The sequence below is a fragment of the Coccinella septempunctata genome, chromosome 7 (assembly GCF_907165205.1).
Source record: "Coccinella septempunctata chromosome 7, icCocSept1.1, whole genome shotgun sequence".
NCBI classification, from domain to species: Eukaryota; Metazoa; Arthropoda; class Insecta; order Coleoptera; family Coccinellidae; genus Coccinella; species Coccinella septempunctata.
The window spans coordinates 30,542,593-30,830,950 of NC_058195.1; the positions used below are offsets into that span (position 1 = coordinate 30,542,593).

Genomic DNA, 288,358 nt, shown 5'->3' on the forward strand with positions numbered 1-288,358 from the left:
CACAAGGTGTCCCACGACGAATAAGACAGGGAATATCTAGGAACTGGATAGTAGTAGAGAATTACATATTGTAATATTGGTGTTGTGAATTAAAGCAGTTCTTGATATCATGTTACCCAATGAGCTTTGGAATTTCCATGTTGCTTCCCAGAAAACGATTCCATAAAATTATAACATTTCGTGATCTAAAACGATCAATTTGAGAACTACAGGCACTTCTATACCGGGTAGCCCACCCAGGAAGTAAATGAAGATATTTTGAAAATTCTTTCATGTGGTGTGTGTAGGTTGTCCCAAAGCACAATTTAAAATTATCGTCATAATTACAGGGTGTTCGAAAACAAAGATATAGACCAAAGTAGCCCTTGTTTAAATGTAACACCCTATATTTGACCTCAAAAATGGAATGGTAAGCTCAAGTTATGATGAGTTTCTTCATATTACATTATACCTTAGAAGCACCCTTTACGAGATAATGGCGAAAAGTCGAAAATATGGAGTTTTTTTTAATAGCAATTAATGAAGAAACTTGTTAAGCCAGCGATACAGACAGAATATTTTCGAGTAGACAAGTAAGCTACTCCTACATATAAAAGAAAATTTCAACTCTGGAAATTCTGGAATATACAGAGTGATCATAATTAATTCTCAAACATCAACTACAAATAATCGTCGAGAACTTTCTTATTTCAAATGGCACACCCACACCCGATATTTCTACAGGGTGTTTCATGAGTCGTTGGCCATAGCCTAATGGTGAATGTAGGTCATCCAGGTCTTTCAGAAAAATTGCTTGTTTTGTATCCTAAGGCTATTAGTTTCGGGGATACGGGGTGATTCATGAATATCGGCCTAAATTTGCGATAGCCATAACTCTGGACGGCAAGGTCCGATTTTGATCAAACACTATGGGTTTGTTCACTTCAGAAAGTTATTCCAAACAGTTTATGGAATATTAATATTTTCAGGGCAGTACTCAGAATATCGTGATTTTTCATTCAAGCCCCAAAATGTATATTTTTTACATACCTCACAGAAATTTCGTTATTGCCCTGATAAACTACATAATTTATTTTAAGAAATCTGATATTCACTTTGCATGGCACACTTGTCACAAGGGAATAGGAGCAGGACGAATTCATATTTTATGTCATTTTTTCGAAATGCGGTCCTGTTTTTATTCCTTCGGTAATAGTATTTATTGCCCTTTGACGTGATTCTGTATTATTTCAATTCTTCTTCATTTTAAAACCCCAGCACATACTGAGTGTTCGTAAAAAAGTGTTTAAAAGTATGCAAAGTCGAGCTGTAAATTTTTTTGAAATTACATATTGAATTTATATACAAATGATGTGAACCATCTTGGAAAATATAATCCGTGAGTATATCTGCTTCATAAAACACATAAAATTTATTCTTCAACAATGAAAAAGTACTATCATAAGAGATGTTCAAAATGGAGTTCTTCCATCTCGAAACATTTTCTAGCTCTTAAAATCAGATTATTTATTGCTCTTCTTATCATATCGGGATTTTGTTTAACTTCTGCACAGCCTTCTTCTATCCTATGCAGCAAATGCTCCCGTGAAGTTAGAAGTGTTTGTCACTTTTTCACGCACACTCAGTAGGAACTGAGGGTTTAAATGAAAAAGAGTTGAACAGAATTTAAAAAAATTTTAATTATCGACCGAAGACAAAGTATAATATCACCAAAGGAATAATAACAGGACCGCATTTCGAATAAATGACATGAAACATGAATTCTTTCGGTTCATTTCATTGTTGTTTTATGAAAAAAAAATAAAAAAGTTTTTCGGAAGAATAAATTTTAATAGTTATGTGTGTTATGAAGTAAATACACTTACGGATTACATTTTTCAAGAAGGTTTACATCATTTCTATCTAAATTCAATATGTCATTTCAAAAGAATTCACATCTCGACTTGACATACTTTTAAACACTTTTTTACGAACACTCAGTATGTGCTGAGGGTTTAAAATGAAGAAGATTTGAACAGAATTTAAAATAATTCAGAATCTCGGCAAAGGACAATGAAAATTATCACCGAAGTAATAAAAACAGGACCGAAAAAATAAAATATAAATATGAATTCGACCGTTTCCTATTCCCTTGTAACAAGTGTGCCATGCAAAGTGAAAACTGAATTCCTTAGAATGGGTTATGTAGTTTTTCATGGTCATAACTAAATTTCTGTAAGGGATGTGAAAAATATGGATTTTGGAGCTTGAATGAAAAATCAGGATATTCTGAGTACTGCCCTGAAAATATTAATATTCTATAAACCCTTTGGAAGATCTTTCTGAAGTGAACAAACCCAGAATATTTGATCGAAATTGGACCTTGCATTCCAGAGTTATGGCTATCGCAAATTTAAGCCAATGTTCATGAATCACCCCGTATCTTCGAAACTAATAGCCTTAGGATACAAAACATGCAAGTTTCCTGAAAGGCCTGGATGACCTGCATTCACCATTGAGCTATGACCAACGACTCATGAAACACCCTGTGTATATCGTTGAACGTAAAAATGAATTTCGAAACTATTTTCATAAAATGTTACTACCTCTGAACGTGATAGTTTCTGAACAATTTTCGATTTTTAATTCAAAACAAATAAACTATTTTCGCATTATCTTGTAAACGGTCCTTCTAAGGTACACAAAAAGTGATCTGAAGAGAATTATCATAATTTGAGCTTGCCATTTCATTTTTGAGTTCAAATACAGAGTGCTACATTAAAAAAAGTGCAACTTTGGTCTGTATCTTTGTTCTCGAAGACCCTGTATATATCCCTGTATATGGCAATAATTTTAAATTGTGGTTTTGAACACCCTATACACACCACAAGAAAAGATTTTCAAAATATCTTTATTTACTCCCTCAAAATGAGCGCCGCGTCTGGGTTGGGCCACCCGGTATAACTTTGAAGGTTTTTTGACTACGTTTTCCATATGAATAATTGTTGAAATATTGTCTTGTTTTACTCATCACCGCGAAAATTTAGGACTGTTCTAATAATGCAGGGTGGCCCTAAATTTTAATAATTTGGTAAATGCCCATTTCAAACGTTTGTCCTAATCTTCTTGAACAAAGTATATTCAAGTATCTACCTGTAGATATCGATTTAAATTTGAATCTGGGACGATTCTCCATTTTCTGAAACTTTTCAGGGTTTTCACTCAAAATCTCCGAAACGAAATGAAAAAAAATCGAAATATCGGATTTGCTCTTATACATAATTATAATTTTAAAGTTCCTTTTTTCAGGTCATTGTCAGGCAACAATTTTTTTGCATAATTAACTCCTGACAAATAAGTGCAAGAATTTACGGTTATTTCAACTTTTTTTATTGATTTTGTTTCAGAGATTGGGAGTGAGAACCTTAAAAAGTTTCAGAAAATATCTACCTGTAGTTTTTAAATTCGTTCGTTTTAGACCGCACGTACTGGATTGTTAAAATCGTGTACTCAGAAGGAACATAGAAATGCTAAAATGAACATTTTGTCCCCTTATTGATTTTGAATATGATGTCACGTGACTGACAACAAAAGACTCAAATAACCATAATATCAGAAAGAGCTGCACCACTTGCACCTTATTGAAAAATTGTATTCAAAATTATTCCGCTATTTATATGAAGCCAGAGTTCAAGAGAAGAGTTCATTCGATTTATAAATCTGACATCTCTTGTTATATTTTTTTTAAAACTGTCCCTCCAGAGGAACAAATGAATATATAATATACATATTGAAAACCGATGTCACTATAGAGGGACAAACAGAGTCCTAGTTAGTTTGAAACCCCAAAACTACAATTCTCTTCTACTCTCGATTTTTGCAATATTCCCTACCTTCACCGTCGTGGGACACCCTGTATATTTGTTTACTGTTTTCGTCTGAACGTAACTAAAACACATGACTCTTATTTCATAGATATCAATAAGGTGCGGAAAGAAATTGAAAAATGAAGGAATTTTTTCGAAAACTATGAATGATACTTCATTTCTGAATGATAAAAATTGCACAGAATTTATATTTCGAAAAGCATCCCGAAAGGAATCACTCCAGCAGAAAATTGTTCATTGGGTTGAAAAATAATTTACGAAATATCGGTTCTTCCGGTAGAACAGAACATTATTGGAGTTATCTATGCTTCGAATTCGATACTTTGATTTTTTTGCATCAAATTCTATGCACATCGAATAGAATCATCCTTTGAAATTCGGAAACTACAGTAGAATCTAAACAGTGTGAACTTTTCGAAAGCGTCAAAGTGTCAATTTGTTCTGATATTACTCATTTCTATTGAAAAGAACTCGGAAACGTGCCATTTGTGGCTCTTCTAGTAAAGGTGAATACTAGACTAGTTTTCGAGAGCCCATCATTGGTCAACGAATTTGGGACAGCCTGTACTTTTGTCGGCTGCATGAAAACATTCCATGCCATCTGGAAAAGATTTGAACACGTGCTTCAATCGACCATGCGATCGATACACACTACGCAGCTGTAAAATTCTCAACGTTGCCGCTGCTATCCAGAAATCATGTTTTATCGGACAGCAACCTTGGCATTAACTTATTACTGCAGTAAATATAATCTCAATCGCATATTGAGATCATTTACAAATTTGAAACTTTGCTTTGTAGTTCAAAATCTGAAAGAAGAAACAATGGTGATTTAGTCATTTAAAAACAAATCTACTCGCGAGATTGAACCGTTTTATTTTGATAAGATTATTGATGCGTTGTCTGTATAAGAAATGAGAATATTTCTTTAAATGTCTTTGGAACAAAATCGATAGCACATTTCACAAAAAACAAGTTTTAGAAAATCAAAAAAAATGCTAGGCCAAGTTCACAAACAGGGTGTTACTAAACTGAACGTACAAACGAAAAGGGGAGATTCCTTAAGTGAGTTTAAGAAAAAAAAGTCCCATAAACATGGGGTCGCAAACTTTTCGTATTCGAGATACGGAGTGTTGAAGTTTGAATTTTTTTCAAGTTTTTTTCTCATAGTATATACACTTCACAAGATATTCAACTGAAATTTGGCATAGATATTACATTTTAGAGTTCTCACCACGTGACATGGCAATTTCGATAGAAGATCTACAGGGTGATATTTTTTCTGGAACACTGCCACCTGTTCTTCTGCAGAATTTTTTTTTGGTGAGCAACTGTTAATTTGAAAAAATGTAAAAAGAAGCTTTGTTCTTATACTAAACTTTTCGGTCTCTTGTAGTTTTGTCGTATCTACCAACGATTTCGAGAAAAAAAATTTTGAACGATTCTCTCGAAATCCTCGTGAAAATCCAAATTATGATGGGAATTTGGTAAGCTGTGGTGAATGAATTCAGTGTCAGTTTTTATGGAAATTTTCCTTATCTGTAGCGATGATTCATAAAGATTCCATAAACTCGTATAATCAACACAAACTTCAACACTCTGTATCTCGAAAACGAAACGTTTGCGACCCCATGTTTATGGGACTTTTTTTCTTAAACTCACTCCCCTTTTCGTTTGTACGTTCAATTTAGGAACACCCTGTATATCCATGACGGCTTATTTCATCATATTGTTTGAAGCAACACGCAACGCTTTTTTCAATCGAGAATGTGCTTGAATTGTAAGGTACGTTCGGAAGTTCTGGAAAAAAGTGGTGGTTAGCAAGATGCAACATATATCGATCAAATTCTATCAGCCATTATTCGAAGTTTCATGAAAAAATCACCTTAGAAGGCTGTTAGGAAACTGAGGTTACAATGCACGGCTGAAATAACAATTCGTTGTAATTTCATTTATAAATTTATAGATAGCAAAAAAATAAGTACCCAAGTAAAACTGAGCGTATGTGTTGTTTCCACATACAACTTTATATCGAAATGTGTTAAAAAAATTGGGTAGCACAAAACTTCGAAAAAAATTATTTCAATATGGTTCTATTTCCACTTGAACCATCAACATATTTATATTCTCCTAGTTCCTGGATCCCAACAAACGAGTCAGTATTTGGGACCAATTTATTATTATCATAGACTTACTTCCATTAGTTTTTCAATAAAATTGGGATCCAGTATTTCGGAGAATAAAGAATAGTTGATGTTTTTATGAAAAAACTCTGAAAGGACAATTTGGAGAAGACAATCTGATTGTTTTTCAATTTCCTGCTATCTCATCAATGAACATTTAGATCTGATTCAAGTCAAAAAGTTACATGCGAAAATCGAAAAACCTTTGTAGTGCTTGTTTTTTCTAGTCTACTCATTTTTCCTGATCTTTCCAATTGCTTTAATAAAATTTCGAAATGTTGATATATATGGTTTTGTTTCGACTCGAAACCTACTCATTAATTTCTTTACAGTCGAACTGGGAATAGGACGTTATTATTTTGTAGACTCAACTGTGGACAAAGAATTTACGGACCAAATATTAGGAAAATATCTATGGTGGTCCATAAGTTATGATTAATTAAATGAATGGGGAAAATCAATAAATAAGAAAGGACGATGGACCTATAAAATTAGGTTATTTAGAAAAACCAAGGTCCACGGTGCTATTTAGTCTGTTCCAATGCGCGATCCTCAATGAATCGTCCTGTATATTCTGCATTTCTGAATCAATTCAATGATAATTTCCTGTAAAATTTGATATCACTAGATCTGTAGAGTTCATACGAAATCAGCATCTACGTCTTCCGATGCGGTAGGGTTCTCATCTGTGTGACCATAAACTCTGTGATCCGGGGTTACTTGGGGATATCTCCAGTTCCAGATTTCTCGTTTACAGTGTTTACGCAGAGTTTGTTCATACAAACTCGTTGATTAATGTTTGTTTTGAGCAAGAAGTATGTCGATCGAACAGTAAAATTTAAAAGGATTTCATCATGATACAAAATACTGTTGTATTTTTTTTTATTTTTACATATAAAGTGACATCTTTTTAAAACTTGAGCAGCGATCGAAGCGAATGCTTTTGCCAGCTGGATGCTGGATACACAAATAATGATTGCATTTTTGAAATAATAGAACCCTGACGAAAAACCAAGTATGACTAAGTTTTTGGCATTTTTCACGGAAATTCCGAGGTTTCTAAGAAATAATGATGAGACGACTGAATATCTGGCTTTCAGATTTACGTATAACGACATTAATTATATAACTTTTTGAATAGTGGACGGACCGACCTCCTTTTTATGGCACGGGTAAACCAGTATCCAATATCTGAACATTTCAATTCCATTTATTTTCACAAAACAAATGAAAAATATGGTATCTCGGTTATATAGTTTGCCTTTCTGAATGACCTCAATCATAATTTTCTGTACAATGGGATCCATGTGCTTCATTTCGAATTCAGAAGTTGTATCTAGAAACCCCTGAACCTGTTCGTCGCATTCGTGATTGTTGACATCTGTCAATGCAAAAAATTCGATATCTCGGAAGATGAACATAACATTAATTTCAAATTCGACAGTGATTCAAGAAATCCAAGCAGAAATAACTTCTCTTTACAGTATCAACTTTGGGGCCGCGCGTTGACACCTGTTTTATGTAAAAAATTTGATAGCTCAAAAAAACTGGGATTCATTTCAAATACGAGAATGACATCACGAAACACCGATAGAAACAACTGCCTTCCTTCAGTATAAAAATGGAGGGCCGATAATTGATACCTGTCAATGTTTAAAATTCGATATTTCAAAAAATGAACATGATATTCATTTCAAATTCAGAAGTTATATCAAGAAACAGCAGAGAAAAATTCGGTTCACTGCATTCACTTAGAAGTCGAGGTTATCCCTTGTAAAAGTTACAATATGGAAATCACAAAAGCTGATATGGGATTATCATAATGAAATTTTGAATGTGGCTTGGATAAGCCCAATGGCCCAGATTTCCAGAAGACACAAAAAACTCAGAGGACATCAGAAATCCAATAGAAGATTATACTTTATCGCTCTTCAAGAATCTTGGAACAGCGATAACAAGGTTAGAGGAAATCGCGATCCACTGAAAAACAATACAGCAGAGCCCTTGAAGAAACTTTTCAGATCTACATAAAATCCAGGGAAAATCTAAGAACCTCAATAGTGCAGCGCCGGGAATAAATTTTTCAGAGTCTGGGATGCCCTCCAAAAAAAATTGAAAAAACAACAATTATTATTATCATTACATCCATAATATTATATACCGGTAGGTATATACAGAAAAAACTTTTCACAAAATTGAAAAAAACGACCATTTTTAGGTACCATTACATCCATAATAGTATATACCGGTATATACAGAATAAACTTCTGGCCAATATCTTTGTGGACCATGTAGAATCTCTGATTCGTATACACTTTCTCTTCCAGAAGATAGCAACAGAAAATCACTATACAAAACAATTTGTCTATGACATCTTAGCCACTGTAATGAAGAAAAAACTTCTTAAGAAGATATATCCACATACTTCTGTCAAGACGACATACATAGCCGTCCCCTACTATTCCAACCTCAACAGCAAACTACAATCATTACTAAAGGGCTTCAACTTAAATCTTGTTAATACTTCACATGGGACACTAGAAAGAGTACTTACCAATAATAAACCCAAAAAAGACAAAACCCAAAAAAGCGGAATATATAAAATAACTTGCGGTAACTGCCCTGCTTTCTATATCGGTATGACAACTAGAGCTTCAAAGGTCAGATTCAACGAACATATCAAGAATAGACCTGCTTCGGCTATGGGTAACCATCTATTCGAGAGCAAACACTCTACTTCTCTCGATAAACTAACTTTGCTTCATCAGCATAGTGATTTCCATAAGTTAACACTCCTGGAACAACTGGAAATTCTGAAATGCAAGAACGACGAATATCTCCTCAATAATATTAAAGATTTCCCGACGGTCAATCTATTCAAGATGATTCACCCTCCTGCTATATAATCTTTTCCACCTGCCTCCATATACGCGTTCATGTGTACGTGTATACATAAAACCAAGAAGAAGAATTGAAAACTGTCGAGGTGTTTTTCTTAGGGAATTAGAGATTATACTGACTTAACCTAGAACATCCAAAAGGGTAGAAAACGAATAGTCAAAGGAAAACTTTAATTTTATATTACATCTAATGTCCTTTTATTGTACATGTTTCATTGACGGTGAGTTTGTGTTATATTGCTTCGTGTCTATCAGAGAATATTAATGTGAACAAAACACTTGTGAAATTTTACGTTATTTGACGTCTTGTTAACTGTATTATCTATGTATTATTTATATTTCAGCTGACCTGATGATGGCCTAGTGCCGAAATCGATAGTCTAAGTATATGATTATAAAAACAAGTGTGTCTTCCTTTACCAATTAATTAATGATTCTCTATAGACTTTTACTTGGCTGAAAATCCGAATTAACCGTGATCTAACCATTCCCCGCTGTATAGAGTGCTTTCCGTTACCGTAGGGTGGAGGGTGGCATTTGGGTTCCATAAGGACGTTGGGCCCCCTTACTTTTCCGATACTTGAATATTTTACCGTTTTGTCCCGATTTCCAACCGTTTGAATTATAAGTTATAGGTTAGATATTCGCCAAATGACAGAACTGTGATGAAGTTACTCATTGCTCATGCGCACATGGCAATAATGGAAGGATTAAAGCGTGGTCTTTACTTTTCTTCCCTCGCTCGCATCTTTATGTTTGACACATGGGCTCGACTGATTTTGTGATGCTGCCACGTAGATACATACATAAAATCTGAATTTCACTCATTGCCACCGTTTACATATTTTATGTGGACGTAATAAGCGAAGACCAAGAAAAAATATGGTTCGGGTCACGGAATGAAGACCTCAGACTCATATCAAATGTGTCGCTTTGATGTCTATATTTTTGTGTGGTACCATGATGGTTTTTCTCATTGTGGTTGTACCTTCTTGTAATTTATCGAGGATTTTCTTCAACAGAGAATATCACAATTTTATTTACTATTCTGATGCTAACTTTCCCCTTCTTTCAGTTCTGTTGTATGATAGGTTATTATTTGTTTGCGTTTTCTAGGATCTTTTATACTTCTATTCAATTCATTCTTATAATAATTATTTGATTGCTACTTCCATAATTTTCACAGTTTTCTGTTAATATTTGGATATTATATCATATTATTGGCTTATATTCAATTGTTCTTGTCAACCTATTAAATTTTATTCGATGATATTTTTATCATAGCAATTGTTTATCTGTAATGTTGTTTATAAAGGGTTTCAAATCCACTTATGAAATGTCTCATTTACGAAGGCGCTGAACAAACATTCAGTGAGAAATAGTTTGGTTGCTAATTCGAATTGACAATTTCACATAACTGACAATTATTTACAATATTTGCCAATTCAAATAGTCATGCACTTCCGTACCTTCCAAGTGTATCAACAATTCATTTTTATTGTGTAAAGCTTACTAGCTAGGTACTTTAGGTAGAATGCACTGTTCAGTTGCATGCCGAATAATTTCTGCCATTTTCTCGCCAAAATTCTGTAGAGAATTCTCCAGAGAATTTTCGACTGTTACAAACGGGCTTTAAAGATAGAAAACTGTGTATGATAAAATAATTTATTTCAATAAATAGGTTCAATAAATAATTTCATGTATGCATTTTTCTCATTCACCAAGCGTAGTTTACACCAAGTCCGGAAAACGTCATGTGGGAAACTTCCACAGATGGTGAGTAAGCTATGGCGGTTTTGGCAACCACTTGATGAGGAGCAGCATATGTTGCAATTGAGGGAGAGTGAGTGTAAGTGGCTACTGGAGCAGCATGTGCGTAAGTGGCTACTGGGGCAACATGTGCGTAAGTGGCGACTGGAGCAGCATGAGCTACAGCGTAAACAGGAGTGGCGTCGTTGGTCACTCTAGTGTCATATTTGCGTACGCTGGAGAAGGCACTGTCGAGAGCTTTGCTGTAGGTGGAGATGGCAGCATTGCCTCCAAGAGATCTGTAGACGTTGTGTTGGCTGGTTGCGATAGCTGGATCGTGAATGGCCACAGGAGCAGCATGAGCTACAGCTAAGGTAGGCTGAGAGATGTAAGCATGACTAACTGCTGTGGCTGGAGAGGCAGCTGGGATAAGTCCAGCGTTTGCGTAAGCCAGAGCGGCGCACAGGACAACAAGCTGAAATAGTTACATTTTATGAGATCGGTATCTTGAAGATTGTTGAATTATTTTATTATGTTGTATTTTGAATAGAATGTTTTCTGATAACATCGATTCAACAATCATTTCTTAGGTCAAGTTGTAATGTGAAGAAATGTTTTTATTCAAATTTAAATTGCATGTTCGAATTGACACACATGTGATAAGAATTCATTTTGTAATGAATGCCGGAAATACAGCGAATTATGCCATTTCGGAATATAAAAGGAACAAACAAGCTTTCGTTACGTCGGCACAAAGGAAACCATATTTTCTTTCACTTTACGTTAATTCAGGAAAAATTAAGCAAAACAGGAAATTTAAGATACATCTCGCTCTCAAAAATCGTGAATAACGTTCGATAGCGCATCTACTAGGAATATTATACAAAAAGCAGATCGAAAGTATTCCTTCATTTGGAGTCTTTCCACCAAAATTCTGAATTTTTGAAAACCTCCACTATCTCGAAAACAAAGGGACTTGTTATTGAATATTAAATATATTTTTCTGGACCGTTTGTACTATAATATCCATTCATTACTACACACCCTGTATATGCCTGGTAATGTCTATATGTTTGTTTTCGCACTTACAATATTTATTTGCATCTGTTGTGATTCAGTTCTCATTATTATACAGGGTGGCGATTTGAAAACGAAACAGACGAGATTACAGACGAAATAAATTTTTTCGATAGAAATGCTCGGACAGGTCGATTTCTGTTTCGAGGGGAACAACTTAAGATGTAGGTTACGGACGCATAGCGCTTCAACCCTTGCTACTACAACCCTCACCCCCAATTTTTGGATAGGGGAGATGGGGTGAGTGATACCTCATTTGAAAGGTATTTTCATACTGATTTCAGCACAGTAATTGTTTTTTCATTTTATGCATTAGTTCTCGAAATATTCTTAACTAAGTATTTGAAAATGAAGTGGTGTTTTTATGGCACTCGTAGTGTTTTTTTGTGAAAAATCGACATTTTGAGCTTCAAAACAACCATGACTGTGGCTTCCTTCCTCCAATCCACTGACATAGAAATCTTTAATCAAGATGTCGAACAAACAAAGCGTATTGCGAAGGAGCTCAATCTTGCTGAAACTCAATCTAAATTATCTTCGATATAATTTGCAGTATTTCCAATAACATGCGGTAACACTTGATAAACAGAAATCTCCAAAAAGTCCAAATACGTACATATCTCTAATCAGATTACCAGGTAAGAAAATCAAATCATTAATGATGCCACAGAAATATTCCAGTCCCAATTCGTGAAACGATTTCCGACTTAATTATGAAGTGTTTTCTCAGTTGGCTTCAATCATGTTTTCATTTTGTTGATTATTGAATTCATATCTTTTTCGAAAAAATGAGAATCGATAATTTTTTACTTATTACGAACAGATCATTGAGTTGGCTTACTGGTTCTTTGACATGTGAATTATTCTTAGTTTTGAATCGAGACTTGTATGTGTTCTAATTCATTGTTCGACATGATTCATTCAATTGCACAGCGGGTGGAAATAATTTCACTTTTTTTTGCAAACAATCAATGTGCGAATAGAACCGCAGAATTCTTCAATCAACGACATTTAGATAGACATGTTAATCTTGATTAAAGATTTCTATGTCAGTGGATTGGAGGGAGGAAGCTACAGTCATGGTTGTTTTGAAGCTCAAAATGTCGATTTTTCACAAAAAAACAATACAAGTGCCATGAAAACACCACTTCATTTTCAAATACTTAGTTAAGAATATTTCGAGAACTAATGCATAAAATGAAAAAACAATTACTGTGCTGAAATCAGTATGAAAATACCTTTCAAATGAGGTATCACTCACCCCATCTTCCCTATTCAAAAATTGGGGGTGAGGGTTGTAGTAGCAAGGGTTGAAGCGCTATGCGTCCGTAACCTACATCTTAAGTTGTCCCCCTCGAAAGAGAAATCGACCTGTCCGAGCATTTCAATCGAAAAAAATTATTTCGTCTGTAATCTCGTCTGTTTCGTTTTCAAATGGCCATCATGTATATAATTATTTATATGCTCTTGATCAGTTTCATGGAATCACTAAAGTATAACACCTGATAAGACGTACTTATAAATTCAAACTTGTAGAAATTGTTCAATATTCTCTGACAATTTAGTGTTATACTAATTCATAATATAGCTAGATTTGGAATACATAAGATTCTAAAAAGAAATATTTTCATACTCACTTTGAAAGCCATTGTGTTAATTGTGTTTATGAGTCGAATTTTGTCGATCAACTGATACCTCTGTTGAATTTTTGGTGATTTTTATAGTCGGTGCGGTATGACACAGTATAGCCCAGGTGTGGTCTACTTTCTGCACGTTGCGAAGGTCTGGGTCGAAGCCGCATGATTATTGCAGTAGGTATGTAAATTGCGGGAGATGAATTAGCGCGCCTATAGTCGCGAAGTTGAGATCATACGCAACGGGGTAATAAGAATTATATAACGTGCGTTCAAGAAAATTCGTAGTCCAGTAGGTTTTGGAATTTTGAAGATTGATGTAATGCGACTGAACGTTTGCGTCATCTTCACATCTTCTGAAAATATAAACAATAATGGCATTAACCTTAATATCGTAGTGTTATATGAAAATGCTCTTTTTTGGAGATAGTTACTAGTAGATTTCTCACAATATGCGAAAAGCGTTTCGTTTAGTCAGATCACAAGAATAAAAACAATCGACCGAAATTGAAAGTTTTTATAAAAATCTTGAATGAATCCAGTATTTATTTTTTTTGTTGCTCACAATTATGTAAAAGTGATCTATATTTTTCAGTATTATGAAAATATCACAGGAGGAATCTCAATATGTTCAATCTCCTATAAATCTTGAAGTTATGCGGTCAATACGTAATGAAAATCCACAACTAAACTAAAGGAACTCTCCTAACACTTCCCACAGCTTCTGACATACTCGAAACATTATCGAAAATAAAAATATCATTGTAAATTTGATGAATTTTCATCAATGATTCTAGTCCAGATATTTCAAATATTGAATTCAGCAAATGAGGCCTTAGGAGAAAATCACACATTGTGAGATAACACGATCACGGTGGAAATTTAAGTTCGGTATCAGGGCTATAATGAGCCAATCCTCAGAAACATTGCTTGAATTAGCTGAGATTTCTACAAATGTTAGGAATAACTATTGGAAAACTTATCAAAATCCAATTAAGACATAGTAATTTATTTTTCACAACATTCTGCTGTTAAAGTTCAACTGAAGAAAATGGATCCCATAAATTGCCTCTGAATTGTTGTTTATGCTATAGGGGTAGGTAATCAACCTTTAAAATTTTCTGTCAGCATGTCAGTATTCATGGAAATACATTCATATCTTTTTTCTCAAAATCCTGTGGCATATTTCAACCAATACTCCAGCTAGTTGAGATGAAACCCGAACAGAGATTCGTGGAGCTTGTGTCATCATATTATCATCATTGGTAAATAACTCTGGGGTTGTCTTCTTGGGTCGGATTTTTGTTTGAACATGCCTTTTCCACAGAAAGCGTCAACACAACGAAAAACAGTACATTGGAAAGATTCATAATATTCTACAACAACATTGGGAAACTCTATGAAGTCGCTGTAACATTTATTCCACTCTCCTACCTAATTTTGAAGTATGATTCGATAGTAAATGTTTTTTACACGTCCGTAAGGACCATCTTTATAATTTTCTGCTCCACAACGATATACATTTGCCAGCACACATGGAAAATAGCACAAGTTGAGAGTTAGGTTTAGACACGAAATATTGACGTTCAAAATTCCATGGCCTACTTGACGACGATATTTTTTTAATGTACGTTATATACAGGATGTCCCACAGTGAATGGTCTATTAGACGTTGATAGAGAACTCATCATAACTCAACATAATTATGCTGTCTACTTCATTCATTCCATTTTAAGTGGGGAAGTTTTCATAGCGATTCTCGTTCCAAAACTATTGAACATGCAAGCCGGCAAAACTTAGCAAGTTAGTTTTTCAGCCATAAAATCATAGTATTTCTAAAATTCAATATAGCTTCGGAAACGAATATTTGTCAAATATTACTGTTCGACTTCTTTAATCGTAAAATATCTAGTCATGTCGAATACCACTAGAGATGAAATTTAAGCAGGTAAATTTTCATTTCTAATGGTAATATATGATATGCGAATTTGCTTCGACTAAGAGCTTTCTACATGAAATGTTTTCAGACCTACGCAGCTTCTTATACCTGAAACAGCCTACTTCTTTCCTATTTCAAATGTAATAATGATAATAAATGTTCTTTACTGAATAAAGATCCAAAAGGCCATCGACCGAGGTTCTTTAGCCTGGTTATAAATGAGAACCTATTGATTATTCTACAAAAAATATTTTGGTAAACAATTGTATAATAATATCTCACAAAAAAACAAACAGTAATTTTGAAGCTATTCATGTAGCGTTTGGATAATCTCCCACATGGTGTTCAGAGGATGTTTTCTGTGTGGTCTTGTTTTTCCGTTCCTAGGTTCCTATTGGTGCAAAATTCTCTTAAGATTTGTATGTTCACTTTTCTCTGTGAAAATTTAGTCGACAGATCGTTCAGGCGTTGGTTAATTGGTTTGATCAGGGTTTTTTTCGTACAGGAGCTTGTTGGGGGATTGCAGAGTTCATACCTTGGATGCCTCATTTTAGTAATGGCTCGGAGAGAGGTGGTTTCTGCGGTCTGGAGAATGTTCTTGGTGTTTGTCTTTTTGTAGATTTATTCCCGGTAACAACAATGAATGTAACAACAGCAATGAATGAATGGATTAGCTCTGCTAGGGTTCTGTAGGTAGTCTCTGTCGGGTCCGTGAAGTTAGCGAAAAGTTGAAAGCTCTAATTCTGAAACTATGTTAAATATTTAGTGCTTAATTAGTGCCTATTAGTGCCGTATAAATCTTTGACAGCACCATTGTAGTTTTTGAGAAATTGATAATTCAAGTTCTTGGTGCTGACTTCACGCTCAGCACCAACATTTTCAAATCACCATGAAATTATTATACTAATATTTAGTGCTTAATTAGTGCCTATTACTGCTTTTGGAAGCAATGCAAAAAAATTAACGGTTTTCAAAATATCACAGATTATTTCCTTTGGTGCTGACTTCACGCCCAGCACCAACATATTGGAATTTCGTGAAAATTTTTGTTGCAATAATTAGTGCTTAATTAGTGCATATTAGTGCTTTTAAAACGGATGCGATGTCATTTTTGGTTTTACAGTAATTGCCTGATGCTTTTCGAACTAGTGTGAAGTTAGCGAAAAGTTGGAAGCACTAATTCTGAAATCATGTCAAATATTTAGTGCTTCATTAGTGCAAATTAGTGCCGTATAAATCTTTGACAGCACCCTTGTAGTTTTTGAGTTACACGAAAAAATCTGTTTTGATACCGCGTAGCCATCTATGGAGCGGTATGCGAGTCATTCTCTGCAATAGATTCGTCGTCAGTGAGTCATTTTATTATCACCTAAAGCGGCTCACACATATACGACTTGGGGCGCCAATCTTGATATCGAAGAATAATTGTACTATTGATTTAAGGGGACACAAAACTATTTTCTGAATTATTCAAATAATGTTTATATGAAGTAAAGGTTCTTTTTCTCAGATACTGCCTAAACTCTTTTTTCTTTTGTAATAATAATAATACTTTTCGGGTCATCGAGATGAAAAAAGAATATAGAGTGTATTATATGCTGAAAAAGAATATCAGAAGCACTGTAATATTTTTCAATATGGAAGTACGAAAATTCTAACAGAAAAATGTATAGTGCTATGAAAATAGACATATTATCCCCTATAATGGGGATAATAGTAAAATATATTTTTATGTATATCTAACCAGACATATGAAAATAAAAATGTTTTAATACGTAGGTACATAACGAAACATAATAGCAATATTTTGACAAAAAAACTCTCAAACATAAACGATGCAACAACAAACTCGAAAAAACGCAAAATTTTCAATATGTAATACAACAAAAAATTGATGACGAGAAGGCAGAATCATATATCCATTTGAAAAGCAGTTTACAAAAATTTCAGCTTCATTCAAATAATGAATTTGTATAATTTCATGCTACATATCAATCTTATAATAGGTAATACCTATATATATTCTTCCCATGGACCCTAATATTTTCTCTAAAATTAGCTGTCTCGTAAAATATAAGTTTCATTATGAATGATTAAGATAATTTCCATAAAGATAAATAAATAAATCTTTATATCACAGTCGATAAATGAAGAGTATGCATATTTTTGGAGTTTCGATTAATGTGATAATCGTGAGCTGAGTTTCCTCTTCATTTACTCGTTTGCTTAATATGATCAAGTGTCCTTGAATATTGAAGGTTAAAGATCACGCAAATCAGTTTGTTTTTTCTACTTTTCCGTACCTATCTCGAACACTTCTCTGCAGTTGATATTGATATTGAAGTAATATATCATTACCAACGGAAGAACAAGAAAATGAAGAAAATATTGAATTCCCGGAAAGACTATCTATTTCACCTCTCACCATCTCTTATATTCGTAAGTGAGTAAAATGTTGCGTACTGATCTTAAAATGAGAATATCAAACAGAAACTCCTGTTAATGCTTAGGTATGGTTTTTTCGCATGGTCGCATGGGCAGATAAAACTTTTCACAAAGCTTATTATTTTAACGTCTGTAGATCGACATTGTTCGATATAAGATTACAGAACTCAAGAAAATCCAGATTGACCTGGTGGTCATAACATAATACGATCTTAGACAGACTAGACAAATTCGATACGAATATTTTGTTAAGTCTGTGGAACACTTTAGATTCAATAGATTGGCATTTGCGTCGGATCTCGGCTCTACCCAATCGTAATGTTGAGAACAGCGTTGTCAAACTTCCGAACTCGGTAGAAACGACTGCGCAAAATCGGCAGATTTGGAAATCGGTTAAAGAATAATATTTTCATGAATTTCAATTTCTTGAATAAAACATATAAAAAAGGGAACATATTCTCTGAGAAAGGTCAGGGTAGTAAAGCACATTATTTAATTCCTTAGATCCATACATAGACGAAAATAAACATTTTTGGGGGGGGGACGCCTAAGGGAGGTTTGAGGTGACCTCAGGTAAAGATGTTGAGTGGGGAAGATATACGAAAAATCTAGAAATAGCTAAAAACAACGAAAAACCTCTTACTAATCCCTTTTTCTTTGTAGTTGCCCTTTTTCGTTGTAGAGCCGATATCTGACGCAAATGCCAATCTATTGAATCTTGAATCTAAAGTCTTCCACAGACTTAACAAAATATTCGTATCGAATTTGTCTGGTCTGTCTAAGATCGTATTATATTATGACCACCAAGTCAATCTGGATTTTTTTGAGTTCTGTAATCTTATATCGAACAATGTCGATCTACAAACGTTAAAATAATAAGCTTTGTGAAAAGTTTTATCTGCCCATGCGACCATGCGAAAAAACCATACCTAAGCATTAACAGGAGTTTCTGTTTGATATTCTCATTTTAAGATCAGTACGCAACATTTTACTCACTTCCGAATATAAGAGATGGTGAGAGGTGAAATAGATAGTCTTTCCGGGAATTCAATATTTTCTTCATTTTCTTGTTCTTCCGTTGGTAATGATATATTACTTCAATATCAATATCAACTGCAGAGAAGTGTTCGAGATAGGTACGGAAAAGTAGAAAAAACAAACTGATTTCCTTCTGATGACCTTCAATATTCAAGGACACTTGATCATATTAAGCAAACGAGAAAATGAAGAGGAAACTCAGCTCACGATTATCACATTAATCGAAACTCCAAAAATATACATACTCTTCATTTATCGACTGTGATATAAAGATTTATTGATTTATCTTTATGGAATCGAAATTATCTTAATCATTCATAATGAAACTCATATTTTACGACACAGCTAATTTTAGAGAAAATATTAGGGTCAATGGTCAATGGGAAGAATATATATAGGTATACCTATTAAAAGATTGATATGTAGCATGAAATTACACAAATTCATTATTTGAATGAAGCTGAAATTTTTGTAAACTGCTTTTCAGATGGATATATGATTCTGCCTTCTCGTCATCAATTTTTTGTTGTATTACACATTGAAAATTTTGCGTTTTTTTCGAGTTTGTTGTTGCATCGTTTGTGTTTGAGAATTTTTTTGTCAAAATATTGCTATTATGTTTCGTTATGTACCTACGTATTAAGACCTTTTTATTTTCATATGTCTGGTTAGATATACATAAAAATATATTTTACTATTATCCCAATTATAGGGGATAATATGTATGTCTATTTTCATAGCACTATACATTTTTCTGTTAGAATTTTCGTACTTCCATATTGAAAAATAATACAGTTCTTCTGATATTCTTTTTCAGCATATAATACACTCCATATTCTTTTTTCATCTAGATGACCCGAAAAGTATTATTATTATTACAAAAGAAAAAAGAGTTTAGGCAGTATCTCAGAAAAATAACCTTTACTTCATATAAACATTATTTGAATAATTCAGAAAATAGTTTTGTGTCCCCTTAAATCAATAGTAATTATTCTTCGATATCAAGATTGGCGCCCCAAGTCGTATAGGTATGTGTGAGCCGCTTTAGGTGATAATAAAATGACGCATTAATTAAGCACTAATTATTGCAACAAAAATTTTCACGAAATTCCAATATGTTGGTGCTGGGCGTGAAGTCAGCACCAAAGGAAATAATCTGTGATATTATGAAAACCGTTCATTTTTTTCCATTGGTTCCAAAAGAACTAATAGGCACTAATCAAGCACTAAATATTAGTATAATAATTTCATGGTAATTTGAAAATGTTGGTGCTGGGCGTGAAGTCAGCACCAAGAACTTGAATTATCAATTTCTCAAAAACTACAATGGTGCTGTCAAAGATTTATACGGCACTAATAGGCACTAATTAAGCACTAAATATTTAACATAGTTTCAGAATTAGTGCTTTCAACTTTTCGCTAACTTCACGGACCCGTCTCTGTCTGTGCATTTTTCTTTTCTTCTCTATCATTTTGATGATGTGGTAACTCGTGGACGTAGTACTTCGTTTTTAGTATTGGGCTATTTCCTTTTACTAGCGCTGATAGGGTAGAATTGAACTGGATTACTTTTTCCTTTAATTGGTTCTTCAGCTATCTCATTCAAATAGGTTCCTAATTTTTCATTGACGATATTTATGTTGCACTTCTTCACGTTCTTCTGTGGCTCGATCTCTTCGATCGAATTGTGTAAATCGGGAATGATTTGAATTGCGTCATGCTCCGTTCCGAGATCAGGTGTGTATCTATCTATGCAATTTATATTATTTTTGACGTTGGATGAATATAGAACAAGGTCAGGAGTGGAATCGGGGTTGTTCGCCATTCTGAATATTGGTGGAGTTGTGGCCATTTCAAAGGGTGCATTATTCAAGAAATCCTGAATTTGCTTACTTTTCTTGCGGTCGACCATAGATTATGTTTTATTAATCTATGCGGTCGACGTTCAGATCACCAATTATAATGGAGTATTTGCACAAACAGGCTTTTCTAAATATTGTATCTTCGATTAGCGTATTTGGATGAATGTAGACCAAAAAAATGTGCAGTCTGTCCTGCTGAAACGGAACGGAGAAATGTAAGGTTTCATTCAGTCGGGATGAATTTGAATTAGGCTTCCGCCTCGTTTGTTTTTGTTTAAAACATTTCCATTAAGTTTGATTAAGTTCCAGTTTCTATATTGGGTATTACTATTGTTGTTTGTTTTGGTTTCCACAAAAAGTGCACAGTTTATGTTACGTCTCTCTATGGTGTTGTTTATTAGATATTTTCTTGAGGTATATTCATTAAGGTAAGAGTACATAATTTTAAGAGTCGACATGAACCTGAACGTTATTGCTTCCTTGGATGGGCTGAGAAGGAGAAGGCTTTGATGGACTTTCCAAGTCGAACATTAGCTGGTAAAGTCTACTTCCGGAAAAATGAGCCACTGTGTCAATCGAATATTGTGCACTAACTCGTTTTCTCAGTGTCCGTGAACTTAGCACCCACTTTTTCGAAAATGAAAAAAATTTTGTTTGCATTCGTTAGTAACGCGTTAGTAACTATTTGTAACACCAACATTTTCGTTTGAACCTCAAGGGTATTAGTAGAAAAACACCGCATTCCGCTGGGTGCTAACTTCACGGGCACCCACTGTTCGATTTTTCGCGAAAAATAAAATACACTTGGAAAGTCCATCGTTAGTAACTATTTGTAACACAAAAATTTTTGTTTTTAACCTAACCTATAATGGAAAAATGACTCCCTCAAAATGCGAAGTTAGCACCCACATTTTCGAAAATGAAGATAATTTTTTTTGCATTCGTTCGTAATTCGTTAGTAACTATTTGTAACACAAAAATTTTCGTTTGTACCTCAAAGAAAGTGCTAGAAAAACACCGCATTCCGCTGTGTGCTAAAGTTAGCATCTTGGCTAGTGGGTGCCCGTGAAGTAAGTCACGGGCACCCACTCTTCGATTTTTCTTATTGAACGAAGTACTTCAATATAAATTGAATGTGGAATATGTATCGATACAAATACGAAGATACTCCGAGCACAAACATCGGGTCCCAGACGAAAATTTCCATGAAAAAAAAACTTGAAACGAAACAGAAATTCGTGTCACAAATATGAAGTTACAGATGGAGTTCTTATTTTACAGGAGAAAGAAACTGATTCAGAATTTTCCAAAACGCTAATTTTGCACTTTATGTGGTGCTATTTTGTCAATTGCAGAATAGGTTACTGACGAAAAATTTTGTGTCGAACATTAAGTAACAGGGTACTATCGAAAGCAAAAGCGAAATCTATAAATTTTCAACATATTGGTTCTTACTCACAGTCTTCACTACTTCAGGGTAAAATTTATCCATTAGTGATTGGGTAGAAAAAAATTTTATCCCGCAAATAGTTACTAACGAAGTTCTATTGAGAACAAAACAGAAATATGGAATTTTTGAGAATGAGTGTGTTATCTCCGCATTTTCGGGATGGCATTATCCTATTAAATGTTAGGCTATGAGCAACAATTTTTGTGGTTCAAATAGTTACCAACGATGGACTCTACAACTGAATTTTATTTATTTTTGGGTGCCCGGTGAGTTAGCACCCAGCGTAATACTGTAATTTTCTTTCATTACTTTTGGAATACAAGCGAAAATTTTAGTTTCACAAAAAGTTACTAACAAGTAACTAACGGAAGGAAAAAAAATATCTTCATTTTCGAAAAAGTCTGTGCTCACTTCGCATAGCAAAAAAAAGTAGGTGCTTCGCATTTTGGGGTGTCATTTTCTCATCATAGGTAAGGTTACACACGAAAATTTTTGTGTTACAAATAGTTACTAACGAGTTACGAACAAATGCGAAAAAAATTATCTTCATTTTCGAAAAAGTGGGTGCTAACTTCACGGACACGTTTCCTCAGCTTTGAAATAAGTTCGTCTCTGTTATTGTTATTGATTTTGTTTCATTTGTAGATGTAGGTGTCGATGATTACATCGTGAATTGTTGCAGGGGAGTGTATTTTTGAGTTTCTTTTAAGCTCCACCTCCCTGGATTTCTTATTAAGGGGTTTTATTTGACTGTTGGGAATACCTTCGATTGGTTTGGTTGGTCTACGAGGGCACTTCAGAGACCAAGCACAATGATCTTCGGAACCACACGATGCACACTTTGGCGGTAATTGGCTGTTGCATTTACTGAAATGTTGGGAACCCTCGCATTTGGTACATTTTATAAGGGTTGTGCAGTTGTCACGAGTATGAGTGAACGCTTGGCATCGGGTGCATGGTGGAGATATAGGTGCAGGAGGGTTATTTGGATATACAGGATAATACCTGTGCCTGTCATTCATTCATCAATTTCTCAGATGAGTGAACAAGATGTTATGATACGAATCATCATGATTCGTTTGTAATATCGATGGTCTACACGTATGAGGTGAAGATACTCGCTGATTTCATATTCTATGATATCGTGTTCTACTAACCCTATGACAACACTATATGTAGCTTTTTTGTCTCTAGATGGTGAGTTCGCAAAAGTATGGGAAGGGTGTGTTTCCTTGTAGTTATGAATCTTCTTTTCTGCAACGAGTTTCTTGAGTGTATCCATTATGATATTTTTATTTTTATTAGTTTTTAACAAAAATCCTTGTTTTGTAGTTTGTATAGAATCATCTGAGTCTGGATATTCTACCTCCCACAAATTCGAAAGATCCTTGCGATCAGAGCCGGAACTAGGATTCTGGCGCCTGTGGCGAATTCTCATAATGCGCCCCTAAGAAATTATATTTCTTATGTTGATTTGTATTTATCTTTCATAATTGAATACCTAGCTTTTTTTGCTCGGAAAAATCTTTCCTATTTTAAAGAAATTAATACAAATAAAATCAAAATAAAAGGGATACAATATAACAATAACATGCATTCAAAATGAACTATAATTTGACTTTTCTTGCTTTGGTTTCTGCAAGAATATCAATGATGTCGTGATTCTTTTTCTTTTCTATTGATGTGACTGCTATGCTAAATAAGTCAGCCTTTCCTGTTCAGTTAAAGACCTTAAATAGGTTTTCACTAGTTTCAATTTGTTGAAAGAACGTTAATTAATATGTAGCTGTGGCAGCTGTAGTTACTGATAAAGTCAAGAATATTTTGAGTGGCCACAAATTTGTATGGATCTGAATCGGAACTATTCATGCTTTCTTATTTAGTTCGCCAAGTAGAAAGTCTTGCAAACATATTCCCTCGAGAAAGCTGTCTTCAGCAACTTCTGGCAAAACACTGATTCTTTCTTCAAGTTGCACTGAAATATAGTTCAATACTTGAATGAGGTCCTTCTTCAGCTCATTCTTCTAGTCAAAATTAAATTGTTTTATCATCAGCTTTTCCTCCAGGCTGTTTTATTTTTCTTCTCTTTTCCTCTTCTGTAATCTCTATCTGTGATAATTTACCAGCTCTCCATTTCGAATGATTTCCAGGCTCATATTATATTTTCACTCAATAACTAAGTATATATTATAATAAGAAGAAGTAAAACCCTTAGAAACACAAATGCACGAGCGTTGTCTGAGATAAAAGGCTAGCTATTGTTGTCTATGTTCTGAAGGAAATACTCCCAATCGGCTAAGGTTTTGCGCCTCAATCGGTCTCCGGTAGTTTTTTTGTAAGTAGATCTCATATATCTATTATACCAATATCGATAACACGCGTTCTAGACTACGACAAAAAGTGGCTTAACTTTTCGTTGGGAGGAATCCACTTGTACGCATGCGCGAATTAGAAGTTCGAAAATGACAATCAAGATATTGGTTAGTTTGTTTTCATATTTGACGTTGAATGAATTCGAATGATGATTTATTTCAAATTCTTGTACACATTTTGAGAAGAATTTTATTCGACGCGAAAGTTAATGAATATTGAATTCATCGAGAATTTATCCGTTTTTTTTCAACTTTCAGATAAATCAACGAAAAGAGATCAAACCAAATGAGTGCATCAAAACTATTCACTCAATATTATTATGATTTGTGAAATAATAAGTGCCGAATAGGAATGGTATTGTCTATACTCAGTAAACTCAAGAGTGACATAATAACAATTTCATTTAATATTACTGTTTCATACCAGTTTCAATATTGCGTGTTTGTGTCAACATCATACTTATCTCACCTCCTGAATTTCCCCTCTTGTAAATCTACTCAATACTCAATAAAAAATATTCTTTGGTCAACATTTAATGTAATATGTAGTTATATTTTATTTATAAAAGTACAGAGTGCTCATTAAAAGAGCCATGCTTCAATAGAAGCAATACAATAATCAATTTGGCAATAAGAATATTGCCAGAAGATGAGAAACTTGTAGATACTAGTAACTACAGTTGAGCTTTATATATATAGATGTCGATTTAGATATTTCACTATTTCAGTGCTGAAAAAACAATCATATAAATTGAACTAGAATTATTACCTCAACTCCCAACTGAATTTCAAGACAATAACAGACTTATCTAGATACAATGCAGACAATATACGATAGTGAACAACCTAGAAAAATGTATTCACAGTCCTATACAATTTTGTTGATTCAACATCACTTTTGTAAGTCTCCGCACTCCGCAGGTTTTCTGTGGATTACACATAATATTTCACTTTTGTTATGAATCCGAGCGTCTAGTGTTGCAAAATGATGAAGTTTCAAGAATTTTGACTTCTAGTTATTAGAAATCAACGAAAAAATACAAATTATACTACGTAATGCAAACCTGAGTTTGAACCTGATTCAAACCAATATCAACATATTGATAGGTTAAGGTCGAAAATATTCGAATGGTTGTGAAGTAAAATCATTTCATTCCTGTCAATTCATAAAACCATGTATCAGAAAGAGACAGAACTAATCAGGTATTTTTATTCTTAATATTTCTGCACATGCGCATAAGTCGATTCCGGCCAGGGGCTGGCTTCAATTTTCGAGGTCCCATTATCGATATAGAATATAATAGATATATGGTAGATCTCGACATGGCCTTTGTTATCGCGTTGGTTGTTATGCGACGCCACAGCCGTCTATAGAGACGTTCTTTAGAAGGCTGTGGCGACGCATTCTGTTTTCGGACTGATGGTGTGGACTATATCTTAATAATTTATTATTATTAAGTATTTGGTTATTATTCTCCAGTCCATGCTGTGGAGTACGGACGTTGTTTACAATCCCACCTGTATAGTGTTTGTTTACGTTCACATTAATTTAATTCACACACATATGTATAATGTGTTTTGGCATATTTTAATAATATTATGTTTTGTGTTAAATATTAAATGAAAAATATTCAATTGGGGAGAATACTGTTTTTTTATTATTTTTATTTTGCGCCCCCAGATCGCTAGCGCCCGTGGCGACCGCCTCTCTCGCCACGCCCTCGCTCCGGCTCTGCTTGCGATGCAGAGACTCATCAGTTTTTATGTAGAATAGGTACTTATATTGTTTATTAGTAATTTCTTTAATCTTTGCAGAGTAGTTCCTTTTGTTGTTTAGCTTTGTTGTTGCAATATTATTGTCATGCAGTGTATGAGGAGAAATGTCATGAACATGTGAGTGGGTAATATACAGGGTGGCCATTTGAAAACGAAACAGACGAGATTACAGACGAAATAAATTTTTTCGATAGAAATGCTCGGACAGGTCGATTTCTGTTTCGAGGGGGACAACTTAAGATGTAGGTTAAGGACGCATAGCGCTTCAACCCTTGCTACTACAACCCTCAACCCCAATTTTCGAATAGGGAAGATGGGGTGAGTGATACCTCATTTGAAAGGTATTTTTATACTGATTTCAGCACAGTAATTGTTTTTTCATTTTATGCATTAGTTCTCGAAATATTCTCAACTAAGTATTTGAAAATGAAGTGGTGTTTTCATGGCACTTGTAGTGTTTTTTTGTGGAAAATCGACATTTTGAGCTTCAAAACAACCATGACTGTGGCTTCCTTCCTCCAATCCACTGACATTGATTGTTTGCAAGAAAAAGTGAAATTATTTCCACCCGCTCTGCAATTGAATAAACCATGTCGAACAATGAATTAGAACACATACAAGTCTCGATTCAAAACTAAGAATAATTCACATGTCAAAGAACCAGTAAGCCAACTTAATGATCTGTTCGTAATAAATAAAAAATTATCGATTCTCATTTTTTTGAAAAAGATATGAATTCAATAATCAACAAAATGAAAACATTATTGAAGCCAACTGAGAAAACACTTCATAATTAAGTCGGAAATCGTTTCACGAATTGGGATTGGAATATTTCTGTGGCATCATTAATTATTTGATTTTCTTACCTGGTAATCTGATTAGAGATATGTACGTATTTGTACTTTTTGGAGATTTCTATCGATCAAGTGTTACCGCATGTTATTGGAAATACTGCAAATTATATCGAAGATAATTTAGATTGAGTTTCAGTAAGATTGAGCTCCTTCGCAATACGCTTTGTTTGTTCGACATCTTGATTAAAGATTTCTATGTCAGTGAATTGGTGGAAGGAAGCCACAGTCATGGTTGTTTTGAAGCTCAAAATGTCGATTTTTCACAAAAAAACACTATAAGTGCCATGAAAACACCACTTCATTGTCAAATACTTAGTTAAGAATATTTCGAGAAGTAATGCATAAAATGAAAAACCAATTACTGTGCTGACATCAGTATAAAAATACCTTTCAATTGAGGTATCACTCACCACATCTTCCCTATTCAAAAATTGGGGGTGAGGGTTGTAGTAGCAAGGGTTGTAGCGCTATGCTTCCGTAACCTACATCTTAAGTTGTCCCCCTCGAAACAGAAATCGAATTGATTGCGTCTGTAATCTCGTCTGTTTCGTTTTCAAATGGCCACCCTGTGTATATAAATATATATTCTTTTGATATAGAGCATTACAATCTTTTACAGAAGACAATAATTATATGGAATTCCCCGATGTCATCGAAGATCAATGAGTAATAGAATTCCTTGCAGCTGTTTAATAACTCATGGTTAGACTCACATGTGTTTTGTATATGATAGGAGGTGACATTTGTGGAATTTCTTTTGGAGGTGGAAATAGTTTTTTACTTGGGTTTTGTTGAGTGGGCGAGGTAGGATCTCTGCTCCGCTTCCTTTTGTGACGAACTTTCTTCCACACTCCATTATCCTTAATCTCCATTTCAGAGTATTTTCCCTCACTCGAAGAATTCATCGCACCAAAAAAAAAAAAACCCAATCAATTCAAACAATCAATTACTTATATAAATCGTCGCTTCTTCGATACTGATCATGGCAGATGCTCAACATCGAATTTTCAAATGTATAACTTTGAAATGCTGATTTATTGGCAATTTCAACATTATGTATAGGGTGAGCAAAATTTGTTATCTACTGAAGGGATCTCGAGAACTATAGCAGCTAGAAGAAAACGGACGACACATTCTCCAGCTATTTTTATTGAGTATTCCAAATCTGAAAACAGATCCAGCCTTACGTTCATGGATTTTGAGTTACGAACGATAATAATTGAGAAATTGTCATTTTCAACAAAGCTGAATAACTCGCTTATTTGAACTCATATTCGATATTCGTTGTTACATTTTACAGGCACATTTTTATGAGGAATTCGAATATGAAGGGTACAGGGAAACAACCATCGATGTCAATTTTCCTTACAGCTGAGAAAAACGCGTTTTCAACTTCAAAATCCGTTCATATTATTTGAAATATAACAAATTAAATACTATGGGGAATATCATTCCAACTAAATTATACGTAACTTGTAAAAGTTTGGGTGAGAATAACTCGTAGTTATTGCCAAATATATAATTGAAGTTGAACAATTGAAAAACTGTTTATTCGAAAGAGTACGAAACTTTGTTTTTGTGGGAAAACTAACCATCCAGAATTGTATCCAAGGCACGAGTTAGCAATCTTAGAAGGTAACAGTAGACACAGAGTTTTTTTCGCGGCAATTTAGGGTCTTGTCTATGAGTTACGCGATAAAAAATGCGGGAAAACATGGTTGATCCACTTCACCCCGTTTGACGGTACCACTTTTCATTCTGAATTGAATTGTGTGTCCCTGTATAAAAAGTCGAAGCTTTGTGCATTACTAAAATTCTTATGGAGAAAATTAGTGAAAACGGGAGGTTAAACATTTTTTGATATTTTTTCTTGACTAGATCAATTGAGTATTAAAATCGCATATGGAAGTATAAAAAATAACATTCAAATAAATTTTTTTAGGCCGGATCTGGAAAACAGACAGTTGCGGAGAATAAACTCGACAAATATCATTAAAAAGTATAGGATGGTTCGAAAGATATGGTTAATTGAAGAAATTGAAAAAATTAATCAAACACTCAGTATCTTGATAATGAAAGGAGATATACTGTTTAAATAAAGCTTATTCTGACTCTGCCCTCAGAATTCCGTCCATTTGCCGATGAATCATTTTTTATAGATGTTCTTCAATTATAATTTTTTGATTAATTTGAATAATAGGGTATTTTTGAGGATTTATTTCTACTTCCATAACATCTGTCAGAGAAAACCTCATATTTATTGTGGGTCATTCACATTACATGTTTGTCGTTATGAAGAAAATAATTGTGCAGTTTTTCCTTTTTTTTTGTAGAAGCCCTAAGGTTGGCAAAATAAAGTAGTGTACAGAGTACATTGCAGTTATTAAAGTCGAAATTGTTTTCTAAAAATATCCCATTGGATCGGTTTATTTGAATGGCACAAATTTTGTAAGGTTTTTATGATTTGTTGAAAAAGAATATCATTTCATCAAGCGGATATAAAATTTCTGTAGTATTCGGTTTTCAACATATCATTAAAAATATACAAAATTTTTGTATAGAAACAGAAAACAGGTCGTTACTCAGTTTTTTAAGCCTTTTCAAATTTCCTCTAGAATTTTATCCATCTCATACACCGTGTGATACTCTCACCCGACACGTTAATGTTAATTGAAACTTTTCAGGAAGGGCCTGGAAGATTTGACATTTTTTTCTTGAATTAAGGGAGAATGCGAGTCTGTGAAATTTAGAAAGATTTGTTATATTACCGAAGATATGGGAGCTCATAGTTATAGACTTTTCACATAAATCACGCTATATCTCTGAAACCAATATGCTTATGGAACATTTAAACACTCAATCGTCATTCAGCTTGAGATCCTCTATTTCTACCGAGCCGTTGTTTCTTACGTCGTCAGTTTATTTATGAAAATAACAAATTCAAACTATGATTTTTCATTATCATGGACTGAATAATACCTTTTCAGTAACAAAATATTGACAATATTTTCCATTAACCTCTGGCTGCTTCCTTTTTATCTAAACCAGAGAAAATTTCCCTGAATGATCCCAATCATTCTTATTGCCTTAACATTTAACAGTTTATCATTTCGAAAGATCCCACTTATCCGCCGGTCATAGCGAATTTTTGCTTCACCTTAAAAGCGAACAACCGAGATTGTATTTATTAAGTATATTGAGAACCTATTGGGCGGCACCCAGTCGTCTACCCTGAGGAAAAGTTAATGACCTTACATCGAAGAAGTTATCATTGAATTGCGTATTCTGCTTCTCGTAAAAATTTAACTGAGTCACGTGTAAAAGATATTTGGGGCTAGTCAACCGACTGTTGTGAAGTGAAAAAGTAGATTTAATTTAATTCGAATTGAATGTCTGGACAATAGATTTCTATTCTAATACATCTTAGGACCGGTACTTTGACATGCGAATTACTAAATTTATTCGGCAGATAAGTATTGGTTTTAGAATACATAAAAATGCTATTTTTCACTTTCGAGTAGTGTTATTCATAGAATAAATAATCCCTTCTGATGAATCTGTCGTTGAAACGTACGAATAAGAGTTCATTCTTGTCAAATATAAACATAAATCGAATGTCAGTACGTTATTATTGATTGAATTTTTCAGATTCTTGATGTATGGTTATTCTTTGCTGTTCTGAAATTTTTAAGGGTTTTCACTCCCGGCCTCTGAAACAAAATCAATAAAAAAATTTGAATACTCGATTTGATCCTGCGTAAATTATTGCACTGATTTGCCAGGGGAAAATGAGATGAGAAAACTTGTTACCTGACAATGAACGAAAAATGGAACTCTATGGTAAAACTACGTAAAGTTTCGGAATCTATATTAGACTCCTTCATCAGAGGAATTCTTAAAAATCTTCAGAATTGTAGTTTGTCAATTGATATTTGTCAACACACGGAGAAGTTGATTCATTTAATTTTGAAATTACCGAATGCCAATTCGTTCCTCAGTACATTAATCCAAATACGATCTATTCCTACTGAACAATTTGCCAAATTATTATTTTGATCCAACAAAATACACCTGAACTCTTTAATTTTTCGTTTATAATGATCCGGTTATGCCGTTAAAATTTTAGTGTTATTCCAATCCATTATGTGGTCTCCTCTATAAGAACAAACATGATCTGCAATCTGTGACCTATTAATTTCTCTATCTTCAATGTTATTTTAATTTTCGCGTTTTCTTATTTCTAGAGGACTAGATGTTTCACTTGTATAAGTTGTACCACAAATACAGGGAATGTTGAAAACACAATTTTTTGAGTTTTGTTTTTTATTCAATGATTTAGTTTTTGTGTGTATAGGTCTTCAATCATTTTGTGTTTTGAACACAGTTCTTATGTTGAATTTGGAACCGATTCTTTTCATTTTTTCAGGCCATTACCATATGGAGTCTGATACAGACTTCGAAACGTTACGAAGTTTTACCATAAAGTTCCATTTTCCGTTCATTGTCAGGCAACATTTTTTTCCACCTAATTTGCTCCTGAGAAATTAATGCAAGAATTTGTGCAGGAGCAAATCGATTATTTCAATCTTTTAATTGACTTTGTTTCAGAGACTAGGAGTGAAAACCCTAAAAAGATGCAGAGTAGTTCCAGATTCAATTTTAATCGATATCTATTCCTTGTGTGACTTGCATGAAATATTTCCTTTTAAGTTGGAATTATGACAATTCCTACAATAAAGTGTCTGACCCTACATTAATCAGTGAAAAGTAGTAAACCGTAATTGAAAGTTTTAGCGGCATGACAGACAGGAATTGAATTCTGAAAAAAGTACCACCCGGAGCAGGATTCGAACCTACGAATTCAATTCCTGTCTGTCATGCCGCTAAAACTTTCAATTTCATTATATTTTCAGACAAAAACTATCATCACAGTAGTAAACCGTGTTTTCATAAAAATTTCATCGGTCAAATAACATACTGTGAAATAAAATGTCTGAATCTATGGTGTACTCACTGAATCGATTTTGTTTCATTTTTGTAGAGGATATCGGATCAGTTTAATTTTTTCCACTGTAGGTAGCGCTCTTTCGAATTTGACAGAGCATTGTCAATTAATATCTGAAAATAATTTGAATACTTTCCTACGACTTACGAATATTTTGTATTTAAAAGCGATTATTGGTATGCGAAAATGTATTAGTTTCGAGAAAGGGTGTAGAATATTCATTTATTCAACATGTCGTTCAGTTTTCTGTATGGACAATTGAGGACCCCAATATCAAAGACGGCAATCTCTATTACGCAGAGTAGAGGAAAAATGAAACACCGTCTTCGTCTACTGCTATGGCTCGACTAACTTTATTCTAGAAACTACCACAGTACTACAGCAATTATATATGCAACCGGTATTACACATGTAGTTCACATGACTATTCATAGATGGAGCTACTTATACATTTTGGGCACAAACTCACACTCCCACTTGCACAAAATTAGTGAATTAACATTGTTTTGTAACTCCTAGTTTTTCCAAAAATACATACCTAATGCTTTTTACAATTAACACCTTTTGTCAATATGTCAGCAGGCATATCAGCTGTCTTCAAATATCTTAAATCAATAGATCCATTCAACAAAGTGTCTCTAATGAAGTGATGTCTAACATCAATATGTTTGGATCTCTTATGATGTAATGGATTAATAGCCAATTTCTGAGCGCTTTGATTGTCATTATATAATATAATTGCGATCTTACTATCCTTGGTTAAATGACAAATCAGATTCCGAAGGTATATTGCTTCCTTCGAAGCCTCAGATATTGCCATGTATTCGGCCTCTGAACTACTTAAAGCAACAGTCTTTTGTTTTCGACTTTCCCATGAAATTACTGAACCTGATAATTTAAAAACAAAACCTGTATAAGATTTACGATCCAATTTGTCACTTGCCCAATCAGAGTCAACAAATCCCAATAAAGCATTGTTATCTTCAGTAAATTTCAGTCCATAAGATTTGGTACACTTCAAATATCTTAAAATACGTTTCAAATATTCCCAATGAGTTCTACCAAAACATGTATTAAATTGAGACATATAACTGACTGAATAAGCAATGTCTGGCCTGGTCAACATGACCAGATACATTAAACCTCCAAGCAACTGTTGGTAAGGATAATTTCCATTACATGAATTATCCCTATCTAATTTAATGTTACATTCAATAGGATTTGTAATTTCTTTACAATCTTGCATGTGAAATTTCTTTAACATATGTTCAATATATTGTTCCTGATCAATAAAAATTTCATTCTTCTTATGATCTATAGAAATTCTCATTCCTAAACAATTTCTTATCTGTCCTAAATCCTTTATCTTAAAGTTTTGGCTTAATTCATCTTTAATATTTTCAGTTTCTTTCTCATCGTTAGAAAATATAAAGAAATCGTCTACGTACAAAGCGACAATGGTTCTCAAACTTCCTACAGTCTTGGCAAATAAACAAGGTTCATATGGACATTTTTCATAATTTAACTCATTTAAAACTACTTCAACCTTTGTAAACCACACTCTCGAGGATTGTTTTAGACCATATATAGCTTTGTTCAATCTTAAAACTTTAGTCTTAGACACTAAATCATAAAGACCTTCAGGAATTTGCATAAAGACTCGTTCCTGCAGCTCACCATTCAAGAATGCTGTTGTGACATCTAAGTGATAAATTCTTAACTTCAACTTAACTGATAAAGCAAAAAACATTCTCAATGTTGAATGGCGCACCACTGGAGAAAACGTTTCTTCAAAATCTACTCCATATCTCTGTGTAAAGCCTTTCGCAACTAACCTTGCTCTATATGTTACATTGTTATCACAATTAATTTTCTTCTTGAAAACCCATTTACATTGAACTATACTTCCTATGTTCGGGATATCTGTCAATGTCCAAGCGTCATTTTCTTCAAATGACTGTAACTCTATCTGGATAGCCTTCATCCACAGCTTCCCATCAGGTCCTGATATGGCCTCTTGATAGCTCACTGGGTCTTCAGACATATCTGGCATATCAGTTGTACCTGAAAAATAAGTTACAAAATCTTTCATTAATTTAGGTTTAGGTCTTCTTTGAGATCTTCTTAATTCTGCTTCACCATCTTCCGTTTGGAGCATTTCTTCTTCTAGAATGTAGTCGCTTCCATCATTGTTGTTCGGATATTCTTCTTCTTCATAACTGCAGCTAGTTGTTGATGAAGTAGTTTCGTCCGTCTCACCTTTTTCTTCTCCCACTGAAACGACCAGCTCTTTCTCCTTGGGTTTCTCAAAAATTACAACATCTCTGCTTGTAGTTACTTCTCTGTTCTTTGGATTGAAAACTCTGTAACCTTTTACGTTTTCGCTGTATCCAACTAGTAAATACTCTACGGCCTTTTTGTCCCACTTTAGCCTTCTTTGTTTTGGAATGTGGACCATCACAGTACTACCAAAACATCTCAAGTTGTTTACATCTGGTTTTCTTCCATACCACCTTTCATATGGTGTTGAATTAATTCCTGCAGCTTTCGAGAATTTTTCTATCATCAGTTAGAATAGCTCCATGAGCATCTCTTATAGGAAAGCTAGCTTTTCTGCTTGGACCGTAAATAGTTTTAATAGCTTCGAAAAAACGCCTGTAGTTATGGTTATCGGGGTAAGCTTGTATTTCCCTAGCTTTTTCTTTCCACCAGCTGTCCTTGATTTTTCTTATTTCTTGACGGACCTCGCGTTTTATGTTTATGAAACTTATTTGGGCTGCAACATCGCCAGGCTTGTTAATTGCGGTTTTCATCGCTTTGTGTTTTGCGTCCAAAAGGGGTGCGATATGAGTTTCGCTGTCGGCAAACCAGTCTGGGGATTTTCGGGAGCGTTCTGTGCCCAGTATTTCTTTCGCTGTATTTGTAAGGGATGACTTGAAACGGAGCCAATGAGTCTCAATGTCGTCGTTATAATCCGGTGGTGTTAGGCTATCTTTGACGGCAGCTGTGAATTTGTCCTTTGTAGAAGGGTTTTGTAGTTTGGATATTTGAAGGCGCTCTCTTAGATACTTCGGCTTGCGTTGGTATTTTGGGCGCATTGAGATTTTCATTCTCGAGATTACCAGCCTATGATCAGTCCAGCACTCCAGATCTGCTCTGGGTTTAGTGACCAACACCTCTTTCAGATCTTTCCTTCTCACGATCACATAGTCGAGGGTATGCCAATGCCCTGAGCGCGGGTGGCGCCAGGTCCCCCTTGAATTGGGTCTCGTAATAAAATAGGTGTTCGTTATGCACAGATTGTGTTCTGCACAAAGAGCCAGCAGACGTTCTCCATTAGAATTAATGCTGCCTGTGTCGTGTTTCCCTATTATTCCCGGCCATAGTTCTGAGTCTTGACCTCTGCCCACTCCGGCGTTGAAGTCTCCAAGAAGAATAATTCGTTCCCGTTTTGGGATTTTTCTTAATGTCATCATTATAATCCGGTGGTGTTAAGCTATCTTTGACGGCAGATATGAATCTTTTTTTTGTAGAAGGGTTTTGTAGTTTGGAGATTTGAAGGCGCTCTCTTATATACTTTGGCTTGCGTTGGTATTTTGGGAGCAATGAGATTTTCATTCTCGAGATTTCCAGCCTTATGATCAGTCCAGCATTCCAGATCTGCTCTGGGTTTAGTGACCAACACCTCTTTCAGATCTTTTCTTCTCACGATCACATAGTCGAGAGTATGACAATGCCCTGAGCGCGGGTGGCGCCAGGTATCCCTTGAATTGGGTCTCGTAATAAAATAGATGTTCGTTATACACAGATTGTGTTCTGCACAAAGAGCCAGCAGACGTTCTCCGTTCGAATTGATGCTGTCTGTGCCGTGTTTCCCTATTATTCCCGGTCACAGTTCTGAGTCTTGACATCTGCCCACTCTGGCGTTGAATGTCTCCAAGGAGAATAATTCGTTCCCGTTTTGGGATTTTACTTTATGTAACAACGAGTGTTTCGTAGAAGGTGTCCTTTGAGTTGTCAGCGGAGTTCAAAGTGGGTGTGTATACTGCAATGATGTTCACAAACGATTTATTCGCTGCAGGAAAGCGTAGGGTCATCAAACGTTCTGAGATGTCAACTGGTTTTTCGGTTAGTTTGGCGGCCAGGTCGTTCCTAATGGCAAAGCCTACGCCATGTTGTCTGATTTCGCCTTCCGACAAGCCTTTCCAGAAAAAAGTATACGCTTGTTTCACCAAGCTACCATCGTCCGAAAAGCGTGTCTCGCTTAAGGCAACTATTGCAATATATGTACGTTGCAGTTACTTATCGATAAGGGCAGTACGTCTCTCTGGTCGGTCGGCCCTGGGGTTGTCTAGCAAGGTTCTGATGTTTCATGCTGCAAAAGCTATGTGCTTTTCATTGGTGGTTGTACGATGATTCACTCGCGCAGGCACCCTCCCCCGGAGATCCGAATGTGAGGGTGTTTTACCTCCGGATACAAATTTTGTCTTGTTCGACTGATCCATCTTCTTGTAGGAGCTGCGTTAGAAGGTGCACTGGTAACGTTGTCAGTTCAACTTTGGTTGCGGTTTCGCCTAGATTATCTTGTGGTACAGGTATCCTGAGACGACAAGGTCTAAGTCGTAACTTATGCAACGCAGAGAGCCAGTTCCTGCTCAAGTCGATGTTCAGGCTAGGTAATTGTGGGAAACAGAGTTATACCGCTCATGTTCGGTCGCCAGAGCCTCGTTCGTAAGAACAGGGTGCACCGCGAGTAGGTGAGGTTGGCATTTGAGAGGAGAGGCTATAGAACGCATCCATTCCCCTTACACCCCCATGGACTAGTTACCCCCTTATTGAATTGAAGTTGTGTCTTCAACGCAACTTAGATAAGTCTCGTTTTTAATGGTCGTTTCTCTGAATATTCCAGTTGAAGCAATGCCACACCGTCTGATTGGGATTTCAGTTTTAATTTAGATTTAGAAATATTTTTCAGAATCCTGATTAATGAATTCAAATTCTGTAAAACTGAAATTTCCATCAGTAATCCGCAGTAGTAATCCAAAACAAAGAAAAAGTGTCTTTCTGCATTCAGCGTTGTTTTTTCCGTCCACAAAAACACGCCGAGTTCAGCATAAAACAACGTGGATTGCAGACAACGACAGTTTCTTTCACCGATAAAAAGATAATACCGCCACCGAGAATATTTCTTCTGGGGAGAATTTTCGAGAATACCGAATTTTTTCATGCAATTTTGATCACATGACCTTCCACATGCTGGAAAGTTGATAAATAGGGCCGCACCACCAGACGGTCATTCATTATTCGGTAATTATTCATGATTCGGCGATTGTCTTAATCTTTGTTGGACAGATTTTACATTGTTCAGCTCTTGATTTCGGTATTCCTTATTTAGCTCTTAATTCTCGATAAGTTATTTTTTTTTGTTGCAATCGATTTAGACGTGTGACCGTACCGGAGTGAACCGTAAGTCTTTTCCTGATACCGCATACTTAGTGATTCAAAATTTCATTCTTTTATTTGTTTAATTGTTAATACTTATTGTTTATCCCCCTGTTTAACGCAGACTTCTGTCGTCTGGCTCTCTGGTGAACCAAGACCAATCGATGGAAATCTCGAAGTTCTTCCGTTGGTAATGCTTGGCGTGTACACCCAAAGTTGCCACGGAAAGACCACAGTAGCCTACCCCGTCCTACCCCTGTTGTGTTCCGTTTAGTTTTCTCGTTTACCGCAGATTTTTGTCGCCTGACTCTCTGGTGACGGAAACCAATCGGTCTCGAAGTCTTTCTGCTGGTAATGCTTGGCGTGTACACCTAAGGTTACCACGGACAGACCACGATAAACTACCCCGTTATCCTGTAAATTGTCCCGTTTGTTGAATATTTTCAATTCTGATTGGTCTGTACACTGAAAATCACTGAAAGTGCTCGGAATCAAACCCATCGCTAAATTAACCGATTACAGGGACTTGGATCTTTCTGAGACAACCGGTTGCTGTAAATTTTGTTAAACCCCGTACATTCCTCATTGTCTCAAAAAGAATCAAAGTGACCACTACTGATTTCTTTCTTTCTTCAATACCTGATATTTTGACTGAATATTATTAATTCGAATATTTTTTAATTCATTAATTTCACTATGTTGATTTTGAGTTTCTGATCACCGTGACAGATTGATTGTTGCATTTTTGTTTTCCTTATTTGAACTGGGTCATCAATTTCCTTGACTTGGAAATTATTGTATGGTTCATTGTAATTTAGATTATTGTAATAAATTCGGTTTTAAAGTACTTGTTATCGCTACCACCTTAGATAATCCCGAACTCTGTCTCCGACTATTAGGTACCTGGGTGGTTTTGCTTTTTCTCCCTATTGAAAGAATAGCTGGCGCTCGAGATTAAATCCTTGAAAACCGAACCCGTTAAAATGTGTTTCTCAACACTTGTTGCAAGTTCCCTGTTTTATGTTTTTTTGTTGTATCTACTTTGGAACACCATTGAGAAAATAATGTGTTTCGGCGCACGTTTTGGGCGCTGCTGAATGTCTGACAGACCCCATTTTTTATGAAGGAGAAAAGTAAAATTCCATTTCATTAAAGGAAGGCAGAAATTTCAATTTTATTTGATTCGAATATTCGAGAATAAAACAGGAAATTGGCAGACATTAATTCGGTTGCTAGAAAGAGGCAGACATCCTAAAAGTTTCAAAATACTACCATCTCAGGAAGGCTAAAATTTTGATATTACATCATTTAGAGATTTGAGAGTGACACATGAAATTGGCTGATCAATGTTACGATATTCTTGTTAGTCGTAGATAAAGTATAGTAGTCAACTTGCGGTAATGGTCATGATGAATCACTACAAACGTCATCTGTTTTAGTTATAACCTACATTACCGATCGTTAAATAATATAATATTATTTTCGACTATTTTAAAGAATAAAACTGTCGAATTACCTTTATCCATTGTTATGTCGTTGAAAACACAGTGTTGTAGAACAATCATAATTTGATTCCATATGTGGTGTTTCTGCGATAATACGAGCATCGGTTTGTGATTGGTCAGACAGTGTAGAAATTTTGCGTTAGCGAAAAAGTCCATCTTAAGCCCGTTTGAATCAGCCGAGAATTCTCTAGAGAATTTACTCGAGAATTCATGCGCCGTGAATTCTTTGCCGTTACATACGCACTTTCGGTAGAATTCACTGTTCAGTTGCATACAAAATAATCTCTGCCGTTTTTTTACCAAAATTTGGTATAGAATTCTCCAGAGAATTCGTGGGTGTTACAAACTGGCTTAAGACTACCACAATCTCAGCAAGCAAGTTGGAAGAATTATATCTGCTGACTGTGAAATGTCAATACCCATAAGTAGTTTAGACTTATTTTCAGTCACTCAAGAAACCTCGAGTTCGCAGAATGTTAACGAAAGTGTTCAACCACCAAAATGAATCTTTTCATCGAAAATAAACATTGAAATGCATGAAATTTCGAAAACAAGATCCACTTTTCACGACCACTCAACAAACGGCGATCTTCCGATCGGTGGGATCAAACGACATGACAGTTATGGTCTTTCTGTTGAAAACCAGATTGATGGTGGCTGGTTGGTTCGATTCAGATCGTAAAATCTGTTCATTTTTGGAATTTTATGTGTCTGAATTGAACTCTATTATCATTTTCAGCCTTGATATGAAGGCATTATACTACTTTCTAATTTTGTATCTATTTACTTATTTGCAGAACTGTGGACGCCATGAATTCAACTATAGGATTCATACTTTCTCCTCTGCAGCTCATCATTCTACTTGGTCTTCTAGTGTTTCTGGAGTTCCGTGTAGTTTTGGTAATTAGGGTTGAATTTTTATGCATTCTGTAGAACGATAAGAAAACGATATTGAACTGATAAAATCAATTTAGGTACCGTAAAACGGGGCTACTTGAAAACGGCGAGGTAACTTGAAAATTTCAGTCGTCACTGCTTAAGTCACATGCCACCGGCTTCTTGTGTGAAATTTAAGGTACGTATGAGAGTCGAACGCTTCTACACTTGTCAGTTGGTAGATTAGATGATAAGCGGGAGGTTTGTTGTGCTTGCAGTTAAGAATTGAGCGGACTGTATATTGTTTCGCTGGTTCGGAGGCTGAATTTAGAATAATAATTTAGAGAACCATCAATAAATAAGAAAAATCTTATCTTGAGAGGTTGGGGCTGTTGCTTGGAAAACCCGCAATTCTCCGAAATCCAGCTGGCCAGAGGACGGGAGTCTCGCAAAGAGATCCTTGTACAGAGAGGGGCCCAAATCTCCTATCTGAATGGGGTTATTGATGGTTCTTTCTAGTGCCTTTCTCAAGAAATGGAATCAAACAGTGAAACTTCACTATCAGAAGCACTAAATGTCGTAAAGTACTCGGAAACTGAGTAATTTTTGAAGGAAACGGCAGAACAATAACTTTGAAAATCGCGCAATATTAAAATCAAGAAAACTCGGAAGCAATCTATATTATTCTGATTCTTTTTCATTCCGCTCAACACATGTCGCGTTATCGAGAAGAATTCAAAAATCGTGTATATCATGACATCTGTTGACATATCAAATAAATTAGAAGGATGAAACCATGAAATCCGAAGAAATCCATATTCGGCGTTAACATACCGCCCACCAAATTTATAATTATAAATTTAAGCAATTGATTGAAAGTTACAAAAAAAAACAAAAAAAAAACAATGGATGCTGTGAAATGAAATCCTACAAAAAACACATAGAGAGACAACAAACCTAATTAAAAGGGAAACTATTCGCCTGAAATACCTCCCATTGGCCAACTTAACGGGTACGTATGGACATCCCGGATGTAAACGACATCACCTATTTTAGGGAGGGTGGAACTGGTCCACTTGTGTCTCTGCATTAAAGTGTTCAGATACTGCTTTGACCAAAGTGTCCAAAAGGCTTGTACCATTTGTCTCAGGCGAGTCCATCTGTCACGGACCGTTATTCTCTCTGGCAAGGGAGATTCAGGAGCGGCTAAAAGTTGCGTACCAACCAGAAAATGTCCTGGAGACAGGTAATCACACTCTGATGGGTCATCTGACAAAGGACACAATGGACGGCTATTTAACACCGCCTCGATTTGGCAGAATATGGTACTCTATTCTTCGAAAGTGTAAAGCTCCTTACCTATCATGCGTAAGAGAAGGGATTTCGCGAATTTCAGCCCAGCCTCCCAAATTCCGCCGAAGTTTGGGGCGTAGGGGGGATTGAAACGCCATCTAACCTCCCCTGCAGCAAGAAAGTCCGCAATTTCACTTTGGTGCTGCAATAAGAAGCTATATGCTTCCTTCAGTTGCTTGGCAGCGGCGATAAATTTTCGACCCTGGTCTGAAAGAATTTCAGATGGTAACCCTCGTCTAGCAATGAAACGTGAGAGACAAGCCAGAAAGGCGGAAGCAGTGAGCTCGGAAACAAATTCCAAATGAATTGCTTTGGTTGCTACGCATACAAATAAGGCGAGATATCCTTTTGTGGTTCGAAATTTTCTAAGTTTAGTGTCGCGAACCATGAAGGGACCGGCAAAGTCAACACCGGTAGTGTTGAACGGACTGGAGATGTTGACTCGGGAGGCTGGAAGATCTGCCATAGTTGGCTGGAAAGGGGACGCTCGGAATCTGAAGCAGGTTTTACATTGTCGAATACACTTACGAATTAAGGAGCGAGATGAAAGAATCCAAAATGTTCTCCTTAACAGAGCCTGAACATTGTTGGGTCCAGAATGGAGGGAAGCCAAATGAAAATGTTTACACAGAAGTGTAGACAGAAAACATGATTTAGGAAGCAAAAGTGGATGCCTTGAATCAAACTCCAAGTTAGAAAATTTCAATCTACCGCCCACCCTGAGAAGACCGCGTGAGTCTAAAAAGGGAGCGACAGATTGTAGTTGTTTGGAAGGAGGCTGCTTTTTACAAAGGGACTTCAAGTCCGCAGAAAAATGAACATGTTGAACAATATGAACCAGTGACACCGTGGCATCATTCAACTCATCCACAGTCAGACTTTCTTTCCTCAATACAGAGGAAGTTTTTCTAGAGCGACAATTATGAATAAATCGATTTATCCATCCCATGACTCTACGAAGTAGAAGATAACTGGAAAATTTGGACTCAAACATTTCATAGATTTCAGTGGGCTCTATTTTGTGAGTCACCAGAGCCACTGAAACATTTTTCGTTTCAGGTAAAGTCTCTGAAACTTCAGAAGGACGGAAGGGTCCAGGCCAGTCCATATTGGAATCCATTATCATTGAGAAACCGTTCAATCAAGTTTTCAGATTTTCTTCATTCAAAAAATAATCAGGATAGCAACCCCGGGAAGCTAAGTCAGCTGGATTTTCCAGACCGGGAACATGAGACCAAAGAGCATTCTTTGTGTCTTCTACGATTTGAGTCACTCTGTTGGCGACGAAGGTCTTCAACAAGTGAGGGGGTGTATGGATCCATGACAAAACAATTTGAGAGTCACAGAATAGCCGGACGGTTGAAATTGACGGTATACTCTCTGAAATTCGTTTGACCAACTTGGCCAATAAACAAGCTCCGGACAGTTCAAGACGAGGAATACTCAAGATCTTTAATGGGAGCAACTTTACTTTTGGCTTGCCACAAATGGGAACGACGAAAACCAGTTGATTCAAAACACAAATAGACCACTGCTGCGTAGCCACTTTCGGAGGCATCACAAAATCCGACAATTGAAACGGAATCATAAGCTGAGGGGATGACAAAACGAGGAATTTTTAATTTATTCAAATAAGGTATTGAAGATACAAATTTCAACCAAGTCGTTTCTAAAGAGGGAGGAACAGGAAAATCCCAATCTAATTTAAGCAACCACAACTTTTGAAGTACAGACTTCATGAAGAACGTTATAGGAGACAAGTAACCTAAGGGATCAAAAGTTTTCGCAATGAAGGATAAGATGTTACGCTTTGTACATGGGGAATTGAAAGGTTGGACATGAAAAGTGAATGCATCTATAGAAGGTTCCCAAGATAATCCTAAGATTTTAAGGGATTCGCAGCCATCTGAGAACCGTATAGGACTTTCTCTGTGATCCTCTGGGAGACTAGATAGTAATTCGGGGTGGTTCGTTGACCATTTTCTGAGTTCGTAACTTGCTCTACTCAGCAATTCACGCAACTCATTCCTTAAGAAATCGGCAGTCTCGACATCTTTGGCGCCGCTTATCACGTCGTCAATATATATTTGGTTCGTTATAGCATATGAGGCCAGAGGAAAGCATTCACCCTCATCCTTCACCAACTGTTTCAGCACTCGTTGTGCCAAATACGCTGAAGGAGTCAATCCGTAGGTAACGGTGTTCAGTTCAAACTCTGCGATTGTATCTGAACCAGGAGGACGCCAATAAATATGTTGGAATCGTCTATGCTCAGGAACAATAAGGGTCTGACGATACATTTTTTGTATGTCGGCACATAAAGCAATTGCCTGCAAGCGAAATTCAGAAATAATGTCTTGTATGTCAGATTGCAATTTTGGACCCTTTAGAAGACGCTCATTCAAAGAAATGCCTGTCGAATCTGGATCTGAAGCATTGAATACCACTCTCAATTTTGTTGTGGAACTTGTCTCTTTCATGACAGCGTGATGAGGAATTATGTATGAGGATGTAGAGGAAGTTATAGACATGTGACCAAGATTATGATATTCTGTCATGAAATTTTGATACATGTTGAATTTTTCTGGTTGCTTTAAGAGTCTCTGTTCAAGACGTTTGAATGAAGCGTGTGATCTAGAGCAATTTGATCCGAGGGGTGTTGCATTTGGTATGAAAGGAAGTGCTACTATGTAACGCCCATCTTTGTCCCGAGAGTGGGTACTAAGAAAATGCTCTTCCACCAACTCATCCTGTGGATCGGGCGGGGAACTAGGTGAGACTTCCTCTGTTTCCCAAAACTCTTGGAGGGCTGAACTGATGTCACAATGCACATGTAGAGAGGTGGCAATAGATTCCGAAGTTTCAGAAGACGTGGGACCAACCAGAACCCATCCGAAGATAGCATTGACCGCAGTTGGGTTACCAGGAATAGACTGAATACCATCAATCAAAAGTTGAGGGAGCAAATCGGCTCCAATCAGAAAATCTACTGGAGAAGGTAAGTCGAAATCATCATCCGCCAGTTGCAAATTCGCAGAGGGAGTTCCGAAGGAGGAAGCGGATGCGAAATGTTATCAAGAACGACAGCATGGCCTTTGACCAACCGAGAGGAATGTCGTGAATGTAACGAAACATCAACGGACCCAAATATACGCAAGTTCGATTGACCTAAACCTGAAACAGAACACGTAGAGGGACAAATTTTCAAACCCAAGCAGGAAACACTGGACTTAGTAATGGCAGAAATATGAGAGCCAGGGTCATAAACAGCTCTGAGTATGTGTTTTTGACCTGTAACATCCTCAATTAGGAGACTTATAGTACCAAGAAGAATTGGTGAACTACCAGAAGATGCGATGCATGACACAGACTGAATGGGTTCAGCTTCAGATGAGTCACGACCATGAGGTTACATTAAGTGAATTCTGGGTAGCGGTGGGAGACGCAGTGACAGAAGAGGAGTGTAGAGAGGTATGATGTCTATTTGTTTTACAGTGGCGGCATACAGAACGAGAATTACAGTTTTCTCTACGATGTCGACCTAAACAGTTGAAACAGCGTGAATTTTCTCTGAGATATTTATATTTATCATTCAATGTCATATTCTGATACCGTGAACATTGATGCAAAAAATGCGAACTTTTACACAAGGGGCAAGCGAAAGTTCTACCATCAGAAGGAGAAGAATCTGTAGAGTTCACTAAAAGAACGTTTGAGCCGTGCGATCTTGGTCTCGGAATATTGCTATCAGCGGTTTTAGAAAGTTCCATTATACGAATTTGCTGCGTTACGAACTCAATTAATTGTTTATAGGTGGGAATGCCTTTTGATGGCAACTTATTTTCAAAAGCACGTTTAGTGTTCGAATCTAAGTTATTCAAAGCCAAAGAAAATAACAGAAAATCTGCAAGATCTGGAATTTTTAAAGATTTTATTGAATTCACGGCTGTTTCATGATTATGTAAAAAATCTTTGAGCGATGACAGTGAAGGATGAGAGAGAGACTTGAATTGCAGTAATTTCGAAAAATAAACAGAAGCAAGGCGTCTAGGGTTTTGGTAACGCTGAACTAAAGCATCATACGCTATAGCGTATGCATCATAGCGTATAGCATCATACGTATAGCGTACTACGATATATCGTAGTTATCAGGAATCAACTGAAGGCCACTGATAACAGCTAGAGCTTCACCCTTAAGTGTGGTTTTCAAATATTGAAATTTTTATGTTTTGTCTATCATGGAGTTTTCATGAACCAATTAGTCATATATATAAGGAAATGAATTCTACCCAATTATCTATTTTACCATCGAATGAAGGAAGTGCAATAGTCGGAAGCATCTGTGGTACTGGTGTAGTGCTAGGGGTGGTATCAGATGTGGTCAAAACTGCATTTTGTTTCGCTAAATCACACTGTATACTATGAATGGAGGCTAGTATCTCCTCAAACGAGGCTTGTACTTGAGAGATCTCGATTTTATCCTTCTGAGGCATATTCTCGTTGAGTGCCTCTATTTCATTTTGAACTTCTTCAAATTTGTCAGAATATTTAGGAAGTTGATTGACAAATCTTTAGCAAGATTATCAAAAGAATATGTTTTGCACTTATTAAAAATAGATGTAACGTTCGCGAAAATATTATCCCTCTGAGACAAAAGTTTACTGTGAACTTTCATCAGTTCAGGATCAATCGATTCCGGTTTAGCTTTTGAAGTCATTGTAAATGAACTGAAATTTCCGAAAACTCACGGAAGAAAGTTAAATCTGGCAACGTCAAATGAAAGATTTCCGTTTCACCGGCAACGTCGCAAGGGAATTCAAAATGAAGAATGCTTTGTACAAAAAATCGAAGCTGAATTTGAATATTCGAAATTACAAAATTCGGCACGAGAGGACCATGTTAAGAATTGAGCGGACTGTATATTGTTTCGCTGGTTCGGAGGCTGAATTTAGAATAATAATTTAGAGAACCATATAATAAATAAATAAGAAAAATCTTACCTTGAGAGGTTGGGGCTATTGCTTGGAAAACCCGCAATTCTTCGAAATCCAGCTGGCCAGAGGACGGGAGTCTCGCAAAGAGATCCTTGTACAGAGAGGGGCCCAAATCTCCTATCTGAATGGGGTTATTGATGGTTCTTTCTAGTGCCTTTCTCAAGATATGGAATCAAAGACTGAAACTTCACTATCAGAAGCACTAAATGTCGTAAAGTACTCGGAAACTGAGTAATTTTTGAAGGAAACGGCAGAACAATAACTTTGAAAATCGTGCAATATTAAAATCAAGAAAACTCGGAAGCAATCTATATTATTCTGATTCTTTTTCATTCCGCTCAACACATGTCGCGTTATCGAGAAGAATTCAAAAATCGTGTATATCATGACATCTGTTGACATATCAAATAAATTAGAAGGATGAAACCATGAAATCCGAAGAAATCCATATTCGGCGTTAACAGCTAGCTAATAGTGATTTTGTCCCTTTAAAAAAAAGTAAGTTTTATATATTCTTTATTTATCTATATACTTCCTATTACACAAAGAAACCTATGAGCAATGTAACACAGTCACATTTTTTTTGGAAGAGACTAGCATTCCCTTAGACAATCTAATATCAAAACATAGATAGATAGATAGATAGATACTTTATTGATTCCAAACAATTACAATGAAAGAGGAACAGGTCAAAACAACAACACAATACATTAGGTGAGTACAGGTCTGTGTTTACAGTAGTCCCTGAGCTCAGCAAGATTATAGGGTTCACAATTCATTATGAAAGCATTTAGTGTTTTCTTAAATTTTCTAATACAAGAAATGTACCTGAAAGAGGGAGGAAGGACATTAAATACTGCCATACATTCTACAGATCTTTCTCTCAAAGTTGTTACACGAAAAGGTACATGAAATGCTTCTATTTTCCTTGTGTTATTAACATTCCTAAACTTATCAAAATAATGAGAATGCTTAAAGAAAAAAACTAGTAATTTAAAAATATACAACCCATGGGCTGTTAAAATATTATTTAACCTAAACAAGCCTCTGCAAGAATCTCTATATCCTAGGAATAACATTGTTCTCAAGGCCTTCTTCTGTATAATAAAAATTTCATTCATAAATGATGAACTACCCCAGAAAATTATACCATAGGAGAGAAGAGAATGGAAATTAGCATAGTATACCGATTTCAGATATCTTAAATCGAGTATACCTCTGAGCATGAAGAGAGTATAGCATGCAAAGTTAAGTCTCTGACCAAGCTTATCCGTGTGAGGTCCCCATTTCAGGTGCCTGTCGAGAATGATTCCCAGGAATCGAACCTGATCGTGTACCTCGATTCGACCATCCAAAATATCAATTGACTTGGGATAAGTCTGCCTGGATTTGTCGCTATGGAAAAATAAACATTGTGTCTTATTGATGTTTAGAACCAGATTATGAGCACACAACCATTCCCTTACAATGGTGAGCAGATTAGCTGCCTCATTTATAGTTGATGTGATAATATGAGATTTTATCAGATAATTTATATCATCAGCAAATTTTCTTAATGATATTTGACAGTTCTCTAATTTTGGAAAACTGTTGACGGATCCCGTAACACCAGCCACACCCCGAAACGCCCCCGGCAAGAAATTGATATAGACCATATATCTCGTGTTTAACTAGCCATTGGTGTAGAAATTCATTTTTTATTGTCATTTCAGGGGCTACTTGAAAATGGTGCGATTTTACAAAAGCAAGCCAGGAAGGCGAAAATATCGAGACTATGATAATGAAACTCTTCAGCTCACATTTTTTCAAGCGTTGAATACATCGGCATCGTCGAAAAAAATTAAATAAAGAAACGGCTTCTCCAATACGAAATTTCAAGAAAAGGTCGAATGAAATTTAAAGACTTGATTTAGAATCGTTGTAGTTGTTTTTTTTTTATTTCACCTTTAATATTTTTGCAATCAGGTTGTAAGTTCCTACTTACCACTAAATAAAAAATAATAATAATAATAAATATTTTTTTTTTTGCTATAACTACTGTGCTTTTTATTAAATGAACTACCTACCTAAAGGTTTTATCAACAGTTCAAAAAGGTATTTTGCGGTTCAAGTATTGTGAGTATACTGGCGTTTAAATGCTATTTCCAAACAAATTTCATTTAGCCCCATCATTGGGTTATTTGAAAAATGTCTTTTTCTCCAATATGGGGAGGGCTAGATGTTTTCTGAGTATTACACGTGTTAGACCTTAACCCAAAGTAAGCTAAAATAATTTTAATTTCGATGAACGTATCTTTGTTACAGCGAGGTAGGACCTTAAATTTGGGAAAGTGTATCAAGTAGCCTCTTTTTACGGTACCTCTTTTCTGTTTGTTTTTTGAGAAGAGAACTGTGTGAAAATTTTTCGGATAAAAAAAGAATTATATTCCCTCTTGGAAGGCGTATGGGTGAATATAAGATTTTTTGGGTTTGTGGGTGTTCGAAATCCCATCCTCAATTTTAATTCGATAATAATAATTATATGAACATTTTACGGCTGACCAATAATGGAAAGGAAAGCGATGAAAACTGCCTGACAGGACACATACAAAACGAGACGAGACGAGACGAGAATAATACAGATCACCACTGCCTCGACACTCTGAAACAGAAGTTAACACTGCGACACGCCTGAGGAGATATAAAAGCAATTATAGCAGAAGCTTTTGACTGGTCACTCACATCGCCTAATAAAAAAATTGGATTGAAAAGTTACCATAGAACAATTCTGGACCGAACAATCATCTACAAAACCTTAGTTTAATGCAGATACTAGATAGCTTCTTCTTCTTAATCCGCCGTCTCCACGCGATCCACCTGGCAAGCAGAATTCTTGAAGTTACTGTCCTGAAGACATCCGTCGATGTACACCCGTACCATCTTCTAAGATTTCTCAACCATGAATTTTTCCTCCTTCCCACCGATCTTTTGCCCTGAATTTTGACCTCGATTATCAGTCTTAGGACCTCGTATTTTGCACCTCTCATAACGTCTCCGATATATTGAGTTTTTCTTTTCTTGATTGTACTGAGGAGTTCCAGCTGCTTTCTCATTCGGGCAAGAACTACAGCATTTGTTATTCTCTGTACCCAAGATAGTTTCAACATGCATCTATACAAGCACATCTCAAACGCCTGCAGATTCTTCTCCAAATTTTGATCGAGGGTCCATGCTTCGCATCCATACAATAGTGTGGAGAAAATGTAGCACCTGATCAGCCGAACCCTGAGATGCAAAGTCCTGATCTAGTGGAGAATTTCTTCATCGCAATGAATGCTCTCCTTGCTTGTTCAATACGTGTTCGGATCTCCTTCTTTTTGTCGCACTGATAAAATAATCAATTATGGTTTCGAGATAATTGAAGGTTTTAACCTATTCTACCCTAATTCGATTGATTGATAAGTTGGCATTTACTTCAGTTTTTGCGAACACAAGCAGCTTAGTTTCAAATATATTAATTTGCAGGCCATAGTACTAACTACGTTGTACTATCTTATCGATCATAAACTGTAGATCCTGCATGTTATCTGCAAGTACTACGGTGTCATCCGCATATCTTATGCTATTTATATGGTTTGAAGATAAAAAGTCTGAATGTTTGAAATATGAATCGATGCAGCATGATATGATAACACTATGAACACGCTATCAGGGAACTACACAACTGGAAAACACCTGAACCTGATGATTTACAAAACTTCTGGATCCAAAATCTTTGGATCGGGCATGAAAAATTAACCTCCACAATAAACGATATCATTGAAAATTCTGAGAGAATGCCATCAGCAGATTCAACACATGGCACAGCATACCTATTACCTAAAGTGCAAATGAATAAGAAGGCCCTACCAAATATCGACCAATCACATGCCTTCGAACAAATTAATCATATCGTTCATTTCGAAACGAATTTAAAACCATTGTGAAAAAAAATCAACGCCACGTAACAGCAAGTATGTACCAAACACTAGTGATGCCCAAGTCTCATCTCGTCTCGTCTCGTCTCGCTGATAAGACATAAAGTCTCAACTGGAGTCGCATCTCGAGTTTTGTTTCGAGCGAGAGTCTCGTGAAAGTTTTGTAGTCTTGTGTAATTTTTTACAATTATTTGCCTTTAGAAATATAATTAAAGTAGTGATAATTCTTTCAAATTTGTTGAATAAATAGAGTGCTTCACGACGTTATTGTTATAATATATACAAAAAAATTAAAATTGAAATTTGAAGTACAGGGTGCGCAAAATTGGTGATACCTGCACTACAACTTTTTAACCCAACGAGATAGAGAAAAATGAATGTACCATTCATGTCATCTTTTTTCGAGAAACTAATGATGCCATAAACTGCATTCCTCTATCTTCTTTCGTTTTTGAGTTATAGGCCAAAATTAAAATTTGGACGATTTCAACTTTGGTCATTATCTCCGTTTCTGTTTGTGCTAGGATGTTGAAATAAAGACATAATACAGACACTTTTTTATAGCAATCCAGTGGCGTACTATAATTTTTTCCTACAGGTTTATTAGCTGAGCTATAACATAAAGTTGTGTTTTTTCTCATGAGAACAGTAGTTTAAGATGACTAAGAAAGAATCGCCATTTTTTTTACCGTTTCAGAAATACATCATACATCGCCCTCAGCCTTTCTAAGTCATTTTAAACTACTGTATTCATGAACATCTTTATGTTATAGCTCAGCAAATATACCTGTTGGAAAAATCACAGTACGGCACTGAATTGCTATCAAAAAAGTGTCTGTATAATGTCTTTATTTCAACATCCTAGCTTAAACAGAAACGGAGATAATGACCAAAGTTGAAATTCTCATTTTGACCTGTAAATTGAAAATAAAAAAAGATAGAGTAATGCAGTTGATGGCATCATTAGTTTCTCGAAAAAAGACGACCACAATGTGCCATGCATTTTCCTCTGTCTCGTTGGGTTGAAAAAGTTGGAATTCAGGTATCACCAATTTTGCCCACCCTGTACACAGGTATCGAAGCCTTCTACAGACACAACTACAGTTCAGCTGTATTCGGTTAATTCTAACTATTAATTCTTTGTAATTTATAAACCGTATTACTCATATTAGGTACCATGAAGTGAATTCAAAATTCACTCAGGTTTTTCGTAGGAAAAATTTAAGGAAGCTATTCGAAAAGGACACACCTGATATAATACATCAATATATGAAAGAAACACATTCTTTTCAAATATCAAAATACAGGTTGATTCATTAACATTGGGACATTGCCTAAGGAATAATAATTTGTATCAAAATAATTACATCAAGTAGGCCTCAATGATATATTTCTGGGGAAAAATATCAAAGTTGTTTTTTCCTTTTTTTGCTGATAATTTAAGCGTGTATTACTCTTTGCCACCAAAATCGGCCCAAAGGTACAACTTTGAGAAAGTAATATCATTTTATGTAGGTAGGTACTACATCAAATTTTGTTATAGCGGTCGCCTCATTAATGACTTTTGTTGCTTCAATAAATCACTTTCTAGTTATTTCGATTAGAAAATAGGATTTAAAAATCATCTTCTCATAATATAGGTGATATTGTATGATTACGATAATCTTAACTCTTTAAAAAAAACGCAATTAAAGACTAATTTTTATAGGTGAACTATTTTTATCATGACATTATAATCTATTTTCGTTCAACTTCAACACCCTGTGTGTTTTTCTCACAGCGAAAGTTAATATTCCTTTCATAAGTGCATGTCTCAATAGTTATGAATTACTAGAGGCGAATTTTGGCGCTAGTGGTTAACTATGGTTAGGTTGTAGTTACTTGGGCAACCACATTTTGGCGAAGATAACCATATAACTATGACGTTTTAATGACGTCACACGAAGTCAACCACGTAACCTTCCTCTTGAGTAGGGTTAATGGCGTGGTATGTCATTAAACTCTATGGGAACTATAGAGTTCAATGTGGTATGTATTTCTATCTCCTTTCAATGAGTGAAATAGAATATTGGACCATTGATGTTATGTGAGATTCACAAAGTTTTCTAAGAGATGGATGCTTTAATCAAAGATTAACCTTCCCCTTCGATATAACGTTATTTTTATAAATAAAATCCAATTTCTGTATCAGACAGAAAAGAAATAATAAGGGAACTGGGAAGATGATCCGTTTAATTAATTTTTTCACTCATTAAGCTAAACTGAAAATTTGAATTTGATAATTTTGATTATTCTTTAGCTTCTTAAGCTATGCTGAGGTCTTGGTCGGATTCAGACTTTTTGGATGATTTTTTGCTTTGATAGACTAAGCTATTTGGGATGTATATATACATAGTATATAGGGTCCATATGCTATGTCAAGTAAAAATATGAATTAATAAGTATCTAGACGATCGAATGGAAAAGTATTGTTATGGTTTGAGTTTTCCCAAAATAATATTGTTTCGTTTAATTTAGTTTCGTTTAGTATTAGGAACTAGAAGAAATTTCTGTTAAATTATATTAAATTCAATTATCATAGATGATGTGTTAGGATGGCATGGAGACAAAAAAAAAATAGAGGATTGTCAGTCAGAATATTTTTCAGAAAAGTCACTTATTTTAGTTGAGCAATGAATTTTATTTTCAAGTTGCGATTCCGTTGATTGTAATATAAAATTAATGTATATAATATAACATCGTAACAAAATTGTTACGATCCGTTTTATACTTTTATTTTTTTATTATAAATCAATTTGTAATTCAAATCAACGGAATCGCAACTTATCGAAAATATTTAATTCCCAACTAAAATAAGTGACTTTTTAAAAAAATATTCTGACTGACAATCCTCTATTTTTTTTATGTCTCCATGCCATCCTAACACAGCATCTATGATGATTAAATTTAATATAATTTAACAGAAATTTCTTCTAGTTCCTAATACTAATTGAACAAACTAAACGAAACAATATGATTTTGGGAAAACTCAAACCATAACAAAATCCCCAAAATTAAAATATTCATTCCCCAAATTGACAATTTTGGGAATAAACATTTTAAATTTAACAAAGTGAAATTCCACACACAAAAAATATATCAATTATTAGCCTAAATCTTTTTTCTTGAACTTTTTATGTTTTCTCCATTTTTTTCTCTTTTTTCTCCTTAAATAATTTTCTCCAATCCATTCCACTTTTTCTCTCACTCTTTGGATGACATTCTCTCATTTTCTGTTACTTGTGTAATTCCAATTTCTTATATATGCTCCCTCCTCATCATTGAACCATAACAATGCTCGATCCACCAATTCCTCAACATTCCCAATTAATGGCACCAGTATAGTATATTTTCCTTTCACTTTTCCATTGAAATTCCATTCTTGATCCCCCAACTTGACTATTCCTGACGTAGAATTTTCTTTGTGCATGACTCTTTCTAATGTTTCTTTTTGTATTTCATCATTCTCCTTTATTTCGTTTATGTCATTATCTAGTTGTTCCTGTACCTCTTTTCGAATATAATGCTCTGTAAAATCTAATTCCTCCTGATTTCGTCTGTCTGCTTTTTGTTCCATTGATAACATATTTGTTTCTTTGTTCCCCATTCTCTCTGCACATTCTTTAATTTTTCTTTCTATTTCCGTACCATTTTGACCAAATTTCCCAAATTGTTCATCCAATTTTATGAATTGTTCATCCACTTTGTTGGAATGTTCATCAAATTTCTTGAAAAGTTCAGCAAGTTTCTTAGACTGTTCATCGAATTTCTTGTTCATATCTTCTCTCATCTTCAAAATAAAATCCAGTATAATAGAATTATTGTTTTCTTGTGCTCCAGCTAAACTCTTGTTTCTGGATTCCATATTTTGAGTGGACACACGTTGGTTGCGCCATTTTGTTACGATCCGTTTTATACTTTTATTTTTTTATTATAAATTAATTTGTAATTCCAATCAACTGAATCGCAACTTATCGAAAATATTTAATTCCCAACTAAAATAAGTGACTTTTATAAAATATATTCTGACTGACAATCCTCTATTTTTTTTTATGTCTCCATGCCATCCTAACACAGCATCTATGATAATTAAATTTAATATAATTTAACAGAAATTTCTTCTAGTTCCTAATACTAATTGGACAAACTAAACGAAACAATATTGTTTTGGGAAAACTCAAACCATAACAGTATCTGTGTAGATAATGAAATAATGAATCCTCAATGTAAAATCATTTTTATCTATAACAAACTCACAAATATAAAGGAGTGTAAAAAGAACGGTATTTTGAAAAGCACGGTTACTAATAATTTTCAATAGTACAGATCTTCCTTTAAACGAAAGAAATGGTATTCTCAATTCGTGTCGTTTCAGAGAGTAAAAAATTGAAATGCTTCTCCTTGGCCTTTAAATTTCCACTATCACTACTGCTATAAAAATTGTTGCTGCTCATTATTTGAGAAACATGAAGCTCAAGTTCCCAACTGGTGAAAGATATGTGTGAATTTGAATTCATATTCCATGTCTCTTTCCATATCATTTAGATTATCAGATGTTCATCGATATGGACACATAAACCAATGTTTGCAGGGATAAACAAGTCTTCTATCAATTGGTACTTTCCATGAAAGTATTTATCTTCTCCTTGTTGAAACATATTTTGATATGGTTTCTCTTTCCTTATTCCTCTAACCTCCATTTATAAATTCATTTGGAAATCCATAAATCGAACAAATCAGACAGAACTGCCAGTTGACACCTTCCAATAAATGTCATCAGTAACTATGACGTCACACATAACCATAACCATAGTAAGCTATGGTTACAGCGCCAAAATTCGCCTTTGGTATATGATCATTGAATGCTAACTGGAAATGTTTCTTCAAAAATAATGAGGATGACTGTTCCCAGGATATCGTCAACAATTACAAAAATACTCTCATTAAACCAATTTATTGAAGAATCCGAAACGCGAGATCCCTCCTGGTTAAATCGTTTTATTATTTGTTGAGGCCTGAGCTGTTTCACTTAACGATCTATTCAGTTTCCAGAGTGAACTCAAACATAAATGGAATACCAATGATATTTCCCAGAGATCACTGGCTAGTGTCTTATATAAACACACCCTGAAAGTTTTTACCAAGTGCTAGGTATGTTTATTGCAGAAGAATGAAGAATTTCTGCTCTCTATCATTGTGCTGGAACTTTCTTTGAAAACAACATATATTTTAGTTCTTTTGAAATCTTGTATCTATGGGAAAAAATAGTAAGAAGCGATATGTGTACGAAGAGAATATTTCAAGGTTTTCAAATGCGGGAGCAAAACTTCTTTATTGTTCGAAATATTCACGAGACTACGAGACCACGGCGAGGCTGTCGTTGCAGCCCGAGTGCTGCGTGAGACTGTGATTGTATTTGTCGTCATCATTTCATTTCTTTCAAGCCGATTCTAACAGCCAAGACTAATGAAATTATTTTCTAGCTCCTCAATTTGAAGACCATTCAATAATGAAGAAGTGTAAGGCACTTTATTCATATTGAAATGACAAAATTCCTCAAAAATACTCTATTTGCCTATAGTCCTACCACAGCACATAATTGGTTTATAAACTGTCATTTCCAGGAAGGGAATATGGAATCTGTACTATTATTGATTTTTTGGGGTGCATTCGTTTTCACCATCTGTTGGAAAGGGCAGTGTCTCGAGGATGCGGTAAAATACTTTTTCTTTCCAAAGAGTACATGATACTTACCATATTTTCAGAGTTTATCACTAGAAACAGAGGTTTATGAGTTTCCTTGGTATGATTTGGATAAATCTTCTAGGAGCCTCTTCAAGATATTTTTCAAACAAGTTCAAAAAACAATGAAGCTTAAATCTCCCCCTTTCATCGTTTTGAATATGCAATACTATCATGAGGTTTGGCGATCAACCAAGATTCTTCAAAGTTAATCTGAAGTGGCTTTTTCAGGTCATGAAAGGAACTTACTCATTTTTGATGTATCTGAGACGATTCTGAACCAAAACACATCACAATAATTACAAAACACATGAATATAATGTAAAATGAAATATTTTGGCATGCACGCTTGTTGAGTCTGAATATGAGGAAATATCTGTAACTTTCAAAAATAAAATCAATCAATTCGCAATCATCATTTTTATTTGATGTTTTCACTCAAATTTTGACATTTCTTCAAAATCTTGATTGGATAACATCGACATATTGAATTTTTAATTGTAGTGAGACATTTTTAACAACAGAAATAGTCAATAAAAGCAGCTAAATTACGCACAATAGAATGTACGTAAGTTGATTATTCCGATTTTGTGATAATGAGAGTTATAAAACGTAGAATAAACATTCAAAACCAAACAATTCTAATATGTCTATTTCTGCAACGCCATTGTAACAACCGGTGGACTTTGAGTGGCGATATTTTGAGCGGAATTCAAAGCACTGGCAGGGCGAGTAGCAGCGACCATAGATTAACAAAAATATAGATATAAGGCACGATACAGTAACTCTAAGAATAGAGTGGCGAAAATTGGGAAATTTTGGAATAACAGTGATAAAATCTGTGGCTTATATCCACAGTTAGGTTATGATCTTTCCTAACATAGAGATAACTATAATATTCAGTATTTTAATAAAAAATAATGACAGAATCCTCGAGGTAAAGAATGTCTTGATAAGGTATTAAGTTCTGAATATTAATATAGGTGCAAGCACTGGACAGCAAGTGAATTCTTAAGTATTATAACTGAATTATTGCCAAAACTCAAGAAGCTAAATTAAATAGTCGTGTTTCTAGAATATTCGATAAATGATAATCATGCAAGAAGAAATAAAAAGCAAAAACATGAAATTGATGTATATGTCCTGAAGAGTGTCCAAATATAAATTGAATATCAAGTTCAAAGAATCGGTAGCTTGGCCACTACATGGAAATTCTGGAGCAGACTTTTCAAAAAGATAAGGCTTACTAGAAAAAAAATGGACTTTGAGAATACAAAAATTATCATATTCCTAGGGATCTACTAGCGGATGATTCCAGAGATTCTTGATATTGTTATAGGGTTGTTCATAGAAAAGTTCACAACGGTTGTGAACTGTACAGGGTTGGCAAATTTCGATGTTTTAGTACTACAGCTTTTAAAACAGAGGAGATAGACAAAATCTGATACCCCATTCTCGTTCTCTAAAACTAACAAGAGTAGTAGTCATTTTTGGCCACCTTCTTTTGTTTTAGTGTTATAAGCGAAAATTAGAAAAATGGCGATTTTGTAATTAATTTATATCTTCGCTAATATTCATGATAGAGCTCTGAAATTAAAACATTATAAAGGGCATTTTTTCAAGTAGAATCCAGTGGCGTGCTTCCTTTTTTAGCAGAATTTTTAATTACGAAGCTATGATCCAAAGTTATGATTTTTGAATGGGAACACTAGATTTCTGTGCAGTTTTTTGAAAGCTTAATTTTTACTGATTTCAAAAATATATAACATCATATGGTTTGCATCAATATATGTAAAGAATTTCTTTAATTTGATTGTTATGACTTGAGTCAGTTCATGTCATTAGTAAATACTTGTGTATGTTTTTGTTCTGTGATTTTTATCACCTTGTTCTGTAGAAACTTTCAGACCATGAGAGATTGATGACCTTGTAATTAATAGCATTAAATGTCGTTTCTTTTTTACAGGTAAAATTTTTGTAAATAATGTTATAATACCACATGAATTATGTAAATAATAAAAACAAAAATCTTGTTTACAGAGAAACTCAGTTGTGCTTTTGATCTACAGTGTCAACTCGAAATAGTCTTATATAAATATATAATAGAAAATGGTCAAAAACCTTTCTTCCAATATTTCTATGGTTTCAACTTTTGATGAGCACAGAAAAATGTATCATCGTATGATTACCACAGTTTCTTTCTAGTAGTCCTTTCATTTCTATGCTTCTTACTCAATTTCTTCAAGATTCAAATTTTCTGAAAAAGCATAGAAAGAATGAAATTGCCGGAAGGAGACTGCTCTTGTTATAGGAACCTCTATTTTTCTGTGCTCGTCAGAAATTGAAACCATAGAAATATTGAGAAAAAAGGTTTTTGACCATTTCCTATTATTTTTATTGATACAAAGTTGGAGGTTATAACACAGCCAGAAACCTATATAAAGCTGTTATCGAAAAACGGGACAGCTGTCCATTTGGGAGTAAACTGCAACGTTTTTGATTGGAAAGAAACCATCTCAGATGTAGTGATACCCAAAGGAACATGGGATTTTTCTTTCAAGAATACAAAACGATTCTTGTTAAAGAAATGTAAAACTGGAAATGCTTTGATTAGAGGTGAATTGTATTACCATAACGACTTGCAAACCTTCAAAAGTGTACTAAGAAAAGGAAAAACCCTTCACATGATTGAACCAGTCATCATGAAAAGTGGTCTGAAACAAGTCAATATGTTGAAGCTTGAAGATGTTGACAAACTTCTTGCAAAATACTTTGGGGCTACCTGGAGGTCAATTGAAGAACTAGATTTTTATGCAAAAATCCTTTCTAACTCTACAGTCAGGGAAAGCAGACCAGAAAGAAGAAAACGCATTGCCAGATATGAAAGAATCAGCAGCAGAAGGAGAAACCTGTATTGAAGAAATACCGTCTGTTTTTGTATAATAAATATGTTATTTTAATAAAAATATTTTTGATTACACGTTTTCTTGGAAGTTTTTCAAGTTTATTTATTGATAATAACTTGAAAAACTTCCAAGAAAACGTGTAATCAAAAATATTTTTATTAAAATAACATATTTATTATACAAAAACAGACGGTATTTCTTCAATACAGGTTTCTCCTTCTGCTGCTGATTCTTTCATATCTGGCAATGCGTTTTCTTCTTTCTGGTCTGCTTTCCCTGACTGTAGAGTTAGAAAGGATTTTTGCATAAAAATCTAGTTCTTCAATTGACCTCCAGGTAGCCCCAAAGTATTTTGCAAGAAGTTTGTCAACATCTTCAAGCTTCAACATATTGACTTGTTTCAGACCACTTTTCATGATGACTGGTTCAATCATGTGAAGGGTTTTTCCTTTTCTTAGTACACTTTTGAAGGTTTGCAAGTCGTTATGGTAATACAATTCACCTCTAATCAAAGCATTTCCAGTTTTACATTTCTTTAACAAGAATCGTTTTGTATTCTTGAAAGAAAAATCCCATGTTCCTTTGGGTATCACTACATCTGAGATGGTTTCTTTCCAATCAAAAACGTTGCAGTTTACTCCCAAATGGACAGCTGTCCCGTTTTTCGATAACAGCTTTATATAGGTTTCTGGCTGTGTTATAACCTCCAACTTTGTATCAATAAAAATAATAGGAAATGGTCAAAAACCTTTTTTCTCAATATTTCTATGGTTTCAATTTCTGACGAGCACAGAAAAATAGAGGTTCCTATAACAAGAGCAGTCTCCTTCCGGCAATTTCATTCTTTCTATGCTTTTTCAGAAAATTTGAATCTTGAAGAAATTGAGTAAGAAGCATAGAAATGAAAGGACTACTAGAAAGAAACTGTGGTAATCATACGATGATACATTTTTCTGTGCTCATCAAAAGTTGAAACCATAGAAATATTGGAAGAAAGGTTTTTGACCATTTTCTATTATATATTTATATAAGACTATTTCGAGTTGACACTGTAGATCAAAAGCACAACTGAGTTTCTCTGTAAACAAGATTTTTGTTTTTATTATTTACATAATTCATGTGGTATTATAACATTATTTACAAAAATTTTACCTGTAAAAAAGAAACGACATTTAATGCTATTAATTACAAGGTCATCAATCTCTCATGGTCTGAAAGTTTCTACAGAACAAGGTGATAAAAATCACAGAACAAAAACATACACAAGTATTTACTAATGACATGAACTGACTCAAGTCATAACAATCAAATTAAAGAAATTCTTTACATATATTGATGCAAACCATATGATGTTATATATTTTTGAAATCAGTAAAAATTAAGCTTTCAAAAAACTGCACAGAAATCTAGTGTTCCCATTCAAAAATCATAACTTTGGATCATAGCTTCGTAATTAAAAATTCTGCTAAAAAAGGAAGCACGCCACTGGATTCTACTTGAAAAAATGCCCTTTATAATGTTTTAATTTCAGAGCTCTATCATGAATATTAGCGAAGATATAAATTAATTACAAAATCGCCATTTTTCTAATTTTCGCTTATAACACTAAAACAAAAGAAGGTGGCCAAAAATGACTACTACTCTTGTTAGTTTTAGAGAACGAGAATGGGGTATCAGATTTTGTCTATCTCCTCTGTTTTAAAAGCTGTAGTACTAAAACATCGAAATTTGCCAACCCTGTACAGTTCACAACCGTTGTGAACTTTTCTATGAACAACCCTATAACAATATCAAGAATCTCTGGAATCATCCGCTAGTAGATCCCTAGGAATATGATAATTTTTGTATTCTCAAAGTCCATTTTTTTTCTAGTAAGCCTTATCTTTTTGAAAAGTCTGCTCCAGAATTTCCATGTAGTGGCCAAGCTACCGATTCTTTGAACTTGATATTCAATTTATATTTGGACACTCTTCAGGACATATACATCAATTTCATGTTTTTGCTTTTTATTTCTTCTTGCATGATTATCATTTATCGAATATTCTAGAAACACGACTATTTAATTTAGCTTCTTGAGTTTTGGCAATAATTCAGTTATAATACTTAAGAATTCACTTGCTGTCCAGTGCTTGCACCTATATTAATATTCAGAACTTAATACCTTATCAAGACATTCTTTACCTCGAGGATTCTGTCATTATTTTTTATTAAAATACTGAATATTATAGTTATCTCTATGTTAGGAAAGATCATAACCTAACTGTGGATATAAGCCACAGATTTTATCACTGTTATTCCAAAATTTCCCAATTTTCGCCACTCTATTCTTAGAGTTACTGTATCGTGCCTTATATCTATATTTTTGTTAATCTATGGTCGCTGCTACTCGCCCTGCCAGTGCTTTGAATTCCGCTCAAAATATCGCCACTCAAAGTCCACCGGTTGTTACAATGGCGTTGCAGAAATAGACATATTAGAATTGTTTGGTTTTGAATGTTTATTCTACGTTTTATAACTCTCATTATCACAAAATCGGAATAATCAACTTACGTACATTCTATTGTGCGTAATTTAGCTGCTTTTATTGACTATTTCTGTTGTTAAAAATGTCTCACTACAATTAAAAATTCAATATGTCGATGTTATCCAATCAAGATTTTGAAGAAATGTCAAAATTTGAGTGAAAACATCAAATAAAAATGATGATTGCGAATTGATTGATTTTATTTTTGAAAGTTACAGATATTTCCTCATATTCAGACTCAACAAGCGTGCATGCCAAAATATTTCATTTTACATTATATTCATGTGTTTTGTAATTATTGTGATGTGTTTTGGTTCAGAATCGTCTCAGATACATCAAAAATGAGTAAGTTCCTTTCATGACCTGAAAAAGCCACTTCAGATTAACTTTGAAGAATCTTGGTTGATCGCCAAACCTCATGATAGTATTGCATATTCAAAACGATGAAAGGGGGAGATTTAAGCTTCATTGTTTTTTGAACTTGTTTGAAAAATATCTTGAAGAGGCTCCTAGAAGATTTATCCAAATCATACCAAGGAAACTCATAAACCTCTGTTTCTAGTGATAAACTCTGAAAATATGGTAAGTATCATGTACTCTTTGGAAAGAAAAAGTATTTTACCGCATCCTCGAGACACTGCCCTTTCCAACAGATGGTGAAAACGAATGCACCCCAAAAAATCAATAATAGTACAGATTCCATATTCCCTTCCTGGAAATGACAGTTTATAAACCAATTATGTGCTGTGGTAGGACTATAGGCAAATAGAGTATTTTTGAGGAATTTTGTCATTTCAATATGAATAAAGTGCCTTACACTTCTTCATTATTGAATGGTCTTCAAATTGAGGAGCTAGAAAATAATTTCATTAGTCTTGGCTGTTAGAATCGGCTTGAAAGAAATGAAATGATGACGACAAATACAATCACAGTCTCACGCAGCACTCGGGCTGCAACGACAGCCTCGCCGTGGTCTCGTAGTCTCGTGAATATTTCGAACAATAAAGAAGTTTTGCTCCCGCATTTGAAAACCTTGAAATATTCTCTTCGTACACATATCGCTTCTTACTATTTTTTCCCATAGATACAAGATTTCAAAAGAACTAAAATATATGTTGTTTTCAAAGAAAGTTCCAGCACAATGATAGAGAGCAGAAATTCTTCATTCTTCTGCAATAAACATACCTAGCACTTGGTAAAAACTTTCAGGGTGTGTTTATATAAGACACTAGCCAGTGATCTCTGGGAAATATCATTGGTATTCCATTTATGTTTGAGTTCACTCTGGAAACTGAATAGATCGTTAAGTGAAACAGCTCAGGCCTCAACAAATAATAAAACGATTTAACCAGGAGGGATCTCGCGTTTCGGATTCTTCAATAAATTGGTTTAATGAGAGTATTTTTGTAATTGTTGACGATATCCTGGGAACAGTCATCCTCATTATTTTTGAAGAAACATTTCCAGTTAGCATTCAATGATCATATACCAAAGGCGAATTTTGGCGCTGTAACCATAGCTTACTATGGTTATGGTTATGTGTGACGTCATAGTTACTGATGACATTTATTGGAAGGTGTCAACTGGCAGTTCTGTCTGATTTGTTCGATTTATGGATTTCCAAATGAATTTATAAATGGAGGTTAGAGGAATAAGGAAAGAGAAACCATATCAAAATATGTTTCAACAAGGAGAAGATAAATACTTTCATGGAAAGTACCAATTGATAGAAGACTTGTTTATCCCTGCAAACATTGGTTTATGTGTCCATATCGATGAACATCTGATAATCTAAATGATATGGAAAGAGACATGGAATATGAATTCAAATTCACACATATCTTTCACCAGTTGGGAACTTGAGCTTCATGTTTCTCAAATAATGAGCAGCAACAATTTTTATAGCAGTAGTGATAGTGGAAATTTAAAGGCCAAGGAGAAGCATTTCAATTTTTTACTCTCTGAAACGACACGAATTGAGAATACCATTTCTTTCGTTTAAAGGAAGATCTGTACTATTGAAAATTATTAGTAACCGTGCTTTTCAAAATACCGTTCTTTTTACACTCCTTTATATTTGTGAGTTTGTTATAGATAAAAATGATTTTACATTGAGGATTCATTATTTCATTATCTACACAGATACTGTTATGGTTTGAGTTTTCCCAAAACAATATTGTTTCGTTTAGTTTGTCCAATTAGTATTAGGAACTAGAAGAAATTTCTGTTAAATTATATTAAATTTAATTATCATAGATGCTGTGTTAGGATGGCATGGAGACATAAAAAAAAATAGAGGATTGTCAGTCAGAATATATTTTATAAAAGTCACTTATTTTAGTTGGGAATTAAATATTTTCGATAAGTTGCGATTCAGTTGATTGGAATTACAAATTAATTTATAATAAAAAAATAAAAGTATAAAACGGATCGTAACAAAATGGCGCAACCAACGTGTGTCCACTCAAAATATGGAATCCAGAAACAAGAGTTTAGCTGGAGCACAAGAAAACAATAATTCTATTATACTGGATTTTATTTTGAAGATGAGAGAAGATATGAACAAGAAATTCGATGAACAGTCTAAGAAACTTGCTGAACTTTTCAAGAAATTTGATGAACATTCCAACAAAGTGGATGAACAATTCATAAAATTGGATGAACAATTTGGGAAATTTGGTCAAAATGGTACGGAAATAGAAAGAAAAATTAAAGAATGTGCAGAGAGAATGGGGAACAAAGAAACAAATATGTTATCAATGGAACAAAAAGCAGACAGACGAAATCAGGAGGAATTAGATTTTACAGAGCATTATATTCGAAAAGAGGTACAGGAACAACTAGATAATGACATAAACGAAATAAAGGAGAATGATGAAATACAAAAAGAAACATTAGAAAGAGTCATGCACAAAGAAAATTCTACGTCAGGAATAGTCAAGTTGGGGGATCAAGAATGGAATTTCAATGGAAAAGTGAAAGGAAAATATACTATACTGGTGCCATTAATTGGGAATGTTGAGGAATTGGTGGATCGAGCATTGTTATGGTTCAATGATGAGGAGGGAGCATATATAAGAAATTGGAATTACACAAGTAACAGAAAATGAGAGAATGTCATCCAAAGAGTGAGAGAAAAAGTGGAATGGATTGGAGAAAATTATTTAAGGAGAAAAAAGAGAAAAAAATGGAGAAAACATAAAAAGTTCAAGAAAAAAGATTTAGGCTAATAATTGATATATTTTTTGTGTGTGGAATTTCACTTTGTTAAATTTAAAATGTTTATTCCCAAAATTGTCAATTTGGGGAATGAATATTTTAATTTTGGGGATTTTGTTATGGTTTGAGTTTTCCCAAAATCATATTGTTTCGTTTAGTTTGTTCAATTAGTATTAGGAACTAGAAGAAATTTCTGTTAAATTATATTAAATTTAATCATCATAGATGCTGTGTTAGGATGGCATGGAGACATAAAAAAAATAGAGGATTGTCAGTCAGAATATTTTTTTAAAAAGTCACTTATTTTAGTTGGGAATTAAATATTTTCGATAAGTTGCGATTCCGTTGATTTGAATTACAAATTGATTTATAATAAAAAAATAAAAGTATAAAACGGATCGTAACAATTTTGTTACGATGTTATATTATATACATTAATTTTATATTACAATCAACGGAATCGCAACTTGAAAATAAAATTCATTGCTCAACTAAAATAAGTGACTTTTCTGAAAAATATTCTGACTGACAATCCTCTATTTTTTTTTTGTCTCCATGCCATCCTAACACATCATCTATGATAATTGAATTTAATATAATTTAACAGAAATTTCTTCTAGTTCCTAATACTAAACGAAACTAAATTAAACGAAACAATATTATTTTGGGAAAACTCAAACCATAACAATACTTTTCCATTCGATCGTCTAGATACTTATTAATTCATATTTTTACTTGACATAGCATATGGACCCTATATACTATGTATATATACATCCCAAATAGCTTAGTCTATCAAAGCAAAAAATCATCCAAAAAGTCTGAATCCGACCAAGACCTCAGCATAGCTTAAGAAGCTAAAGAATAATCAAAATTATCAAATTCAAATTTTCAGTTTAGCTTAATGAGTGAAAAAATTAATTAAACGGATCATCTTCCCAGTTCCCTTATTATTTCTTTTCTGTCTGATACAGAAATTGGATTTTATTTATAAAAATAACGTTATATCGAAGGGGAAGGTTAATCTTTGATTAAAGCATCCATCTCTTAGAAAACTTTGTGAATCTCACATAACATCAATGGTCCAATATTCTATTTCACTCATTGAAAGGAGATAGAAATACATACCACATTGAACTCTATAGTTCCCATAGAGTTTAATGACATACCACGCCATTAACCCTACTCAAGAGGAAGGTTACGTGGTTGACTTCGTGTGACGTCATTAAAACGTCATAGTTATATGGTTATCTTCGCCAAAATGTGGTTGCCCAAGTAACTACAACCTAACCATAGTTAACCACTAGCGCCAAAATTCGCCTCTAGTAATTCATAACTATTGAGACATGCACTTATGAAAGGAATATTAACTTTCGCTGTGAGAAAAACACACAGGGTGTTGAAGTTGAACGAAAATAGATTATAATGTCATGATAAAAATAGTTCACCTATAAAAATTAGTCTTTAATTGCGTTTTTTTTAAAGAGTTAAGATTATCGTAATCATACAATATCACCTATATTATGAGAAGATGATTTTTAAATCCTATTTTCTAATCGAAATAACTAGAAAGTGATTTATTGAAGCAACAAAAGTCATTAATGAGGCGACCGCTATAACAAAATTTGATGTAGTACCTACCTACATAAAATGATATTACTTTCTCAAAGTTGTACCTTTGGGCCGATTTTGGTGGCAAAGAGTAATACACGCTTAAATTATCAGCAAAAAAAGGAAAAAACAACTTTGATATTTTTCCCCAGAAATATATCATTGAGGCCTACTTGATGTAATTATTTTGATACAAATTATTATTCCTTAGGCAATGTCCCAATGTTAATGAATCAACCTGTATTTTGATATTTGAAAAGAATGTGTTTCTTTCATATATTGATGTATTATATCAGGTGTGTCCTTTTCGAATAGCTTCCTTAAATTTTTCCTACGAAAAACCTGAGTGAATTTTGAATTCACTTCATGGTACCTAATATGAGTAATACGGTTTATAAATTACAAAGAATTAATAGTTAGAATTAACCGAATACAGCTGAACTGTAGTTGTGTCTGTAGAAGGCTTCGATACCTGTGTACAGGGTGGGCAAAATTGGTGATACCTGAATTCCAACTTTTTCAACCCAACGAGACAGAGGAAAATGCATGGCACATTGTGGTCGTCTTTTTTCGAGAAACTAATGATGCCATCAACTGCATTACTCTATCTTTTTTTATTTTCAATTTACAGGTCAAAATGAGAATTTCAACTTTGGTCATTATCTCCGTTTCTGTTTAAGCTAGGATGTTGAAATAAAGACATTATACAGACACTTTTTTGATAGCAATTCAGTGCCGTACTGTGATTTTTCCAACAGGTATATTTGCTGAGCTATAACATAAAGATGTTCATGAATACAGTAGTTTAAAATGACTTAGAAAGGCTGAGGGCGATGTATGATGTATTTCTGAAACGGTAAAAAAAATGGCGATTCTTTCTTAGTCATCTTAAACTACTGTTCTCATGAGAAAAAACACAACTTTATGTTATAGCTCAGCTAATAAACCTGTAGGAAAAAATTATAGTACGCCACTGGATTGCTATAAAAAAGTGTCTGTATTATGTCTTTATTTCAACATCCTAGCACAAACAGAAACGGAGATAATGACCAAAGTTGAAATCGTCCAAATTTTAATTTTGGCCTATAACTCAAAAACGAAAGAAGATAGAGGAATGCAGTTTATGGCATCATTAGTTTCTCGAAAAAAGATGACATGAATGGTACATTCATTTTTCTCTATCTCGTTGGGTTAAAAAGTTGTAGTGCAGGTATCACCAATTTTGCGCACCCTGTACTTCAAATTTCAATTTTAATTTTTTTGTATATATTATAACAATAACGTCGTGAAGCACTCTATTTATTCAACAAATTTGAAAGAATTATCACTACTTTAATTATATTTCTAAAGGCAAATAATTGTAAAAAATTACACAAGACTACAAAACTTTCACGAGACTCTCGCTCGAAACAAAACTCGAGATGCGACTCCAGTTGAGACTTTATGTCTTATCAGCGAGACGAGACGAGACGAGATGAGACTTGGGCATCACTAGTGTTTGGTACATACTTGCTGTTACGTGGCGTTGATTTTTTTTCACAATGGTTTTAAATTCGTTTCGAAATGAACGATATGATTAATTTGTTCGAAGGCATGTGATTGGTCGATATTTGGTAGGGCCTTCTTATTCATTTGCACTTTAGGTAATAGGTATGCTGTGCCATGTGTTGAATCTGCTGATGGCATTCTCTCAGAATTTTCAATGATATCGTTTATTGTGGAGGTTAATTTTTCATGCCCGATCCAAAGATTTTGGATCCAGAAGTTTTGTAAATCATCAGGTTCAGGTGTTTTCCAGTTGTGTAGTTCCCTGATAGCGTGTTCATAGTGTTATCATATCATGCTGCATCGATTCATATTTCAAACATTCAGACTTTTTATCTTCAAACCATATAAATAGCATAAGATATGCGGATGACACCGTAGTACTTGCAGATAACATGCAGGATCTACAGTTTATGATCGATAAGATAGTACAACGTAGTTAGTACTATGGCCTGCAAATTAATATATTTGAAACTAAGCTGCTTGTGTTCGCAAAAACTGAAGTAAATGCCAACTTATCAATCAATCGAATTAGGGTAGAATAGGTTAAAACCTTCAATTATCTCGAAACCATAATTGATTATTTTATCAGTGCGACAAAAAGAAGGAGATCCGAACACGTATTGAACAAGCAAGGAGAGCATTCATTGCGATGAAGAAATTCTCCACTAGATCAGGACTTTGCATCTCAGGGTTCGGCTGATCAGGTGCTACATTTTCTCCACACTATTGTATGGATGCGAAGCATGGACCCTCGATCAAAATTTGGAGAAGAATCTGCAGGCGTTTGAGATGTGCTTGTATAGATGCATGTTGAAACTATCTTGGGTACAGAGAATAACAAATGCTGTAGTTCTTGCCCGAATGAGAAAGCAGCTGGAACTCCTCAGTACAATCAAGAAAAGAAAAACTCAATATATCGGAGACGTTATGAGAGGTGCAAAATACGAGGTCCTAAGACTGATAATCGAGGTCAAAATTCAGGACAAAAGATCGGTGGGAAGGAGGAAAAATTCATGGTTGAGAAATCTTAGAAGATGGTACGGGTGTACATCGACGGATGTCTTCAGGACAGTAACTTCAAGAATTCTGCTTGCCAGGTGGATCGCGTGGAGACGGCGGATTAAGAAGAAGAAGCTATCTAGTATCTGCATTAAACTAAGGTTTTGTAGATGATTGTTCGGTCCAGAATTGTTCTATGGTAACTTTTCAATCCAATTTTTTTATTAGGCGATGTGAGTGACCAGTCAAAAGCTTCTGCTATAATTGCTTTTATATCTCCTCAGGCGTGTCGCAGTGTTAACTTCTGTTTCAGAGTGTCGAGGCAGTGGTGATCTGTATTATTCTCGTCTCGTCTCGTCTCGTTTTGTATGTGTCCTGTCAGGCAGTTTTCATCGCTTTCCTTTCCATTATTGGTCAGCCGTAAAATGTTCATATAATTATTATTATCGAATTAAAATTGAGGATGGGATTTCGAACACCCACAAACCCAAAAAATCTTATATTCACCCATACGCCTTCCAAGAGGGAATATAATTCTTTTTTTATCCGAAAAATTTTCACACAGTTCTCTTCTCAAAAAACAAACAGAAAAGAGGTACCGTAAAAAGAGGCTACTTGATACACTTTCCCAAATTTAAGGTCCTACCTCGCTGTAACAAAGATACGTTCATCGAAATTAAAATTATTTTAGCTTACTTTGGGTTAAGGTCTAACACGTGTAATACTCAGAAAACATCTAGCCCTCCCCATATTGGAGAAAAAGACATTTTTCAAATAACCCAATGATGGGGCTAAATGAAATTTGTTTGGAAATAGCATTTAAACGCCAGTATACTCACAATACTTGAACCGCAAAATACCTTTTTGAACTGTTGATAAAACCTTTAGGTAGGTAGTTCATTTAATAAAAAGCACAGTAGTTATAGCAAAAAAAAAAATATTTATTATTATTATTATTTTTTATTTAGTGGTAAGTAGGAACTTACAACCTGATTGCAAAAATATTAAAGGTGAAATAAAAAAAAAACAACTACAACGATTCTAAATCAAGTCTTTAAATTTCATTCGACCTTTTCTTGAAATTTCGTATTGGAGAAGCCGTTTCTTTATTTAATTTTTTTCGACGATGCCGATGTATTCAACGCTTGAAAAAATGTGAGCTGAAGAGTTTCATTATCATAGTCTCGATATTTTCGCCTTCCTGGCTTGCTTTTGTAAAATCGCACCATTTTCAAGTAGCCCCTGAAATGACAATAAAAAATGAATTTCTACACCAATGGCTAGTTAAACACGAGATATATGGTCTATATCAATTTCTTGCCGGGGGCGTTTCGGGGTGTGGCTGGTGTTACGGGATCCGTCAACAGTTTTCCAAAATTAGAGAACTGTCAAATATCATTAAGAAAATTTGCTGATGATATAAATTATCTGATAAAATCTCATATTATCACATCAACTATAAATGAGGCAGCTAATCTGCTCACCATTGTAAGGGAATGGTTGTGTGCTCATAATCTGGTTCTAAACATCAATAAGACACAATGTTTATTTTTCCATAGCGACAAATCCAGGCAGACTTATCCCAAGTCAATTGATATTTTGGATGGTCGAATCGAGGTACACGATCAGGTTCGATTCCTGGGAATCATTCTCGACAGGCACCTGAAATGGGGACCTCACACGGATAAGCTTGGTCAGAGACTTAACTTTGCATGCTATACTCTCTTCATGCTCAGAGGTATACTCGATTTAAGATATCTGAAATCGGTATACTATGCTAATTTCCATTCTCTTCTCTCCTATGGTATAATTTTCTGGGGTAGTTCATCATTTATGAATGAAATTTTTATTATACAGAAGAAGGCCTTGAGAACAATGTTATTCCTAGGATATAGAGATTCTTGCAGAGGCTTGTTTAGGTTAAATAATATTTTAACAGCCCATGGGTTGTATATTTTTAAATTACTAGTTTTTTTCTTTAAGCATTCTCATTATTTTGATAAGTTTAGGAATGTTAATAACACAAGGAAAATAGAAGCATTTCATGTACCTTTTCGTGTAACAACTTTGAGAGAAAGATCTGTAGAATGTATGGCAGTATTTAATGTCCTTCCTCCCTCTTTCAGGTACATTTCTTGTATTAGAAAATTTAAGAAAACACTAAATGCTTTCATAATGAATTGTGAACCCTATAATCTTGCTGAGCTCAGGGACTACTGTAAACACAGACCTGTACTCACCTAATGTATTGTGTTGTTGTTTTGACCTGTTCCTCTTTCATTGTAATTGTTTGGAATCAATAAAGTATCTATCTATCTATCTATCTATGTTTTGATATTAGATTGTCTAAGGGAATGCTAGTCTCTTCCAAAAAAAATGTGACTGTGTTACATTGCTCATAGGTTTCTTTGTGTAATAGGAAGTATATAGATAAATAAAGAATATATAAAACTTACTTTTTTTTAAAGGGACAAAATCACTATTAGCTAGCTGTTAACGCCGAATATGGATTTCTTCGGATTTCATGGTTTCATCCTTCTAATTTATTTGATATGTCAACAGATGTCATGATATACACGATTTTTGAATTCTTCTCGATAACGCGACATGTGTTGAGCGGAATGAAAAAGAATCAGAATAATATAGATTGCTTCCGAGTTTTCTTGATTTTAATATTGCACGATTTTCAAAGTTATTGTTCTGCCGTTTCCTTCAAAAATTACTCAGTTTCCGAGTACTTTACGACATTTAGTGCTTCTGATAGTGAAGTTTCAGTCTTTGATTCCATATCTTGAGAAAGGCACTAGAAAGAACCATCAATAACCCCATTCAGATAGGAGATTTGGGCCCCTCTCTGTACAAGGATCTCTTTGCGAGACTCCCGTCCTCTGGCCAGCTGGATTTCGAAGAATTGCGGGTTTTCCAAGCAATAGCCCCAACCTCTCAAGGTAAGATTTTTCTTATTTATTTATTATATGGTTCTCTAAATTATTATTCTAAATTCAGCCTCCGAACCAGCGAAACAATATACAGTCCGCTCAATTCTTAACATGGTCCTCTCGTGCCGAATTTTGTAATTTCGAATATTCAAATTCAGCTTCGATTTTTTGTACAAAGCATTCTTCATTTTGAATTCCCTTGCGACGTTGCCGGTGAAACGGAAATCTTTCATTTGACGTTGCCAGATTTAACTTTCTTCCGTGAGTTTTCGGAAATTTCAGTTCATTTACAATGACTTCAAAAGCTAAACCGGAATCGATTGATCCTGAACTGATGAAAGTTCACAGTAAACTTTTGTCTCAGAGGGATAATATTTTCGCGAACGTTACATCTATTTTTAATAAGTGCAAAACATATTCTTTTGATAATCTTGCTAAAGATTTGTCAATCAACTTCCTAAATATTCTGACAAATTTGAAGAAGTTCAAAATGAAATAGAGGCACTCAACGAGAATATGCCTCAGAAGGATAAAATCGAGATCTCTCAAGTACAAGCCTCGTTTGAGGAGATACTAGCCTCCATTCATAGTATACAGTGTGATTTAGCGAAACAAAATGCAGTTTTGACCACATCTGATACCACCCCTAGCACTACACCAGTACCACAGATGCTTCCGACTATTGCACTTCCTTCATTCGATGGTAAAATAGATAATTGGGTAGAATTCATTTCCTTATATATATGACTAATTGGTTCATGAAAACTCCATGATAGACAAAACATAAAAATTTCAATATTTGAAAACCACACTTAAGGGTGAAGCTCTAGCTGTTATCAGTGGCCTTCAGTTGATTCCTGATAACTACGATATATCGTAGTACGCTATACGTATGATGCTATACGCTATGATGCATACGCTATAGCGTATGATGCTTTAGTTCAGCGTTACCAAAACCCTAGACGCCTTGCTTCTGTTTATTTTTCGAAATTACTGCAATTCAAGTCTCTCTCTCATCCTTCACTGTCATCGCTCAAAGATTTTTTACATAATCATGAAACAGCCGTGAATTCAATAAAATCTTTAAAAATTCCAGATCTTGCAGATTTTCTGTTATTTTCTTTGGCTTTGAATAACTTAGATTCGAACACTAAACGTGCTTTTGAAAATAAGTTGCCATCAAAAGGCATTCCCACCTATAAACAATTAATTGAGTTCGTAACGCAGCAAATTCGTATAATGGAACTTTCTAAAACCGCTGATAGCAATATTCCGAGACCAAGATCGCACGGCTCAAACGTTCTTTTAGTGAACTCTACAGATTCTTCTCCTTCTGATGGTAGAACTTTCGCTTGCCCCTTGTGTAAAAGTTCGCATTTTTTGCATCAATGTTCACGGTATCAGAATATGACATTGAATGATAAATATAAATATCTCAGAGAAAATTCACGCTGTTTCAACTGTTTAGGTCGACATCGTAGAGAAAACTGTAATTCTCGTTCTGTATGCCGCCACTGTAAAACAAATAGACATCATACCTCTCTACACTCCTCTTCTGTCACTGCGTCTCCCACCGCTACCCAGAATTCACTTAATGTAACCTCATGGTCGTGACTCATCTGAAGCTGAACCCATTCAGTCTGTGTCATGCATCGCATCTTCTGGTAGTTCACCAATTCTTCTTGGTACTATAAGTCTCCTAATTGAGGATGTTACAGGTCAAAAACACATACTCAGAGCTGTTTATGACCCTGGCTCTCATATTTCTGCCATTACTAAGTCCAGTGTTTCCTGCTTGGGTTTGAAAATTTGTCCCTCTACGTGTTCTGTTTCAGGTTTAGGTCAATCGAACTTGCGTATATTTGGGTCCGTTGATGTTTCGTTACATTCACGACATTCCTCTCGGTTGGTCAAAGGCCATGCTGTCGTTCTTGATAACATTTCGCATCCGCTTCCTCCTTCGGAACTCCCTCTGCGAATTTGCAACTGGCGGATGATGATTTCGACTTACCTTCTCCAGTAGATTTTCTGATTGGAGCCGATTTGCTCCCTCAACTTTTGATTGATGGTATTCAGTCTATTCCTGGTAACCCAACTGCGGTCAATGCTATCTTCGGATGGGTTCTGGTTGGTCCCACGTCTTCTGAAACTTCGGAATCTATTGCCACCTCTCTACATGTGCATTGTGACATCAGTTCAGCCCTCCAAGAGTTTTGGGAAACAGAGGAAGTCTCACCTAGTTCCCCGCCCGATCCACAGGATGAGTTGGTGGAAGAGCATTTTCTTAGTACCCACTCTCGGGACAAAGATGGGCGTTACATAGTAGCACTTCCTTTCATACCAAATGCAACACCCCTCGGATCAAATTGCTCTAGATCACACGCTTCATTCAAACGTCTTGAACAGAGACTCTTAAAGCAACCAGAAAAATTCAACATGTATCAAAATTTCATGACAGAATATCATAATCTTGGTCACATGTCTATAACTTCCTCTACATCCTCATACATAATTCCTCATCACGCTGTCATGAAAGAGACAAGTTCCACAACAAAATTGAGAGTGGTATTCAATGCTTCAGATCCAGATTCGACAGGCATTTCTTTGAATGAGCGTCTTCTAAAGGGTCCAAAATTGCAATCTGACATACAAGACATTATTTCTGAATTTCGCTTGCAGGCAATTGCTTTATGTGCCGACATACAAAAAATGTATCGTCAGACCCTTATTGTTCCTGAGCATAGACGATTCCAACATATTTATTGGCGTCCTCCTGGTTCAGATACAATCGCAGAGTTTGAACTGAACACCGTTACCTACGGATTGACTCCTTCAGCGTATTTGGCACAACGAGTGCTGAAACAGTTGGTGAAGGATGAGGGTGAATGCTTTCCTCTGGCCTCATATGCTATAACGAACCAAATATATATTGACGACGTGATAAGCGGCGCCAAAGATGTCGAGACTGCCGATTTCTTAAGGAATGAGTTGCGTGAATTGCTGAGTAGAGCAAGCTACGAACTCAGAAAATGGTCAACGAACCACCCCGAATTACTATCTAGTCTCCCAGAGGATCACAGAGAAAGTCCTATACGGTTCTCAGATGGCTGCGAATCCCTTAAAATCTTAGGATTATCTTGGGAACCTTCTATAGATGCATTCACTTTTCATGTCCAACCTTTCAATTCCCCATGTACAAAGCGTAACATCTTATCCTTCATTGCGAAAACTTTTGATCCCTTAGGTTACTTGTCTCCTATAACGTTCTTCATGAAGTCTGTACTTCAAAAGTTGTGGTTGCTTAAATTAGATTGGGATTTTCCTGTTCCTCCCTCTTTAGAAACGACTTGGTTGAAATTTGTATCTTCAATACCTTATTTGAATAAATTAAAAATTCCTCGTTTTGTCATCCCCTCAGCTTATGATTCCGTTTCAATTGTCGGATTTTGTGATGCCTCCGAAAGTGGCTACGCAGCAGTGGTCTATTTGTGTTTTGAATCAACTGGTTTTCGTCGTTCCCATTTGTGGCAAGCCAAAAGTAAAGTTGCTCCCATTAAAGATCTTGAGTATTCCTCGTCTTGAACTGTCCGGAGCTTGTTTATTGGCCAAGTTGGTCAAACGAATTTCAGAGAGTATACCGTCAATTTCAACCGTCCGGCTATTCTGTGACTCTCAAATTGTTTTGTCATGGATCCATACACCCCCTCACTTGTTGAAGACCTTCGTCGCCAACAGAGTGACTCAAATCGTAGAAGACACAAAGAATGCTCTTTGGTCTCATGTTCCCGGTCTGGAAAATCCAGCTGACTTAGCTTCCCGGGGTTGCTATCCTGATTATTTTTTGAATGAAGAAAATCTGAAAACTTGATTGAACGGTTTCTCAATGATAATGGATTCCAATATGGACTGGCCTGGACCCTTCCGTCCTTCTGAAGTTTCAGAGACTTTACCTGAAACGAAAAATGTTTCAGTGGCTCTGGTGACTCACAAAATAGAGCCCACTGAAATCTATGAAATGTTTGAGTCCAAATTTTCCAGTTATCTTCTACTTCGTAGAGTCATGGGATGGATAAATCGATTTATTCATAATTGTCGCTCTAGAAAAACTTCCTCTGTATTGAGGAAAGAAAGTCTGACTGTGGATGAGTTGAATGATGCCACGGTGTCACTGGTTCATATTGTTCAACATGTTCATTTTTCTGCGGACTTGAAGTCCCTTTGTAAAAAGCAGCCTCCTTCCAAACAACTACAATCTGTCGCTCCCTTTTTAGACTCACGCGGTCTTCTCAGGGTGGGCGGTAGATTGAAATTTTCTAACTTGGAGTTTGATTCAAGGCATCCACTTTTGCTTCCTAAATCATGTTTTCTGTCTACACTTCTGTGTAAACATTTTCATTTGGCTTCCCTCCATTCTGGACCCAACAATGTTCAGGCTCTGTTAAGGAGAACATTTTGGATTCTTTCATCTCGCTCCTTAATTCGTAAGTGTATTCGACAATGTAAAACCTGCTTCAGATTCCGAGCGTCCCCTTTCCAGCCAACTATGGCAGATCTTCCAGCCTCCCGAGTCAACATCTCCAGTCCGTTCAACACTACCGGTGTTGACTTTGCCGGTCCCTTCATGGTTCGCGACACTAAACTTAGAAAATTTCGAACCACAAAAGGATATCTCGCCTTATTTGTATGCGTAGCAACCAAAGCAATTCATTTGGAATTTGTTTCCGAGCTCACTGCTTCCGCCTTTCTGGCTTGTCTCTCACGTTTCATTGCTAGACGAGGGTTACCATCTGAAATTCTTTCAGACCAGGGTCGAAAATTTATCGCCGCTGCCAAGCAACTGAAGGAAGCATATAGCTTCTTATTGCAGCACCAAAGTGAAATTGCGGACTTTCTTGCTGCAGGGGAGGTTAGATGGCGTTTCAATCCCCCCTACGCCCCAAACTTCGGCGGAATTTGGGAGGCTGGGCTGAAATTCGCGAAATCCCTTCTCTTACGCATGATAGGTAAGGAGCTTTACACTTTCGAAGAATAGAGTACCATATTCTGCCAAATCGAGGCGGTGTTAAATAGCCGTCCATTGTGTCCTTTGTCAGATGACCCATCAGAGTGTGATTACCTGTCTCCTGGACATTTTCTGGTTGGTACGCAACTTTTAGCCGCTCCTGAATCTCCCTTGCCAGAGAGAATAACGGTCCGTGACAGATGGACTCGCCTGAGACAAATGGTACAAGCCTTTTGGACACTTTGGTCAAAGCAGTATCTGAACACTTTAATGCAGAGACACAAGTGGACCAGTTCCACCCTCCCTAAAATAGGTGATGTCGTTTACATCCGGGATGTCCATACGTACCCGTTAAGTTGGCCAATGGGAGGTATTTCAGGCGAATAGTTTCCCTTTTAATTAGGTTTGTTGTCTCTCTATGTGTTTTTTGTAGGATTTCATTTCACAGCATCCATTGTTTTTTTTTTGTTTTTTTTTGTAACTTTCAATCAATTGCTTAAATTTATAATTATAAATTTGGTGGGCGGTATGTTAACGCCGAATATGGATTTCTTCGGATTTCATGGTTTCATCCTTCTAATTTATTTGATATGTCAACAGATGTCATGATATACACGATTTTTGAATTCTTCTCGATAACGCGACATGTGTTGAGCGGAATGAAAAAGAATCAGAATAATATAGATTGCTTCCGAGTTTTCTTGATTTTAATATTGCGCGATTTTCAAAGTTATTGTTCTGCCGTTTCCTTCAAAAATTACTCAGTTTCCGAGTACTTTACGACATTTAGTGCTTCTGATAGTGAAGTTTCACTGTTTGATTCCATTTCTTGAGAAAGGCACTAGAAAGAACCATCAATAACCCCATTCAGATAGGAGATTTGGGCCCCTCTCTGTACAAGGATCTCTTTGCGAGACTCCCGTCCTCTGGCCAGCTGGATTTCGGAGAATTGCGGGTTTTCCAAGCAACAGCCCCAACCTCTCAAGATAAGATTTTTCTTATTTATTGATGGTTCTCTAAATTATTATTCTAAATTCAGCCTCCGAACCAGCGAAACAATATACAGTCCGCTCAATTCTTAACTGCAAGCACAACAAACCTCCCGCTTATCATCTAATCTACCAACTGACAAGTGTAGAAGCGTTCGACTCTCATACGTACCTTAAATTTCACACAAGAAGCCGGTGGCATGTGACTTAAGCAGTGACGACTGAAATTTTCAAGTTACCTCGCCGTTTTCAAGTAGCCCCGTTTTACGGTACCTAAATTGATTTTATCAGTTCAATATCGTTTTCTTATCGTTCTACAGAATGCATAAAAATTCAACCCTAATTACCAAAACTACACGGAACTCCAGAAACACTAGAAGACCAAGTAGAATGATGAGCTGCAGAGGAGAAAGTATGAATCCTATAGTTGAATTCATGGCGTCCACAGTTCTGCAAATAAGTAAATAGATACAAAATTAGAAAGTAGTATAATGCCTTCATATCAAGGCTGAAAATGATAATAGAGTTCAATTCAGACACATAAAATTCCAAAAATGAACAGATTTTACGATCTGAATCGAACCAACCAGCCACCATCAATCTGGTTTTCAACAGAAAGACCATAACTGTCATGTCGTTTGATCCCACCGATCGGAAGATCGCCGTTTGTTGAGTGGTCGTGAAAAGTGGATCTTGTTTTCGAAATTTCATGCATTTCAATGTTTATTTTCGATGAAAAGATTCATTTTGGTGGTTGAACACTTTCGTTAACATTCTGCGAACTCGAGGTTTCTTGAGTGACTGAAAATAAGTCTAAACTACTTATGGGTATTGACATTTCACAGTCAGCAGATATAATTCTTCCAACTTGCTTGCTGAGATTGTGGTAGTCTTAAGCCAGTTTGTAACACCCACGAATTCTCTGGAGAATTCTATACCAAATTTTGGTAAAAAAACGGCAGAGATTATTTTGTATGCAACTGAACAGTGAATTCTACCGAAAGTGCGTATGTAACGGCAAAGAATTCACGGCGCATGAATTCTCGAGTAAATTCTCTAGAGAATTCTCGGCTGATTCAAACGGGCTTAAGATGGACTTTTTCGCTAACGCAAAATTTCTACACTGTCTGACCAATCACAAACCGATGCTCGTATTATCGCAGAAACACCACATATGGAATCAAATTATGATTGTTCTACAACACTGTGTTTTCAACGACATAACAATGGATAAAGGTAATTCGACAGTTTTATTCTTTAAAATAGTCGAAAATAATATTATATTATTTAACGATCGGTAATGTAGGTTATAACTAAAACAGATGACGTTTGTAGTGATTCATCATGACCATTACCGCAAGTTGACTACTATACTTTATCTACGACTAACAAGAATATCGTAACATTGATCAGCCAATTTCATGTGTCACTCTCAAATCTCTAAATGATGTAATATCAAAATTTTAGCCTTCCTGAGATGGTAGTATTTTGAAACTTTTAGGATGTCTGCCTCTTTCTAGCAACCGAATTAATGTCTGCCAATTTCCTGTTTTATTCTCGAATATTCGAATCAAATAAAATTGAAATTTCTGCCTTCCTTTAATGAAATGGAATTTTACTTTTCTCCTTCATAAAAAATGGGGTCTGTCAGACATTCAGCAGCGCCCAAAACGTGCGCCGAAACACATTATTTTCTCAATGGTGTTCCAAAGTAGATACAACAAAAAAACATAAAACAGGGAACTTGCAACAAGTGTTGAGAAACACATTTTAACGGGTTCGGTTTTCAAGGATTTAATCTCGAGCGCCAGCTATTCTTTCAATAGGGAGAAAAAGCAAAACCACCCAGGTACCTAATAGTCGGAGACAGAGTTCGGGATTATCTAAGGTGGTAGCGATAACAAGTACTTTAAAACCGAATTTATTACAATAATCTAAATTACAATGAACCATACAATAATTTCCAAGTCAAGGAAATTGATGACCCAGTTCAAATAAGGAAAACAAAAATGCAACAATCAATCTGTCACGGTGATCAGAAACTCAAAATCAACATAGTGAAATTAATGAATTAAAAAATATTCGAATTAATAATATTCAGTCAAAATATCAGGTATTGAAGAAAGAAAGAAATCAGTAGTGGTCACTTTGATTCTTTTTGAGACAATGAGGAATGTACGGGGTTTAACAAAATTTACAGCAACCGGTTGTCTCAGAAAGATCCAAGTCCCTGTAATCGGTTAATTTAGCGATGGGTTTGATTCCGAGCACTTTCAGTGATTTTCAGTGTACAGACCAATCAGAATTGAAAATATTCAACAAACGGGACAATTTACAGGATAACGGGGTAGTTTATCGTGGTCTGTCCGTGGTAACCTTAGGTGTACACGCCAAGCATTACCAGCAGAAAGACTTCGAGACCGATTGGTTTCCGTCACCAGAGAGTCAGGCGACAAAAATCTGCGGTAAACGAGAAAACTAAACGGAACACAACAGGGGTAGGACGGGGTAGGCTACTGTGGTCTTTCCGTGGCAACTTTGGGTGTACACGCCAAGCATTACCAACGGAAGAACTTCGAGATTTCCATCGATTGGTCTTGGTTCACCAGAGAGCCAGACGACAGAAGTCTGCGTTAAACAGGGGGATAAACAATAAGTATTAACAATTAAACAAATAAAAGAATGAAATTTTGAATCACTAAGTATGCGGTATCAGGAAAAGACTTACGGTTCACTCCGGTACGGTCACACGTCTAAATCGATTGCAACAAAAAAAAATAACTTATCGAGAATTAAGAGCTAAATAAGGAATACCGAAATCAAGAGCTGAACAATGTAAAATCTGTCCAACAAAGATTAAGACAATCGCCGAATCATGAATAATTACCGAATAATGAATGACCGTCTGGTGGTGCGGCCCTATTTATCAACTTTCCAGCATGTGGAAGGTCATGTGATCAAAATTGCATGAAAAAATTCGGTATTCTCGAAAATTCTCCCCAGAAGAAATATTCTCGGTGGCGGTATTATCTTTTTATCGGTGAAAGAAACTGTCGTTGTCTGCAATCCACGTTGTTTTATGCTGAACTCGGCGTGTTTTTGTGGACGGAAAAAACAACGCTGAATGCAGAAAGACACTTTTTCTTTGTTTTGGATTACTACTGCGGATTACTGATGGAAATTTCAGTTTTACAGAATTTGAATTCATTAATCAGGATTCTGAAAAATATTTCTAAATCTAAATTAAAACTGAAATCCCAATCAGACGGTGTGGCATTGCTTCAACTGGAATATTCAGAGAAACGACCATTAAAAACGAGACTTATCTAAGTTGCGTTGAAGACACAACTTCAATTCAATAAGGGGGTAACTAGTCCATGGGGGTGTAAGGGGAATGGATGCGTTCTATAGCCTCTCCTCTCAAATGCCAACCTCACCTACTCGCGGTGCACCCTGTTCTTACGAACGAGGCTCTGGCGACCGAACATGAGCGGTATAACTCTGTTTCCCACAATTACCTAGCCTGAACATCGACTTGAGCAGGAACTGGCTCTCTGCGTTGCATAAGTTACGACTTAGACCTTGTCGTCTCAGGATACCTGTACCACAAGATAATCTAGGCGAAACCGCAACCAAAGTTGAACTGACAACGTTACCAGTGCACCTTCTAACGCAGCTCCTACAAGAAGATGGATCAGTCGAACAAGACAAAATTTGTATCCGGAGGTAAAACACCCTCACATTCGGATCTCCGGGGGAGGGTGCCTGCGCGAGTGAATCATCGTACAACCACCAATGAAAAGCACATAGCTTTTGCAGCATGAAACATCAGAACCTTGCTAGACAACCCCAGGGCCGACCGACCAGAGAGACGTACTGCCCTTATCGATAAGTAACTGCAACGTACATATATTGCAATAGTTGCCTTAAGCGAGACACGCTTTTCGGACGATGGTAGCTTGGTGAAACAAGCGTATACTTTTTTCTGGAAAGGCTTGTCGGAAGGCGAAATCAGACAACATGGCGTAGGCTTTGCCATTAGGAACGACCTGGCCGCCAAACTAACCGAAAAACCAGTTGACATCTCAGAACGTTTGATGACCCTACGCTTTCCTGCAGCGAATAAATCGTTTGTGAACATCATTGCAGTATACACACCCACTTTGAACTCCGCTGACAACTCAAAGGACACCTTCTACGAAACACTCGTTGTTACATAAAGTAAAATCCCAAAACGGGAACGAATTATTCTCCTTGGAGACATTCAACGCCAGAGTGGGCAGATGTCAAGACTCAGAACTGTGACCGGGAATAATAGGGAAACACGGCACAGACAGCATCAATTCGAACGGAGAACGTCTGCTGGCTCTTTGTGCAGAACACAATCTGTGTATAACGAACATCTATTTTATTACGAGACCCAATTCAAGGGATACCTGGCGCCACCCGCGCTCAGGGCATTGTCATACTCTCGACTATGTGATCGTGAGAAGAAAAGATCTGAAAGAGGTGTTGGTCACTAAACCCAGAGCAGATCTGGAATGCTGGACTGATCATAAGGCTGGAAATCTCGAGAATGAAAATCTCATTGCTCCCAAAATACCAACGCAAGCCAAAGTATATAAGAGAGCGCCTTCAAATCTCCAAACTACAAAACCCTTCTACAAAAAAAAGATTCATATCTGCCGTCAAAGATAGCTTAACACCACCGGATTATAATGATGACATTAAGAAAAATCCCAAAACGGGAACGAATTATTCTTCTTGGAGACTTCAACGCCGGAGTGGGCAGAGGTCAAGACTCAGAACTATGGCCGGGAATAATAGGGAAACACGACACAGGCAGCATTAATTCTAATGGAGAACGTCTGCTGGCTCTTTGTGCAGAACACAATCTGTGCATAACGAACACCTATTTTATTACGAGACCCAATTCAAGGGGGACCTGGCGCCACCCGCGCTCAGGGCATTGGCATACCCTCGACTATGTGATCGTGAGAAGGAAAGATCTGAAAGAGGTGTTGGTCACTAAACCCAGAGCAGATCTGGAGTGCTGGACTGATCATAGGCTGGTAATCTCGAGAATGAAAATCTCAATGCGCCCAAAATACCAACGCAAGCCGAAGTATCTAAGAGAGCGCCTTCAAATATCCAAACTACAAAACCCTTCTACAAAGGACAAATTCACAGCTGCCGTCAAAGATAGCCTAACACCACCGGATTATAACGACGACATTGAGACTCATTGGCTCCGTTTCAAGTCATCCCTTACAAATACAGCGAAAGAAATACTGGGCACAGAACGCTCCCGAAAATCCCCAGACTGGTTTGCCGACAGCGAAACTCATATCGCACCCCTTTTGGACGCAAAACACAAAGCGATGAAAACCGCAATTAACAAGCCTGGCGATGTTGCAGCCCAAATAAGTTTCATAAACATAAAACGCGAGGTCCGTCAAGAAATAAGAAAAATCAAGGACAGCTGGTGGAAAGAAAAAGCTAGGGAAATACAAGTTTACCCCGATAACCATAACTACAGGCGTTTTTTCGAAGCTATTAAAACTATTTACGGTCCAAGCAGAAAAGCTAGCTTTCCTATAAGAGATGCTCATGGAGCTATTCTAACTGATGATAGAAAAATTCTCGAAAGATGGAAGGAGCACTACTCACAGGTCTTGAATCAAAATAACGACTCGGATTTATCCATTTTAGACCTGCTCCCCGCGTATAGTCCGATGACATCGCTTGATGATGAAATCTCAATATCGGAAATCATAAGTGCGATTAAAAATATGAAAAATGATAAGTCACCTGGTCTAGACGGCATTCCGGCGGAGATATTCAAAGCCTTGGATGAGGACATTGTCAATAGTCTCCTAATACTATTCCGCAAGATCTGGGAACAGGGAGATGTGCCACAAGACTTCAGAGACGCTTTAGTTATCAACCTCTATAAGAACAAAGGCGATACGTCGAATTGCAACAATTACAGAGGCATATCGTTGCTTAGCGTGGCCGGTAAAGTTTTCTCGACGATTATGGCTAATCGTCTGGTTCCACTCTTAGAGAAGCTTTTACCTGAATCCCAGTGCGGCTTTCGACCAAATCGAGGTACGGTGGACCTAATTTTCATACTGCGACAGCTACAAGAAAAGGCCCGTGAACAACGATCAAGGATTTATACAGCCTTAATCGATTTAAGCAAGTCATTCGACTCGGTGAATCGGAGAGCGCTATGGAAAATCATGGCACGTCTAGGAGTACCCGAAAAATTCCTAGCAGTGTGTAAAAGCCTTCATACCAACAACACCGCTAGAATACAGCATAATGGCTCTACAACCGACCATTTCTCAACCAACTCTGCAATAAAACAAGGCTGCGTATTAGCGCCTTTACTGTTCAATATTTTCGCCATAGCTGTATCGATAATTGCTGACATGAGCATGCCCGTAAGAGGTGTTGGGATAAGATTCAGATTTGATGGAGGCCTGTTTAACCTGAAGCGCCTCAGAGCAAAAACCCGTACCAAGTTTATCACGGAACTTCAATATGCAGACGACTGTTCACTCATCGCTAGCAGCTCAGAGGATCTACAGATAATGATGGACACCTATAAACATATATACGAAGCTTTAGGCCTCAGACTCAATATTGACAAGACCAAAATCCTGGTGAGTCCTCCAGAAAGCCTTCAAACAGATATCAGCCTGGACAATGAAACTCTAGAACAGGTCGAGCAGTTCAAATACTTGGGAAGCTTCATAAATACTAGGGCTAACCTTGACACGGAAATACACAACCGTATCAATTCGGCATCACGGGCATTCTGGAAGCTGAAGGACAGAGTGTTTCAAAATCACGACCTCAATCTGAAGACCAAGACAGCTGTTTACAGAGCAGTGGTCCTCCCAACGCTTCTTTACGGAAGCGAAAGCTGGACTCCCTACAGGCGACATATTAAACAGCTTGAACAGACGCAGCAACGTCATCTAAGACAGATAATGCACATCAGATGGTTCCATAAAGTTTCGAATGCAGAAGTCTTGCAGCGCGCGAGTTGTACAACAGTTGAGACTCAAGTAACGAGGGCCCGACTCAGATGGAGCGGCCATATTCTGAGGATGCAAGACACAAGACTCCCCAAGATATCTCTATACGGCGAACTCACTGAGGGAGCCCGGAAACCAGGAGGCCAGTATAAGCGGTTTAAGGATACACTACATCAATCCCTAAAATCAGTTAATGCCAATCATAACTGGGAACAACTAGCGTTAGACAGGTCACAGTGGAGGTCTTTGGTACACAGTTATAATGGAGAATCGAGAAGGATACACCGGCGGCCAGATCTGGTTGGTGACTATCCATGCCCTGAGTGTGGAAGGATCTGCAGGTCACGGTTGGGTCTCTTTAGTCACAGGAGGGCACACAGTCGCAACTAGCACTAAGAAATTACAAGTCTGTTCGAATTTTTTGTTTTTTTCTTCTTCTTCTTTTTGTAGATTTATTCCCGGTAACGGGATACAGCAATGAATGAATGAGTATGGCGAATTGGCAGAGGGAGCCCGGAAACCAGGAGGCCAGTATAAGCGGTGTGAGGATACACTACATCAATCCCTAAAATCAATTCATGCCTATCATAACTGGGAACAACTAGCGTTGAACAGGTCACAGTGGAGATCTATGGTGCACACTTATAATGGAGAGTCGAGAAGAATTCAGCGGCGGCCAGATCTGGTTGGTGACTATCCATACCCGGAGTGTGGAAGGACCTGTAGGTTACGGTTGGGTCTCTTCAGTCACAGGAGGGCACACATTCGCAATTAGCCCCAAGAAATTATAAGTCTGTTCTTTTTTTATGTCTTTCTGTAGTTTAATTCCCGCGAACGGGATTCAGCAATGAATGAATGAACTGGTCCATCAAAAAAAAAAAATTATAAATAATTGAAAATTCAAGTCGGTCCAGTGCTCGCTATCACACCCTTGCAGAGTTTTCATCCTAATCAAAACAAAAAAAAGTGGTATCCCGATGTGCTCACACGCCTATTTAGGTAATCGTCTGGTGGGCACTCCTCCCATGAAATGGTACTCTCCGATCCATGATCCCTACTCTGCGTTACGCTCCGTGATCGGCGTCGTCTCTGGACCGATGTGAAGCTGGCACCCCCAAATGCGAATTTTGAAACAACAATTTCAGGGTCGTTTGTCTATCGTAGGTCCATGTTTGCCACCTTTTTTTTCATTTGTCCAGGCACCGTTTTGGAGATATCGGAAAAGAACTTTTTTCGGTTCATTTTCTGAGAAGCACCCCCAAATCGCAAAAACTTATTTTGCATGGTACTGATCGTTTGTCCAACATAAGTTCACGTTTGTCCACCAAATTTTTTCATTTGTCCACCCACAGAACCATAGAAATCAATCTTTGAAAATTTTGGAAAGTGTGAAGTTGGCACCCCCAAATGAAAATTTTCGAACCAAAATTTCAGGACCCTTTGTCCATCGTAGGTCCATGTTTGTTCACCTTTTATTTTCATTTGTCCAGGCACCGTTTGGGAGATATGGAAAAAAAAAGTTGTTTCGGTGCATTTTCTGACCAGCACCCCCAAATTGCAGAGACGTATTTTTTATGGGACCTATAAATCGTTTGTCCAACCTAAGTTCACTTTTGTTCACCCAATTTTTTCATTCGTCCATAGACAGAACAGCAGAAATCCATCAATGCAAATTTTGGAAAGTGTGAAGTTGGCACCCCCAAATGAAAATTTTTAAACCAAAATTTCAGGATCGTCTGTCCATCGTAGGTCCATGTTTGTCCACCTTTTTTTTTTCATTTGTGAAGCCACCGTTCGAAAGATATGGAAACATATGTTTTTTCGGTGCATTTTCTGAGCAGGTCACCCAAATTGCGAAAACGATGGTAAATATCGTTTGTCCAACGTTAGTCCCCTTTTGTCCACCCAATTTTTTTTATTTGTCCACTCACAGAACCACATTCTGAAAGAGCAACTCTCAACTGTTCGAATAATAAATCTGAGAATTTCATCCATCCCGGCGCAACCGTTCCGTCTTGACGAATTTTTAACTGAACCCAGCTTTTTCAGGATTTTTCGAAGGTCAGCTTTCGAGTCCTTCATCTCTTAATAAAAGTAACCATAGATGGAAATGTGATACAAATTTTTGAGGAGCAACTCTACTAGTTGTTTTATCCTCTGAAAGCTCTTTTCGCCACATAACATGATAAACTTGTCGAAAAGAGAATATAATGAATTTTTTTTCAATATTGTTATTGTTATAAGCTTATGGACGAATGAAAATTTTGATTGGATAAACGTGAATCCGCTATGGACCAACGATTAATTCAGTGAAAAATATTCTTTAGCATTTTAGGAATAGTAAAAGAAGAATTTACATCAATCAATTTTTCATCCCAAATTGCGAATGAAGTCTGGATAGAAATGAAAATAAATTCCTGATGTACAAAAATGAACTAGCGAAAAGTAAACGAACCAGAATATTTGGTTCAAAATTTTGTGTTAGTTGTGCAACTTAATAACACTTCCAAAAAATTTTCACGATAGATTTCTATGGTTCTGTAGGTGAAAAAATAAAAAAAATTGGTGGACAAAAGTGGACAAACGTTGGACAAACTATATTTACCATCGTTTTCGCAATTTGGGAGGTCTGCTTAGAAAATGCATTGAAAAAACTCATTTTTCCATATTTCTCAAAGGGTGCCTGGACAAATGAAAAAATTAGGTGGACAAACATGGACTTACGATGAAGAACCGATCCTGAAATTTAGGTTAAAAATTTTCATTTGAAGTACCCACTTCACACTTTCCAAAATTTGCATAGATGAATTTCTATGGTTCTGTGGATGGACAAATGAAAAAATTTGGTGGACAAACGTGGACTTACGTTGGACAAACGATCTGTACCATCCAAAATAAGTTTTTGCGATTTGGGGGTGCAGCTCAGAAAATTAACCGAAAAAAGTTGTTTTCCGATATCTCTAAAACGGTGCCTGGACAAATGAAAAAAAAAGGGTGGACAAACATGGACCTACGATGGATAAACGACCCTGAAATTTTTATTTCAAAATTCGCCTTTGGGGGTGCCAGCTTCACATATGTAGGTGCTTGAGCTCCTTGATCCGATTGTTGGTGGGCATTTGACATAACCTATTCCGTAGCACTGTTCAATACTTGTTGTTTTACTTTTGTGTTCTTTGTATTAAAACGAGATGATGCTTCTTTTTTTTTCGAACCTTACATCCTGATGTCACATTCAATAAGAGAGAATTAAGAAAAGAGAACGGTGTAAGGTGCGAAAAACGGAATAACGGATTATAAAATGAACGTGAATACAAACTTAAATAACGGCGAGAAAATTGAGTGTTCTTGTGAGAGGAGTGCACAAGGGTATACGTTGTGCTGTGTGGAGAAAACAGCGACTGGTTGCAACCAAAGATCCGATGCTGATTAGTAGCCGAGTAGTAGTAAGTGACACTTTTCCCAACTTGCCACCCCCCATAGAATTTTTTCCATCTACTATATGTACCAGCGCATTTCAATTACTCAAATATTTTTGTCGCAAACAGGCACTCTATAACTATGATTTCTGTCGTTGTCGTTGGTTCGGTGGTATCTGTCGGAAACAACGAAACAACGTACTTTTAGTTTGTTGAACTTATTCCAAAATTAGGAAATGAAATCGATGGTAGTATATAACGGGAGTACTCCATATCGATTGTTCTATTTCATATTATCGGTTGGATTTTAGGGCGTAACCATTCACGACTAAATGGGCCGACGAGACATCTTTGACGTAGACCACTGTTCCACTACCTACTGTTCAAACCTTGTGGGACACTGATTCCAGTGAATGATCAACGCCTCGATGTGGCGGTAGGGCCGAGTAACCTCGTGGCCGTCCTGTACGTCTCTCGATCGCGAAAACGGTCGGGGTCGTGCTGGTCGAGTTCCTCGGGGTGAAACTATGTTGATCGCTCAGGGAACTATTTATGCAAATAAATAGCACGGGGATCGCCGAACCCGATGGACCTGGTGGCTCCACCTCGCCACGTTGCACATACCTAGTCACGTTTTAGGGTGGATGGGGAACTTGGCTTAAGCGCCTGGCTCAAAGAGGAGAAAACCTCCATGCTCAAGGTGTAGACAAGTGCCGAAGGGGAAGGCCTTTGCTAGGCAATCGCATGGCCGGAGGGAAATCCGGTACCTAACTTTCTCACCACTGGGCGCCAGGCGCACCCAGTGGGACAAATAGCCCTCCGATGGTACGGGCGCTCTGCCATATTTATTTATTTATTCATAATAAACGGCAGAGCCAGTTTTTCAAGATAATATACAATATTTCACAGTTATTAAGAATAATATTATAAACAAAAAATTTTAAAATCTAGAAAGAAAAAAATATATACAAAAAAACGAACAATGAAAGCTGACAAGTTCAAATAGCCTCAAAATATCTTTTGTGACTAAAAATAGATATCTGAAATAGATCAATTCCAGATGCATTTGCCCTTTTTATCGCTCTTTCAATAGGATTTTTACTGGAGTTAAATTCGACATTAAAGAGTTCTCTATATCTAAGGAATACATTTTTCGCATTCAGCCTTATCTTAGATATAAAGTATTCACAATCAATGTAGTTATCAAGCAGATTATAAACAAACATTATATCAAAATTATTCCTTCTTATAGATAGAGGTTTCATTGATAAAGACTCGTGTAAATGGTCATAGTTCATTGAGGTCTTGGGAATACTCATTTTGTAGGCAACCCATCTTAAAAATTTTCGTTGCAAGCGTTCAATGTTGTTTTTATGTACTTCATAATAGGGTGACCAGACTACAGATGAATATTCCAATATACTTCGGACGTTCGTAAAATAAACAATTTTTAAGGCAGAGATGTTAATGAATCCTAGCATCCTCATTGCTTTCTGAGTTTTAATGAAAATATGTTGAATAAAATTCAGTTGGTGATCGAGGTGTATTCCTAGAGCTTTAACAATTAGGCTTGAGCTCAGTTTGACATTGTTCAGCCTATAATCATACTAGATAGGTGACTTAATTCTAAAAAATCTCATCACACTACATTTATCGATATTGAAATACATTTCATTGTCATATGGTGACATTAATTCGCACCACACCCGTGGAACCAACTATGGAAACAGAACAAAACAAAAAATTAACTAAGGTGGAAACAGGGAAAAGAGCATTAGAACTGGAAAGAGAGATAGAGGAAGAAAGGTGGGAAAGACTTGGAAAAGAATCAATGGCGGTCAGACAAATTCCTAGAAGACAGCCCATTGCAAGATCACCAGAAAGCAAAAAAAGGAAGACCTCGTGTTGAGGATCAGTTGGCATGTCTACTGAAGGTGAGGTTTCGTGTCAACAATAGAAACGCCAGATGAAGACTGCAGAGAGCTCCTCAGGGAGAAGAAGAGAAGAAATTAGAATCCTGCTAAAGCAGTAACTAAAAAACTAGGAATTCAAGTTACCTATAAGGACACAGTTAGAAAAATGATAGAGATAAAAGACACCATAATCAAGGCTACCACCAGATACTCCTCAGGAAAGATTGACACAAATAATATAGGTACAGTCCCTGAGATATCAGATACAGAATACGAAGAAGCTTTAGTAGGAAAAAACTCTGCACCTGGCTATGACAACCTTACAAGAAAAATACTACGTCAACTTACTCCAAGAATACATGAGGAAATAAGGAGAATGTACAATCACTGTCTGAATACCGGATACTTTCCAGTAGAATGGAAAAAGGGCATTATCATATCAGTTCCAAAACACGGCTCAGACCGCAACCAAGTGTCCAGCTACCGACCAATCACTCTTCTGCCAATCATAGGAAAAACATTCGAAAAAATAATTAAAGCACGCCTCGAAAATGCAATTGGACAAAATATACCACCCTCTTTCAGTTTGGATTCAAGAAGAACCACTCCACCATCCATCCATTAGTAGCCTTGATTTCCAACATCCAAACTACAATGAAAAAAAATGGCACAAGTCAGCTGCGATATTCATGGACATCAAAAAAGCATTTGATAGTTTGTGGCATGAGGGTCTTCTGTACAAACTTCAACAATTGAACACTCCAGTTTACCTTCAAAAAATAATTGAAAACTTTTTGAAAGAGAGAAGCTTGATGGTGAAAATCAACAGCCACTTCTCAACGTGTTTTACCCCCCAACAAGGCGTGCCACAAGGGTCTCCACTCTCTCCACTATTATATAATATATATGTATATGATATATGCAAGGTAACAGAAGAACTTGAGAGTTATATCCTTCAGTACGCTGATGACACAGTGGTTATAACACATAACAAAAAGCTGAAAGACACCATGGAAAAACTGCAAGACCTCTGCGACAAAATTGTTGTATGGATGAGTAGGTGGAGACTCTTACCAAACCTCAACAAATCCGAGCTTATTATATTTGGCCACAAATTATCAGACATTTCACCTTCAACAAAGATGATGCAACACAACATAAAACCAGTCCAAAATGCAAAATATCGGGGAATCACAGTGGAGAACAAAGCAAATTTCAAATTGCACTCACACAAAAAAAAGAAGGAAATAATTGCAAGATCTAAGCACTTTCGATCCCTAACCTACAGGAATCGTGGAATAAGCCACAAAACAGCTTCTAGGATATATCAGACCATATGTAGACCAATAGTAGAATATGGACACTTACTATTCAGCAATTGCAGAAGACCTACCCTGAATAACAATGAAGTGGCAGAACGAAGCACTCTTAGAACACTGAGTAAAATACGTCACCCAGAGAACCCACTACACAACCCACCTAACGCCTTACTTTATGAAAAAATTAAGATCGAACCCATTCTCGACAGATTTCAGGCCTTAGGAATGAAATTTGTAAAAAATCCCAACAACCTTAGAATACTCCAGCCAGTTGTTCTACAGAGTCCCCAACAGGAACACAACAGAAAAGATCCAATCAAAACTCTAATAGAGACAATTAAAGATTTCAAATGACAGTCTTTGTCGGCTGTAGTTTATATGTATATAATATGTGAATTTTTTTTTTCACTAAACAGTGTATAATTGTATTAAGGTTCAGAATGAATTGTAATATACAATGAAATGTACATAATACTGGCAGTAAGACGCAAGTCGTTAGCCATTTGCTATAGCAATAAATTTTCTCTCTCTCTCTCTCTCAAAATATAATACCACTAAAAGGTGTTAAAGTAATGCTACAATGTAGAGATGGCGATCGACAGATGAAACTTAACACCATATTAAAAAGAGAAAATGACATCCAACTCAAGGAAATGAAGGGCAGAAAACCAACAATTATAATCACTGGGATAACAAAAGGCTATATTAATGAAGAAATAAAAGAGCAAATAATCAATGAGAATGATGAGATGAAGACAAAATTTGGGAGTACTTTCGAATCAAACACGAAAATACTGCCAAGAAGAACATGTAGGAATGAGTACAAAGAAAACATTAAAGTTGAAACCGACCATAACATTGCGAGACATTTACTAAAGAAAGGATATATTTACATGGACATGATGAGGGTAAGAATAGAAGAAGTAGTGGACGTGGCGTTATGTTTTAATTGCTACAGATATGGACACGTAGAAAAATACTGTCTGGAGAAACCGACATGCCATAAATGCGAAAATCACATAGGTAAAGATTGCAATGCTACAAGAATAGATTGTCCAAATTGCAAAGTAAATATAATGAGATACCAACTGAATGAAGACGACACACTGCGAGAGACAAAATGTGTCCGATATATCTAAGAAAAGTAATAAAAACCAGACAGACAATAGATTATGGCCAAAACAGACTAATATGAAATATAGAATTATACAGATAAACCTAGACAAAGGAAGAGAGGCAGCCCTACTTTTGACTAAGAACATTAAAGAAGATAATATAGACAAAGCATTAATACAAGAACCATATAATAAACACATAGAATATGAATCATATACACACACACGACAATAAATCCAAAACTCAAATTATAACAAGGAAAACACTAACAAATAAAATAACTAGACAAGACCTCACAGATAGAAACACCACAACTGTGGAAATTATGGATAACAAAGTAGCAAAAAATAATGTAATGATAACATCAATATACGATGAACCTGGAGGTCAAGAAAATAAAAGATTGGACGAATTTTATCAAAAAACAAACCACAAAATGCGAAGACACATGCCAGCGGGCGATTTAAATGCTCACAACCAAGCATGGGGAGGAAATAAAACAGACGCACGTGCAGAAAAGCTGATGGACTGGTCAGCATCAAAACATTACGATATACACAACGAAGGCACACAAGGACCAACATTTAGTGGCCCCAGGGGAACGAGCTACATCGATATGACGTTGACAAAAGACATAAAAGTACAAGAGAAGAAAATATTGGAGGACGAAACACTCAGCCTACATAAGTATATAACCTACGAAATTGACACCAACATAGAGAAACGACAAAGAAAGATCAGAACATACGACTTCCTATACACGAACTAGAAAAAATTTGAGAGAAAACTCAAACAGAGATTAAAGAAAGAAAGATGTGAGTCCGAAAACTCGGACGAACTAGAAGGTGAAGCTAAGAAATTACAACAAATGTATCTAAAACACATAAAGAGAAAGGAAACGAGAGAGGAAGGTGGTTGGTGGACAAGCGAATTACAAACTATAAGACAGGAAATGGGAAGGCTGAGACGAATCGCACAGCAAGAGCAAGATATAGATGAAAAAAGGCAAGCATGGGATAGATATAAGTCAATGAGAAACGAATACAAAAAAGTTATAAGAACAACAAAAATGCAACATGTTCAGGACAAAATAAACGAAATGAGCGACCTAGGAATATGGGAAGAGGTATGGAAATTTTTAAACAGGAAACAGAAAGTGCCAGATACAAACATAATGAAAGGTGACGGCACCTATACGACTAACGATAAAGGCAAAGAGACATACCCGTTGGACAAGTACTTTCCACAGGATGATATAACAAATGAAACTGAGGAAATGAGGTACTATAGATGTAAAGAACACACTTATAATGAGACCACAGAAGTGGAAATAAACAAAGATGAAATGGCCAACATATTGAAAGAACTAAGAGTGTTGGGATGTCTGACCAATGTATGTCTGGTGGCAGTCTGAACACTCTAGCCTACCCAGCATACAGAATCTAACTGGTAAAATAAAGAAGTGTTTTCTGGGTTTAAATTCCATAAAGATTGTACCCCAGTCGAAAAAGAAAATTTCAGCACTCTACTCGAAATTAAAAGACCCTATACCAGATTATCTAAAATCAAATGTCATATATGAAATAGAGTGTTAAGACTGCCACCAGACATACATTGGTCAGACATCCCAACACTTGAAACAAAGATTAAAACTACACAAAAGTGATATAAAAAAAAACAACCCTAGATGTGCATTGTCTGTTCACGCCAATCGATATTCACATGCTGCAGACCTAGAAAATGCAAGAATTTTAGACATGAACAACAACTACAGGAAACGATGCATTTTGGAAATGATCCATATAAGAAACAATCAAGAAAATTCAATTAATAAAAAAACGGACACTTAAAACCTAAGTCCAATATATGCCTACTTATTGGAGTACTCCCGTATACCATTTTTTGACGGTCCTGTAGATGGATGAGGTTCTCGTGAAATGTCTTTTGTCGGGTTGAGGTGATTGTTCTGTGCTCTGTGGTTTTTGACGTTTCTAGAAAATTGACTTCATGAGATTTTGACTTTTAACCTAGATTGTGTAATTTAGTGTGACAGAGAAAAAAAAAAGGGGATTTTTGAATAGAAAGAATATTTGACTCCTAAAATTAGAATAGCATAAACTGTTACCATTTTAACCATGATTATTTTGTGTTTGTTTTGACCTCAGATTTCAGTGAGTTTGTGAGATTCATTTTAACATTGTTTTTATTTTTACTGTTATTTGCCATTACAGTTGCCCTGAAGAAGAAACGAAGAGTTTTCGAAAGCTAGGCTATGATTAAAGAGTAAACATCTTTCTTTATTTTATTACTTGGTCGACATCCCTTAACCTATTTTACTATATATATATATATATATATATATATATATATATATATATTTACATCTGGCATACTTTATTGCGTCCTTTCATAAAGCAACCTTATTGCGTCTCCCAGAAATACGCTGCCTAGGTGGAATCTGATCGAAGTATATTAATCTACGCAAAAAATTACGTAGTTTGGTCGTTTCAGATCTCAAATATCTTCATTAATAACGAAGTTGATATACGCACATTATTGCGTCCTTTCATAGTCCTACCATTAGTGCGTCCGGTGTATATTTTGTTTTCATATGCAGAACAATGCTGCGTCCGAATTTTATTCAATCTTTCACCATTAGCATGTTATGGCGTCCAGCGTAGTTGCCACATATGTTCTTGAATCTGGTACAGTAGGATTATTCGAACTCGATGACGTGATCGTATTATAACAATGTGTAATGGGAAACCGGTGGAAATGATGAGATGTTCAATCTTCAGCTTTCTTTAATTGAATTCCCGTATTCATAACAACAATAACAATTTATATCAATTGAGTAAGTTTGCGATTACAGCAAGTGTTGTAATAATAACTATTAATGCAAGGTGTTTGAAATCAATAACAATGATTGGTATTCAGGTAATCAGGTTGATTGCCGAAATTAGATCAATAATACAAAACATCTCTACACCTTCCCTTCCTGAGGAACGATCTTCACTACGGCCACTTATGAAGATCGATCCCTAAGAATGAGAAGATTCTTAACAATTCTGAAATTTAAACTTTTATTCGAAATATCTACTTGAACCCAAAATTACCATAAATTTACATCGGGATAGAATAAGCGAAGATATAAAATTCTTACTGCTAAGTTACATGTTTTCTTACCTACAGGTAGCTACCATCCTACTGGTAATAATCCTAGGTATAAATGAATGAAAATTATTACAAACTACTATACAGATACACTATCTCATATATCTCTTAATTCTATTTTTGTGCACAGTACTGCGTCTTCCATCTTTGTCGACAATTATGCAATTAGGCCCACTTGCAGAGACAACTGTATAGGGACCTTTCCACCAAGGGTCAAATTTTTGTCTGGCTTCATTCGTTATGAGAACAAGGTCTCCTTCTTCAATGTGCAATTGAAAAGCATCTTTATCATGTAACTCCTTACGCTTTATTTTGGCACTTTCAAGATAATTTCTAGCTCTGTTCTGCGCGAATTGTAACCTAAAACGTATTTCTTGGTCATATGCTTCAATACTATAAAGAGGATCTACTCGATTATCACAGAATATATCCGAGCTAAGGTTAGCCCTTCTTGCAAAAACTAACTCATAAGGTGTATAATTGTGATACGTCATTGGGGTTGTATTGTAACAAAATGTAAAATATTTAGTCCACGTATCCCAGTCAGACTGACTTTCATTGATATACATTTTAATGAAATCATTTAAGACCCTATGATTCCTTTCACATCCTCCTATAGTCTGACTGTGATACGCTGTTGAAATTTTGTGTTGTATCTTGAGCAGTTCCGCAAGATTCGAGAAAACTTCATTCTTGTATTCTGTACCCATATCCGTTCTAATTTCTTTCATGGGTCCATATATAAGAATGAAATCCTCTAGGATTGCTTTCGCTACCGTAGGAGCTTCTTTATTGGTTATTGGCGATATGACTACATATTTTGACAATTCGCACTGTATAGTTACCGCATATCGATTTCCTCGCGATGTTTTAGGAAATGGTCCAACGGTATCGATGCATACTATATCGAAAGCATTCTGAGGAGTTGGTGTTATCACGAAGGGTTGATTATGCCTTTTGTTAATTTTATTAATTTGACATTTATGACATTGCCTAGTGTATTGAGCAACATCCCTCGACATTCCTTTCCAATAGTAGAACGATTTTAATTTCTTTAGCAACCGCTTTTGTCCACAATGACCACCATACATAGGATCATTGTGATACTTTTCAACTAATTTTAGTCTTTCTTCTTTATCAACAATTACTATTCGTGGTTCAAGTAAAACTATGCATATGTTTCGTAAAATGTTTTGCCCCACTCTCTTGAATTCATTTATGTTAAATCTCGTAAATATGGGATCATTCACATTCATTCTTAATGTTTTATAATCTCTTTCACCAGCCAACTGATCAAGCTTAGACAATACCTGCTCTAAAGCGAGGTTATCGCCATTAGTGATTGAAATTTTTACATGAGTACTCACTTTTCTCTTATCATATATTAACATATCAATTTCATAATTTTCGAGAGTGCTTTTTCCTATATTTTCAACCTTGAATCTTAAATAGGGCAAGTTCAATGAATCATAATTATTTATTGAATTATAAACTTTTACTTGGTTTGTTATTTGAGCCGCTTCAGCATCTTTTTCGCTTGGTGTATTGTTCGATGACTTCGACCTTGACCTAGTCACCGCAAGAATTTGAGAAGTGTTATGATTAATTTCTTTAAGGTCATCAATGTTTATCCTAGACAATGCGTCTGCACAAACGTTCTGCCTGCCTTTGATATATTCAATTTCAAAGTTGAACTCTTCCAAATCTAATCTCATACGTGTTAATTTAGAACTTGGGTCTTTCATCGAAAACAAATAGACTAACGGTTTATGGTCAGTTTTTATCAAAAATTTTTGTCCATACAAATAGCAACGAAAATGTTTGACAGCCCAATGAATTGCTGTGAGCTCTTTCAGAATCGTCGGTTTATGTGATTCTCCTTTAGTAAAGGCTTTGGATCCGTAAGAAATTGGAAACTCTTGTCCGCCAATAATTTGAGAAAGAACGGCTCTGCATGCTAAATTTGAGCTATCTGTGGTCAAAATGAATTGTTTGGAAAAATCTGGATATTTCAATATTTGTGGGTTGATGAGAGCTTTTTTTAGTTCAACAAAAGAATCTTGACATGATTTGGACCAGATAAATTTACTACCTTTTCTTGTTAATTGATTTAATGGTTGAGTTATTTCCGCAAAACGAGGAATAAACCTTCTATAATAATTGCAAAACGCAACAAATCTTTTAACTTCATCTGCATTAGTTGGAGTTGGATATTTGTTAATTACCTCGAACTTTGAGTCGTCCGGCAGAATGCCTTTGTCTGTAATTTTGTGGCCTAAAAAAGTTACTTCGTTCCTGAAAAAATTGCATTTTTCTGGATTCAACTTTAAATTGAATTTTCTACAAGTTTCAAAAACTTCTTTCAAGTTTTTCAAATGATGATTCTCAGAGCATCCTATTACAATGAGATCGTCCATGTAGAGGAAAGCTTTTTCTGGGGTTAGACCTGCAAAAGCGATTGTCATCATCCTTTGAAAACTATTAGGACTTACAGATAAACCAAAGGGTAGGCGTGTAAACCTATAGGAACCTGATTCCGTACTGAATGAAGTTATGTCACGGGAGTCTACGTCCAGTTCAACTTGATGAAATCCTGAATATAAATCAATAACAGAAAACCATTTTGCTCGACCTAACTGATCCAAAATGTCGTCTATACGTGGAAGAGGAAATTTATCAGCAATTAGTTTTTTATTTACGTTTCGAAAGTCTAAAACAAGCCTTGAGGATTTTTGGCCATTTGGTCCTTTTTTTGGTACTAATAAAATGGGGTTATTGTATTCTGACACTGAAGGTTCTATGATTTTGTGTTGAAGCAACTTTTGCACATGATTTTTAATGTCTTCCTTTTGTGCCATTGGTAGCCTATAATTTTTTGTGTATACTGGTTTCGGATCCGATAATTTTAATTTTTGTTTGTAAAAATTATTTACTGTCAAAATATCATCTTTCAATGCAAAAATATCTGAATAATCTTTACATAAACTAATAACTTCTGATCGAATGAAATCCGGCATTTCCTTATTTAGTTGATTCATTAGTTTTTCATGCCTATCATTATGATCAGCATTAATGTTATAGATGTTGAACTTATCTAGACTTATTACTTCTAGCTGAATGTTTTTCAAAATAACACTTTCGAAAGTAGTGTTCATGATTTTTACCAAACCTTCTCCTGGAGACACGACCGTTCGTGCAATGAAAACTCCTGGTAAAGGTTCTTTATTCAACACTAATACACTTTCCGAAATATTTTTAAGAGATGGTATTTGCCTAATTACTTCACAACGTGGTGGTATATGAATTTGGTTTTCCTCAACTCCGCTTAGAATAGGAATCACAAAGTTCTTATTAAAATATCGAAGATTCAACGTCCACCGACCATAATCTAAATTAGCACTATATTTGATAAGAAAATCCCTGCCTAGAATTCCATCTCCCGGAATTGGAAAGTCGTCGCTTACCACGTGAAAATTATGTCCGATAGTTTGATTATTTTTCACCCATATTTCAGTATTAATAACACCCAAAGATTTTGTCAATCCCTCAGTTACACCTTTGATATCAATTATTTTAGAATTATCAACAGAATTTTGGAACAAAATTTTCCCTACTTTTAATATAGAAACATCAGCCCCGGTATCTACCAACAAAGTGACCTTTTCTCGAGTTATCTTAGTTTCAACGGCTACAAAATTCGAAAGAGATAAATCTAGCTGATAAATATTTATTGCTCTGTCTCCCCCAATCGAACCGGTTGGGGGTCCGATTGGTTTCCCTGGTTTGACAATTCCAAAAATCTGACATTGGCATTAGTTTGTCCGTTACCTCTGCCACTAGGTCTACTATTATTGTCATACCTATTTCCAGCGAATCGATATTGACCTCTCCCGGCATTGAAATTGTGTGAATTTCTGAAACCACGGTATGAATTTTGAAAATTTCTCCCTGAACCACGCCGGTTATTATTGAACGGATATCTGTTGCGTGAATTACTATTGTTATTCATAAAGAATACGTTGTTTGCAGGCGACGGTTGAGTGTTAACGTTTAAAAATTTTGTCATGATTTCCTGGACAGAGCTGAAATTGCCCGCTTCTATCACTACACGAGCTCTTTCGGTATTTGAATTTTGACTAAGTGCCCTGGAAGTAGTTTGAACTGCATATTTTTCGGCTACTTCATTAGGAACACCCTCACTTATGAAAGCATTTTGTAATTTCTGAGCCAACTGCTCAATCTCTGCTGCATAAGTGGAAGTGTCCTTATGGTTTTGCCTTAAATTCAATAATTTGAATGTTAGAAGGTTCGAACTTTCACCTTTTAAGGCATGTTTCAACTTCCTCGCAATATCATTTAGATCATCTCCGTCAGAAATTAAATTACGCGCCTTTCCGACTAGTCTAGTTTTTACAAAAGACACGGCTCTATCCTGGTGATCCGCGCTATTCTCCTGAAGGAGTTCTAACGAATCTAAAAAGGATCTCAAATTATCAACATTTCCGTCGAACTGATTTGGAATGATTTTGCTTGCCAAATTGAAAAATTCTGTTGTAGTCATTGCCATGATTTTTTCGTCTTCGTCTTGGGACTCTTCTTCTAACGATAATATATTGATTTGTTCTACACAAGACACTGGAACCTGATATTTAACACCCAAAGTTTGAAAAGAACGAATAACCTTGTCTCGGATATAGTGAAAATCAGTTTTTATTGATTGCCTATCTGTATTATCTAAATATTGCCAAGAACTAGCTACGCTTTTTGTAAACTCGTTGAAGAGAGCTACCAAATTATCTCGAACTTCAACTCTAATTGAATTGCTCTTTGGAACATTTTTCTTTAGTATTCTTTTAGATTGTTTTTTCAATTCAGTTTTTATTATTGAAAGGTTGCCTAATACAGCTTCTCTTTTTTGAGCCTGCATAAAATTTCTATCAACTGTTAATTAAAAATAAACCGCAATTGTCATCATAACTAGTCAAAACGAGCTCACCCTTTGTTCCACGCACACAACAGCACTTTAACTTCACTCACGGAATGTTTTCGTCGCTGCCTCCTATCACTAGATTGCTGCCACAGACGCCCTTGATGCAGTAGCCTCTCGCCTGAACCTCTTCACCAAATTTTTTTTGTGCATTTTATATGCCTTGAAAATCAAGTTGAGCACCAACACAGCCAAAATCAAATACAACACGATTTTCATGTCCTTTGAGATGTTGTACTCACTCTCTTGTACAATGAAGTTCGAATTGATCGCTCCATTTTCTTTTACCGTCTGGGTGGTGTCCTTGGAATTTGAACTTCCCATTTTAAGTTCTTCGAATTTTTCACTTTGCCATCCCTTTATTCATCCGACTAAACACTCTACGAATATTGGTCAGAATTATTCAACACTGATGTTTTACTAGTATGGCAGGATCGCCATGTAATGGGAAACCGGTGGAAATGATGAGATGTTTAATCTTCAGCTTTCTTTAATTGAATTCCCGTATTCATAACAACAATAACAATTTATATCAATTGAGTAAGTTTGCGATTACAGCAAGTGTTGTAATAATAACTATTAATGCAAGGTGTTTGAAATCAATAACAATGATTGGTATTCAGGTAATCAGGTTGATTGCCGAAATTAGATCAATAATACAAAACATCTCTACAAATGGCTCAAATAGGGAATGCATTAACTGTACAGTTGTAAGTTTATTCCACGAACAATTTGGCAGTCTGGAGAGTCAACTACTCTTTCAGGGTAGTCAAATGGGCGGCAAATGAAATTCTCGAGTTCAATAGATCGATGAGGAGAGTGATGAATATGAATCTTAGCCTGCATCCTAGCTCTTCGACAAGGAACTTCACATACAAGGACCTTGTTGGTTTTCTGTACAACCTCGGCGTTTATTGGCATAGAACCTGTGGTAGTGCGCCACTAGCACAGGGCAATATCTTTACCTCCCGGTAAACACACCAATCACTGGCTAAGATTTTCTAGATCTATGGCTGATTTCAGGGTCATTGTAGATTCTGGAGCTCTATTACACAAACTCTACATCATCAATGAAACACTCGCTTTGCTTATAGACGGACGAAACCATTGAGCATATCCTCAGTGACTGCCCGGCGGCATACAAGGATCGCTCTGGCTGGTTCTAGGGGATTTCATGAACTACTCCTCCTGTGACATCATCTTTTCCCTAAGGAAGATGGCACTGGAGGTAGAAGTTTAGCTCTCTGAGCTTGTTTGTGTGCCACGATAGACCGCTTTGGTCGCGGTAGCAGTTCAGGGGGATTCGACCGATATGCCCAACAAACTGTAACTCTCCGATACAAAGGATATACTTTGCTCGAATGCAGGAAGACAGTGGTTTCAAAGATTGCAATAACAACATAATATATACACAAAAGTTGGAAATGGAATAATATTATTGAGAAGTCAAGACCCACTCAAGGGAATAGTGGCTCATCATGAAATCAGTAGTCAAAGAACTGAAGTGCCTTGGAGAAGCTAATATCGGACATATGAATCGATCTTAAGTTTTATCTATCACTCCAGGAGAACGAAAGATATTAGAAAGTCAGATAAGAAAAGCAAAGTTTTCAGTTGGATATCATATGAGTACACATCAGCACTTTATATATTTCTAGAGATTGAAGGACCATGAATTGCTCGAAAAACCATCTTCTGCTTTTTGGAGTCAGCTGAACTGATGTCGGAAACGGAAGGATTTGTTCATCAAGATGGAGTGATACTAGATACAAGAATACAAGGTGATATAAGAAGAATATAATGCAAGTGGTCACCTCAACATCTTACAGGGCTTGCCGTGATCGACGAAAACTCTTATGCACCGCTGAATTCTTCACGAGTCTCCATTATATCTGTGCACCATAGATCTCCACTGTGACCTGTCTAACGCCAGTTATGATTGGCATTAATTGATTTTAGGGATTGATGTAGTGTATCCTTAAACCGCTCATACTGGCCTCCTGGTTTCCGGGTTCCCTCTGCCAATTGGCCATACAGAGCTATTTTGGGGAGTCTTGTGTCTTGCATCCTCAGAATGGGCCCCATCTGAGTCGGGCCCTCGTTACTTGAGTCTCAATTGTAGTACAACTCGCGCGTTGCAAGACTTCTGCATTCGAAACTTTGTGGACCCATCTGATGTGCATCATCTATCTTAGATGACGTTGTTGCGTTTGTTCAAGCTGTTTAATATGTCGCCTGTAGGGCGTCCAGCTTTCGCTTCCGTAAAGAATCTTTGGGAGGACGACTGCTTTGTAAACAGCTGTCTTGGTCTTCAGATTGAGGTCGTGATTTTGAAACAATCTGACGTTTAGCTTCTAAAATGCCCGTGATGCCGAATCGATACGGTTGTTTATTTCCGTGTCTAGGTTAGCCCTAGTATTTATGAAGCTTCCCAAGTATTTGAACTGCTCGACCTGTTCTAGGGTTTCATTCTCCAGGCTGATATGTGTTGGAAGGCTTTCTGGGGGACTTACTAGGATTTTGGTTTTGTCGATATTGAGTCTAAGGCCTAAAGCTTCGTATATATGTTTATAGGTGTCCAGCCTTATCTGTAAATCCTCAGGGCTGCTAGCGATAAGTGCGCAGTCGTCTGCATATTGAAGTTACGTAATAACATTTGAACGGGTTTTTGCTCTGAGGCGCTTCAGGTTAAATAGGCCTCCATCAAATCTGAATCTTATTCCAACACCTCTTACAGGCATACTCATGTCAGCAATTATCGAGACAGCTATGGCGAAAATATTGAACAGGTGCTAACACGCAGCCTTGTTTGATTCCAGAGTTGGTTAAGAAATGGTCGGTTGTAGAACCATTATGCTGTATTCTAGCGGTGTTGTTGGTATCAAGGCTTTTACACACTGCTAAGAATTTTTCGGGTACTCCAAGGCGGGCCATGATTTTCCATAGCGCTCTCCGATTCACCGAGTCGAAGGCCTTACTTAAATCGATGTAGGCTGTATAGATCCTTGATTGTTGTTCACGGGCCTTCTCTTGCAGCTGTCGCAATGTGAAAATTAGGTCCACCGTACCTCGATTTGGTCGAAAGCCGCACTGGGATTCAGGTAAAATATGCGATATGAGTTTCGCTGTCGGCGAACCAGTCAGGGGAATTTCGGGAGCGTTCTGTGCCCAGTATTTCTTTTGCTGTATTGATAAGAGATGTCTTGAAGCGGAGCCGATGACATTCAATGTCGTCATTATAATCCGGTGGTGTTAGGCTATCTTTGACGGCAGATGTGAATATTTCTTTTGTAGAAGGGTTTCGTAGTTTGGAGATTTGAAGGCGCTCTCTTAGATACTTTGGCTTGCGTTGGTATTTTGGGAGCATTGAGATTTTCATTCTCTAGATTACCAGCTTATGATCAGTCCAACACTGCAGATCTACTCTGGGTTTAGTGACCAACACCTCTTTCAGATCTTTTCTTCTCACGATCACATAGTCGAGAGTATGCCAATGTCCTGAGCGCGGGTGGCGCCAGGTCCCCCTTGAATTAGGTCTCGTAATAAAATAGGTGTTCGTTATACAAAAATTATGTTCTGCACAAAGAGCCAGCACACGTTCTCCGTTCGAATTGATGCTGTCTGTGCCGTGTTTCCCTATTATTCCCGATCTGCCATCAGCCAAACCATACATGTAATGCATATCGGCCAACTCCGCATTAGTAAACTCGACCATTATTTTTCAAAATAACCCTGCTCGAATAGTATTTTAAACACAAAATTAATAAGACGAGAAGAACTGAATTTGAAGACTGATGAACTGGTACACGGAATAATGACAACCGCCTTGAAAACAGAAATATCCATTCTTGGCCATAGCCTACTACGATAATAATTAACAATTCTCTTTTACTTACATACATAATGTAATTTATTTCAATGCAGAGAAACAGTTTTTATTTTTTTGAACGGAAACCGTGAATCGGATCGAAAAATGTCAAGTGATCAACTTTGGTAAGAAATGATTGGGAATTTCAAAAATAATTTTTATTTCAAGAGAAATCTGTGGCGTACCATCAATGTCGGCCAAAATAGGTAGGCCAAATTACGTACGAACGCCACTGGTGGAAATTAAGAAAAAAGTGATACATTAAAAAATGCCTCTTGATTCATAGTATACATGTATAACAAAATTCATTAAAATATTTGAAGTGGTATTGTAGATATTGATAATAAATGATTTATTTTTTAAAACTTCACCACCCTGTATCTCAAATGGTAAGACGTTTAGGACATCTGTTCATATGAAGTTTTTTTCTTAAAATGGGCCCAAAAATCATCCCCATAAATTCAATTAGGAAACACCCTGTAGAGTAACAAAAGAGGAACTTATCTTCTTTCAAGATACATCTGAAGCAAAACTTATAACAGTTTGAAATTAATATGCCATACCTCTCCTACTACGATCTGGAACAAAGAGTCGGTCAGGGAATTTTGGAGGCCCTCCACTCCAGTTATCCACTCCCAGAAGTTTGAACAAGTGAGGATGCACCTAATTAATCCTATTCGTGCATTGTCTCATGCCGACGATTTTCAAATCTTTGGTGCTATAGGTTTTATTGTAGACTGCGTTTCCTGCAGCGTGCTTTGTGGAGTCATTGTTGATTTGGTGTGGCCGAAATCTACTACCATTGAGCATTTCTGAGTGCAATGTCGTTACGTACACCAGAAAAAAGAACTATCTATTGTATAGTTATAGTCTTGATGGCAGCGTCCTGAGCAGAGAAACGGAGAAAAGAGATCTTGGCATTATTTTGATCAAAGTTTTACATTTTTTCTTCATGTTAATCATTTACTTGGTACGACGCCAAGAATGTATGGATTCATCGTGCGTAATAGCAGATATTTTTCTGATTCGGAAACCATGATTTTGCTGTTCAATACATTTGTGAGGAGCAAACTGGAATTTGGATGCATTGCTTGGAACCCAATGTACTTTTTTTGGTATCTTTAACACTGCGAGATTTAAGAAGTATCAGGATATTAGCAGGTATTTGCTATATCTTCTCACTATATTCCATACTCAGGAAGTAACTAATGAAAATGGGTCTATCGGGAACTCACAAGTGTAGTTTCTTTAGGGAGGAGGATTGAACTCCAGATCACCTTGTACACAGAATGCCATAGCCATCCCAGATACTGGAGTTCACTAGAACTCTGGTCGGCACAATAGATCTTACGGTCACAGTGCAACGCAACTTGTAGTCAATCAATTACTAAAATTATATGTTCCATAAACATACCGATTAGATTCAATCAGAATCTGAGAGCTTAATATTCTGTTTTATCCCAGCAGTTATTGTACGAAGAATTGGGTTTTCAAGAGAATTTCATAGTAACCGGAGTTAAGGCTTTTCCTGACTAAACAAGTGGAGAAAAATCTGAAATGATTAACTGCGATATATTAGGTATATCTGATTAAATTTAAAGACGACATGATTCAACCTATAGCAACAAGAGTAGGATGACGTTTATTCATCCAGCAGAATAAAAAATTTTTTGAAATGACATAAGCATCGGATAAAGCGATACCTTTCATGTCATTTCATAAATCCGATAATTCTCTGGAAAGTGTTATCGTTTGATTTCTAATTGGTATAAAATTCTGTATACAACACGTGAGTAAGAAATGTTTATTTATTCGAAAAAATAATAATGACAATATCAGTTAAAAGAACACCATAGGGGCACTTCAATCGGACCTGCTATGGCTCGAGAGACAGAATCCAATTCATTCACATAAAAGAGTGTCGAGATGACCTTGGGGCTTAGGAAGCTAAATCATTTCAGTTGTGCAAATGCAACTTGGTTTACTCGTATCCACTGTTGCCAGATTTAGGACGCAACATTATGCGTCGTGTGAAAGATGTATATTGACTGTAGATCAGTTTACATCATTTGAAGCGCCCCCGAAGCGGAATTTGCGTGAACTAAAAATATACTTTAGGTTTCATGAGAAGCACTTTACTGCGTCTGGAGATATGTTTTTCAACATAGAATAACTCTTTTATCAAAAGATGAATGGAATCTATAGTTGCTCCAAAGATAGCTCTCGACGTCCTTCACAATTTGCGACCGCCCCTGTCGTTGAATCTCTCGAAATACCAGAGAAAACTTCGAAAAACAATGCTGCGTCCGGTATACGGACGCAGTATTATTCAGGACGCAATAGCGTATGGCCCAAAGACAATGTATGGACGCAACATAGTATGCTGGATAAAATATATATATATATATATATATATATATATATATATATATATATATATATATATATATATATATATATTTATCCAGCATACTATGTTGCGTCCATACATTGTCTTTGGGCCATACGCTATTGCGTCCTGAATAATACTGCGTCCGTATATAATATATATATATATATATATATATATATATATATATATATATATATATATATATATATATATATATATATATATATATATATATATATATATATATATATATATATATATATATATATATATATATATATATATTATGGTGGTCATTGATCGGCATCTTGCATGCTTACTCAGTGGGCAGGACTGTCTCTGAACTCCTCAAGATATTCTCTGTTAGTTTTTAGGGGTTATTTTGCTCTGGACTTGGAATGCTGGTTTCGTTGGTTTAAGTGCGGTTGCAGGATTTCCCAGTTGTGCAGTCTTTGTGCGAATTTCATGGAAAGTTTCCTCATTCTGTCTACTATAGGCTCGATTATGGGTAGATCGTATGGCAGCGAGTTTGGAGAATTGTGTAAAGGATTATTGGGATGGCGAATTTTGGTTATTTTCTTCATTGCTGTTGTTTCTGCTATTTCAAGTCGCCTAATGGTTGGTCTTCTACAGCCCAAGTATAGATTGTGCCCATACTCGATAAGTGGTCTGCATATAATTTTGCATTGAGCATTATGTCGGCGAGTAGTAAAGACGTCGATGCTAGTCTCTCTTTAAAAATTGTTCCCCAATGTGGAGTGTGTAGAAGACCTATTATGAAAAGTAGTTGTAGGTGTCAAATTTGCAACAGAAATTTTCATCCAGGATGTGGTATGAAAGTGAAAAAGTGCTGTGAGGCTGAATTAACCTGTTTCGGGTGAAAAATCATCTGACGAGATTTCCCCGATGCCCGATTGGCAGTAAAATAATAACCAGTGACTCCACTCATCAAGATCTCCTTTTAAAAATTATTGCCGAATTGGAAGCAAAAAACAATTTATTGATTGAGAATAATTCCCTGTTGAAATTTAAAATTAAATCACTGGAAAACGAGTTGAAATCCAAACAAATGGAAATAAATAAACTCAGCGAAGTATTGCCAACACGTGATACGCAAGATAAGCGACTTCAGCAGGTTAGCGGCGAAGGTGCAGCCAGCGCTCTGTTCGAGTTCGACTGATTGTGTAAATTCTGAGCGTGCTGTAACTGATGCTCCCCGTCGCTCAACGTTTGCGGAGAAAGTGGTCATTGCAAGATCTTCAACTGCCGGTCCCTCCGTCTCGGTTAGGAATCAATCTATTCAACATGAACGAGAAACTGTTAAAACGAATCGAAGGGACCCTGTTCATATGGGCACGTCAACTGGCCTCGATACCGACGAGATGTCCTCCAATAAGGACTCAAACTGGAAAATAGTCACCCACAAAAGACCTAACCGTCGATCTAGAAAAACCCTGGTAACTGGAACTTATGCTGGGAGCTCAGAAGTGGAAGGGTTGGAAAAGTTCAAGGCCTTTCATGTTACAAATCTAAGACCTGACACCACAGTTGAAAATTTAGAAAATTTTCTGAAAAAGAATTTCTCCAACATCACTTGTGAAAAATTGAATTCAAGATACCCGGACTCTTATTCATCATTTAAAGTCCTGATTTCTGCCTCGGAATATGAGAAAGCTCTCGTGAGCTCGAATTGGCCTAATAAGGTCAATGTAGACCGTTTTTTCCAGCATAGGAAATACAAAGAACGACTGGATTGAGTTCCCTCTCAAATTATCCAAATAATGGAGAATTCAAGCTTCTTCAATTGAACGTCCAGTCTATTTCCAATAAAATTGATACCCTGGAAGTACTTGTGGAGGAAACTAACCCTGATGTGCTGAGTGTGGCTGAACACTGCTGTAGTTCGGGTAGTGTCAGTGTTGTGTCAATCGCGGGTTATGACCTAGCGGATTATTTTTGTCGCGAACGAATAGACGGAGAGCCAGAGCCAAAAAAAGTCTCTGAGTTTCTTAAGCCTGGTTTTTTCTCAGGTGATTACAATCATAATATACAATAAAATGCTGCGGTCAGTCAAGTGGATGTTAGAACATGTGCCTCTGGTGCGCGATCAAACATGTCGTGATCACCGACCATAGAAATCATATTATATATTATTACTCTAGAATGCTAATCCAGTAGTAAGTCGATCGAATCTTATGAAGAGGGGACAATTCATGTAACGAAGGTATGTCGGACAACAACGCGTTTTCTTTCAGTCATTTGATTTTTCTCTGTTGCACGATCTGCTCGGAGGTAAGGAGTTTTAAGTCGCATTTTCTGAAATGTACTTGTGTACTTGTCTATCATTTTAAAAATAATAAATGCATATATGAAAACTTGAATGAATTATCGAGTTCCACTGATAGCGAATTTCATTGATGGTGTATAGTAGTATTGCACTAGATCAGGATATTCCAAAATTGTTGCACGGAGTTTATAATATGCACTCAATGCTCAGGTACCTATTCATCTAATCGAATCTGCGATAATATCGAATTGCATTGGTGATATTAAGTTTAGATCTTCTGGAATTATTGTTGTGAGTTCCAAATATTTAGTAGGTACCAGTTGTTACCATGGAATTTGCCATAAAATGAATACTCAATAATACCTCTATCGACAAATTTAGATTTGGACTTATAACACGTCACCTCCGAGATCCCGATATATTTTCATTGAAACCTGCAACATCATTGTACTGATTTTCTAAAACAAAGCATATATAAACACAATTAGTCATCCATGCATGTGTTCAATACCGACAAGAAGTCCAGTATGAATCGAAAAATAAGTTTTTTCACCGAATGTATGTATGTTTATTTCTCATTTATACCAGGCTTGTTTTGATCACATAGATTATGTCTTCCTGTGTGGAGACTTAAATATAGATTACTTGAGTCCTAATTCAAGCGATTTCAAGTCACTAAACGAATTGATGGATTGTTTTCCTTTGAAGGTCACATCAACAGAGCCAACTAAAGTTTTACATACAGTAACGGTAGGATCTCTATTTCTAAATTTGATTATATCATCACGAATGTGTCGCTGTTTTTGAGGCGCATCTGAGTGATCATCGAGCTATACTTCTCAAGCTAAATTTGGTCCCTGTATATAATCATAAATCTAAAATGTCCTTAGTTCGAGATTTGAGTCACGATTGTATCTTTCATCTAGTAACACGTCTATCAGAGTGTGAATTGGACGAAATTTACAGGGAAGATGATATTGACCAATGTTTTGAAATGTTCATTGGTGTTATTAATTACTATTTAGATTTATGTTGCCCTCTAAGAAATGTATCAGGAAAGAGAAGTTCGGTAACATCGGAAATACTGGAGGGGAAGAAAAACCTTAATAATCTATATTGGCTACATATGAACAACTGTTCGAAGATCACTTACGAAAACTATAAGAAACAAAAAACCAATCATAACTGAAGAAACCTCAAAATATTGAGAAATAAAAAGAGCGTAGGATCTAGGATCTGACCGCATTTCAGTTAGGATCCTAAAAGAGATTTCTCCAGCAATTAGACATCACTTAGCAAATCTGATAAACATATCCGTAACATCAGGAAACTTTCCAAAGCTTCTCAAAGAATCTATTGTTGTCCCCATTCTCAAGAAAGGAATTATCCACGATATAACAAACTATCGTCCAATATCAATTTTAAGTGTCTATTCAAAAGTATTTGAAAGAGTCGTCTATGCGAGAATGGTTGATTATCTCAGTAGGTTCAAAATATTAAACTCAGCTCAGCATGGGTTCAGAAACCAGAAACTCTCATTCCACACAAACAGCTGCACTTAGCTTCGTTGAAATTGTATATAAATGTTTAGACAGAAATATGCAGGTAGCTGGGATATTTTTTGACCTTTCCTGTGCTTTTGATACTCTCAACTGATGTTATTCGGAGAAAAATAGTATAGAAATGGGGGTGCCTCAGGGTTCCGTGTTGGGACCGCTGCTCTTTCTTTTGTTCATAAATGATTTGCCTGGTCATTTAACATGTCTTCTGTTGGTGTTGTTTGCTGATAACACATCGGTGGTGGTTTCGGCACGTGGTCGTGATGAGCACCAAAAAGCTTGTAAAGTCTTGATGGCAGAGTTTTTCAAATGGTGTCACACAAACAACTTAATGGTAAATGTCGAGAAAACCGTTTGTTTACATTTCGGCCTAAATAGCCTCGAGATGGAACCTATTAAACTGAACTTTTTGGGTAACGTGATAGTTTCAGCTGATTGCACCAAATTTCTTGTCGTGCATATCGACAGAAATCTTATTTGGTCATCTAATGTTGACAATATATGCAAGAAAATCAACTCATCCTTCTTTGCTTTAAATAGGCTCAAAACCATTTTGCCTCCTAGTTCACTCATTGAGGTATATTATAGTCTGGTCTATAGTCATCTTATATATAATATCTTGCTCTGGGGAAACAGCACTTCTGTTTCCAGAGTGTTCGTCGCTCGAAAGAGAATTATAAGGTTGATTTTCAACTTAACACCACGTTCCTCATGCAGACCAGTATTTGTAGCAAACAAAATTTTACCATTGCCATCTATCTATATTTTGAAATGCCTCATTTATGCTAAAGAAAATGTGGCAAATTGGAAATCTGTTTCAAGTTGTCACGAGTATGAAACAAGAAACTCTGATCTTTTTCTTATTCCAAAACACAGAACACATAAATTCGAATGTTCCCCAGTATATCAAAGCATTAGATTATATAACCAATTGCCATCATCTTTAAAATCATCTAACGTGGTTCAGTTCAAGAGGGAGGTTAAGATTATTCTAACGTCGAAATGTTTCTATTCAGTCAATGAATATTTTTCCGAACTCCTGATCTGAATAACTAGTAAAATGAAACTAATGAATATTTAATTGCCATGTAATCTTTTTATCTGACATGTCCTATACACTATCTATATGTGTCTTACAGGATCAATAAAGTATGTTATGTTATGTTATGTTATGTTAGATAGTGGTAGCAGTCTGTCTGTTGATGCCCTTGTCTTTGTAGGTAAGGCTGCGGAAAACTTCAGCTCTGGTAATTACCCTTTTTTAACCAAGTTACTGTGGTATTTGAAATTCAGCTTTTGGTCTAATTGAAATCCTAAATATTTTAGGTAAGCTTTAGGCTGGATGCTGTGTTGGTAGATCGTGATGTTTGGCGAAGCACTCGTAATTTTGTGATTGAATATTATTAATTCGGTCTTGAGGGGGTTTAATCGTAGCTTCCACTTTTTCAGCCATTCCAGTGTAGCATCTGTTAGTCCTTGTAGGGCATTAATTACATGTGGTAGGGTTCGGTTATGGGAAACTAAGTCTGTATCGTCCGCGAACTGGAGAACGTATTGGTGGAAGCCACCGACCGAGGCAGGCATGTCATGTCAGTAGATGTTATAGAGAAGGGGTGACAGTGGTGAGCCCTGTGGGAGACCTTTTTCGATGGTGAAGGTTTGAGATGTGCCGTTCCTTTTTTTTACCCTTAACTTAGCTGGCACTTCCTGCTATCTTTCGAAGTCCTTGAAAGCACTATATTTGAAAGTACTATTCAAGAAAAGGAATCGGAATTTAGAAAAATAGGTGAAGTTCAGATTATAATTTGCACTGTGTTCCGTCCTTCGTCAATCGAGAAGTTATATTAATTTCGCCCATATGTCTCCATATGCAGTCCGAGATTTCCCAGCGTATTTGCCGATAATGAATTGAAACATAAACAAATGAATGAATGGAAGAAAAAAAGGAGAATTGATTATAGAAACTGACGCGTTGATTCAACGATCGTTTCGAAACAAAAGAAAAATATATATATTGAATTTAGAAATTCAATTCAATAAGAGTGTTGCATTAACAATGGATATTATGAACAGGTGGACTTCGAGGCTTAAATTTTTCACTACCATCCAAGATATTGAGTCAGGACCTGGAGAAGTGTTTTTTTTTACTCTGAAGAGTGTCAAAGTATTCTTCTTGTTTAACTATGATATCTCCTCCTTAATTGGAATTATTCCTGAAAAATTTTTCGTGCCAGTCGTTTACCATGGAGTCAGTGCATCTATCAAAATTGTCCTGCGATGGATCATTATAGAGTTTCGAAAAATGTTCTCCAAACAACTCTGCTTGTTGAGCTTCGTTGTTATGAATTATACCATTTTCTTCAATACTTTTAATACGAGGTGATTTTTTGTATCAAGGCAGTTTTCAATTTGTTGAAAAAAACGTTTACCTTGGCAGTTATTGATTTCCTCGCATGCAGCCAGCCATTTATTCTGTTTGTATTCTTGGAAAAGCCTGTGAATGTTCTTATTGTATCTGTTAATGTGTGTTTTGAATTCTGGTAGAGGATTATTCCTGTATTCTCGGTACATTCTTCTTCTATTTAATCAATCGGATGATGAAGGGAGGAAGTTTATATGTATGGTAGATGTTTGGCCTTTTATGAGTGTTATTCAATGTACTGACTTCTAAGGTTTTAAGAAACTCGGATACCACATTCTTGTAAAGGGGCTGGTCATTGACATTTTCAATAAATTCTTTCACACATTTGTTTATCTTTATCATGTTTGACTTATGAAAGTTGTAATGAGGTTCGTCTTCTATTGTATTGTTCAGTATTACCTGAAGCTTAAATATAATGGCTTGATGGTCTGCTCCCAGGTCTGGTATGACATCGATTCCCTTAAGGCAATTGTCAAGAGAGTTTGAATATATAATACGGTCTGGAGTGTTAACTTCGTTGTTGGGCATAATAAAGTTTGGAGGAGTTTTTGCCATAATAAAGTTTTGGTTTTTCAGAAAATCCTTGAGTTTTTTGTGTTTCGCTGCAGTGTTTAGATTGAGATCGCCGATTATGATGCAGTATTTGTGTCTGCTGGCCATATTAAGAATAGTTTCCTCTATTGGAAAATCATCTTCATCTTCATCAAACCAGAGTTTTTCGATGAGTACTTCAGGTGAGAAGAACTATTCACTAACTTGTGTTCTCGTTGTAGGTTGAAATGCAACCAACCTTGAAACCACTGGCTATTGGCGGTGAATTGGGCCATCTCATAGCACTGGAGGTGGATATGAGCAGTCACTGTGTGCCAGAATATTGTTCTCAGTTGGAACATAATCCCTGACTAGGAGAAATGGTGGAGGATCCTTGATCCGACAGTCCCCAATAGGTAGGTTAACAGCTGAAACTTCCATCTAAACCTTGCTGTAGTAATTGATATCCTAGAACAGACTTAATTGAGACTTAGGTTATGTTTCAACAGTAGAACATCGACAGTATACAGAACTTTTTACCAGTTTTCTTGGGTAGAATGAATTGAACGGATCACGGATATGCACTTTCATCGGTTGCGGTGTTACAATTTCATAGGAACAATTACGGGACAACAGTAGAGAACTAGATACAATTCAGACTATCTAAAATTATCTCACAACTTTTCAAAGTTGTACGGTTAGTAGTTGTTAAAAGTTATTCATCTTAACTATACTGAATACGCAATATTTCAAGCAACGATTTGTCCCGGTTTATTGTGAATTCACAGAATAATTAATGGAACGGATTTCAAGCTGTGCTTTTTCTGTCTACAGGACAAACCTATCAGAAACACAGACATATCACAATTTATATCCTTTCGACATGTCGGCGTTGCTGAACAGATTGACTTTATCTGAATGCAATCAACCATTTGATAATTTTTTTCAATTGTAATTGCAAAGCTTGAACGGTATCAAGGAACTATTCAATCCACCGAACACAATATAGAAGAAAATAACTGTTTCTAGTTAGATTGCATGGTAGATACTGATTTGTTCGGGGAACTGAAATCTTATACGGTGACACTGACAAAGGCCTTGCCAAATCAACGGTGTTATGGTTAACGAAACGGTTATAAAACGGAATTCCAGATGATTTCACATGACTGGGGATCATGTTTAATTAACGGGTTGGTTCACTCTATTCTGAGTGAAACGGTTTTAAATCTTTAACATGGATGTTGGTAACCTTCTTACCCTTTTCATCTTTCAGATCGTACACTACAGGAGAGACTACTTTAATAACGGTATATGTTCCGGCAAACTTTGCAGCCAATTTAGCTGCGAAACTGTCGACAGCGGATGATAACGGATTGGTGCGACGGAGAACCTTGTCACCTACATATGTAGGAAGCGAACTTCCCTACGGCGTAGATTGTGATGATGAGCCTGCTGTTCAAAAGCCCTGTACAACCGAGCTTGCACAAACTCATGTGCTTCCTGCAGGTGCCGGATTTACTCTACTTACTTCGGTTGGGTAACTGTTTTCCTCATTTTGGGGGTATGTAAAAAATTGCCATAGGAACACTTAGTTCCCTACCAAAATTCAGAAAAGCCGGAGTGAACCCAGTAGACTCCTGTTTAGCGGTGTTAAGAGCAAAAACTAATTCCCGTAACTTTTCATGCCAGTTTCTCTGATCTGTCGTGATCGCGATCGCGATCGCAAGATGTAGAGAACACATATGCGCGATCAGGGCCATAAACAAATATGACAGGACCGTTTACCATTTTCAAATTTCGAAATAGCGAAAAACACAACTCACCATTTCTGTCGCAATCCCATCCCATATCTTATTTTTCAACCGTACATTTTTGTATTCAGGATATGACATGTCATACAGAGCTCTACTTTTTTGTTATTTTAATTAGTTGTTCAGTAGAAGAATTCGCTTTTACTTCGATCATTCTTCCAGGCGCTCGATTTTCGAATCTGTAGGAATGTCATCTCTTGGGAAAGAGTGATATTTTCTATGAAAATTTCAAATTCTGTATTCTCGAAATATAGAATATCATATTCCTTCACATTTCAGAGGAATTGCTTCTAAGACTATTTACCATGGGTTCATGAAGCTATAGGATTCATTTCCTACATATTCGGAAATCGGGCCCCTCCTGGGGCCCAAATCTGTAGGAATTGGATCCTAATTAATTAATTGCTGCGTTTGAACGCTGATCGCCAAATACATCGCGACTGGAAGCCGCTTTATCGCTGAACAGATCGTGATAGTATGTGCGGAATAATAAGTACATTAGCATGGAACGCGTTTGGTCGCTTCTCGATCGTGATCGTGATCGTGGCCGCAGCCGCTCATATGTGTTCACCGCTTTAAGAGTTCGATTTGCTGTTGTTTCTACGGGATTACACTGTGGTGAGTACGGTGGTGTAAATCTGTGAGCAATATTCAGTTTGTGAAGGCTGTTTTTGAATAATTTACTATCATACTGTACTCCATTATCGGAGATAACAACGGTCGGACATCCATATTTCAGGATGATTTGTTCGTATAACGTAGAATAAATGGTTTTTGCAGTAGCTTTTCGCAACGAGAGGCACTCAATCCATTTCGTGAAGCGATCTTGCATAACCACAATGTAAGAATTATCTTTATCAGGATAAAGGTCCGACCATATCTGTAGATACCTCTTTGAATGGTGCATCTGCCATCCTGTGTGGTTGCACCTTCCCGGCGGTTTTCTGTTGTGAAACTTCGTAACGTTGGCACGAAGTGCAGTTTCATATTTCGCAATGTCTCGGAACATACCAGGCCAGTAGTACCTACGGGCAATCCTGGAAGTTATCTTGGCGGTTTCCATATGTCCGGCTAGTTCCAAATCATGATTCTCCTTCAGTACTTCGGAACGCTGTTCGGTGGGTACCCATAATTTCCAGGGTTGTCCAGTTTCAATTTCCGTGAAGTCGGATGAATCCCAAAAATGTCGAAACATTTTCCCATCGATGATGGCATAATCTGGAAAACTTGCCGGGTCTTTCTGAACCTCCTGTAGTTTCCTGTTGTACCATCGGTAGCGAATTTCCACTTCGGCCAGATATACGGAATCTACGGACTGTAAGGGATTACGGGACAGACTGTCAGCAAGTTTATTCGGGGATACGGTACTGTACTTCAAAATCAAACTGTTGAAGGAAAACGGACCATCGGGCATTTCTTCCCGACGCTGATTTTATAGAATTCAACAATTTTAAACTCATGTGATCGAAAATGACCGTGAAATGGAATCCCTCTAGATACGGACGCAGTTTCCGTTTAGATCTGGGAAAATGTCCCATTAAGTCTAAGGCAATTACTTGCCAAGGAAAAGCGACGTTCTTCTCCTTTCCTATTAAAACCAAACCCGATTTATTATAAATTTTCTGTGCCCTACAAGTTTTACACTGACGGATGAATTTGATAACATCTGCCCTCATCTTAGGCCAATAATAGTATAATTCACTCACTCGTGCAATTGTGTTAAAACAACCAAGGTGACCGCAAGTCGGAGGTTCATATAAATTTTTAATGATTTGATTGCGTTTTTTTTTCGGCACAAGAATCTTCCATTCGGCAATATTTGTTTGGACTGGGTCGTTCGACGGAATGAGCTTATAAAGGGTTTCATTTTCTAATTTCAACTGTGGATACTTACCAGGATTCTTACAAACTTTATCTGGCATATCACGTTAACATCTATCTAAGTCATCTTCCACAATGGTCAAAGCGTTAACCTCATTCATTTCATGAATACGCGAAAGAAAATCTGACACAACATTATTTTTGCCTCTTCGATGTATTAAATCGAAATCAAATTGCCTCAATCGTACTGACCAATGCGCTAGTCTACCTGTTGGATTCGATTCTAAATCTAACATTCTAAATTTAACAGCTTCTACGTAAGCTCTAAATTTTTCTAAACAAAATAGTAATGCCAAATGATCTCGCCCCGTCACCGTATAATTTGTTTCCGCGCGAGAAAGAGTCAGAAAAATGGCGGCGAGCGATCATGAGCTGAGTGACAGAGAGAGCATTAAAAGTGCGAAAAGTGTTATTTTATCGGAAACATTTCATAAATGTTGTGCTAAAAAAATGTGCAAGACCAAAATGTGTATAAATTGCGGAGGTTTATATCATATTTCATGCTCGAAGAAGAGAAATATCAAAACCATAGGTGACAGATACGTAGAATGTTGTGATAAAAGTGATAAAACTTCTGATAGGCTGAGAAGAGAGGAAATTTTGGAATTGAAAATTGAATACCTCACCAAACTACTATCAGAGGTACAAGAAAAAAACGAATATGGTAAAGAGAACCTGTCAAAATGATACTTGTTGGGGCCGTTTGAAAAATCCAAATATGTGAAGGGCGCAAAATTAATGGTTTTCAAAACCAATGAAAAATGAAGAAAATTCAAACAAACCGACGATTTAAATTAATTCTGAAATTTATTGAAAACTTTAAAATAGATGGATTCAAAAGTGGACTGTATAATCAAATTTAAACTAATTATCTCCCAACACAATACGAAAGGACAAGTGCACAGTCAATTTCGAAAAGTGATCTTACCTTCTCAAGAATGAACTAGTTGTCTAGGATCTCAACGGAATTACCACTCCTCGAACAGATTGATTGAGCTCAACAACTGAACGGGATGGCTGATCCTGAATTCCTGAAGCTGCAGGGCTGAAGAAAGACTTGAACACTTATCCTTGTGACCTTTCACTGGTCACGCCACTGTTCTCACTTACGAAGTGAAAATTCACTATTCTAATATTTGTTCGAATGAATAATTTTGAACAAAATATTTTGTGATCGAATTTTATGGAAACTGAATTTTATTTGAAATTATCGGAAGCGAAATTATAAACAATTAAAAATGGCTGCAGATGTTTCGTATCTCGACTTAATCTCTTCGATTGACAAAGGATGAATGAATGATAAAATGCATATGCGTCGTCGCAAGGAATCTTACAGCTGGTAACATATTGTATTTAAATTATGAGTTTCACCGGGTGAAATCAAGAAATGGAAATTTACGAATTTTCCATTCAAGAAAATGGAAACAGAGAAAAAAAAAAAATTTGACGAACTGACTGGTAGTTCCGGAATTGGTAGTTTAAATATCTGACAGAACATCGGGGAGCAAATAAAACCTGAACATAAACAAGCACAAGCAACAAAATAAAATTTCTGTTAATGTAGAACACTCCCAAACCTCTGAAAAATCGAAAAAAAATCTTAAACAGAATGGCTGTACAGTTGACATTAATTTTTCGGAAGAAGTCCAGTGTAAAGCTGGGGGAAATATGCAGAATCTGCTCTATGTCGAAGATTAAACGAAACTGTACAAGAATAATCAAAAAGTGGACAATGATTTCATCGAAGTATCCCATAGAAAACCGAAAACATGGAAAAAACTCGGAAAAAATATCGGGACAGGCACAAGGCAAACGGATTTCACTGGTGCAAGTAGAAGGGTATGGGTATACATTTATAGAGTTAAACGAACAGCAACCGAAGAAACAATCAAGAATTACATCTCAAGTAGTACTGGTTTTGTAAACCTGGAAGTCACAGTGAAGGAAATTCCGACGACAGAAAACCAGCTACGTAGATATGTGGTTATGGTGTAATATTTGTGCGCAGACAGATATCATGTACGGCTACGCACGTATGGAATAAACCAGTACGCATCGAGACCTCGCTTATTGAACATCCTCCCTTCCCGAATGTCATTACATGGCGCTGCGAACGAACGAACGAAGTTGTGAGATCACATGTTGAAGCCAGCAGACATTTTGAAATTTATGTGAAAATTCGTTCAAATCCAATAAAAGTTTCAAATAAAGTTGAATGTGGACCAATATGGACTATAGAGGAATTATGCCGATGAAGATGAGTGGAAATTTGAGCGAAGGCTGGAAATTCTGGAGGCAGAAATTCGAGACATACCAGATGGCCACGGAGATCTCGAAGAAAGAAGAGAAAACCCAATGTGCTCAACTTCTGCATTTGATAGGAGATGAAGGTATTCGAATCTTCAACACATTTTCCATTCCAACCGAAGACAAAGATAAAATCAAAATTCTACTCGACAAATTTGAGGGGCACTTCAATCCAAGAAAGAATTTAACATATCAACGATATATCTTTCTGAAATGTCGTCAAAAAATTGATCAATCCGTGGAGAATTTTGTCACAGAATTAAAGAATTTATCTCTTGCATGCGAGCTGGGAACACTTCGTGATGATCTCTTGAAGGATGTCCTTATATGCGGAATCCCTTCGGGAGAACTACAGGAAAAACTTCTTCAAGAGGATCCAACAACCCTAGATGAAGCCGTTAAAATCTGCATCACTGTCGAGAAGAATAAGGAGAGGCATCGAGAAACTATGAATGGCCGAGGCCAAGAAGGAAGTTACGAGCAGGAGATAAATGTAATCGAAAACAAGTCGGGAAGACAGGGATTTGGTGGAGGCTATAAGGAGGAAGGGGTGAGGATGAGATACTCAAACCAGCAGAGAAAAGTGGTATCGAAGGGCAGAGGATGTGAAAGATGTGGTTTCTTGCATGGAAGATATGACAGGTGTCCAGCGAGTGGAAGGCAGTGCAGAAATTGTGGTCTGGTTGCTTCCTGTTGCAGAAAAAGGAACGGTAACTTGTCTGTCCTTAGTAGATATGGAAAATCCAATATACATGTCATAAATAATGAAAACAATGTTGATGATTTTGAGTTGTGTAGTTCAAATTTGGATGATGATTCTAATGAAATTTGTTTCATAGGTAGCCTTTCACATAATTCTGGGACAGGCAATGAGAGATCAATTGATGACATTGGTGTGGCATCGTGGGTTTCCAAAGTAGAGATCAACGGACAACAGGTTGACATGAAATTGGACACAGGAGCACAGGCAAATATATTACCTCTCACATTATTGGACAAAGTTGGGGTACACATCAAATCCTTGAGTAAATCAAATTGTAAATTGAAATCTTATACTGGAAATTATTTATCAATATTGGGTAAATGGGAGTTGTTTTGCAGGTCTGCGTCCGGTTCCGGCAATTAAAAAAAAAAAAAAGGTTTATTCATCTAAACAGGAGGTTCTCCCAATTATAAAGACCATACAAGTACAACGTTGATATAACTAATACAACAGAGTTACATTTACAAAAACAATTAAAAATTTACAGGCTAATGATGCATCTGCCCAAGATGCAGCAATTCCCTCAGTTTTAGCTTGAAGGCACGCACACCATCATTGAAGATATCAACATCAGCACATATACCATTGAATTGTCGACATATAGCATATAGAGGTGATTTAATCATCATATTAGTCCTGGGTTTAGGAAGGTACATCACCTGCTGAAGTCTACTACCATTGCGCGGAATACGAAAATTTAGCCTGGCCAGCAAATCAGGGCAATCCATATAGAAATTGAGCAGCTTGAAGAGGACAAGACATTGGCAGTAGATTCTTCTGTTCTCTAAAGACAAGAACGAGAACCTATTCAGAAGCGTGTTATGGTCAAAACCTCGAGGCGGGTAAACTCCATCCAACCTAAATGCCAAGAACTTTAAGAATTGCCTCTGAACAGATTCCAGTCGATCGACGTGAACGTTGTATATTGGACCCCAGACAATACATCCATACTCAAGCCTGGAGCGAACAAACGAATTGAAGAGGACAGTAAAACAGTTGGGATCCTCAAAATCACGACACGCCCTAAAAATGAGGCCAAGCATTCGCTTTGCAGCTGTTGTGATAGAGTTATAATGGTGAAGAAATGTTAATTTATGGTCAAACTCAACTCCCAAATCCCTAATCTGCCGCACTCTTTCCAATACTACCTGGCTTATAGTGTAGACATGCTCAACCAATGTGCTCTTTAGAGTGTAGCTCATGGTTTTGCACTTATTAATATTTAGTGGTAGTTTATTTACAGTGCACCATTGGTCCAGCACATCCAGATCTTGGTGGAGTAACCTACAGTCATTCAAAGATGATATAGTCCTGAAAAGCTTTAAGTCATCCGCAAACAACAAAAAGTAACAGCGCAATTGGTCACCAATATCATTTATAAAAATTAGGAATAGTAGGGGTGCCAAATTACTGCCCTGAGGAACGCCGCTGAGTGCAGGGAAGGAACGAGATTTATGACCTCTAAATTCCACATATAAAATACGATTGGTGAGGTAAGAAAGAAACAGCAGGAGCAACTGACGGTCGAAGCCAAAGCCTTCCAACTTCTGCAATAGAATTGTGTGATCTACTATGTCAAAGGCCTTCGAAAAGTCGGTGTATATGGCATCCACTTGCAACTGATTGTCCACAGCCTCACAAACAAATTGTGTAAACATTGCTAAATTAGTGGACGTAGATCTTTTGTTAATAAAACCATGTTGTCTATCCGATATAAGGTTCCTGACAAGGGGAAAGATTCTGTTATATATACACATCTCGAATATCTTTGCAAAGTTGGATAGAAGAGTAATAGGTCTGTAATTCGAGATGTCATTTATTTTCCCGGATTTAAAAACTGGACATATCACGGAAGTTTTCCATATATCTGGGAAGCAACTACTCTTCAAAGCCAAATTATAGATTGTCTACAGAGGCCTAGAAAACACATGAGCACAGTCCCTCAGAATAAAAGCTGGTATACCATCAAAGCCACTGGTAAAATTAGGCTTGAGCGCCCTCAGGCAGTACAGGACCTCATATTCATCAAAGGACCTCAGTGAAATAATTTGACTGTTTTCTGAGATAGGATACGAATGTTGGGAAGGATCACCAGTTGATCGATCAGTATATGCCCTACAAAAAAAATCAGCAAAAGCATTAACTATCTCAGGAGGATTGTTGTATTCGACATCGTTCAAACGCAATATACCCGGAATTCTCGAGGTTCTCTTTTTATTGTGGAAATAACTCCAAAACGCAGATGGATCACTTTTTATAGATATTTCAGACTTGCGCTTATAATCTTCATAGGCAGCCGCAACCTTGCTCTTTACCAAACTTCTCAGTGATTTAAACCGGGCTTTCAAGGAATCGTTGTTGTAGGTTTTCAGTTTTTTGAATACTCTACTTTTCTTTTTGATGAGGTTAATTATTTCTTTGGTGTACCAGGCAGGATATTTGCTATTGAAATTTTGCTTGAGAGGAACACACTCGTTGAAAATATTGAAAAGGGTATTGTAGAATGATTCTACTGCTGAGTTGACATCATTGTGGGTCTCTAAGAATGCCCAGTCTGTGCCCAAAATCAGGGAGTAGAGAAGTGGAAAATTGGACCTTGCAAAATTGAATTTTATTACTCATCAAAAGTGATACCAGCAGTTGGCTTACGATAAGTCAATGAAATATCCAGAGCAGGATGATAACCGTCTTCAGGGACAAATAGAAACTCACCTCGACGGACACTGCAATCTATATTTGAGAAAACTAGATCTAGAAGTCTGCCCGAGCAGTTAAGGACGGAATGGAACTGCTCCAAGTTAAAAAAACCAGCGAATTGATCGAGTCTAAACAACGCATCACCATGCCTGTTTCTTTCATCGCAAAACTCTGGTTGATTAAAATCCCCGAGAACTAGAATTTTGCTTCCGTATAGACATTCCAACGACTCCAGCATATCAAACAGATTCAAAATGTGCAACATATTTGCCTTCGGAGGTATATAGACAACAAATATATAGAAAACATTATGTTTGTAAAGTATCTTGCAGCCAACAACGTCAACGGAATAGAAATCAGCACGAAAACCCGCCAAGTCAATTTCGACCGCATCACAGTCACCTCTAATCGCCACCAGCACTCCGCCACCACGAGAAACCGAATTGGCCTTTAGGTTTCTGTCACATCTATACACTGAATAATTGCCGGAAAAAAGTTCCGCGCTATATACATTAATTGCAATTGTATATTTTATGTGGTTAATATGAATGCGGAAACAATATTAGGTCTTAAAGCGTGCCAAGATTTAGGCCTCATAAGTACATGTGTGAATGAGATAAATAATATGAGCGATTGGTATAGGAATATGAGCATGTGTTTGAGGGAATAGGCTGTTTTAAAAAACCTCATCAAATTGAATTGAAAGAGGATGCAAAACCTGTTGTATGTTTGGCTCGTAAGGTACCTTTCGCAATTAGAGATAAATTAAAGGAAGCTTTAGATGCGTTAGAAGAACAATGGTATTATAGTTAAAGATGATAGTACACTGAGAAAAATCTTGAGGTTACAATGTGAAATTACCCACATATTAGCTGGACAGGTTACAGTTACACAGTTGGATTATTTTTTTCACAACTTATATCTGGATGTTTCTACAAGGGTGTTGCGAAATTTCATGAAAAATGTAAAACTATCATGTATATTTACAGTGAATATGAAATTTACAGAAAATATGTGTTAATTCTCTGTGATATCACAAGGGTTGTAATATTCACCTGAAAAATTACAACTGCAATGCAATATTACAATAAATTTGCGAATCTCAACATGAAACGGTAATTTCACATTATTGTGATCTAATTTTTTTTTGAATCACAATAATTTTGTGAATTATCACATGAAAATGTGATTTCACAACGTTATTTCACAAAGTTATTGTGATCTGAGAATTTTTATTGTGAATTTGCGAAGAAAAAAATGTTGTGTTGTAGAATTACAATGCAGAACCCTTTTAATTTTAAAATTCCTTCACAAATGTGCTTATACAATGTGTTATTACGGCGGTTGTGAAATTACCACGAAAAAATATAATTGTACAACATGATATCGCGGCACAATTTCCTTCAAGGATAGAACACTTTTTATTTACATGTCTACAGCAAGAGGAAAATCTTACGCGAAATTGTTGAAATTGATTATGGTCAAAATATTTCTCTCGAATATGAAAACAGAATGAAAAAAATAGATCAATCGTTTTCCATTAGAGCATTCCAAAGATGCCGCTTGAAATTTAATAAACAACTGATGATCTTGATCTTACGAAGGCCAAAATTGTGCTGTTCTTTTTCCGATCCACGAAGAGTCTCATCTGAAGCTGACTTTTCAGAAACTCATCTAATGGCAGCTCCAGGAGCTTTCCGGTGTAGATCGGTGAAGGAAAGACGAATTTTTTTGTTGTTATAACTATTCTCTGCATGTCTAGGAGTGTGTGTACAGGATTTTTTTTAATGCTTCCTTCCCTCCTCATTTTCCCTCCATCTATTTTAATGTGTTAAAAACATTCATAGCTTGAACGTAATATTACAATATGATTGCAAATATCAAGTCATTTTCCACCTATGCGGTACGTGACGTCGCTCGGCTGGATCCGAATTCACAGCTTCAATGGAATTTCATAATGCAATTGTAAAATCACAACTTTTATCTGCTTCTAGATTCATTCTGTGGCCAATCAAAACCTTTCCTGCAACTGGCACCTGCTCGTTGCCCAATCCCATATCCTATCGTAGATACTCACTAACTTTCTAACTTACCCCATAACCCAATTCATTCTGGAATGATCCACTGTGTCTTCAAGAACTCTGAAGTGCGAAGAGTTATACATGGTTCAGTTTTTTGTTTCCTATGATTTAGTTCTTTCAAGTTCCAAGTAATTCTGCCTTCCAAGTTCCTTCAAGGTTTCAAGTGTGTAACAAAAGAAATATATACTGGTAAGTAGATAGTTCACATTTTTTGAAAGCGATGTTTATTTTTTCGATTTGTGGTTTTCCTTTGGCAGATATTAATGAAAAAAATTGAACACCGCATGCATACAACTTATTATTCAATTATTCTGTATCGAAATATTGCCTATTGGATTCCTACTTATTTCATTTTTTTTTCAGGAATAAACCACCGATACGAATTCTTTATGGAAAAACGATATGTGTTTACGTTTACAACCTATGTATTCAGGGAGGCCCTCAATTTAATCTATGGAGATGTTCCGAAGGATGCATTTCAACATTCATCCGGATTCTGGAAGTAAGTCAAGCACGACAAAAGCAAGTTTTATAGAAAACAAATTCATAAATTTATCTATTCCAGAAGAATGTGTTTTTTTTGTTAGAAGAAGACTAGGTATACTTTGTTTTTGAATTTTAATTTTATACTTTTATGATATGAACCGCTAAATAAGCGCATACTTATATCAATATTTTCAGAAGCTGATATTTCACAGTTGAATGCTTCACAATTATGTTGATTTTTTTTATATTTTGAAAAAAATGTTTAATCATTTTAGGTGATATTTGTGGTTGTTGTTTTTGTTTGATGTTATGTTTCATATTGTTTTTTATATTGAAGATTATATTAATTTCATGTTGTGGTTGTTTTTTAACTGATATAATGTTTCAAATTTTTTCCATATTGATGACTATATTTTATGTTATAGTTGTTATTTTTAATTAATCTAATGTTTTTTTCCAATTGATGTATATTTTAGGCAGTGATTGTGCCAAATTTAGTTCTGTACAACTACTTTGATCAATAACAAAATAAAGACAATTATCCAGTAATTTTCATGGTTATTTCACGAAGTAATTTTAAAAAGGTGTGGGGTATTTCTACAATGAATTCTGGAATTTTAACAAATACTTGAAATTCACAATTAAATTCTGTGAATCTGCTCTGTTTATTCACAACATTATAGTATTTTACGGTCTAATTGATGCTAAATTTCACGACGTATTTTCGCGAGACCAAGAGGTGATTCCACAATGAATCCTGTAATTTTCCAAAATTTTTTAATTTTACGATTTATTTCTGTAAAAATCCTTCGCGAATTCACAGAATAAATGTAATTTTACAGTTGATACCATAAAATTCCATTGTGATTTCACAATGAGTATTCACAGGTTTAGTTTCTAGAAAAATCATTAGAAAAAATTTCATGTGAAATCACAACCAACTTGTGATTTATATTTTCTGTGATTTTACAAGGTTTTCGTTTCAGAATATTCCTTGTGAAATTCCAGTGATTATCGTTGGTCACAAATAACCCAAGATTTTCACTGTAATTTCACTATTTCGTTCTCTCAGTGTAGTGCTGTTTGGGTCAATCCATTAGTTATAGTTAGAAAACCAAACAATTCGATTAGAATATGCCTAGATCCACTCTTTTTACATAAATCTGTGAAAAGACAGTAACAAATTTTGTTACTGCAACGCTCAGTTATAGTATATTTTATTTATTCGGTTTCATTATTGTTCATTATTAATATTCAGTAAAGTTTATTTTTCGGATTTGAATTGAGCGTTGAATCAATAGCCGCGGTTCATTTTTATATTGTAAATAAATACGTTGGAAAATCTCGGGCTACATATGGGAACATATGGACGAGAGATAAATTCAATTCGAATTCTCGGTTCATGAAGTGCGAAGCAAATTTCTCGTTGAATTCTCGATATTCGAAATCTCATAATTTCAAGAAAAGGTGTGTGAAAGCTTTCCAAGGACTGCAAATAGATACCAGGATAGTACCAGCTCCCCATTCTGGCGATCGTTCCAATAAAGGTAGGTTCGAGTGCTTCCAGCGTATCTTTTGTATTCTCCATTTTCTTTTCTAATTTAAATCAAACGTTAATTGAGCTACCGTAACAACATTTTTTTCAAATCCCAACCTTAGGAGAATTAACATCAAAAATGGACGGTGCTAGCATATTTTCAGTTTTAGATGCAACACAGGGTTTTTTGCAGATTAGATTGACTGAGTCCAGTTCGAAATTGTGTACGTTTGCTACTTGTTTTGGCAGATATAGATTTTTGAGGTTGCCATATGGGCTCTGTAGTGCAAGCGAGGTTTATCAGGAACGGATGCATGAAATTTTTGGAGATGTTGAGCGCTGTAGCGTGTATATTGATGATATAATTGTATTTGGTAGAAATCAGGGAGAACATTATCAGAGATTAAAGAAAGTGTTACAAATTGCAGTAGAAAATAACATTAGATTCAACAAAAGTAAATGTCAGTTCTCTGTGCCAGAAGTAAAATATATGGGACATAAAGTTTCAAAAGATGGGTTGAATCTTGACAGCTCCAAAATTGAGGCGATCGTCAACATGCCAAAACCAAGTGACAAAACCAGTTTACAGAGATTTTTGGGTCTTGCGACGTACATTTCAAAATTTGTTGAGAATCTTTCTGGAAAAACAGCACCTTTGAGATTATTGTTGAAGAAAGATGAAGAATTTGTTTGGGAAAGTATTCATGATCAGGCATTTAATAGTTTAAAAGACACTCTGAGCAGATATCCGCGTTTGAGGTTTTTCAACGTGAATGAACCAGTAATTATATCAGTTGATGCGTCAAAAAATGGTTTAGGAGCGACTCTGATGCAAAACAAAGAACCATGCGCTTATGCATCACGAGCATTGACAACAACCCAATCCAACTATGCTCAAATTGAAAAAGAGCTTTTGTCTGTTTTGTTCGGGTGTGAAAGATTTCATCAATACGTGTATGGCAAACAGTTTTGTGTTGAGGCAGATCACAAGCCACTAATATCTATTATAAAGAAACCCATTGAGCAATGTCCAGCGAGATTACAGAGAATGCTTGTTCAACTCAGGAAGTATGACTTTGAATTAGTATACAAGCCGGGTAGAGAATTAATTGTCGCTGATACTCTATCGAGAATAAAACGTTTGACGAAAACATTGACATTGAAATGGAAGCTCAAGTTTGCTTAATATCGTGGAATGTAAATGCGACAGAGGCTAGAATTCGAGAACTCAAGATGTTGACGGGGGCGGATGTAGATTTGCAAAACTTAAAAAGATACGTTTTGAATGGTTCGCCTACAAACATTAAAGAAATTCCACTTAATTTGAGATTCTATTCTAAATTTAGGGAAGAAATAACAATTGCTAATGACTTGTTGTATAAAGGTACAAAAATGATAATTCCCGAGGGTGCTCGACCAGACATATTGCAAAAAATTCACTCAGGTCACCTAGGCATTAAAAAATGTAAAGATATGGTGTTGTCCTGTGATATTTGTCAGAGATTCAAGAAGTCAAATTCTGCAGAACCCATGATTCCCCACAGTGTTATCAGTTTGCCTTGGTACAAGGTTGCTGTCGATGTCTTTCACTTTAGGGGTCAGTCGTTTCTTCTGGTCACTGACTATTATTCAAAATTTGTTGTTTCTGAATGAATAACTTTGATTTTTAAAAAAAGCTTTATTGACTATTGTTGAAGTGGACAATGTTAAAGTCTCGACATTCAATACAATAATGCCTTAACTATCGTAATTAATATTACATGTAACCTACTATTCCCCTACTCATAGGATAATTCCTAGTATCAGTGTAATACAATATCCCAAGATGAACCATGGGTCTTTTATATGAAGATAGGAGGATTCTAATATGTAACTTCTCCGCGCTTAAGTGAGAAAATTGGGGATTTTGAAAATTCTAATTTTTGAGCTCAATATCCTCCAATGGATTATTTTATTCTTCCTAGTGTAAGGGGTTTCCTCTTTTCTTATATTAAACTAACTAACTATAGACCATAAAATTATAAAAACTATGATTACATATATTATCAATGTGTAAAGACTCAAATTATCATATTGGATGATTGGACTTTTTATTGAAAGAATTTGTTTCTTTGAATGTTCTATTTGTAGTCCAATATTTCTTATGTTATCAAGTTCGATATCGTCCAATTCTAAAGGAACTTGATCAATTCTTTCAAGAGTCTTTGATTCAGATATTTCTTGAATTTTTATGTTCGGTACGTGGACAATGTTCATTCTGGAGGAGCTACGCTTCCAGTTTTTTAGAATTGCTTCGTCCACATTCACTTCACAGCCGTGAGGAACGAAAATAATGTATGTTCCGCACAACACTATTTTTTAGGCACTGTCTGCGCAATCTTCTCCTCAGTTGTAATGACCATCCAATAATCAACGGCTAGTTGATGGACATTTGATCCCCTTAGATTGGTAACTTTTGGGCTGCAGCTAGTGTAGTTTTTGGTGACACTCAGTAGTTCGACTTCACAGGGGTTGCTTGATGATATGGGTTTTGTATTTTCCTCGCATATGAAATTGGCGGGAAAAACTTTTTTGCATGGTCGGTTGAATAGAGCGTATTTTGTTTCACATAAGGAAAGGAATTTTGTGTGGGGGATGATAATTTGATAAGAGTTATTTTTCAGAATTGGCAATGGAAATAGCTCAAAATAATTGTAATTATTAATTTCCGTAAGAGGAATTTCAAGAATTAATTTTACTTAATTCTTACTTATGAATCCTTTGACTTCAATACAAACATAATACTGAATGATATTTTCGTCTTCAATGGCAAAGGGTAATTTATTATTTTGAATTTTTGCTTGAATATTGAACAGTTCTTTTTTCAATTCTTCATGTGAGATTATAGATGAATGAAGAGTTCCTGTTTGGGCAAAAGAAATAGCTATTTCTATATTGCTCAATATTTGGTTTATGATGTCTATTGCTAGAGTAATATGTGTGAAAACTGAGTTTAGAACAATAAAATTGAAATCATCCCATGAATCCATGGCTGATGAGTTCATCCAGAAATTTATTTGGCTGATTTAATTCTCCAAGAGAGTTTGATTATGTTGCAACTTGCTCATAGAATTATTGAAGATATTTATTGAATTTTCTGTTAAACTGATTTGAGAATTTGCCACTTCAATCAAGTTCTGCTGTGAGTCTTTCATATTTTGAATTGCTTTATCATATTTGTCAGAGTCACTTTGATCTAGATTTCCTGTTATTGATTTCCATACGGAACCTAATCCATTTATTAAACCTATCCTTTCTCTAACATTCGGGATTGTTATTAATTGCCTGAGCTTCTTTCGAGTTTCACTGATTTTATAATCTAAGATATATTTGTGATTAGAGATTTCATGTAAATAGCTTTTGCCGTGTGTTGAACACGGCCGTACTGTTGGATAAATCGAATATTATACAATATTTTGAGACGATCCCTTTTTCAGGGGTAACATGCCGGGATTATCTGTTATTGGGGTTATCTTTACTTCCGTACATTCTACGATGATGGACCCGCGACAGACGATTAGCCATAATCTTCGAGAGAATTTTACCGCCCACATTAAGCAACGATATGCCCCTGTAATTGTTGCAATTCAACGTATCGCCTTTGTTCTTATAGAGGTTGATAACTAAAGCGTCTCTGAAGTCTTGTGGCACATCTCCCTGTTCCCAGATCTTGCGGAATAGTATTAGGAGACTATTGACAATGTCCTCATCCAAGGCTTTGAATATCTCCGCCGGAATGCCGTCTAGACCAGGGGACTTATCATTTTTCATATTTTTAATCGCGCTTATGATTTCCGACATTGAAATTTCGTCATCAAGCGATGTCATCGGACTATACGCGGGAAGCAGGTCTAAAATGGATAAATCCGAGTCGTTATTTTGATTCAAGACCTGTGAGTAATGCTCCTTCCATCTTTCGAGAATTTTTCTATCATCAGTTAGAATAGCTCCATGAGCATCTCTTATAGGAAAGCTAGCTTTTCTGCTTGGACCGTAAACAGTTTTAATAGCTTCGAAAAAACGCCTGTAGTCATGGCTATCGGCGTAAGCTTGTATTTCTCTAGCTTTTTCTTTCCACCAGCTGTCCTTGATTTTTCTTATTTCTTGACGGAACTCGCGTTTTATGTTTATGAAACCTATTTGGGCCATCGCCAAGCTTGTTAATTGCGGTTTTCATCGCTTTGTGTTTTGCGTCCAAAAGGGGTGCGATATGAGTTTCGCTGTCGGCAAACCAGTCTGGGAATTTTCGGGAGCGTTCCGTGCCCAGTATTTCCTTCGCTGTATTTGTAAGGGATGACTTGAAACGGAGCCAATGAGTCTCAATGTCGTCGTTATAATCCGGTGGTGTTAGGCTATCTTTGACGGCAGCTGTGAATCTGTCCTTTGTAAAAGGGTTTTGTAGTTTGGATATTTGAAGGAGCTCTCTTAGATACTTCGGCTTGCGTTGATATTTTGGGCGCATTGAGATTTTCATTTTCGAGATTACCAGCCTATGATCAGTCCAGCACTCCAGATCTGCTCTGGGTTTAGTGACCAACACCTCTTTCAGATCATTCCTTCTCACGATCACATAGTCGAGGGTATGCCAATGCCCTGAGCGCGGGTGGCGCCAGGTCCCCCTTGAATTGGGTCTCGTAATAAAATAGGTGTTCGTTATACACAGATTGTGTTCTGCACAAAGAGCCAGCAGACGTTCTCCATTCGAATTGATGCTGTCTGTGCCGTGTTTCCCTATTATTCCCGGCCATAGTTCTGAGTCTTGACCTCTGCCCACTCTAGCGTTGAAGTCTCCAAGGAGAATTATTCGTTCCCGTTTTGGGATTTTACTTAGTGTAGCAACGAGTGTTTCGTAAAAAGTGTCCTTTAAGTTGTCAGAGGAGTTCAAAGTGGGTGCGTATACTGCAATGATGTTCACAAACGTGTTATTCGCTGCAGGAAAACGTAGGGTCATGAAACGTTCTGAGATACCAACTGGATTTTCGGTAAGTTTGGCGGCCAGGTCGTTTCTAATGGCAAAGCCTACGCCATGTTGTCTGATTTCGCCTTCCGGCAAGCCTTTCCAGAAAAATGTATACGCTTGTTCTACCAAGCTACCTTCGTCCGAAAAGCGTGTTTCGCTTAAAGCAACTATTGCAATGGATGTTCGTTGCAGTTCCTTATCGATTAGGGCAGTACGCCTCTCTGGTCGGTCGGCCTTGGGGTTGTCTAGCAAGGTTCTGACGTTCCATGCTGCAAAAGCTATGTGCTTTTCATTGGTGTTTGTTCGATGATTCACTCGCTCAGGCACCCTCCCCGGAGATCCGAATGGGAGGGTATTTCACCTCCGGATACGAATTTTGTCCTGTTCGACTGATCCATCTTTTTGTAGGAGCTGCGTTAGAAGGTGTTCAAAAGCTGCACTGGTAACGCTGTCAGTGCAACTTTGGTTGCGGCTACGACTAGATTATCTTGTGGCACAGGTAACCTGAGACGACAAGGTCTGAGACGTAACTTGAGCAACGCAGAGAGCCATTTCCTGCTCAAGCCAAAGCCAAAACCTTGACACGGAAATACACAACCGTATCAATTCGGCATCACGGGCATTCTGGAAGCTGAAGGACAGAGTGTTCCAAAATCACGACCTCAATCTGAAGACCAAGACAGCTGTTTACAGAGCAGTGGTCCTCCCAACGCTTCTTTACGGAAGCGAAAGCTGGACTCCCTACAGGCGACATATTAAACAGCTTGAACAGACGCAGCAACGTCATCTAAGACAGATAATGCACATCAGATGGTTCCACAAAGTTTCGAATGCTGAAGTCTTGCAGCGCGCAAGTTGTACAACAATTGAGACTCAAGTAACGAGGGCCCGACTCAGATGGAGCGGCCACATTCTGAGGATGCAAGACACAAGACTCCCCAAAATAGCTCTATACGGCGAACTCACTGAGGGAGCCCGGAAACCAGGAGGCCAGTATAAGCGGTTTAAGGATACACTACATCAATCCCTAAAATCAGTTAATGCCAATCATAACTGGGAACAACTAGCGTTAGACAGGTCACAGTGGAGGTCTTTGGTCCACAGTTATAGTGGAGAATCGAGAAGGATACAGCGGCGGCCAGATCTGGTTGGAGACTATCCATGCCCTGAGTGTGGAAGGATTTTTGTAGATTTATTCCCGGTAACGGGATACAGCAATGAATGAATGAATGGATGGACCCGCGAGGGTGATGAGCCTGTAACAATAGGTTGTCTTAGATTTTTCAAATGAACTGTCCGACCAATGTTTTGTTTCGATTTGTTACCTTCAATCTTTTGAATAAGCGCTTTATTACCTGGTAATAATATTTTCGTTGATTTTATCATAAACTAAAGATAGTTTCTCCTTATGCTTTTGTAAATAGTCGCTATACATTTGTTTATCATATAAGATATGTAGGGGGTCTTTCAGTTTTGTATGGCCGAATGTGAGTTCGATTGGGGTTAGTTTGGTTGTGTAATGAATGGAGTTGTTATAATAGTCCGAGAGCTGGCAGCAAAAACAACTACCTCATAAGTTACCAAAGATTTGGTTTGGTACTTTGATTCAACTTTATAATGTGAACTTGAAACCGTCCGTCTGCCGTGCGTGAGTGGTCGCCTTATTGGATAAAAAAAATTGAAAAGATGAGAAAAAATCGATTAGAACCTCCTCATCAGTTACCACTGTAATTTTTGTGTCAAATTTTCAATTAATATATCACTAATCGAAATTCAGAAAGAAAACATTGGCAGACGGTCGCATTCTCAAGACAGACGGCCTAAAAGTATAACTACCTGAGGTACGTAGTTCACGTAGATTCACAAAATTTGTCGCGGTTTTGAACCAATTGTGATTTTTTCTGATGTGAATATTGTCTTTTGAAATAAGAGCTTACATGTATTTTAAAAAGCGTCATCAACTTCTTCACAAGGGATATCAATTTCGATTGCCAGATCATTTTCATCATTGAAAGTTATGAGGACGAATAGAAAAATCGGCATACGGTCGCATCCTACGAACAGATGGCTTCAATTCTATGAATATGTTAAAGGCCTTGTGTAATTATTCGCAACAACAACGGATACATTAAGGTCGTCAAGCAGAAATTTCATGTAAAAAATGAGCAATTTAAAATTAATCTCATTTTGTGTATATTGTTTAGAAAAACAGGAGCCAAAATACAACAAAAAATTGCAAAGATAATACACATTGAAAATCTGAATAGCTAACAAAGAAAAATGAATAAATAATTGTTATCTAATAAGAAGTATTAAAATTTAAATTCTAACTCAGTACGTTAATTATTAATTCATCGATTAATCTTCATCACTCCTCGCACTGTGGAATACTTATCTTCTTCTATGTCTGGAGTTGGTTTTCACATATTTCTTGAATTGTAGAAGGGCTCTGTTCGTTGTCCAATAACGCATTTCAGTTTGTATCTTCCATCAACTAGAAGCCAGGCATGTTTTCCAGAATGAAAAAAAAGCGGATGCACTTTTCAGACGTAATTCCAGATGGCGCAAACTTGATTAACCCTTTCCATTTCATTTCTAATTTTTTTTACGAGGTGGCATTAAGCATCTATCACAATTTTTTTCTTTCTGAAGCTTTATCTGCCTGTCATGCTTTAATAGGCGGTGATTATACAGCATCATTTACTGATGCACACAATTATATAAGCATTTTAGTATTATTGAAAAAGATCCCAATATTGCCAAAATTTCTGCGTCTTCTTGACATTCTCAAGAAACATTAAAAGAGCAAATTCAAGGCATTTAAGAATTTGTATGCTGCATGTATGGCTATGCTGATAAATAAAGTAGGGCTGGATTTGTTCCTTAAAAAGAAACTATGGTAGTTCTGTGTCTCAGGCATGTAATTCATAAAAAAAAGAAAAAAAAATTATGGGAGCTTGATGTCACCATGTTAAAAGGTACTTATAAATGAAAAAAAAGTGCGAATCAAATTTGCGGCATCTGGAATTACGCCACAGAAGCCTATTCGAATTTTTTGATACTGAAAAACAAGTCTGGCTTCTAGTTGAGGGAAGATAAAAACTGAAATGGTTTATTGAACCACAAACCCCTTCTGCACTTCAAGAAATATGTGAAGACCAAACTCCAGGCATACGAGGAATGTTGCCAAAGTTCTGAAATTTAGCTGTAATTTTTATAATTTTGTTAATTCTTGTCAATATCACAGTGTGAATTTTCAACATAATCTTATTTTGCATACGATTGAATGTCAATCTGGGAGGACTCTCTCCATCTTCTGAAACTCTTTGCAGCAGCAAATCGACTATTATAATTTTTTAATCGATTTTGTTTCAGAGACTGAGAGTGAAAACACTAAAAAATCTCAGAAGATATAATTTTTATTTTCAACTGAATATATTCATCTCAACCTGATGAGTGATCTTATCCATATACAATATTGAATAAATGATAACGGGAATTTGGACTGATTAAAAAAGTGTATATAGTGATGTTACCTGAATCATTTACAACTTGGCCAACGTTTCGGACACTATTTGTACTTTCTCAAGGCTGCAATGATACGAATTCATAAATCATACATCCAGAAGAACACAACTGACACTCAGCTCGTTATAATATTTCTCTTGGTAATGAATCTTTTTTTCGAAGTTCGATCAAAAAGTTTGGTTATTGTATCAAATTATTAGCTTATCTTATCTTTCTTATGTTAGTGAGTCGGTAAATCTGTTCCTTCATAACAAATGTACTTCTCAGTTACAACGCATTAAAATCCACAAAACATCACAACTTATTAAAAATATCAAAAGTCAAGAGATTACAAAAGTATATCAAAGTCAGGAGTTGAAATAATATAAGCTACAAACCTCCAGTCAATGTATCACTGAACCAAAATGCCAAAACAATCTCAGCCTAATTTAAATATATTTCCCTCTGAGTAGTCACCGATAAACAGTACTTTACGATTCTGCAGACTCACCAAATACTCCTTGCAGATGCTGTATGGTTTCTTATGTTTCCACATCTACTTTTCACAAAAATAAAATCTGTCTTTGAGATTTTGCTGCCACTTTCATGATTACAAAAACAGTGATGAAAACGCGCCCCTATTAGTTAAACAACTGAATAATTAAAATATATTGAATAATCCTAATAAATATCTATTGTGATTAGTGCAATATTATTCAGTTGTATTGTGATGATTTCTCTGGGTGTGAAGGATAGATTGAAACAAGAACACTCTTCGCTTCTGAGCTGACATTTTGCTTTTATTTAAAAGTGCTGAAGCCCTGAATATGCTTTTACATAAAAGCGAAACGTGAGCTAAGAAGCAAAGAGTGTACTTGTTTCAATCGATCCTTCACAACCAAAGAAATCATCATAATACAACTGAATAATATTGCACTTGATAATTGCATAAACACGTTAAAACTTGTCTTGTACCACTAAAATTGGCTACAAGTTCTGCATATTTATTTACAGCACAATTCTCAGAACTTTGAAAACATCCCTCTTAGATGAAGATGAAGTATTTCACGGTGCAAGCACTGCAAGCAGTGATGGAGATAAGGCCATTAAATAATCGACTCATCGAGTTAGCATTTTCAATTTAACACTTTTTTGAATTTTCAATTGTGTGTTTTATCTTTTGTTGTATTTTGCTCCTGTTTTTCTAAACAATATCCACAAAATAAAATCAATTTTAAATTGCCATCTTTTCTTAGGATGCGACCGTATGCCGTAAGATGTTTCATTCGTCCTCATAACTTACAATGATGAATGATCTGGCAATCGAAATTGATGACCCTTGTGAAGAAGTTGATGGCGCTTTTTAAAATACATGTAAGCTCTTATTTCAAAAGACAATATTCACATCAGGAAAAATCACAATTGGTTCAAAACCGCGACAAATTTTGCGAATCTACATGTACTACGTAACTCAGGTAGTTATACTTTTAGGCCGTCTGTCTTGAGAATGCGACCGTCTGCCAATGTTTTCTTTCTGAATTTCGATTTGTGATATATTAATTGAAAATTTGACACAAAAATTACAGTGGTAACTGATGAGGAGGTTCTAATCGATTTTTTCTCATCTTTTCAATTTTTTTTATCCAATAAGGCGACCACTCACGCACGGCAGACGGACGGTTTCAAGTTTATATTATAAAGTTGAATCAAAGTACCAAACCAAATCTTTGGTAACTTATGAGGTAGTTGTTTTTGCTGCCAGCTCTCGGACTATAACCTATTATAGCATATTTCATAATGATTCCTATGGCGTCTTTGGATTCTGACCTTAGAATTCTGCAGTGTTCTGCTATTGTTGAGTGGAATCTCTCAATTATTCCGTCAGAATCTGGATGATGTGCTGTTGTGAAATGAGTGTTTATTTTATGTGTTTCTAGAAGTTCTTTCATAATATGTCCGAAAAATTCCATTCCTTGATCTGAGCTTATAAGTTGCGGTGTTCCGTAAAAAGAAAAGTAATTTAATAGGGCATGAAATATATCTACAGCATTTTTGGATTTCAGTTCTATAGCTTGGCCTAATTTCGTGAATGCGTCAACAAAAGTTAGAAATTTCGTGACTTCCAAGGTATAAATATCTAGATGTATTTTTTCAAAAGGCCTGAATGGGGTATCTGTTAACATCATATCGATTTTTGGAGGGTTTCTCTCGTATTTATTTTTTTTGCAAATTTCGCAGTTCGCTATATAGTTCGAAACGTATTCTTTCATGGATGGAATATCATATTTTCGCTGAAGTTGTCTCAGGGTCTCGTATACACCTCTATGATTTGTTTCTCCCTCGTGTTGGAATTTAATCGCTTGGTTGATAAGTTCATCATCTTGGATTATTTCTCTCCTTTATGTGCAGTATATAGCTTGTTTACAACGTTGCTGAATGTTTTAAACATGTTCTCGGATTCGAAGTGGAAATAATATCTCTTCTTATCTGCAGTATATTCTTTTAAGAATTTAATGATGTCGTCTTCGTTGTTCGAAGTGCTGATTTGCACGTAAAATTTTTTTATGTTTCCCATGGATTCTTTTCTCACGGCTTTCGGGTTATTATACACTTCCTGAATAAAATATTGATTTGGTTTCGAGTCAATGATGTCGCTTGATATTTTTATCGGTGATGAGTTTTCCGTGTCCGTATTTGTAGAGTGTATTGTGTCTTCATTACTTTATGAATTTTCTTCATGTCCCTCTTCCACCGTATCTAGGTTTTTCAGGATTTCATCCAATTCTGATTCTGACATCTCGACTGATGAAGGGTCTTTCAATAGCCTTTCAATTTCGTCTTCGTCTACGTTATTTATTAGAGATTCAGTGTCTGTAGTATTCAATTGTATTCTTGATAATGCGTCAGCATTCTTGTTTATAGATCCTTTTTTGTATGCAAGTTGGTAGTCATACTCTTCTAGTCGAATTTTCCATCTTTGTAATTTTGAATTTGGTTCCTTGAGTTTGTCTAACCAAATTAGAGGTCGATGATCAGTACAAATTGTAAATGATGAGAGAAAATAACGGGAACTTGGACGCAATTTATTCTCTAGAATCCAACTACATAGCCGACGTTTCGAAGGGGTTTCCCTTCTTCTTCAAGGGCTGGGATTTTCTAACCTTTTCAGCTTCACTACATCGATGTGAATAATTGTTGCATTTGCATACTTTGCGTTGATCTACACCTCAAGAATTTTCTAGACCTGATCGATAATACCAACATCGGCGAATTCTGCGTTGTGGGAGGAAAATCTCTGTTTCTCGTTTTCCTTTTATTGTTTTCACCCTGACTCACTACTCACATGCATCGCATAACCGTAGTTTCTAGAAATTTCCATCCCAGCCCTTGAAGAAGAAGGGAAACCCCTTCGAAACGTCGGCTATGTAGTTGGATTCTAGAGAATAAATTGCGTCCGGTTATTTTCTCTCATCAATTATTATGGATGTTACACCAGTTCACACAAATTGTAAATTTCCTTCCATATAGGTATGGCCTAGAGTACTTCACTGCCCAAACTACTGCTAAAAGTTCTTTTTCGATGGTGCTGTAGCGTTCTTCAGATTGATTAAGGGTTCTTGATGCGTAGCATATTGGTCTATCAGAACCAATGGCGATAAAATAGCTCCAATGGCGACGTTTGATGCATCTGTAGTGACTATGAAACTTTTACTGAAATCAGGATATTGCAAAACTGAGGGGTTGGTTAATATTTCTTTACATTTGTTGAATGATTGTATAAAATCTTCCGAGTGAGTGATTTTTTTTCCTTTTTTTTTAGACAAACAGTCATCGATTTTGTTATCTTGGCGTAGTCTTTTGTGAACTTACGGTAATATCCCGTGAGTCCGAGAAATCCTTTTAGTTCTGTTGGTGTTTTGGGAATTGGGTATCGTAAGATTGAATCAATTTTTAGTGGGTTTGGTTTAAGACCTTCTGATGTTATAATGTGAATAATTATAATTATAATATATATTATAATAAGAATTGAACCTCTTTTTTTTAAAACTCGGATTTGTCCATTTGGATTTTGAGGTTTGCTGCTCTAAGGCGATCGAAAACCTTACGCAGTTTTTCTAGATGTTCTTGAAGTGATGTTGAAAATATAACTATATCATCCAAATAAACTACACACGCTTCATTCATAATGCCTCGTAAAATGTTGTCCATTATTCTTTCAAATGTTCTTGGTGCATTTTTCAATCCGAAAGGCAGTCTTCTATATTCATAATGTCCTCTTTCTGTGGAAAATGCTGTCTTAGGTATATCTCTAGGATGCATTTCGATTTGATGGTAACCTGATGCTAGATCGAGTGTGGAAAAATATTTGCAATTTCCTAGCTTGTCCAATACTTCCGTGATATTTGGGAGTGGATATTGATCGTCAATGCTCTTTTTATTAAGTAATCTATAGTCTACACATAACCGATATTTCTGTTCTCCAGATGCGTCAATTTTTTTTGGAACTACAATGACTGGGCTGCTCCATGGACTACTGGACGGTTGAATAATGTCGTTTTTCAAAAGTTCTTGCACTTGTCTTTCAACTTCTCTCTTTTGTGTTTCTGGCATTCAATATGCTTTTTGGAAAATTGGTGTTTCGTCCGAAGTTCTTATTTCATGTTTGACTACATTCGAGAAACTTAAGGTAACTTTTTGCAGTGAAAAACGTCCCTGTATTCAAAGCATAATTTTCGAATGGCTTCTTTTTCTTCTTTATTCAGGTGTTCTAAGCGAAGATTTTTCATGTTCTCTTTCAAGAGATTATCAGTTTTTGCGTCATTTTGGGTTGTTGTTATCGGTGTAATATCGGATTCATTAATTTCGATGATTTCGAGTGGATTTATCGTAATTTGTTCTTCCGTCTCATTACTATTCGTTATTGTTGATTTAATTAAACATTGTGGAATTTCGATACCTTCCTTCAATTTCACATACTCTACAATACCTTGATTGACTTCGATTGAATTTATGTGTACTTTTATAACTTTTTGAGATCTAGGTGGTAGGGCGTATGAGTAAGAATTATTTTTGAAATATAAAGGAATAGGTCCATTTTTTGTGTAAAGCACATTTTTTTTTAGATCGATATTAGCACCTAAATGGGTCAGTAAATCCAATCCAATTAATCCGTCGTACTCTTCATTAAACTCAAAAATGTGGAAATCGAAGTGTTCTTTAGTTTTGAAAATTTTTGGGAGTGGTATATGCGCAACGTATTCATGATATGTAATTTTGTGAGCTGTTTTTATTTTGAAGGGAGAATATCTGATGAATTTTTGATAGAATTTTTCAACAGTTCGGGGGCTGATTAGGGTTTTTGAGCTTCCAGTATCAATCATAAATTTCAAACCGACTTTTGGGATTTTTATGAAGGGTAGAGCAGAATTATTAATATTTGTAATGTTGATTAGGTTTGATCCTGGTGGGTTGATAGAGACTGAAAATTTTCATCAGGTAAATCAGAGTATTGATTATCGTTACAGAACTGCGGCGTAACTTCATACTGATCGCTTGAACCGTAATTGGACATGTTAGAATAATCATCGTAGTATGAATCGTTTGCATCGTACTGATTAATACTTTCATCGATATCATGCTGAAAGAGTTCTTCGGAAATGAAATTTCTTTGATTTATCCGATTGGGTTGAATTCGACTTTGCGGTCTTTCCGTGCGTCTTGTATTTGCTGACGATGTGTCCATAGGGACCGGTTGTGATCGGCTTGGTGTCACATTCCTAAACTGAATGCTCCTTGGATTATTTTGACTTGAATTCATTAAATTTTGAAGAATTTGTGGTAATGGTGTTTGATGAATAGGACTTAAATTCTGATAAAGGGGGCGTGCAATATTTCGTTTAATCGGAAAAGAAGGTTTTAGTTGAGGACTTTGAGAGTGAGTGTTTGTTAAATTCCGCCTAGCATACGCAAAATTCTGTTCTTCAATTGTAAATGAAATAGCCTGTTCTAAGGTTTGTGGATTTCTCAATCTTATAGGCAGATTAGAATGAAGACCCCTAAGAAAAGCCTTAAGTGCCTGATTTTCAAACAAAGTTTTCTTTAATTCGATTATATTCAGATCTACTTCCGTTAATTGAATTTTGTTGAGGAGTAAACTTAAAAGATCTTGACATCTGTGACCAAAGTTGACCGGATTTTCGAATTTTCCCTGTCTTAAATGCATCAAATCTCCAACTAAACAGTTTTCATCTCGCTGATCTGAGAAAAATTGCAAAAGTAGGTTTTTAATTGATAACCAGTTTCTAAGATGTCCTCTACTACCTACTAAATTAAGTGCTCTTCCGGTTAACTTGCCAATGATGGCTCGAAGCAGAAATTCATTTTGTGGGTTTGCAATGTTATTTTGATCGGAAAAATTATTAATCAAATACTCGCTGGATTGAATAAAAATAGCCAAAGTTGCTGGATTTCCGTCATATTCTGGAATGCAATCAATGTGATGTTTTTGAATTTGAGGAACTGCCATTATTTGTTCTCTGTTTTCTCTTCTTAAAGGACTACGATCCCTAATATTGTTCATATGAATATCAACTATATCACAATAGAGTCACGAGAAAAAATCAAGTATGCAAATGATGAGAAAATATTAAAATGAGCATAAAACTATAAAGTGATTGGATTGTGGAAAAAGGATGTGAAACTTACGCTATTGGCTTCATAAAGATTTCTTCTTTCTTTTTTTTCTTCTGCCTCAGGGGATACAGCGATTATAGCAGGCAGTTTCGTTCTAGAAACTCCGTACCTAACTATAATTTCTCCTCCTGAATGCTGATGATTGGTTGTCCTAACTATGAGCTTCCGCGATGTTGACTTCTGCTCGCTGGTGTTGTACCACTGGGTTGAACTTGGTCGATTTTGGGGCCAAGGTTCGATGAAAGTTTCAGAATACCCAACTAATCGTTGAAACGAACACAATTTTCTTTGCGATGTTCGTCAAAAAAAAATGTTTTGGGTATCCTACCGACCGCGCCACTTATGTTTCTGAATGAATAACTTTGATTTTTAAAAAAAGCTTTATTGACTATTGTTGAAGTGGACAATGTTAAAGTCTCGACATTCAATACAATAATGCCTTAACTATCGTAATTAATATTACATGTAACCTACTATTCCCCTACTCATAGGATAATTCCTAGTATCAGTGTAAAACAATATCCCAAGATGAACCATGGGTCTTTTATATGAAGATAGGAGGACTCTAATATGTAACTTGTAACCTTAAGCAAGACCAGTAATCAGAGAATGTAATTTTGAACTTGAAGTCAATTTTTAGTAGACAAGGAATACCTAGAATTGTTATGTCCGATAATGGCCCTGAATTTTCCAGTCTTCCATTCAGAAAATTTGCTCGTACTTGGGACTTTAAACATGAAACTTCCTCACCAAGATGTCCGTGGTCTAATGGTGTGGTAGAACGTCAGATTCAGTCTGTCAAAGACATTATTTGTAAATGTTGTTGTGATGGTTCAGATATATACAGTGCTTTGCTGGAATTCAGAAATACTCCAATTCATGCTAACTTGACTCCGGCAAATATTTTGTACAATCGAAATTTGAGATATACATAACCTAGACTTAATTCTTTTTTCAAACCGAAATTATTTGACAAGAAATTGCATGACAGATTTATAAAGAGGGGTCAGGATGGATAAAAGTTTTACTACGATAAAAGAGGAATTAAAAAGCTGAAAGAAATTGAAGTAAATTCTAAAGTTTATGTTCAAATGCAGCTAGGAGGTGAATGGAAGGCCGGAACAGTTATAACTAAGATGGGCATCAGGTCGTTCAAAGTATAAATAATCAAATATTAGTTAGGAACAGGAGATTTGTGAAAATTCAGCCACGTAGAACACAGTGTTCGGATGACTCAGGTCGTCATCAAATTGTTAGTAATGATAATGACCAGAAAATCGAAACTATGTTCACTTAAAAACATCTGATACACCCCTGAATGTAAACAAAAATATTAGTCCAGCTAAAGATTTGCAAAATACAAATTTTGCAAAATCCAATTATAAAACAGCAAGAAATTGTTCAAAAGGTACGACCACCACAAAAACTGGCAGACAAGTTAAAACACCCTCTTATCTGAAAGATTACAAAATGTAAAGTTTCTCTTTGTTAGATGATAGGATGAATGTGATTGTAATGGTGATGTAATACTACACAGTAAATAGAGATTTAAAGTCATGACCTGTATCACAAAGCTCTGTATTTTAAATGTGTGATGTGTTTTTGTAAGTGTTAGACTGAAACAAAAAAGAAGGAGATGTAATATATGTGCGGAGCCAGATATCATGTACGGCTACGCACGTATGCAGATGAATAAACCAGTACGCATCGAGACCTCGCCTATTGAATATCCTCCCTTCCCGAATGTCATTACAACGGCTGTCATAACAAAAAAAGAAGAAATGTACAAACCTGAATTCTGGCCATGTGGAGTACGAGTGAAACGTTTTGATTTCACGAAACCTAAAGATTTTTCAAAAGAACAAGGTGAGGTTTTCATATAAATGAAACCAATAGGAAATTAAACAATACAAAAAAGGAAATAAACAAAATTAGTCTCATACATCAAAATGTACAGTCAATTGGGAATTGTATAGATGACTTAAATGTAGTTTTAAAAAAACGCTCAACTTGTAAATTTTTAGCCATAACAGAATACTGAAAGAGGGAACATGAATTGAAGGACCATGTGATTCCCAATTTTGAACTGGCCAGCTTCCACTGCAGAAAAAAAAAGATATAGTGGTGCAGCAGTATATGTAAAGAGGGGAACAAAAACTAAACACTCTATCAGTCGACGACATCTTAGAGTGTGCAGGAATTGAAAGAATAACAGGTCAAGACAGATTCATGATAATAAGTACGTATTGTAACGGTTTCAAATACCATCAATAATATGGTACGAATTGAATTTGCAGGTTATGTTAATGTGGGGCGATCGGCCTACTGTTATTTACCGCTACCGGTCAAGTGGGGTTAGATCTTGTCGTTTTAGTTTAGTTTTCAGTGCTCACAGAGTTTTGGAGCTTCAGATGAGTTTTCTGTTTAATTAGCCATTTTGCATAGAAATACCAAACGAGAAGAAGTCCGACTCCCGTTCTAAATTTGTTGACACTGTTTTTAATCAATGTTTCTAGAGTCTAGAACAGCGCTGCTCTAAAATCGCACCGGTGGAAATCGGAACTACTGCTCTGCGGCATCGGTCGTAGGTAGCGGGCCAAACCTATTCATTCGATTTGAAATTTTGAACCCCAGTAGACTTTGCGTCGTCTTACTTGTAATTCACAAATGAAACTATTTCATTCATTTGCAACAAAACTAAAGATACTACATTAGGTACAGATAAATCGATGACAAATTTGTTGATTGAAAAATGAATCGTGATTTTTTTTCAACTATTGAATTGTAGGTACAGGAACAATTGAAATTGAAGAGTAAAATTACCCACCGTGGAACTAAAAAGGTATATCACTTAATAAAACGACTTTATTGCAGGGGGTGTTGTAAAAGTATTCAAGTACAAATTATTGGAAAATAAAATAAGAGCAGTTTAAGAAGGAGCGGAATTTTTATTAAACCTTAAACCATATCTCTAAGGAGTTGTTCTGCAGAAAATGATATTGGTTAGGAATATAATGACATAACTATTACAGTAAACCAGAAATGAATTATAGGTATTCTTGTATTTGCTCCTGTTGACTGGATATTCGAAGTCTTCTCTTCGGTAAACTCTCTGTTTCTTCTGGTAAACCATTTTCGAGAAAAATTTGTTGAAGGAATGTTGAGTTTTCAAATACTGAAGAACTTATACTTTCTTCAGCCATCGGTGAGCAGACAAATTCCAAGCTTCATAATTACACAAACATAATTATCAAAAAATCAATCACTTACCACTAAAGCAAGAAACGGAACTAGAAGAACATATATGATTCCCACTAGTCAAACAAATTATCGAAAAAATAAGAAAATTTCTTGAAAAAACTTCGCCAAAATAAATCTGTCATCAGAACAGTATTTCATAGATTGAAAATCTATGTAGGATTTCTATCAAAGATATTATTTTTGATTTCTATAGTAACACGACTCGACTCTAGCGCCCCAAAGTAATCGCACCGGCTAAAAGGCGAACTAAAGCGGTTGCATTTCAGCCTATATAAGTTGGAAGGGGTTGCCATTTTGTAAGTTCGGAGGTATCCGTCAGGAATTTCTGGAGTTTTCGATAATTAATATCGTCCATTTGTGGGATTACTCTTCGGATATCTGTTTGATCTCCTGCCGAACTGGTTTATTTGGATTCTATATTGGCGTATCTCCTTAAGGAGGATTGATCGAGAGCTTTCTTCGCTGTGGCACGTGAAGTTTTTCTTCATACAGGTATGTTCGTCGTACGTCGTTCTGCAAATTCATTATTGTGTGCTGTTTTCTCTCCATTACCAGGTATTGCCGTGAAATTCGTTGACTTAGAGGAATTAGTTAGGAGCATCTTGCGTTGATTGTGATAGGACCGAGGTTCTGGCAGTCTAATTGCATATTCGAACTTGGAAAGATTTGGTGGATTCCCGTTAGATTTTAATAGTTCCCCCGAAGAACTGGGTATGTATAAAACCATCTCTTGGGATACATTATGTTGTCATTCATTCTTCCTTATATGGTGAGGTTTAAGTTCTTACGTTCTTTCGTATCGACAGGGTCCTAGTGTAGGGAGACGTGTAGGGAGACGTGTAGGGAGACGTATCCTAGTAGACATCCTAGTGTTGGGAGACGTATCCTAGTGGACATCCTAGTGTAGGGAGACGTATCCAAGTACGAGGATTTCAAGGACTTCCTCGTATAGGGAGGAAGTCCTATAAATCCTAGTACAGTCACAGTCCAAGTCGAGACTTCTAGAACTACTCGTGAAATCCAGTCCAAGTGGAGCCGTTAGCATCAGAAACCTTGTAGAATTTCATACCGAAGAGGCCATCTCCCCATTCAGGAGCGGAGAGAGGAGGACACGCAAGTGTATTATAGAAGTTGCATATGGTATTATATTGTTGTTTTCGTTAACTATAACGGTTTATATTGTAAAACCTCAACGTATTGCTAATATTATCGTATACTATTGCTTGTGGAATGATTTATAGATTAATTTAGTTAGAGCACATCATTCTGGTGACGTTGGTATTCTGCGCAGTTAAATTGAACGTATATTAGTGTTCTTCGTACATTCGGGAGTTCTGAAGAACCTCGCGCTGCGCCTGAGCTCAAGCGATGCGATTTCGGTTAATTATATAAAGGCCATGATTTTGAAGTATTACGGTTACTATTAGTCACCACACATCCCCCTTGGCCCATCAATGCAACTATAGCCACGCAAGTAGGCTTGTATATTTTCTTTGCTTCCTGAATAAATCGTTCTTCAGTACAACACGTTTGGTTGATTTGAGGTTGTTACTGTTCCTAAGGGTATTTACTAGGGAAAGAAATCTACCTGGCGCCCCACTCTCTTTTAACGGTTCCGAACATTGAACCCACCCCATCTTCACTGAGTGAGCCGTGGATACCCTCACTTGGCAGCCCGGGTAATTTGCGTTTTGGTGTGACAAAAGGTTACAAATTGGCGCCCAACGTGGGGCCAACAGTCAATAACATCGTGACTTGTAGTGGTGATTATTTTAGTTTTGTTGCTTCTTCTTCTTCTTTCAGATACAGTTCTTCCGCGCTGTGAGGTTCGGTATAGAAATTTTATTTCGGTCATACTCGTTGTTGAGTATCGATTTGATTATGGAGGGCCGTATGGATGTCTCGATAAAGATTAGTTAGGGTATGAGTTAGCAATTAGAGGCGTAGACGATGTTGCTACGGTTGTCGAGATGAGGAAACGTCTTAGAGGCTTTTTAAGGTTAGTACGATCTGGAATTGAAACCAAATACCCACCGTATCCATTTAAGTTCGCCGATGACTCGGGAGTAATCGGAGGTACGATATCGGTTCTGCAAAGAGAGGTATCAGAATTTTCGGGTGGTGAGAGGAGTTTATCTTTTCTTAAGTTGTCTTCTAGTTTGATACATTTATTCAAGCGGGCTGAACGTTCTCAAGCACTCTCGGAGACGGAACAAGTTCTCAGGTCGGGATATTTGGCGCAAATAATTGGGCTAGAATCGGATTTACGTGCGCGCGCGAGAAAATAACGAAGATTTTCGTTGCAAGCACGGACCCCTATGGAGTTGAGCACTTTGATGGCCTCGGTTAATGCATCGAATACAGCTTCGGAATCTGGGTCAGATGTTGATATATGTAGTGATATCGCTCACCAATCCACGGCTCCGGTTGCCGTTCATAATTGTAGGGCCCCTTCGGTATCGGCGGCTAAGTGGAGTATCACTAAATTCAGTGGGAATAATAAGTGCTCTGTGAGCTCCTTCCTAGAAAATGTGGGGGAATTGTGCATTTCACGAAACGTTACGAAAGAGCAGTTGTTTTCGTCGTCTAGCGATCTGTTTGAAGGTAAGGCTCTTATCCGGTTCCGATCGGTTCGGCCACCGTATCAACCTGGTCTCAATTAGTAGAGAAATTACGGAAACAGTTTTTACCCCCGATTATAACGAAAAACTTTTTGATGAAATTAAGCGCCGAACTCAGGGTCCTGACAAGAACATAGGTTTGTACCTTGCCATGATGGATAACCTGTTCAAACGCCTCACTGTCCCTGTTAATGACGATGTCCGACTGAAGATCCTTCTCCGTAATATTTCCCCTTTCTATCAGAGTCAGATAGGTTTGACCAACATAACCTCAATCTCGCAACTTCTGGATATCGGAAGACAGCTAGAGGCTTGCAAGGAGTCTATCGAATCTTATGTGCCCCCTCCACGAAATAGGAGCTCTTTGGTGGAGCCAGATCTGGCTTACGTGTATGCCGAAACCCCCTCCTCCTCTTCTCTTCAGGTGAATGCAGTTCTGTTGGAATTGCCGGCAGGAAGTATTGTTTCCGCTGTGGTCCTCCAGATTTCACCATTCGGACCTGTCCGGGGTGTAAGCCGTCGGAGAACTGATGGGGGAAGACCTCTCATGGCAGTACGTGTTTCTTCCCTAACTCGACTGCCGGTGTCCGTTTGCCTCGACGTCAGAAAGCCATTTTAGATTATGTGTTGGCGCATGCGCATAATGATGAACGTCCATATTTGTCTGTTTCAGTTTTTGGTGTTGATTTCTTAGGGTTATTAGATTCTGGCGCTTCGAGCACGATTATAGGAGGTCCTGGATAGGATATATTGAAAAAGTTGAAACTTAAGATTAATTCTGATAATGTTGCTTCTTGAAGGGTTTCTAATGGTCAAAGTTGTTCGAGTATCGGTTCGGTTGATCTACCAATCAAGCTTGAAAATCGGGTTAAGATGATTTCAGCCTTGGTGGTTCCAGATTTGCCGCACACTTTGATCTCGGGCATTGATTTCTGGAGGAAGTTTGGTATCGTACCGGATCTTCATGGAGGGAACTGGGTCTTCCAGCGTGATGCTGATGTGTCTGTGGGTGCAATTACATCGAAGTAGCATCTGACTCCCGACCAGACCAGAATTCTGAATGAGGTTGTGCAGGAGGCCTTCAGGGTCATGGGTGACGAGTTGGGGTGTACTAATTTGGTGGAGCATGAGATAAAAACTTCTTGTCGTCCCATCAAACAGAGGTATTATCCGGTTTGTCCGGTGATGCAGGGTCATATTGATGCTGAGTTGGATAAATTGCTCGAGCAGGGTATTGTCGAGCCCTCGACAAGCCCCTGGTCATCTCCTATTCTTCTCGTGAAGAAGAAGGATGGCTCGTACCGGTTCTGCGTCGATTACCGGAAACTAAACACAGTTACGGAAAAAGATGCGTGTCCCCTCCCCTATATAAATGCCACTTTGGATCGACTTCGCAATGCCAAGTTCCTATCGTCAACGGACATCAAGTCGGCATATTTTCAGGTGCCCCTGGAGGAATCTTCTCACCCTCTGACTGCCTTTACAGTTCCCAATAGAGGTATGTTTCACTTCCTTCGCTGCCTATGGGATTATCTAATAGTCCAGCCACCTTCCAGCGTTTGGTTGGCAGAGTCCTTGGTAACGATCTTGAGCCTTATGTATTCGTCTATTTGGACGACATCATTATCATCACTGATGCCTTTGAGAAGCATGTTTAGGTATTATATATATATATATATATAGTGAGGGGGGGAATAAGGGATCTCGACCAATATGAAAGTTGTTTATTTAATTCTCTTTATTCATTCGCCAAGCTTTCGGTATCTAATTTGCACCTTCCTCAGGGTTCCTACAAGAAATATACTCTCAAATAGACTTCTATATAATATAACATGGTCACAATTATTTTTGACTCTGATTTTACTCACTGAATTTTGAGAAAGTTCATTCATGTATTGTAAAATCCTGTTTGTATGTTCTCTTTTCTCTACTAAGTACAATTTGTTCGAAAGTAATCATTAAACAATATACAAATTTAAACTCAAAGTACACACTCAACATTCTTTGGGAAAACGGAAAATCATGTCTAAAAGTGAACGACAGACGACAAATGTCAAAAAGTCAGGGGTGTCCAGAAAGTTCTGTTCTTCTTCTTTCTTCTACTGGGCTATTGTACAATGGTTCCTTCTTCAGAGACAAAAGATATGTATAGATATTACTAAGATTTGAAGTATCAGTTTTCTTATTGATTGGATTGGGTTGGTCTCTTATATGTATCATTTCAAGCACTGTTCTCTTTTTATAATTTCTCTCGCTATCTAAAATTTCCACATCTTCTAGATTTATCTTGTGATCTTTCTCATTTGCATGTATCGACAACGCACATCTCCGGTTGTTTAGTCTAATATCACTTCTGTGTAGTGTAATTCTATTTTTTATCAATTGGGATGTTTGTCCTACATATGTATTGTCGCAGTCTATGCATTTAATCTGGTATATCACATTTGTTCTCAAGTTTTTTGGTATAGGGTATTTAAGTCTGGAGTAGAGGTTGGCTACTGTTTTTTGGTTTTTTGTGATTACTCTGATGTTATATCTGTTGTTAAAGCATTTTTTTATTTTTGTCGTTAGTGTCCTAATGTTTGGTATTGAGCAGTATCTAATGGTTTCTCTTTCGTGATCTTCTTGTTCACTTATCGAATTCTCTGTTCTGTTTTCCGTTATTTGATTTTCACTGGAAAACAATAGTTTTTTTATCATGTGTGGTGGGTAAGAATTTTCTAGTAGTATGTTCTGTAACTTTTTTATGCTTTTCGACACGAAGTCTGGGTGGCAAATTTTTTTAATTCTCCTTATTTTTTCTTTTATGAAATTTATTTTGATCTGGGTAGTATGATCAGATAGATAGTGGATACATCTGTCAGATGAGATCGACTTTGTATACCAGTCCAACTTTATAATGTCATCACACCTGTACACTCTCATATCTAAAAATGGTATGGACTGTTTTTCATCTTCTTCTTCCATGGTGAATTGTATGTGTTCATTGAAACCGTTGAATATTGTGAGGACATACTGCTCAATACCAAACATTAGGACACTAACGACAAAAATAAAAAAATGCTTTAACAACAGATATAACATCAGAGTAATCACAAAAAACCAAAAAACAGTAGCCAACCTCTACTCCAGACTTAAATACCCTATACCAAAAAACTTGAGAACAAATGTGATATACCAGATTAAATGCATAGACTGCGACAATACATATGTAGGACAAACATCCCAATTGATAAAAAATAGAATTACACTACACAGAAGTGATATTAGACTAAACAACCGGAGATGTGCGTTGTCGATACATGCAAATGAGAAAGATCACAAGATAAATCTAGAAGATGTGGAAATTTTAGATAGCGAGAGAAATTATAAAAAGAGAACAGTGCTTGAAATGATACATATAAGAGACCAACCCAATCCAATCAATAAGAAAACTGATACTTCAAATCTTAGTAATATCTATACATAACTTTTGTCTCTGAAGAAGGAACCATTGTACAATAGCCCAGTAGAAGAAAGAAGAAGAACAGAACTTTCTGGACACCCCTGACTTTTTGACATTTGTCGTCTGTCGTTCACTTTTAGACATGATTTTCCGTTTTCCCAAAGAATGTTGAGTGTGTACTTTGAGTTTAAATTTGTATATTGTTTAATGATTACTTTCGAACAAATTGTACTTAGTAGAGAAAAGAGAACATACAAACAGGATTTTACAATACATGAATGAACTTTCTCAAAATTCAGTGAGTAAAATCAGAGTCAAAAATAATTGTGACCATGTTATATTATATAGAAGTCTATTTGAGAGTATATTTCTTATAGGAACCCTGAGGAAGGTGCAAATTAGATACCGAAAGCTTGGCGAATGAATAAAGAGAATTAAATAAACAACTTTCATATTGGTCGAGATCCCTTATTCCCCCCCTCACTAAATTTAAAAACGACCATAAATTACTACTTCTATATATATATATATATATATATATATATATATATATATATTCTTTTGATATAGAGCATTACAATCTTGAACAGCAAACAATAATTATAGCATGTGTATGAGATACAGTTTTAGCAGAGGTTAGCGTAACGGGGTACCATACAAATTGGTGTATGATACAAGAGCTTAGGGAAAAACCTCTGTAAAATAGTTATTTTCCTATCAAGTGCGGGCAAGACACTTTCCGCAAGAGTTAGGAACAATATTTTTTCTACAAGCGCTTGTAATATATAAATATATCAATTGCACGATACAGATCATATCTCATTTGATTAATTCATATAAAATGACAGACGTAATTCTGCATGTCGTTACCATGGGTTACTCATCGTTGACGTTCGGTGCATAGAGACATGATAGAATTTAATTTATTCTATAAGATTTGCGTGCGGGAAAAACCCCTGCTAATCCATTCCCGCACGCATTTGCGTGCGGGAAAGAAATAGCAGGCGTTTTTCCCGCACGTTTTGGAAAAGTGACTCTTTGCAACTTGAAATGCGTGCGGGAAAAAGGTTGAACGCGCACGCTTGTAGAAAAAAACCCTTTCTCCCCGTGAGTGTAGTGGATTGTAATTGTTCACGAAATAAGCTGAAATATTCCATATTGAAGGGCATCTCGCACAGCAAAAATTGATTTTTTCTCCAACAAAAAGGAAAATCCAGAAAGTCTTCTCTGAGATACCAGGAAATTTTATCTGAAATAAAGAGAAAACAAAAGCAGAAAAACGTAAAATAATAAAATTAGATTCAATATGTCAGATTGACCTAAAATTGACAACCCAATTCGAAAAAGATTCGGAAACTGCCTGAAGGATACTAATTTAACGGTTCCTAAGAAGAAATGTCATTTCTGCCGACCGGAACTTTTATATTTGGGATATGTGGTGGATTCTACAGGGTTAAGAATGGATCCAGCTAAGGTTCAAGCTATCTTGAACATACCAGTGCCCACGGGTGTCTCGGAGGTTCGACGTCTGCTGGGACTAGCTTCATGGTACCGACGATTCGTACCAAATTTGAGGATCTAATTGCTCCTCTGACGGAGTTATTCAAGAAGGGTAGACCTTTCAATTGGAGTGCCCAATTTAATGAAGCCCTGAATAACTTGAAGGAACGGTTGATTGGTGCCCCTGTGTTGTCTTGTCCTGATTTCTCGAAGCCACTCACTATATAGTGTGATGCTTCAGGTTATGGAATAGGTGCAGTCCTTACTCAACAACAAGAGGATGGAGAAAAGGTGATATGTTATCTTTCTAGGTCCTTAACTCGGTTAGAACGCAACTATACCACCACGGAACGTGAATGTCTTGCCGTTCTATGGGCGATTGGAAAGCTGCGACCGTATATTGAAGGCACCCATTTCACAGTGGTCATCGATCATGCATCTTTGCTGTGGCTGGACCGATTGAAGTCACCTTCTGGTCGACTAGCCCGTTGGGCGATCCGGTTCCAACAATATGATTATACCATCATTCATCGAAAAGGTAAATATAACATCGTACCTGACGTTTTGTCTAGGTCGGTACCCGTACTCGATACCGTTGACACTACCTTGGGTTGTTCCTCGGATCCGTGGTACAGGAAGCTTTTGGACGGGATAGTCAAGACCCCGCACCGTTCTCCTTCATTGCAGTTGATCCAGGGTAAACTCTTCAAAAATGTTACCCCCCGCATTCCCGAATTGGCATCTCCTTCTGACTACTGGAGGGAAGTTGTTCCGCGACCTCATCGGAAAGCCTTAATTGGAAAGGTTCACGAATCTCTTTTACATGTTGGTGTGTATAAGACCTATCATAAGTTGGCCTAGCGCTATTATTGGCCCAAAATGCGATCCGACGTAGCCTCGTTTATCCGTCGATGCATCACTTGTCATGCCATCAAACCGGAGCAGAAAAAACCTCCTGGTTTCATGCTCTCTAAACAGGTATCAATCCATCGACCATTCGAACTCATGTCTGCCGATCTGGTTGGACCTTTGCCTCGAACTCACTCAGGTAACCAATATATTTTTGTTATCGCTGATTGTTTCAGTAAGTTCCCTCTACTGTTCCCGTTGCGTTTCGCTGCCGCGTCGGCGGTTGTGAAGATATTAGATTCCCAAGTTTTTCCTATCTTTGGGTGTCCATCATTTTGGATAATGGCGTGCAGTTTCGTTCCAAGAAAGTTACTAATTTTCTAAAATCTTATAATGTTAACATTCAGTATACGGCCTTATATCATCCTCAAGCGAATCCGGTCGAGAGGATTAATAGGGTTATTGAAAATATGTTGAGGTCATATCTTTCAGAAGATCAGAGAGGTTGGGATAGACAGTTGAGCCAGGTTGGTTTGGCCATTCGCTCCTCAAAGCATGAAGTAACCGGTTATTCCCCAAATATGATTGTCTTCGGAAGAGAAATTTCATTAAAGGGTGAAAACGCCTGCCCTGACCGGATTCAGTTCGACAGATCAGCCTTGACTAAGGAGCGCGAACAAGCCTTCGCGAAGCTGTGCACGGGTGTCCAAAGAAAGTTGTCGCGAGCGTACGAAGCCGATAGCCGCACATACAATCTTCGACGACGGGATGTCAGTATGCGGTTAACCAATTGGTGTGGAGGAGGAATGAGGTGTTGTCCGATGCGGCGAAGTATTTTTCAGTTGGCACCGAAGTATGTTGGACCTTTCTAGATCTCGAAGCGTGTCTCCCCTTGGACCTATGAATTGCAGGGTGAGGATGGTAAATACCAGGGTGTTTGGCATGTGTTTGAAATCTCACCCACCGGACCAACAAGCAACTGGACACCTGTCAGACTAGTTTCTTTATTTTCCGGAATCGGGCAGAGGATAGCTGTCCCTTGCTTATGCATAAATTGACTAGGGTGGTCACAATTCCTATCCAGTGGTTGGAGTACCCCTTATCATCTACGGTACATTCCAGACCAAGGCAGTAACTTTGCTGTTATGGTTGATGTGATCCTTTCGTTATATACTTTCCTTTTGGCCCGACGATGACCAGGGCAGAGGAAAGCTGTCCCTTGCTTTTGCATAATTTGACGAGAGTGGTCACTACCCCTATGCAGTGGCGGGAATTCCTCTCATTATCTATGGTACATTCCAGGCCACGGCAGTACCAAAGCTGTTGTAAAATCCTTCACTTGCCCCTCATGTAGATCGTTTGTAGGGGTAGGGAGATTTTTAGGTTGAGTGTGACATTGAGCTTTCGTGTTTCGATTTTGACATTTCGGTTCCGCTTTGACGTTTCGGTTCTGCAACCTTATCTTGTCTTAGATTCCGAACTATTCTGTGAATCAAATCGATCAGAAAAATTAAATCAAACTGACTTAAGATTCCGAATTATCCGGCCGTTCACTTGATTCAAAACAATTAAATTGAAATGACCAAAATTCCGAATTAATCTGACGTCCAAATTGGAAAAATAAAAATATTTGATTGAAAGGATTTCACTCTTAATTCCGTGTTCAACTTCTGACAAAACCACACAAAAAAAAAATTTTAATTTTCCATATTAACTAAATTGATCATAATTTCGCTAATTTGCGACTTCGCTTTTTGTTACAAAAATAACTGAACAATAAACTTTGCGTTCTGAATCCTACGTATTTGATACTCAACAAAAAAATATTTTCGAAATATTCATTTCAAAATCATCAAACTACTACAAATTCAAAATTTTCAATACCACACAGTAATATACAAATATCCTGGAAATAACAAACAGAAAAAAAAATATCTTTCACCATCAGCCAAGAATGCACCCTCCAACAATAAAATTCTCGCGAAAAATTAAATTTCAATCTTCAATATTAATCAACTACTATTGAACCTACTTAAGGTTTCCATCAATCAATTAATCGAATCTTTCAAAATTATTGAACACCAATGCTTTTCGCAAATAAAATTTTGAACTACAACCCGATTGAAAACTTGATAAATACCACCGATTTTCAAATAAAATTCTGATCCAACTAACTAAAGAGTAAATAACTTTTTCCAGCTCTATTCAACTTCCTCTAATATCTCCGCAGCTGAACTCTAAAGTGAAAAAGAAAAAAAATCCTGTTCGCAACTGTACCTTTCACTTTTCACAAAATAACTCTTAAAATAAACACAGTTCCTTCATCCGAAAGTGCTCAAATTCATTGATATAATCAAAACATCATATATTCTCTCGAAAACCTTTAATCAATAGCAAAAATTCTCAAAACACAATTCTCCCAATATTTTTCACTTCTACAATGACGCCGTACAAAATATTAGATTTAGATTAACATGCTCCAGAAACAACCAAAAACTTTGAAAATCAAACTTCTCAAATAAAAGAATTTAGTATTCCAACCCAGAAAATTCAACTAACATCACCCCACCGCTGTCACCAGTGAAATCAAACATGCCTTATCTGGAATCAATGGAAGAGCGGCTTTCCACCGAACAAGGGATGATTATTTTTAAGATGTTAACACACAAAATTGAAGGCCCCCTTTAAAGGCAAAAATGGTGGATTCGGCCCGTCGCGCGAAGGACAGGTCTTTGATGTTTTTCTATATTTTTCTGAGGAGAAAATTTAAATGAAACTCTGCTAAAATTTAACGAATAAGACTAATAGCAGAAATTTGAATACTTCTTTACAAGCACGTATTTGGTCGATGACGACCAAAATAAAATCTAAATTTCTTTCACACATGCAAAGTGCGCAAAGCAATAAGCATTGAAATTTCGTCAACAAAAGCTTGGATTAAAATTCTCTTTTCTCAATTGCATAACGACAATAAAAACATGATCAAAAATCAAATGAATTTTAGAGGAGCCTTCAGGACTCTGGACTGTGTTCACTTCTTTGTCTGAGCCCCAAATGTGAGAAAAGCAAATCTGAATAAAATTGGAACTTTCTACCTGTGATCGTCGTTCACCTGATGGGGCTGCTGGTGAACTTTTTCGATCACCAGACTTTACGCGCAAAGAACAGCGAATTATTCTCACTCAACCGCACTTCCCGCACTTTTCCCGTCGACAAACGCTCTTCGTTTCGACCCTATCCAAAATTCCTAAAAATCCTATATCCGATCTTTACCACAAATAAAAAACAATTAGTACGCTCCAAATCGACTTTAACGACGATACGAATTCTCTTACACTATTCCTCGAATAGCTTATACCCGTCTCTCCTTTTGAGACCTAACTCCGAAAAATAATTCTTAATTTCTTGAACTGCCGAATCTACTGTCGGACTTCCAAATCTTCTCTATTCCGTCTTCCCGACGACTTGTTCTTCGAATCCCGGATTTTACTTCCGTCTTCCCGATGTCTATTTTCTTCGACTAACTATCTCTCTTCCCTTTTTTGGTTCCTTTTATCATTCCCCTTCTTAGACCGAAAACCCAAATTTCTTCCCCACCTCTCGTGGGTGTATCCCCAATTATTTCACGACGCGCCGACCTTGCATTTTTCTGAACTAATTGAATTAGCCGGTTGAAACTCAAGAGCGTACTAGTTCTCACAACGCCAAATTAATTATCTTCGAATATCGAATTGATATATATGCTCTTTTGGGCGAGTTATTGTCTAAACTAGACCGATTTCCTTTTAACTCAAAATCGGCATCATGTCCGACATGAAACTCTACTTCTTCGACACTTATCTTCCATCTGGAAAAATATCATTCATACGCTAGTCATCAAAACCTTTATTCTCATGCAATTAATTATCTGGGATGCTGAGATCCCGAGGAATAATTTCCTTGCCCAATATTCTAAAAGCGTATATATCTCGTCAATATCCCTATTTATTACATAACGTTTTCTTCCCCGATGTCGTCTAACCCTTTTTCGGCCATCATGTGCACCCAAGGAGAATCGAGATTAATCAGAAAAAACGACCTGATGCCATTCTACATTCCAATGTTGTCGTTCTCTGCACTATTGTAATCGTTGCCGTCGATGCTCAACCGTAAGAGGTTTTACAAGATGTGGTCGATAATGCTGCAGTCCAAAGACCCTATACGGCGGTTAACCGTTCGGACAGTTACAAGATGGCCTTGTTCTCCTAACCACTCATCAGCCAAAATTGAGTTGAGGCAAATCGGTCTCTAATGACGATAAGTCTTAGACGCCGATCTTGAAGTTCATTTGTGCCTTTTCGACGTTAGGTGCCTACCTTCTTCGATTTTGGGCATTATCGAACCACGCTTGACAACATCTCATAACAGTAGTTGGATTTCTGTTAGTACGTTCGATTTCTCGAAATGACAACTCTGCCTCCCGTAGACCAATAATTCGACCTCTTTCATATTTACTTAGCTGGAGATAAATTCCGCATACACGTGCTCTAGGCATTTAACAACAACTAAACATCGACTTTGGATCTCCTCGAGCAGCTGGTTTGTTGTAAAATTTAATAAATTTGCAAAATGGAAAAAACGACTACAATATTTAAGTAACAACAAATGTTCACATGAAAAAACCTCCACTATTTTTTCTTCAAATTTTAATCATTTACTCCTTGCTGTACTATGTTTTACCAAAAAAATTTCAACTGCTCCTTCCGGGTGTTGTAGTTTCTTTGTCAGTTAGTGAGATGCTCTAGTACGTATAATTATTGTTTTTTTAAGTCTATTCTGACAGGTTGTCCTAGACACTTTCCCCATACATAAGTCTAATTTTTGGCATAGGTGCTCTACAAGGTCCAAGCTTTCTTTCCTTATATCGAGTCGACACGCTCGAGTAAATCCCGAATTTCCGTCTTAGGCTCCCCCACCATTCGTGGATTGAATAAATCGGTAGAATCATCACTTAAAATTCAACTCTCACGTATCAGTATAGAACTCATTCAATATACAACAAAAAACTGATATTGAACCCCAATTAAACAACAACAAAAAAATTGATGAAACATAAAACAGAAAAGTGCACAAAATGGACTCAATTCGATGTGCTAAGTTGATGAAATACCTCATATCTACATGATTGAGCGAATTAATATAATATATACAGGGTGATTCAGAACTCGAGGCAAAAAATTTACTTACGTATACCGGCTGCTTTTCTTCATAAAAAAGTGAAATAAAATTTTTGGATATTGTCTTGTTTCCGAGATATGAGTTATAACAGATAAATGTCCAAGCAGGAAGCTAAAGAATTTCTGGAATGAAACTAATAGTTATTTAATATAGTATAGTGACCGGTTTCGTAGAAGCTAACAGCTCCACATCTTCAGACTTATTACAAAAAACACATCAGCAAAACAAAGGGGAAAAAACATCAGACATTACCGATACATAAACTATTCCAACTCAAGATTGAAAAGTAGAATACATGAAATTCCTATTCTACCTTTTAATCTTGGGTTGGAATAGTTTATGTATCGGTAATGTCTGTTGTTTTGTCCCCTTTGTTTTGCTGATGTGTTTTTTGTAATGAGTCTGAAGATGTGGACCTGATAGCTTCTACGAAATCGGTCACTATATTAAATAACTATTAGGAAGAAGACTATTAGTTTCATCCGAGATAAAGGTGTTCAAAATTTCTGCATGTCATCAATTTTAAACTTTAATAGGTGATAAAAATACAGAAAAATTAAATCAAATGTTCGAAAATGCCTCCATTAGCATCGATACATGCCTGCCAATAATTCGTTCTATTTATTGTTCTTTATCATTAATTTCCACTGCGTAAATTTTTGTTTCAAATGTCCCCATACAAATCAATCCAAAGGAATCAAATCAGGTGATCTCGCTGGCCATAGCACCTGACCACCCCGACCAATCCATCTACCATTAAAATTTCGGTTTAACCAGGCGACAAAATTTCGTCCAACATGTGGTGGTAATTTATAAAATTTCATTGGTTGCCTACAGAACCATTATTGTCCACAAACTCGGAAACGAAGCCTCATCGGCCAAAATTTTTTTTTTGCGTTCAATCAAGAATATCAGTCCTTCCTTATGTCCCTTAATATTTCGCCTCGAGTACTGAATCACCCTATATATATATATATAATGTGATGGTACATCGGAATCATAAAGGTGCATGCCTTGTTAAAGTTTTTCTGTTTCAAAATGGAATTTATAAAATAATATTTTCAAGCAAGAGCCAACTTTTGAAATTATGGTATAGTCATCTTTCATATATTTTTTCATTATACTCGAAATAACAATTTTCTTACCCGGTGATCTCTACATATTTCTTCACAGCATACTTGAGTCTTTTATTCACTAGATCAGCGTTTGTGGGAGTGACCTTCGTTTTCCTCAAAAATCTCTTGAGATCAGCAATACGTTCCTCTGTTAATACGACACATCCATGAAAACATACTGTAGCACTTGTTACTTTTGCTATATAGTAAGTTAATTCGACGACCTCCACAAAATGAAGCATCTCTTTAACAGGAGTGAAATCTAACGGTATAGGATACCAAGTTTGACTGTATATTCCACAAAAATACAGACTCGTATCTTCTTCTTCCTTCTTCATTCTGCTGCAGTCTTTATATGCTTTATGATTCATGAATGTGAAAAGAATATAAGAAAGCACAATACAGTTGTATAAAGCGCTAGTCATTCTTTCAAAGTTTCTTACCAGACGCCGGAAATTTTTTGACACGCCGTAGTTATAAAGGTTCATCTTTGATATGAAGTTAGCAGTGCGTGTACTGGATAGATAAAGCATTACAGCCACAGACGCTTGAAATATTAGGCTTATAAGGAACACCATGTTATTGAAAAATTCCGTCATACTTTTCTCTAAAAAAAAGTTGAATTATGCAAATGAGGTTGTAAACGTGGTGTGTAATCCGCCTGTGAAAGGAATGTAAACTTCAGATTGGAAAATGGAAGATCAATAGCAGAACGGAGAGTACGTTTTCGAGCTGTAAATAAAGAATAGTGGAGACCGTCGCCTTACACGATTCTTCTTTTTTGAGTTAATATCGAGAATAGGACAATTTCAAAAACCCCTATAGATACTTATACAGGGTGTTTCTTCGACTTCGACGTATATTGTGAGAAACATTCCCCAGGTGTCGAAAGAAATAGTAACCTACACCTTACCATATTTTCCAATTCGGCTCGATTGAAACGATACAGGGTGTTAAAACTCCATAAACAAATTTAATTTTCAGGTATATTTCCTAAACGATTTCATCGAATGTGATGCTTTTCCAAATATGGTTTTTTCTATCCAATAACGAATAAAAAGTATGTTGTTATTATGGTGTTTTCTGCTGTCAACTTGGCAATGCTTGACCCAAAAATTCAATCTTTGGTTTGAAGTTCCAGAGAAAATATCATTTATTCATTTATATGGAAATGAAATGTTCAACGGGTTATGTTTGAATCTGAGAACTCGTATATGAAATGAAATAAAGGACTTTAATAAATGATTAGATACTGAAGATGAGTATCCGGACTGACATTTCTGTGTTAGTTTATGCTTGTTTTTATTATAGCTCATTTCCGAAGTTTGAATGGCATATTTCATGCTTGGAAAAACTTCAGTGTCAGGATTCAAGTAGTGACAAAAAAATTGATGAGGTGATTCTTTGTCTTGAAATAGGATGGGTCTTTCATTTGAACTTTTTTTCGAGTGTCCCTGCTTTGTTACAGCCCCATAAAAATGATGCCCGAAAAGCAGTTTTTATCCTTTTCCTTAAAAACCAAAGAACTGACCAGGATGATGTCAAGCAAATATTTCATGCAGGTGACGAAGCATAAACAAATTTTGGGTGGTGTTCCTTTATGATTGAAAGGTGTAGAAAAAGCCACCTCTAAACCTTGTTTCGCAGAAAAATAAAACTCCATATTTTTATTTTACTATTGAAAAATTCATTCTGACTACCTTGGTGCACTCTTTAGAAATAAGGTCTTCTGTTATTTCTTTCGAAAGTTCAGTGAAGAAAAAATCGTGTTAGCGTGAGTCGTAGGCGCTGAAACTATTTCCGAACAAGAATCATCTAATGTCATTTTGTTATGACAACTGACTTGTTTTGATTAACTTTGATTCAGTTACAATTATTTTTGATTCGCCCTATCCTTCTGAAGTTTTCGTCTCATACTCATTAAGATTATGGTGTACACAAACGCAGAAATGATCGATATGCACTTTGTTTACAATGTTTATGGTTGTAAGTCTCTGAAAGCATTAGATGCTATGCAGAAATGTTTCCTGAACATTGGGTATGTGACATGTGGCTCCATATCCCATTCTATTTACAAGAATTCACCGATCACTACGAGAAAGTGGTGTACGTTTAAAATAAACAAAAATGATTGTGGTCGCCAGGGCGAGATGAGAATTCCAGCAATAGAAGTAACAGTACTAAATCTTGACGACGAGTAGCCTGACATCAGTACTGAAAACTGGGTGCCTCAGCTTTGTGAGTTTTCCAGTGCTGTTGTTTCTGTCACTTGTAACTTTTTTGTATTGGATTTCTGCTGTTGAGGAATAGTATATGTCTATATTCAACAAGAGGTTTACGGATCATTCTGTATATTTTGCTAGTTGTATTATGGTTTATGCCCTTTTGTTTATACGTAAGTCCTCTGAATTGGGTTGCTTTGGAAACCGTGGCATTTTAAATTAATCCTGTGTGAAGGTTGAAATTGAGTTTACTGTCGAGATTGATTCCAAGGTATTTGACACTATTTTTGGGTTGGATTGTTTGATTGTATAGTGTAATATTCGGAGAGGTACCTCTAAATCTATGATTGCAGATCAGGAAATGGCTTTTTGATGGATTGGGACGGAGTCTCCATTTAATAAACCATAAGGATGCCTTGTCTGTTAAAGCTTGTAGTTGTTCCATGGCATCTTTTATATTGTTGGCATGACTTACCAACACTGTATCATCTGCAAATTGTAATATATTGCATCTTCGGTTAATATATTTGGGATCGCTGTTGAAAATATCAGCACAGTATAAGTTATAGAGAGGAGGGGATAATGGAGAACCTTGTGGTAGTCCTCTTTCTGGTGTGAACTCGTCTGATAGTTGGTCATCGATCTTTACTCTCAGAGATCTATTCTCAAGCATATTCATTATTATACGTGTGAGGTAGTCAGGGGCATCGAAGGTATAGAGTTTGCAAATCAAACCTGAATGCCATACACTGTCGAATGCTTTGTTGATGTCCAAAAAGAGTGCTTCACTTTTCCCTCCTTTTTGTCTCGTTGCTTGTAGATTGTTACTTAGGACTATCAAAGAGTGTAGGGTTGAGTGATGGTCTTTAAAGCCGAACTGATAGTCAGGAATTTTATTGCCCATAGTTGTTTTCAATCTATCTGAAATTATTTTTTTTTTCCAAGTTGGAAAGTGAGTGATTGGTCTGTAGTTTGATAATTTGGTTTGATCAGATTGTTTCTTAGGCATTGTGGTGATAGTCCCTGTCTACCATTCCTTTGGAAAGTAGTGATTTGAAAGGCAGTACTCGTATATTTTGATGATGGCCCTTAGAAATGTGGGTGGTGTATTTTTCTGTATGAATGTTGAGTTTTGTAGGGAGCTGGAAATTTGTTTTTTTTCTATCTGTTCTTATTGTAATCACCTATAATAATAGTAAATTTGTGTAAGGATGCCATTGTGAGAATAGTTTCTTCTATTTTTGCGGAAGGGTGGATATTCATTCAAGATGGCGGTTACGTCTATGAAGTGTGCAAAATCACTAAGTCGATATGACGACACACAGTCCGAAACACAGCCTGCACTGCCAAATGCTGAATCATTGAACAGGACATCACGAACAATATCCGACGAGGGATTTACAGTGGTTGAAAATAAAAGGAGAAGAATTCGCCGCAGTAACACCATCCTGATGGGCACTGGTAAAGGTGATAACCTAACTATTAAATCGACACCTAAATTCCGATATTTACATGTATGAAACCTACACCCTGATATGGAGGAGAGTACAATTGTTAATCATCTGGAATATAATGGAGTTGAGGATTTTGTTTTTGAGGTGTTTATCTTGAATATATAATTCTATTTGGCCGATAACAACAGAGTAGGAGGGTTCCACTGATCGTTTTGTGTGTTGGGCATCAAATGTGGTTTCCTTGTAGTTAGCAACGACGTTTTCTTTCTTCAGATTGTCCAGAGAGGCCATAATTTTCTGTTTTTCCGTACCTATCGCTTTTCACCAGAAAACCAGTTTGAGTTTTAGTGATGCAGTCTAAGGAGTTTGGAAATTTTGTTTGCCATATGTCTGCTACTTCAATTCTTGTGATGTTTATGTTGACCATGTTGATATAAAATAAATATTTATACTTCTTGAAAGTAAAGGTCGTTGACCTGATGGCAGGTTTTGTTTTGAAGTTGTTATCTTGAACTTGTCTTGTAGCATATAATTTGTTGTTATCAGTGGTTTTATTTAAATTCGAATGTTGTCTCTGAATTTTATTTTTTTTATTTCCATCCGCTGTTTCTGAATCTCACGCTGTTGTTGTTCCTATAATTTGATTTAATTCTTTTTGGGCGTATTTTTTTCCAAAACGTTTTCTTTTATTTGTAACGACTTGAAAGTCCATGGAATCGTTCTCGTCGGCATCGTCTGCCATTTTTGATATATTCGCGGCGAATTATCTTCAATAAAAACGCAATTATATTCACTGATAAGTGCACATATGTGTTCACCATGAGAGCTGGCGCTGAACTGCTCTAATTTAACATTTCTTGATTTCTCGAAATATTTCAGGTTTTTCCAAGAAATCAATTATATTTCAGTTGTCCTTATAGTCGAATCAAATTTGACCACATATTTGGAAACGGCATTGATTCTGATACAAGATGAGAATTTCTGTGTGCTAAAAAAATTCTCACTGCTTGCGTGGTAATGTAGATGAATAACCCGATTCTGAAGTGGACAAAATCAGTCCTTTTTTGTTTTGGTTGTATCGATGAAAAATTATTAATTATGGACAAGTTTTCTTTTCTGCAAAAACTACCCCATTTAGTGTGCTTCCGAATGACATATCAACTTTTATGCTTGCTGGTTGTCTTCTGCTATAATATCATGGCTAAAAAAATAACAACGAAGAAGTCGAAAAATTCCAAACCTAAAACTGATCTATTTTGAAGCTCTTCATGATTTAATATCAAAGTAAATATTGAATTTTAAATTTGACAGCTTCTATTGCAGTTATTTCTAATGTCAATACATCCAACATCCATATCATTTGAGAAAGGTGCAAAAAGTGAAAAAGGTCTGTTACTGAATAAGTTGAATAAGTTAGGTGAGTGGGATAGGGGGGACAGGATATTATGAGGCCTGTTTTGGTTACTTTCATGAAATCGGGTATGATACATTTGCAACAAAGCCATGTATGGAAAAGAGAAGACCCCCATGCTACTATTGTTTCTTATATCCAACATGAGTTAAAGCCCAACGTGTGGTTTGCAGTCATGAGAGGTGACCAGTAATACTTCACAATTGCCTTAACGCTGAAGAATTCATCAGATAAATCCATAATGGATGAAATGGCCCTGTCCAATAAACAAAATGTCTGGTTTCAAATGGAGGGCTGCCCAGCTCATAATAGCAAGAATGAAAATTTAGAGGTGAAATGGATTGGAAGGTACGGTCCTGTAAGATTGCCACCAAGAAGCCTCAACCTTTCGCCTTAGAATTTTCATATCTGGAAAACCTTGAAAGACAAAGCGTGAAGCATTCGCTTTAAGACTGGTGAATAATGAAGTTGTGTTGTGCTGAAATACGTCAGAAACGTTGTGAACTTCGCAGGCTTGTAGATTCTGTACTAAAACAATGTGTGAATTGTATTGAACAAAGTGGCGGACATTTCGAGCAATTATTTTAAGTAGAAGAAATTTGTTTTCTTTACATGTTTCTATAATATCCGTATTATTGAAATTTAGTTTATTCATTCGAGTTATTTCGATTATGCAGATAAATTTATATTTTCCATGAAAATTACTTCAATATTCAATCATGAAGAGTTTTAAAATATATCAGATTCAGGTTTGGAAGTTTTCGACTTTTTCATTGTTATCTTGTTAGCCATGTAATTATGGCAGAAGGGAATCAGCAAGCACAAAAATTGATATGCCAATCGGAAGCACACCAAATGGGGTATTTTCTGCTGAGAAAGAAAACTTATCCATAAATAATAATTTTTCATCGATAAAACCATTGCAAAAATAGGACGGATTTTGTTCACATCATAATTTGGATATTCATCTCCTTACCACGCTCGAAATGAAAATTTTTTCAGCACACACAAATTCGTATCTGGTAGCAAAGTCAATGCTGTTTCCCAATATGTGGTCATATTTGATGAGATAGCAAGGATAACTGAAGTATTATTGATTTCATGGAAAAACCTGAAATATTTCGTAAAATCGAGAAATCTAAAATTGAAGAATAACCGTCAATTTTCGACCATGTGTTATATGATATCTTTTGTTGTTCTCTTGTATGATCTCCTCATGAAGTTTGGCCCTTTGAAAATTTTAAAAGAAGACATCCTGTATATTAAAAAATTACTAAACGATCTCAAAAAATTTTACTTCCATAGGGAGAAATATTCCGAGCGAAAAGATCGTCATCCTATTGATCAGATTTTCTAAGCCGAACAGTCCAGTCTGCTGTGTAATTCCATTGCGTGCGTAGCTTGGTGGTTAGAAGCGTAGGCTAAGTATTTCGCAACCGCAAGGTACCGTGTTCGATCCCGGGCTAGAGAAGGAATTTTCTAGTCCATTCGGGTACGGGCCACCATTCACTGTTGGGTTCCAACAGTGCTGTGCCTAAGGTGGCGTAAGGACACAGTAACAAAGCCTACACAGAACACAACTGATTCTCCGAACTCGCACAAGCTTACGGAGCTTCTGGGGGTACTTCGGTACCTATGGAGAATCAGGATAATATAAAATACATCTGGATGTCATACACGAACGATTTCCGAGCAATTCGACCGGTTCGAGGTGATTGCCGAACTCGCTATATATCGATATATTTTCTCAACACGCCAACACGTTTTTAAAAAAAAATCAGGAAAAACTTTTACCAGCGGTTTATTCAAAGTCTTTACAATGAATCTTATCTACTAACTCTGTCTTATTCTAACACCTTACATCCTTAAATAGATTAATTATGCCTGATCAGCAATTGGCGGTCAGTGCTTCTTCATTTACGGGATGTGCCGGATCGGCTTACATATTATCTCCCCCTTTTATTGAACTGAGTTCATTCTGAATGTTTGAACTCTGTTTATCCACAATTTTACGAAATTTCATTATGAAAATTTTATACATTACAAGAACAATTATGAGTAAACACATCATTAGGAATATAAAATAAAGGGTTGAAATGTGGTTTGGATGCAGATTCCATTCGTATAATTTTAAGTCCGAAAAATGCGTGACATTCAAAGGGTCTGAAGTTAAATCTTCAATCTGTGAAATATTCAAGTTATCAAGTTGAAACTCATGGTAAAAATGATCAGTTTTGGAGGATTGGAAAGTTTTAAAACCATTAGAAATTATACAATCACTTTCTATTAGGAGAATTTTCTTTGGTTCGTGTTCATATGATAAATGGCCTGAACAGTTTTCTTTCAAAAAATCATTGAGGAGGGATAAATATTGTCCATTTGGTAGGGCTTGTAAGTCTTTGAAAGTTGGAGTACTTTTCCTCGTACAATTTTCACGTTTTTCACGCACAAATGCACTCATACACGAAGGTGGTTTCACTAGTTTATCTTGTGAACAAAGCATCCATTTTTCCACTTTCTGACATTCTTCATACAGGGACCATATGATTTCTTCTTGTTGTAGGAGCAAATACTTAGGTTGATCTATCAGTTGGGTATTTAGGAAGGGAACAAATTTCAACTCAAAAGAATTATAAGGGATGGAGTTTACCAAAGGTACTTTTATAACAAATATAATCTGAGATTCCTCTACTTTCACTGACGTGAAACATATATATATATATGCCGGTTCAGAACGTCTTCCGACGTTGTCCGACGCCCTGCCTCCATCTTCTTCTATCTTCCCAGTCCAGTTCTTGCAAGTTTCTTGTGCTCATAGCTTTAACGACGCCCTGTTTCCAACTGGTCTTTGGTCTTCCTCTCTTCCTACGTTCTGCGGGCTGCCAGTTCATTACTTGCTTTGGGAGTCTCGTTTCTGACATACGTTGTATGTGGCCGTACCATATCAGCTGTCTTTTTTCGATGTCATCCATTAGGGTTCCTTCAATACCCATCATTTCTTTAACGGTCTCATTTCTGATTCTTTCCCTCCTTGATATCCTGAGCGATCTTCTCATTGCGTCCATTTCAACTGCTTCCAATTTTCTCTTATATTTTTCAGTTAGTCTCCAATTCTCTGACCCATACAATAGACTGCTTTTCACTAAGGTTTCATAAATGTTGAACTTTCTTCTTTTAGTTATATTTTTATTCCATAATATGCCGTTGAGACAGGATATTGCCTTTTTTGCTGTGGTTATTCTTCTCTCTATTTCATGATTGTCCGTTCCGGTCGAGTCAAAAATAACTCCCAGATAGTTGTAGTTCTGGCAGTGTGTTATTATTTTTCCATCATTCATCGTGAGATCACTTGCTTCTCCGCCGACACACAGATACTTGGTTTTTTGAATGTTGACCTTCAAACCCCAAATCTCGTACTCTTCAATTAGTTGAAACATACTGAGTAAATATCTTTCAAGTAGACTAGATGTTTTAATAAATCATTATTTTGAATATACATAATTTCTGAAATAGTTGAGAGGTAAAATAGACTCGTGCAGCAAATGAAGTCTAGCAAAACTGACGGCTGTATTTATTTCTGAAAGCATTTTAGATATTTTAATTTGTTCAAATTGTAAAAGTACGATCTTATCAAGAACCTGCTGTATTTTTAGGAATTTATCTACTTGATTTATCATGGCATTGGTTTTATTATGAAATCTATCAGATATTGAATTAATTATTGTTATAATCCTATTTTGATGGTACCTACGTTATCTTGTAATGTTCGAAAATATTCTTGATAAAGAGTTTCATCTTCATCATGTGCCAAAAAGAAATTTGGAAATTTTTCCTCCTATATTAACAAGACCTCTTTTATTCCTTGATGGGATTAATTCATGCAGGATATGTTTATTTGCAAAAAGCTGATTTAAAGTCAACTCATATAAGTATTGCGTCGCAGTATCCCTTGTTTCATTTTTATTAATTATGTCACTCAAAATTTCTTCGTGTTTGTTCAGAATTGAATCAATTTGGGAAAGGTTATAATGATATGTATATGATAATTTTGTACAATATAAGTTTTGGGACCACTGAAGGTGATTATATTATTCCTTATTTCTTTTGTTTTCATGGAAAATGTGGTTGTGAGAGAAATTAAGATTATCCCTAGATGAAGGTAGACCATCCTGAAACAGACGTAATTATTTCTTTCTTTGTTTGATTTTACCTTTATGGTAAATGTGCCCTTTATTGGCTTCTCTAATAAGAATATTGTCTAAAATTTTGATTTTGGCTTCTTTGAATCTTGGTTTTAATTTTGCATCTGCCGGTAATTTGAGAAACGCTTTTCGATCTTCGTCTAAACTAACATCCACAGCTCTATTTTCGTTTACTTTCTGCCTTCTATTAATTTGTTGTTATTTGCTAGAACTTTAGAAATTTCTTTAAGATTTTGATTATATTGATCGATATAGTTGGAAACTTTTTCATTTTCTGTGTATTCAACAGGCAGACTATAATTTAAATCTGATTTTATAATTTGTAGGGGACTATATTTTAGAGTAGAATGGGTGGAATTATTGTAACTTAAAAGTGCTCTATTCAATTTTTCTCTTAAACTCAAATTTTTATCCTCAGTGACCCTGATTTGTTCAATTAATGTTGAGTGAAATCTTTCAACAATGGAATTTGATGTGGGATTATATATATATATTCTTTTGAATGCCAGCAATACATTTTAGTTATCAAACAATATAGCATATGTATGAGTTTCAGCAAAGGTTGGTGTAACGGGGTACCATACAATTTGGAGTATGATACAAGAGCTTAGGGAAAAAACCTCAGTAAAAAAGCCCTGTCTCCCCGTGAGTAGTGTAGTGATGTCAAATTTGTTTACAGAATAAGCTTTTAATACTGAAGGGCTTCCTTTCCATTGACATGAAAATTTCTTTATCCTCTTTCCATTTCAAAATAATATCTGAAACAAAGAAACAGAGCAGAAAACGAGAAAAAAAAAAGAATAATAAAGCCTTCATCCAAACTCATTCTAAGACTTGATGATGACTGAAGAAAAAATAAATAATCATAGGTACATAACCTGTTTTTCGATTGCACGGGGAGGAATACCATCTCTGCGTAAAAAATCTTCTGCTGATCTTGGTGGAGGATCACTCTCGTCGTTAGAAATGCCTTCAGTACTCAAATTAATAATAGCCAAATCTTGCTTTCGACTGGGAGGGTCTTTCGACCAGGTCCAGTCCTCCAAGTGATGATTCTTCTGTTCTTCAGTTGTTCGAGGAACGCTACAGGACCCTTATATTGGGTAATCATCTCCCACAGATATACCAGTGGTTATTCAGTAGAAAATTGAAAAAACGGGGAAGAAATTCAAAAAACTTCTGACACCTTATTGACAATTTGGCATTATATTTGGTCACGTAGTGAATTTCGATATTATGAATAGATGCGAATTCTTGGAATAAAGCATTCTTGAATTCCGTTCCGTTGTCTGTCGTAATTTTCCTGGGAGTTCCGTGATTAGAGAAATAGCGAATACAACATTCTACAATTTCTGCTGCCGTTTTGCTTTTCAGAATGAAACACTGTCCATGCCTTGAAAATGAATCGATCAATGTTAGACAGGGTGTTTTCGCAATGTTGATTGTATCAGCGTATAAATGTTCGAAAGGCTTTTCACCGATTGTATTTTGTTTGAATATTAGTTCATTTGGTTGGCGTTCATATTTTTGACGTTGACAGATGTCACAGCTGTTAACATAACGTTGGACTTTCAAAAACATATTTGGAAAATAGAATTTTTTCTTGAGGCTTTCCACATTTTCTTGAATACCTCGATGTGTGGTTTTGGTTTCATGGTACAGTTTGATTTTTTCCATTTGATCTTCTTCGTTTTCTATGTCTTCCAACAAAGTGTTTGAAATTTTAAACTTGAAACTTCCTGAATTGAATAGTTTTTGTGAATACTGAATAAATGATGTTTCGATATTTTTATTTTGGAAGAAAATTCCATATGTCTTATCGGGGACTATGAATTCTTTTAGGAATTGCGTGAATTGACTTTCTTCTGAAATAGTTACATTGAGCCTAAATTTTGATTGATTATGTAATTTTACTTTGGTGAAGTTGAAGTTATTGCCGCTTTTAATGATAATTTGGTATTAAAATGCATTAATTGCTCGTTCGGTGTAGGGAATTTCTAAAATTGAATCTTCTTCATTAGAATGTACCGTTTCCGCATCTGAATTTTCATCAGGGTTAATTGCAATTAATTCGTCGAAATCTTCTTTTCTTAAGTTAAGATCTTCATGTGATATTTGTGGCATTATTGATTCTAAATCTGATAACAATTGTTGTTCTTTTTCTGTAATATTAAATTCATCGATTTTTATCCTGGAAAGAGCATCCGCGTTATTATTGACACCTTTTCGATATTTGATCACAAAATTGAATTCTTCTAGTTTAATTCTCCAACGCATTAATCTCGAAGAGGCTTCTTTTAGTGAAAATAGCCAAGTAAGAGGTCTATGATCCGTATAGATGGTGAATTTTCTACCAAATAAATATGGTCGGAAATTTTTCGTTGCCCATACTATAGAAAGTAATTCTTTTTCGATAGTTGAATAATTAATTTCGGCAGTATTGAGAGTTCTACTCGCGAAGGCTATTGGTAAATCATTAGGTGGATTTCCTTGTGATAAAATTGCACCAACGGCGTATTTTGATGCATCCGTAGTAAGAACAAAGGGTTGATTGAAATCTGGAAATTGAAGTATAGGATGATTTATTAACATATTTTTACTGATATTGAATGCTTCTTGATATTCTTGATTTTCGATATTGATCTTAGAATTTTTCTTCAAGCATTGAGTCAATGGTTTGGTAAGTTTAGAAAAATTTGGAATGAATTTCCGATAATAGCCTATCATGCCTAGGTATGATTTTATTTCCTTCGGTGTTTTTGGTATTGGAAAATTTTTAATAACTTCAGGTTAGGTTCTACTCCTTTATTCGAGATCTTAAAGCCTAAAAACATTTCTTCGCTTTTGAAAAAATGAGACTTATCCAACTGTATTTTAAGATTTTCTTGTTTAAGTAACTTTAAGACTGTTTGGATATCTGCTAAGTGTTTATCTGGATCTTTAGAAAATATCAAAATATCATCCATGTAGACAACACAAATTATTCCAAGAATAGGTTGCAGAATTCGATTCATTACTCTCTGAAAAGTCGAAGGGGCATTTTTCAATCCAAAGGGCATTCTTGAAAATTCGAAATGTCCTTCATCTGTGGCAAAAGCTGTTTTTTCTATAGATTCCTCGTCTAACTCGATTTGATGGAATCCCGATGCTAGATCAATGGTACTGAAATAATTTGCGCCTTTGAGACGATCTAAGATTTCGTCAATATTTGGAATAGGAAATTTATCATCAACTGTTTTTTCGTTAAGTTTACGATAGTCTATAGCAATGCGCCATTTTTGTTTTCCGGATTTATCTGCTTTTTTGGGAACAACAACAATAGGAAATGACCAGGGAGATATGCTTGGTCTGATTATATTTTGATCTAAGAGGTCTGTAATTTGGCGTTTCACTTCTTCTTTATGGACTTCTGGGTATCTGTATCGTTTAACATACACTGGATTATCATCAATAGTTCGAATATTATGCTTGATTTTATTTGTAAAATTTATAGGTTGTCCTGGTAACTGTAAAACGGATTTATTACTTTTCAGAATTTTTGTTAATTGATTTTTCAAGTTTCCATTCAAATGACTTAAGTCTATAGGCAGATTTTCACGGGGTTTTACTTGTTGTAAATGGAGTTCGTGGAAAACAATTCCATTGGTTAATATTCTGTTTTTTAAATCTAAATTGAGTTGTAGGTCTTTCATCAAATTATATCCTATCACACCATCGTATTGGGGAAGAAATTTATGGACAACAAATGGGTAGGTTGTATCATAACCGAAAATATTTATAGGAAAAAGCATTTTATTATTACATGATTCTTTACCTGTAGCTGTTGTGAAATATGTATTTTCTTTATAAATCGAATCGGGAAAATAGTTGTATGCAATCATTGGATCTATAATAGAAATCGAACTACCGGAATCTACTAATAACTTACATGGTGGATTTTCTAACTGGATATAAGGAAGACTTGCAATTCTTTCGTCGTTAAAATTTAGGTCATGTGTGATTGATAAGCAGTTTCCTGAAAATTTTCATCTTCTATTTCGCTACCTTGATTCTCTTCCGAATTACTGGAATGAACGTATTCGTAATCTAGATCGCAATTTTCATCTGTTTGTTCATTTAGCAAAAATTCATTTTGTTCTTCTGTATTAGCTAATTCTTCCGATACAATGTTTGGTGGTGCCCTTGCTCTGAAATAATTTTCTCTGGGTTGATAGTTTGGTTTAGGTTGTCTTATACTTGATGATTCATTCGATCGTTTTTGTGGCAAAATTCTCGTTCTTATAGACATCGGTTCTGGTTTATCAGTAGGTTTATAATGAGGGTTAGGTTTGAAAACGTTAGGTGGTTTACCGAATACTCGTTCATTATTAAAGAATTTTGGTTGCGTTGAATTCTGAGCAGGTTGTATACTTACAGGTTGACTTGGAAAATTCTGAATCGGTTATGACTCATATGAGGGCGTGTATTTTGTCTAGAAAAATTGGGGTTTGGAATGGAATGACAAGAGGTATAGTTAATCTTTTCTTTACTCTTATGAGTATTCTGTAAATAAGAATTGAAATTAAGACTGAAACTTAACTGCTGTCTTTTTATCTCTCGATTTTCCAACATTTTGCAGGTATCATCAAAGTTTCTTTCATTATTATCCAATAGATTTCTTACATTTTCATCAACATTATTATAAATTACTCTCTGACCAATTTTTTCCGAAATGTTTCTATAAATTACAAGTTCGTTATTGTTGAAACCTTGCATTTGTAATTGATAGTCATACTGCAGTTTAGTCTGTTTTATTCTTTCTAGGAAATTTAAAAGGGGTTCTTTGGAAGCTCTACGCATATTTTGGTACTCATCTTGTAATACGTCTAAATTAATTCTGAATCCAAATTTATCGATTAAAATTTGCTTTAGTTCGACCCAATTATTTGGAATTGGTCCTGAATTTATAATTATTCTTGCTTCGTCAATTATTCGTGATTTTATCATGGCGAAACAATAATGATTTATTCGGGCATTATCTGTTAATCCGAATTTTGCGATGTAATTTTCTATTTCCACTATAAATGATTGGAGTTCATGTGAGTTACCACTGAATTTTGGTAATAAATCTCCAAATAATTTTGAATCATTGATATCCATCGTATTAACTTGACTCGCTGAAGGTTGCGTCATTGTTGTTTTAAGATTTTTGAATTTTTCAAATAAATCGTCTATCTTGAATGAAATTAGTCGGTTTGTTTCTTACAATATTTATGAAAAAGAAAAAAAATCAAATATTCCTTTGGTCTAGGGAATAGAAAAACTAGGAGGTTAATAGATCAACTCACTTTCGTTGCTTCCGGTCCTGGTTTGAAGGGCGCTACTCGATCAATCCACAGGTGTGTTGCTCGATGTTGATAAGCTCACAAGCAGGCCTGAGAGGGTTCACCTTGTACTTCTTTTCAGGGATTCAGCCTTTCGTCTTGGACTCTTGCTCGCTCTTTGGTTTGCTGCTACTTTTGATCGGTTTCACTGGTTAGGATTGATGTCACAAATTTTCACAACTTTTTTGTTTCGAATGTTGCTCGAAGAAATAACTTTCACGTTTTCTATTTTTCTCTAGAATACTAGCAACATCCCATCCTCGTCGCCAGATATATTTTCTCAACACGCCAACACGTTTTAAAAAAAAAATCAGGAAGAACTTTTACCAGCGCTTTATTCGAAGTCTTTACAATGAATCTTATCTACTAACTCTGTCTTATTCTAACACCTTACATCCTTAAATAGATTAATTATGCCTGATCAGCAATTGACGGTCAGTGCTTCTTCATTTACGGGATGTGCCGGATCGGCTTACATATTAATATATAAGGAGAGCGATTATTATTATTATTATTAATGAAAAAATTATCCAGTTAGACTAATCGAATTCAGCAAAGCGACGCTGGACAAACCAGAAATTTGTTTTTGAGTTCTTCTAGCTAACATAAAATGATTTCATTTATTCTTGTCAGTTTTTGGTTTTCAAGAAAAAAATTGAAATTTGCTTCACGGGCGCCATTTTTAGGGGCTATAACCAAGCAGGGGGTCTCAGAAAAGGAAAGTTTATATGTAAGACCCACACTATTTTTTGACAAATAATCACCACCTTAATTTTTTTGGCAACTACTTATATACACTCTATATATGTACAAGTCAAAGACTCACTCTGTATGAAATAATCAAATACAAATTTGGAGTAATAATAATACCCAATGTCTTTGTGGCGAAGGAAAAAATCACGCGATTGAATGCAACAAATATTTTCAGGTGATAAGCATTTCTCATCTTCAAGGAGAATAGATTACGAAATAAATATAGGAGGTAGGTACTTACTGCCATAATCGATATACATATTGCCAATTAAACCCAATTTCATGAAAACGCCAATTAAGAAAAAAGGAGAATAAACAATGCAAGGCAAATCTTCTCCATTCACGGACAAAAATCTCAAATCCTGAAGATGCAATACTGCTCTTGTGAATACCTGAGTTTGCATTCCTGATTTTTCCATTCCACAGATATATTGTAGAGATGCACACGCAGTTTATTGTTCTTAGGGAAACATTCGAAGAAATAATGGACGATTTTATTACCTTCAGATAACAGGATAATATTCCTAATGACTGCAATAACCTGGTTATTATATGAAGAAAGCGCATATGGATAACGACAAAGCGATACAAAATCATTTGTTTTCAATAGTAATGATTTAATGATTCTGTAGCAATGAATTTTGCATTATAAGTTTTTTTCGGGATAAATGATGAACACGTGGAAATTTAAAATTTTATTTTAGAGTTGCAGTTCCCAATTAGACCTTGAATTTCAAGTGCTAACAGAGATAGAAAATAGTTTTTACTACTCGGGGTACCTAACCTAAAGACATAGAACCTAAAGTAATAGTATATTTCTTCTTTTTATTAACAATCAGTGGCGGCTGGTTTGTGAGGGCTAAAGGGCTCCAGCCCTCCCAGTTAGGGAAACTAATAGGTGTTAATTTTCTTTCATAATAATATCAGGGGTCTCCCCTCCTATCCTTGCCATGAAAGACAAGAAGTGAATATATGGACATATGGGCGGAAAAAAAGAGAGTTCTGCAACAAAAACAAGAGATGAGGCTTCTCGACAATGACGGATTATTTTAATTATCTTCGTGTAATTTCTGCCGCTGTCGCGAGAACGACTGTTCTAGGTACTTATTGACTCGCAATATTTCAGAAGTGCTGTGCGTATTGCTCTGGATTACGAGAAGTATAACTGACTTACGGAAGTAAGTTCCTGATGCCAATTCGTAGTTTTTGGTAGAACCATTTTTTCTCTCCGACTTGAGTTTTCCCAATATTTTGATCCTTCCTCAGCTGGATTTGAATATTTGAAGTTTCATTATTTACGAAAGAAATACTATTCCCATCATTTTCACAGTGGTCGCTTGTGCACGAAAATCTTCATTCGGCTGATATCGATGAAGGAAATCATATATCCAGTTAGTTCTTGAAAAATCATTCAGTTAACTACGAGGTTAACACTGCGAGTGTTCCCAGATGGAGGAAATTCAATTTTGAAGTGAAGTTCAGAAATTGAATTTCAACACCTGGCCGCCATTTAATATTCATCACCGTGTCATCGAATTCGAAGAAATTAAATTACTAATCCCCACCCTTCGCATTTTTGAAATTTACGTATCGCAACATTCACGCAAATCCGCTGAACCGACCAATCAGCTGTTACGATTTTTTCATTGCTGAACTTCATTTCGAATTTTCTCCTCCTAAATGGATTAAAAAAAATTTAAAACGAATCGCACCCATACATTAATGAGCTTTTCCCATACGTTATGGATCTAATAAAACAAAAGGGAAAAATATATAGGGAATATTGTAGAAATATACAGGGTCTTTCACGAGGAACCTCACCCATATTTATACGGCAAACTACTGAACGTATTTTCATGAAATTCAGCACTTATGAGTATTTCACGATGCTGATGAAATCTAAAATATTTTCAAGGCATGAGCACCTCCGGTTTTTCCGGAAATGAAGTCAACTTCCGTTTTTCGAATTAAAACACCATTTTTTTACTGCAGAAATAGATTCCTTAGAAAATTTCAAGTTATTTTGATGTAACATTTTTCAGTTTTGGTTGGAAAATTCTCTCTGAGCGGGAAAATTCGAAAAAAAAAATCGAAAATAGAGCTCCGCTGAAACAAGAATAACTTCGAGGTTTTTGGATGGAAAATTTTCATTTTTCGGATTTTTTAAGATGAAAGATTGATGTATCCACTTCAAAAATCGAAATCGCGATTCATGATACAGGGGGTGAAAAAATCGCTTTCAAAGTTAGGGATGACAAAATCGTGAAAAATCAATTTTTTCAAATTAGAACCCCCTTTTTTATGGCAGATATTGAATCTACTTTGAAAAATAATGTGAGTGTATGCATCACACCCTTGCCCTAAAGTGGATATTTTCTGAGTTATTCTTAAAAAACTGTTTTTCGTCTTGAATTTTCAGCTATGTCTTTTCCCTTCACTCCAAAAAGATGAAATTTTCAGGAACTGTTACTTAACCATGTTTTAGATTTTACTACCCTAATATGCAAGAGAAAAAAGTTACAGGTTGTTCCTAAATAGATGGCGAATTTTGATTCGAATTTGTATCGAAAACCTCTTTATTTCAACTAATCGGCCATCGGTTTTCTCTCCAGTGATAAATAAATAATTCCTTATGAACCATATGCAAAAACTTACCATGTTTTACATTCTTTTTTTTTTAATGATAGATATCATTAATTACATCTGCCAAATTCCTCTTTATTCAGTAGCATTTTGTGTTTACTATTAATTTGGTGATAATTCGTATTAAGTTATAAAATCGATCACTATGCCTAATTTTACCAATGAAGATTATTTAAATCTCATTCTACTTCATGGAGAATGTAATAAAGTTGTAGATAGAACGATTTGACTGTTCATTGAGAGGTTTCCTGACCGACCCAGACCAACGAGAGATACCATTAACAGAACCATGACAAACTTCAGAAATGTCGGATCTTTCGTTAAGAAAACTATACACAAAGAAAAAAGTATAGCAGAAGATGAGAACAACGAAATTACAATTTTTGAATATTTTCGTGTGAATCCTCAAAATTCTCTCAAAGATGCCGAGATTGATCTGGGATTTTCTCAATCGAGTGTTTGGAGAATATTAAAAAAACATAAAATGCATCCATAATAATTCAATAGGGTACAGCATTTGAAGTAAACTGATTTCGTCAGGAGAACAGAGTGTTGCGAAGCTTTGATGATTCGATTTCAAGAGAATGAAAACTTTTTGGACTGTATAATTTGGACAGATAAATCTAAATTCACAAAGAATGGTTCTTTCAATAGGCATAACAGTCATTATTGGGATGAAGAGAACAACCACCACTTCAGACAATTGAACTTTCAAGAGACCTGGAGTTTCATTCACGATTGAAGTATGGCGTCGAGCGGTCGAGGAACTTGTTGCTCGCAGTGTTCTGCCAAAATTACGATACGACGATTCAATACTGTGTAAAACTTGTGATAACAGTTATCACATTAAGTGTGTTGAAATATCCATTGAAAAGTTTGCTAAAATCCGAGAGGATGGAAGTTTGAATGATTGGAGATGTAACAAGTGCAATTTCACCATGAATACATCGAACACTAAGGACAATATATCCCATTATATTGGACACTGTGTGGCCAGAGAGTACCTTCTGTCGCTGAGAATGGAAATTGTAAATGAAATCTCTTCATTTTTCACCAAGGAAATTGATTCCCTGAAGAGATTAGTCATGTCACAAAATAAACAAATAAAGGATCTGTCAGATGTGATAAGAAATCTTCAACGTGGTAATGATCTTATCTATGCATCGGCTGATGTTGGTCATGGAATAATCTCGGGGATTCCACCGTCTGTTCGGAATTCCGCTAATGATCCACCTGTTTCTGCGGTACCTTGCGTTTCCGATATAACTAAGGAAATTACGATTGAAGACAATAATACTTCCAACTTGATTAACCCTCATGTCAATGAAACTATGGATACAAAAAAAGATGATCAATTTACAGTTGTTACATCGAGAAAAAAGCGAAGGAGGATAAGATCGAGCCATGGAGTGTCCGGGAAACCTGACAATGAAGATTACAGGACTTCAAATGGTGCCACTAAGAATAAAAGAATTCTAAAACCTATTATCGGCACTTCAAATTCGGATGCGTTGCATGTTGTCCCCAAGAAGCAACTATCGTATTTGCATGTTTCCCGGCTGAGTCCTGCAACGACTGAACAAGAACTCCTAGATTTTTTTGGCCCCAGCTATTCTAATGTACTGTGTGAGAAACTAACATCCAAAAGACCTGAAGTTTACTCATCCTTCAAGATTTCGTTACCTACTGCGCTTATGTCTGAGGCTATGGATCCAGCCTTTTGGCCTGAAGGAGTTGCGGTGAACAGGTTTTTTCGAAAACCTCAACAATCAGCGAACAAAGTATAAGAGGTAAAATTCATCATTCATTAGAATATAGGAAAGAACACATTATCTCAACAAAAAAGTTAAAGCTAATCCAACTCAATGCTCAGGGACTGTCTAATAAAATAAATAAACTTGAAGTTCTCACGGTTCTTGAGAATCCCGATATTGTGAGTGTCGTAGAGCACTGGTGCGATCCTTGTGAAATATCCTCCATGTCGCTCAAGGGTTATGTTATAGCCGCGTCATATTGTCGACCAAAACGTCAACATGGTGGATAACTTATTTATGTTAAATCCACATTTCATACTGTCCAAATAAAGCATATTCAGAAATTTTCATTGGAGCAACAATGTGAATTTTGTGCTATAAATATAAAAAATGATTCATTTAAAAATATATGCGTTGTTAGTTGCTACAGGCCTCCTGGTGGTGATTTGGAGTTGTTCTCCGAGACTTTTCATATATCCTGGATTTCTGTCTCACAGGTTCCAGAGAAATTTTTGTATGTGGTGATCTCAATATAAATTACTTTGAACCCCACAGCTACTTAGAGAATTTGCAGATTAGCTTCGACCTAAGCGTAACTTCTACTGAACCTACTAGGGTGTTCACCAACAGGCACGGAATCACGAGTTCCAGTAAGCTGGACTACATTCTTACGAATGTAAGTAGTGGCCTCATTTCCACGAAAGTCATCGATACAGACATCGGTGACCATAGGGTGATGGTTCTTTCTTTTAACTGTGAGAATTTTATCGCATCATTGATGCACTGATGAGTCCAAACAACAATATAGGAAAGCCAAAAGGCAATACACAAGTCTTTTGAAGCTCACTAAGTCCAACTATTTTGAGGGAGTTCTGGATCACTCGAACAATAAAAATAGGACCATCTGGAATTTAGTCCGAGGTGAGTTGGGCACTGATCACTCCTCTCGAAAAATTGTTCTAAAAAGAAATGGTATGATCATCTCCGACCCCTCAGAGGTGGCTGAGTGTTTCGGTGAGTATTTCTCCAGTATCAGTGTTATTAGCCTCAGCGAGCACTATGGTAACAACAGGTCCACATCCTGTACGATACAGGTTCTATCAGATAACACCTTTTTTTTTCTTACCAGTTTTGCCCGATGATGTTGAGAGCGTCATCAGAAACTTAAAGAACAAAGTTAGTTGCGCAAGAGATATAATTTCAATGAGAGCCCTAAAGGCGATAGCTCCTCAGATCTCTGAGCATCTTGCCCAGCTCATCAATGCTTCAATAACATCCGGAAGGTTTCCTTCTGTTCTTAAGACGGCTAAGGTTATCCCCGTTTATAAAAAGAAAAATGCAATTGACGATGTAGCTAATTATCGTCCGATATCTATATTGAGCTCTTTGGCGAAGGTGATGGAGAGGCTAGTGTATGAAAGGATGATGAATTACCTCAATAAGTTCTCAACAATAACAAGTTGCCAGCATGGATTTCGAGTTGGTAGGTCAACTGAGGCCGCGGCATGTCAACTTGTAGACTATGTACATGGCTGCCTGGATAGTGGACTTTTTGTGGCAGGGTTGTTTTTCGACGAATCTCGGGCGTTCGATTGTCTGAATTTTGAATTCATCTTGGAAAAACTATACCATCTAGGATTTAGGGGAATTTTTCTCGAATGGGTTGAAAGTTATCTTGCGGTTAGAAAAATGTTTGTTTACAGTAATCAAAAAAGTTCTAAAGATTATCCTATTCAAATAGGTGTACCACAAGGATCTGTGTTGGGGCCACTTTTGTTTATTTTATTTGTAAATGATTCACCGGACTCTATTAAAATTTACTTCATCATCCTGTTTGATTTTAGAATCTTATTGTTTGCGGACGACACGTCCTTCTTGATAACAGCATCAAGCTTACGGGAGCTAAAGAGTAGATGCGAGATGTTGGTAGAGTATTTTTCGGACTGGTGCCGGAAAAATTCTCTGATACTAAACGTTGATAAGACAAATCTAGTTCACTTTCAGATACGCGAATCTGTTGAAAAGTTGGTTCTTGATCTTCCTCTAGAAAGATTAGAATCTTCTGAGTGTGTGAAGTTTTTGGGCCTGAAGGTTGACAAAAATTTAAATTGGCAGAGTCATACCGAGTCTGTCTGCAGAAATCTCAGCAGTGCCTTTTTTGCACTGAAACGTTTAAAAAATATATTTCCGCCAGGTGTGTTGATTAGTATTTATTACTCAATGGCATTCTCACATATGAATTACAACGTCATTCTATGGGGAGGGTCAGCAGGCGGTAGGGAGGTTTTTATTGCTCAGAAGAGAATAATTCGACTGATCTTCGGTCTCAACCCCCAGGAGTCCCGCAAGCCAATGTTTTTGGAACATAGAATAAGGAGCTTTCCATGTATTTATATCTTAAGATCTTTATTACATATTCACAACAATACTCAATCTCTCATGAAATGCTCTCAATATCATGAATATAATACAAGGCATAAGAACACTATCTCAATCCCTGTGCATAGAACATCAAAATTTGAGTATTCACCTATGTATAGAGGAATTAAACTTTATAACAATCTGCCAAATAGGCTAAAAAATTTAGAATACTATAGATTTAAGAGGGAACTCAAGGAGCTTCTGCTGGAGAAATGTTTCTACAGCAAAAGTGAATTCTTGAGCTCTGTTATTGAATGAAATATATTGTTTTTCTTTTCTATTGGTTGTAAAATGACTTGTCCTATACATGAACCATGTCTCAAAGGATTAAATAAAATTATTATTATTATTATTATTATTAATGTTTTTTGCGCCATCAAAAACAATGCAATTCTCGATGTTCACATTTATGATGGGACTTTAACTGGTAAGAACACTACACATGTTTGCATTATTTAAAGAATGTTCTCCCTTAGGAGATAGATATTCTGACATATTGACTCAAATAATTGAGCCGCTAGTACAGAACCATAATGACTTATGGTATCAACAAGATGGCGCGCCTCCACAAAATTCACTCAATGTGTCAAATATCCACTACAGGCTATTTAAAGATCGATGGTTTGCGAACAATGGTCCACATCTTTGGCCACCACATTCTCCCGATTTAACTCCTTTAGACTATTATGTTTGGGGTAGGATAAAAAATATTGTCTACTCAACTCCCCTAATAAAGAGGACTGCATAAAACGAGTCAGAAATGCGTTCAGGTTTGTTTAGATTTTTAGATTCATAGTTTTGAAACTCAATTCGGTTTTTAAACACTTTTGCAGATCTCCTTCTCCCGATGAAATAAGAAGAGCAACGCACGAAGCATTCCTGAGACGTATAAATAAATGTCTAGAAATGAACGGTCTAAACTTTGAGCATCTTCTCTAGTTATAACTGCGAGAGTTTGCCATGGTTCTCCTAATAGTAACTTGAAGTCGGTGTCAAGAAGGGGTGAAAAATCTACAGCATGGTTCAAATAACAGTTCCTGAAAATTTCATCTTTTTGGCGTGAAGGGAAAAGAAATAGCTGAAAATTCAAGACGAAAAACAGTTTTTTGTGCATAACTCAGAAAATATCCATTTTAGGGCAAGGGTGTGATGCATACACTCACATTATTCTTTAACGTAGATTCAATATCTGCCATAAAAAAATGGGGTTCTAATTTGAAAAAATTGATTTTTCACGATTTTGTCATCCCTAATTTGAAAGCGATTTTTTCACCCCCTATATCATGAATCGCGATTTCTATTTTTAAAGTGGATACATCAATCTTACATCTTGAAAAATCCGAAAAATGAAAATTTTCCATCCAAAAACCTCGAAGTTATTCTTGTTTCAGCGGAGCTCTATTTTCGATTTTTTTTTCGAATTTTCCCGCTCAGAGAGAATTTTCCAACCAAAACTGAAATATGTTACATCAAAATAACTTGAAATTTTCTAAGGAATCTACTTCTGCAATAAAAAAATGGTGTTCTAATTTGAAAAACGGAAGTTGACGTCATTTCCGGAAAAACCGGAGGTGCTCATGCCTTGAAAATATTTTAGATTTCATCAGCATCGTGAAATACTTATAAGTGCTGAATTTCATGAAAATACGTTCAGTAGTTTCCCGTATAAATATGGGTGAGGTTCCTCGTGAAAGACCCTGTATATCCCTTTGAATGCAAGCAATACACTTTTGGTTATCAAACAATATACATTGTAGAAATAAACTTCCAGAAGACCAAAAATCATTGAATGAGCTCAATAGAAATGGAAACAAAATGATTCAACAATATAAGGAGCACAAAGTGGACAGAAGCCTGCTGCAGAATAAATGAATCTAAGGGAAAGACTTTCTATCAAGAAATCAACAAGTTAACTAACTAAGAATATAACACTGAATACAAAACTGACCAGGACAAAATTGATTTGTTTGCTAGCCACTACAAGAGCCTATTTACATTTGACAAATAAGGAAATTTCGACAGAAATACTTATGATAAAGTGATTGCTTAGTTTGAGGAATTTTTCAAAGACAGTGATACTGTTGAGGATGAAAAGATTGAAAAAAGATGAAGCAGACTACTTCCAAATACTGCAGAAAACAAAAAATAGTGCACCAGGGCCAGACAACATACCATGGAAGTGAAATCACTAAAAAAAAATAAACATGAATCTAATCATTATTTATGAATACTGTTTGAATAACTCTATATTCCTATGTGGAATAGAAGGACAGGGTATTTCATGAGTCGTTGGCCATAGCCTAATGGTGAATGCAGGTCATCCAGGTCTTTCAGAAAACTTGCTTTTTTTGTATCCTAAGGCTATTAGTAGGGGTGATTCATGAATATTGGCCTAAATTTGCGATAGCCATAACTCTGGACGGCAAGGTCCGATTTTGATCAAATTTTTTGGGTTTGTTCACTTCAGAATGCTCTTTCAAACGGCACATGAAATATCAATATTTTCTGGGCAGTACTAGGAATATCGTGATTTTTCATTCAAGCCCCAAAATCTATATTTTTTACATACCGTACAGAAATTTCGTTATTGCCCTGAAAAACTACATAATCCAATTTTCACTTTGCATGGCACACTTGTCACAAGGGAATAGGAGCCGGTCGAATTCATATTTTATGTCATTTTTTCGAAATGCGGTCCTGTTTTTGTTCCTTCGGTAATATTATTTATTGTCCTTTACCGTGATTCTGAATTATTTGAAATTCTGTTCAATTCTTCTTCATTTTAAACCCCCAGCACATACTGAGTTTTCGTAAAAAAGTGTTTAAAAGTATGCAAGGTCGAGCTGTGAATTTTTTTGAAATTACATATTGAATTTACAGTGATGTAAACCATCTTGGAAACTATAATCCGTAAGTATATTTTCTTCATAAAACACATAAAATTTATTCTTCAACAATGAAAATGTACTATCATAAGAGATGTTCAAAAGGGAGTTCTTCCATCTCGACACATTACCTGGCTCTTGAAATCAGATCATTTATTGCTCTCCTTATCATACCGGGATTTTGTTTAACTTCTGCACAGGCTTCTTCTATCCTCTGCCGCAAATGCTCCCGTGAAGTAAGAAGTGTCTGTCACTTTTTCACGCACACTCAGGAGGAACTGAGGGTTTAAAATGAAAAAGAGTTGAACAGAATTTTGAAAATTTTTAATTCTCGACCGACGACAATGAACAATATCACCAAAGGAATAATAACAGGACCGCATTTCGAATAAATGGCATAAAACATGAATTCGTTCGGTTCCTTCATTGTTGTTTCATGAAAGGAAATAAAAAGATTGAGGTTTTTCGAGAAAATGATTCTTAATAGTTATGTGTGTTATGAAGTAAACACACTTACGGATTACATTTTTCAAGAGGGTTTACATCATTTATATCTAAATTCAATATGTTATTGGAATCGACTACCCGACAGCGTGGTCGACGCTTCTAGTACGAATGCATTCAAGAATGCCTATGATCGCCTATAGTTGGGTATTCTCTACTTTTAGAAATTTATCTTAAGGATGTAGTGATTCTCTTTTTTTGGTTATTCACTTCACTCATGCATGTGTGCTTTTTTTTGTTTAGATTGAGTATTATAGGTTTTACACATCTACTCTTGTTGGTATTATAATAATAATTATAATAATAATAATAATAATGTGATGATGAAAGAACAAAGTATCAGCTACAAATATGCTAGCCATCCCGATACTTACCTACTCTTTCGGGGTGGTAAACTGGACGGTGAACGAACTCCTCGATCTTGATAGGTCAACAAGAAAAACGATGAACATGAATCGTAGCCTTCACCCAAATAGCTCGATTCAGAGGATATACCTTCCCCGAAGCCAGGGGGGTAGAGGATTGCAATGTTTGGAATACCAACACTATCAACAAACATTGGAAACGGCAGTAAGGGTCCTAAGAAGTGAAGATCCGCTTCTGAAGTTTGTAGCTCAGCATGAATTCGCGAATCACGGAGCCTTCCTATTCCGAGCTGGACAGAGAGCCCTGGAGAAGCTCGGTATAACCGGCGTGTCGATTGATCCTGAGCGTGCTGGAGCACCGATCACTCAAGCGGACCAAAGAAGGCTAGCAAGACTGATCCGGAAGTCTCAGTCGAATACATTACTCGAACATCATATGAGTAAGAGCCTGCACTCCATATTTTTCAGGAGTTTAAAAGACCAAGATCTGTCGGAAGAATTGTCTTTCGCCTTTCTAAAGTCGGCTAGCCTTAAGTCAGAGACGGAGGGATTTGTGATGGCGTGTCAGGATGGAGTAATAAATACCAGATGGTATAAAAAGAACATCATGAAAATGGACACTCCAACAACGTGCAGAGCGTGCCATAGTCAACAAGAAACGATTATGCACATTCTTTCCGCCTGCAGAGTCCATGCTCCATCGGGGTATATAGAGAGACACAACGCGACACTCCGAGTTCTCTACTTCCATCTGAGGGCGGCATATGAGATAGACAAAGAACCGGTGCTACCATATGTGCCTCTGGAGATTGAAGCGGTGGTCCAGAACGAGAAAGCTCGAATATACTGGAACTACCCTGTCTCAACAACACGGCAGATCAATGCAATAAAGCCAGACATACTTCTTTTGGACAAAGAGCTGAAGGAATTGTTCGTCGTGGAATTCTCATCCCCTGCAGAAAACAACATAGTGATGAAGGAAGAGCAAAAAAGGCAAAAATACAAAGATCTTGTTTTCGAGCTTGGAACTATGTACCCGGGTCATAAAGTCAGGATGGTTGTACTGATCATAGGATGTCTCGGAGGAATGAGAGCCAACTACGTGGAAGAATTGAAGATTATTCCGGCCTGCAGATCTTGGGCCGAGATACTAGCGCACAGAATGCAGAAGGCGGTGTTGCTTGGGTCACTGCATGTCATCAGATCCCATGAACTCTAGATGCCACTTGCAGCTCATTTCTTTTGTTAAGGGACGCTGCAAGGGCTGGACGAAGAACTTCTCCGTGGAATGTGTGAGGGGTTTTTAGTGAGTAGCCAAACAAGATCTCGGAGTATCACACTACCTAGAGTGCGGACCCTCTGGGTGCCCATAAAGGGTTTTCCCCTCACACGAAGGAAAAAAAAAAAAATAATAATGTCTGGCCTGCCTGGCAGCTATCTGGTAGATGGCCTGCCGGGCAGCCATCGTAACGACGTAGAGGGTGCAGCCAGCCACGCCTGCTGTCCGCAGTCCCATTCCTCTTTCCTCTCTCTTTCACATCCTTTATAGGGGTGCTCTTTCTGCTCTCATTTCTCTACCCCTCACCCAAACCGAGAAAGGGGAGCACAAACCCATGAAAATGGTGATAACGAGAAGCCTCGGAAACAAGTCGCTGCCTGGGGATCGTCAGGGCATGTCTGGAGCCGGTGCTGGACATGACAGCATGCGGGACGTCGGTGGCAGGATGTTGAGGAAGCGGGCTCCTGCTGCAAAAGAAGTTACAGCTCCAAAGCAACAACAGCAACCAGCGAGTCCAATTCAATTGCCGACTCGAACCGCTGAAGGTGCTGCGCAGGATATTCAGCCAGTGCTCACCCAAGCGAGGTTATTTAGAAAGCGCATGAAGTGGACAACGTCCATGAATGAAACTATTGTGCGCATATATAACTCCATCACGGGACTAGGCAGAACATGAACAACTATAGGAAAAGGCTCCATGAGGAATTCTGCAACGCCTACCCAAATCTCAATGTCACTGAACAACGAGTGGCAGACCAGTACCGCGTAATTCTGAGAAATGAACTAATACCAACGGCCCGAATCGACGCAATTAAACGATAACTTCAGCGTCCGCCTGCAATAGAGAATAACACCAACACCTCTGATGAAATTCACATGCTTGGGCAACAACAGGCAGAAGAAACTGATACTGAAAGTCCATCTTGCAACGCAAGTGAGCCTGAACACCAGGACGATAGGGAAGAGCTCCACCGACAAGTTGACTCTGACATGAGGAGATACTTTGCCGAACTGGAAGGAACAGATCCTCTCCATCGAGTAGCACCTCCACGGCTCAATACATCCAAGAAACTGTCACTTATAGTACGAGATCCCGCTGCAGAATCACTACGTTCATTACGTACAGAGTCAAACACACATTTTTACATACGTTTTTGGATAGGAGAGTATACTGATAACACCGCAGCCTGTCAAAAGTGGCCGCAAGTAATTTTAATTAAATTAATGTTAATCAATATTCGAAGAGAAATTTCGTTCACTCCGTATTGAAATAAAATATCATCCACATCATAGCAATGCATGTAAAGAATACTAAAATCAATGGCTGCCGTTGCACACTTGGCCGCAACTACCTCGCAGCCAGGTGTAAGCAGGTACCATTTCGATGTATTTCTACGTTAATAACGTACACGGATGTTTTTGATATCAAATTAAAGCTAATTTTTTTTCGAATATGATGATATATGGCTGCCTGTGAAAAAATGGCCGCAAGTTAGGTCTGCCATCTGTTGAAAACGCAAGATATCCGAAATGAAGTAAGAGAGAGTTCCACTCATTCTACACCATCGGGTTTTTACCGTCGGGTTTTTACCCGATGTTCCGAGTTACACTGATATAATGGGATCTTTCACACGTGTTCCGGTTTAGTTTCGCACCGGAAAACAACCGGATTGCACTTTCGGCGGCGCTTATCGCCGCGAGATTTCCACCGTACGGATAAAACCCGATGAATAATTTTTCATCCGGTTGTTTTCCGCTAAAAACTCGACGAAAAAACCCGTGGTGTGAAAGGAGTCTGGGGTTCTCAAGAGTGCAACTGCATTATTCTTATAACCACGTGTTGGAGCTCGTTGTACACAACTCTGTTGATATTATTTATGTAATAACCCTCCGTCAGGCGCTATAAGAATATTGAGAGTTCGGGCGCAATGCATCTAATAGATTCTAATGAGAACGTCATGTTTTAAAAGGTCCAAAAAAATTAATATTGAAACAGAGGAAGAATTCTTTAAAACGATGATAATTCTCACAAAAGTTTATTCCAAAGGCAAAGCCATGAATAAATAAAATTCTCTGTCAGATCCTAGAAGTTGGAAGACGGACTAATATGCTTTGAGGTCTATGTTTCACACGCACATGATTAGAAATTAGAATTTTTTTTTTCCACTGGGTCGTCTTGCCTTTTCCTCAAAAGCTGTCAGCATTTTCATCATACCCAAACCTATCAAAACTCCCATACAGGTTGAAAATGTATAACGTACCTCAGCTAACAAATCTTCAGATGATGAAGATAAGTTTGATTGCGACGACGATAATGACAACTGCGATTATGAAAGCAGCGAGGAATCGGAGGAAAATGTAATATACTGATTTGAAATATCACTTGATTCAAGTGATACTCAGTGAATGAAAAATTTTTTGTTATAAAATAAATAAATTATAAGTTTTTTCATAGTATCCATTAGGTAATTATAATTTTGGATTAAATGTAAAGTCGTTTCTACTATTGTTTGAACCCCTTGCTAAAAACCCTATCTATCGACGCACAGAACACAACTGATTCTCCGAATTCGCACAAGCTTACGGAGCTTCTCAGGGGTACTTCGGTACCTATGGAGAACCAGGATAATATGAATATGAATATATATAGATATGAACATGCGCAATGGCTTTAAATACTCACATGGCTAGCATACACATTCCTAATCTAACGAGTGGCCTTGCGCGCCATCTCTTTCACTTTATTTCGGATTTCGGATTTCGGATTCGTTTTCAACAGATGGCAGACCTAACTTGCGGCCATTTTTTCACAGGCAGCCATATATCATCATATTCGAAAAAAAATTAGCTTTAATTTGATATCAAAAACATCCGTGTACGTTATGAACGTAGAAATACATCGAAATGTTACCTGCTTACACCTGGCTGCGAGGTAGTTGCGGCCAAGTGTGCAACGGCAGCCATGGATTTTAGTATTCTCTACATGCTATGATGTGGATGATATTTTATTTCAATACGGAGTGAACGAAATTTCTCTTCGAATATTGATTAACATTGATTTAATTAAAATTACTTGCGGCCACTTTTGACAGGCTGCGGCGATATCAGTGTATTCTCCTATCCATAAACGTATGTAAAAATGTGTGTTTGACTCTGTACGTAATGAACGTAGTGATTCTGCAGCGGGATCTTAGACTATTATAATCGACATCTTGAATAATGACGTTTTACCTGAATACCTACAGAACGGAAGTTCATTGGAATATCTGCATCTAGTTTTTCACTGTGCAGCGCTAACGACAGCGAAAACCATAGGGGCAAAAATTCGCCAAACGAACAATGATGGTCCAAAATTACACAAATTACACGCGCCAGTATGGCAGAAACGTCTTCAACACAAAACAGAAAGGCTAAGAAAAAACATTGGACGACTGACGGAGTACTTGAACGGGAATCGAGGAAGAAAGGTTGTGAAAGCTGCCAAAGAGATCATGGATAGAAACAGGACACACACAGAACGAGAGACGGAAAATGCTACAGCTCACCATTGCCTCGACACTCTGAAGCAAAAATTAAGTCTGTATGCAGAACGCCTGAGGAGATATAAAAGCAATTATAGCCGGAAAAGAGACAATAATTCTTTCGAAAAGTCGGAAGAATCTTTCTACCGGTCACTCACATCGTCGGATGGAGAAAATGGAAAGTTACCACCAAAGGAAGCCATTGAACAATTCTGGACCGAACAATTATCAACAAAACCTCACTTCAATGGAGATACCGGATGGATTGAAGATGAAAAATCTGAAGCTATAAAATATGAGCCGATGCAGCATGACATGATCACAATTGGAGAAGTAAAATCAGCTATCAGAGGACTGCACAACTGGAAAGCACCTGGGCCTGATGGATTACAGAACTTCTGGATCAAGAAACTTTGGATCATGCATGACAAATTGACCTCCGCAATAAATGATGTCATTGAAAATCCTGAAAGAATGCCAGTATTCCTTACACATGGCACAGCATACTTGTTACCTAAAGACCAAAGGAATACAGAAGACCCATCCAAGTACCGACCAATCACATGTCTTCCAACGATGTACAAATTAATCACATCGTGCATTTCAAACCGAATTCACAACCATTGCGAAAGGAATAACATCATCGCCATGCAACAGAAAGGATGCACCAAAGACAGCCGAGGGTGCAAAGAACATCTAATAATAGATTCAGTTATCTGCAAGCAAGCGTTCTCTAAGCGGAGGAATCTTTACGCTGCGTACATAGACTACAAAAAAGCATTCGATTCTATACCTCACGAATGGCTCTTGACGATCTTGAAGATTTACAAGGTGGATCCCAATATTGTTAAGTTCCGGAAAAACGCCATGTCAACCTGGCGTACTAGTCTTCAAATGAAAGCAGCAGATTGCTCCATTACAACAGGACCTATTCCAATAAGACGAGGAATTTTCCAAGGAGACTCGCTGAGCCCTCTGTGGTTCTGCATGGCCCTGAATCCCTTGTCTCATAGATTGAATTCTACGGACTACGGATTTTCCATCAAGAGCGGCAGTAGAACTATGATGAAACTGAATCATCTCCTTTACATGGACGACTTGAAACTCTTCGCATCTACCAAAAAACAAATGCAACTGATGCTGAAAATGGTGGAAGGATTCTCGGAAGACATCAAAATGGAGTTTGGACTAGAAAAATGTCGACTGCTTAACATAACGAGAGAGAAAATAGAAGATGGTATGTTCAAACTCAAGGAAGGTGCAGAAATTGAAGCATTAAAGGAAGGAGACACATACAAGTATCTAGACATAAAACAGGCAAGAAAAATCAATCAGACCCAGATGAAGAAAGAATTAACGGAGGAGTTCACCCGAAGATTGAGGAGGATAATGAGAACTGGTCTTAACAGCAAGAATCTGATAAAAGCGATTAACACCTACGCTTGCTCGGCGCTGAGCAATTCATTTGGTATCATCTCTTGGACGACCACCGATTTAGCAGCTTTACAGAGAAAAATAAGGACGATGCTGACTAAACACAAAAACATCACCCCAAAAGCTCAATGTAGAGATGCCACGATATCTTGGGGGTAGAGGAATTGTTAATTTGTCCAACCGTATGTCCCAGGAAATTGAAGGACTTCGAAAATATTTCCTGAGCAAGGCTGCTTCGTCAGAACTCCATCGAGTAGTTTGTGTTGCTGATAGTTCTACACCATTAAAGCTACAACAGGATCACTTGGAAACCGTCGAACACTCTGCAGAGAGTAAAATGCAGAAACTGATTGGCAAACCTTTGCATGGGAGCCACCAGAACGAGGTCAAGTATTTTAGTTTTATCCAAATTTACAACCAGAGTGTTGCGACGGCACTAGGCAATAAAACACTGAATGATAGATTCACAAAGAGCAATGAGTTCTTGCAGACTACTCGTCTTGACCACAATCGAAGTATCATCAGCAAAAATAATCAGGATGGAGGCTAAAATATAGTTTGGCAAGTCGTTAACGAAGAGTCAAAACAACAGAGGCCCCAAGACTGAACCCTGGGGAACTTCCAGGTCAGCAGTGTATTCTTGTGACCAATATTCACCAATCGGAACGTAAATTTTACGGTTGGATAGAAAACTATTTATCCACTCGAGGAAGACTCCTCTAAATCTTAGTTGGTACAAATTGTCAACTATAATATTATGTTGAAGTGTGTCGAAGGCCCTTGACAGGTTGAAGAATATACACGTCACTGGAGTAGCTTCGTCTGAATAGGAATGGACGAATTCAATATATTCACAGCAGGCAGTTTGTGTGGATCTACCGCATCTAAAACCGTACTGGCAATTTGTGAGCAACGATAATTTAGACATGAAGTCATACATTCTACGGTAGACAACTCTCTCAACTATTTTTGACAGCTGTCTCAAGATGGAAATAGGGCGACAATTGGTTATATCCTGATTTTCACCATTTTGGGAATTGGTATGACTCTTGCCATTCCAAAGAGCGGGTGGAAAAGTGCCTCTGCATACAGATTTATTTATCAGAATGGCTATGTGTTCAGAAATCAATGCTGACAATAATTTCAATACTTTGGCTGTGAAAATATCTGGTCCGAAGCTGTTATTAGCTACTGTCTATTAGGCTAGTAATTATAGAGGCAACCTCATCGGAGGTCACAGGGAAAATGAAAAAGTTGTGGGATATAAGATGATTTGAGGTGCAAATATTTGATATGTCATCACCGTAATATTTACTAATTGTCGATTTACCAGCCTCCGAGAAGTATCCCCCAAAAACCTCTACTACCTTTTGTGGTCAGGAGACGATCTCATCATCTACATTCAACCTGAAATGTTGATTCGGGCTCGTTTTACGACCTAACTCATTATTTACAGACAGTTTTGTTGAAACCAGTTGTCTGCCCTAGAACATTTTTATTGAATTCTAGTTTTGATCGTTCAAGAAGTTGTTTATATTTGATTTTCGTAGATTTATATAATTCATAGGCCTCACGGGAACGTACGTTCTTAGTAAGCCAGTGAACATTTTTGAGATGATTTCGTGCGTCGACAATTTCTGAATTGAGCCAGCTAGGTTTGAGACTTCAATGAGTTTGGATGGATTTAAGAGGACATGAGACCTCGAAAGCATATCTCAACATGTTGATGAATTCCTGAAACTTCGAAACAACATAATGGAACGAGTGAACTACGTCGAAGCTTTCTCTGGAAATGAGAGTGAAAAGGTTGTTCAGATTAGATGGTGATGGTATATGTGGTGATCCATGAGTAATTATGTGATCAAAGATTATAAGCTGTGATTTGGTTGGATTAGGCGTTAATCTCCATTCAAAGAACCATTTGATAATGTCATTCACCAGAAGCTGTAGTGCTTGCATGCAAGTTTCTAGAGATTTTTCGTGAACAATCAACGTTGTGTCGTCCACAAATTGTAATATGTATTTTTTCTTCGTGGTCTTAAGGTAGATGTCATAAGAATTTGTATAATGTTGTGGAAAGTGGAGATCATTGTGGTGTTCCTTGCTCAGGAGAGAAAGATGTTGAAAATAAAATTGTTTGTTTTATCAAGTTAAAAGGCCATTTCATCTTGTTCAATTTGAAGAGTAGTCCCTTGTGCCACATGCTGTCGAATGCTTTTTGTATGTCCAAACACAATGCTGAAGTCTTTCACTGAGAGTAGCATTTTGCACATTAGAAACCAATATTGTTAGTGGGTGGTTTGTTGAATTCCTTTCCTTGAAGCTAAATTGGTAATTCGGAATGTACTTGTTAAAATTATTTTCTCATGAAGCAAGTCGAGCTGTTAATTATTATTATGACTTTAGCCTTGCGGCTTTCACACTCCTCTCCAGAGGAAAATTCACTTATCCCAGATATCTCAGATATCAAAAGGATTAAGCTCTGTTGGAGCCCTTTCCAGGTTTTCGGGCTCGTGGTGGTGGTCGGGTCTGGGTCGCTCCTCAGCTCCCTGCTATAGGTTGGATTCCTGCTCCACCCGTACTTCCTGTCGGCGCAGACGGTGTTCCTCTGCATTCCCCATGTAGTTGCATACAGTTCTCGCCGTTCCGAGCAGTACCGCCTTCCGCATGACTCTATAGATATTTTCGTCCAACTGAAGTTTCCTCAAGTTCTCCAGTAGTTTCTTCGGTATCAGGCCTGTAGTTGAAATTACAATAGGGATGGCCTTGATATCTTTCAGCTTCCACTGTCTTCTGGTTTGTTCCTCGAGATCTCTGTATTTTGAAATTTTTTCAGTGTGCCTATCTAGAAGATTGTTAGTATTTGGCATCGCCACATCGATGAATAGTGCTCTGTCCTCATCCTTATTGAGCAATATGAGGTCTGGTCTATTGTGGGTTATATTCCGGTTTTTGAGAACCGTGCGATCCCAGTAGAGCTTGTGATGTTCATTTTCCAATACAGCATCCGGATGGTAATTGCAATAAGGAACCTTTTTCGAACTTAGAAGTTGGTGTTTTACTGCCAATTCTTGGTGAAGAATCTTGGCAACGGCATCATGTCTATTTTTGTACTCCGTGCCCGCGAACTTCTGAAATCCCCCGGTGATGTGCTGGATAGTTTCATGTGTCGCACAGCCATAACGACAGCTATCATCCGCCACTGAGGCATCCTTGGCGATATATTTCATGTAGTTCCTTGTTGTAATCACCTGATCCTGGATGGCGAGCATGAAGCCCTCTGTCTCAGGAAACAAGCTTCCGGAGGTCAACCAGTAGTTCGACGCAGATATGTCGACGTAATCATGGTTGACCTCGTTCTGGTGCCTTCCATGCAAAGGTTTGCCAATCAGTTTCTGCATTTTACTTTCTTCAGAGTGTTCGACGGTTTCCAAGTGGTCCTGCTGTAGCTTCAACGGTGTAGAACTATCAGCAACACAAACTACTTGATGGAGTTTTGATGAAGCAGCCTTGCTCAGAAAATATTTTCGAAGTCCTTCAATTTCCTGGGACATACGGTTGGACAAATCAACAATTCCTCTACCCCCAAGATGTCGTGGCAGCTCGGTCCGTTCTTTTGAGTTTTTGGGGTAATGTTTATTGTGTTTAGTCAGCATCGTCTTTATTTTTCTCTGTAAAGCTGCTAAATCGGTGGTCGTCCAAGAGATGATACCAAATGAATAGCTCAGCGCCGAGCAAGCGTAGGTGTTAATCGCTTTTATCAGATTCTTGCTGTTAAGACCAGTTCTCATTATCCTCCTCAATCTTCGGGTGAACTCCTCCGTTAATTCTTTCTTCATCTGGGTCTGATTGATTTTTCTTGACTGTTTTATGCCTAGATACTTGTATGTGTCTCCTTCCTTTAATGCTTCAATTTCTGCACCTTCCTTGAGTTTGAACGTACCATCTTCTATTTTCTCTCTCGTTATGTTAAGCAGTCGACATTTTTCTAGTCCAAACTTCATTTTGATGTCTTCCGAGAATCCTTCCACCATTTTCAACATCAGTTGCATTTATTTTTTGGTAGATGCGAAGAGTTTCGAATCGTCCATGTAAAGGAGATGATTCAGCTTCATCATAGTTCCACTGCCGCCGTTGATGGAAAATCCGTAGTCCGTAGAATTCAATCTATGAGACAAGGGATTCAGGACCATGCAGAACCACAGAGGGCTCAGCGAGCCTCCTTGGAAAATTCCTCGTCTTATTGGAATAGGTCCTGTTGTAATGAAGCAATCTGCTGCTTTCATTTGAAGACTAGTACGCCAGGTTGACATGACGTTTTTCAGGAACTTAACAATATTGGGATCCACCTTGTAAATCTTCAAGATCGTCAAGAGCCATTCGTGAGGTATAGAATCGAATACTTTTTTGTAGTCTATGTACGCAGCGTAAAGATTCCTCCGCTTGGAGAACGCTTGATTGCAGATAACTGAATCTATTATTAGTTGTTCTTTGCACCCTCGGCTGTCTTTGGTGCATCCTTTCTGGTTCATGGCGATGATGTTATTCCTTTCGCAATGGTTGGGAATTCGGTTTGAAATGCACGATGTGATTAATTTGTACATCGTTGGAATACATGTGATTGGTCGGTACTTGGATAGGTCTTCAGTATTCCTTTGGTCTTTAGGTAACAGGTTTGTTGTGCTATGAGTAAGGAAAACTGGCATTCTTTCAAGATTTTCAATCATTTATTGCGGAGGTCAATTTGTCATGCATGATCCAAAGTTCATTATTATTATTATCATTATAATAATTATTGGTAAGACTGTAACACCATCCCAATCAACACTCACACACAAGATTAATAAAAAAATTCAATTGAGTTATTTTCGTATTACTTTCTAATTATTGTTCAAATCGTGGGATCGGAATAGGTTAGGAATAAGACACTATTCCATTCCTTTGAGGGACCTTTCGCAACTAATTTGTTGCTTCTCCAAGCCCTAAAATAAAAACACACACACAGATTATTAATACAATAAAACACTATGAATACTACGAATTTTCAATACTCTACCTCGGAAGCAGCTAATGTTTTGTCAACTCCTCCATACAGACTCATACAATTTAGAATTCGAAAGATATCGGTAATCAATAAATTTAATACTTTGAAATGTAAACTGATATGCGAACATATAAACACCTGGCATCCAATCCAGAGATTATCAATAAAAACACAGAAACCGGACATCACTACCTCTGTGTACTGAGTGGTCAAATTAATAAATTTGAGGAGTAAAATAACAAAAAAAAATTATATACAAACAGCGTGAAACAGAGTACTTATCCTTGAACACACTCAAATAACCAACAAACAAATACAAATCTCATATTCTCCTATTAAGGTTCTTATTTCTGGAATATAATTCTAATATGCTATTGTAGATGCTGCTTAAGCCCAAACAATCGGTTCTCAAATTTATGTTATCCGTTAAATGAATCTGTACCATCTGGCCCACATTTCGCTTAAACCAATTAGCTTCCTTATCTAAAATAGTTGTCTCCTCAAGTTTGAAATTATGCCCGGTTTCGAAATAATGAGATGCCAAAGCTGTTTTATTCAACTAATTATAATTTTGACTTTCGCAATCAGTCTTGTGTTGTGCTATTCTCAATCTCGGGTACTGTTTAGTCTGTCCCACGTATGATTTTTCGCAAGAGCACAGTATCTTATATATCACATTCGATCGATCACTGGATGACTGCACCACCGTTAATTTTTTGTGAGAGACCCTGTATGAACGGAAACCTGAAATACCTACTCTCCGAAGATGTGATGTGGTGTTCATATGGTCTCACCGATTTGTTTGTTTACATCAGTTAACCTTTCAAAGTATTAAATTTATTGATTACCGATATCTTTCGAATTCTACATAACAAATAAACTGAACGGGATCATCTCCTTTTATATTAGAAAATTACAAATTAAGTAAAATATAACAATAGGCATAAATGGTCGTCAAAAAATTGATTCTATCACATTTGTAACCTGAGTCTTGAACCCGCTAAAAGGCAAGGATATCCACTGAGGGACACATATTTACAAAATTCAAAATCCTATATAAATAAAAGTTTTTTCTAATATTATTTCTTGGGACATCCGGACGAAATAATAAGTCGCACGTGTCCTCCTAGCTGGGGTATTAAAATTAATATTGTTTAACAATTCCGAGCACTCCACACCACCGTTCAACAATTTATGCAAAAATAGAGCATCAGATAAGAGTCGCCTCTTCCTTAGCGTCGACAAGCCTAATGAAGCAAGCATTCTAGAATAATCAACCTCTGCATTCCGAATCCCCCTCTTGAAAGCAATCATTCGAATGAACCTATTCTGAACTCTCTCCAACAGAGAATTACCCACACCCGTTGCTGAAGACCAAACCGTTGACCCATAATCTAAAATACTCCTCACTTGCGAGAAAAACAGTAATCTCAATGCTCCCTCTGAAAACTTAATACAGTTACGCTGTATAAGACCTATCACCTTAAATACCTTACCCGTTATATATTCCAAGTGAGGATTAAAGATTAGTTTTGAATCCAGCAAAATACCCAGATCCTTCACTCTATCGACTCTCTCCAGCTCCACTCCATCTATTTCATATCTGACATGAATGGGTTCTTTACGCCCCGAAAAACTCAAAATCCTACATTTGCTGATGTTCAAAATCATTCTATTAATACTGCACCAATCTGACAGCCTATCTAAGTCTTAGCTCCGTCAACCAGACTTCTAATCTCATAATAGAACTCAAGGTCATCCACGAAAAGCAAAAATCGACAATTAAGGAATGCAGAACCTATATCATTTAAAAATAAAACAAAGAGAAGAGATCCCAAATGCGACCCCTGGGGAACTCCAGAAGTGACGGGTATGAAATATGAAGAATGTTATATAGTTATACGCATCCTGAAAATGTGATACTTATTTATCTACCTATGTTATCGACGTATGCTGCATATGTTATATTTCATATTGAATTAATTCCTTGTACAAAGATCATTCTAATAAATGCTTCCAAACTGAATGCTACAATTTCTTTAAAATTATTCAAATATTTAACAATTGGCGACGAGATAAAAATTAATTTTGCAACGAAATATTCAACGGTAGTGAACATGGAATCAAGCAGTGGTTCAACGCAGAATACGTTGATTGGACATCTCCGAGAGTTCGACATACATCACAACGATTGGTCCATATTCAAACCAAGATTGACTAATTTCTTCGAGGCAAATTCCATCACAAATGAAGAAAGAAAAAGGTCAGTTTTCCTGAATATTTTATCAGAAGATTCCTATCGTCTTTTGTTCAATTTGTGCATGCCGAAGACACCAGAGTCACAGGGGTTCAAAGAGCTACTCGACATATTCAATAGACATTTTGGATCTCAGAAGTGCATATTCGCAGAAAGGAGTAAATTCTATAATTCTTTCAAGCAAACTTCTGAAAATTTGCAAGAATGGGCCGCACGTGTTAGAAGCCTTGCTGTTCATTGTGAATTTGGTGAAGAGTTGCAAGTGGTTCTCAGAGATCGATTCATCATGGGATTGGAAAAAGGGCCAATAAGGGATCGATTATTTGAAGAATCCAATAATATTTCATTTGAAGATGCTGTGAGAATTGCAAACATAAAACAAGCATGGAGAGCCGATTCCGCCATTTGCATGTAAGAATGAGGTATATCAAATGCGCAAGTACTCATCAGCTGATAGGACCACGTCATCAAGTGTTTCATTTCAAAAATTATCAGCCACCAAGTCAACGAACAAGCCTAGAACATTTCCCACACCATGTAAGGTATGCGGTAGGAAGAATCACCTAACTTCGGAATGCAGATTCAAGGAGAATTCATTTCACATCTGTAAGAAAAAGGGTCATATGGCTCCAGTTTGCCGAAATTGCCACTCTCAAAATCGTAAGAGTGAAAATTCACATAATTTTTTAGAAGAACAATTCAACACCTTATATTCTTTAGATACTAAAATTGAATTTAAACCCATAATGGTGAACTTAATTATAAAAAATGAACATTTCAACTTGATACTGGTTCCAGTATAACAACTGTGTCAAAAATATTTTATGAGAAATATTTTCAAAATTTTGATTTAAAAACTTCTAACTTAACATTACATGTTTACAATGGAATGTCAGTGACAACTTTAGGTTATCTTGAATTGGAAGTTTTCAATAATGATATGAACGAAATACCAAATATTTATGTTATAGAAAATGGAGGACCTCCAATCTTAGGCAGAGATTTTGTTTCAAAATTTAATATCAGCATAAATACTGAAATTAGAAATATCAATAATATTGAAATTAATTTGTATAGGGAATTCCCAAAGCTTTTTGAAGAAGGTCTAGGAACATTCTTCTTCTTCTTCTTCTCTATATATAGGCATTTCTGCCTGTTTTTCTTTAATGCAATGTCGTCATAAGTCGTCATTCCATCGTTTTCGCGGGCGTCCTACACTTCTTCGACCTCTTGGCGACTTATCTCGGGCTATCTTTACTATCCGCTGTTCCGTCATCCTGTTTATGTGTTGGCTCCATTCCCGTTTTCTGTTCTTTACCCAAGTGTTGACATTGTCAACCTCGCATATGCGTCTTATGCTTTCATTTGTTTCTCTATCCCACAATGTTTTTCCTGCAATTTTTCTCAGTGTTTTCATCTCGTTTGTTTCCAGGCATCTTTGAGTTCTACTTGTTTGTGGTCTCGTCTCGGCGGTGTAGGTCATAACTGGTCTAACAACAGATTTGTATATTCTAGATTTTGTTTGTGTTCTTTTCTGCTTATTCCTCCATATCGTATCATTCAAACAACCTGCTATTCTGTTGGCTTTCATTGTCTGCTCTCTCACTTCCTCTTCTATATCGTTGTTTTATGTTAACTTAATTCCCAAATATTTAACCGCCATCACTTGTTCTATCATCTGGCCATCGATTTCTAATTTGCATCTTATTGGTTCTTTAGAGATTACTACTGATTTTGTTTTTTCTGCTGATATTTTCATATTGAATTTTTTCGCGGTTATATTGAACTGGTGCAGTAGTCTCTGCAGGTCATCTTCATCCTCAGCTATTAGCAAAAGCTAAACTTTTACTAAAAACTCCAGAATCAGTTCAACCAAAATTTATGCGAGCTTGGTCTGTACCTTACGCATTAAGATTGAGGAAGAGCTGGATCGTCTTGTTTCCTTAGGTGTCATTATACCTGTAGATTTTTCTGATTCGGCTACCCCAATTATACCTGTTATGAAGAAGAATGGTTAAATTAGAATATGCGGTAACTTCAAAATTACTATAAATCCTCATTTAGTAAGGGATGAATATCCATTACCTGTTGCTAGAGTATTATTCGATAAATTAGGAACTGGAAAAGAATTTTCAAAAATAGATCTATCAAATGATTACTGGCAAATTCTTCTAGACGATGATTCTACAAATTTAACCGTTATTTCTACACATAAAGGTTCATATAAATTTTTGAGATTACCATTTGGTTCCATTCCTGCTCCTAAAATTTTTCAGAAGATGATTGAATCACTTGACAGGACTTGAGGGTGTAGTAGTCTTACTACTACATGATGTTGCTATAACTGGTAAAGATAGAACAGAGCATTGTGAGCGACTTAGAAAGGTACTACGAATACTGGAAAGTTCGGGTCTTAAAGTTTCTAAGGAAAAATGTAAATTTTTTCAGCCTTCCATAGAATATTTGGGCCATATTATTGATAAAGATGGCATCCATCCATGTCCAAAAAAAGGTTAAAGCGGTTAGAAATGCTGTTATACCAGTAAATGTAGTTCAGTTGAAATCATTTTTACGACTTGTTAATTACTATTGCAGATTTATTGAGAATATCTCTATAATACTTCGACCTTTATATTCATTATTAAAAAAGGGTAGTGGTTGGAACTGGACCACAAGCTGTCAAAATGCTTTCCAACAAGTGAAAAATGTACTTAGTTCTGACAAAATTCTTATTCCATACAGTCCTCAACTACCTCGAAAGTTGACAGTTGATGCATCAGACTATGGCATTGGCGCTATTTTAAGCTACACTCTACCAGATAAAAGTGAAAAACCTTTAGCTTATTCATCTCGATTTTTAGCAGATGCAGAAAAAAAAAATTCTCAATTTGAAAAAGAAGGTTTAAGTATAATATTTGGCTTACAAAAATATAATCAGTATTTAAATGGCAATAAATTTACTTTAGTCACAGATCACAAACCTTTAGTACATATTTTTAGTCAAAATAAGGGATTGCCACAATATGCTGCTAATAGAGTAAGAAGATGGGCATCTATCTTGTCTTATTATGATTATACCATAGAGTACATAAAATCTAAAGACAACTTAGCAGATTGCCTCTCACGTATACCATTAAATGAAAGTTTTGATTCAAATATTGATGTTGATTTTGATTACATAAACTTTTTTGATAGTAATACAGAATTTCACACTAAATTTGCAGATATCAGAAATGCCATGAAACATGATAAGATTTTGAATCAGGTTATTAAGTTTGTCAAGAGTAATAAATGGCCTTCCAAAACTTATAGAAATAAAATTTTCACTCCGTATTCGAATAAAAGATTGGATTTTTCTATGGAATCTGAATGTCTTCTCTGGAATAGCCCAATTGTGATACCATTACAATTGCGAGAAATTTTATTGAATCAACTGCATTCAACACATGTATTGCTAAATCAAAAGGAATAGCAAGATCTTTTGGTGGCCAAAAATTGACTCAGATATAGAAAAGAAAATTAAATCTTGTGAAATATGTAAACTGCACAGTCGAAGTCCAAATAAATCTGAATTACTTTCATGGCCATACCCAGATAAAGCTTGGGATCGACTTCATTTAGATTTTTTAGGGCCTTTCAAAAACAATTATTTTTTAATTTTGGTTGACGCTTATTCGAAATGGACTGAAGTGTTTTCTATGACTAATATGAGCGCAGAAAATGTTGTCAAATCCTTAAGATGTACCTTTGCTCGATTTGGATTGCCGAAATTGATTGTAAGTGATCAAGGACGTCAATTTGAATCTGAGAAATTTCAAAAATTTTTGTTCAATAACAATATAAAATTCATTGATTCACCTGCATATCATCAAAGTTCAAATGGTCAATCATCAGTGAAAATTATAAAATCTGCACTCAATAAAATAATGACTAACAGCAACAATGATATTTGTTTAGCTCTATCACGATTTTTGTTTGATTATAGTGTAACGAGAGGGTAGTTTTCGAACCTACCCCCTCATTTTAGAATCATTATTTTAGTTTTCATTTTTAAATAATTTTATTTTGAATTAATTTTCCGAGAAATCTTTTCGAATTTCCAATTCAGGATTCCGACATCGTTCGGAATTGTAAACATACCGCACCGTTTTTATTCCGTTTTTATTTCCTAAAAACGATGTCGCACCGTATAAAACATCCTGAATTGGAAGATAACCGAGTTTTTTGTTCGCTAGCACAGATAAGTCGAAATTAAGACGTTTTCATCGACGCAAAATTACCGAATTTCGACTGTCGGGCACATCTGATTTCCGCACCCCCCCTGTGGGTATAAAATCAGATGTTCCCCCGCAGGCCACTTCACTTACGATTTTCACTTAGATTCGACTTACGCTTGATTTGCTGTTTCATTAATCGCCTTACCTTCCGCCGTTGAATTTTATTAGAAGATTTCTTTTGAGTTTTGGGTTTCACCGTTCAGAATATAAATTTTTAGTTTTTTTCTCTCTCTGTAATTAGTGTGCACCATATTGGGTGATTTTGAAATTCGCGAGTGCAAGTGGCCAAGCCAAAGGTAAGACGACACGCCGTTATATTTTTTTTTAATATTGGAACTTCAGTTTTCCGTCTCTCATACCCGAGTCTGAGTTCCGCCCCTACTGTCGTTAAAGTACCCTGCTGGTGCGGACGCCCGGGGGGTACCGAGGACACTTTGGGGTGGTGCACCCTTTCCCCAGTTCCCGTCTTTTTACCCCGTTTCGGTGTTCACCTTTACGGTTAGGGAGGCATTCTGCTGGTGCGGACGCCCGGGGAGTGCCGAACGAGCCTGAAGGTGAGCCGTCGTATTTCTGTGCTGTCTTTTATCCCCTAACCTGGCTGAAGTCCAATATCTGTCCGTCAAGTGTACGTCTCAGGTTCTGGCTGGCGAACGAGTCCGTTAACCCCCGTATACCGTTTGAGATCGGATCCAGTGTTATTCCGTTAGTTTTTACCCTGTAAATCTCACCGATTTCGAGTCACTGAATTTTGTAATAGTGCTAGTTGTGTTCCCCTTTTTCGAATCGACAAATAAAAGTTGTAAACGTTGATTCTGCCTATCATTGTGCGTCGCTAACACCCTAGACACAAGGGAACCCTTTCTCCGGCTAGTAGCTGCCAGGGTAGGTTTGCTATTCTCCCTTAAAGAATAGCTGGCGCTCGAGTACACCGAGGAAAACCCCGTTACAAAAATGGCGCCCGAGCAGGGACCGTTCAGAATCTACCAGGAAACAACTGAGGTGAGAGACATTAACCGGACAGTGAGTGAATTCCCGAAACAGTGAGTAAAACCTCAGAACAGTGAGTAACTATTCCTTGAACGGAAAACTGTGAAAAATAAACTTGAACTGTGTTTTATTCCCTGCCTCTCTGTATTGAACTGTTATACTGTGAATTGAATTGGACTATATTTTGAAAATTTTCCTACTGTTGAAACCCGTTGAAAATAATTTGTGATTATTCTTTTTGCCGATTACAGTATTGAGTTGTTGAGAACTGAACTGTTATTCCGCCGTTATATCAGTGAAAATTATTTCCGATTTCTAATTGCATATTTCTGATTTATTGAATTGAACTGTTTTAATTTCACATTGAAGGTGAGTGAATTTCCGGACTTTGAAAAATTGAAAATTTATTGACGCAATTGGTAAAATTTAATAGGTGTGATTTACCTATCGGTTCAATAGGGAATCACCTATTACCTGTTGATAACCTATCTACCTGTTTTCTATTTTCTTTTGACCTGTACTGTTGAAACTTACCGATTATTTCTGACTTTTCTGAACACTGAAAGTCAATTATTGTGATTTATTTTCTGGCTATTGAACTTGAAAGGCTGTTTGGAATTTAACCTGTACGTTTTGGTGCTATTCGAATTTCAGGAAATTTTTCGGACTATACGAAGTGACTTGCGATTGTGTGCGGCATTTCTCGAATATTTTCGGACTTTAGTGGGACTGATAGAAATTTTTTTCGAGTAAGGTTAGACTTTAAAAATTTTTGAAAATTTTTTTTGATACATCGGGACTTAGATTGTTTTTTGGTGTGCCGGGACTTAGACTTTTTTTCTGATACACCGGGACTTACACTTAATTTTTGTTCGGGTTGCACCGATACCCACTTCGAACTTAAGTGAATAGGTTGGTTAACGATTAACTTACCGGGTTGGACTTAAAACTTAAACGGATTGTGAAAGACATACCGAGTGTGAAATATTGGTGCGTTCTGAATCGGACTTAGTTGAAATAATATGTCGAACATGGGTGTGAACCGGTTACTCAGTGATGAACTTACATTCGAATTACAACTGAGAGGACAATCGATACCCGGTACTGTGATGACTAAACGGAGTCTGCTACGACAGGTGCTTCAGTCTAATGAACCTCTACTACCCCCAACATCATTGAATCCCGCCTCCGAGATTGAGATCTGTCAAAATAAACTAACCGATTTGGTGGAATCCCTTCAGAACTTCAATCATAGTAATGCGGCTAACGAATTTTCGCGAATTTACACCAGACTAATACACATTCAAGGCAGGCTGAACTTTATTGTCACCACAGACACAACACAGTTACAATTGATTGAACAAATGAAGGCAACTACAGATAAGGCGTTGGAGGCACTGGAGGGACTGCGTAGGAAGAGTAATCCGGAACAGCCGCAGACATCCAACCGAGGTCAGAGGTCTCTCTTGGATGAGGAGGTGCCCAGTTCACCTGGGATGTCACCGATCCAACCGGAGAGGTTATCAAAGGTTGAGACATCACTTATCGACTTAGGAGATGGTGTCGATCCTCCTGCAGTAGTTAATGTCTCACGTACCGGTACACCTGTAAGAAATCCATCATTAGAACGGGTCATGAATGAGACAAGGCAGACATGTAGAGCATTACTGCAACAATTACCAGCGATACCTCTCACACAGTCACAGGACTGTGGGACAACAACACCTGAGGGTCCGACACAAAGTAGATGGGTTAATTCCACACGAAGGGTGTCTTTTCCACACTTACCTGCACCGTGGATGAATTCTGACCGGCCAATTATCACAGCACCTGCCAGATCGGAACCGGAGTCTCGATCAACAGTACCAACTGTCCCGGTACACAAATGGAACATCTCCTTTGATGGCACTGGTAGTGTAACTGGATTCCTTGAAGAGGTGGAGAGGCTGGCTGAATCCCGTAGGGTATCCCTGGAGCAAGTTTTCGAATCAGTGTATGAGTTACTAAGAAAGGATGCGAGGGATTGGTTCATTCCCAGGAGAGGTACTTTCGAGGACTGGGAGGATTTTAGCAACCAACTGAAAGAAGCATTTCTGCCAGTTAACTACGAGGAGAATCTGTTAGAAGAAATAAAAAACGGAACCCAAGGCCCTGAAGAAAAGTTGCTTCTATATGTTACCCGGATGCAGAACTTGTTCCAGAAACTCACCTATGCAAAACCATCCGAGGTGGAGCAGATCCGGCTTATCCGGCAGAGGTTGATCCCGCCCTTACAGCAAGCCTTGGCCTTCCAGGAGACCAAGACTTATGATGAACTTCTCCGTAAGGGAAAAGTTTTTGAACTGGTCCAGTGGCAGATGAGCCAGTACACCCGGCCACCCTCCAAACCAGGTTTCGTGGAGGAACCTCATCTGACATACAGTCCCTGTCAACTGAGCCGATACCAAGCAAGCTTTTCTATGGATACCGGAGAACAGGTTCGCCAAACAGCTGATCACAGGGAATCAGTCCCGCCGACACAAGCCAACCAGACACGACTTTCTCCGCCGGGGGAAAGCCGTCCGAAGCCACCCAGGTCCAGAGAGTCGATAGTCCAGCAACAGGAATCTCACCGTCCGACTTCTGGAGACAGGTCCGAAGGTCGATCCAGACCTGCAACCCCGCCACCCCGCCGTCCAGCCGAAAATAGCCCCGCTGACCGGACTGAACCACCTTCAGGGAGGAGAGTGTCCTTCCAGACACAATGTTTCCGATGTGGTGGATATGGCCACATGCGTCGAGAGTGTCGCAGGCCACCGAAAATCTTCTGTTCTCGATGCCAGAGGGAAAACATTCTCTCACGAGACTGTCCGTGTTCGGGAAACTGAAGGGGAGATTGGAGGCGGAGTCGACCACATCTCCCGGAATCTTGACTCCACTGGCACCGACTACCTGTAATGATAACCGTCCGTTAGTAGAGGTCAGAATAGCCGGCAAACACTTCCGAGCACTGATAGATACCGGAGCGACCAGGAGTTTCTGCAGTCAGGCCGTATCCGATCAGTGTGAACGTAAAGGAATCACAGGACAAACAATGCACAACAGTTTCGCCGTAATAGCGAACGGACAAACCACCGTCACACCGAAACTGTACACCACCACCGTGCAAATTTCCGATTACACACTGCCTGATTTGAAATTCTTACTGGTACCAAACTTACCGGTTGACATTATTCTGGGGATGGATGTTCTGTCGACTTTCAAGTTTTCCGTGAATCTCAGTACCGCCGAGTGCTTTCTGGAAGGCCGTCTGATCTCGAAACCGATGACTACTGTCGAAACCACCGCAGAAGTTCACACCGCCGAAGAACACCTGTTGGAGTTGACGGAGTCTCAGAAACAGGAGCTGGAGGCATTTCTGAAAGAAGAATTAAAGAAGTTTGAAGACCTATATGGTACAACTGACCTGATTGAACATAAGATCAAACTGAAACCGGGCACCGAACCGATCAAACAACGATACCGACCGCTAAACCCGAAAATGCAGGAGATCTTCAATCAGGAAGTAGACCGTATGCTGGCTGAGGGAGTGATTGAACCCTCCAAGTCACCGTGGAGTTCACCAGTAGTATTGGCCAGGAAGAAAGACGGAAAATACCGTTTTTGCATCGACTTCCGTGCCGTCAACCAAGTGTCTGTAAAAGATGCATACCCGTTGCCGTACATTTCTGGGATTCTGGACAAACTGCGTAAGGCCAAATACATCTCCACACTGTATCTGAAACAAGGATATTGGCAGATACCGTTAGCAAAGGAGAGCCGTCCGATTACTGCCTTCACAGTTCCAGGAAGGGGATTGTTCCAGTTCACCGTCATGCCGTTTGGTCTTCACGCTAGTCCAGCCACATTCCAGAGATTCTTAGACACCGTTATTGGCCCAGAAATGGAACCGGAGGCGTTCGCTTACCTGGACGACATAGTTGTCCTGGGGGAAACTTTCGAGGAGCACCTGGAGAACTTAAGAGAAGTATTCCGACGGTTGAGAGAAGCCAATCTTCGTCTCAATACCGAAAAGTGTGACTTTGTGCGAAAATCTCTAAAATACCTAGGACATGTCGTCACTTCCGAAGGAATCCGTACCGACCCGGATAAAGTTTCCTCTATCGTAGCATTCCCAGCGCCGAAAACCATCCGTGAATTGCGCCGTTTTCTGGGAGTTGCTAGCTGGTACCGCCGTTTTATAGAGAACTTTTCCGATGTCGTTGCACCGTTAACTCACCTGTTAAAGAAGAAACCACGTTGAAAGTGGGGTGAGGAACAACAAAAAGCGTTCGACCTCCTGAAACAAAAACTGACCGAATCACCGATACTGGCCTGTCCGGATTTCAATCAACCGTTCGTCCTGCAAACAGACGCCAGTGACGTAGGCCTTGGAGGAGCCCTGACCCAAGTTCTTGATGGAGAGGAAAGGGTGATCGCCTATGTCAGCCGTACCTTGAACACCGCCGAAAGAAATTACTCCGTGTCCGAAAAGGAATGTCTCGCCATTGTTTTCTCGATAGAGAAACTGCGACCATACCTGGAAGGATTTCATTTCACCGTAATTTCCGACCACATGAGTCTAAAATGGCTGAATTCCATGAAGTCACCATCCGGAAGAATTGCTCGATGGGCCGTTTTCCTTCAGCAATTCGACTTTGAAGTCCAATACCGGAAAGGTGCCCTGAACAAAGTCGCCGACAGTCTGTCCCGAAACCCGTTACCGTCTGTAGATTCCGTATGCCTGGTCGACGTCGAAGTTCGCTGCAGTTGGTACAACAAAAAGCTCCAAGGGGTACAAAGAGACCCAGAAGATTTCCCTGACTTCGCCGTTGAGGATGGGAAACTGTATCGTCACTTCTGGGACTCTTCCGACTTTACTGAAGTTGGATCCGGACAACCATGGAAGCTCTGTGTACCCACCGAACAACGACTGGAGGTCCTGAAAGAAAATCACGATTCTGAATTAGCTGGTCACCTGGGAATCTCCAAAACCATCTCTCGGCTAGCCCGGAATTATTACTGGCCAGGGATGTTCAGAGATGTCGCAAAATACGTAAGAAACTGCCCATCCTGTCAAAGGTACAAAGTACCACAACAGAAGACGCCTGGAAAAATGCAACCACATAGAATGACTGATGCACCGTTCCAAGAGGTCTGTACAGATGTGGTCGGACCACTTCCCCGTTCCAAGAAGGGAAATTCTTACGTAGTGGTGATGCAGGACCGTTTCACGAAATGGGTTGAATGCCGTCCGTTGCGGAAAGCCACCGCCAAAACCGTTTATTCAGCCCTGTATGAACAAGTTATACTCCGATATGGCTGTCCGAAACTGGTGATATCTGATAATGGGGTACAGTATGACAGTAGACTGTTCAAAAACAGTCTCCGAGAGCTAAACATTGCTCACCGTTTCACCCCTCCGTATACACCACAGTGCAACGCCGTAGAACGAGCCAATCGTACGTTGAAGACTATGATAGGTCAGTTCTGTGAAGCCGATCACCGTACTTGGGATGAGAAATTAGGTGAACTAACTTTCGCCCTGAACACCGCAAAACAAGAATCTACAGGATTTACACCGGCATTCCTGAACTATGGAAGGGAACTAATAGTTCCAAAGGCAATCTACTCATCAAACACCCAAGACGAAGACACCGGGGAGACAAACAGAAGCCCCGAAGAAAATAGAGTAAATCTTACTCACCGTACCGAACAAATCCGTCATCTTCAGGAGGCCTATGAGTTTGTCAATACCAGGTTGTACCGTGCATTTGAGCAGCAAGCGCACCATTACAACCTCCGTCGAAGAGAAGTTCGTTTCCATGTCGGTGATAGAGTTCTGCGCCGTGCTAATCCGCTGTCGTCTGCCGTTGATAGTTTTGCAGCCAAATTGGCTCCGAAGTTCTCTGGTCCGTATACCGTTGTGAAAGTAATTTCACCCGTTGTTTATGACCTGAAAGATGACAGTGGTAAGAAAATCACCAATATTCATGTAAAGGATTTAAAACCGTTTCACCCATCAGATTGTTAGTGAGTATACCGTAAATAACCATTTAGAAAATTTACCGAACTCACCATTTGGTTAGGGTCTCATTCGAGGGGTTCCCCGTTTCGTCCGCCAGAGCCCTCCGGCCATCGGTGGGTGTTGACCGTGCTGAATTAAAATCAGTTTCAGATGTCCGATTTGCAGACAACCGTATCCGGGGCGTGCTGGCGTTGTGGCCTCCCCGGACCGACCTGGCTGACTAGGGGACCGTCGACTCGAAGCTGTGACCGTTGTGGCCTGTGGGACACACTGTAGGCTTGTGACTGCATCGAGGGTAGGGAAGATACCCCGTGGCCACGTCGGATGCTGACGAGCGAAGAGCTTGCTCTTCGAGCATGCCCGAGATGCTCCACCGATTCACAGCACCTCCACTTGGTAAACTAGTTAAATAACCGTTTTACCTTTCCTTCCCTCGACAGGTACCATTTTCCCCGTACTCCGTCCTACTCCAAGTGTGCAGTCCGTGGCCCCATGCCGGGTTGTGAATCCGTACCGTCCGTCCGTCAGTACATCACAAGTTGTCCGGCCCCTAGAGAAAAAAAATATAATAATAAAGTTTTTTTTCTTAACGAAGATGCGGCATCCGGACCAGCCAGAACCGTGTTCTCTCCGAATATTTGAACTAATACTGATTACCGTTGCAGGATGGAGAAGTACTGCGTAGAGGCCATTCTGGGGGAAGGCGACTTTGGCCGCGTTTTCAGTGCCAGGGAACGTGGTCAGGGGGGCCAACGCCGTGCCATCAAAGAGGTCCACCTGGATCCCCTAGCCGCCAGGGAGGCAGAATTCATGGGCCTCTTTGACCACTGCAACATACTACCGCTCATCGAGACGTTGGTGGAGCCCCCTCACTTATACCTGGTCTTGCCGTTATGTGAGGAGGATTTGGGGACCTTCCTCGCCCGCAAGGGTCCGAGGAGGTGCCCCTCATCCTTCTTCCGGGTGGTCCGCCAGATCGCTGTGGGCCTCGCCGAATGCCATCGGCACGGCGTGGTCCACCGCGATCTGAAACCCGGTAACGTGCTAAGACGGGGGGCTCGGTTCATGCTAGCTGACTTCGGAGTGGCCGAGCAAATTACACCGTGCCGACCACTCCTGACAGAGTTGGCTGGCACTCCAGTGTACTGGAGCCCGGAACAACACCGCCGGGAACCGTACAACACCGCGGTGGATCTATGGGCCTTAGGGCTTGTGGCCATGTACGTGGCCACGGGCCGGCCCTGCCAAACCGACGGACAGGCTACGGAGCACTGGGCCTCCTCCCCAGGCGGAGAACGCCAGAGGGAGTTGGCCCAGCTGCACCCGTCCGTGGTCTGGTTCGTCGAAGGGCTGTTGATGGACGAGCCGTCCCTCCGCCGCTCCGCCGACCAGTGGGTGTGGCCGGCCGTCCATCTGTCCACCGTGGTGGACCTGGAGACAACCCCAGCACCACCGTCCGATGGTCCGTGGATCGTCCGCTTGCCACCGGACCTGGCACACCGATTAGATACCGCACCGCAACCCCCAGAATGGACCCGGAGCCTAAAGCGGAAAGTGAGGGCGCTCCTGCCGGGAAGCAGGGGCGGTCCGCGAGCCCGACACCGCTTTAGGTTCCCGTCCGGCTCCGTCCGCCGAATCTGGGTGCCGCCAGAAACGGACAAGACAAGAGGTACTCCGTCTCTATGTCTTAGGATAGAGAGAAGTCAGAAAAAAAAATAAATATACACTAACGATCATGCAGAAATAGTACCTCACTAACCTGTCTTTTTCTAGAAGGAACCGACCGTTGAGGCCACGACTTGTCCTCCATCCGACACCATGGCTGACGACAACATGGAGGTGGAGATCCTGGAACGCCTCGATAAGGAGCTGGGATTTGTGGACCCCGAGGAGGTGGACATACCCGAAGATCCACCCAGACCGGTCCCCTTACCGTTGGGAGCAGCGAAGGCATTCCTCCGCCCGACGCCGAATATCGCCGCCGGTTGCTCCACAACACCGTCCCCAGCGCTCGGACCGGCGAGACTACCAGGGACAACACCGCCCAGGGAGAAGGTCCCATCCAGCACCGTTGAATCCTGGGGAAAAACCGGAGTCAGTAAAAGGTACCTGGAGACGAAAGCAAGGATACGGAAGGGAACACAAACACAAGAGCAACAAACCGACAAAGACGAGTACCTACCCCCAAACACCAGAACCGTTGGGACTATGGGCCCCCAGGTATACGTAGAGCTCCGCCCGGGTTTGTGTTGGAGGTGCGGCCAGGGGGAACACACCAGAGCCACCTGTAGCAGAACCCCCACCCTGTTCTGCAGCCGCTGTGGTCTGTTGGGCACCCTCTCCCGGGATTGTCCATGTGGAGGTGCGAAGAAGAAAGATCCAACACCGTCTCCTACCGGTCCAGGAAACAAGAAGCTCCGTACCGCTCCAATTCCGAAGAAGGAAACGCTTCCCCGGAAGACCGCTCCAGGTCCAAAGAAGGAACCGCTCCCCCGGAAGACGTCCAAGAAGACGACCCAGGCCTGTCCGAGGTGCCACTATGTGGCCAAAACCTACGACAAGAAGTCCCGTTAATGACCGTAATCAAAATAAACCGTACGGTTATATTGTACTGATCACCGATAATAAATGAGATACATCCGTTCTGTCCGTCTCTATTTCACTCCTCTATTACCGTTAAAAATATTCATCACCGAAAATAGGTTAATAATGGGGTACTACCGCTGCTTTCACTGAATAAGTGCCCAGGTGAGTGAAATAGAGCCTTATACTTGTATCTCCTTATTAACTGACAGAATGTACATACCTATATTTCCGCGATTCCACCATAACCGATAGATCTAACCTGGTCTGCCAGTGTTGGAAGATTCTGTTCCGTACAATCTTGTTTGTTCTGTGCAACTTTTATTACCACCAAACAGGACCGTCTGACTGTCATCCAGTGGGTAAGTGGTATCCCACACACCTACAACAGAAAATTCCGTTAATTCAATGGAAAAACAGGAACCGTTACAGTTGATTCAATTTTTCTGTATTAATAGTGGGTCCGATAATAACAAGTGAGATACGCCCGTCCTGTCTGTCTCTATTTCACCCCTGTGTCACTGTTAAATACAATAACCGAATAGAAAATAGCAATAGAAGGCTGACACCGCTTACACCGATATTACAAACTGGCCTGAACGGTAAGTGAAATGGAACAGTATATTGGTATCTCCTTATTCAAATTACCGACCGTACTTACCGTTTCTTCCGAAATTCCACCGTACACCCTGTTATCCCTCTGCTCCAGGATATCAGTATACTAAATGCTTTTCTCTCCTTTTTGTGCAACCTACAACTGCTGCTGACTCCAACACCATCGGAGAATTGCACCACCGTCACAGGGGGGAGCCAACGACGCTGTCCAGCATTCCAAACTACCCTGGTTGGACGATATTGGTAACTGTTAACCCCCATGACATGTGCCCGGAGCCGGCTTTGCGAAGTCCACCCTAAAATGGTTCAGAAATAACACAACGAATGACAAATCGAAATGGTACTCACTTTGAAGATTCCGTCCTGCACTGTTTCCACTATTTTCCGGCATTTCTTTCACCGATGGAAATGGAAATCGAAATTTGGAACCACCCGGCGAAATTTGACAATTGGACTTTGGAGGTTAGCTGATAGAACACCGAACTTCGACAGAACCACCGACGGACATACGTCAACGCGGACCATAGAGTGGGAGCAACCAGGATAGCATTCGCCGAGTATACGCCACCTGGAGTAGATTAGGTGAACTTGTTTATTGTAAATCCGATCTCAATCGTCTTGCCGTGAATAGTCAAACCGTTGACCGGACTTAGTAGATTTCACCGTGAAAAATTTAATCCCCTACTTCATCGTGGATTCTATTTTTCAACCGGAGCCGGGGAGATGTAACGAGAGGGTAGTTTTCGAACCTACCCCCTCATTTTAGAATCATTATTTTAGTTTTCATTTTTAAATAATTTTATTTTGAATTAATTTTCCGAGAAATCTTTTCGAATTTCCAATTCAGGATTCCGACATCGTTCGGAATTGTAAACATACCGCACCGTTTTTATTCCGTTTTTATTTCCTAAAAACGATGTCGCACCGTATAAAACATCCTGAATTGGAAGATAACCGAGTTTTTTGTTCGCTAGCACAGATAAGTCGAAATTAAGACGTTTTCATCGACGCAAAATTACCGAATTTCGACTGTCGGGCACATCTGATTTCCGCACCCCCCCTGTGGGTATAAAATCAGATGTTCCCCCGCAGGCCACTTCACTTACGATTTTCACTTAGATTCGACTTACGCTTGATTTGCTGTTTCATTAATCGCCTTACCTTCCGCCGTTGAATTTTATTAGAAGATTTCTTTTGAGTTTTGGGTTTCACCGTTCAGAATATAAATTTTTAGTTTTTTTCTCTCTCTGTAATTAGTGTGCACCATATTGGGTGATTTTGAAATTCGCGAGTGCAAGTGGTAAGACGACACGCCGTTATATTTTTTTTTAATATTGGAACTTCAGTTTTCCGTCTCTCATACCCGAGTCTGAGTTCCGCCCCTACTGTCGTTAAAGTACCCTGCTGGTGCAGACGCCCGGGGGGTACCGAGGACACTTTGGGGTGGCGCACCCTTTCCCCAGTTCCCGTCTTTTTACCCCGTTCCGGTGTTCACCTTTACGGTTAGGGAGGCATTCTGCTGGTGCGGACGCCCGGGGAGTGCCGAACGAGCCTGAAGGTGAGCCGTCGTATTTCTGTGCTGTCTTTTATCCCCTAACCTGGCTGAAGTCCAATATCTGTCCGTCAAGTGTACGTCTCAGGTTCTGGCTGGCGAACGAGTCCGTTAACCCCCGTATACCGTTTGAGATCGGATCCAGTGTTATTCCGTTAGTTTTTGCCCTGTAAATCTCACCGATTTCGAGTCACTGAATTTTGTAATAGTGCTAGTTGTGTTCCCCTTTTTCGAATCGACAAATAAAAGTTGTAAACGTTGATTCTGCCTATCATTGTGCGTCGCTAACACCCTAGACACAAGGGAACCCTGTCTCCGGCTAGTAGCTGCCAGGGTAGGTTTGCTATTCTCCCTTAAAGAATAGCTGGCGCTCGAGTACACCGAGGAAAACCCCGTTACAATTCATTCTGCCACAGGTGTAACTCCTTCACAGTTGATTTTTCGTCATAAAGTTAATAATTGTTTCAGTTTATCCCTACCTAGATCTGATGTAATTGAAAAAGTTCATACAAATTAGCAAACACAAAAGAAATATTTTTCAGGAAATAGAAATGTAACATTCGATATCAATGAGCGAGTGATGGTGAAAACACATAAAGATAATAAAGAATTTTGGGAAAAAGGAATAATACAGAAAAAAGTTGGTAAAGTCGTTCATTTGGTATTTATCGTAGCTAAAAATACTACTGTGAAAAAGCATATAGATCAATTGAAACCTGATTTTTATGATATGTCTATTCCGCTTACCACAGATCGAATAGAAAATAATAATGAACATAATGTAACAGTTACTGATTCTGAAATTGATACGAGTGAAAACAACAAAAATAAACGTGCTAGCCTTCCGATTGCTTTAAGGAAAGGAAAACGAACAATTAGAACTATCGAAAGACTATAACTATATAACAAAGAATAACCTTTGTATCTGACTGCCTGCATTCTGTACTGTAAAAATGATCCGAACCACCGATGTAAAGCCCCACCAATGCCTAATATACCTAGCTTGCTAAGTGACAGTACATGATTTACCTTATCAAAAGGCTTGGAGAAATCTGTATTGACCGAATCCACCTGAACACCTTTATCCATATTTAATGTTAGATCATTAATATACAGCAGCAGGTTAGTAACAGCAGATTTCTTTTTCATAAACCCATGTTGTTTCCTAATAACACCAGATAAACAGAGTTGACAGGACATTAGCTGCTTCTGAGGTAGAGTATTGAAAATTCATAGTGTTTTATTGTATTAATAAACTGTGTGTGTGTGTTTTTATATTATAGAGCTTGAAGAAGCAACAAATTATATGCGAAACGTAGCTCAAAGGAATGAAATGGTGTCTTATTCCTAACCCATTCCCATGAAACAGGGTATATATATATATATATATATATTTTTTTTTTTCACACCTATAAGTGGTCATCCATGTTGGCCCGGGCTGTATCAGCCAAGGATCAGTAGGCTTTTCACTGCGGAAAGACTATTTGGCGGATGATGGCCACCGTTCCCAACACCACAGCCTTCTGCATCCATAATAGTGTATTGTCTGCCAGTTGGAGCTCGGCCAGGTGTTTCGTGGTATTCACGTGTACGAGTCCATTACCAGCGCAAATATCCTCACCTGCCTCTCAAGTTTCCACATTGTTCTCAGCTCTCTTGCAAGTTCCGAGTATTTAACGATCTTGCTGTTGTAAGCTTGTGCGATGTTGTGATCAAGCGGTACTGAAAAGTCTACTATGACAGCTGTTTTCTCCCGTTTCATCCACAGTACCAAATCTGGACGGTTGTGTTCTAGGGACCTATCTGTTACAAAGGGAAAATCCCAGAAGATCTTGGCTAGTTCATTCTCAGTTACTGCTGCCGGTGTGTATTTGTGATGTGGAGTGAAGTTCTTGATTACTCCCCACCGCAATCTAATCATCTGATGAACTACCTTGCCCATAATGTTATGTCGTCCCAAGTACCTGGTGGGATCAAGTGGTGTACAGCTCTACCCGATAGATGTTGTACTGTTTCCTCCACTTCGTTGCAGACTCTACACTTCGTATTTTCGACCTGTTGTTTCATGATGACCTGATGTTTCATGTCTTTATGATTAATTGACTGATGAGCCGGAGAAGGCTTGTGAAATCTTATATGCAATACTTTATGATATTTTTGATAAAACTGTTCCTCGTAAATCTCGAAGGAGGAGAAACTTTCCTGTTTGGTATGATGCTGAGGTTGTCGATCTTGTATTCGAGAAAGAAAGAGTGTGGAAAAAATATAAAAGAACTAAAAATATTTCACTCTTATTTGAGTATAAACAGTTAAGAAAATTGTTGAAATCAAAGATCTCTATTGCGCACGCTAATTACGTTCAATCATCAGAGCAAAATATTATTTTGGATCCAGCTCAGTTCTGGGCATTCATTAATAATAGAAGGGGAAGTTCACGAATTTCTGATGAGATAAGGGACGCTCAAGGTAACATAAAGTGTGGACAACGTGATATTGCAGACTCGTTTGCCACATATTTCGAAGGTATTTATCAGGTTCCACAATGCGTGCGCACAGATGACGTGGACGTGGGCGTTGACTCGGATATTGTTCATGTTAGTTCAGTTTGTGTTGATGATTTGATACTAGCTGCTAGGAAATTAAAAAACAAGAATACGGCTGGACCGGATGGCATACCTAGTTTTCTCGTCAAAGATTGCATTAATGCTTTAGCTTTACCACTCGTGCATATTATGAATTTATCATTGGAGACCGGTAAATATCCTTCTGTCTGGAAACTTTCTAAAATTATCCCAGTTCTGAAAAGGGGGGATAAATCTGATGTAACGAACTACAGACCTATATCAATTCTGTCAAATTTTTCTAAGCTTTTCGAGATAATTTTATATAAAAATATATTCCCAAGCATAAAGAACAGGATACGTTCTGAGCAACACGGATTTATGCCACAGCGTTCAAGCTTGACCAACTTAGCGGTGTTCTCGCAAGAATTGATTGAGACACTGGATCAGTCTGAACAACTAGATGTTATATATACAGATTTCAGCAAAGCCTTTGATCGAGTTGACCACGGGCGGCTAATTATGAAGTTGAAATTTAGATTTGGATTTTCGGATGGCCTGATAAAGCTCATGAGCTCATATTTATCCAACAGGCTTCAATATGTCAGGGTTGAGAATTCGAATTCGTTTCTATTTCCCGCATCGTCCAGGGTTCCTCAGGGATCGAATTTGGGACCGCTTTTATTTATTTTATTCATAAATGATTTGCTCGATGGAATGGAGGTTTTGGGTTTGCTTTTTGCTGATGATCTTAAATTCTTTCTGAAAGTCAAATCTTTGCTGGACTGTGTTGAACTGCAGCATGCGATTGACCGATTATATCATTGGTGTGTTCTTAACTGCTTGAGCTTGAATGTTGAAAAGTGTCATGTAATATCTTAAACTAGAAAAAAGTTTTCAATTCGGTATCCTTATAACTTGAACGGAAATGATTTGAATCGTGTGACGCAGACTCGGGATTTAGGTGTTCTATTCGACGATAAATGTTTTTTTGTGCCCCACATTGAAAATACGATATCCTCTTCATTCAGGACATATGGGTTTATATGGATATCACAATGACCAATACACCAAATGCAATGGCCCTCAGTCCCGGGCACTCCTTTGATGGAGAGAGGGTGCTAAGAATCCCCCGGAGGAAAAATAGGAATAAAACAGATGATTATAGGATAGGTACATGGAACGTTAGGAGCATGTACCAAGCCGGAAAAACTGCTAACATCATAGAAGAAATGAAACGACTGCAAATAGACATTCTGGGTTGCAGCGAAGTAAGATGGCCTAACTCAGGACAATGCAAAGTAGACAAATACCATATATTTTATTCAGGAGATACAACAACACAAAACAGGAACGGAGTAGCCATTATTGTCAGCAACATAATTCATGAGGCGGTCTCGGGATTCATCCCAATATCGGACAGAGTAATGCTGATTAAAATTAACGGCAAACCAGTGAACATGAACATTATAGCATGCTATGCTCCAACGAACGATAGTACAGAAGAAGAAGTGGAAATATTTTACGATCAGTTACAGACGACCATGGAATACACAAAAAACCACGAAATCAATATTATTCTTGGGGACTTCAATGCCAAAGTAGGCAATGAGGAAGTAACGGAGATAGTTGGACAATACGGTCTTGGGACGAGGAACGAGAGAGGAGAGCGATTGGTCGAATTCTGCGCGGAAAAGAGATACTCGATAATGAACACCCACTTCAAATTACCTCCTAGACGGCTATATACTTTGAAATCCCCTGCAGAGAACTCAGAAAGAATCATGAGAAATCAGATTGACTACATACTAATAAATACAAGATTCAAAAATGCAGTAAGATCCACAAAAACATACCCAGGAGCAGACATCTACTCAGATCACATACTCCTACTGGCACGTATCAGACTACGTTTGAAGAAGACGCGAAGGAGAGAGATCCATAAGCGTATCAATATACAAAGACTCAGAGACGAAACAGTGGAGAAGGAGGTTCAGCAGATGATGAACGACAGAATGGGAGAGATAAACAAGCAAAGAAGTGGAGAACTTGACGTACAGGAAACATGGAACAAGATCAAAAATGCTATCACCACGACTGAGGAGGACAAACTTAAGGCAAACAGGGGAGAAAAGAGGAAAGAATGGATGACCAACGAGATTATTGAACTGATGAATGAAAGAAGAAAGCATAAAAGTAAAAACAATGCGAAATATAGGGAAATACACAAACTGATTACAAAGAAAATAAAAACAGCAAAGGAATTATGGCTGGAAGAAAGATGCAGGGAAATTGAAGAGCTGCAAGAGAAACATGACTCATTCAATCTTCATCGGAAGATAAAGGAAACAGCAGGAATGCGCAGATCAAGTGGCCCTAGTATAATACAAGACAAGGACAACAAATGCATTAGCGAGAGGAAAGCACAACTAAATAGATGGAAAGAATACGTAGGAGAACTTTTCGAAGACGAGGAGGGACTAAATATCGATATACAGCAGAACACCGGACCAGTAATCACCAAAGAGGAAATCATAGCAGCAATAAAACGATTAAAAAATAATAAATCCCCTGGACCTGATGAAATACATGGGGAAATGTTTAAGATAATTAATGAAGATAACTTATCACTCCTAGTCGACTTCTTCAACAAGATTTATGATACCGGAGAGATCCCAAAAGATTGGCTTACATCTGTCTTTATACCAATCCCTAAAAAGAAAAATGCGAAAAAATGCGAGGAACATCGAATAATAAGCTTAATGAGCCATGCCCTAAAAATATTACTCAATATCATCCACTCCCGTATATACAAAAAACTAGAGGAAGGTATTTCGGAAACACAATTCGGATTCAGAAGTGGACTCGGAACCAGAGAAGCATTATTCGGAATTCAAGTGCTGATCCAAAGAGCAAGGGACGTCAATAAAGACATCTATACATGCTTCATAGACTTTGAGAAAGCGTTTGACAAAGTCCGCCATCAAAAGCTACTCGAGACGCTGGGGAATACTGGTATCGATACTAAGGATGTAAGATTAATAAGGAACCTATATGAAGAACAACAAGCAATAGTGCGGCTAGGCCAGGATACATCAACAAAGATTAGAATAAGAAAAGGAGTAAGACAAGGCTGTACATTGTCACCAATACTTTTTAATGCATACTCCGAAAGACTGTTTGCCGAGGCGCTACATAATACAACGGATGGTGTATCTATTAACGGCGAGATAATAAATAACATAAGGTACGCGGACGACACTGTACTCTTGGCCGACAGCGCTGAAGGTCTACAAAGGTTAATAGATAGAGTGGTCTCTACATGCGATAACTTTGGGATGAAGCTAAATTGCAAGAAAACACAGATCCTTGTTATAAGCAAAAGCAAAAACAACACTCCTAGCATACCATTCTACGCCAATAATACAGCTCTACGACATGCTGAAAAGGTATCATATTTAGGATGCGACCTAAACTCTAACTGGGATCACTCACGGGAAGTCCGAACGCGGATAGAAAAAGCTAGAAGCACTTTCAACAACATGAGAAAGATATTATGCAATATGAGCCTCAGTATTCAGGTTCGAACTCGGGTCCTGCGTTGCTACGTGTTCTCAGTGTTACTGTATGGCGCTGAGGCGTGGACTTTAACTGAAGCCTCCATCAAACGTCTACAGGCTTTTGAAATGTGGTGTTACCGCCGCATGATGCGAGTGTCATATATACATCGTGTCACCAACCAGACCATCCTAAATAGAATACAGAAAGACTGCGAAATAATAAGAACTATAAAGATGAAGAAAGCAAGCTACTTTGGTCACGTAATGCGCAATGAAAAATATAGAATACTGCAACTAATTCTTCAAGGCAAAATCGAGAGCAAGAGAGGACCAGGGCGAAGGAGAGTGTCCTGGCTTAAAAATCTGAGACAATGGACTGGGATGACATCAGCTACACTGTTCCGTTCGGCGGTTAATAAAGTCATATGGTCAAATGTGATCGCTAACATCCAAAGAGGATAAACACCAGAAGAAGAAGAATAGCAAATACTTCTTGAACACTCGTACATTAATATCCCTATTCAATTCCTTGATAAGGAGTAAGCTTGAATACGCTAGCATAATATGGCGCCCAATTTATGAATGCCATGTGAATCGGTTAGAGGCGGTTCAGCGGCGTTTTTACAAATTTTTAGTTTGGAGGTTGGACTCTGTTTACCCTCCAATAGGTTGCGATCACAAGAGTCTTCTAAAAAGATTCAGTGCTCAGCCGCTAGAATCTAGAAGAGCTCTTTTAGCTCTCAATACTCTATTCAAATTGTTGAATAACAGGATTGACTGCCGAGCACTGTTAGAGAAACTTCCAATTTTAACTCCACGTTTAGAGAGTAGAGGTAGAACACTTTTTTGTTTGAGATCGGGAAGGACAAATTTGAGCTTGCAGTCGCCAAGTCATTATATGTGTGATATATATAATCAGATAGCAGATGAAGTTGATTTATTTGTTGATTCCTTGGATAAAATCCTGAAGGCGTATATTGGTGTGGTCGAGTGAATCAATTCAATTAGGGATTTATACAATTTGAATTTTTTTTTTTCGTTTTTTTTCCTTTAACTGTTAATGTTCATTGTTGTGGGCTCAGTAATTTTGGCATTGTTTCTATTTCCAGATTTGTATTTGCATTTTTTTTGTTGTTGTAATATTTTTTATTTATATTTAGGCTGTCATATGGGTTTATATATATTTTTTTAACATATTTACACTTCCTGTAATTGGGTGTTTTACCTGTTGGAAATAAAGGCTTATTATATGATGTACTTTGAATAATTCCTGGTTGGGATAACCTAGTCTTGAATGGCCAGTAGCGCTCCTTCAGTGCTTGCGTAGAGGTAGCCAGCAGTGAGGTAAGTATGAGACTTTATTTTGTCTACTTCTGCATGGTTCATACTAGCGTGAAATCTCCCGTGCAGTACCTTGTTTCGCCATCTTTCTATCATCTTCTCATGTAGACTTTCTTCTAATTCAGGTTTTGGGCCGGCTAAATTGATGGCAGTATATTTTTTTATCCCAAAACACCATTCTTTGATGGAGCGGTAAGTTGCTGGAGAGGAAATAGTTTCTCAGGGATTTAATTTCTTTTTCTGTTGCAGCTTCCAGGCTGAATAGCCCACGACCTCCCTCCGCCCGGTGAAGATATAGTCGTTCGATTGCTGAATTGGGATGTAATATGCCATACTTTGTGAAACTGACCCGAACCCATTGATCTAATCTCCGCAGCTCGGTAACCGACCAGGTAAGTATTCCGGAAGTGTATGTTAGGACCGGTATTGCCCACATATTAATAGCACTGATCTTGTTTTTAGCATTTAGCTCCGTTTTGAGAACTTTGTTGACCCGGCGTTTAAACTCCTCCTCGGCCACATCCATGCTGTGCTTTTGTCTGATCTCGAAAGACTGTTGAATCCCCAAGTATTTGTAGGTTTTCTCCAGACCGAGTGCACGTATCTTCGTGCCATCCATCAGTTCCAGATCACCCCCCTCTGCCATTTTCCCTCTCCTCACGTGAACAACTGAGCATTTATCAAGGCCAAATTTCATGTTTATGTCGGAGCTGAAATTTCTCACTAATTCAAGTTCGCCCTGTAGCTGAGCAGTTCCTCTAGCGTAGAGCTTCAAATCGTCAACGTGAAACAGGTGAGTGATCGTCTAATCTGTAACCATAATTGCTCCGGTTGGGTATGTTGCTTAGCGGGTTCAACGCAAGGCAGAACCACTCCGTACTCCAGTTGTCCCCCTGGAAGATACCCCGTCTTATACTGATTTCTTTCGATCGGTATGACTTTGTTGTTCCTTTGACCGATAGTGTGGTGCGCCAGGTGCTCATGAGATGCTTCCAGAGGTGTATTATATCTGGACTGATTTTATATATGTGGAGTATTTCAACAAGCCAAGAGTGCGGCACGGAGTCATAAGCTTTTTCGTAGTCTATCCAGCACATTGAAATATTTTTGAGTCTTCTCCTTGCCTGTGTTGTAACGACATTATCAATTACAAGCAGCTCTTTACACCCTCTGGCTTTCTTCTTGCAGCCATTCTGCTCCCAGGCCAGGATATTGTTATTTCGGATATGAGTGCTTATTTTGAAACCAATTAAGGAGGTAAGGATTTTGTACGCAGATGAGAGGCACGTGATAGGCCTATAATTTTGTGGTCTGGTAAGATCGCCTTTCTTGGGTAGCATGTGGGTTATTCCTCTTGTAAAATATTACGGTACTTTTTCAGGATTTTTGATGACTTCCTGTATATGTAGTGCCAGTCGGTTATGAGCTGTTGTGAATGCCTTCCACCAGTAATTGCTGATTCCGTCCACTCCAGGGGCAGTCCAGTTTTTAAGGCGTTTGACTGTCTTGGCAATGTCTCCCCTTGTAATGACTACACTTGGCATCTGCGTTTTATTCTCAACACTTTCTCTTTCAGTATATATATATATTTTTTTTTTAATTTTTTTTTTTTTAATATTCACACATTTGTGGGACTCCAGAGCTACCCGGGCGCAGGCGCCAAGAGTGAACTCCGCTCGTCAATGCGGATAAAGCACCTGTCGCACTATGTTGACTGTGCCCAGTATTACTGCTTTTTGCATCCACATTAGTGAATTCTGTGGTAGGTTCAGTTCTTTAAGATGTTCGGTCGTTTTTCGATGGACGAGACCATTTGAGCTGATGATAAGAGGTTTAATGTTCACGCTTTTTAGTTGCCACATGTCCTTCATTTTTTTCGCCAGTGCCTCATATTTTGTGATTTTTTCGGTGTACGCTCTAGCGAGGTTGTAATCTTGAGGCACTGCGAAGTCTATAATGAGTGCGGTTTTTGCTACTTTATCCCACACCACCACGTCCGGTCTGTTATGCTCGACACCTCTATCCGTGATGACAGTCAGGTCCCAATATATTTTTGTATGTTCGTTCTCCATAAGTGTCTGTGGGTTGTATAGGTGATGCGGCGTGAATTGATGTAGTAGTTGTTTTTGGAGACATAACATCTGATGAACAACCTTCCCCATGTTATTGTGTCTTGCCAGGTATTTGGTGCCAACGATTGCCGAACACCCCGACGAGAGATGTTGTACCGACTCCTCCGCGCCATTACACAATCTGCACTTGGTGTTGACTACAGCTTGCTTCATTATGTGCTTGGCATATGTCCGTGTCAGGACAACCTGGTCCTGAATGGCGAACAGAGTACCCTCCGTCTGAGGAAACAGGTAGCCCTGGGTTAGGTAAGTGCGGGTACTCAGTAGATCGACTTCCGATTGATGCAGGCTAACGTAAAACCTTCCATGTAGAGGTTTGGCTTTCCAAGATTGTCTGAGTATTTCATATTGATTTTCATTTCCAGGAGCTTCCCCATTAGATGTTTGGGAGACAGAGACGCGGCCACATGAAGCAACCCACTGATGAATCGGTAAGTTTGATTTTTGGAAATAATCATTAATTTTTTCTGTTTCTTTTAGGGCTGCTCCTCCAAGATTCGTCATTCCTCGTCCGCCCTCTTTTCGGGGTAAGTATAATCGTTCCACCGCCGAATTTGGGTGCAACATACCATGTTGGGTCAACAAGGTCCGGATGCTTCTATCGACTTCTTCCAGCTCAGTCTTAGACCATGATAGTATACCTGCTGTGTAATTGAATGTTGGTATGGCCCAGCTGTTGATTGCCATTATCTTATTTTTAGCCGATAATTGGGTTCTTAGCACCTTTTTCACTCTTCTAAATAGTTCTTCCTTAGTGTTGTCCTTATTTTCTCGCTGTCTAATCTCGAAGGTCTGTTGGATACCCAGGTATTTGTATCGGTCCTCCGCTCTCAATCCAGCCACATCCGGTCCGTCAGACAGAACCAAGTCCTCCCCCCTCGCCATTATTCCCCTTTTCACATTAACCGTCGCACACTTCTCCAGTCCGAATGTCATCGCAATATCCTCACTGTATTTTCTCACCAGCTCCATCAATCTTTCTAGTTGTGTTTTGCCTCTAGCATATAACTTCAAATCATCCATATAAAACAGATGTGAGATTCTGATCTGCTCGTTGATGGAGTAGCCCTATGCGGATTTATTGAGTATCTTGCTCAGGATATTGAGGGCAAGACAGAACCACAATGGGCTCAGGCTATCTCCTTGAAAAATGCCTCTCCTGATCTCTACTTTAGGTATTTCGTAGGTTGCTGACTTAGTGCGGACTTTCAGAGTAGTGCGCCAGGACGTCATTAGATATTCCAGCAACGCTATCACCTGCCGGTTTACTTTATAAATCTTGAGCACTTCAAGTAGCCATGTGTGGGGGACCGAGTCGAAAGCTTTTTGATAATCGACCCACGCCATCGATATGTTCTTCAATCGTTTCTTAGCTTGTTTGGTGATCATGTTGTCGATCATCAATAGTTCCTTGCTTCCTCGCCCCTTCCTTTTGCATCCACTCTGTTCCCAAGCCATGATTTTATTTGCTTTGATGTGTTCGTTTATCTTGAAGGCAACAGTTGACGTTATAATTTTGTATGCCGAGGGTAGGCAGGTGATCGGCCTATAGTTACATGGCTGTCGTAGGTCTCCTTTCTTTGGCACCAAATGAGTAATACCGTGCGTGAAATACTCTGGTACAGTATCGGGGTGTATTAGTGCTCTACAGATAAGCCGCGCAAGCACCTTATGGGTTGACGTGAGGGTCTTCCACCAATAATTTTGAATTCCATCAATTCCGGGTGAAGTCCAATTTTTCATACGCCCGATAGTTGCTCGTACATCCTTCTCTGTCACTTGCACTGTCGTCATTTCCTCTAGCTCTCGTAGTTCTTCGATCTCTGTTTTAATCCAAGGGGCCTCGGTATTATGGTCTTTCCCTCTCGACCATACACTGGACCAAAATTGCCTCATGTCTTCCGGCTTCGGGGGAGTTATGTCTGAGCTTCCCTGATCATTCTCGAGGCTCCTATAGAATTCTTTTTGGTTGCCAGTGAAGAGGTTATTTTGACGGTAACGCTGCGTTCTTTTATTATATCTCCTCAATCTGTTACCCAGCGCCGCAATTTTTTGTTTCAGGAATTCTGCACGAGTTTTCAGTTTCAGAAGGTATTGAGGATCTCTTTGTTTTAGCTTCATCTTTCTGGCGTAGGATTGTACTTTTTTTTGGACTCTGTTGCTGGGATCTATGTTATTCAGGTAGGAGTGGAGAATTCCTAAATCTTTTCTTAGTGTGTTGATTTTTGTGTATATTCTGTTCTACCACGGGGGTTTTTGTGGGGTTCTGTTTGTGTTGTCGTTATTTGTGTTTTTTGTTTGGTGGATAGTATTGGCCACCATGGCTGCACAATACACTATGTGACAGAGATGTTCAAAGTTTGTTGAAGCCGCGATAGTTCCTTCCAGGGCAGCGTTGATAGCTCTCACTGTTTCTTTCGTGTTCGTATTTTGTTTCAATTTTGGGATCTTCGGTCTTGCTTCCACTGATATTCCCATCCATTTAAGACTGTACTCCTGAAATAACGATAAAATCCCCTCCATGGCTTCGTCGGGCTCCGGTAGAGTGGTGTACTGATGATCTGGGCTAGGTTGTTCCTCATTGCTTGGGGGGGCGTAGTTCAAATCAGTTCGTGTTAGCGTTTTTCTCAGTTCTATACTCCTCCTAATATTGTTGATGCGCCTGACTGGGGAGCTTCTTACTGCTTCTGCTCTCATAAGATCTATTTCGTCAGGTGCTAGCAATTTCCTGGTCTTTATATTTTTAACCTGCGCTATCAGATGTTTTCCCGTGAAGTCTTTGTCGGGGTAGGTCTCCATCCATCGTTCTACCAGTTTTTCGGCGTATTTCTTAGTGTGCTTTTCTCCCTCAGTGACGTGAAAGTATGCGCTGATAAGACATTTGTTCATCTCACGTGTCCAGCGTTGCCTTTCTCTTCTTAGGGCTGGAGCGGGATCACCTGTAACATCACTGTCAGGTAAATCCAAGCTATAACCCTGATCACTCCTTATTCTGCTAGGCCTTGTGGTACCATTTCGCAAAGTCGCGCCACTCGCTCCACTGACATTTGCTAGAGCCTGTGTCTGTCTTCCTGCCGGCGCAGTCTCCCCACCGGAGGCGGTATCCGAGGCTTCGTTCCCAACGTCGAAAGCACACTTAATCACAGCGAGAGGGCAGCTGACCCTCCTCACTGGTTAACTCGGGTATGCGGGAACGTCACTCCCCGAAGGCCTAGGCCCCCCTGCATATGCATATATATATATATATATATATTTATTTATTTTTTTGTTTTTCATCACCATAGTGGGTACGTATCATCTGCCGGGCATGACATGCCAAGACACATGACGATGCTAGAGTCCTTGCAAGACCTTCCTCACTGTTCGTATTGTCCCCAACACAACCTGCTTTTGTGCGCTCGAGATCACTGATATATCCAAACACAGCTTATCGGTGTTTTCTATCAAATGAGCCTCCACCAATCCATTCACCGATATTATGAGCGGAAGAACCGAGACATGTTCCAGTCCGTATATCTCCTTCATCTGCAACGCCAGACTTCCATATTTCGTCACCTTTTCCGTATATGCTCTCGCGAGATTGTCGTCAGCCGGCACCGTAAAATCCACCAGAAGGCATGTTTTCTTTTCCTTGTCAAATAGTGCAATGTCCGGTCTATTATTTGCGACTCCGCGGTCCGTAATAAGAGTCGCATCCCAGTACAGTTTATACCTTTGATTTTGTAATAAGATCTTCGGTTTATATAAATGCTGTTGGACTTCCTCGCTGATCAGACCCAACTTGAGCGCTATCTGCTGGTGATATATCCTTCCCATTGCGTTATGCCTCTCCAGGTAGTCGGTTGGGGCCAGAATAGAGCACGACGACGTCAGATGCTGGATGGACTCTGGTGCTTGAGAGCATCTTCTGCACCTGTCTGTTGGGATGTCCACTCCTGCTATGTGCTTCAGGTATGCCCTAGTGGGCATGACCTGGTCCTGGATAGCTATTAGTCTTGCCTCCGTCTCCGGGAACAGGTACCCTGCAAGAAGGTAAGTTAGAGATTCTTGCTTATTAACCTCTCTACTTTCCAGATGTCCCGGATATCTACCATGTAACGCCTTGGCCTTCCACTGCTCCATCAGCTCATCCACAGACACACAAGGATCTCTGCTCTCCGGCTCATTCAGCTTTAATGCTGATATATTTTGATCAGCCTCGCGAACGGCCTGGAAAAACGGTGAGTGCTGGGCGAAAAAGTATTCTCTGAGGTCATCCACGCTTTCCCCATGCGCTCGCTCTAAATTAACCAGGCCTCTGCCTCCCTGATGCCGCGGCAGGTAAAGACGAATAATTGATGAATGTGGATGATGCATTCCGGACTTAGTTAGCATTGTTCTTATAGCAGTGTCCATACCACGGAGATCAGTAGCAGACCATGTTAATATTCCAAAGGAAAATGTCATAACTGGGATAGCCCACGTGTTAATGGCATTGAAGAGAGATCTTGAGTTCAATTTAGATTTCAGGAGCATATTGACTCTACTGTATAGTTTTTCCTTAAAATGGTTCTTCATCTCAGCCGTTTTTATGTCAAGCGCCTGCCTAACTCCTAAGTATTTGTACGACTCATGATTGCCCAGCTGAGGAATCGCGATCGTGTTCATGAGGACTGTATTAGTTTCTGTCTCCTGATCTTTTCCTCTTCTAACTTCAAGCACTGCACATTTTCCACCCCGATCTGCATGTTTATAGAATCACTATACGAGGCAACCAGCTCCACCAACCTCTTCAGTTGGTCCTTACTGGCAGCATACAGCTTCAGGTCGTCTATATAGAGTTGATGGCTAACTCGGATGTTTCTGCTTTTGTCGATGACATATCCGTATCCATAGTTCCTAAGGAGACAGCTCAGGGGGTTCATTGCCAAGCAAAACCAGATGGGGCTTAAAGTATCGCCCTGAAAGATCCCACGGCATATATTGACCACGCCACATTCCCTCATTTCATCGTCATTTTTTAAAAGAAGAGAGGTCCTCCAGTTCTTCATGAGGTAGCTAAGGAAATTAACAACTTGTGCTGGTATCCCATGCATTCTGAGTACTTCTAATAACCACGAGTGTGGCACAGAATCGTACGCTTTTTTATAGTCGATCCATGCAACAGAGATATTTCTCAGTTTTTTTTTTGCTTGCTTAGTAATTATATGATCGACTATAAGTAGCTCTTTGCATGCTTTTGTTTTCCTTCGGCAACCACCTTGCTCCCGAGCAACCATGTTATTCCTTTTGAGGTGCTCGCTGATTTTTTTTGTCAATACAGCAGTGATCATCTTGTAGTTCGATGGCAGGCATGTGATGGGACGATAATTTTCAGGGTTTTTCGGGTCTCCTTTTTTAAATATAAGAAAAGTCCTACCCATAGTGAAGTATTCCGGTATGATAGCAGGATCAACTAAGGCTTTTTTGAACAATCTTGCCAATATTTCGTGTACACTGGTGAAGTGTTTCCACCAGTAGTTTTGTATTTTATCCACTCCAGGTGATGCCCAATTCCTCGAGCCCTTGAGAGCGTCTGCCACACACTCGGTTGTTACCTCAATGTCAGCCATCTGATCATCTGGTAAGCTAGACCGTGACTCCCCCATCCAATATGCCCCCCTATCGTAGGAGACAGGTTTTCCCCACACATTCTTCCAGAATTGATGTATATCTCTGGGATTTGGTCGGTGATCCTTCTGGGTATTATCCTGCTGTTCAATATCTCGAAAGAACTGTCTCTGATTTTTAATGTAAAGCTGGTTGTTTCTATACCGTTTAACCCTGTCATTGTAGCGTCTGATGCGGCTACCTAAAGCTTTTATTTTTTGTTTCAGGACATCGCATCTATATGAGATCAAGTCTCTAAATTCAGGATCTCTTCGTTTAATTTTGAACTCAGAAGCGACCCTCCTCACAGCTTTCACCTGTCTTGTGGACGGAGCCGGCGAACTGAGGTAAGTATGTATAATGCCGATTTTTTTTCTAATGCCAGTTATTTTGTTTTCTAGCCGTTTTTTCCATGGTGGTGCAGAGGTCGGCTTCGGTCTTCCTGGTTCGTCCAAAAGCTGCTGTCCAAGGACTTCACACACTGACACAGCACCAGCGTAAACAATATTCATGACTCCTTCAAAAGTTTCCATGTTCTCAACCTGTTTCCCGAGAAGAGCATTCATAACACTTAAAGTATCAAGAGCCATCCTGGAGTATTGCAATTTAGGAATTTGTGGTCTGTTCTGCAGTGCAATTCCAGAGTATTTTAGGAAGTCTCTAGTGATTGCTTCCTCAATTTCGTCACGCTGTCTGTCTCTCAGAAACAACCCGCTTCTCCTTACACGAAGAGATGACCTTCGGGCTTCACTCCGCAAAGGTTCTAATACTTCCTCCCCCAGCGCCACTCGAGGAAAGCAGTTGATCTTAATGGAATTCAGCTCAGCCTCAGATAGTTTTTTATTTCCAGTGATCCACCTTACTCGGTTAGAGAGCAGCTGAGCATAAGCAGGCCTACTCGGGTACATATCCTTCCAAATATCGACTAGTATTTGCCGATATGTTCTGTCAGATGACTGAGCAAGTTCCCAAGCTATGTAATGTGCACGCATCATCATGCAATTTTCCTCCCATGTCCATTTCGTGCGCCTGTCCTGTTGTGGCCTTCTAGCGGAGTGAGTTCGCGACTCACTCAAACTGTTCAGGCTATCTCTATGAGTCACAGGACTTCGCCTTGCGGAACCATCTCGGGGGGGTGCGCCGCTCGATCCACACCTTACCCCTACAGGCCTATCCTCTGGACGGCTCCGAGAGGGGTCGGCCCGTGACCCCTCACCGCCCTGAAATCTACTTCTTCTATAGTTGGGAGCTCCTAATCTTCAACCAGCTATAGGGTGCTAGCCTATAGCAGGCTCCGGTGACTCGGGTTCGCGGGGGCGTCACTCCCCGATGGCACTTACGCACCACCCATATATATATATATATATATATATATATATATATATATATATATATATATATATATATATATATATATATATATATATATATATATATATATATATATATATATATATATATATATATAATATATATATATAATATATATATATATATGAACCCGTAGTTCGGTTGTTACCTCCGTTAAGTTCATTGGGCGACCTGACCTCCGGGTGAAGGAGTTTTTTAATTGGAATAATTTCTGCTTATATATGTAGAGGGGAAGGTAAATAACAGGGGTACCTAAAGAGGGGAAAAGATTTTCATTGAAAAATTTTTCTTTAAACGAATCAGACCTTACTACCTCCGCATATATTTCTTATTAGTAGTACGCTCTCACCTCCCGCAACGTTGCCAGATTTCAGGAGGACAGAAAGTAGGGCAGCTTGAATTCTACTCATATACAGAATACAGCTGCTCTTCCGATTCATTCACACATACTGAAACCTGTAAATAGTTCGAGAACGATACTGATATTAATAAACTTTATACGCTATTAATTGATTGATAAGGATTCGGAGTAAATGAATTTGGACAGAAATTATTATCTTTTCTTCATGAAAATCAACAGTTTTGAATAAGTATGCTATGTCTACGATACTTTGTCCGATAGGGGAGTTTAATACCGTATAGGTCCTAAAATGAATGATACATGACAATGAAATTTTTCGTTACATATAAGATTAATTCCAAAGACAATTTTACCGAATTTGTTCTGGTATGAAATAGTTATCTAAATTTTGGGCATTATATTCACGACATGAGGAACTCCATTGAAATGTTTTTCCCGAATGAATCAACAAAGATATACGTTTCACTTTCAGCTTCTATTCACTTTCATTTTAGCACAGGATTGGCCATGGAAATTGAATACCTTCCACTCTGTATGGTACGAAAATGTTGGGTTAAGACGCTTGTCAAAACATTTTTGAGTTTTAAATCAGTGCTACGTAGTCCGTTCTACGTGAGACTCTCAGTAATTACGTATTTCATCACAATGTCGAATCACTTCGAAAAATATTGCGTCGAAAATATGTAACGAACATAATTGACATTTTATACAAACTGATTGAAGACATACCAAATCTATTTATTTACATGGAAAATAGAAGTAATCAGTAGCTTGAGGAGAGTTACTGTTGTTTATTTTCTTTGGCTGAAGGCTGAAGACGTTACATCAGTTGTAGAATTCAAAAAAATCAACCCGGAGATGAAATGCATTTGATGCAGTGTTAGCATTGAATTGAATACTCATAGGTGGTAGGGAATGGGTATCTCTTGAAGAAATGAACGGATAATTACGAGAATGTTGAATTCCTCAACAAAAATCATCTTGCGTGAATGGTAGTCAAAATAATTAAAAGAAGTTTGAAGCAACAGGAGCTTCACCTTCAAACAAAACAACTGCCTAGTATTCATGTCTGCTTATTTTCAATACATTGATATAATAATAATAATTATACAGGGTGTGGCGTAATGAATGGATAATATGGAGCCTGCGGGTAGAGTACTCTATGGCGGTTCAAATAAATATATTTTACGTTTGGCAAAAGTGCCTTGGTTTTAGAGATATTGGGGATTTTCGATGAATCACCCCAAATAATAATAATAACTGGATATTGACATTTTTCATCATAGCGGTTCAAAAGAAACTCCTTGATTTAATGGCATTTCTTAATTGCTCGAGGAGTCTTTTGAAATTCTTCAGTACACAGGGTGTTTCACAAGTAAACGGACAAACGAAAACCGTGAATAGAGGGCATTGAGCTTAGTTCAAAAACACCTCATATGTGTGTCTTAGGCATTCCGTTTCCGATTAGATAGAGAGGAGTTTATTCAAATTTCCCTAATTTTTGTTCGGCTATAACTCCAAATATTTTAGTTGGATTCGGATAAAAATTCATTATCCGCTCAAACTTCTAAGTTTCAATAAAACAGAACATTAAAAGTTGACGAACACCGGACTCATTGAGGATATATTCAAATTTAAACTCATGCAAAACACTCTGTTTGTAGTTTTTCTCGTCATAATTTCGAATTTTTCAGGTATCTTCATTGATTATCTCAAAATCAATGAAACTTTGGTATGCCTTTTCAGATTATTTCTAATGAATAATTGTTTGATCGTGAAATGTCTGGAAAAAACAGCGCTGCATATTGACTTTTACTTCACATTAATTAATGGGATGAATATGATCGCCAATCAACTGGGGAAATCTAAAAATGGAATTGGAAATGTTCAACTGAATTTTTTCGTTCTCAATATATGTCTTGCATTTGTTTTTGATATTTATAGCATATCTGGTCATTCAGATAAGTCATTAACAGTGATAATAAGCTTTATTATTGATAATGAACAAAAATAGAAATAAAAAACTACGCTATCATGATCATGAAAATAATAATTATAATTCGATATCTTCCGAATGGATCGCTTTTTATGGACAACGTGGAACTGAAGTAATTTTCCGAACTGATTTTCACCTCATTTGTTCTTTTAGTGAAGGTTATGATTGGCACTTCGAATAAGTATGATAAATGCACTTTCGAATTCTTCACTGATTCCGTTATAGTCATTATTGGATCTATGGAAATCTATGGATTGTTCTGGTCTTATTACAATTTGTTATTGAAACATTGATGATATTCATGCACCAGCAAAAGTATTTATCAGTATTTCAGGTCATTTTATTAGAAGGGTAGGACCCCAATATTGGACTGCTAGATCTCCAGATCTAACACCCCGCGATTTCTTTCTTTGTTTTTATTCACACAACTAGTTGTCCATAGAAAAATAGATTCATTCTGAATATCAAGTTTTAAATTTTAGTTTCAAGATAGCGCAGTTTTTCCATCCATATTTGGATATTATCAATTTTGAAACATTTTATCCTTGTGAAAGAGTATTTTGAAAACCGAATATGGTATAATTGTTGAACACATTCAACAGAATATTCTTTGAAAAAAAATCAATTAAGGATTTCTAAATACATTTTCATGAAGTGCTCTATTCCTTAGAGGCATCTGACCAAAAAAATTATTTCTAGAACATGATCAACAGGTGTCGCAACCCAAAAATCAATTCATTTTGAGACAATAATAATGCAGATAAAAAAAAAAGTTGAAATTATGATTAAACAACTACATACATGGTGTTTTTATGAGTTTGAAGTTAAGTAAAGCCTCACTGAGCCCGGTCCAGATTTTTGTCAAATTTTAAGGCTCTGTTTCAATGAAATTAACAACTCAAGGCTAAATATGAATTTTCAGTCGACTTGATCAGAATTTCAGGAGTAATAGCCAAACGGAAATTCGAGAAATTTCAAAAAACCCCGAAGAAACCTATATATAGGGTGCCCCAAAACTATTGAATCAAACGTCACACCACGATAGAGTAGATCAAATACTATCGAATGACACCAACATTAGTTGAGCGAAAATGTACCGTTTCTAAAAAAACCTAACCTAAAGTTGCCGATTTTCGAACTATTTTTTCAGTCACAAGGCCAACTTGTTATTAAGGATAGCGTTTTTCTCCCATATTATCACCCCTGTTTATTCTGAGTATTAAAAATCACGTAGAAAAAACAATTGTTTTAATTTACATTTACTTAGGTTATGGTTATCGATTAACTACTTAAAATAATTTCAATTAGGGGAGATGAAACAATAATATTACTTCAATATAATTTAAAATCTATATCCTTTTTCACAAACTGGCCCTGTTATTAAGAAAAATAGTTCGAAAATCGGCAACTTTATGTATTTTAATGAAATTCTGATTATTTTGGAAACGGTACATTTTCGTCGAACTAATTTTGGTGTCATTCGATAATATTTGGTTTACTCTATCGTGGTGTGACGTTTGATTCACTAGTTTTGGAACACCCTGTATATGGTATGATTCTGAACTCAGCTCAATGCCCTCTATTCACGGTTTTCATTTGTCTGTTTACTCGTGAAACACCCTGTATACTTCTTGTAAAATTTTAAAACAAATGCCCTCACCGTCATATGAAAATTCAAATTCTTCTTGTTGTAAGAACCGTTCATCCTTTCACCCAACGCCGACCCTAGTTACATGGCCCGTTGAAAACGAAATCGGCATCTGTTTACTGCAAAACACGTGTTTACGCTGATATGAAGGGTTCAAAATTTTCTACCTGATTCGGGCTTTTTAGGAACGAATTGCTCAAGATGCCCAGTTCGAATAACATTTCGTTTTGCGTGTTATATTGGATAAAATTGAATTTATTCCATGGATGATTCGAGAATTATTGATGTCCAGAATGCTCCAGAATGATGAAAATTTTCAGATTTCATTGAAATTCTTGCGAAAATTATCTCGTATATTTTCAAGTTTAGATTTTAAATCATTCAGAACTTTGAAGTTCGGCAAATAATGATGTAAATGATATAGATAACAGTCAATCACATTTCCTTCAGCGCAGTTGTTGTTTTGAAGAAAAAGCAGTAGATTCTCGCAAAATCCGAAACTCTACATGAATAGGCCCAGTTGTTCAGTTCGGGATTAAAGTTTATCCTAACTAAATTGATTTTGACATTTCAGTTCAGTTCTGTCAGGTTAATCTAGGATCATCTTAAATCTCGGCCTTATCCTGAACTGAACAACCGGGCCTTATAGTAATAGCAACGTAGCATTAATTAACTCGGTATATTATTGGAATAATATTAAATTTTTATAGCGGAGAATAGTTGTTTTCAGCCTCGGTGTTCACGAAATTCATTTTATTATGTGAATCGGCCCGAAATCTTGGATCCCCCGACCTGATAGTTTCGTATACTTCTATGACAATAGCATAATAACTCAAATTTCAACATTTTCACAGAAATTTTTGAATTTAAGGGAGAGACACATTAAAAAAATCGATAGCAAATTACCGCCTAAACTGCGAGCTTGCCGAAGTTGAAACTGGTACCAATCTACTCAGTGCTTCATAATATGTATAGTTTTATGACTCAGTGTTTTTCAGAACCTGTAAAAAAAATTAAAAACTGTAGACTCGTCATCGCCTTCCAAGGCTGCATCTTGGAAGGGCTGTCGATTTGGGAAAAAATTTATAGGAACTAGCCCCGCTTATTTTCATTAAGGAATCATCTCCCTTAGTCCTTCGCATTTGTTTACAGATATCCTGTATATAGATACATTTTATCTATGTACCTATTCATTTTGGATAGTAGAAGTTTAATCAATATGTGTTATTTCCGAATACCAAAACAAAAATTTTAATTGCACCTGATTTGTTAATTATAAGAATCATCATTTATTCTGAATAATAAAACTTCATGCGAAAATACTTAAATTAACTTAAGTCTTTCTCCTTTCATCATGCGTCCATCATAGTGTCCGCTGTTCATCATAGCTTTTGGGAATTACCAATCAATCATATGTATCCGAGTATGTATCTATATTATTACCTTCATTTTGTAGATTCATCATGTCTTGACAAAAATATGGTTGCAATTTCAAAATATGTTGATTCGAGGCCTTCAAAAAACTTCAATTTTGTTTATTTTTTCCCTTACATCCTGTATGATCTATCGAAAAATGCAAATCTGTTTTGGATAATTCTTCATGAAATCTTACTTGTTTCGATATAATTTGTAATTTTCTTTATGATACATCACTAAAAAATTTAAATAAATAAATAAATAATGTGCTTTATTTCAGGTAAAGTGTACACATGACATTGAACACTTGAAGTGAAACAGGGTCATTTTCTGCTTTATAGTCTGTGTTCCATAAAGTCTTCCACTCTGTAGGGTTCGATTTCAAGTAGGAGTTTGAAGATGAATTTCTTGAACTGTTGTAGAGTCCATTCTCCTCTTAGTTTGTGAGCTATCTTATTGTAATAACGAATATATCTATATTCAGGTCCCTTTTCAGTGAGGCTTAATATGTGTCTTGGATATTTTAGTGCAGTTGTCCTCGTATTGTAATTACTTACTGTTTTCTTTCCGAAGTAGTGCTAGTTCTTGAATGTAAATATCAGGCTTTCTTGGATGTGTACAGCAGGAGCAGTCAAAAGACCATTCCTTCTGAAGACTTCCCTGCATGATTCCGTCCTCCTCATCCTCCAGATCATTCTGAAGGCTCTGTTCTTCATTTTCAGCACTCTATGTAGGTTGTATGAACTACCATAGAACATGATGCCATACCTGAACACTGCCTGGTATATTGTTCTTAGTGAGGTTATGTCCAGATATTTATTGAGGACTCCCAAAGTGTAGCAGATGGTACCCAGTTGATTGCAAAGGTTGGAAATGTGCTCTCCCCAATCAAGGGTTACCTCAATAGTGAGGCCTAGGAAGCGACAAGATTTAGTCAGTTCTAATGTGGAGTTAGACAGTGAAATGCTGGTAGGCACTTGGGGACCGGAATGAGCTGTCCTGAATAGGATGGCACTTGTTTTTTCAGAATTCATGCACAAACCGTTTGCTTCAAACCACTGGCTAGCACGATTTAGAGTTAGAGTTGAGTGTGAAATGGTAAACTCAACTCTAAATCGTGCTTGGCCAATACAGTGAAGTTTGTGTCATCTGCATTATTCACTGTCCTAACCATGGTTTCATCGAATATGGTACTTAGGTCATTTAGAAAAATGATGAAAATGATAGGGCCCAATATGCTACCCTGCGGACCTCTGTGAGTTCTTCTTCCGAAACTGTTGTTTTTCCGTTCTGAGAGATCACCACTCTCTGCCTGCGGTTTGCTGAATATGATTGAAACCAGTCTAGCTTCTTTATGCCATATGCAGAAAGTTTATGGAGAATAAGGTCGTGGGACAGAGTATCGAATGCCTTTGATAGATTCAGCATTAGACCCACTGTTATATTAGAATCCTCCAAGGCATTAAGGATTCCTGAAATGAACTCAAACACTGCTGTCTGAGTTGATCTACCTCTTACATAACCATGTTGTGTGGGTAAAAGGATCTTTTCTTTTACAAGGTATTCTACTAGTTGAGTGCAGATTGTTAGTTCCAGTATTTTAAACCAGAGAGATGGTACAAGCTATTCAAATTTTCGGGAAAATCCAATAATTAAACATAATCGATAATAAAACAGATGTTTCTGAGCAAAGGATTCCTCAAAATCATTGAGCAATCCGATTTAAGAAAAATATATAGAGCGTTCCATTTGAAATAACACAACAATGTCCAACATTCGGTTTAGCCGACGTTGCTCATTTCTGTGATATTGTAAAATTTGTAGCATTTCTTCTCTTGATTCTGAAATGAAAATTTTCGAAATGGTCATTGTCCTTGAATATTCATCACCATTTACATCTGAATATTTAGCTTGAGATGAAAGAAGTTCAACGGATGCATAGATACACACGATGAAATATAAACAGTCATAATTCCATTCGAGAGAGCCAAGATTGGTTTTCTTTCACGTGATTCTTTCCCCTACAGATAAATGCGATAAAAAATCGTTGAGATATGCCGCCTGGATTGCAATTATGGAGGAGATAGCGCGCTGCGCCTCTCTACAGTTAATTCATCCGTATACTTATATTCCGCCTGTCTACATCTGCTTTGAAAATACAACGTTGCCATTTTCGGAGGTGCTAACGAGCAAAGAGTCCCCCACAGCAATTCTTCGATATACAGCTCAGCACACTAGCGCCAGTGATATACACTCGAACTAAAAGATTGTTCAGTACATAAACAGGGTGCGTTGTGACCTCAAAACGATTTTTTGATATGTTGGTCCCTGAAGCCTCCTGAATCTAACAAGCTAAAAAACAAGGCAAAACGTTGTCACCTCCGATTTCGGAGGTTGGAGGTATATATATATATATATATATATATATATATATATATATATATATATATATATATATATATATATATATATATATATATATATATATATATATATATATATATATATATATATATATATATACATATATATATATATATATATATATATATATATATTTTTTTTTTTTTTTTTTTTTTTTTTTTTTTTTTTTTTTTTTTTAAATCACCATTAATGGGTTTTTTTGTAGATCAACCGGGCCAGAGGGGCCAAGGTTATCTATGTAGCCGTAAGAAACATGCGGACAATCCTCGCTGTCCAGAGTATTACCTCCTTCTGTGCCTTACTTATCAGATCTTGATTCAGTTCCAAGAATTCTGTGTTCTCTACCAGGTGGCTTTCAACTAGTCCGTTTGTAGAGATTATTAGAGGAAGAATTTTGACCATTTTCAGTTGGTATATTTCTTTCATTTCGAAAGCCAAGTCGTGGTATTTTGTGAGTTTTTCAGTGTAGGCTTTTGTGATGTTGTCGTCTGCCGGAACCGTTACATCGATGATGGTTACCTTCTTATTTATCTTATCGAAAATCACGATGTCGGGCCTGTTGTGCTGCACTGCTCTATCCGTTATCATTGGATTGTCCCAGTAAAGTTTGAAGCCGTCATTTTCCAGGATCGTCTTGGGTGAGTATTCGTGCACCCTTCGAGTGGTGGTTATGAGCCCTATTTTTACAGCAATAGCCTGATGAAAGACCTTCGCCATAGCATTGTGCCGACTAGTGTATTCGCGAGGTGCTAATATGGAGCAAGAGGATGTTATATGCTGTATGGATTCTGTTGCCTGAGAGCATTTTCGGCATCTATCGGTTGGCATGTTCTTCTTTGCAATGTGCATCAGATATGCTCTCGTTGGTACGACCTGATCCTGTATCGCAGTGAGACGTCCCTCGGTTTCCGGGAACAGGTATCCACATTTGAGGTAGGTGAGTGATAGATCTTTATTAACTCTTCTCTCTTTCAGAGCTTCTGGATACCTACCATGTAGGGGTTTACCGTGCCATTCCTCCAATAGTTGGTCAGGGGTTGGTGTTTGTGGTGGACTGTTTCTGCATGCCAGGTTGAGGGCCGTGATCTTATGATCCTCTTGGCATATATATATATATATATATATATATATATATATATATATATATATATATATATATATATATATATATATATATATATATATAGTTATAAAGTGTTAATATCACCTCCAAAATAGTGACTCGTTTAACGCTCTCACCTCATATATATCGCTGTCACCTCCGAAATCGGAGGTGACAACGTTTTGCCTTGTTTTTTAGCTTGTTAGATTCAGGAGGCTTCAGGGACCAACATATCAAAAAATCGTTTTGAGGTCACAACGCACCCCGTTTATGTACTGAACAATCTTTTAGTTCGAGTGTATATCACTGGCGCTAGTGTGCGGAGCTGTATATCGAAGAATTGCTGTGGGGGACTCTTTGCTCGTTAGCACCTCCGAAGATGGCAACGTTGTATTTTGAAAGCAGATGTAGACAGGCGGAATATAAGTATACGGATGAATTAACTGTAGAGAGTTGCAGCGCGCTATCTCCTCCATAATTGCAATCCAGGCGGCATATCTCAAAGATTTTTTATCACATTTATCTGTAGGGGAAAGAATCACGTGAAAGAAAACCAATCTTGGCTCTCTCGAATGGAATTATGACTGTTTATATTTCATCGTGTGTATCTATGCATCCGTTGAACTTCTTTCATCTCAAGCTAAATATTCAGATGTATATGGTGATGAATATTCAAGGACAATAAGCCATTCCGAAAATTTTCATTTCAGAATCAAGAGAAAAAATGCTACAAATTTTACAATATCACAGAAATGAACAACGTCGGCTAAACCGAATGTTGGACATTGTTGTGTTATTTCAAATGGAACGCTCTATATATTTTTCTTAAATCGAATTGCTCAATGATTTTGAGGAATCCTCTGCTCAGAAACATCTGTTTTATTATTGATTATGTTTGATTATTGGATTTTCCCGAAAATTTGAATAGCTTGTACCATCTCTCTGGTTTAAAATACTGGAACCAACAATCTGCACTCAACTAGTAGAATACCTTGTAAAAGAAAAGATCCTTTTACCCACACAACATGGTTATGTAAGAGGTAGATCAACTCAGACAGCAGTGTTTGAGTTCATTTCAGGAATCCTTAATGCCTTGTAGGATTCTAATATAACAGTGGGTCTAATGCTGGATCTACAAAGGCATTCGATACTCTGTCCCACGACCTTATTCTCCATAAACTTTCTGCATATGGCATAAACAAGCTAGACTGGTTTGAATCATATTTAGCAAACCGCAGGCAGAGAGTGGTGATCTCTCAGAACGGAAAAACAACAGTTTCGGAAGAAGAACTCACAGAGTTCCGCAGGGTAGCATATTGGGTCCTATCATTTTCATCATTTTTCTAAACGACCTAAGTACCATATTCGATGAAACCATGGTTAGGACAGTGAATTATGCAGATGACACAAACTTCACTGTATTGGCCAAGCACGATTAAGGGTTGAGTTTACCATTTCACACTCAACTCTAACTCTAAATCGTGCTAGCCAGTGGTTTGAAGCAAACGGTTTGTGCATGAATTCTGAAAAAACAAGTGCCATCCTATTCAGGACAGCTCATTCCGGTCCCCAAGTGCCTACCAGCATTTCACTGTCTAACTCCACATCAGAACTGACTAATCCTTGTCGCTTCCTAGGCCTCACTATTGAGGTAACCCTTGATTGGGGAGAGCACATTTCCAACCTTTGCAATCAACTGGGTACCATATGCTACACTTTGGGAGTCCTCAATAAATATCTGGACATAACCTCACTAAGAACAATATGCCAGGCAGTGTTTAGGTATGGCATCATGTTCTATGGTAGTTCATACAACCTACATAGAGTGATGAAAATGAAGAAGAGAGCCTTCAGAATGATCTGAAGGATGAGGAGGATGGAATCATGCAGGGGAGTCTTCAGAAGGAATGGTCTTTTGACTGCTCCTGCTGTACACATCCAAGAAAGCCTGATATTTACATTCAAGAACTAGCACTACTTCGAAGAGAAAACAGTAAGTAATTACAATACGAGGACAACTGCACTAAAATATCCAAGACACATATTAAGCCTCACTGAAAAGGGACCTGAATATAGATATATTCGTTATTACAATAAGATAGCTCACAAACTAAGAGGAGAATGGACTCTACAACAGTTCAAGAAATTCATCTTCAAACTCCTACTTGAAATCGAACCCTACAGTGTGGAAGACACTATGGAACACAGACTATAAAGCAGAAAATCACCCTGTTTCACTTCAAGTGTTCAATGTCATGTGTACACTTTACCTGAAATAAAGCACATTATTTATTTATTTATTTATTTATTTAAATTTTTTAGTGATGTATCATAAAGAAAATTACAAATTATATCGAAACAAGTAAGATTTCATGAAGAATTATCCAAAACAGATTTGAAAAAATAAACAAAATTGAAGTCTTTTGAAGGCCTCGAGTCAACATATTTTGAAATTGCAACCATATTTTTGTCAAGACATGATGAATCTACAAAATGAAGGTAATAATATAGATACATACTCGGATACATATGATTGATTGGTAATTCCCAAAAGCTATGATGAACAGCGGACACTATGATGGACGCATGATGAAAGGAGAAAGACAAAAGTTAATTCAAGTATTTCCGCATGAAATTTTATTATTCAAAATAAATGATGATTCTTATAATTAACAAATCAGGTGCAATTAAAATTTTTGTTTTGGTCTTCGAAAATAACACATATTGATTAAACTTCTACTATCCAAAATGAATAGGTACATAAATAAAATGTATCTATATACAGGATATCTGTAAACGAATGCGAATGACTAAGGGAGATGATTCCTTAATGAAAATAAGCGGGGCTAGTTCCTCTAAATTTTTTTCCAAATAGACAGCTCTTCCAAGATGCAGCCTTGGAAGGCGATGACGAGTCTACAGTTTTTAATTTTTTTTTACAGGTTCTGAAAAACACTGAGTCATAAAACTATACATATTATGAAGCACTGAGTAGATTGGTACCACTTTCAACTTCGGCAAGCTCGCAGTTTAGGCGGTAACTTGCTGTCGATTTTTTTAATGAGTCTCTCCCTTAAATTCAAAAATTTCTGTGAAAATGTTGAAATTTGAGTTATTATGCTATTGTCATAGAAGTATACGAAACTATCAGGTCGGGGGATCCAAGATTTCGGGCCTATTCACATGAAAAAAAACCATAATAAAATGAATTTCGTGAATACCGAGGCTGAAAACCACTATTCTCCGCTATAAAAATTTAATTTATTGCAATAATATACCGAGTTAATTAATGCTACGTTGCTATTACTATAAGGCCCGGTTGTTCAGTTCAGGATAAGGCCGAGATTTAAGATTATCCTAGATTAACCTGACAGAACTGAACTGAAATGTCAAAATCAATTTAGGATAAACTTTAATCTCGAACTGAACAACTGGGCCTATTCATGTAGAGTTTCGGATTTTGCGAGAATCTACTGCTGTTTCTTCAAAACAACAACTGCGCTGAAGGAAATGTGATTGACTGTTATCTATATCATTTACATCATTATTTGCCGAACTTCAAAGTTCTGAATGAATTGAAATCTAAACTTGAAAATATACGAGATAATTTTCGCAAGAATTTCAATGAAATCTGAAAATTTTCATCATTCTGGAGCATTCTGGACATCAATAATTCTCGAATCATCCATGGAATAAATTCAATTTTATCCAATATAACACGCAAAACGAAATGTTATTCGAACTCGGCATCTTGAGCAATTCGTTCTAAAAAGCCCGAATCAGGTAGAAAATTTTGAACCCTTCATATCAGCGTTAACACGTGTTTTGCAGTAAACAGATGCCGATTTCGTTTTCAACGGGCCATGTAACAAGGGTCGGCGTTCGGTGAAAGGATGAACGGTTCTTACAACAAGAAGAATTTGAATTTTCATATGACGGTGAGGGCATTTGTTTTAAAATTTTCAGAGTACAAGAAGTATACAGGGTGTTTCACGAGTAAACAGACAAATGAAAACCGTGAATAGAGGGCATTGAGCTGAGTTCAGAATCATACCATATACAGGGTGTTCCAAAACTAGTGAATCAAACGTCACACCACGATAGAGTAAACCAAATGTTATCGAATGACACCAACATTAGTTCGACGAAAATGTACCGTTTCCAAAATAATCAGAATTTTATTAAAATACATAAAGTTGCCGATTTTCGAACTATTTTTCTTAATAACAGGGCCAGTTTGTGAAAAAGGATATCGATTTTAAATTATATTGAAGTAATATTATTGTTTCATCTCCCCTAATTGAAATTATTTTAAGTAGTTAATCGATAACCATAACCTAAGTAAATGTAAATTAAAACAATTGTTTTTTCTACATGATTTTTAATACTCAGAATAAACAGGGGTGATAATATGGGAGAAAAACGCTATCCTTAATAACAAATTGGCCTTGTGACTGAAAAAATAGTTCGAAAATCGGCAACTTTAGGTTAGGGTTTTTTAGAAACGGTACATTTTCGCTCAACTAATGTTGGTGTCATTCGATAGTATTTGATCTACTCTATCGTGGTGTGACGTTTGATTCAATAGTTTTGGGGCACCCATCGAATTTCCGTTTGGCTATAACTCCTGAAATTTTGATCAAGTCGACTGAAAATTTATATTTAGCCTTGAGTTGTTAATTTCATTGAAACAGAGCATTAAAATTCGACAAAAATCTGGACCGGGCTCAGTGAGGCTTTACTTAACTTCAAACTCATAAAAACACCATGTATGTAGTTTTTTTTAACATAATTTAAACTTTTTTGTTATCTGCATTATTATCGTCTCAAAATGAATTGATTTTTGGGTTGCCCCACCTGTTGATCATGTTCTAGAAATAATTGTTTTGGTCAGACGCCTCTAAGGAATAGAGCACTTCATGAAAATGTATTTAGAAATCCTTTATTGATTTTGTTTCAAAGAATATTCTGTTGAATGTGTTCAACAATTATACCATATTCGGTCTTCAAAATACTCTTTCACAAGGATAAAATGTTTCAAAATTGATAATATCCAAATATGGATGGAAAAACTACGCTATCTTGAAACTAAAATTTAAAACTTGATATTCAAAATGAATCTATTTTTCTATGGACAACTAGTTGTTTGAATAAAAACAAAGAAAGAAATCGCGGGGTGTTAGATCTGGAGATCTAGCAGTCCAATATTGGGGTCCTACCCTTCTAATAAAATGACCTGAAATACTGATAAATACTTTTGCTGGTGCATGAATATCATCAATGTTTCAATAACAAATTGTAATAAGACCAGATCAATCCATAGATTTCCATAGATCCAATAATGACTATAACGGAATCAGTGAAGAATTCGAAAGTGCATTTATCATACTTATTCGAAGTGCCAATCATTACCTTCACTAAAAGACCAAATGAGGTGAAAATCAGTTCGGAAAATTACTTCAGTTCCACGTTGTCCATAAAAAGCGATTCATTCGGAAGATATCGAATTATAATTATTATTTTCATGATCATGATAGCGTAGTTTTTTATTTCTATTTTTGTTCATTATCAATAATGAAGCTTATTATCACTGTTAATGACTTATCTGAATAACCAGATATGCTATAAATATCAAAAACAAATGCAAGACATATATTGAGAACGAAAAAATTCAGTTGAACATTTCCAATTCCATTTTTAGATTTCCTCAGTTGATTGGCGATCATATTCATCCCATTAATTAATGTGAAGTAAAAGTCAATATGCAGCGCTGTTTTTTCCAGTAATTTCACGATCAAACAATTATTCATTAGAAATAATCTGAAAAGGCATACCAAAGTTTCATTGATTTTGAGAAAATCAATGAAGATACATGAAAAATTCAAAATTATGACGAGAAAAACTACAAACAGAGTGTTTTGCATGAGTTTAAATTTGAATATATCCTCAATGAGTCCGGTCCTGTGTTCGTCAACTTTTAATGTTCTGTTTTATTGAAACTTAGAAGTTTAAGCGGATAATGAATTTTTAGCCGAATCCAACTAAAATATTTGGGGAAAAATATCAATATCCAGTTATTATTATTATTTGGGGTGATTCATTGAAAATCCCCAATATCTCGAAAACCAAGGCATTTTTGCCGAACGTAAAATATATTTATTTGAACCGCCATAGAGTACTCTACCCGCAGGCTCCATATTATCCATTCATTACGCCACACCCTGTATAATTATTATTATTATATCAATGTATTGAAAATAAACAGACATGAATACTAGGCAGTTGTTTTGTTTGAAGGTGAAGCTCCTGTTGCTTCAAACCTCTTTTAATTATTTTGACTACCATTCACGCAAGATGATTTTTGTTGAGGAATTCAACATTCTCGTAATTATCCGTTCATTTCTTCAAGAGGTACCCATTCCCTACCACCTATGAGTATTCAATTCAATGCTAACACTGCATCAAACGCATTTCATCTTCGGGTTGATTTTTTTGAATTCTACAACTGATGTAACGTCTTCAGCCTTCAGCCAAAGAAAATAAACAACAGTAACTCTCCTCAAGCTACTTATTACTTCTATTTTCCATGTAAATAAATAGATTTGGTATGTCTTCAATCAGTTTGTATAACCGTCAGTTATGTTCGTTACATATTTTGGACGCAATATTTTCCGAAGTGATTTTACATTGTGATGAAATACGTAATTACTGAGAGTCTCACGTAGAACGGACTACGTAGCACTGATTTAAAACTCAAAAATGTTTTGACAAGCGTCTTAACCCAACATTTTCGTACCATACAGAGTGAAAGGTATTCAATTTCCATGGCCAATCCTGTGCTAAAATGAAAGTGAATGAAGTATAGAAGCTGAAAGTAAAACGTATATCTTTGTTGATTCATTCGGGAAAAACATTTCAATGGAGTTCCTCATGTCGTGAATATAATGCCCAAAATTTAGATAACTATTTCATACCAGAACAAATTCGGTAAAATTGTTTTTGGAATTAATCTTATATGTAACGAAAAATTTCATTGCCATGTATCATTCATTTTAGGACCTATACGGTATTAAACTCCCCTATCGGACGAAGTATCGTAGACATAGCATACTTATTCAAAACTGTTGATATTCATGAAGAAAAGATAATAATTTCTGTCCAAATTCATTTCCTCCGAATCCTTATCAATCAATTATTAGCGTATGAAGTTTATTAATATCAGTATCGTTCTCGAACTATTTACAGGTTTCAGTATGTGTGAATGAATCGGAAGAGCAGCTGTATTCTGTATATGAGTAGAATTCAAGCTGCCCTACTTTCTGTCCTCCTGAAATCTGGCAACGTTGCGGGAGGTGAGAGCGCACTACTAATAGGAAATATATGCGGAGGTAGTAGGGTTTGATTCGTTTAAAGAAAAATTTTTCTATGAAAATCTTTTCCCCTCTTTAGGTACCCCTGTTATTTACCTTCCCCTCTACATATATAAGCAAAAATTATTCCAATTAAAAAACTCCTTCACCCGGAGGCCAGGTCGCCCAATGAACTTAACGGAGGTAACAACGAACTACGGGTTCATATATATATATATATATATATATATATGCCTTACCTTCCGTCCTCCTAAAATCTGGCAACGTTGCGGGAGGTGAGAGCGCACTACTAATAAGAAATATAAGCGGAGGTAGTAAGGTCTGATTCGTTTGAAGAAAAATTTATCGCTAAAAATCTTTTCCCCTCTTTAGGTACCCCTGTTATTTACCTTCCCCTCTACATATATAAACAAAAATTATTCCAATTATATAACTCCTTCACCCGGAGGTCAGGTCGCCCAATGAACTTAACGGAGGTCACAACGAACTACGAGTTCATATATATATATATATATATAGAAGTAATTTTCCGAACTGATTTTCACCTCATTTGGTTTTTTAGTGAAGGTAATGATTGGCACTTCGAATAAGTATGATAAATGCACTTTCGAATTATTCACTGATTCCGTTATAGTCATTATTGGATCTATGGAAATCTATTGATTGGTCTGGTCTTATTACAATTTGTTATTGAAACATTGATGATATTCATGCACCAGCAAAAGTATTTATCAGTATTTCAGGTCATTTCATTAGAAGGGTTGGACCCCAATATTGGACTGCTAGATCTCCAGATCTGACACCCCGCGATTTCTTTCTTTGTTTTTATTCACACAACTAGTTGTCCATAGAAAAATAGATTCATTCTGAAATTCAAGTTTTAATTTTTAGTTTCAAGATAGCGTAGTCTTTCCATCCATATTTGGATATTATCAATTTTGAAACATTTTATCCTTGTGAAAGAGTATTTTGAAGACCGAATATGGTATAATTGTTGAACACATTCAACAGAATATTCATTGAAAAAAAAATCAATTTAAAATTTCTAAATACATTTTCATGAAGTGCTATTCCTTAGAGGCGTCTGACCAAAACAATTATTTCTAGAACATGATCAACAGGTGGGGCAACCCAAAAATCAATTCATTCTGAGACAATACGAATGCAAATAACAAAAAAGTTAAAATTATGATTAAAAAACTCCACACACGGTGTTTTTATGAGTTTGAAGTTAAGTAAAGCCTCACTGAGCCTGGTCCTGATTTTTGTCTAATTTTAATGCTCTGTTTGAATGAAATTTACAACTCAAGGCTAAATATAAATTTTCAGTCTATTTGATCGAGAATTTCAGGAGTTATAGCCAAATTTCAAAAAACCCCGAAGAAACCTATATATAGGGTGCCCCAAAACTATTGAATCAAACGTCACACCACGATAGAGTAGATCAAATACTATCGAATGACACCAACATTAGTTGAGCGAAAATGTACCGTTTCTGAAAAAACCTAACCTAAAGTTGCCGATTTTCGAACTATTTTTTCAGTCACAAGGCCAATTTGTTATTAAGGATAGCGTTTTTCTCCCATATTATCACCCCTGTTTATTCTGAGTATTAAAAATCATGTAGAAAAAACAATTGTTCTAATTTACATTTACTTAGGTTATGGTTATCGATTAACTACATAAAATAATTTCAATTAGGGGAGATGAAACAATAATATTACTTCAATATAATTTAAAATCGATATCCTTTTTCACAAACTGGCCCTGTTATTAAGCAAAATAGTTCGAAAATCGGCAACTTTAGGTATTTTAATAAAGTTCTGATTATTTTGGCAACGGTACATTTTCGTCAAACTAATGTTGGTGTCAGTCGATAATATTTGGTTTACTCTATCGTGGTGTGACGTTTGATTCACTAGTTTTGGTACACCCTGTATATGGGATGATTTTGAACTCAGCTCAATGCCCTCTATTCACGGTTTTCATTTGTCTGTTTACTCGTGAAACACCCTGTATACTTCTTGTACTCTGAAAATTTTAAAACAAATACCCTCACAGTCAATGAAAATTCAAATTCTTCTTGTTGTAAGAACCGCTCATCCTTTTACCCAACGCCGATCCTAGTTACATGGCCCGTTGAAAATGAAATCGGCATCTGTTTACTGCAGAACACGTGTTAATGCTGATATGAAGGGTTCAAAATTTTCTACCTGATTCGGGCTTTTTAGGAACGAATTGCTCAAGATGCCGAGTTCGAGTAACATTTCGTTTTGCGTGTTATATTGGATAAAATTGAATTTATTCCATGGATGATTCGAGAATTATTGATGTCCAGAATGCTCCAGAATGATGAAAATTTTCAGATTTCATTAAAACTCTCGCGAAAATTATCTCGAATATTATCAAGTTTAGATTTTAATAAACGAATTAATTCAGATGCATAACATCCGCAGATAATTAAATCAACGAATGTTACGATCTGAATCGAACTAACAAACTACCATCGCTCGAAGTATTACCAGAATTTTCATTTCGTCGACAAGAGTAGATGCTGACCATGGTTTCGGTCTTATTTGACCTCGTCAGAGCAACAAAACTCAATTGTCAACGAAATGCTATGAATTGCCGGCTCCTTTTATTCCATATCAATAGCGGGTATGGTGTATAAATACATCGTACCGACATCTGACAGAGAAACGGGAACCAACCCAATTCAATTTCCTAACTCTCAGAGCGAAGATAGCAGTATGCTATTGATATGGAATAAAAGGAGCCGGCAATTCATAGCATTTCGTTGACAATTGAGTTTTGTTGCTCTGACGAGGTCAAATAAGACCGAAACCATGGTCAGCATCTACTCTTGTCGACGAAATGAAAATTCTGGTAATACTTCGAGCGATGGTAGTTTGTTAGTTCGATTCAGATCGTAACATTCGTTGATTTAATTATCTGCGGATGTTATGCATCTGAATTAATTCGTTTATTATTCACCTGCCTTACTGTTGAAGGCGTGATCCATTTCTTATTTAGATTTTAATTCATTCAGAACTTTGAAGTTCGGCAAATAATGATGTAAGTGATATAGATAACAGTCAATCACATTTCCTTCAGCGCAGTTGTTGTTTTGAAGAAAAAGCAGTAGATTCTCGCAAAATCCGAAACTCTACATGAATAGGCCCAGTTGTTCAGTTCGGGATTAAAGTTTATCCTAGATTGATTTTGACATTTCAGTTTATTTCTGTCAGGTTGATCTAGGATCATCTTAAATCTCATCCTAATCCTGAACTGAACAACCGGGCCTTATAGTAATAGCAACGTAGCATTAATTAAGTCGGTATATTGTTGGGATAATATTAATTGTTTATAGCGGAGAATAGTTGTTTTTAGCCCCGGTAAACACGATATTCATTTCATTATGTTTTTTTTAAGGTGAATCGGCCCGAAATCTTGAATCCCCCGACCTGCTAATTTCGTACACTTCTTTGACAATAGCATAATAACTCAAGTTTCAACATTTTAACAGAAATTTTTGAATTTAAGGGCGGTTTTATGACCGAAAAATTAAAAACTATAGACTCGTCATCGCCTTCCAAGGCTGCATCTTGGAAGGGCTGTCGATTTGAAAAAAAAATTTATAGGAACTAGCCCCGCTTATTTTCATTAAGGAATCATCTCCCTTAATCCTTCGCATTTGTTTATAGATATCCTGTATATAGATACATTTTATCCATGTACCGATTTATTTTGGATAGTAGAAGTTTAATCAATATGTGTTATTTTCGAAGACCAAAACAACAATTTCAATTGCACCTGATTTGTTAATTATGAGAATCATCATTCATTTTGAATAATAAAACTGCATGCGAAGATACTTGAATTAACTTTTGTCTTTCTCCTTTCATCATGCGTTCATCATAGTGTTCGCTGTTCATCATAGCTTTTGGGAATTTACCAATCAATCATCTGTATATCAATCATATGTATCCGAGTATGTATCTATATTATTAACTTCATTTTGTAGATTAATCATGTCTCGACAAAAATATGGTTGCAATTTCAAAATATGTTGACTCGAGGCCTTCAAAAGACTTCAATTTTTTTTTATTTTTTCCCTTACATCATGTATGATCTATCGAAAAATGCAAATCTGTTTTGGATAATTCTTCATAAAAACTTGTTTCCATATAATTGGTAATTTTCTTTATGATATATCACAAAAAAATTAAACCAGAGAGATGGTACAAGCTCTTCAAATATTCGGGAAAATCCAATATTTAAACATAATCGATAATAAAAGAGATGTTTCTGAGCAAATAAATCTGTGCTCAAAATCATTGAGCAATCCGATTTAAGGAAAATATATAGAATGTCCCATTCGAAATAACACAACAATGTCCAACATTCGGTTTAGCAGACGTTGTTCATTTCTGTGATATTGTAAAATTTGTAGCATTTTTTCTCTTGATTCTGAAATGAAAATTTTCGGAATGGCTCATTGTCCTTGAATTTTCATCACCATTTACATCTGAGTAATCTTTTCCAACAAATTTTTTTTTCTCTGAACAGCTCATTTAATTATATGCAATGCAACAATACTAATTATTCGTTATTCTAATAGGTAGTATTATCTATATGGATCATATCCATAGAGAGAAGCAATATTATTATGGACAACACTCAAATCGATTTGTTTTCATATAGGTAATGAAATAGTTCGCCAAATTCAGAATTATAGTGTTAGCTTGAGATGAAAGAAGTCCAACGGATGCATAGATGCACACGATGAAATATAAACAGTCATAATCCCATTCGAGAGAGCCAAGATTGGTTTTCTTTCACGTGATTCTTTCCCCTACAGAAGAATGCGATAAAAAATCTTTGAGATATGCCGCCAGGATTGCAATAATGGAGGAGATAACGCGCTGCGCCTCTCTTCAGTTAATTCCTCCGTATACTGATATTCCGCCTGTCTACATCTGCTTGGACAATACAGCGTTGCCATTTTCGGAGGTGCTAACCAGCAAAGAGTCTTCCAGAGCAATTCTTCGATATACAGCTCAGCACACTAGCGCCAGTGATATACACTCGAACTTAAAGATTGTTCAGTACATAAACGAGGTGCGTTGTGACCTCGAAACGATTTTTTGATATGTTGGTCCCTGAAGCCTCCTGAATCTAACAAGCTAAAAAACAAGGCAAAACGTTGTCAGCTCCGATTTCGGAGGTGACAGCGATATATATGAGGTGAGAGCGTTAAACGAGTTACTATTTTGGAGGTGGTATTAACACTTTATAACTATATATATATATATATATATATATATATATATATATATATATATATATATATATATATATATATATATATATATATATATATATATATATATATATATATATATATATATATATATATAGTTATAAAGTGTTAATACCACCTCCAAAATAGTAACTCGTTTAACGCTCTCACCTCATATATATCGATGTCACCTCCGAAATCGGAGGTGACAACGTTTTGCCTTGTTTTTTAGCTTGTTAGATTCAGGAGGCTTCAGGGACCAACATATCAAAAAATCGTTTTGAGGTCACAACGCACCCCCTTTATGTACTGAACAATCTTTTAGTTCGAGTGTATATCACTGGCGCTAGTGTGCTGAGCTGTATATCGGAGAATTACTCTGAAAGACTCTTTGCTCGTTTGCACCTCCGAAAATGGCAACGTTGTACTGTGCAAGCAGATGTAGACAGGCGGAATATCAGTATACGGAGGAATGAGAGGCGCAGGGCGTTTTCTCCTCCATTATTGCAAGCCAGGCGGCATATCTCAACGATTTTTTATCGCATTCCTTTGTAGGGGAAAGTATCACGTGAAAGAGAACCAATCTTGGCTCTCTCGAATGGGATTATGACTGTTTATATTTCATCGTGCGTATATCTATGCATCCGTTGAACTTCTTTCATCTCAAGCCTACACTATAATTCTGAATTTGGCGAACTATTTCATTACCTATCTGAAAACGAATCGATTTGAGTCTTGTCCATAATGATATTTCTTCTCTCTATGGAAATGATCCATATAGATAATACTACCTATTAGTATAACGAATAATCAGTATTGTATCATTGCATATAATAAAATAACCTGTTCAGAGAGAAACATTTTTTGGATAAGAAAATTCAGATGTTAATGGTGATGAATATTCAAGGACAATGAGCCAATCCGAAAATTTTTATTTCAGAATCAGGAGAAAAAAATGCTACAAATTTAACAATATCACAGAAATGAACAACGTCGGCTAAACCGAATGTTTGACATTGTGTTATTTCAAATGGAACGCTCTTTATATTTTTCTTGAATCAGATTTCTCAAAGATTTTGAGGAATCCTTTGCTCAGAAACATCTCTTTTATTATCGATTATGTTTAAATATTGGATTTTCCCAAAAATTTTAAGAGCTTGTAGCACATCTCTGGTTTAAATATTTCAGTGATGTATCATAAAGAAAATTACCAATTATATCGAAACAAGTAAGATTTTATGAAGAATTCGCCAAAACAGATTTGCATTTTTCGATAGATCATACAGGGTGTAAGGGAAAAAATAAACAATATTGAAGTCTTTGGAAGGCCTCGAGTCAACATATTTGGAAATTGCAACCATATTTTTGTCAAGATATAATGAATCTTCAAAATGAAGTTAATAATATAGATACATACTCGGATACATATGATTGAGATACAGATGATTGATTAACTTCTACTATCTAAAATAAAAAGGTACATAGATAAAATATAGCTATATACAGGATATCTGTAAACAAATGCGAAGGAATAAGGGAGATGATTCCTTAATGAAAATAAGCGGGGGTATTTCCTGTGAATTTTCCAAATCGACAGACCTTCCAAGATACAGCCTTTGGAAGGCGATGACGAGTTTACAGTTTTTAATTTTTTTAACAGGTTCTAAAAAACACTGAGTCATAAAACTATACATATTATGAAGCACTGAGTAGATTGTTACCAGTTTCAACTTCGGCAAGCTCGTAGTTTAGGCGGTAAATTGCTATCGATTTTTTCAATGTGTCTCTCCCTTAAATTCAAAAATTTCTGTGAAAATGTTGAAATTTGAGTTATTATGCTATTGTCATAGAAGTATACGAAACTAGCAGGTCGGGGGATCCAAGATTTCGGGCCGATTCACCTTAAAAAAACATAATAAAATGAATTTCGTGAATACCTACCGAGGCTGAAAACCACTATTCTCCGCTATAAAAAATTAGTATTATTCCAATAATATACCGACTTAATGAATGCTACGTTGCCTTTACTATAAGGCCCGGTTGTTCAGTTCAGGATGAGGCAGAGATTTAAGATGATCCTAGATAATCTGACAGAACTGAACTGAAATGTCAAAATCAATCTAGGATAAACTTTAATCCCGAACTGAACAACTGCTATACATGTAGAGTTTCGGATTTTGCGAGAATCTACTGCTTTTTCTTCAAAACAACAACTGCGCTGAAGGAAATGTGATTGACTGTTATCTATATCATTTACATCATTATTTGCCGAAATTCAAAGTTCTGAATGAATTAAAATCTAAACTTGAAAATATACGAGATAATTTTCGCAAGAATTTCAATGAAATCTGAAAATTTTCATCATTCTGGAGCATTCTGGACATCAATAATTCTCGAATCATCCATGCAATAAATTCAATTTTATCCAATATAACACGCAAAACGAAATGTTATTCGAACTCGGCATCTTGAGCAATTCGTTCCTAAAAAGCCCGAATCAGGTAGAAAATTTTGAACCCTTCATATCAGCGAACACGTGTTTTGCAGTAAACAGATGCCGATTTCGTTTTCAACGGGCCATGTAACTAGGGTCGGCGTTGGGTGAAAGGATGAACGGTTCTTACAACAAGAAGAATTTGAATTTTCATATGACGGTGAGGGCATTCGTTTTAAAATTTTCAGAGTACAAGGAGTATACAGGGTGTTTCACGAGTAAACAGACAAATGAAAACCGTGAATAGAGGGCATTGAGCTGAGTTCAGAATCATACCATATACAAGGTGTTCCAAAACTAGTGAATCAAACGTCACACCACGATAGAGTAAACCAAATATTATCGAATGACACCAACATTAGTTCGACGAAAATGTACCGTTTCCAAAATAATCAGAATTTTATTAAAATACATAAAGTTGCCGATTTTCGAACTATTTTTCTTAATAACAGGGCCAGTTTGTGAAAAAGGATATCGATTTTAAATTATATTGAAGTAATATTATTGTTTCATCTCCCCTAATTGAAATTATTTTAAGTAGTTAATCGATAACCATAACCTAAGTAAATGTAAATTAAAACAATTGTTTTTTCTACATGATTTTTAATACTCAGAATAAACAGGGGTGATAATATGGGAGAAAAACGCTATCCTTAATAACAAATTGGCCTTGTGACTGAAAAAATAGTTCGAAAATCGGCAACATGTCGGCGAATAAGAAGGATGAATCACTAGCGGCTCCGCGATTGGAGTATTTAAAATGTGAAAATTGTAAGAGGTCAATTGCAAAAAGTGCATTAAAGTGTTCAATTTGTTCCAAAGCAAACCATCCAGGTTGTGCAAAAAATAAAGAGTGTTGTGAACTTGAGATGGTATTAGTTGACATAAAATCAAGTGGAAATACAACACCTACACTTATTCAATCGGTCAATTCATCAAAGGAATCTAAGTCAGTGGTTGTGACGAGTGAGTCGACACAATGCGATTTGCTATGTAGGATCATTGCTGGTTTGGAGGATAATAATTCCATTTTAGTGGAGAATATTTCATTGTTGAAATTTAAAATTTCTACGTTGGAATCGAAACTGATGGAACGGGATTCAACGATTGATGACCTTAATAAAAAGTTGAATTCTACAAAAAGTTATCAGCGGGGACGGTATGTTAACGTTGACGCTATATCGGCTGCACAGCAGATTGATACCGGAACAATTCAAAATACCGATGTTGTTGAAAACGGAGAAAAACAAATAAACAAAGGAATTGAGGCTAAGAAGCAATTTCATTCATCAGAAACGGCCCGTGACGAATTGTTGAAAATTGATTCGATTGATCTTACCAAGAACACATCAAAAATGGAGTGTCAGTCAAGGGTAAGGATCAATAACTCTAAATTTAACGAAGAGGCAAAAAATAATTCCATCGAGGCCTTGTCCATATCTAAGCCTGAAAGAGTTGAATCCGATTCCGAGGGCTTCAGGGTTGTTCAGAATAAAAAGAAGAGAAAAATTCTTGTAGGACGAAGTGATGATAAAATCGTTCAGACTGTCCCAAAATTAACATCCCTTCACGTTACTAGACTGAATCCATCTACCAAGGTGGAAGACATGGTGAAGTTGCTGGAGAATAAACTCGGAAATGTTGTTTGTGAGATACATCCCTCCAAACATCCTTCCCACTATGCTTCCATGAAAGTCACAATTTGTCAGGAGCAGCTAAAAAAGGCTTGGAATAAAGATTTGTGGCCGAAAGGTGCGATCGTTTCTCATTTTTTACGGAGGAAGCCTGCACCGAAGAGCGAAACTCAACTGACAGGCTATCAACTCAACAACACAAACAACTAACAGTATATTACCAGAATGTCCGAGGTTTGAGGTCCAAGACGGAAGATCTATACACCAGTGTATTATCATCTGATTTTGATATTATCGCCCTGACAGAAACTTGGTTGAACGATGGAATACTTAATGAGGAAATTTTTGATGATCGTTATGTGGTAGTAAGGAGTGACAGAAACACTGGCCAAACCAGGGGAGGAGGTGTTCTTTTTGCAGTCAAATGTGATATAGGTTTTGAAGTGATTGAAACTGAGTGTGTTTTGGATTGTGTGCTGTTGAGACTACTGATGGGAAATTGTGAGTGCTATGTCTCTGTTGCGTATTTTCCGCCAAAATCAGATCATACTTTGTACGAAAGCTACTTTAACATTTTCGATAATGTTTTATTAGATGATAAGAATCTACTGATACTAGGAGATTTTAACATCCCTATTTTCTCTGAAAACTGTTTAAAAAGTACGTTAGTCAATGGTTTCATGAATTTATTTGATTTGAAGCAACTCAATGTAATTCCAAACTTTATGGGTAGAATGCTGGATTTGATATTTTCCGATATGAATCTATTAGTGCGGAAATCACAAGTTCCTCTTCTTTGCGAGGACGGATATCATCCGGCACTTGAGCTCTCCTTTCAGTTTCAACAAGATAAACAACTAGAAAATGGATTCGTTAAAAAACATGATTATAACTACTCTAGAGGTGACTATATGTTACTCTACAATCTGATGTCTCAATGTAACTGGTCAGACGTAATTAGTTGTGGGAGTGTTAATGAAAGTTTAGACCTGTTTTATGACAAACTTTACACTATACTGGATCAGTCTATTCCTAAATATAATAATTCGACGTCTGTGAGAAGGCATAAATTTCCCATATGGTTCTCCCCGGAATTGAAACAAAAAATAATTAATAAAAATAAATTACATAAGAATCTGAGAGATGAAGATGGTGCTATGTTTTCTTCTCTCAGAAAGGAAGTGAAGCATCAAACAAAACTTGAGTATGTAAGATATAAAAAACAACTTGAAAATAATATCAATAGTAATCCTTCATCATTTTGGTCGTTTATTGGTGAAAAGAAATCTCAAAATAAAATTCCAACATCGATGCAATTCAACCAAGAATTGCTCAATAACGCAAAAGAAATTTCATGTGCTTTTGCTACCTTCTTTGAATCCATATACACCAGTGAAGTTGATTCGTGTGAGATTAATTCGACATGGGGACGTTTCAAATTTTCCGTCATTTCAGAGGATGATCTTAGGAACGCTACGAAAAGGCTGAAACCAAAAAAATCTAATGGTTCCGATAATATTCCGTCCTACATCTACAAAGGCTGTATTGACTTTCTAATAGATCCACTGCTTCACATATTTAATTCATCACTTTCAGAGAATACTTTTCCTGACCTTCTCAAGCCATCTATAATAACTCCCGTCCATAAAAAAGGACAAACAAATATAATTGAAAACTATCGACCAATTAGCATTTTGAATGCCCTATCCAAACTATTTGAAATAATAATATATAATGATATAATTAAAAACTCCAATATTGAATTCAATAAGTCCCAACATGGTTTTGTTCAAGGGAAATCAACCATAAGTAATCTTTGCTCTTTTACCGAGCTTGCAGTGGAAGCAATAGAAAAAGGTTTCCAACTTGACACGGTATATACCGACTGTGAAAAAGCTTTTGATAGAGTCAATCACAGACTTCTGGTCAATAAACTTGCTATGAATGACTTTTCGAGGGATGCGTGTGCTTTTATTGGATCCTATTTGCATCAAAGAATACAAGTTGTGAAAGTTGGGGATGAGTTTTCACAAAATATAATACAGAGTTCTGGTGTTCCGCAGGGTAGCATACTGGGGCCATTGCTGTTTCTGATATTTGTTAATGACCTTCCTGCCTGTTTGCGATTCTCATTGGCATTGTTGTTCGCGGATGATTTCAAGTTGTCTAGGAGAATCTTGAGCCTACTTGATTGCTCTCTATTGCAGGAGGACTTGAATAGGGTGGAACAATGGTTCAAGATTAATAAAATGTCTCTCAACATAAAGAAGTGTCATGTTGTCACCTACACTCGAAAATCCAACCCGATATATTTCAGTTATGAAATTAATTCGGAAATCATTGAACGCAAGTCAGAAATTAAGGATTTGGGTATAATCTTTCAAAACAATCTGAAATTTAACACCCATTTTGAATTCATCACCAACAAAGCTTACAAGATACTAGGTTTAGTTCTTAGAAATAGCAAAGATTTTGATTGTAATACTACTGTTCTACTATATAAAACTCTTGTGAGACCACACCTTGATTATGCTTCAGTGGTATGGATGCCATTAACCATAAGTCATGTTGACATGATTGAAAAAGTTCAAAAAAGATTCCTTCGATACTTATACCTGAAAAAATACAATGAGTATCCTTTCATGAAGTCATATATTTCAATGTTGGAAGACTTCAATATGTGCACATTGATAAACAGACGCAAGTTCAACGCAGTTCTTTTCATTTTCAAAATTTTAAATAATTTAACATTTCAAGACTGTAATTTTGTTGATCTTGTCAAATTTAAAGTACCTAATTTATATCTGAGGCTTAGAAATAGGGAAACTTTTCATGTAACGCCAAGTAGTTCATCTCCCATTAATAAAATGATGCTTATATGCAATGAGTTGATTGAAAAATTTGACTTGGATTTGTTCAATACTAGTTTGGGAAATGTGAGAAGATTGTTCTCTTAGGTTAAGTAGTTAATAGAGTTTTTGTGCTTGTTCTGCATATGTAATTACCTTCTTGGGTGTATGTGTAGAAATAAATAAATAAATAAAAAAAAAAAAATAAATAAACTTTAGGTTAGGTTTTTTTAGAAACGGTACATTTTCGCTCAACTAATGTTGGTGTCATTCGATAGTATTTGATCTAGTCTATCGTGGTGTGACGTTTGATTCAATAGTTTTGGGGCACCCTATATATAGGTTTCTTCGGGGTTTTTTGAAATTTCTCGAATTTCCGTTTGGCTATAACTCCTGAAATTCTGATCAAGTCGACTGAAAATTTATAATTAGCTTTGAGTTGTTAATTTCATTGAAACAGAGCATTAAAATTCGACAAAAATCTGGACCGGGCTCAGTGAGGCTTTACTTAACTTCAAACTCATAAAAACACCGTGTATGTAGTTTTTTAATCATAATTTCAACTTTTTTGTTATCTGCATTATTATTGTCTCAAATTGAATTGATTTTTGGGTTGCCCCACCTGTTGATCATGTTCTAGAAATAATTGTTTTGGTCAGACGCCTCTAAGGAATAGAGCACTTCATGAAAATGTATTTAGAAATCCTTAATTGATTTTTTTTCGAAGAATATTCTGTTGAATGTGTTCAACAATTATACCATATTCGGTCCTCAAAATACTCTTTCACAAGGATAAAATGTTTCAAAATTGATGATACCCAAATATGGATCGAAAAACTACGCTATCTTGAAACTAAAAATTAAAACTTGATCTTCAGAATGAATCTATTTTTCTATGGACAACTAGTTGTGTGAATAAAAACAAAGAAAGAAATCGCGGGGTGTCAAATCTGGAGATCTAGCAGTCCAATATTGTGGTCCTACCCTTCTAATAAAATGACCTGAAATACTGATGAATACTTTTGCTGGTGCATGAATATCATCAATGTTTCAATAACAAATTGTAATAAGACCAGAACAATCCATAAATTTCCATAGATCCAATAATGATTATAACGGAATCAGTAAAGAATTCGAAAGTGCATTTATCAAACTTATTCGAAGTGCCAATCATTACCTTCACTAAAAGACCAAATGAGGTGAAAATCAGTTCGGAAAATTACTTCAGTTCCACGTTGTCCATAAAAAGCGATTCATTCGGAAGATATCGAATTATAATTATTATTTTCATGATCATGATAGGGTAGTTTTTTCTATTTTTGTTTATTATCAATAATAAAGCTTATTATCACTGTTAATCACTTATCTGAATAACCAGATATGCTATAAATATCTAAAACAAATGCAAGACATATATTGAGAACGAAAAAATTCAGTTGAACATTTCCAATTCCATTTTTAGATTTCCTCAGTTGATTGGCGATCATATTCATCCCATTAATTAATGTGAAGTAAAAGTCAATATGCAGCGCTGTTTTTTCCAGACATTTCACGATCAAACAATTATTCATTAGAAATAATCTGAAAAGGCATACCAAAGTTTCATTGATTTTGAGAAAATCAATGAAGATACCTGAAAAATTCAAAATTATGACGAGAAAAACTACAGAGTGTTTTGCATGAGTTTAAATTTGAATATATCCTCAATGAGTCCGGTCCTGTGTTCGTCAACTTTTAATGTTCTGTTTTATTGAAACTTAGAAGTTTAAGCGGATAATGAATTTTTAGCCGAATCCAACTAAAATATTTGGAGTTATGGCCGAACAAAAATTAGGGAAATTTGAATAAACTCCTCTCTATATCGGAAACGGAATGCCTAAGACACACATATGAGGTGTTTTTGAACTGAGCTCAATGCCCTCTATTCACGGTTTTCGTTTGTCCGTTTACTTGTGAAACACCCTGTGTACTGAAAAATTTCAAAAGACTCCTCGAGCAATTAAGAAATGCCATTAAATCAAGGAGTTTCTTTTGAACCGCTATGATGAAAAATGTCAATATCCAGTTATTATTATTATTTGGGGTGATTCATCGAAAATCCCCAATATCTCGAAAACCAAGGCACTTTTGCCAAACGTAAAATATATTTATTTGAACCCCCATAGAGTACTCTACCCGCAGGCTCCATATTATCCATTCATTACGCCACACCCTGTATAATTATTATTATTATATCAATGTACTGAAAATAAACAGACATGAATACTAGGCAGTTGTTTTGTTTGAAGGTGAAGCTCCTGTTGCTTCAAACTTCTTTCAATTATTTTGACTACCATTCACGCAAGATGATTTTTGTTGAGGAATTCAACATTCTCGTAATTATCCGTTCATTTCTTCAAGAGATACCCATTCCCTACCACCTATGAGTATTCAATTCAATGCTTACACTGCATCAAATGCATTTCATCCTCGGGTTGATTTTTTTGAATTCTACAACTGATGTAAAATCTTCAGCCTTCAGCCAAAGAAAATAAACAACAGTAACTCTCCTCAAGCTACTGATTACTTCTATTTTCCATGTAAATAAATAGATTTGGTATGTCTTCAATCAGTTTGTATAAATGTCAATTATGTTCGTTACATATTTTCGACGCAATATTTTCCGAAGTGATTTGACATTGTGATGAAATACGTAATTACTGAGAGTCTCACGTAGAACGGACTACGTAGCATTTATTTAAAACTCAAAAATGTTTTGACAAGCGTCTTAACCCAACATTTTCGTACCATACAGAGTGAAAGGTATTCAATTTCCATGGCCAATCCTGTGCTAAAATGAAAGTGAATGAAGTATAGAAGCTGAAAGTAAAACGTATATCTTTGTTGATTCATTCGGGAAAAACATTTCAATGGAGTTCCTCATGTCGTGAATATAATGCCCAAAATTTAGATAACTATTTCATACCAGAACAAATTCGGTAAAATTGTCTTTGGAATTAATCTCATATGTAACGAAAAATTTCATTGTCATGTATCATTCATTTTAGGACCTATACGGTATTAAACTCCCCTATCGGACGAAGTATCGTAGACATAGCATACTTATTCAAAACTGTTGATATTCATGAAGAAAAGATAATAATTTCTGTCCAAATTCATTTACTCCGAATCCTTATCAATCAATTATTAGCGTATGAAGTTTATTAATATCAGTATCGTTCTCGAACTATTTACAGGTTTCAGTATGTGTGAATGAATCGGAAGAGCAGCTGTATATGAGTAGAATTCAAGCTGCCCTACTTTCTGTCCTCCTGAAATCTGACAACGTTGCGGGAGGTGAGAGCGCACTACTAATAAGAAATATATGCGGAGGTAGTAAGGTCTGATTCGTTTAAAGAAAAATTTTTCAATGAAAATCTTTTCCCCTCTTTAGGTACCCCTGTTATTTACCTTCCCCTCTACATATATAAGCAAAAATTATTCCAATTAAAAAACTCCTTCACCCGGAGGTCAGGTCGCCCAATGAACTTAACGGAGGTAACAACGAACTACGGGTTCATATATATATATATATATATATATATATATATATATATATATATATATATATATATACATATATATAAATATATATATATATCTATATATATATATATATATATATATATATATATATATATATATATATATATATATATATATATATATATATATATATATATATATATATATATGAACCCGTAGTGCGTTGTTACCTCCGTTAAGTTCATTGGGCGACCGGACCTCCGGGTGAAGGAGTTATATAATTGGATTAATTTTTGTTTATATATGTAGAGGGGAAGGTAAATAACAGGGGTACCTAAAGAGGAGAAAAGATTTTTATCGAAAAATGTTTCTTCAAACGAATCAGACCTTACTACCTCCGCATATATTTCTTATTAGTAGTGCGCTCTCACCTCCCGCAACGTTGCCAGATTTTAGGAGGACAGAAAGTAAGATAGCTCGAATTCTACTCATATATAGAATACAGCTGCTCTTTCGATTCATTCACTCATATTGAAACCTGTAAATAGTTCGAGAACGATACTAATATTAATAAACTTCATACGCTGATAATTGATTGATAAGGTTCGTGATCTCGGTGTAAATGAATTTGGACAGTTTTGAATAAATATGCTTATGTCTACTATACTTTGTCCGATAGGGGAGTCTAATACCATATAGGTCCCAAAATGAATGATGCATGAAAATGAAATTTTTCGTGACATATAAGATTAACTCAAAAGACAATTTTACCGCATTTGTTCTGGTATGAAATAGTAGTCTAATTTTTGGGCATTATATTCACGACATTAGGAACTCCATATAAATGTTTTTCCCGAATGAATCAATAAAGATATACGTTTTACTTTCAGCTTCTATACTTCATTCACTTTCATTTTAGCACTGGATTGGCCATGGAAATTGGATACCTTTCACTTTGTATGGTACAAAAATATTGGGTTAAGACGCTTGTCAAAACATTCTTGAGTTTTAAATCAGTGCTATGTAGTCCGTTCTACGTGAGACTCTCAGTAATTACGTATTTCATCACAATGTCAAATCACTTCGGAAAATATTAAGTCGAAAATATGTAACGAACATAATTGACGTTTATACAAACTGATTGAAGACATTCCAAATCTATTTATTTATATGGAAAATACAAGTGATCAGTAGCTTGAGGAGAGTTTCTGTTGATTTTCTTTGGCTGGAGGTTGAAGACGTTACATCAGTTGTAGAATTCAAAAAAATCAACCCGAAGATGAAATGCATTTGATGCAGTGTTAGCATTGAGTTGAATAATCAAAGGTGGTAGGGAATGGGTATCTCTTGAAGAAATGAACGGATAATTACAAGAATGTTGAATTCTTCAATATAAATCACCTTGCGTGAATGGTAGTCAAAATAATTAAAAGAAGTTTGAAGCAAGAGGAGCTTCACCTCACAAAACAACTGGCTCGTATTCATGTCTGTTTATTTTCAATACATTGATATAATGATAATAATTATACAGGGTGTGGCGTAATGAATGGATAATATGGATCCTGCGGGTAGAGGACTCTATGGCGGTTCAGATAAATATATTTTACGTTTGGTAAAAGTGCCTTGGTTTTCAAGATATTATTATATAAATTATAATAATAACTGGATATTGACATTTTTCATCATAGCGGATCAAAAGAAACTACTTGATTTAATGGCATTTCTTAAATGCTCGAGGAGTCTTTTGCGATTTTTCAGTACACAGGGTGTTTCACAATTAAACGGACAAACGAAAACCGTGAATAGAGGGCATTGAGCTGAGTTCGTTCAGCTATAACTCCAAATAATTTAGGTGTATTCGGCTAAAAACTCATTATCCGCTCAAGTTTGTAAGTTTCAATAAAACAGAACATTAAAAGTTGACGAATACAGGACCGGACTCATTGAGGCTATATTCAAACTTAAACTCATGCAAAACACTATGTTTGTAGTTTTTTCCGTCATAATTTTGAATTTTTCAGGTATCTGCATAGATTTTCTCAAAATCAATGAAATTTTGGTATGCTTCATCAGTGGATAATTTTTAATGAATAATTGTTTGGTGGGAAATGCCTCTAGAAAAAAAAGTGCTGCATATTGACTTTTACTTCACAATAAATAATGGTATGAATATGATCGCCAATCAGATGTGAAAATCTAAAAATGGAATTGGAAATGTTCAACTGAATTTTTTCGTTTTTGATATTTTAGCATATCTGGTTATTCAGATAAATCATTCACAGTGATAATAAGCTTTATTATTGATAATGAACAAAAATAGCAATAAAAAACTACGCTATCATGAAAATGATAATTATAACTTGATATCTTCCGAATGAATCGCTTTTTATGGACAACGTGGACCTGAAGTAATTTTCCGAATTGATTTTCACCTCATTTTGTCTTTTAGTGAAGGTAATGATTGGCACTTCGAATAAGTATGATAAATGCACTTTCGAATTCTTCACTTATTCCGTTATATTCATTATTGGATCTATGGAAATCTATGAATTGGTCTGGTCTTATTACAATTTGTTATTGAAACATTGATGATATTCATGCACCAGCAAAAGTATTTATCAGTATTTCAGGTCATTTCATTAGAAGGGTAGGACCCCAACATTGGACTGCTAGATGTCCAGATCTGACACCCCCCGATTTCTTTCTTTGTTTTCATTCACACAACTAGTTGTCCATAGAAAAAAAGATTAATTCTGAAGATCAAGTTTTAATATTTAGTTTCAAGATAGCGTAGTTTTTTCATCCATATTTGTGCATTATCAATTTTGAAACATTTTATCATTGTGAATGACTATTTTGAAGATCGAATATGGTATAATTGTTGAACACATTCATTTCATTTCTTTGAAAAAAAATCAATTAAGAATTTCTATTTTTCATGAAGTGCTTTATTCCTTAGAGGCGTCTGACCAGAACAATTACTTCTAGAACATGATCAACAGGTGGGGCAACCCAAAAATCAATTCATTTTGAGACAATAATAATGCAGATAACAAAAAAGTTTAAATTATGATTTAAAAACTACATACACGGTGTTTTTATGAGTTTGAAATTAAGTAAAGACTCACTGAGCCCGGTCCTGATTTTTGTCGAATTTAAATGGTCTGTTTCAATGAAATTAACAACTAAAGGCTAAATATAAATTTTCAATCGACTTGATAGAGAATTTCAGGAGTTATAGCCGAACGGAAATTCGAGAAATTTCAAAAAACACTGAAGAAACCTATATATAGGGTGCCCCAAAACTATTGAATCAAACGTCACACCACGATAGAGTATAGATTAAATACTATCGAATGACACCAACATTAGTTGAGCGAAAATGTACCGTTTCTGAGAAAACCTAACCTAAAGTTGCCGATTTTCGAACTATTTTTTCATTCACATGACCAATTTGTGATTGAGGATAGCGTTTTTCTCCCATATTATCACCCCTGTTTATTCTGAGTATTAAAAATCATGTAGAAAAAACAATTGTTTTAATTTACATTTACTTAGGTTATGGTTATCGATTAACTACTTAAAATAATCTCAATTAGGGGAGATAAAACAATAATCTTAGTTCAATATAATTTAAAATCGATATCCTTTTTCACAAACTGGACCTGTGATCAAGAAAAATAGTTCGAAAATCGGCAACTTTAGTATTTTAATAAAATTCTGATTATTTTGGAAACGGTACATTTTCTTCGAACTAATGTCATTCGATAATATTTGGTTTACTCTATCGTGGTGTGACGTTTGATTCACTAGTTTTCGGACACCCTGTATATGGGGTGATTTTGAACTTAGCGCAATGCCCTCTATTCACGGTTTTCATTTGTCTGTTAACTCGTGAAACACCCTGTATACTCCTTGTACTCTGAAAATTTTGAAACAAATGAAAATTCAAATTCTTCTTTTTTTGAGACACGTTCATCCAGAGACTCTGGTTCATCCCTTTACCCAACGTCGACCCTGGTTACATTGCCCGAAATGAAATCGGCATCTGTTTACTGCAAAACACGTGTTAATGCTGATATGAAGGGTTCAAACTTTTCTACCTGATTCGGGCTTTTTAGGAACGAATTGCTCAAGATGCCGAGTTCAAGTAACATTTTGTTTTGCGTGTTATATTGGATAAAATTGAATTTATTCCATGGATGATTCGAGAATTATTGATGTCCAGAATGCTCCAGAATGATGAAAATTTTCAGATTTCATTGAAACTCTTGCGAAAATTATCTCGTATATTGTCAAGTTTAGATTTTAATTCATTCAGAACTTTGAAGTTCGGCAAATAATGATGTAAATAATTCAATATTCTATTCGCCTCAAGACCCGAAACTTTTCAAGAAATGATATATTTAATGATTTGATGACGAATAAATCCAAAAATTATGTGTGTTGATATTATATTTTCATTCATTGAAGAATATTTAGAATAATGAAGTTTAACAAATGATACGAACAAGATACTGATTCAATTAGCCTCATGATCCGAAACATTTCAGAATTTATTTCGTGTTTAGATAATCTGCTGCATATCGTTGTTCACAATACGACTGTCAATTTAGGACCAATTATAGAACGATTTAATTAATAGATCAATAGCTTTGGAAAATGTTGGTCAGTCTATAAACTGACAACTCATTTTGTCAAATGACGGATTTCAGTATCAGACTGCTACATAGTATAAAGAGAGTTCAAAAAAATTTGTATAGACTACAGAATTTAGATGGTTGATATTTTATGTGTCGCTAACAGTCAATCACATTTCCTTCAGCGCAGTTATTGTTTTGAAGAAAAAGTAGTAGATTCTCGCAAAATCCGAAACTCTACATGAATAGGCCGAGTTTTTACCATCGGTATTCACTAAATTCATTTTATGATGTTTTTGTAAGGTGAATCGATCCGAAATCTTGGATCCCCCGACCTGCTAGTTTCGTATACTTCTATGACAATAGCATAATACTTCAAATTTCAACATTTTCACAGAAATTTTTGAATTTAAGCGAGAGACACATTTTCTTCAGCGCAGTTGTTGTTTTGAAGAAAAAGTAGTAGATTCTCGCAAAATCCGAAACTCTACATGAATAGGCCCAGTTGTTCAGTTCGGGATCAAAGTTTATCCTAGCTTGATTTTGACACTTCAGTTCATTTCTGTCAGGTTAATCTAGCTAGGATCATCTCAATCTTGGCCTAATCCTAAACTGAACAACCGGGCCTTATAGTAATAGCAACGTAGCAATAATTAAGTCGGTATATCATTGGAATAATACTATTATAATTTCTTATAGCGGATGATAGTGGTTTTTAGCCTCGGTATTCACGAAATTCATTTTATTATGTTTTTTTTTAAGGTGAATCGGCCCGAAATCTAGGATGCCCCGACCTGCTAGTCTCGTAAACTTCTATGATAATAGCATAATAACTCAAATTTCAACATTTTAACAGAAATTTTTGAATTTAAGGGAGACACATTAAAAAAATCGATAGCAAGTTAGCGCCTAAACTACAAGCTTGCCGAAGTTGAAACTGGTACCAATCTATTCAGTGCTTCATATAATATATATAGTTTCACGACTCAGTGTTTTTTAGAACCTGTAACAAAAAATTAAAAACAGTAAACTCGTCATCGCCTTCCAAAGGCTGTATCTTGGAAGGGCTGTCGATTTGGAAAAAAATTTATAGGAACTACCCCCGCTTATTTTCATTGAGGAATCATCTTCCTTAGTCCTTAGTTCCGCATTTGTTTACAGATATCCTGTATATAGATATATTTTATCTATGTACCTATTTATTTTGGATAGTGGGAGTTTAATCAATATGTGTTATTTTCGAAGACCAAAACAAAAATTTCAATTGCACCTGATTTGTTAATTATAAGAATCATCATTTATTTTGAATAATAATACTTCATGCGAAAATACTTAAATTAACTTTTGTCTTTCTCCTTTCATCATGCGCCCATCATAGTGTCCGATATTCATCATAGCTTTTGGGAATTTACCAATCAATCATCTGTATATCAATCGTATGTATCCGAGTACGTATCTATATTATTAACTTCATTTTGTAGATTCATCATGTCTTGACAAAAATATGGTTGCAATTTCAAAATATGTTGACTCGAGGCCTTCAAAAGACTTCAATTTTGTTTATTTTTTCCCTTACATCCTGTATCATCTAATGCAAAATGCAAATCTGTTTTGGATAATCTTACCGGTTTCGATATAATTTGTGATTTTCTTTAGGATACATCACTAAATTATCTAAACCAGAGAGATGGTACAAGCTCTTCAAATTTTCGGGAAAATCCAATATTTAAACATAATCGATAATAAAAGAGATGTTTCTGAGCAATGGAGTCCTCAAAATCGTTGAGCAATCCGATTTAAGAAAAATATATAGAGCGTTTCATTTGAAATAACACAACAATATCCAACATTCGGTTTAGCCGACGTTGTTCATTTCTGTGATATTGTGAAATTTGTAGCATTTTTTCTCTTGATTCAGAAATGAAAATTTTCGGAATGGCTCATTGTCCTTGAATATTCATCACCATTCACATCTGAATATTCTTTTCCAAAAATTTTTTTTCTCTGAACAGCTCATTTCATTATACGCAATGTAACAATACTGATTGTTCGTTATTCTAATAGGTAGTATTATCTATATAGATCATTTCCATAGAGAGAAGCAATATTATTATGGACAAGACTGAAATCGATTTGTTTTCAGATAGGTAATGAAATAGTTCGCCAAATTCAGAATTATAGTGTTAGCTTGAGATGAAAGAAGTTCAACGGATGCATAGATACACACGATGAAATATAAACAGTCATAATCCCATTCGAGAGAGCTAAGATTGGTTTTCTTTCACGTGATTCTTTTCCCTACAGAAGAATGCGATGAAAAATCTTTGAGATATGCCGCCTGGATTGCAATTATGGAGGAGATAGCGCGCTGCGCCTCTATACAGTTAATTCCTCCGTATACTGATATTCCGCCTGTCTACATCTGCTTTGACAATACAACGTTGCCATTTTCGGAGGTGCTAACGAGCAAAGAGTCCCCCGCAGGAATTCTTCGATATACAGCTCAGCACACTAGCGCCAGTGATATACACTCGAACTAAAAGATTGTTCAGTACATAAACGGGGTGCGTTGTGACCTCAAAACGATTTCTTGATATGTTGGTCCCTGAAGCCTACTGAATCTAACATGCTAAAAAACAAGGCAAAACGTTGTCACCTCCGATTTTGATAGTGTATATGAATCAGCACCCACGCTAAAAGGTCAGGAAGTGGAACATCTGACGGCGACGCTCTTTGATTTATATAAAATTACAATATTAATATCCTTACCTTGGGGTGACTGCTGACTGCTTCTATTGATATGTGGTCTGAATATTTTATTCACAAATAATATATGATATTTGAGCAGTAAATGCAGTTTCAGCCAATACAATTCTTTTGAAACAACATCGTCAAGGCAGCAACTTATGTGGTGTACTGACAAACCGCTTTTCACTAAAATGAGATCTGACCACTTTTTCAAGTTTTCTGTTCTATGAAATAGTGACAATTTTCAATCATTACAAAATACTTGTAGAGTGTGTTGTGTTGTAATTTCATATACCTACATCAAACTTTTAATTCATTGTCTTTTGATGTCGATATTTTCAATATTTCTCTTGTTCAACTAAAAAATTGTTTGAAGAATAAGTTCATTATGTGTACCTATTAGCTTATTATTGTGTTTTCTCTGCATTCTTCTGGAGTGCGGGAAAACTGTTTTCTTTTCGTGTTACTGGGTTGAGTACTATATATGTAGAATGAGTTAGGTTTATATATTACTGGGACTGTATGATGATCGAATTTTTTTCATTTTTTTTTTTTTTTTGAATTGTGAATACTGTATTGGGTTGAAATACCTGTTTGTATTCTTCTTTTGAATAAATAAATAAATAAATAAATAAAAGCGCGTCGCCGCTACGTGTTCCACTACCTGACCTTGAGAGTGGGTGCTGACTTATGTACAGCCTTAATACTAACCCAGGTGACCGTATCTCATAACAGTTATGAAGCAGAAATGTATCTCACGCTCCTTGATTTATAACAGATATATCACACTAAGGCCCGGTACTTTCACCTTCGAATAAATTTTATTCAACGAATAATGACGTACCGACATTCGATCTATGACAAATAAACTCTTCTAATTAAGTTTCAATGACAGATTTATTCGATGAATAACACTATCTGAAAGTGAAAAGACTGCATTTTTACTAATCTTACGAATAAGACTTAATAAATGCGAATAAATTTATTTATTCGCACGTGAAAGTACCGGGCCTAAGAGTACAAATACAGAGCGCTTATGTAGCAGCTATGCTCCTATGTCCGCCTCAAACAAGGAACACATCTCCTTTCTAAAAGGAGCATAAATAGTTCAAACATGGATCATGCAAATATTTGTTCCATGGGAGATCTATATATATTACGTTCATGTGCTCTGTTTATTATGTTCCATTTGTTATTGAAAACGCTTTCAACAAAAAGATGAAAAATTATGGAAATTAATATAAACTACTGCAATAATATTGAACTCGTATTTTGATTGTTCAAATAATGTGTGTTTATCAATCATTTCTGAAAATAAAATTCAAAAACATCTCACATCAGTTCGGCGAGGTATGTGAACGAATGAACTAATGTTCAAAAACAATATATTTTCATAAATTTCAGATTACAAAATTAGTGCACACGTTAATAAAACTAGAAAGAATAAATTACATCCTGCAGTTTTGCAGGAATCATGATTATTGTTCTCCAAGAAAGATTAGGGCATGTCTTTCTGGTCTTTGCACTTTCCTGCATTCCATAAAAAGAATAATCAACAGTTTATTAATCTTTTGGCTTAGGTCAATAAGTTTTTAGAAGAATTGTGTCCATGTTATGCGTTGTGAGAATGAAAAGAATACTTTATGCATATTTCATATCTTTCTGAAGAAAATTTTTAATATAAGTATATGATTTATTCATTTATTTCTACATATGAGGTACATGCAACACGTGAGGAAATAACCTATATCGAAATTTAGGTATATCAAACAGGATATTATTTATTCAAATATAATTTTTATATGCTGGATATAATAAAAACATAGCCTATTATTTTTCATAGGATTGCTATGAAAATACGAGAAATGATTTATTGACCTACAGTTCGATATCCATAGCACTTTCTTTTCAGTAATTCACCATTTCACTGGAAAATCACTATGATACACAAATAACTTATCAAACGTTCAATATCTGCACTTCACTTTCAGTAATCCACTATTTAACTGACAAAACGTCTAAATGATAATAAAAACATATCGAAACTACAGCAGTATCAATAGCATTTCTCACAATCCTCCATATTTGTTTACGTTTTACAGCGCCCTCGACGGTAGTTAAAACGCTTATGGTGTCATGCTCTGTTCATGATCTCAAAATGATACATGGCAAATAAAGAACAATGTTACAAATATGTTACGTGGATATCATGGAGCGGAAACATGAAATTTACAACATTTGGATATAATTTCGATACAGCACAGGTACATCCCAAATATCGTATCAGACACGTAATGGTTACAGAAAAATATCACATAACAAAGTTCCCCATTCGATCTCCCAAGAAAACATAACAGATATGTAACTGGTCACCTGGGAAATCATATTAAATTATGCGCCAGTACAAAACTATTGTCGAATTTCGTTGCCAGCTCTCGGACTAATGAAGGCTGTTCAGAGAAGTTTTTTCGAGTAAGATCATGCTGTTTTGTTGAATAAATTCGGTGCAGTTAAGCTTGATGTCAGAAAGGGCGTTGTTTGTTTGAGGTTCCTCCATGGACCCTTGAATAGCACATCTACTGGCTAGAGTAGGATTTCATAGGACGCCCAAGTTCTAGACCCGTACGCTTGTTCAACCTTACTACGCCCAGAACAAATATATTGTTTCAGTCATCTGTGTACAATATGATTTGTTCTAAATTCAATCAGATCTCGCATCTCTGTGATATACAATTTGACAGACAGTCCTTATTAATTAATATATTACAAGGACACTACATATATACAAGAGTTTACATAATTTGTAAAACTTTTTGATTTTTGTGGTAATGTCACTTCTAATCCCACATCGCTCAGAATACAAAAGGTCATGGCAAAAGGATTAACCAACCCCACAATATCGCTCAATAAGCCAGACGGATAATTCACCGAAGGAGAACAGGAACGATCTTTCAGTTTTCCCAAAACAACTTTCACAGGTAGTAAACCCATAACTAGAATCGATACAGCAATATAGAACAAGAATCCTCGTTAGGAAGATTGGGATATTTAAAAGACGTTGTTTGGAGTGGGCAATGAACACCTTCAATCTATATAGATCACCAGAAGTGTAAAGAAAAATCCTTGAAGAGATTCGTCTTCATCTTCTGAAGATAACCAGAAGCTGCTTAGAAGGAGTCATATACACAGAAAATGGAGAAGGACAACAGTTCCCTTCACACCAAAATGAGGACCCACAATTTTCAACAATTAATTCAACATCGTTTCTATTGAAGACGATGAATAAAGTAGTAGATAACAACATAAGAACATAGAATCTGGAGAATACACCAATTCACAAATGCCAGATGGCCTACAGGACGACCGATCAACAAAAACTGCTCTGTATGACCGTATAGCTAGGTTCCTGGTCCCTCGGGAACTAAAGGAAATGAAGAGGCAAATATACTTGCCTCTAGCAACAAGGGAAGTTGACGTTTATTCATCCAGTGGAATAAAAAAATTTCAATTCACAAGTGAAATGAGATGATATAAGCATAAGCGGATAAAGCGATACCTTTCATGTCAATTTATTAATCCGATAATTCTCTGGAAAGTGTTATCGTTTGATTTCTATTTGAAGTGGAATAAAATTCACGTTATAATTTTTTTTCATTCGAAAAAATAATGATGACAATATTAGTTAAAAGAACAGCATAAGGGCACTTCAATCGGACCTGCTATTGCTCTAGAGACAGAATCCAATTCTTCACCTAACAGACTTTTGGGATGACCTTGGAGCCTAGGAAGCTAAATCATTTCAGTTGTGCAAATACAACTTGGTTTACTTGTATACACAGTTGCCAGATTTAGGACGCAACATTATGCGTCGTGTGAAAGATGTATATTGACTGTATATCAGTTTTCATCATTTGAAGCGCCCCGGAAGCGGAATTTGCGTGAACTAAAAATATACTTTAGGTTTCATGAGAAGCACTTTACTGCGTCTGGAGATATGTTTTTCAACATAGAATAACTCTTCTATCCAAAGATGAATGAAATCTATAGTTGTTCCAAAGATAGCTCTCGACGTCCTTCACGATTTGCGACCACCCCTGTCGTTGAATCCCTCGAAATACCAGAGAAAACTTTGAAAAACAATGCTGCGTCCGGTATACGGACGCAGTATTATTCAGGACGCGATAGTGTATGGACCAAAGACAATGTATGGACGCAACATAGTATGCTGGATAAATATATATTTTTTTTTTTTTTTTTTTTTTTTTTTTTTTTTTTTTTTTTCACCTCCATGGGGATACATTTTACTTGTCGGGCAAATTTGCCAAGACAAACAAACATGCTACATTCCTTGCAAGACCTTTCTCACTATTCGTATCGTCCCCAGAACGACCTGCTTCTGTGCCCTTGAAATTACCGATCGATCCAAACATAACCTCTCCGTGTTCTCAATCAAGTGCGCCTCCACCAGTCCGTTCACCGAAATTATCAGCGGGAGAATACTGATCGTTCGCAACTCATACATCTCCCTCATCTGCAGAGCCAGATCTCCGTATTTTGTCACCTTCTCTGTATATGCCCTTAACAGGTTTTCATCAGCCGGTATTGTGAAATCCACTAGAAGGCAAGTCTTTTTTTCTAGATCGAACAATGCCATATCTGGTCTATTATGTGCAACACCCCGGTCTGTGATGAGAGTTGCATCCCAGTACAGCTTGTACCTCTGACTTTGCAGTAAGATCTTCGGTTCGTATAGGTGCTGCTGGATTTCATCTTTTAGTAGACCAAGCTTCAGCGCAAGTTGCTGGTGATAAATTTTTCCCATCGCGTTATGCCTGTCCAAGTAGTCCCTCGGGGCCAAAATGGGACAAGACGATGTCAGATGTTGAATAGACTCAGGTGCGCCAGAACATCTTCTACATCGATCCGAGGGAATGTCCTGTTTCGCTATATGCTTTAAGTACATTCTCGTTGGCATGACCTGGTCCTGAATGGCGATCAGTCTTGCCTCTGTCTCAGGAAATAGATAACCTGCACGAAGGTAAGTTAAAGATTCATATTTATTAACTTCTTTTTCTTCCAGATGTCCCGGATACCTGCCGTGCAGTGCCTTAGACTTCCATTTATCTACCAGCTCGTCTATGGATAGAGTCGACTCCTGGATACTCTGCTCAGTCAGCTTGAGCGCCGATATATTTTGGTCAGCATAGCGAAGGGCCTGAAAGAACGGGGAGTGTTGAGACAAGAAGTATTCCCTAAGTTTACTAACAATACTTCCATGTGCCCTCTCCAGATTGACCAGACCCCTTCCTCCCTGTTGTCGAGGAAGGTAAAGACGTATAACTGATGAGTGCGGGTGGTGCATTCCAAACTTTGTTAGCATTGTTCTGATTGCTGTATCCATTTCACGTAGGTCCGTAACCGACCAAGTCAGTACACCGAAAGAAAACGTCATAGAGGGAATAGCCCAGATGTTAATTGCATCAAAGAGGAATTTGGAGTTCAGCTTTGACTTTAACAGGGTGTTTACTCGTCTGTACAATTTATTTTTGAAGGAATCTTTCATTTCTGCCATTCTGATATCCAAAGCCTGCCTTATTCCCAGATATTTATAGGTTTCATGCTGTCCCAAGGCAGGAATCGAGACTGCATTCATGAGTACTCTATTCTCCTCCGTTTCCTGGATCTTTCCTCGCCTCACCTCAAGTGTTGCACACTTTTCCACTCCCATCTGCATGTTAATTGAGTCGGTGAACGAGGCAACAAGTTCCAGCAATCTTCTTAGCTGATCTCTGCTGGCAGCGAACAGCTTGAGATCATCTATATAAAGCTGATGGTTAATCCGAATATTTCTGTTCTTATCGATGACGTACCCATATCCCGACTTATTGAGGAGGTAGCTCAAGGGGTTCAGCGCCAAGCAAAACCAGATCGGACTTAATGTATCGCCCTGAAATATACCACGACAAATATTTACCAAACCGCAGTTTCGAATTCCATCTTCCATCTCCAGAAGAATACAAGTTCTCCAGTTCTTCATTAGGTAGCCCAGAAACCTGACGACCTGTGCGGGTATACCATGCATTTCAAGCACCTTCAGGAGCCATGCGTGAGGCACAGAATCGAACGCCTTTTTATAATCGATCCAGGCAACAGATATATTTCTAAGCTTCTTTTTAGCTTGCTTTGTTAGTATATGATCGATTATGAGGAGCTCCTTGCATGCTTTAGACTTCTTGCGACATCCACCCTGCTCCCTTGACACCATGTTACTCCTCTTGAGGTGTTCGCTTATTTTCCCAGCAAGCACAGCAGTTAGTATTTTATAGATCGATGAGAGGCATGTGATGGGTCGATAATTTTCAGGATCAGTAGAATCTCCTCCTTTCGGTACCAGAAACGTCCTTCCCAAAGTAAAATATTCCGGTATAATTGTAGGGTCATCTAATGCTTTCCGAAACAACCTTGCCAAACAATTGTGCACACTGGTAAAGTTCTTCCACCAGTAATTCTGAAGTTTGTCCACTCCTGGCGCTGCCCAGTTTTTAGAGTACTTCAGAGCCCCTTTAATATCCTCCATAGAAATCTCGACTTCATTCATTTGGTCCCCTGGTAAACTCGCGCGTACGTCCTCGATCCAATATGCTTTTTCATCATATGAGACCTCCGTTCCCCAAACATCCGTCCAAAATCTATGCGCCCTAACAGGATTTAGCTGTTCCTTCTCCGATGTGTTTTTTTGTTCTTCGAGTTGTCTGAAGAACCGCTTTTGATCTTTTGCGTACAGCCGATTGTTCTTATAGCGTTTTACTCTCTCATTATATCTTCTGATACGGCCACCCAATGCTTTTATTTTCTGTTTCAGGACATCGCACCTGAAAGATATCTGATCCCTGAAGTTAGGATCTCGACGCTTTATCTTGAACTCAGAAGCCACCCTCCTCACAGCCTTCAGGACTCGTCCAGACGGAGATGACGCATTGAGGTAAGCATATATTACACCGATTTTCCTTCTCATACATGATATTTTTTGTTCCAGGCGTTTCCTCCATGGTGGTGTTACTGTCGGCGTCGCCCTACCGGGTTGATCCAAAATCTCAAGACCAAGCACCTCGCACACCGTCACAGCACCAGCGTAAACTGAATCGACGATCTCCTCAAGCCTCTCCACACCTAGAAGTTGTTGTTCCAGGATGGCATTCACAGCCCTTACAGAGTCAAGTGTATGCCTGGTGTACTGCACCCTGGGAACACGCGGCCTCTCTTGCGGCAACATTCCGGAGTATTTTATATAATTTTTAAAGAAGGCTTCCTTAATTTCCTCTTGCCGTACATCTCTTGGGAGTATTCCGCTGCTTTTCCTACGGAGAGATGATCTTCTAGTTTCGATCTCTGTTTCCAAAACCTCTTCCTGCGCTATCACTCGTGGAAAACAACTCATCTTGATAGCATTCAGCTCTGCCTGTGATAATTTAAGATTGTCAATTATCCATCTAACTCGATTGGACAGCAGTTGGGCATATGCAGGTCTGAGGGGGCAGATGTCCTTCCATATATCATCCAAAATTTGGCGATATCTTCTGTCGGTCGACTGAGCGAGTTCTGAAGCAATATAATGTGCACGCATCACCATACAGTTATCTTCCCATGTCCATTTCGTGCGTCCGTCCCGTTGTGGCCTTCTAGCGGAATGAGCTCTCGACTCATTCAAGCTATTCCGGCTATCTCTACGAGACACAGGACTTGACCTTGCGGAACCATCTCGGGGGGGTGCGCCGCTTGGTCCACACCTTGCCCCTACAGGCCTATCCTCTGGACGGTTCCGAGAGGAGCCGGCCTGAGACTCCCCACCGCCCTGAAATCTTCTACTTCTAGTATTTGGAGCGCATAATTTTTAACCTGCCACAGGCTGCTAACCTATAGCGGGCTGCGATGACTCGGGTTCGCGGGGACGTCAGACCCCGATGGTACAAAATACCACCCTGCGATATATATATATATATATATATATATATATATATATATATATATATATATATATATATATATATATATATATATATATATATATATATATATATATATATATATATATATATATATATATATATATATAATATATATATATAGATTTGTTCGACCGCATATACAGACCCAAAACGGTATACTCGACCGACTTTTCAGTCCAAAAGTGACGTTGTCAGACCCGGCTCCGGGTCTGGTAACGTTCGACCATAGAATCGTTATAAGGGGGGTTAGGGGATGCTAGGGGTGAATTTTCAGGTGGGTCTGAAAAGTCGGTTATACTCGTTATTATATACAGAAAACTTCAGAGTTTGGCCAGTGCGAGGGCGCTTCGAGCGACATGAACTTGATGTATATAATCCGCATAGTTAACCGACGCATCTAGTCCGAAAATTTGGCAACGCTGCAGTTGAAGAGCATGAGAATTTATTTTGTCATCTTTTCGATTTATACACCTCGAATGTACTATAAGAAAACTTATACGACCCCGGTATGATGAACAGTCGTCATGAGAAATATTCAATGACAATATTTTTTATTTGAATTGAAGTGGTGTTATTGGATTCTTTTCGTATACGAACTATAATAGCACACGTATGGAAACTTATACAAGCCCGATTAAGTGAAGTGAGTCGAGCTAATTTCAGGAGCACAGGCACGTTTAGGATCCTATGCACAAAAATTGTATTTTCACCACAACCTACTTGACCCTCTGTCGTGTTTACGAATTTACGAATTTCCTGAACATCATTGTAGTTATATTGGGTTGACTTGACAGGAGCTTTTTTCCAGAAATTTTTCAGAAGATCAATATACAAAAGCAATGGAGATTTTTTACTCCTACCACAGTGATAAAAAGGTTTTTTCAGTATGAAGTCCTTATATTCTTGAAAAACTATTCTTGAAAACTCTATCTCTGGTACAAGTATTCTTCATTTTTGTTTGAATGATAGAGATGAAATATTGGAAATTACTTGAGTATCCCGAACTAACAATTGGAAATTTTCAGTTCAGGAGGTGGAAGGGTATTCCTCAGTCAAACTTTCAATTTAATCATTCATGAAAATACACATAAAAATCATTATCAATTCAGAGGACTTTCAGTTACACGATTGGTTTTCGCCTATAGGTACAAGTTAATTGACAGAGTGATGTGATACCTAATATAAGTTTAATATAGATATTTGAATTAGCTTGAGCTTAAATGAACAGATGATATAATATACCAAAATAAATCAAAACACCTAAAAACTGTCTCTCACCAATTTATTCTACAAGAACTACCGGTTTCGGGATGACTAATCGCATCCCATCTTCAGGTTCCAACACCAGAAACGCTGTTATGAGCCTCTCGACCTCAAAAACCTACTGGGATGTCAATAATTCTGGAAAAGACCATAGTGATTTTTCAAATTTTGACATTTGAATTGACGTTTTCTGGAACTCATCTATGTCTTGAAATTTTTACTTCTCGTAACTAGTAAATTATTTCGCAACTGTTGCGATAAACTAAAATTAAATACCTCCAGTGACGACTGAGACGATTTAAAATGAATCTGCGAGGAACGTTTGACTATTGACTGCAGAGGGTAGAGTAGGGTAAAGTTAAAATTAATTTTTTTTTGGCGAAGATCCTGACTTCATCGGACGTTTATAGTTTTGCGGACGTGTGATAATCTAGTTTGCATACGAAAAGAATTCAATAACACCTCTCAGATTCTATTCAAAATATTGTGATAACTTTTTTTTTCAAGGTGTTCCAGACATAAAAATTCAAAAGCGTAAGGTCGGGGCTTCTTGTTGGCCATCTTACCGGACTGTACCTTCCAATCCATTGCACCCCAAAATATTGATTTATTTAATCCCGTACATTCCGGCTATTATGAGCTGGGCAGTCATTCATTTGAAACCAGACATTTTCTCCACTATGTCTGTCAAGATGCTTTGGATCAATCGGATCGGGAAATATTACTCGTCCGAAAAGTTCACCTCTCATGACTGCCAACCACACGTTGACCCTCAACCCATGTATGGAAAAGAGAAAACCTCCATGAGACCATGGTTTCTCATTTTCAACATGAGTTGAGGGTCAACGTAAGATGGCCACAAAGAGGCTCCGACCATACGCCTTTGGATTTTTATGTCTGGAACACCTTGAAAGAAAAAGTTTATTAAATTAGCGTTCAGACTCGAGAGGTCCTGATCGAAAGAATAACATTGTGTTATGCTAAAATGCGTCAGAAACTTCGCAGGGTTGCAGATTCACTACAAAAACGATGTGTAAAATGTATTGAATAAGGCGGTGGACATTTCGAGCAATTATTACGAGTATAAGTACCGGTAGTAATTTGTTTTCTTTAGGTACATGTTTTCATAAAATCTATATCATTAAAATTTAGTTTAATCATTTGGGTTATTTGATTTTGCAGATAAATTCATGATTTCCATGTGACTAATTTTAATATTCAATCATAAGGAGCTTCAAAATGAATCAAATTAAGGTTTGGAATGTGTCGAGTTTTTCGTTGTTATCTTGTTAGCCATTATATTCATATGTTAACACTTTCTCCTTAACCGTATATTTCACAACTGGAACCGTCTCCCTGAATGCGTAGTGCGATCGACCTCGGTAAACGGTTTCAAAAACAGTTATGACAGGTAGAAGTCCTCTCTGTGAGGAACTGTGGTGTTATATCTAATTTTTTTTCTTTTTTGTATATGATATTTCAGTTTTGTATTTTTCGCTTTCATTTTCGTTTATCCACACAGTTTATGTATGCATGTATGTAATCTATAACCTTCGAGTTTATAGGCTTGTCCTCTACTGGAAACAATTATGTAATAAATAAATATGAAGGAAGAAGACTAGCAGCAAGAATAAAAGCTTATATGTCATTCGGAAGCAATCTAAATAGGGTTGAAAAGAAAACATATCCATAATTAATAATTTTTCATTGATAAAACCATTGAAAAAATAGGCTTAATTCTGTTCACTTCAGAATCGTGATATTCATCCGATCCCCTTACCAAGCCCGCAATAAGAAATTTTTTCGTACACACGAATTCTCATCATGTAGCAGATTTATTGCTGTTTCCAGATATGTGGTCAAATTTAATTAGGCTACGAGATAACTGTAGTGTGATTGATACCATTAGAAAAACTTGGAATATTTCGTGAAATCAAAAAATGTTATATTAAAGAATAACCGATAACATTTCGATTATGTGTTATATGACATTTTTCGTTCCAAATCACTTGTATTATCTCATCATGAAGTTTGGCCCTTTTAAAAGTGGACACGCTGTATAAACCAATAATCAATTAGATTAAGCTTGAGAGTCGAAAATTAATTTTTCAACAGTATTCAATTGCAAAGCGCAGTATACAAGAGTTTCCTCTCCACATGCAGTATGTAGAATGTTTAGAACTTAGAGATAATATTCAACCTTGAATTTTTCAAATTGTATGGCCAATCACAAATCTTCTTTCTATATGAGAATCTGCAGTGATGATGATGCTCAGTTCACTGAAGATCATGCGTTTAATACTCCAGAGATCGAATAGTATCATCGTGTGAAACCATAAGAAATACTACCGGGATATTCGAAAGAATACGAAGGTCTACGAGACAGAGAGTTGATGCATATATTTTAGCGAGAGGTAGTCATTTTGAACATTTATTATAGTTTAGCGTTATTGTATCTGAAATAAAATGAAAAGTACTGTTGTCACTTTTGCTCATTAGTCGAAAGAAATTTCAATTTGTTAAATTAAAATATTAGGGATATAATTTTCTTCCGGAAATTAGTAATTTAACCTTCAGAAAGATTCATAGAACATCTTTATCTCCCGTCATAGACAGACAATATCTCAGGAACACTTTTACGACGAAATGGAATGAACAGTAATCAGAACTGATTGCAAGTTTATATTTCTTCCGAGAAAGTATCGACTGTATCGAAACTTTGCAGGCGATTTTTTCTCCCGAATCGAATAGGAATCCATAAGAGAATTTTGTTTTTTGAATATCTATCCCACGAAAACAATTTTTGAAGGAAAATCATAAAGGGTTGTTATGTTCGACCCTTAATAATGAAATTATGAGATCTAAAAAATTGTGTGAGTAATAATATATACTTAGTGCTTCATATTATGTATAGTTTTTTCTCTATTCATTGACGTGATATTTATAGGAATTAAGTAGATTTTTCTTCTTTTCTTTATTTCAATTTGGAAAATACATTAGAGGAGGAATTCTGGGCTTGGCATGGACTTCTTGGAAAGTGAAACAATTATTTTCAATCCGACATACAGGATGATATGATAAAACTGAACACATTGAATTAGGTGTGATGAATCTAGCTCTGGAATATTAAAACAATTCATATTCATATCTAGATTTTTTGTCAACAGTGTTTCAATAAATTTTGTTGATTTTTGTCCCATTTTTATGATAGTTGGAGTACTTGCACGAATTTCAGGAACCCCCTTGTAGATTTCAGAAGGAAGCTAAAAATTAATTTTTCATATTTTATTACAATCATTTTATGTATACAGGCCTCTCAAGGTTATGTTATTAATGGATCAAAATTTGAGAAGAATCTGTTAAAAAGTAATTTGCTTCATGAGAATATTGAGAAAATACTTCTTTCTCAACAAACTCACACATATATGAATTTCTACCGTAACACCTACTTTTTGCGTCATTTTATACATCGAAATTGTCGGCTCCAGTCCCGTCAAACTGGCAACAGCGCCGGGATCGTGAACGTTGGCCATATCTACCGCTGGAGTATATGTGGGATTGTAAAGTTGGTGCAATGTCTCGGGTTTGGAAAATATTATCGATTATGCTACTTTTTCAAATGAAGGAATTCTTTTCCCCTCTAAGTGTGCCTAAGGAGTTATAATTCTCATTAACGTTATTTCATCATATATACTCGAAGAAAACATTCGGATCATATGGGTCTCAGGTCGCCTTAGAAACGTATCGGGACTGGAAACGTCTATTGGACAAATATATATATATATATATATATATATATATATATATATATATATATATATATATATATATATATATATATATATATATATAATATATATATATATATATATATATATATATATCGCAGGGTGGTATTTTGTACCATCGGGGTCTGACGTCCCCGCGAACCCGAGTCATCGCAGCCCGCTATAGGTTAGCAGCCTGTGGCAGGTTAAAAATTATGCGCTCCAAATACTAGAAGTAGAAGATTTCAGGGCGGTGGGGAGTCTCAGGCCGGCTCCTCTCGGAACCGTCCAGAGGATAGGCCTGTAGGGGCAAGGTGTGGACCAAGCGGCGCACCCCCCCGAGATGGTTCCGCAAGGTCAAGTCCTGTGTCTCGTAGAGATAGCCGGAATAGCTTGAATGAGTCGAGAGCTCATTCCGCTAGAAGGCCACAACGGGACGGACGCACGAAATGGACATGGGAAGATAACTGTATGGTGATGCGTGCACATTATATTGCTTCAGAACTCGCTCAGTCGACCGACAGAAGATATCGCCAAATTTTGGATGATATATGGAAGGACATCTGCCCCCTCAGACCTGCATATGCCCAACTGCTGTCCAATCGAGTTAGATGGATAATTGACAATCTTAAATTATCACAGGCAGAGCTGAATGCTATCAAGATGAGTTGTTTTCCACGAGTGATAGCGCAGGAAGAGGTTTTGGAAACAGAGATCGAAACTAGAAGATCATCTCTCCGTAGGAAAAGCAGCGGAATACTCCCAAGAGATGTACGGCAAGAGGAAATTAAGGAAGCCTTCTTTAAAAATTATATAAAATACTCCGGAATGTTGCCGCAAGAGAGGCCGCGTGTTCCCAGGGTGCAGTACACCAGGCATACACTTGACTCTGTAAGGGCTGTGAATGCCATCCTGGAACAACAACTTCTAGGTGTGGAGAGGCTTGAGGAGATCGTCGATTCAGTTTACGCTGGTGCTGTGACGGTGTGCGAGGTGCTTGGTCTTGAGATTTTGGATCAACCCGGTAGGGCGACGCCGACAGTAACACCACCATGGAGGAAACGCCTGGAACAAAAAATATCATGTATGAGAAGGAAAATCGGTGTAATATATGCTTACCTCAATGCGTCATCTCCGTCTGGACGAGTCCTGAAGGCTGTGAGGAGGGTGGCTTCTGAGTTCAAGATAAAGCGTCGAGATCCTAACTTCAGGGATCAGATATCTTTCAGGTGCGATGTCCTGAAACAGAAAATAAAAGCATTGGGTGGCCGTATCAGAAGATATAATGAGAGAGTAAAACGCTATAAGAACAATCGGCTGTACGCAAAAGATCAAAAGCGGTTCTTCAGACAACTCGAAGAACAAAAAAACACATCGGAGAAGGAACAGCTAAATCCTGTTAGGGCGCATAGATTTTGGACGGATGTTTGGGGAACGGAGGTCTCATATGATGAAAAAGCATATTGGATCGAGGACGTACGCGCGAGTTTACCAGGGGACCAAATGAATGAAGTCGAGATTTCTATGGAGGATATTAAAGGGGCTCTGAAGTACTCTAAAAACTGGGCAGCGCCAGGAGTGGACAAACTTCAGAATTACTGGTGGAAGAACTTTACCAGTGTGCACAATTGTTTGGCAAGGTTGTTTCGGAAAGCATTAGATGACCCTACAATTATACCGGAATATTTTACTTTGGGAAGGACGTTTCTGGTACCGAAAGGAGGAGATTCTACTGATCCTGAAAATTATCGACCCATCACATGCCTCTCATCGATCTATAAAATACTAACTGCTGTGCTTGCTGGGAAAATAAGCGAACACCTCAAGAGGAGTAACATGGTGTCAAGGGAGCAGGGTGGATGTCGCAAGAAGTCTAAAGCATGCAAGGAGCTCCTCATAATCGATCATATACTAACAAAGCAAGCTAAAAAGAAGCTTAGAAATATATCTGTTGCCTGGATCGATTATAAAAAGGCGTTCGATTCTGTGCCTCACGCATGGCTCCTGAAGGTGCTTGAAATGCATGGTATACCCGCACAGGTCGTCAGGTTTCTGGGCTACCTAATGAAGAACTGGAGAACTTGTATTCTTCTGGAGATGGAAGATGGAATTCGAAACTGCGGTTTGGTAAATATTTGTCGTGGTATATTTCAGGGCGATACATTAAGTCCGATCTGGTTTTGCTTGGCGCTGAACCCCTTGAGCTACCTCCTCAATAAGTCGGGATATGGGTACGTCATCGATAAGAACAGAAATATTCGGATTAACCATCAGCTTTATATAGATGATCTCAAGCTGTTCGCTGCCAGCAGAGATCAGCTAAGAAGATTGCTGGAACTTGTTGCCTCGTTCACCGACTCAATTAACATGCAGATGGGAGTGGAAAAGTGTGCAACACTTGAGGTGAGGCGAGGAAAGATCCAGGAAACGGAGGAGAATACAGTACTCATGAATGCAGTCTCGATTCCTGCCTTGGGACAGCATGAAACCTATAAATATCTGGGAATAAGGCAGGCTTTGGATATCAGAATGGCAGAAATGAAAGATTCCTTCAAAAATAAATTGTACAGACGAGTAAACACCCTGTTAAAGTCAAAGCTGAACTCCAAATTCCTCTTTGATGCAATTAACATCTGGGCTATTCCCTCTATGACGTTTTCTTTCGGTGTACTGACTTGGTCGGTTACGGACCTACGTGAAATGGATACAGCAATCAGAACAATGCTAACAAAGTTTGGAATGCACCACCCGCACTCATCAGTTATACGTCTTTACCTTCCTCGACAACAGGGAGGAAGGGGTCTGGTCAATCTGGAGAGGGCACATGGAAGTATTGTTAGTAAACTTAGGGAATACTTCTTGTCTCAACACTCCCCGTTCTTTCAGGCCCTTCGCTATGCTGACCAAAATATATCGGCGCTCAAGCTGACTGAGCAGAGTATCCAGGAGTCGACTCTATCCATAGACGAGCTGGTAGATAAATGGAAGTCTAAGGCACTGCACGGCAGGTATCCGGGACATCTGGAAGAAAAAGAAGTTAATAAATAT

General features: G+C 37.0%; 6 protein-coding genes and 1 long non-coding RNA gene across 7 annotated transcripts; 2 read left to right on the forward strand and 5 right to left on the reverse strand.

Moving 5' to 3' along the window:
* Window positions 1–10,600: 10,600 nt before the first annotated feature.
* LOC123316246 (larval/pupal cuticle protein H1C-like) lies at window positions 10,601–13,502 on the reverse strand. The gene is made up of 2 exons (XM_044902213.1): window positions 13,413–13,502; window positions 10,601–11,173 (listed from the first exon to the last, which is right to left on the reverse strand). Exons 1-2 carry the CDS (start codon window positions 13,422–13,424, stop codon window positions 10,667–10,669), a joined length of 519 nt encoding a protein of 172 aa, XP_044758148.1. The 5' UTR covers window positions 13,425–13,502; the 3' UTR covers window positions 10,601–10,666.
* Window positions 13,503–61,678: 48,176 nt separating this feature from the next.
* On the reverse strand, window positions 61,679–160,699 carry LOC123316247. Its single transcript, XM_044902214.1, has 5 exons — window positions 160,631–160,699; window positions 78,142–78,244; window positions 62,110–62,199; window positions 61,903–62,058; window positions 61,679–61,850 (listed from the first exon to the last, which is right to left on the reverse strand). Exons 2-5 carry the CDS (start codon window positions 78,229–78,231, stop codon window positions 61,803–61,805), a joined length of 384 nt encoding a protein of 127 aa, XP_044758149.1. The 5' UTR covers window positions 78,232–78,244; window positions 160,631–160,699; the 3' UTR covers window positions 61,679–61,802.
* Window positions 151,954–152,376, forward strand: LOC123316248. The gene is made up of 2 exons (XR_006538050.1): window positions 151,954–152,217; window positions 152,297–152,376. It is a non-coding gene; the product is annotated as an uncharacterized LOC123316248 (long non-coding RNA).
* A 7,717-nt stretch (window positions 160,700–168,416) lies between the features above and the next one.
* Window positions 168,417–169,124, reverse strand: LOC123317755. The gene has a single exon (XM_044904364.1). It carries the CDS (start codon window positions 169,122–169,124, stop codon window positions 168,417–168,419), a length of 708 nt encoding a protein of 235 aa, XP_044760299.1.
* Window positions 169,125–201,289: 32,165 nt separating this feature from the next.
* LOC123317756 lies at window positions 201,290–201,703 on the reverse strand. The gene has a single exon (XM_044904366.1). It carries the CDS (start codon window positions 201,701–201,703, stop codon window positions 201,290–201,292), a length of 414 nt encoding a protein of 137 aa, XP_044760301.1.
* Window positions 201,704–211,573: 9,870 nt separating this feature from the next.
* Window positions 211,574–213,996, forward strand: LOC123317757. The gene is made up of 2 exons (XM_044904367.1): window positions 211,574–211,818; window positions 213,196–213,996. The coding sequence occupies exons 1-2, from the start codon at window positions 211,747–211,749 to the stop codon at window positions 213,994–213,996; spliced, it is 873 nt and encodes a 290-aa protein (XP_044760302.1). The 5' UTR covers window positions 211,574–211,746.
* An 11,317-nt stretch (window positions 213,997–225,313) lies between these two features.
* Window positions 225,314–226,789, reverse strand: LOC123317758. Its single transcript, XM_044904368.1, has one exon. It carries the CDS (start codon window positions 226,787–226,789, stop codon window positions 225,314–225,316), a length of 1,476 nt encoding a protein of 491 aa, XP_044760303.1.
* Between the last annotated feature and the right edge of the window lie 61,569 nt (window positions 226,790–288,358).

Bases quoted from the DNA above. Each gene is read 5' to 3' on its own strand.
- LOC123316247 (XM_044902214.1), bottom strand. From the start codon at position 78,231: ATGAATTCAACTATAGGATTCATACTTTCTCCTCTGCAGCTCATCATT. The intron at 62,200-78,141 runs GTAATTAGGGTT...TGTCATTTCCAG, and splicing joins TGGAGTTCCGTGTAGTTTTG to GAAGGGAATATGGAATCTGT. The intron at 61,851-61,902 runs GTTTGGCGATCA...TGGCTTTTTCAG, and splicing joins ATATGCAATACTATCATGAG to GTCATGAAAGGAACTTACTC.
- LOC123317755 (XM_044904364.1), bottom strand. From the start codon at position 169,124: ATGTTTCAACTAATTGAAGAGTACGAGATTTGGGGTTTGAAGGTCAAC.
- LOC123317756 (XM_044904366.1), bottom strand. From the start codon at position 201,703: ATGAAAGCCAACAGAATAGCAGGTTGTTTGAATGATACGATATGGAGG.
- LOC123317757 (XM_044904367.1), top strand. From the start codon at position 211,747: ATGCTGACGAGCGAAGAGCTTGCTCTTCGAGCATGCCCGAGATGCTCC. The intron at 211,819-213,195 runs GTAAACTAGTTA...GTCTTTTTCTAG, and splicing joins ATTCACAGCACCTCCACTTG to AAGGAACCGACCGTTGAGGC.
- LOC123317758 (XM_044904368.1), bottom strand. From the start codon at position 226,789: ATGGATGATTTGAAGTTATATGCTAGAGGCAAAACACAACTAGAAAGA.